The sequence below is a fragment of the Mauremys reevesii genome, linkage group 1, assembly GCF_016161935.1.
Source record: "Mauremys reevesii isolate NIE-2019 linkage group 1, ASM1616193v1, whole genome shotgun sequence".
Taxonomy (NCBI): domain Eukaryota; kingdom Metazoa; phylum Chordata; order Testudines; family Geoemydidae; genus Mauremys; species Mauremys reevesii.
The window spans coordinates 192693593-192981950 of NC_052623.1; the positions used below are offsets into that span (position 1 = coordinate 192693593).

Here is a 288358-nt window from a genome sequence, read left to right on the forward strand (position 1 = left end):
TTGAGATACTTGTGGTCTTCACAGGTGCAAAGCCCATTAAATAACCATAGATTCTTGTACCTTCCAAGGATTTCATATCTATTTTCATGAACATAACATTTGTTTTCATCGACTCAGTTTTATTCTTACCTAATTGTGAACCTAAAGGATTAGTAAGAAGGGCACTAGCCATAGTAATTTTTATTCTGATACACAAAAAGTGCTTTTAGTTTGCATTTTAATTCCAGTTCTGCTCTGAAATTGATCATGTACAAAGCCCAGCAAAATATTATTATATTTTGACACTGAATTACCAGATAAATGACTTGTCAGAGTTCATTTATGTTTCTGAATGTTTGGCAAAGACTGACAGCTGCACAGAGCTTATAATTCGGTATTGCATTATCTCAATGAAAATGAAATAGCTTCCCCAGGAAAACATATGCAAAATTAAATCTTGGGGGTCCAGATAGGGTTTTTACTAATTCAAAAAATGATTGTGTGCCAAATAAGAGGATTAATTTTAGAAGTCAGATAATGCCCGAGGACAGGAGATATAGTGACTTGCAACCTTTGAGCTAAAGAAGAATTCTGGATTAGTATCAGGGTTCAGCAACTGGAAATCTTTTCTTCCTTCAGAATGGAAGGAAAAGGGAGATATTACCATCATCCATACTTTAGTCCATAGTGCACACCAAGAATATCAACGATATGCTTCCAATACGTGTGATCCATGTAAGCTACTATACTGGTATGCTGTGATGTTCCAGCAAGATAATATGAAAGCAGAAAAACAATCAAAACAAAAGAAACACATCTGAGAAATTGAAGTAATATTGGTTAACAAACCCTTCTCAAAGACTTTACTGCTGATATTTCTCAGTGTGCTGTGACTATTATGTGCCACTCCAAAGCAGCCCTGCAAGTGATAGTTCTGACCACTGAATTATTTCTCCTGTACCCCTACCAGATGGTTGGTATAGGGCACAAGGCCAGAGAGAGAGAGAGAAGGAGATGTGGTCTTGATTTCCATATATCTGTCTAATCCCAGGGGGCATTGGCAGCTGATTCAGATGAGAGCAGACACAAAATTCCTCTAAATGACAGTAGGGAACTGGTCAGGTGCCTGGTGGCCTCTAAATTGGGGAGGCACAAAGGTTTTTTAGTGCATTTTGGTTGGGCAGCTTTTGTCTGTGTCAGAGTATTCATGTGTCTGTTCCATATAAAGGACTTCAGTCATCAAGTCTGTCAGTCTATCACCTTTTGGCCAGCACTAGATACACTTTTTTTTCTCAAAATGGAAGACGATTTCTGCTTATAAATAAAACACAATGGTAAATTTGTAGGTGCATGTTTTTCTATTTTTAGCTATTATCTGGCAAACTGGATTTTCATCCCCAACTAGATTAATTTGCAAGAAAAAAATTATAATATTTGTTCATCAGTTCAATTCATGAGGGACAAAATATGATATTCAGAAAATTAGAGCTATGGAGATAGCAAACTCTCCCTCCCCTCCCACCACCACTACCACCACCTAGAGACTGTGTAATTAGAAATGCTCATTTAGTGGATCAGTTCTCAATTATCCAGTAAGTGCAAGTATTTGAGTGAGAGATGGTCTCTTGTCTAACGTGACTGAACATAATTTAACGTACAGAGTACATGATGAGATGTTAGCAACTGAAAGCAACCTGACAGATGACATTTCATACTCAGAAGCACAGTTTACGTAAAACTTGCTGTGTGCAGTCAGGTGTTTATTGAAAGGAAGTTAGTAGATAAAATCAGAAAGAACTAATGCTAAATAACCTCGCTGTATTGATTATTTCTGGGGATATCTTGTATCACTAGTATCAGAGCTTCAGTTTCTTATAACAAGGGTTTTTTATGCAATTTACGAGATTTATTTACTATAAGAAGTAATGTGGATAAGATTTATGTTGGTTATAACTGTGAATTCAGTTTATACGTAGGAACATATCAGGATTTGGTTATTAGTCTTGTGTTCAGGAGGTTTGGCATCCAAAGAAAATCTCTCACAAATATTTTGATCTCCTTTTTTAAATTGTCTAAAACAATTTATTTTTAACAACTTTTTAATTACTTGTAGATTATTTTCATATGTTGAAATTACCTCTTGTGGTGGGGGCGGAGAATTAGCATGGGAAAATTTGGGAGTGGATGGGACACAACAAAAACTAAAAACTAATTTCCCCATGCTAATTTCCCCCTACTGTTACTCACACCCTCTTGTTAACTGTTTGAAATGGGCCATCCTGATTATCACTACAAAAGTGATTTTTCCTCCTGTTGATAATAGCCCACTTTAATTGAATTGTCTTGTTAAAACCGACCCCCGCACTTGGTAAGGCAACTCCCATCTTTTCATGTGCTGTAACATTTATACTGCTTACTGTATTTTTCACTCCATGCATCTGATGAAGTGGGTTTTAGCCCATAAAAGCTTATGCCCAAATAAATTTGTTAATCTCTAAGGTGCCACAAGGACGACTCATTGTTTTTGCTGATACAGACTAACATGGCTACCACTTTGAAACCTGTCATCTAGATCAGTGTTTCTCAGCTTGGGGGTTGCAGACCCCAGGGTGATTGTGGGATGGATTTAGGGGGGTTGCAAGTGTAGGGTTGGCATTGGGGGTGGCAAGCAGAGCAGTTGCCCCGGGCGCTATGCTGCAGGGGGCCCCACAAAGCTAAATTCCATGCTTCAGATCTGGGTGATGGGGCTCCAGGTTCAGACAGGGCTCATAAGTGAAAAACAGGCTCAGGTATCCCACTGAAATGTAAGTACAATATTTATATTCCAATTTATTTATTTTTAATCATATGGTGAAAATGAAAAAGTAAGCAATTTTTCAGTAAAAGTGTTGTGACACTTTTTTGTATTTTTATGTACGATTTTATAACCAAGTAGTTTTTAAGTGAGGTAAAACTTGGGGTACTCAAGAAAAATCAGAGTCGCGAAAGGGGTACAGTAGTCTAGAGAGGTTGAGAACTCCTGCTTTAAGGTGTGCCAAGGACTGGTCTTGCTTGTGATATAAATATTGCACATGTTTCACCCCTACTAAGAAATGTGCACCTTTCACTCCAGGAGGTATCAATGGTTTTCATGAATATACAAAGTATGTATTTGAATATGGTTTCAGAACAAACTCTGTTCTTGGATAAAAGGTACAATGCATAAAAGGGAGCAAAGCTGCAGTGGTTATGGTATAATTTAAACATAATGCCCGGGAATTAGGCATGGCCACCTCCCTAGTCCTCTTCACTGCGTAGACAAAGTCTTTTTAAAAGTTATACTTTTTTCTTTCAGACCTTTTTGTTCTGCTACAACTGGTAGTATTAATGTAGACTAATTAAGCATTTTATACTGATCATTAGCGTTCATTTTAGACAGATTAATTTCCTCCAAGTGCCTTTCAAGTCTATACAAAGAGTAATAAGATAGAGGGCTTATTCAAACACTTAAACTACAAACCAGCTCTCTCTTGAAATGTGATGTTGGTCTCAAAACTTTTTTTAAATTACCTCGTAATGCTTTTAAGTGTTTTGTAATAGGTCATGCTTTAAGGTACCCGCATAGAGATGTTCTCATGGCAGAAAGTGTGTGCTGATTTTGAAGCCGTATTTTACCCTTGTTCACTGCATTTTTACTGGCCATTGTTCAATGTGCTCTAAGAGAATCTGGAAAGTATTATTCTATACAATGGAATACAGCTGCAAAATGAGGGCACAGACCTCTGCTGTTTCTGTTTGAAAGTTTGGATTAATTATTTTTGACCATTTCGCCTTTAAAAAAACCGTGTGTGTTTTGTTTTTTGTTTTTTTTAAGTTTCTTTTTCCCATTCCCTAGGTAAATTCTTCCCTGGTGGTGGAGCACCTGTTGATGTATAATGATACTGATATTACTGATAACTAATCCTATTGACTGCACAAAAGCAGGTGTTGTTCCATGCACATCAGTGGCAATGCATCAAAAAATGGGGCTCAATGCAAAATTTATTTTAAAAAAATTGTTATGAATTTAACTGTTTTTTCTGCTTTATCTGTTAGATATTAGCAGATAACTATTTAATTGAATGGATTTGTTCAAAAAATTGTTGCTAATTTTTTTAAGCAGTGTGGTTTGATTGCAATTTGTAAGAATTTTGTCTGCAAGTATCTGCTACTTGTTCAAAGCTTGGGGTTGGTTGTAACTAGCTAGTCAGATAAATCACCTGACATTGTTTCTTTGACCCAATTGTACATGCACTCAAGCACTTTCACAAAATGCCTGCATGCACAAATTTAAAATTTGGATTCCACAAATATTTGTGCATACAGCTGTAAAATTTTGCTTTCTTGAGCATTCACACCAGTAAAACTCCTTTAAATGAATATCCATAAAACGTGACAACAAGAAGTATGTGTGAGTCCATTTAGGAATTCAGCTGAGTTATTGGAACAGAATATTGCAAATAAACAAATTTCTGTGACCACTAACAATGTGGTTGGATGATAATTGTGCAAAGCAGGAAGAATTCTTCCTTCTTCAGTGCAAAGACTTGGGTGCTGTTAGTCACCAATAAATATAACACATGATTTCTTAAGAAATGATGATCATCAAGGCAAATGCCAAAGCACTGTAGCCTTCTTGCATAGTGATGTGCAGTCTGTCATTCGGATGTTGATCAAGCATCCTCTGCATCATTTTGTTGCTTTCATCGTACTTTTTGCCCCCTTTTGCACTGACCACAAATTTCATGGTGTGGGTCATGGTTCTGAGTGTCGCACACAGCAGATGTGGGATGTTTCCTTCCAGGAGAGCTTACTCTTCAAGAGGACAGAAGCACATGATGTTGCTTGCGGAGCCTGTGACAGTTTGGAGAATCTATACACCTTATGAATTCGGGATGATGATATGAAGTTTATCATAAAATTGTTGTATCAGAGATTGTCTCTGTGGATGTGGAATCCACCAGTTGCTGACATGTGCTGCAGCTAGTTTACCTTAACTGTTGTCCTTTTTCTTCCCTGTGCATAGGTGCTGAAACTAGGGGTGCTGTCGGATCCCCTGGCTTGAAATGGTTTCCATTATATGCAGTATTTACCACTTGGTTCAATGGCTCTCAGCACCCCTCACTATACAGGTTGTTCCAGCTCCCCTGCATGTTGGATTGGAATTTCAAGTGTTAGGGGCTGAGGGGTAACTACCGAAGCTAATTAAATCTGTCCCATCCTTTGTTCCAATGCATCTAATACAAAAGGCTGGGTTTATCCAAGAGAACTGGTTTACCAGGGGAAAATCAGCAGCCATTTTAGAGCAAGGTAGGCGAGAAGAGACTGGAGATCTCATCCAGAACAGGCAAAGATGGGTATGGAGAAGAAAAAGAATCCTGGACTCCTTAGAGAACTCCAACCTATACCCAAAGAACTCTTCTGAGAGGTGTGGAAACTGAAGGAAGGAAAATGCTTCTAGGTGTGTTTTATAATTTTGTCTTGATCTGTGTATTTCTTTACTTAACAGCATAAGAGTTAATAGTGGTTTATAATACTGTGCAAAGTCTCTGTGTGTCTTTTGGCTTTCACTGTTATATACCTCTGAAGAGGTAAATTGTAAACCAGAAGGCTCACACTGTCGCTGGGACTCTGGGGAATGTGCAAAAACCGCTGGGAAGGCTTGGGGAAGATGGCACTAATTTCAGCGGTGTCAGAGAGGAGGTCTGTACCTGGAGTGCATGCCTAGAGGCCCAAAGCCAGGGATAGTGCCTACATGCTGCTTATATACAGCAAGCTCAGGGCATGTGGGATTCTGCATTTGGACCCCCCTCACATCAGGATGAGTGTCCAACAGGAGGAGCTCAACCAGTTCTGTGAGAGAGCTTTTGTATGCATTAACTCTGTCACTCTCACAATGTAACAAAATCAGATTCTAAAGCACATCACAACTTTTCATAGTGATAAGGACTCGTTACTTAATGTAAATGAGAGCGGAATATAGTTCACAATCTTAAACTTCATAAAGAGTTAGAGATGGGCATAAGGAGCTAGAAATATGCTTAAGCACCCAAATTTTGGAGCTTTGTTTGAGTCTGGGTTTGGATTTTGATCATGCTACCGTTTAGTGTTCAGACTTCGGTTTCTGGTTTGGCACATTAAAGAGAGAAGCCCTAATTTAAGCAAAGAAAAGGCTGGAAGTTGAAAGATCTATGCATAGTAACTTTACTCAAAGATTATAGAGTAAACATATCAAGAATAGAAGTATCGGTATGCATAGTTTAGAAAGCAGTTAGACAAGTATTTGCGCTGAAGGGGGAAAAATAGTGTGAAGTACAACTGATGAGACATGAGGTGGTTTCCAGTTCATCCTAAAATCTGATATTCCTGCACCTTTCATTTTGACAATTACACCATGGGGGGAAATCTCTCATTACACCAGCATTGACATGCTGTGATTAAAATTTTAAAGATGTTGACAAGTGAAAATTTCTCCACATTATTTTAGTTGAGAATCTGCAGGGGGGTTTAAGCATCTTCCTTTAATAGACGAATAAACCTTATTTTACCAGAGCTTGTTAATTAAGATGTTACATATTCAGTCTACAAATTAACTTGAACTCTGGACACTTTTTCTCTGATCACTGTGGCAATATGTAGTTTTCAGTTATCATAAAGCAGATCTTCATTTATGAAGAAACTTGAAAGTATATGGGAAACCTCCCCCTCCCCCCTCCCCATTGTTGTGAATTTGCAAGCTGAAATAGGCCCCCTAAAATCCTTAGATCAGAAAATCCCTGAACTCGGTCAAGTTTGGGTCTGAACCTCAATTTAGCAGCTCTAGTTCATCTTAACTTTTCTACTGTATAATAGTAAAGGCCCTGACCCAGCTAAACATTTCAGCATCTGCTGAAGGGCATTATATTGTTTCTCAAAATAAAGAAAAAGACGGTTACTCACCGTAGTAACTGTTGTTCTTCGAGATGTGTTGCTCCTATCCATTCCAGTTAGGTGTGCGCGCCGCGCGTGCACGGCTCTTCGGAAGATTTTTACCCTAGCAACTCCGGCGGGCTGGCTGGGCGCCCCCTGGAGTGGCACCGCTATAGCGCAGGATATATACCCCAGCCGCCCGTCCGCTCCTCAGTTCCTTCTTGCCGGCTACTCCGACAGTGGGGAAGGAGGGCGGGTCTGGAATGGATAGGAGCAACACATCTCGAAGAACAACAATTACTACGGTGAGTAACCGTCTTTTCTTCTTCGAGTGATTGCTCCTATGCATTCCAGTTAGGTGATTCCCAAGCCTTACATAGGCGGTGGGGTCGGAGTTAGATGTTGCAGAACGCAACCGCTAAGCCAGAGGCTGCAACAGCTCTGGACTCCAGGATCAATGAGGCAAAGGTGTGGACCGAGGACCAGATAGGTGTACAACACATCCCCCGAAAGGGAATGCGAGCCAGGAAGGCAGCTGAGAAGCGTGAGCCCTGGTGGAATGTGCAGCAATGTGGCTCTATGGAACATGGGCCAAAACAGAAGAGGTGCAGATGCACAACATCATTGAAGATGAAATCCTCTAGGAGGAGACAGGTATGCCCTTCATCCGGTATGCCGGTACGATGAAGGTTTTGGGGGCATTACGAGAGGGCTCTGTCTGCTAGATATAGATTGCGGACGCCCTACAGATGTCGAAGGAGGGCAACCGTTGCTCTCCTTGCAAAAAGAGTGGCTTCGGAAAGAAGATCGGAAGGAAGATATCCTGGTAGATATAAAAGGCCGACACCTCCTTAGGGAGGCAGGTCGGACGTGGTAATAACTGCCCTTGTCCTTGAGGAACACAGTATACCTTGGGCCTATTGTGAGAGTCTGAAGCTCGGAGACTCGTGTGGCCGCAGGAAAGGCTACAGGAAACTGTCTTGCAGGACAGTTATGTCAACGAGCATGTAGACATTGGCTCGAATAGGGCAGTCATAAAACTGGTTAGAACCAGGTTGAAGACCCAGGTTTATGGCGGGGCCCCACTGGGGGGGGGGTGCATAAACGCTCCAAGCTCTGAGGAACCAGATGGAATGGAGCGGGATCTCGGCGGGAGAAACCTTGCGCGTTTCGGAGCAGCATGAGAAACGCTTCCACTCGGCCAGATACTTCAACCGAATGGATGATTTTATACCACCCCGGAGAATCCCGTAGAACCGAGGTCGAACAACGTAGCTCGGATCGGTTTAGCCACGCAGGAGTCCTGCTGTGAGGTGCAGGGATTACAAGAGCGGGTGGTGAAGGTTGCCGTGATTCCATGTCATGGGGTCTGTGCCAAGAGGGTTGCTACTGACAGGTGTAGCAACATGGTGTGCCAGTGCTGCCCAGGTTACAGTGGAGCGATCCCGATCAGGGGCGCTCTGTCCCTGCGGAGTTTGAGCAGGACCTTGTGAACCAGCGGGGACAGTGGAAAGCATACGGTAGATGGCTGATCCATGGCCTCAGGAAAATCCTCCAAGACCGAGCCTGGGGAGAGGCCTTGGAACGAGAAGAATTTCTCTCTCTCTTTCCGTTCTCGCGAGAGCGAGGAGGGCTATGCGGGGAAAGACCCACTTCTGGAAAACGGAATAGATAAAGACGGGAGGAAACCACCACTTGTGAGACAGGAAGGATCTGCTGAAGCGATCCGCCCGCTGAATTGCCTGGTACACAAGGCAGACTGCTCTCAGCTCTCGGACACTAATGTGTAAGGCCAGCTCTTGCGCTGACCGAAGGCCGTGAGTGCGAAACTATGCCAGGTGCGCACCCAGCCGAGAGATGGGCTGTCTGTCATGAGGGACCCCAAGGGGTGAATGAAACAGCATCCCCGGATACACCGGGGAGGACGCCGACTCCCGGTGGAGGGAGCCTAGGCTGCTCGGGGGGAACGAGCCGACCATGAGTATGGCATCTCTGCCCGGGTGGCACACCCAGGTGAGCCACGATTGAAGTGAACAGAGGCGAAGCCTGGCATGTTTGGTTGCAAACGTGTAGACAGCCACGTGACTCCGGAAACGTAGGCAAGTGCGAGTCCAAGTTGGCGGGAAGGTCCATAGACCTTATACAACTGTTACCCTCGCCTGAAACCAAGGCTGAGGTAAGCAGGCTCTGGCGAGTCTGGAGTCCAGGACGGCCCCAATGAATTTCCTTCCCTGAATGGGAATCAGAGTGGATTTTACTATTGATCATCAGGCCTAGACACAGGAATAGGTTTGTGTCGATGCCCACATGACTGGTACCTTGGGCCCGGTGGTTCTTCGAATGAGCCACTCGTCTAGATACAGAGAACATGTATGCGACGGTGGCGAAGAAAGGCGGCGACTACAGCCATGCACTTTGAACACCCCTGGGCTGTATAGAGGCCAACCGGGAGGGCCGTATACTGGGAATAACGATGGTAGGCCCCAAACCGAGGGTACCTTCTGTGTGGAAGAGAAATGGTGACGTGAAAACATGCGCCCTTCATATCGAGGGCGGCGTACCAGTCTCCGGGATCCCAGGATGGGATGACGGTCACCCTGGGTACCATGCGGAACTCTGCATCATGACTTGTTGAGTTCCCGCAGGTCTAGGGTAGGTCTGAGACCTCCCTTCGCCTAGGGGATTAGGTTTCGCCCTTAGGTACCTCCTGTATAGCTCCGATGAAGAGGAGCGTCCGCACCTCTTGCCAGAGGAATCGCTCGTGAGAGGGGTCCCCAGGAGGGGCGAGGATGGGTAGGCTTTTGCCCCATTGGTGGTTAGAAGGACCCTAATTCCGGCTCCTTTGGGGTGCGGATTGATGGCCACGACCGTGTAAGCCACGCCCGCTGGCCAAGTCCTGACTTTGTCAAGGCGCAGGGAAAAAGCGGAGGTTGGGGACGGAAACGTCGGCGCTGAATCACCGGAGTGTGCATGCCGAGAGAGAGAGAGCAAAGTGACCCTGCTGCCCTTTAGGTTCTGCAGCCTAGGGCCAGTGTTTTCAGAGAACAGGCCTGTGCCATTGAAGGGCAAGACCTGTATAGCGTGCTGCAGCTGCGAGGGAAGGCTCGAGAACTGGAGCCATGAAACGCGCCGCGTGGCAACACCCGAGGCCAGAGTCACGGCAGCGGAGTCAGCTGCGTCCAACGAGGCCTGGAGGGAAGCTCTCTCCAGCTCCGTCCTTTGCTGCAGGAGGGCATCGAACTCTTGACGGGAGTTCCAAAGAACCGACTCTGTAAATTTGCCCACTGCCACCCACAGTAGCGGATAAGCCGGGCTTGCTGGTTCGCTACACGAAGTTGCAGGGCCCCCTCCGGGTACATCTTACGGCCCAGTAAGACCACACGCCCAGCCTCTTTGGATTTAGGGGCTGGTCGCATTTCGATTAGAGGAGGGCCGGAGGGGTATGTTCCTGCCTCCGCCTCATCTGGGGAGGAGGAAGAAGAAAGGCCAGGGACAAGCGGGTCCTGTGTGGGCTCGAGCCCTTGGACGAACGCTGATCCGGTGGGATCTGGGAGCCTGGTGCCGAACCGGGGGTTGCTCTGTACCGGTCGGACGGGGACGACTAATTGTCACCTCTGGCACCCGGAGCTCCGAGGGAACGGAGCGAGATGGGGTCCCCGGTACACCTCTGGCGTGGGAGTACACTCAAGGCATCCAGAATGACCACTGATAGGTCTCCTGGAAGACTCTGGAGGGCACATCGGAAAACAGAGTGCTACACATATGAAGTGTCCGCACGGGACGACACTGATGCATGACTGGATGGCCCTGGAGGAGCTGAAAAGCTCTTGGTAGAGTCTCCGTCTGTAACTGATGTCGCTCGATGCGGCACCGGGGATCGGTACCGGTAGACAGACCGGTACCGAGAACGAGACCTGCCACCGAAGCTGTGCTGGGCGGTCGACCGAGGGTGCGAGGCTCGATGATCAGGAGTGGCTACGAGCGTCCCGGTGCCTGGGGCTTGATCGGTACTGAGTGTCCAGGACCGGGGATGAGAATGTTGACCGGTGCTGCGAGCACTACTGGTACCAACATGGAGAACGGTGCCGAGACCTAGATCGGTGACGGGACCGAGAACATCTGCGGGACTGCGACCCTGAACGGTGCCACTCTGCGGTGCTGAGGTAGGGTGGTTTGATCAAGGCAGGCTTGCCCATTGACTATGTAACCTCCACCGGCGGTGCCGGGGGTTGAGGCAGCGTAGATGCTGTCGTTGCAATCAGCCCCCTCGCCGTGGACACTGTCTCCGGCGTGGAGGGAATAGTGAGCTCGACCCTAACTGGCACCACGGATGCAGCTTCATAGCGAGCTCGACCACGGCCCGTACCGGGGAGCGTTCCAGCACCGGACTCGACGGCTTTTGCCTGGCCAGAGTTAATGGTGCGGGTATTGTCGGTGCCACGGTAGACATCGGTGCTGGGCGATCCGACGGAGCAGAGCGCTCGGCTGCGGAGCAGGCGGCTCGGACGCAGCTTTAGGGCGAGCTCGACCACGGTCCGTACCGGGGAGCTTTCCGGCACCGGACTCGGCGGCTCTTGCCTGGCCGGAGTTAACGGTGCGGACATTGACGGTGCCGCGGCAGACATCGGTGCCAGGCGGTCCCACTGAACATAGCGCTCGGCTGTGGAGCAGGCGGCTCGGACGCAGCATGCTAGCGAGCTCGACCACGGTCCGTACCGGGGAGTTTACCAGCACCGGACTCGACGGCTCTTGCCTGGCCGGAGTTAACGGTGTGGATATTGTCGGTGCCGCGGCCGACATCGGTGCCGGGCGATCCGACTGAGCATCGTGCTCGGCTGCGGAGCAGGCGGCTCGGACGCAGCTTCCGGGCGAGCTCGACCACAGTGCGTACCGGGGAGCTTTCTAGCACCTGACTCAACGGCTCTTGCCTGGCCGGAGTTAACGGTGCGGATATTGTCGGTGCCGCGGCCGACATCGGTGCCGGGCGATCCGACAGAGCATAGCGCTCAGCTGCGGAGCAGGCGGCTCGGACGCAGCTTCAGAGCAAGCTCGACCACGGTCCGTACCGGGGAGCTTTCCAGCACCGGACTCGATGGCTCTTGCCTGGCCGGAGTGAAAGGTGCGGATAGTGTCGGTGCCGCAGCAGACATCGGTGCCGGGCGATCCGACGGAGCATAGCGCTCGGCTGCGGAGCAGGCGGCTCGGACGCAGCTTCAGAGCGAGCTCGACCACGGTCCGTACCGGGGAGCTTTCCAGCACCGGACTCGACGGCTCTTGCCTGGCCAGAGTGAAAGGTGCGGATATTGTTGGTGCCGCGGCAGACATCGGTGTCGGGCGATCCGACTGAGCATAGCACTCAGCTGCGGAGCAGGCGGCTCGGACGCAGCTTCCGGGCGAGCTCAACCACGGTGCGAACCGGGGAGCTTTCCAGCACCGGACTCGACGGCTCTTGCCTGGCCGGAGTAACTCTTCATCCTCCAGGAGAGGGGTCCATGCCGAGGGTACGTCGGTAGCGACGGTAGTGCCAGGAGGCCTTGGCGGTACCGGCGATCCGGTGCCGAGGGAGCGCGCCATGAAAACTAACTAGCGCTCGGCGCAGAGAGCGGAGGAGCAAGAGCTGCCTCCCTCAGGAGCTGTTTAGAATGAAAGCCCCACTCCCCTTTGTTCACTGATTAAGGGCCTCACAAATGCGGCACTTATCTGTGAGGTAAGATCCCTCGAGGCACTTAGGAGAAGATCCCTTGTCGGCAGCGGCTTGTGGCCGGCCGAGCATTAGAAAACGCTGTGGACCGGGCATCGGACCCGGCACCGGGTGAGGGGAAGGGGATAAACCCCGCCCCTTGCAAAATAAATACACTATACTATTCTACAAACAAACAGAATTAACTACAACTATAAACAGAACGAGAGAAAACTACGAGTAGCTAGGGAAGTGGAGGTCAGCTAAGCTGTGCTCCACTGTTCCAACGGCCGTCACGGGCGGAAATAAGGAACTGAGGAGCGGATGGGCCGGCTGGGGTATATATCCTGCGCTATAGCGGCGCCACTCCAGGGGGCGCCCAGCCGGCCCGCCGGAGTTGCTAGGGTAAAAATCTTCTGAAGAGCCGTGCACGCACGGCGCGCACACCTAACTGGAATGCATAGGAGCAATCACTCGAAGAAGAATTGTAAGTCTCTTCTGTCCTATATAAATCCTATAAGCCCTCACCTTTTCTATTGCAGTCCATCGTTCACGGTCTCCTATGAGCTTTCATGGTCAGGCAGTCCTGGTGGCTTATTTTGAGTCCAAGGTGGGTCGTTCCCTCACAGCAACCATGAAACGCCAGTTCAGGCATTTAAGAACATAAGAACATAAGAATGGCCGTACCGGGTCAGACCAAAGGTCCATCTAGCCCAGTATCTGTCTACCGACAGTGGCCAATACAACGTGCCCCAGAGGGAGTGAATCTAACAGGCAATGATTAAGTGATCTCTCTCCTGCCATCCATCTCCATCCTCTGACGAACAGAGGCTAGGGACACCATTCTTACCCATCCTAGCTAATAGCCATTTATGGATTTAGCCACCATGAATTTATCCAGTCCCCTTTTAAACATTGTTATAGTCCTAGCCTTCACAACCTCCTCAGGTAAGGAGTTCCACAAGTTGACTGTGCGCTGCGTGAAGAAGAACTTCCTTTTATTTGTTTTAAACCTGCTGCCTATTAATTTCATTTGGTGACCCCTAGTTCTTGTATTATGGGAATAAGTAAATAACTTTTCCTTATCCACTTTCTCAACATCACTCATGATTTTATATACCTCTATCATATCCCCCCTTAGTCTTCTCTTTTCCAAGCTGAAGAGTCCTAGCCTCTTTAATCTTTCCTCGTACGGGACCCTCTCTAAACCCCTAATCATTTTAGTTGCCCTTTTCTGAACCTTTTCTAGTGTTAGAAAATCTTTTTTGAGGTGAGGAGACCACATCTGTACACAGTATTCGAGATGTGGGCGTACCATGGATTTATATAAGGGCAATAATATATTCTCAGTCTTATTTTCTATCCCCTTTTTAATGATTCCTAACATCCTGTTTGCTTTTTTGACCGCCTCTGCACACTGCGTGGACATCTTCAGAGAACTATCCACGATGACTCCAAGATCTTTTTCCTGACTCATTGTAGCTAAATTAGCCCCCATCATGTTGTATGTATAGTTGGGGTTATTTTTTCCAATGTGCATTACTTTACATTTATCCACATTAAATTTCATTTGCCATTTTGTTGCCCAATCACTTAGTTTTGTGAGATCTTTTTGAAGTTCTTCACAATCTGCTTTGGTCTTAACTATCTTGAGTAGTTTAGTATCATCTGCAAACTTTGCCACCTCACTGTTTACCCCTTTCTCCAGATCATTTATGAATAAATTGAATAGGATTGGTCCTAGGACTGACCCTTGGGGAACACCACTAGTTACCCCTCTCCATTCTGAGAATTTACCATTAATTCCTACCCTTTGTTCCCTGTCCTTTAACCAGTTCTCAATCCATGAAAGGACCTTCCCTTTTATCCCATGACAGCTTAATTTACATAACAGCCTTTGGTGAGGGACCTTGTCAAAGGCTTTTTGGAAATCTAAGTACACTATGTCCACCGGATCCCTCTTGTCCACATGTTTGTTGACCCCTTCAAAGAACTCTAATAGATTAGTAAGACACGATTTCCCTTTACAGAAACCATGTTGACTATTGCTCAACAGTTTATGTTTTTCTATGTGTCTGACAATTTTATTCTTAACTATTGTTTCAACTAATTTGCCTGGTACCGACGTTAGACTTACCGGTCTATAATTTCCGGGATCACCCCTAGAGCCCTTTTTAAATATTGGCGTTACATTAGCTAACTTCCAGTCATTGGGTACCGAAGCCGATTTAAAGGACAGGTTACAGACCTTAGTTAATACTTCCGCAACTTCACATTTGAGTTCTTTCAGAACTCTTGGGTGAATGCCATCTGGTTCCGGTGACTTGTTAATGTTGAGTTTATCAATTAATTCCAAAACCTCCTCTAGTGACACTTCAATCTGTGACAGTTCCTCAGATTTGTCGCCTACAAAAGCCAGCTCAGGTTTGGGAATCTCCCTAACATCCTCAGCCGTGAAGACTGAAGCAAAGAATCCATTTAGTTTCTCTGCAATGACTTTATCATCTTTAAGCGCTCCTTTTGTATTTTGATCGTCAAGGTTGTTTAAACTGGTTGTTTAGCAGGCTTCCTGCTTCTGATGTACTTAAAAAACATTTTGTTATTACTTTTAGAGTTTTTGGCTAGCCGTTCTTCAAACTCCTCTTTGGCTTTTCTTATTACACTCTTGCACTTAAGTTGGCAGTGTTTGTGCTCCTTTCTATTTGCCTCACTAGGATTTCACTTCCACTTTTTAAAGGAAGTCTTTTTATCTCTCACTGCTTCTTTTATATTTCCTGATCATATCACTGTTCTGTTCTCTGGGTTGCCATATGGAACAATCAGGTTCATGGGAATTACAGTATGTTGTTTTACCAAGCATATTCATTGAGCAGAAGCCCTAATACACAGATACTTTACCTGGCTGTCTCATAGTCAGTCATTCAACTGGGAAGAAATGTAAAGGGAACAAAGCACAAAATGGGGTGTCCTAAGATGAAATTGTTAATGGAGCTGTCATCCAGGGAAATGAAAAGAGGCTTTGTGTTCACAAAGATTGTTCACCCATCAACCACCAGTAACTGGGGATGAAGGAGCTCAAATCAGACTTCTAATCACCATTGCTAACACCACCCTCCACCTTCAGCAGCTCTCCAAACTTAAAATACTGGTTGTAATATATTATATGTATATATTACAGTTTAATATAAAAGTCAAAATGACACTATCAAAACAAAATGTTTAGTCATTATCAAAATGAAAAGTTTTGACTTATTACAATCAAAATGTCATCATAATAAACACTACCCCACAAAACATTTTGATTACAACATTATGATTTGCATTTTTTTTAATAAAAACTGTTTCACTGAAAAACTTTTGACCTGCTCTTGTCATTTTTCCAAATGAAGATGGGAGTAAGTCTATTTCCTTAGGGCTGTCTGAGCTCACAGAGCTGAATGTTTCAGGCAGAAAGCAGACCAGACAAAACCATAGAATCATCATAGAATCATAGAATATCAGGGTTGGAAGGGACCTCAGGAGGTCATCTAGTCCAACCTCCTGCTCAAAGCAGGACCAATCCCCAACTAAATTATCCCAGCTAGGGCTCTGTCAAGCTGGGCCTTAAAAACCTCTAAGGAAGGAGATTCCACCACCTTCCTAGGTAACCCATTCCAGTGCTTCACCACCCTACTAGTGAAAAAGTTTTTTCTGAATATCCAACCTAAACCTCCCCCACTGCAACTTGAGACCATTAATCCTTGTTCTGTCATCTGGTACCACTGAGAACAGCCTAGATCCATCCTCTTTGGAACCCCCTTTCAGGTAGTTGAAAGCAGCTATCAAATACCCCCTCATTCTTCTCTTCTGCAGACTAAACAATCACAGTTCCCTCAGCCTCTCCTCATAAGTCATGTGCTCCAGCCCCCTAATCATTTTTGTTGCCCTCCACTGGACTCTTTCCAATTTTTCCACATCCTTCTTGTAGTGTGGGGCCCAAATATGGACTCAATACTCCAGATGAGGCCTCACCAATGTTGAATAGAGGGGAATGATCATGTCCCTCAATCTACTGGCAATGCCCCTACTTATACAGCCCAAAATGCTGTTAGCCTTCTTGTCAACAAGGGCACACTGTTGACTCATATCCAGCTTCTCATCCACCTTAACCCCTAGGTCTTTTTCTGCAGAACTGCTGCCTAGCCACTCGGCCCCTAGTCTGTAGCAGTGCATGGGATTCTTCCATCCTAAGTACAGGACTCTGCACTTGTCCTTGTTGTACCTCATCATATTTCTTTTGGCCCAATCCTCTAATTTGTCTAGGTCCCTCTTTATCCTATCCCTACCCTCCAGCGTATCTACCACTCCTCCCAGTTTAATGTCATCTGCAAACTTGCTGAAAGTGCAGTCCACACCATGCTCCAGATCATTAATGAAAATATTGAACAAAACCAGCCCCAGGACTGACCCTTGGGGCACTCTGCTTGATACCGGCTGCCAACTAGACATGGAGCCATTGATCACTACCCATTGAGCCCGATGATCTAGCCAGATTTCTATCCACCTTATAGTCATCCAGTCCATACTTCTGTAACTTGCTGGCAAGTATACGGTGGGAGACCATATCAAAAGCTTTGCTACAGTCAAGGCATAACACATCCACTGCTTTCCCCTCATCCACAGAGCCAGTTATCTCCTCATAGAAGGCAATTAGGTTAGTCAGGCATGACTTGCTCTTCGTGAATCCATGCTGACTGTTGCTAATCACTTTCCTCTCTTCTAAGTGCTTCAGAATTGATTCCTTGAGGTCCTGCTGCATGATTTTTCCAGTGACTGAGGTGAGGCTGACTGGCCTGTAATTCCCCGAATTTATTTCTTCCCTTTTTAAAAGATGGGCACTACATTAGCCTTTTTCCAGTCATCTGGGACCTCCCCCGATCGCCATGAGTTTTCAAAGATAATGGCCAATGGCTCTGCAATCACATCTCCCAACTCTTTTAGCACCCTCGGATGCAGCGCACCCGGCCCCATGGACTTGTGCTCATCCAGATTTCCTAAATAGTCCCAAACCACTTCTTTCTCCACAGAGGGCTGGTCACCTCCTCCCCATGCTGTGCTGCCCAGTGCAGTAGTCTGGGAGCTGACCTTGTTCCTGAAGACAGAGGGAAAAAAAGCATTGAGTACATTAGCTTTTCCCCATCCTCTGTCACTATGTTGCCTCCCTCATTCAGTAAGGGGCCCACACTTTCCTTGATTTCTTCTTGTTGCTAATGTACCTGAAGAAACCTTTGTTGTTACTCTTAATATCTCTTGCTAGCTGCAACTCCAAGTGTGATTTGGCCTTCTTGTTTTCACTCCTGCATGCCTGAGCAATTTTTATACTCCTCCCTAGTCATTTATCCAATCTTTCACTTCTTGTAAGCTTCTTTTTTGTGTTTAAGATCAGCAAGGATTTCACTGATAAGCCAAGCTGGTTGCCTGCCATATTTACTTTTCTTCCTACACATCGGGATGGTTTGTTCCTGCAACCTCAATAAGGATTCTTTAAAATACAGCCAGCTTTCCTCGACTCCTTTCCCGGTCATGTTATTCTCCCAGGGGACCTTGCCCATCAGTTCCCTGAGGGAGTCGAAGTCTGCTTTTTTGAAGTCCAGGGTCTCTGTTCTACTGCTCTCCTTTCTTCCTTGTATCAGGATCCTGAAATCGACCATCTCATGATCACTGCCTCCCAGGTTCCCATCCACTATTGCTTCCTCTACTATTTCTTCCCTGTTTGTGAGCAGCAGGTCAAGAAGAGCTTTTCCCCTAGTTGGTTCCTCCAGCACTTGCACCAGGAAATTGTCCCCTACACTTTCCAGAAACTTCCTGGATTGTCTGTGCACCGCTGTATTGCTCTCCCAGCAGATATCAGGGTGATTAAAGTCACCCATGAGAACCAGGGCCTGTGATCTAGCAACTTCTGTTAGTTGCTGGAAGAAAGCCTCATCCCCCTCGTCCCCCTGGTCTGGTGGTCTGTAGCAGACTCCCACCACGACATCACCCTTGTTGTTCATACTCCTAAATTTAATCCAGAGACTCTCAGGTTTTTCTGCAGTTTCATACTGGAGCTCTGAGCAATCATACTGCTCTCTTACATACAACTCAACTCCCCCACCTTTTATGCCCTGCCTGTCCTGCCGGAACTGTTTATATCCATCCATGACAGTACTTCAGTCATGTGAGTTATCCCACCAAGTCTCTGTTATTCCAATCACATCATAGTTCCTTGGCTGTGCCAGTACTTCCAGTTCTCCCTGCTTGTTTCCCAGGCTTCTTGCATTTGTGTATAGGCACTTAAGATAACTTACTGATCGTCCTGCTTACTCAGTATGAGACAGGAGTCCTCCCTTCTTGCGCTCTCCTGCTCATGCTTCCTCCTGGTATCCCATTTCCCCGCTTACCTCAGGGCTTTGGTCTCCTTCCCCCGGTGAACCTAGTTTAAAGCCCTTCTCACTAGGTTAGCCAGCCTGCTTGCGAAGATGCTCTTCCCTCTCTTCATTAGGTGGAGCCCATCTCTTCCTAGCACTCCTCCTTCTTGGAACACCATCCCATGGTCAAAGAATCCAAAGTCTTCTCTCCGACACCACCTGTGTAGCCATTCGTTGACTTCCAGGATTCAACAGTCTCTACCCGGGCCTTTTCCTTGCACAGGGAGGACGGACGAGAACACCACTTGAGCCTCAAACTCCTTTATCCTTCTTCCCAGAGCCACATAGTCTGCAGTGATCCGCTCAATGTCATTCTTGGCAGTATCACTGGTGCCCACATGGAGAAGCAGGAAGGGGTAGCTATCCGAGGGCTTGATGAGTCTTGGCAGTCTCTCCGTCACATCGTGAATCCTAGCTCCTGGCAAGCAGCACGCTTCTCGGTTTTCTTGGTCAAGGAGGCAGATAGATGACTCAGTCCCCCTGAGGAGGGAGTCCCCGACCACCTCCACCCACCTCCTTTTCTTGGGAGAGGTGGTCGTGGAACTCCTATCCCTAGGACAGAGCATCTGATGTCTTCCAATCGGTGGAGTCTGCTTCTGCTCCCTTCCCTCAGATGTATCATCTTGTCCACTCTCCACATTAATACCTGTGGAGAGAACATAAAAATGGTTGCTCACCTGTATCTGCTCACCAGGACAGATCTTGAGCAGATGTGAGGAGAGAGAATGTGGGACACTTCTGTCCTTGGGAGTTTTGCAAGTCCTTAGAGAGGAGATTGAAGGTTTGATGATGGAATGAGGGTTTGTCTTTTCAGAGTCAACAACATAGATGGTCTTCTGCGATTCTTGTGTCCGTGTGTGTATTCTGTGTTTGAAGGGATACTAAATGAGAATTAATTTAGATTAAAAGGAAGAGAGATGAATGGTAGGTACATTTTCTCGTTTTACCTCTTCTCATTGCAATGCCCAGTATTTCACAACACAGCAAGGTTTTTTCAGAATCTGAAATCTTAGCTGCTCAGGAGGACAGAGAAAATGTACTATATGAAGATGAAAAAAGAGATGTTTGCAACGTGGTGCAAAAATGGAAAAACATGATTTTATAATATATTTCCGCAAGATTTTCCAGACAACCTGGAATCAAGATGGCTATAAATCTACCAAGTGTTCAAGAACAAACATAAGCATAAAACTGCAGGAATGACAGATTCAAACCTAATGAATGTGTAAATCTGTTGACTAGATGACTGATTTCATAAAAGAAAAGACTGAAGGAAGAAAGTGGAAGGAAAGTAGATAACAAAAGAAACTCAATCTGTCCATGAAGCTGGGGAAATGAAATTAGTTTCCATTGTGTGGTTATAAAATAGAATGGAATTTTTTTTTAAATGATATTAGCATGTCTAAAATGCTGCTGCATGGAAACATATTAATACAAGAGATGTGTTCTGCTAAAAGGTTAAAACATCCCATGGAAGAATGTATCTATAATGAATGTAAGAAGAATTATTAAGGTTCATAGTATATAGCTGGAAAAAGAAATGGTAGGAATGTAGGCCTGCCCCTTTACCCTCTTATTTAAGGTGAGTAGTTGGATAATTTTCTATTAGTGAGTCTTAGGGCAGGTTGGGTGGCTTTCAACAAAGAATTTGACTGGAACCAGAGCAATATTTATGCAGTGTATTTCTTTTTTTGGCTACAGTGGAAAGGCTGAATGTGGCCAGAGGGACAAAGCTAATCAAACCAGTTTAAATTACATTCATGAAGTGTACTTCCAGTTAAAGAATAATTGGGGTACAATTAGAAATGTGAACTGTTTTCAGCTCTCCTAGATAAAATTCAAAGAGCCAGATTATGACCCCAGCAATACACTTGCACATGTAGTGGTATTGGGCATGGAGGGAAAGGGAAAAAGGGTTCCTCTATGAGGCTGCTACTCTACCCTTCTGCACAGATAGGCTGGAATGCTCTGCCTTCTCTCAGGACTGGTCTACACTAAGGGGAAAAATCGATATAAGATACGCAACTTCAGCTACGTGAATAACGTAGCTGAAGTAGAAGTATCTTATATCGATAACTTACCCGTCCTCACGGCGCAGGATCGATGTCCAGGGCTCTCCATGTCGACGCCGCCACCGCCTTTCGCGGCGGTGGAGTTCCGGAATCGATAGAAGCGCGTTCGGGGATCGATATATCGCGTCTAGATGAGACGCGATATATCGATCCCTGAAAAATCGATCGCTACCCGCCGATACGGCGGGTAATGTAGACGTAGTCTCACACTGGTTAGTAAAGCTGAACTGCTGTGGTGGGGAAAACAGTCTGCACCAGAGCTTTACCTACACTCATGCCACCATTAATCCCACTTTGTTGGAAAAATATTTGGCCATTTCCACTTAAACTTTTCAGTGCTTTCCCTTGAAGGAAAGGTGACATTTTCCACCTATGAAAAAACCAACAAACCTGTTTTACCAGCATAAAATTGTGAATATTTTGCCTGGAGCAAATGTGTGAAGAGTTGCGACTGTGCTGTGGTGAAATCATGCTGCTATTGTAATTAAAAACTGCTTATTTGCAGAAATGGTAGATCTCCTCTCCATAAAAAAAATTGTAAAGCAAAAATTTGGTTTCATATTTTCATTATTTCTCTTACGAACATCAACTGAGTCTAGTTGTATTGCACTACTGTCACAGTTGCAAGACTAGCTGCACCTCTTACTCCTCTGTGGATTCTGAGTGCTGTCCCTCAGATGTCAGGCCTCATGACTTTATTCTCCTAGGGCAGAGCTCAATCATTCTCCCACTCTTAGAACAGGCCCTGCGCTGTAGCACCCTGTGTATTGACTAAGCTTATCTAGTATGTCCAATTTGGTTTAGGCACCTATGGTTCTTCCCTTCACGAGTCTGTGATCATTGGTGAATACAGTGACCAAACAGCTTTTAGAGAGGGATTTCAAATAACCAACTGTCTACACACATCTCTAAAGCCCCACCGTCCTGTGATGGTGACCTAAGCCAGCCTAGCTTCTCCAGATATCTCATTCGGGTTCCTCTGAACAACTGCAGCCTCTCCTGAAAACCATCCTTCTTTCAACACTGCTAGAGTTCAGTGTTTGAGAGCTGTCCCTAGCCTGGTCAAAAAGAGTTTTGTAAGTTGACTGGACAGGAGGTAAAATCATCAAAGCTAATCATTCTGGCACTGTCTCTTAACAGCTCTCACATGTCTTCTGAGAGGTGGCTATCTTGAGCCTTCTTTTCCCCTCTAACCATATTTCCTGGACAACCCTCTATTGAGTTAACCCAGTATATTCATATGGTAAATATCCAAATAACCAGGTCAACATACAGTATTCATAAATCATTACAGAGCATTTCCAAATCCATCGTAATTACCTACATCTACAGTGTTAGTTAGACCATTACTGGAATACTGGGTCCAGTTCTATTACCTGCTCTTCAAAAAGGATGTTGAAAAATTTGAGAGGGTTCAGAGAAGAGCCACAAGAATGATTCAAGGTCTGGAAAACCTGCTTTACAGAAAGACAATACTCAATCTATTTACTTTTTAACAGACTTGGCCATGGCCTATAAGGACCTACGCAGGGAGAAGATTTCTGATTCAAGAAGGCTCTTTTAATCTAGCAGGCAAAGACGTTAAGACCCAAAAGCTGGAAATTGAAACTAAACAAACTCCAAGTGAAATTAAGGTGTAAATTTTGAATAGTAGAACTGCTTAGATAGGGATGTGGCAAATTGTCCATCACTTGATACCTAAATTAAGATTGGATGTAATTATAAAAGATACCTCAGTTTAACCACAAGTTATTGCACTTACTGCAGGAAGTACTGGATGAGGTTCTATGGCCTCTGTTATACAAGAGGTCAGATTAGATCCCTTCTGGCCTTTAAAATCAATGAATCTCTGGCTTGAAAGCCTCTCATGGACTTCAATGGGCTTTTAATTGGGCCCTGTCTGAAGGAATATAGATGATACTAATGGGAACAACAGCCACAGAAACTGAATTCAAACAGTAAAATAAACTGATAAACCTGCTAGTTAACACCCTCATTTTTAGAATTATTTGGCATCATTTAAAAAAATATGGAGGGGACTGAGGGTGAGGAGGCAACAACAACATCCTTTTGCAAATCAGACTCTGCCTTTCTCAGGACAAACACTGGTCATATAGACCCAAATTTCATTCTGACAGAGAATATTTGGGGGAAAAAAACACCACTCAAGGAATCTTCAGTTGTCTGACTTGAAATTGGCTGCCAATTCCCCCCGTTCCCCCCCCACCCCCCGCAGGTTTTATACTAGTTAATGAAATTTTAGCTCTTAGGTGGGGAAAATTAAATGAAACTGACTTTGTAAATGAAATCTGTCATATGGCTAGCTACAACTTTCACAACTATTATATCAACTTTTCCCCCTGAAGAGATTGAAACAGACCAATTTATGTCTGCCACAAGCCAGAGTAACATCTTGAAGCTACCAGCTTTTAAAATATATTATTTATTAGAATTTTTTTTAAAGTGGTGCAATATTACTCCGTAGGTTTTTTTGTTTTTGTTTTCATTTTTTTTTTACCTTTTAGGTTATATGCTTGGAATCTTTTACTTGTGATTTTTTTTTCTGATTTGTGCCCTCAGCATCCACTCCATTTTTACTCAGGCAAAACTTCCACTGACATAAATGGAATCCACATTTTTGAAGAGTTTGCGGCCATGGTGCAGTCTCCTTTGGTTGAAGGTGTCCACCCACAGCTGGTTAACTCAGTGCATGGTTTAGATGACCTCCTGAATTCCTTGCTGACACTAAGATCTCTCATAATAGCATCTGTGAATAACACTTTCTATCATATGCAGTTGGCTAGGAGTCTCTAGCTCATCCTGGTGGATAATTACCTGGCCTCAGTTTTGCACAACTTTGTCATATCCTATCTAGCCTACATTCAATGCTGCATCTCTTGGCATGAAACCACCATCCCTTAGGAAACTCTGACCAGTACAGAATGCTGTGGCGCATCTCCTCCGCAACATAAGAACATAAGAATAAGAAAGGCCGTGGTGGTCAGACCAAGGTCCATCTAGCCAGCATCTGTCTACCCGACACAGGCCAATGCAGGTGCCCCTGAGGGGAGTGAACCTAACAGGCAATGATCAAATGATCTCTCTGCCATCCATCTCATCTCATCTGACAGACAGACAGAGCAGACACCATTCTTTCTTACCCATTAAGCTAATAGCCATTTTAGCCACCATATGAATTTATCAGTCCTTTTTTTTTTTTTGTTAATATTAGTCTAGCCTTCCCTCCCTCCTCAGGTAAGGAGTTCCACAAGTTGACTGTGCTGCTCGAAGAAGAAGAACTTTTTTTTATTTTTTTTAAAACCTGCTATTTATTTTTTTTTTGGTGACCCTAGTTGTATGTATATGTGAATAAGTAAATTTTTTTTCTATCCCACTTTCTCACATCACTCTCATTTTTTTATATACCTCTATCCCCCCCCCTTCTTCTCTCTTTTTTCCTGACTGAGTCTCTAGCCTCTTTAATCTTTTCTCATATGGGACCTTCTCTAAACCCCTAATCATTTTAGTTGCTCTTTTCTGAACCTTGGAATACCATCGTCATATCAGACCTGCCCTTTGGTCTCTACACTGGCTTTCCATACACTATTGAGTCAAGTTCAAGATCTCTGCCCTTATCTTCAAAGTCTCGGTGGCCTGGGCCCAGTATATCTAAACGGTTGCCTAAAGTTCCAGGATGAAGACCATGACTGACTCCACTTTTTGTCACAAGTGAGCTTTCTATCATAACGGTAAAGACTATCTATGCAGGAGACAGTGAGATTTCTTAGGGCCAGTCTGAGGCTGCAGAACAAACTCACCAAGGAGCTAAGGAGCATTACAAATCACCTCCTTCTACTCCACGTATCAGGTGTGCTTCTCTGATTTTGCCCTCTCTGATATAAACACATAGCAACATGTACATTCAATAACAACAACAAAACGCTCCAAAAAGCTACATTGTACATAATTATTCTACAGAGAGGAGGAGAGAGAGATAATGAACCATGTGTGACAGATGTTATTTACTTTCTTTAATGAACTACTGGAAAGCGCTCAGATATTCGTGATGAGAGCATAAGAACCTATACAAAATAGAAGTTGTGCTTGAGTAAAGGGGTACATGATCTTGCTAATTGGGCCAAGAACTGATATCTGTCACATTTGTGATCAGAATGTAGTGCATGTTAAAAAGAGGGAAAATTCTTTTGACTCTCTTATTCTACATTTCTTTTCTAATGGGGAAGAACACACAACTAAATCTGCAATTTTAATAGGAAGCTATTGTTTTTTATTATTATTATGTACATTTATAAGTGACCCATAACTGTGACATCTGGGAACATTGTGTGGTTTAAATTAAGTCATTAATTCCAAATAAGAAGAGCCAACACAATGTGCTCCCCTGTAACACATAACTTAGAAAGACGAGAAAGCTGTGGCCTGTTGGACAGCAGCCCATGGTTTCATAGCTCAGAGTCAATTACAAGCCTGAGCAAAGAGGTGTCATACAGCTTTTTGAACATGGCCAGATTTATGCTTCATTGTGTTTCCAGTGAGAGCAAATTCCAGTGGTGTTGACTCGCTGTCGAAAGTATCTCTGTGAACTTCATTCTTGGAAGCAGTAAGTTACAAATGAGTATAGGTTATATAGAAGGTAAGAGGAACTCTGACTGTAATGTAACTTGGGCCTAGGCCATGTAAGCATTGCATATAGAAACTATCACCTTGAATTTTACTTGGAGTTGATTGGCAACCAGAGTAGGGAGCAGAGCAGAGATGTGAAATGCATTCATTGGCATACTCCTCTCAGAAAGTAGACAGCTGCATTTCGTACTAGCCACATCATCCGTACAGCTTCCATGGTTTGTCCCATGTAACAAGAGCATGAATCAGCAAGATTAGATCTGCATTTGAAATGTTGGGGCACAATTCATTTGCCACCTGCCAAGGCCTCGGGGGTGAGGTAAGAGTTTCAGTATTTCAAAACTTTATTTCCTTCTACTTTAGAAGAAAACACTTTTTATTTTTTATTATTATTTCTCATGAATCAGAAATACCCCTGAATGGTTGCTTTGGAAATACTGACACATGAAATATACTACCCAGTGCCAGCAGTTGCTGACTGAAATGTATGTTCTTGTCATTTTCACTGATGCTATAAGCAGCTCAGGGAGCCAGCTGTCCGGGGAATCTGGAAGCCCTGGGGTACTCAGTCCTGGAGTCCTCTTCATGGTGGGGTTGCCCCAGAGCTGAAGTCCCTGGAAGCCCTCTCCAGAATCTCTTTGCTTTGTGACAGGAAGCACAGGCACCAACTTCCTCTGAGCAGGTCCCGGCTACTGGCTCCGCTTAGCCCACTGCCTGCCTGGATGAACAGAACCCGAGTCTGGGGTTCCGTCCACCAACCCCTGTAAATGTAAAATGTATTACTGTCATGTGAAACCTTACATTACAGTAAATAAATGAAGACTTGGCACACCACTTCTCAAAGGTTGCCAACCCCTGGTCTTATCCTACTTGTCCATTAGTTGCATTTCTACTGCTCAGTTTTTTTCCTCGCATGTGTAAAGTTTCAGATTAATATCTATGGTTCATTTAGCAGGGAAGAAAGTGTGCAGATTTTCTTTCTTAATACAAAATTGCAGTCTGTCAGTACCATGCACCCTAAAGACAGAGGCTTATCTGCGAAACCGCCATACAATTATTGTATAATGAATTCCAACCTGCTCATTAAAAGAGAAAATCACCACAGAGACCTTTTAAGGCTAATCATGTATGCTGTACGATTGGATGTAAGTACAGTGTAAACTGAGCAGGCAGATAAAAACTTGTCTCTGTGGTGATCTTTTATTATTGTTCAAAGTTTACAAATTTTGCATTCAACCTATTTTATTTAATCAAAATTTTGGTAGAGCGATATAGAGCAAAGAGGTTTTGATTCAAGTAAAATTAACCCCAAACAATCAGGCTTTTCCATTATTTTTATTCAATGAAATGCTCAATGCCCCATTGCATTTCTGGCCAGTTGAGATGAGCCTGAATAAAACTCACATGCAAACTGAACTTAACTTGGGTGGAATTTTATTCCGTCTTGTACAGGTGCTGGTGTTTACATATTTTTTTCCTAAATCTAAATGTATAATTTTTTAAAATAAAAATAAAATGTATATTGATAGTCACCCACCTTTTATATGAACAAAGAACTGAAATTTGACAGAGTCCCACACCGAGGCCATTAAAGAAACTTAAGTAGTCACTGAATGAAAGGTAAAATACTCAAAGATATGGAAACTCAGACAGAAAACAGAGTAAGAATAAATGTTTAACTTTTGACAAGGCAAAAATGTTAATTGTGGGGTGTTCCAAGTCTCCATACTAACACTAGTATTTACTATCTAATTATATTTACTAATATATTTACTGTAAAAAGGGGTGTGCAGCAAGGTGGGCAAGTTTCCAGATAAGTTAGTTAGGGTTTTCAAGGCTAGAAAATACCATATGGAACTTCTGAGGGACCTACCAAAAGTAGGTAAACATGCAGTGTAATGAGAAATGAAATTTTATGACAAATGCAAGATAATGCGTGCTGAGAAGAATAATTTCTACTACTCGTACACATTGCTGATTTCTAAAGGGACTGTAATCACACAGGAAAAAAAACTGGGTATCACTGTGGATAATTTAATGAAAATGTTTGCTCAATATGCTGTACCAGTCAAAAAAGTAAATTAAAAAAAAGATGAGATTGGTCTGAAAATGGCTTTTTTCCGGTGGAAAATTTTGACTAAAACAAAAAACCACTACACCACAATCAGTACACACACAATCATCAGAAACATCACTCTGAAGCCTAGACTCTCTGTTGAGTCAGTGTGATGCAATGGAAACAATTACAAGCATGGCTGAGAGCTCTTTTTGTTTGGAATATCACCAAGCTAAAACATCAGTGGGAATTGCAATCTGTTACCACATCCAGTTTTTAAGTTCTCGGGCAATTTTGGCCTTTTAAATACATGACTTTATGAATTACACCCAAGCAATGTTGCGTGTGTGTGTGTGTGTATTTGTGTATACACAAGAAGTACCTTTATTTACCTTCTTATTCTTGTGTTATATGGAGGATGAGAACATTCACAGATACATTAGATAAAGCAAACAATTTTAGAAGGTATATAAACTTTCATGCTCCAAGGTATAAATCAACATATAAGTGGCAAGAATTAGGAAAATAACTTTGCCTAGGGCCAGGTATGTCAGTTTCAGGGAACTGTATCTGTACCTTCCTCCCCAGAGTCTACTCCTGGAGTATCTAGTCCAGTCTCCAGCTGTCACCTGTCTCTGGGCAGGGACGCTTGTCCCACTTCTTTCTGACTGAGGTGTTTTAAGGTTACACATCTCCCTTCGAGATGTGTAACCTTAAAACACCTCAGTCAGAAAGAAGTTCAAACTATAGTTTGAACTCGTATATATAGACCTCCCCAGTGGGTGGTACAGGGGAGGTACCTCTCAGGGATTAGGAGGTTGCAATTTGAGTGATTCACCTTAATCACACCTCTCCCCTGTGTTCTTAGTTCCTGGTGGAGCTGTGGCAATCCTCCCTCCCTGGCGTTGCATTCATAAACCATTCATACACTGAAGACAATATAGTCCCCCAAAATATTGCACACAGTTGCAATATCTGTCACAGAGTAATCATATGTTCACTCACTATGGTGATTTTGTATTTTCTTCTGACGTTCTGGCTACCATTAGTGATAAGATTCTGGATTAGATGGATCACTGGTCTACTCCTGTATGGCACTTTCTGTCTTCTATTAAACATGTAATCTAGTTGCATAGCAGAGGAGAATAAAAATAAGACAGTACTCCTTTACTTCCATCTCAGAAGTTTTACAAATTACTTTTATTCAGAGTTCTGAAGCTTTGATTTCTTTCCCTTTCGCTGCCCCATCCTTCTTCTCTTGGGTTGTATTCTCATTTATTATCGTGGTCTAATCAAGAAAATTACATTCTTTCATAAAGAGGGGCTGAAATAGCCACAGCTATTCATAACACTCTAGTTTTCAAGAGACCATTTAGTAGTCAACTGCTGGCACATAAAAGGATTTGTTTTTATTATGTTGCCATCACAGGCAGAAAACATAATAGCATTTCCTCTATGTTCTTTAAAGCCTGGAGTGAAAACAAGATGATACTGTATTTATATTTTTTAATGTTACACAAAATGTAGTGTGTGCATGTTGTATTCAGTAAACTAATCTTCTGAAATTAGACTGCAAGTATCCTAGATGTTAGACTTTCCATAACAGAAGTCCATGTAATCTTTAACAGCATTCACACTCAATAAAACAATAGGTCAAATTCAGCCCTGGTGTACATCCATTGAAGTAGAATTACACCAAGTTCGATCTGGACCAATGAGTGTTTTTTAATAAATGAGAGGTTCATATTCTGGAAAACTCTGATCAAAGAAAAGCTGAATAGTTTGCAGCTTATCTGCCATTTCTTTTTTAATCGAAGCATATCCCTCGCACTAGCAGCTACTTTCCCATACTAACAGCTACATGCCCCCTTCACCCAGGCCACTTCTACAGTTTACATATGTGATTGGCACAGGTATTAGAGTGATTGGAGCATGTTCCACACCACTGCCATAAGCAGGGAGCTCACAGGTAAGAAGTTTGGTACTGCTGTTTCAGCAAATGGAGTAAAAGCAGGAGAAGGGTCCTAGCAATGCACAAGCCTGTTCCATTCCTGTTATGAAATTCTGTTTTTTCCTGCTCCCTCTAACTCTGAAAGCATCTGGCAGCTTGTCTTGTGTTGGAGCAACCTCTCTTCCTGTTACTACCCATTGCTCTTCCTCCTACGTCCATGATACAGAAGACTGCTGTGGAGAGGACTCTAGATAGGGCTTGCTTGCTCTGGGTCAGCAACCTGGCACTTTTGTAGCTGGAATCTTGTTCCTCAATCTCAGCAGGTTCTCAGCATTGCAGGTGGTTCACTGCCCCTCCGTTCTTTGGAAGAGCAAAAACTCTCAGCAAAAGCATCAGTAGAGAATTTATCTGATAAACACACATATATTTGTTTGTGTACATAGTTAAAACTCTCTCAGGCCCTTATTTCCCATCTTGACTATTGCAACCTCCTTCTTTCTGGCCTTCCTAACACCTTCTCTTGCCCGTTCAGGTGCATACAAACCATAGCTGCTCAAATCCCATTTCTTAGCCATGCCACCCCATTCTTGAATCCCTCTATCAGATTTTCAATTACCACCACATGAAATACAAGCTTCTTTCCTTGCCATTTAAGGCCCTTCCCTGTCAAGCCTCTCCCTGTTTATCCTCTCTTGTACCGTGTCTTGTCATCCTCACCACCTCCTCTTTGCCAATGGTGGCAGTCTCCATTGCCCAGGTCTCTGCTCCTCCTGGGAGCACATGCATGATGTTTTCCAAGCTTCCCCTTATAAAAAAAAGAGGGGGGGATACCCCTGTGTAGAGGGCCTGCATGAAGCCAGTCCAGAGGTGAAATACCACTTAAATACACTTTTAATAACTCAAGTAGTACGTAGACCTCGTGCAAACAATTTACTAATAGTTAATTTCATCTAGAAGTCCTCCTTAAAATAACTTGTAAAAATCACTATACTAATCTCCAAATCTCTCCTCAAGGCCCGCTTCTGTTGCGATGTCTGTAACTGACAGTCACTAATGGGTAGGCAGGGTGACAGTAGGACCTTCTGACATTGATGGTTACATAAGTGGGGGCTCACTGGGATTTGGATTGCTGTGGTTTTCTTACTGGATTGCCACTAGGGTTGACACAACTAGGATTGAACTAGGGATCTCCAGAACTAAATGGCACTGTTTAAACTATAGAACCAAGGCTCACTAGGGAGGGCTGTCACAGACTCACATCCTCTGTGGATTAGTGCAAATGGGACCTGTAATTCACATTTACCAGTGAGTTACACAAGCTTATTGGCATGGGATTGTCTATGTGGTGGGGCAATGTGCTCTAAGAGAGTGTGATTTCTAAAAGCACTAATGTGTTGTGCATTAATTGGTCCATACAGACTCTGCTGGTGAGCTTTAACATAGTGCTGTTTGAAATGGTAATACATTAAAGTGCACTAGGGAGCCTTTAGTGCGCACCAGCAATGTCTACCTGGATCATTAATGCTGAACACATTAATGCACTTTAAGAACATAAGAGCGGCCATACTGGGTCAGACCAATGGTCCATCTAGCCTAGTATCCTGTTTACCGACAGTGGCCAATGCCAGGTGCCCTGGAGGGAGTGAACCTAACAGGTAATGATCTCTCCTGCTATCCATCCCCACCCTCTGACAAACAGAGGCTAGGGACACCATTCCTTACCCATCCTGGCTAATAGCCATTAATGGACTTAACCTCCATGAATTTATCCAGTTCTCTTTTAAATGCTGTTATAGTCCTAGCCTTCACAAGCTCCTCAGGCAAGGAGTTCCACAAGTTGACTGTGCGCTGTGTGAAGAAGAACTTCCTTTTGTTTTAAACCTGCTGCCCATTAACTTTAGAAATCATACCTCTATAGAGTGCACTGCCCCACCATGTAGAGGTACCTTTAATATACGTTTGTATACGTTTAGTTTACATTTGTACATTTCCCGGGTGCACTGGAAACTCAGTCTGGATTTGATGTGTGTATGGGGTGGGAGGACAAGCTACTGAAATACAAATAATAAAGAAACTACTGTGTGAAGATGTCTTGCTGTTTCATATGCCTTAAATTGGGTAGGCAACCTATGGCACGGGTGCCGAAGGTGACATGCAAGCTGATTTTCAGTGGCTCTCTCACTGCCCAGGTCCTGGCCACCATTCTGGAGGGCTCTGAATTTTAATTTAATTTTAAATGAAGTTTCTTAAACATTTTAAAAGCCTTATTTACTTTACAGACAACAATAGTTTAATTGTATATTATAGACTTATAGAAAGAGACCTTCTAAAAAGGTTAAACTGTATCACTGGCACATGAAACCTTAAATTAGAGTGAATAAATGAAGACTCGGCACACCACTTCTGAAAGGTTGCTGACCCCTGCCTTAAATAATTGTACTGTTCCTCAATTCTAGTTGCTAGATTAGAAAAAGGATTTCTTTCTGGTGTGGGGGAAGGGGAGGACTAGGGAGAGAATACAGATTCTTTCATCAGGCTCTTCTGTCAGAACAGCATCAACCCTCTTTTGTCTCTTCAGACAAGGGAAATTTATTTAGCAAACTAGTGTCTATGAGAATGACTGATGATTACATCGAGTGCCCTTTTCCCCCATAGCACGTGAGAAGTGTGGTCACACCAGCCAGAAGTTAATTTTCCTATCTTGAGATAAACAACTGCTAGTGTCAAAACTTTCATATAGAGAATGAGTGATTGATTTTGTATGTCTTCTCATATGGCATTGTTTTGAAAATCCTTCCAGTGTGAAAACATTGTTTCTTTTGGGGGGGGGGGATGGGGGCAGTGGGTGGTGGAAGTTCCTTCCTTCAATTTGAAGATTTTAGATGAATTGTTGTTTCTATCTGATACAAAATATACTGGTTGGAAGTTTTGCTCAAAAGAAGTTATGGGTTCATATCTTGTGATCTGGGGATTGTAACCTGAAGTGCAGGCATGAGTACTTCATGTAATGCACTATTCTGATTTTCTTTTATATGTGATAAACACATTTGTAAACATGAAAACCTGGTTGTGAATAATTCAAACTGAAAAATGGGCTGAATGTGGAATATGAATTGAGTTGTTAGCCCAGGTCTAGAATTTATACTAAGCAGAAAATAACTTTTAACATTTTCTAGGCAGCTATGATTTGAAGATAATATTGGGGAGGGCTTGTATGGGGAGAGATGGAAGAAATGATCAAATCTAAAGATATAAGATATTCAGAAATCATAACTCTGCAGACTAGTGTCTGTCAGTAGGGTTGGCTTAATAGTGTGTGTATGTCAGCTTTGGGGGGGGGGAGGTGAGAAAGTGTGGAGGTACATTGTTTGTCAGATAAGTGCTAGAGCCACAAAGAAACTTAGGAAAGGAGATGCTGAGTGTCTCCATGCCTGAATTTTATGCGCCTATAAAATCATTGGGAAGCACGAATATGTGCCTAGACACCCTATACAATGAATGAAGAGAGATTGACACCTTAGACTGGGATTCACAAAAGCCAGCACATTAGGCAGCTTCTCACCTCAGATGGGCAGTAGAAGATGCCAGGATGAGGGAATTTGGAGCCTAAACCTGGGCTGCAGGGAGGTGCCTCCCTCTGCTTGGTGTTCTCAGCGGCAGTCTCCTGGAGTTAGAAGCCTATACCATTTTTCTAAGAAGCTAGAGGTGTGTGTGGTGGGGGAGAGGAGACCCTCCCTCATAACTTTAAGCACATTCAGTAGGGTACTCACCTGGGTGTGGGAGACCCCTGGTTCAAGCTCCCCCTCCTTCTGCAGAGAAGAAGGGTTTTGAACAGAGATCTGTCACCTCTCAGGTGATTGCCCTAACTACTGGCCTATGGGATATTCTGATGTGGGGTGGGAGGTCTCTCAGTTACTCCTGCTGAAGATTATTAAGTATTATTATTATTATTATTATTTTATTATTATTGTTCCACTCTGGCTAAGTAATTAGTCATTGCAGCAGGGGGACTGGATCCTGGGTCTCCCATCTCTCAGATAAATGCTCTAACAGGCAACACAGTCATTCTCCCTTTCAACACTTCCTCCCTCTTTCTCTCTAGCCCAATGATTCTTTCATTACTGATCTGTTTCTGAGCATGCAGCAGCCCCATGCCAGGTGCCCAGATACCTCAGCCTCAATGTGATGCACGAACAGAGGAGTACTTCTACTGTAAAAATTTCGGTGCCAAGCGAGTTTAGGCACCTACAGTATTCAGCAGGAGCTTTTCAGGAGTTGTGAGATTCACAGTGGGGCCTGATTCTGGGATTTCAACATCTAAAGTGGCAGATAGGGCTAGCTTCACAAAAAGATTTAAGAGCCTAAGTGTTTGTCAAGTTTTTCAAGCATTCAGCTCTTACCATTCAATGCCATGATAATGAAGACAAACTTCCAAGAACAAAAATATGGGTCTCTGAAGCCAGAATTCTGCCTGCAGCTACAGCATACAGTTTGCACCTTGTTAAAATATGACAACTGAAATTTCACGTTTGCCCCCTAAAAGGCTGGATTGTCAACTCCATCCTCTTATGAAGAGATGAAGTTGTATCCACTCATCAATGGGTAGCTTGTGTTTGAGAGAAGAGTACACATTCCCTCCATAGCAGAACCCCATGAGAGAAAGTTTATTTGGATGGACCCATTCTAATAGTTGCGGTCATTTAACCAAGCCCTGCGACATCTAACCTAGCTACAAATGTTTGTAAGTCAGAAGAGTGTTTTAGAAGAAGCAATTTTACCAGGAAAAGGCACAGTCCTTTTTGTGCACAAGAGGAGGAGGAGGAGGAGAGAATTTCTCCAGTCATGGAATTCTCTGGATTCTATAGTTAAATTGACTTGTTCTGTGTAGTACAAAATATGCTGTGTTAAACAATGCCTAGGGTTGTATTATTAACTTTGAGAATGACAGATAAAATACTGTAAAAACATGTGAAACTGCATGGTAAACTGTAGGGTGGCTGCATGTATTCTCTTATTAATTTTTTTGTTGTTATTTTTGTCTTGATAACACAGTTTAACTCATTTAATTGAAACTGTTGCATTCTTTTAAATATTACATATGAAGTTGGGAAGGACCCAAACTGGGAACTTAAGTTCAAATGCTTCAGAAGGCTCGAGGGTTTGGATCTCAACCCATTTTTGCTGTTGATAATTTCAGCCCAATCCTAAAGAAAGAGGGACCTGTTTTCTTATTCACATATGGCTGAAATCATGCAGAACAGTTCTCAAAATGTCCTCTTATTTCAGAAATCTCATGAGGACATTTGAGCATGTGGCATTCTATCATTCAAATGATTGAATTCAACTTATGCTTCCTATGCTTTTCTGATAGCTTTTAATGGATTTGGTTTCTTTTGATTTTGCTAAGGGATTTTTATTGTACTACTCACCAGCTGATCCAACTACCTTGAGGTGGACTCGAGAAGCTGCATTCAGATCTGGATCTAGGAGCAGATTAAGTTTGCCCTAGGTATTGAAATTGGATTCAACAGCATTAAAATCACATGACCTTTTCTTACAGAATCTCATGAGCTAAGCTCCAACTCTCGCCCTGATGATCCTGCGTAATGCATATTTTAGGCTTGGCTGAAAAATTTCCATCAAAACTCTTTTTCATGTGCCTGGAAGACATAGTTTAAACCAGGGAGTCTGGTCTGTAGAGGAGAATGGGACAAAAGATAGCCATACAACACTTCCCGTGAGGCACCATGGTGACACTTCTGAATTGAACCATTTCAGTTTGACTAAAATGTTTTTGGTTTTGTTTTTCCAAAAAGTCAAAATTTTACATGGAACAAAATCCCAACATTCCATACCCAGCTCTATTACACTTGGCATTTTTGAGGAACTATCTATCATCTGAAAACTTCAGATGCATTCAGCCCTGTGGCGTTCTCTTTACAGAAGGTATATGGAGCATATCATCACACTGCATTGATTCCATACGGATTATTGCAGTCATACAGTAAGCCTGTTTCATAAAAGAAACATAGTTCACTAGTCAATTCTTTTAAAAGCCACTTGACTCACCCTTAGAGATGCACATTCCTCCAGGCACATCAGCATGACAGTGGGAAGAAACTTGCCCTGTCATGAAGCCTGCTGCATCTGTTCTGTGAATAAACTGGGGACTTCCATTTTCAGGGCTGTCAAAACAACACCTTTTATGAATACTAAAAATATAATGTAAATCTTGTTGAGAAAGTAAAGTTTGTTGCTGTTAATTCTTTTTCAGTGTTTTAAGACTGGCCCTTCCTTAGACTAGTATTACATGAACACTATCCTGAAATAGATTAATTGGTCATATTGCCTACTCTTTTTAAAAAATTCTTTCATGTTGTTACTCTCTCAATTGTCACATTGAACTTCAAAGCCTAGAATTAAGTCTTCTTCAAACTGACCACTTGAGCAATGAGCTCTGTTTTATTCTATTATCTCCCAATTTCCACCACCAAAATCCCTATCAAAAGAAAGGGAAGGAGTAATGTGTGCATTATTTACACTTTCTCCCCAGCTGACAGAAACATGTGTAGGTGCTGTAGATTTGCAAAATGATTTTTTTTTGCTGTGTACAGTGTTCACAATTACTGCATGTGCTACAGTTCCACTCTCTTTAACTAGCTTGCTTTCTGTCTCCCTATTTATTATCTATGACCCTAATCATTTACACTTCATACTGTGGAAATCTAACAAATCCTTTGTGTATGTGGCTGAGCCGTGCACAGCTGGTGCGACAGAAGATTAAGTTGCCCATACTCTAAACTGAATGATTGATGGCCAAGGTTTTCATCTACTGAAGTGCAGTTTTGTTATATAATTACAAGAATGATATGCAGCACTAAGTTTATTTCCTGACTATAAATGGAAGGGTTGTTCTGACTGAGTTATGAAAGAAATTATAAACTAATTTATGGAAACAACATCTGTTGTACACACACAAACAAAAAAAAAAGCTATTTTAAGAAAGAAAGACATTATTTCTCTCTCTTTGCAGCTATTTATGAGAAAAAGGGGAAAAGCCAAAGAATTATAGTCTATGTACACAGCCTTTTTTGCTGAAAAATGTGTTAAAATAAATTGTTAAATTCAGCGACATAAAATGTAAAAAGGGCACGCAGAATGAAACACCCAACTTTCCAGAGGGAATGCGTGATAGCCCTTTACTTGGAGCAGGGATCCTTCCTCCCCGGGCTGGCTCAGAGCTGGTGCGTTGAGGATGGGTAGAATCAAAGTTCTGCTCACTCCCAGTCCACACTCTCCTGTGCGAGGGTGGGAGAGGCAGGGGCTCCTTTTCCTGCTCTGCTGTAACCCACAAAGAAGGCAGTCCACATTTGCAAGTAAGGCATCCATCCTACAGTATTTTATTCCCCTGTGCAGATACATAGGGCAAGCTGTCTATACTATGCAAATTAGTAACCAAACAAACTTGCCCTCATCACATGCAATTCAGAATAATATAGAGGCATTTAGGGCTTGATTCAAAGCCTACAGAAATCAATGGGAATCTTTCCATGGACTTCAGCGGAGTTTTGGATCAGACCCCTAACAAGAGGTTTTGTTTCTCGTAGTGCTCTTATGGGTTAGGCACTTAACAGTCAGTAAATCATATCTACCGTCTTGAGGAGCTTAAAATAAAAATAAGGTACAGCTTACAATGTGTGTGTGGTAGGAGGGCTGCAGCATATAAATGGCATGGTTAGGCTGGTACTGGATCATGTTTTAGGGTTATGGACTTGGTGAATGATTGTGGATAGGGCACACAATGAACATAGGCCATTGTGGAAGAAAGCACAGATATTTATCACTCCAATCCTGAACCACTCAAGCCAATTACAGACTTGCCAGATGCAAAGGATCAGGCCTTGTACCACAAATTGACAAACACGCAGACACGATGGTGTTTGCAGAGTAGAGGAGGTAAGGGATTGACAAGAAATTAAACAAGAAGGCAGATCAATGGGAAGGGTGGGCATGCCAGGCTTTGAAGACAAGCACAAGCAGCTTGCATTTGATGCAGGAATATTGGGGAAGTCAGTGAAAGAATTCAAAGGGGGGAGAGACATGGTCAAAATGATGGGAAAGAAATATAATTTAGGCAGCAGCACTGCATATGGCCTGAAGAGGATTAATGAGGTTTTCAGAGCCAGTGAGGATGGTATTGCAATAGTGAAGGTGGGAAATGAGGAGGACCTATACAAGAACTTGCTTTTAGGGACAGAAAGAAAAGGATAAATAGAGAGGCTTTCATGTAGCAACTCCTCTGACCCCCTCTTACAGAGCTCAGAGAAAGCCTTGGGGTTGGGAAGTTAGCAGGCTAGAAAACACACACAGACACACACACATACACACACACGAAATGAGAATTAAGAGTAGTCCTAGGAGCAGCAGCAGGACTGCTGCTTTTACGAATAGTTCCCAGGGCAGGTGTGGAGTTCTGTGCTAGTAGCAGTGGGCACTGGTAGCACAGAGTTACCATGCAGCTAGTCAACAGCCGCAAAAGAGGAATTGTGCCAAAACGAGTCCTGTGACACTAAAAGCTTTAGAATGGGTGATTTAAGTGTAATCATGAGGAAGCCAGTTGAAAAGACCTCAAAGTGGAAAAGTCAGGAAATTAAAATCTTTGAACTCAGCAAGGAAGTTTGTGATGGGTTATACAAGCCCCACACTGGACAACATGAGAGTTAATGGCACAGGTGTCTTCAGTCTGTCACATCTGTGAGAAATGTCAGTGTTTTGAGGGAGGAGCATAAGAGGAAGAGACCCAGATCCATTGATGACAAACCAGGGAGAAGAGCAGACCTTCAGGTCCTGAAGAAAGGGATGACCGAAGGCAAGAGCTCCCTAGCTGACTGCTACCCGGTGGCCACTTCTTGAAAAAAGGGAAGGCCAGATACTGACACACCTAGAGCGGGAACCATTCCCCCTCTGTTACCTGTAAACTTGTTTTATTTTTGTTAATTTCACTTGGTTTTGTTTGTTGACTAGCCCTGAAATGTGGAGACATTAAAGTGACCTGACTGGAGGGTCAAGTCACAGGAACAGGCAGAGCACTGCAGACCCGGAGTGACCCTCAGCAGGAGGTACCTCATGGGGGAGAGGGCTGCTACACCACTCTTGGCTGCAAGGAGGTGCTAGTGATGACTCCACCCCTTCACAAAGATATTTAACCAAATCATAACAATCACTGAATGAATGCACATACTCTTTTTAAAAAACGAGTGGGGAGAGAAATACTGGCTTAAAATCCTGACTGTAGGGTAGTCAGCGGCAAAACTCCAATTAACTGCAAAGGGGTCAGGATTTCACCCAGTGTTTAAATGGCAAGGTTCAAGAGGTTATTGATACCAAAAGGGTATTCTTCATAAAGCACCACTTCATATAGCACCACTATAAAACCACTCTGGATAGCCTTTCTAGGGGGAAGCTGGCATAATTCAGGGCTGAACCAGCTACACCATCTCGAAGTCTGGAGTAGAAGTAGAAAAAAGGTCCAGAGAAGAGCAACAAAAATGATTAGGGACATGGAAATATTTCCATATGAGAAGAGATTAAAAATATTAGGCGAATCAATTTAGGAATAGGATGAAAAAAAGCTGATGCAGCTGCAGTGCACAAAATAATGAATGTTCTGAAGAATTCCACTTTAGATTCTTATTTACCTTTTCTCATAATTACTAGTAGCTGCCACATCGGTGTAATTTGTAAAAGTGCACATGGCTAAGAACCACGAAACCCAGTGATGACTGAAGCAGTGATAGCTCTTTTGTTTAAAGACCATTATCCATGTTTGTAGCTGCTTCCACAGCTTCACACTGACTCTACAGACATCCTAGGGCTCAGAGTGACAATCCTGGAATCATACAAATAATATAATTTATGTAATACCATAGTGCCTAGGAGCAATAGTCATGGGCCAGAACAATTCAAAGATTCAATCAATAACATTGAAATGCAATGGTAAAGAAAATACTTTTTTTTTTATTTTACACAATACATAATTGCCTTATGGCAGTGAGTTCCACATGTTAGTTTGAGCTTCCCAAAAACTTAGAAGTGATAAAAAAGATTAGACATTTGAGTAATAAGAATAATCAGAGATTAAAAATAGTAAATCCCCTCCATGTCTCAGGACAGAATCAACCACTTCTTTGGTTAAGAAATTTACTCCATAAACATGTTGTTACACTATTTTCCATCACTGGTTTTTTTCATCTTCATCTGATGCTAGTCCCTGGTTTGATAGGATACTGGCTGAGGTGAACTATTGGTCTGGTCCATAATGGCAGTTATATTTCTCTGTCCCTAGAAAATCCTAGCTAACGATACTTTTAATTTTAAAATCTATTTTAAATATTTGGTTTGCATAATGTTTTTAACTATACTGTATTTTAATGTTTGCCCAATGTCTCAAATTTATAACTTGGGTTCAATGAGGGGAAGGATTGTGTTTTGTTTTAAAGATAATTAGGACTCTGTCTGTTATGGAAGTCACTGATCCTTTTTTTTTTCTTTTTTTTTTTTAAATGGAGGACATTCATCCCAAGCTATACTAGAGAACATTTTGTAATTATAGCTACATGTCCCTGACTTCATTTCTTTGCATTAGCCTTTTACAGATAGACAAAGATTTATTTGTTCATACTGACATTTGGTTTAATATTTTCCAATAGTTTTACCCATCAGGCGCTCACATTTGAGCTCATCTTTCTGGTCCATAAAGTTCTTTTCTGTGATTATACAGAATAACCTAAATAAAGTATACCAAAAACGTTAATTGCTTCCAAGTCATGAGATTCAGTTTATAAAGTACTATGTCATCACCAAAAGCAGTGTCATCACCAAATATGGAAGCAATGTTGAATCTGTCAACAGTATTATAAGCTTTGATTTTGTCTGAAGTCCTCATACCACTCCTCTATGGGTGCGGAACATGGACCTGCTTTTTAATATGCCATTGATAACTTGACGGTTTCCATTTGCAACACTTAAGATGATTGCTGGGCATCCCATGACAAGACTAGGTTTCCAATGCTGAAGTCCTGACAAAACTTCCTCAGTCAGCATTGAAGCTTATTTGATCTGGTGCCCAGTAAGATAGACTGGCCATGTAATTTGTATGCTTGAGATCTGTTTATCAGAACAAGGCATATATTTTGAATTGAGCTCCAGCAATAGTAAGCGTGGAGGGCAGATGAAATGCTCTAAAGACATCCTGAAATAAAATCTGTTCAAAATGGATGCTTCTGACATGGCCTTTGAGTAACTGGTGATTGATTGTATTGCATGGCACTATGCCATAAGCGTGGGTCTCCATGATTTTGAGAAGAATTGTGTTGAGCAGCTGGAAGCATAGCACCAGGCTCTGAAACAATATGCAGTTCTATCAACATAACAAGGCAAATCGCTCTGTGGCTAGTGTGGTCAACATTGTTCTTCCCAAATTGGTATAGGGAGTCCAGAGAAGACCCAGTAGTACAAACTGATTGTTAATATTGTCTTTGAAATCAAGGTGGCTAGTTTCATCATGTGCATTGTATACAGTAGCTCTAAGCTGTTATACCTTTTGTGGGAGTGATTTTTAGTAAAAAAAAAAAAAGGTCTAAAAAAGCCCTTTAATTCAAAGGGCCTAATCCTACTACCAGTGAAGTCAGTTCCGTTTGCTACTGACTCTACAACGACCAGGATTAAGTCTTATTTTCTGTCTCTGAAAGCTTCCTCAATTTCCTTTTTGGACTGCAGTCTTTTTCATGCATGGTCTCAACTAAGAAGTGAAGTTTCTTTGGAAAGTTTCATAAAACTATGATTTGTCCATGTGCAGGTGGGAATATAATCAAACGTTGTGCATTAAGATGCTTTAAGGATTTTTCTCAGATAACTCAATTTTATTTTATTTTTTAAAAAGGCTAAACACAAATCAACATATTTACTCATGGGAGTAGCTATAAAGATAAAAGTGCCTTTCCTTTCCGTTAAGTTATGTGGCAAATACAGCATAATATGGTATTGCAAATTGTTTTATAATCATGCAATCAGACTTTACTGTTCATAGATTGAAGGAGGCAAGGTTAAAGTTACAGTGGAAATCTATCTATGAATTTCTTGTATCAGAGGGGTAGCCGTATTAGTCTTTGCTGCTTTTATGAATTTCTTGACTCTTGAATTCCAAACTTAATGTAGTTTTTGGATTTAATGTATCAAAATCCTATACAACCTGCATCTTTGTGGTAAATATTTTTTTAAAAGAACTTTCTCATGCCCCTTTGAATGCAGTTGCTATAACCATTTTTACAAGGCTTGTGTGTAAAACTTATGTATTTTAGATTGTTAAAATTATGCCTCATTTTTAACTTTTCCTATGTGGTCTCCAGGTTTTTAAGTTAACTTCAGAAGGAAAATAAAGATACCATTATTCAAAGTATGGTAGTGTGTCCAAGTCTTTTCTGGGAACTAAAATTATGCAGATGGAAGGTGGAGTTTCCAGCTTATTTCACAGTGTAAAGATTCACAGCTCCTGCAAACAATATAGAACATGAAACCTCTAATCTGTCATGCAGTGAGGTGAATGTTTCCCCCCTATAGAATTTATCTGAAATCTGATTGAAACAAAGCTACCCTAAAACTAAACTAGTCAATATCAGTATTTTCTTATTGCTATATAGTCTCTCCCAGCAATTTTATAGATTGTATAAGGAGATGGGCAGGAAACCTCTGTTAGTACATCATATTTTAAAAAACAAACAAACAAACAAAAAAACCCAGGAAATGCAGAAGGTTTCTACAGCAAAATTACTTTAGCTGTGTTGTGCATATAACAAAGAATAGAAATAATATGTCCATAAATATGTGGTTCACATTCTGTTGATTTTAGATTTATCCTATAGCCAAGGGTTGGTCATTGCGAGCATCTTCATTTCCTGACTTGATTTTTAATTGAATAATTGCTAAAAACTATGCTTTTACTAATATTGCAATGTTTAATGTCAGATACCAGCATGGAATTTTCACATAGTAGTAACTGTGCATTACCTATGTACCTTGTGTCAGTGGTGTCTTTACAGTTATGGTGAGTTTAGTTCTTATATGTATTCAATGCACAATGTTTTAGCTCTAGGAATACAGAGGTCCTAACTGTCGATCCTGAATGAGGTAATAGTAATCTTTAAAATGTTCAGTGATTAGAGACCAGGTGTGGTTTAAGTCCCTAGCAAGAAGTAATATTAATTCCACCCTGCAGTGTCTACTCATTTTGAAGAGTAAAAGCAGACTGTGAGGAAGAGTAGCCCATGGCAGTCAGAGAGAGAACTTAAGAAGACAGAGTACCAAATGGTATCAGGGACTGAAGGAAACCCATCCATCTGTCAGCCGGTTTCCCAGAGAGTAGCACAGTGCAAGGCATTTCTCAGGAATGGCCTAGGATCTGCACAACAGTGCATTGTTCTTCCCAGAGATCCTTGGTGCCTCAATGGAAAATTTAGGTTGTACCTCCTCCATGGGGCATGCGATGGGATATCCTAACCCCACATGGGGTTAGAAGGGGGTAAAAGACAGTTCTGGGCCAAGGTAGCCCTGTCTCTCCAGCCCTTCAGAGCATGTGAGAAAGGGATAAAAAGGGAGCAACCTAGCACAGAAGGGATAAGGCTGGGGAGGAGAAAAGACATACCCTGAAGGCTCCTGTCAAAGGCACAGAGAGAAGCCTCTCTGAGGGAATTAGACTATCAGCTCCTGACAGTTTCTTTTCATCTTATCTTGGAGCAGAAGCTGAGAGAGAAAAGCAGTGGTAGGAAGTGACACAGGGAGGGAAACTCAGTGCCTTCTGGGGCCAGACATCCTGCCCTTTTAGGGATGTTTTCATTGGTGGTACAGTCACAGTGCTAAGTTTTGCCCTGCTACAATGTGGGGAGGAGGGGAGGAAAGATGAGAAAAAGCTCCTTGAATTCTCTCCTTCCCTTGTGTGCCTATGCAAGGTCAGCTGTGATCTAGCCCACACATTGGATATGTTGATTCTTGTTGAGATTCTTCACACTACAGTCAACTTTACATTTTTTTTCTAATGTTTGGTCTTTACCTCATTATTTATAAAAACATTTTTAGGGGCTTGTTACATTTTAGAGAGAAACATCTGCAGCCGAAAGCACCTGCTGTACTTTAGAACATTAACAATAAGAGAAATGTGTTCTCAGAGATGCCAATAAAATAGTTATCCGTGGAATAATCACTTCTTTTTTTTGTCAACCTTCTATAGCACGCAAACATTGGATCAGCTCTTTTCATGAAGCACGTCTCTCCATAACTTATGTTCGGATGCTTTTCCTCTTCAATAACAGTCATTTTTTTTATCAGCAGGTGGGGGAGGGAGCAGGGAGGAAACTGTGTGGGTGGGGCAAAAGCATTATTTATATATATTTTGAAGTTTCAGATTGTGGGGAAGCATGGGTCAGTGGGATTTGTTATTGGTTTTTAAGAAAAATAGCTCTATCTTTGGTTTTCTGGCTACTAGTGCTGATGTATCCTTTTCGGATAGGGTGGCTCTTGAGATATTCCTGGTACAGGGCTTATCCCAATGTTAAAAGGCTTCTTTATCCCCTTGTTTTGAGTGACTCATTCCTACAGCATGGGCATATCAGATGCTATCACATCTGAAAACAGGCCAATAGATGGGCCCCCTTTTTTATCATTCTTAATAGGGGAGGACTCAGGTCAGAAATGCAATTGAGGCAGCAATGGGACAAGAAACAAAGGTTTTCTCTTGACATTTCAAGTATTTGGCACAAGAGACAAAGTAGCTGGTTTCAGAGTAGTTCGGTTAAGTAGCTATATGATATCTGTATCTTTTGGAAAGTGCTTTGAAATCTACGGATGAAAAATGCTATATTAGAGCTATTAATATGTGAGTACACACACACACAAACACACACACATACACACACACTCTTAACAATCATCCCCACTTTGCAGATGTGGGAAACTGAGGTACAGAGGCCATATGATTTGCCCCAAATCATGCAGTAGGCCAGTGGAAAAGCTGGAAATAGAACCAGATCTCCAGAGACCCAGTCCAGTGATCTACTGACTAGGTCATTCTGCCTTTCAGGATAGGTTATTGTTTATTATCTATATCTAATAAAGATGCCAAAGGTCTGATTCTGCAGCCATTTTAATTAAATTTGCTAAAATATGTTTCAAAATTCCATAAAGAGCTTTTTAACCTAGAATATACTCTTATTAAACTATTTCCCCTGGTCAGTGCAGATCAAAATTGGAGTTAATGAGCATTTACCTGCATATGAACTGCAAGACTGGACTCTAAACTTGTAAATTAAAAATGTTAGAGCTGTTTAGTGTTTTAACACATCTATGCAGGTGATCAAATACCTGATGAGTGAATATGAAACATATGGTTACCATATCTATAAGTAGTGCTGGGAAAAGAAATGTTAACTACAGTGTTTGAAAGTGTTACAATTGCCTTTTCATAGAGTAACAAAGTGTAGATTTTTCTAATATTATTTATGAAATCCTAACCATTTAAAAATAAACACCAATGTACTGGTATGCTCACATAATTTATCCATTGGAAGTGAACTATCTTTAAGAGATTTACTCTCATTTTTTCTTAGTTTTAAAGACTTTTTTTGTTCAGGGGGAAAAAATAGAGATTTGACATTTGTTTTCCATATATAACCCTCCTACAGCCCACATATACTGTAACATCTCTCTTTTATGAAGCCAAGTTGTACTTAGCACCAAAATCTATTCAGTGATGTGTTAACAATCTGCCTTTGACTTTTAGTTTTTAGTCCCTTTCTTCAGAATATAACAAACATAAAATACTACAAAACTAAGTGCATCTAATTATTGTACTACTAAAATAATAAACTGCACCCAATATATGCTTGGAAGGCTTAGCACAATATTACTTAAACACACACCCACAGAAAACGAAGATGAGGCAGGTTAGTGGTCTAGGTCCAGTTCTCAAGTTAGGAATGTAATGAACACCTAGTACATTCAAAGGCTCCTGGTACTGAATACTGGTTCAGTGAGCTAATCCTGAATCAATCTTGGATAAACTACTGGATAGATCATCACCACAGGTGCCATTCAAATGCCTGCTGCATACATCCTGGCTCTGGATTCCCAGCTACTTATGCCATCAGTCATTCCCAATTACAAGTGGATGCTAATTTTCTTTAATTCTACCAGGGACTCTCTCTGATGTGGTATGATGAGTGAAAATGGAGAAAGAGGATCAGGTGTCAGGAGGGGCCTAGCTTGGGGAGTGACCTGGGGCTCCCAAAGTCTGGAGTTGCCTCTTGGAAGAAGCTAGAAGACAAATAGTAGTGCCACTGCATTAATGCTGGCACCTCTGTTTGTATTCCTTATTGCTAATGAAACACCTGGTTTCTGTTTCCTCAAAGAAAACATGAAGCACTAGGAGACGCAGTGCTTTTTTGGCTGGCAATTGTCTCTGCGAGACTGTATACACCTGGCAAGTGATCCAGGAGTTCCATGAGTAGGATAAATTCCTCCTTGCTTACTACCACTGCAAGAAAAAGGACATGTTGGTGTAGTTGTTCTATGTCGTCTTTGGCCATCAGGTACTTCCTGAATCTTGCCTTTATAAGTGTTGTATGACTTAATGCCTTCCATGTACACCTGAACTAAAATCATCCCTTCAATCATCTGGTTCAATGTGCACTGTGCTCTTATTTTAGACTGCAACAAGAAAATCTGAACAATGAAACCAGAAACTACTTCTGCAGTATGGGTATGCTCAATTTTGTTGCCAGTGTTGTTGTCTGTAGGAAAACAGATGTGCAGGAAGGCTAGATTATGAAAGGAACATATTAATTTGGGTATAATACAAAGGAGGTGTCTCCTTGCCGAGTTAGTGGGGTCCTGAAGGAATTGCTGTACAGTTGCAGAACTAGAGGAAGACAGCAGGAAGGTCACAGAGGATCAGACTCTGAGAGGCAGACTTTCTGCCCAGTAAAAATAAATACATCTTTGCTATATCCCCCCTTAAGTTGTAACATATTTTTACAGTGCTCAAAAATCTTAAGTCAGGCTGCAGAAAATCATGAGTGCTTTATATATATATATATATATATATACACACACACACACACATTTGGGTACTTGTGGGTGTTTTTGAGCTTTCTGGGTCCACATTCTCAAGCTCTTCTCTGCAAACATGAGCTAAACACTCTTGTTTTAATGGAAACTGACAGCATCTCATCACATGACCCCAGGTTCTGGGACTTTAAGAAATTACATCCCTCCACCCGCCAGTATTCCTACAGCACTTGCCTCATCCTACACTGCTTTTTCCTTCCCCTGGTCACAAGTGTGCAGGAGTCAGAGCAAACTAATTATACCCTGATTGGTTCTGCAGTGTGCTCCTCTCACAGCCCTTTCCTTCACTGAATGGAAGGGGAGGGCTGGAGTATGAGTTATTTTAAAGTAGGTTGTGGGGGGGGAAAATCAAACCTCAATAAGACACTGCAAGTAAAACAGGTGGTGCTTGCTTAGAAAAGCATGATTTGGGGCAAAGGCACCTCTATTTCAATTAATCCCACTTGGATCCTAGCCTTGCAGGATGGGCAGCTTTTTTAAATTAATTGTGTAGAGGGGAAGGAGAGAATGATGGCCTCTAGAAGGGGAGAATGGAGGTTACTCAGATCTGTTCCTCTTCCTCTAGCACCAGTATATTTTTAGCATTTAAATGATCATTCCAAATGATCACGTTCTTGTGTAAAAAGTGTAGAATTGAGCACTGAAACTAAAATTGCATTGGAAGTATTCAGAAGAATTGATCTGAATGGGTAAGGATTTCCATCAGTCATTCTAGAGATTACTCTTTGTATAATACTGTCCCTCGTTCCAGTAGGACCATCTTTTGTTTGTGGGTTTTTTTTCTTTTGAGGGAAGATGGAAGAGAGAGACATTGAAGCACATCCCTAACTGTGTGTTTGCTCCCTTCCCAAGTGTATTAAAATTGTGAATAAAAGAAGCTGTAACAATCCTGTTCCAGATGGTCACAGGTGACACTTCAGTACTATTACTATTACTATTATGTTTTAATGTTTTAGACTAAAAAAGGGAGGGAGGGACCCATTTACACAATGTCTCTAAAGTCCCTTGTGAAATAGAGTGCCTGTGCTCTACCATATTTACTATCCCCAAGAGACTCTGTGAAAGGTCCCATATCTGTGAAGGTAATTAATTCTCTGTATCTATTCAGTCTTTTGACTTCTTGAATGAAACTTGTCTAGAGTGTCAGTTCCAGAGATGGTGTTTGTCATATGTATATCTATCTACAAGGTGATGGGCTGAGATCCCATTTCACATCAGCCAGCGAGTAGCAGTCAGAGGGTAAAACATTTTGGTCACTTCTGTCTATTCAGATATGAGCAGTTCAGCTCTACACTTCTTAATCTCCTCACCCAACTATTCCCCTCCAATATTTCAAAACTATCTCCCATGAGAACTACGTGTTCATAAATCTTGAATGCTTTCAGTTTTCATTGAACGTAGATGTTAATACCCACTAAAATATGTCGGTTATAGGTTTATGATTGAGCAGATGTTGCAAGAGGAAAAATAAATAAGGTGTTAGTTGTTACATACTATACTTTTTGTGTTTATACATGATTTCCCACTGGTAATTGGGAAAATGAATGTTTTTGGTAAATTTATATTTATATGACAGATATTCATCAGCACATAATAATTTTGAATAAATATCCTAGCACATCTGTCACAACTTAAATGAGCTTCTGTCATCTTGCATTTTGTCAGAATGGTTCTACTCAACTTAAATGAAAGCTACTTGCTACATTTATTGTTTGCTTCAGTGCTGGTCACACTGGATCCTTAAACGGAGTGTACTGATTTTAATATCTTTGCAATAAAGAAACATAATTTAAATACAAATTAGTAGATAACCAAGTGCCTGATCCTGCAAATGCTCAATTATATGATTAGTTTGGTTTAATTAACTGGGGCTTCTCACATCAATAAAAGCTACTCATGAGAGTAAGAATATTCAAAAAGGAGTCTAAACTTTCAGTGAGTTTAAAAGACACTTGAGGAATGCACAGCTGAATCATTTTCTAATTATTCATACATGCATCAAATGTCCAAGAATCCTACTTTACTAGGATTTCAATGATGATAAAGTATAGATATGGCTGCAATCTTCTGAGACAACATTGTGTAGAAGGATAGAAGAGGAGTAGAAATTCAGCTGAAGCAGCAAGAGAAGGCTCTTTAAGGAAATGATAGGACATTTTGATTAAACCAGTGGAAGAACACGTTTTCTCTTGGGGAGGAATTGCTTCACCTCACAGAGTTCCTTTTTTTTCCAATTGTTTTGAGTAACTGGAAATGCAGTGGGTTTTATTTTCCTTTGAAAAATGTATTTATCTTCAGCCCATTTAATACTACTTATATATGTTGTATCTAATGCTAGCTTAGATTCATGAAAGATGATGGAAATTTCAGTTGATAAGTGTGAGAAATTGATTACTTTCTGTTTTAACTTGTCAACTTCATAAGCTTCATAAATATGCCTAATGCATTGTTTGAAAATAGTTCTTCAAAAAACCCATATTGTGTTCTAATCTGGTATGGTGTTTGTGCTTATTTATATTTTTGTATTGAGTAGTGCCTAGAGGCTCCAACCGGGGGGAAGTATCAGAGGGGTAGCCATGTTAGTCTGGATCTGCAGCAAAGAATCCTGTGGCACCTTATAGACTAACAGACGTTTTGCAGCCTGAGCTTTCGTGGGTGAATACCCACTTCGTTGGATTCAACCGGGGGGAGTAATCCATTGTGCGAGGCATTGTGTACACACAATGAAAAGATGGTCCCTTCCTCAAGGCATAACATCTAAGTGCTAACTCCCATAAAAAAATAAACGTTCAACATATAAAATTGAAGAATTCCTAGCTTATCTTTAAAGCTATAAGTTATGGTTTTGTTTTAATTCCTGAATATTCTGCAGGAGACATTTTCTGTGTGTCATCTTTGAATAAGTGCCACCCACCCTGTCATAAATATAAAGGGAAGGGTGACCACCTTTCTGGTATACAATGCTATGGGGTCCCTCCTGGCCAGAGGCACAAAATCCTCTTACCTGTAAAGGGTTAAGAAGCTCAAGTAACCTGGCTAGCACCTGACCAAAAAGACCAATAAGGGGACAAAATACTTTCAAATCTAGTGGGGAGGCTTTGTTTGTCAGTTCTGTGTGCTTGCCAGAGTCGGATCAAGGAAGCAAGCAATCCAACTTCTATAGAGTTAGTAAGTATTTAGCAAGAAAATGCATTAGTTTACTTTTATTTTGGCTTGTGTTTTTCTTTGTGTAAGAGGGAGGTTTATGCCTGGTTTTGTAACTTTAAGGTTTTGCCTAGAGGGGAGATTTTCTGTGTTTTTGAGTTTTTTGTTATTCTGTAAAGTACTTACCAGCCCGATTTTACAGAGGTAATTTTTTTTTACTGTTTTTTAATTACATTTTTTTTTAAGAACCTGATTGATCTTTTTATTGGTTTAAGATCCAAGGGTTTGGGTCTGTGTTTACCTGTACCAATTGGTGAGGATATTATTTTCAAGCATCCCCAGGAAAGGGGGTGTAGGGGCTTGGGGGGATATTTGGGGAAGGTAGGGCTCCATGTGGCCCTCCCTAAATGTTTGTTTAAATCACTTGGTGGTGGCAGCATTACTTAATCCAAGGTATCAGAGAGAAATTGTGCCTTGGGGATTTTTTAACCTAAGCTGGTAGAAATAAGCTTAGGGGGGTCTTCATGTGGGTCCCCACCTCTGTACCCTAAAGTTCAAAGTGGGGAGGGAACCCTGACACACCCACGTCTATAGGTGGGGGAACTTGATGTGGCCAGTGGTGGACAGTTATAGTAGCAAGAAGGGGACACACTCACCAAGGTACAATAGGTAGCTCCTCCACTTGAGAATCTCTGGCACCCACTGGCCAGCCGGGGGAAAGGATTTAACTCAGTGCAATGATCATTTGGAGCCTCTTTTGGCTCTGTTCCAGCAGCCCACCTGAACTTGGAATGGAAACCTGGCCTGACAGATGCTGTGGGTCTAGCTGAATGCCTGTCTAGGGGATTAGGAAGGAATTATTTCTTCCATGTGCCAATTGACAGTATACCAAGGAGGTTTTCGCCCTCCTCACAGCACCTTCAAGCCACAATGAATTGAGTAGGAACACACTTAGTACCTAACTGAGGTACGGGGGTGGAGTTGTTTGTTGCAACTTGCAGCTGGATTCCAGAGCAGTTAAGAGAATCAAATGAATGCTCCTCAGAGGTAAAATATGTGGGAACTTGGTGTTGGGCCTTGACTCATGTGCCAGAGAGAGGATTGGACCTTGTGGTGGACCTTCAAGGGTGGAGGTCCCTGCCCTGCTGCACTGTCTCATGGGGGAAAGTGCTAGGACTCAGAGAGAGCTGAGTCCTAGGGGGTAAGTTGAGGAGACCCTACCCTGTGTTATGGGTTACATGGTTCCTTTTCCATATAACTCTGGTGCAAGTTACAGGTTGTATGATAAGGAGCTCAGTAACCCCCACAATGGAACCAATTAAATTCTGGTATAGGAGAGTATGGGTGATGAGCAGGTAGCATCTCTCCCCTGTTGGTTTCATAAAAGTTGTGGCCTGCTACTTAATTCCATGCATTTGTCTGTCATCATTTTGCCGCTTTGTCCACATCAAAACCCACAGTCTGCTATAGTGTAGAAAAGCCAGAACAAGCTATTCAGCATTTTACACCCTATGGGTTTTAAAGCAGTATTGTTTAAAGAGCACTAGGGAACCATTAGTGCACACCGGTAGGGTCTACATAAACCCATTAATGCGCAGCATGTAAGTATTTTAAAAGTCATTCCCCGGCCCATCCTCCTAACTAAGCACATTCCCTCACTGTGCAGACAAGCCATATGTGTGAACCAACTCAGTTTTAGAGAATATCAGTATGGGAAAACCAGGAAAATAAAATGATCATACCTGATGCATTGCCCCACATCTGAAACATTTGCTTAAGGTTGTAAAATATTTGGATCGCCTTTTCCCTCATTATCTTTGTTTGTAGTTTTTCCTTCTCCTTTGGAGATGACATAGAAGTTTCCAGGGGAGAGGCTGTTATTAATAAAATAATACTTTGAAAGCTTTCTATGGAAGGCTCCATTAAAGTGCAAAATACTTCACAAATATTAATTAAGCTTCAGAACCCCCAGTGCAACTGACAACAGAATTTCTCACTTTCTTGTATGGAAATAATTGAAGAGTGATGAATTTTGTGTAAAATGAGCCACTAAACTCAAAAGAAAGGAACCACGTAGCAGGATGAATAAAATATTTTAAGTCAAGAAAATAAATTAACAGTTATATAAGAATCTTTCTCCGTCATAACACAATTTCAATTTAAAATTGGTGCTGAGAAGAGACGGAGGGTGGTGGTAAAACTTACATGCTACTTAAACTAGAAACCTGTTGATATAAATGAGAGGGTTATTGAATTAAGATAAATGGGGTTTAAATAAAATTAAACTATTTCATGTGTATAATGTATGTAACCAAAATTCAGACAGGAGTTTTGTTTAAAAAAATAATTCAGAAATAGTTTGGATTTGTAATTAAAACTATGGAATGGGACTTAGGACTCAATTAGGGCTCAATTCACAGCTCTGCTTCAGAATTCAGTATAATTTTAGGAAAATCATTTAATGTCACAGCCAGAAGATGCAGGCCTAGTGGGTAGAGCTGGAGTCAGAAACCAGGAAACAAGAGCTGAGGGTCAGAGTCAGAAGCCATGAAAGGGAGCAGGTAGTTGTGTGTGGGGACCTTTTTAGTAAAGCACGCAACAAGTTTTCAGATGACTGTTAAAATCTGTATCTAATCTAGACACAGTAATTAATAAACCAAGTCCATTCACATTTGTAACCACTTCAGCGAAATATTGTTTCAATTTTTTTCCTGCTTTTTTGTAAGTATTCAAAAATTGCAATTTTGGCTTAGGCCCTAATGTTTTTTTTTATAAATTCTGGTTTTGTTGCATAAACTTTTGCAGTAAACAAATTCATGAGAGAATTCTGTACTAAAGTTTCCATCCTGACTATGTGTGCACTTCTAGCTCTGTTTGAGATGAATCAATGTAATTTCCATACAGCTATAATCTAATTGATCTTATCTGCATGTGATGTATTAATAGAGGCATGGTGTCTGAATGCAAACCTTAGAGCTATGGCTGGTGATGGGACACTAGATGGGGAGGGGTCAGAGTTGCTGCAAAGCATTCCATTTTATCTAATTGTGCTCAGAGCAGATAGAGAAGACCTGGGCGTTAAAAGTTGTCAGGTGGCAGCAGCTTGTCTACAGTGGAGCTCCCATCATTGAAGGTGCAAGGGTGATAGCAACGGTGGGAATTTTTTTGGTGGAAAATAAATTGGCTTGAAAGTAAGCTCTGTGGAAATAAGTCCCTAACCCTGAGACAGCAGACAAAAAAACACACAGGATGTGGTAAAAATGCAATATGTAAGCACATTGAGAGTGTCTTGATTCTGGGATTGTAGCTTTATGTACATTAAATAGATCTTTCTCTCTTTTTCCATATCCTCTGGAGAGCTGAATTTCTCACACTCAGTTGCCACCTATCATTAAATAGACCGAGGTAAATTGATAAAGTTGCCTTAATATTTGCAAATGTACCCGTACTTGCAATTGGGATTATGCAAAATAGTGCAAGAACTAAGACAAGGTTATCTCAGTATGAAAAGCAAATGGCAGATCTAAGGGTGATCACTGTAGTATTGCAAGACAAACTACAACAAAGGGAACAAGCATTGTGCTGTAGAATTTCCATAGAGATCCTCCACCCTCCTGCTGACCAGTTCTTGCTTGTTCCTGACTTATTGAAGTCAATGCCATTATTTGTGAGATTTTTAAGGCAAATAGGACTCAGCTCCTTTATACTTCACAACTGTGACTATCTGCCCCAGAGCTCTTTCATTTTGTGTTTAGTACAGCAGATAGCTATTACCAACCAAATGTAGAGATCATTATAATTAGTTAGTGCTTTTCATCTATCAAGCAGTTTACAAACATTATGTGAATGATATAATGGGCTGTTATGACTGACACTAATACTAATCATGTCTCAATCTTCCTTTGTGCTGTTTATAACCACTGCCACTTCCCTTACTTCTGAAGAAAAGGAGCTGTTGTTATTTTTTAGTCCTGTCCAGAGCCACAGTCTGCTATAGCTGTCAGATTATCTATCTGACCTGCTTCACCACCAAGGAGAACATTTTAGCTAAATATGCAATGGACTGATACTTCCTTATTATGCCACTTCAGAATCTGCAATGTCACTTGTTGGTGTTCAGTTCTCATTGCCCTATTAGAGGTTGGTTTTTACTTTTTTTTTTAACTATCCGGTTGAGGAGGAAGAGGAAAAATATATTGCCCTGGGTGGCATTAATATATCACTGCTTTCCTCAAATTCACATACTGTGCCTTTAGGAGATGGTTTTTTGGCCGGACACTTCCTTAGCAACACTAGTCATAGCAACAGCAGTGAAAGTATCAGTAATGTGAGGGTTCTCTGCTAGAGCTTTGATATTGTGGTATCTGAACTGCCTGTGGGAGTGAGAAAGCCCCCCACCCCGACACACACACAATGGTGGCTGTGACCATTAACATCATGTTCTATGATTTTTCCCTCTTTTTCTTTATTGCTGAAACTCCATTGAGCTTTTGTATAAGCTAGATAGTTTTGTCAGCTGCCTATACAGATGAGACTTCAGTAAGATGTACAACACAGGAAACAAATGTATGACAAATAGCAAAGGCAATGTTGTGCTGTTGCTTGGAAAATGAAATACCTACATAATATCAGGCATTATATAAAGTGCAGGGCATATTCAGGTATGTGGGTTATAACTAAACTCCAGCATTTACCAAGAACTCCCACACTCTGGGATCTGAGACACCAGGTGTTTTTTTTTCTATACACTGAATGAAAAAGAACTTCTTTCTCAGATACCATAGTGTGGTGAATGTTGGAATATGTTGACTTGAATTGTGGTAACTAAATTCATGATTTTCATTAGTGCATAGAGACCTCAACTGAGATAGGACTCCCTTCGTACCAGGCACTGTACAAACACAGAAGAGGCAGTCCCTTCTGTGAAGAGCTTCCATGTTAAGCAGCAGCACAGAGAAGGGAAGTGACTTGTCTACAGCAAGTCAGCTAGTGGCAGAATGGGGAATAGCACCCAGATACCTTGAGTCCAAGTCCATTCCTTCTGTCTCCCTAGATTGTGCCTGTTGAAGCTAAAAAAGAAATATAATTGTGCACTCAACATCACAGCTGATGTAAGTCTAGGATAAAATTGTGATTTCTCTTCACCTCATTTGTGTATAGGACTGATTTACAATTACATAGAAAATTCCTGTCTATAACAAATAATGCAGACAAGGCCAAGCAGCCATATGCTGCATGATGCCATTTTCTGATGTTCAACATCAGAAATAGTAAAACTATAAAGTTCAAGTGTGGAGACAGGGGGAGGGAAAACTAACAAAGTACTTAAATATACCATTTCATTTTTCTTATACTATGCACTCAAAGTATTGGTCTTTAATTGGCATGGTTAAAGAAATGGCTTAAAAAAAATTCTGGAACAAAATCTCACTTCTCCACTACCAAAGAGATCTGAAGGCGTTTTCTCCTGATTTATTCATGCTCCCCTTCCTCTCACCATTACCTCATTTTTTCCTATCCGCATCTCTTATGTTTATTAAGATCTAAAACATTTGTTAACTATCTAAGTTCAATACATCCGGAACATTATATAATGTTATCTGATGGTTCCAGACAATGCCATTCCAGTGTGGGAGGCTGTTAGAATTTGCTGTTGTGTCAGAGATGTGGCTTTGGGGGAAATTTGACAATCCTAATCCATGTTGAGATTCTAGCAGATGAGCTGCAGTAAAACTGTGGAAAGGGGAACAATATACAGCAGAGTGCTACAGAAAGTCAATGTGCAAAGAGGTGTCCACTATGGCCCCGGTCCTTCTCCCACTGATGTCAATGGTGTATTGACTTCAGGGCAGTAGGTTAAGGATTATTGTGGGGACACATGTACAGTGCTCATAGATATGAGAGAATCCCCACAACAACTCCACAGAGATGAGGCTTAGTGGTTAGTTAAGGTGAAGATAGTGAGCATGAAGAGGGAAGTAAATGTTCTAATTTTCAAAGGTGCTGACCACACTGAGTTCCTCCTAACTCCCATGGAGTGTTTAGTTCTTGGTACTTCTGACTATTGGGCCACAGGAGCCATTGTTGAAAATCTTGTTCAGAATACAGTCGCTTGAATGTATGGGATGTGCACAGGGTCCAGGGGTAGCAGCTGACCTGAGCAGGTTTCCAAATTGTAGTTTGAAGAAAGAGCAGAGTTTGCCAGGATTGGTGGCCTTTTGGTAGAAATATTTCAAAGGTTCTCAGAAAATAGTACCACTCTCAGCCAGCTGGAAATCTGGTGAGATCCACATGATGATTCCTCACACAGCTGTGTAATTGCTCTGTGTTGCTACCATCTAGGACTCTATTCATGATCAAGTATGTCCTGTTTATTCTTGGCTTTCAGGTAAATTACACACTCTTATATTAGTCAAAAGTAGAATTGTCAGCTTGCACTGGAAGATTTAGCTGGAAGGTTGCATGGCTGGGCAGAGAGATATAAGGCTAGGGTTTGAAGAAAAAGGAAGAATTTGTCCCAATTGACCAAAGTACAGCAGTTTAATGTAAACATTACTTGCACAAATGAAACTAGCTGCCAGATAAGTCTGATTTGCTGAGTCCATACAGAGCCAACAACTAGAAACATCCATTAATAAGACAGGGACTTTTCAGCTTGGAAAAGAGATGTTTAAGGGAGGATATGATTGAGGTCTATAAAATCATGACTGATGTGGAAAAAGTATATAAGGAAGTGTTATTTAATCATAACCCAAGAATTAGGGGTCGCCAAATGAAATTAATAAGCAGCAGGCTTAAACCAAACAGAAGGAAGGATTTCTTCACACAACGCACAGTCGACTTGTGGAACTCTTTGCCAGAGGATGTTGTGAAGGACCAGACTATAATAGGGTTCAATAAAGAACTAGATAAGTTCATGGAGGATAGGTTCATCAATGGCTATTAGCCAGGATGGGCAGGGACAGTGTCCCTAGCCTCTGTTTGCCAGAAGCTGGGAAAGGGGGACAGGAGATGGATCACTTGATGATTACCTGTTCTGTTCATTCCTTCTGGGGCACCTGGCACTGGCCACTGTCAGGAGACAGGCTACTGGGCTAGATGACCCTTTGGTATGACCCAGTATGGCTGTTCTTATGTTCCTTGGGGGAGGGTTAGGAACAGTAGAACTGTTTGAAAAATCACCAAAAAATGTGTTTCCTTTCAGTGACTGTAACATTTTGAGAATAAGCGTTTGTAAGCAATATGACTCCCTTAAAAAATATTTTTAATTTTTTCCCTAATATCTATTGTGATGGGGCAAGGCCAGATGGCTACAGTAAAGTAGTGAGGAACAGGTATTTTAGCCCCAGGCTAAACAAATCCCTAGTACCATGGTAACCAAATGGCAGTTGCTCCAGGTTAATCAAGACACCTGGGGCCAATTAAGATCTTTCTAGAAGGCAGTGGAGATAGCTACATTGATTGGGACACCTGAAGCCAATCAAGAGCTGGCTGGAACTAGTTAGTTAAAAGCCTCCCAGTTAGTCAGTGAGGTGTGCATGTGAGGAGCTGGGAGCAAGAGGCGCAAGGAGCTGAGAGGGTGTGCTGCTGGAGGAGTACAAGTATTATGAGACACCAGGAGGAAGGTCCTGTGGTGAGGATAAAGAAGGTGTTTGGAGGAGGCCATGGAGAAATAGCCCAGGGAGTTGTAGCTGTCATGCAGCTGTTACAGGAGGCACTATAGGCAGCTGCGATCCACAGGGTCCTGAGCTGGAACCCGGAGTAGAGGGTGGGCCCGGGTTCCCCCCAAACCTCCCAACTCCTGATCAGACACAGGAGGAGTTGCCCCAGACTGTGGGTTCCACCAGAGGGGAAGATCACTGAGGTGAGCAAATCTGCCAATAAGCGCAGGACCCACCAAGGTAGAGGAGGAACTTTGTCACACTATCAATAAATAAATGGGAAATTAAGGACAAAGCCTTCTCTTGTCCTGCATAGGTCTCTTGACACTGGGAACATATTGCAGCCTCTCACCCTTTGTCTGGCCAGATATTTTGGGAGGCTTTTAGTCTTGAGTGCTAAACAAGAACATGTGCTTAAGAGTGCTCCATATCCACAGTGAATGGATAGAGGTGGTCAGGGGGCTAAGGGACATGCTTGGCCTCCATCACTCATGTGTGGAGACTAGAAACTGGTGATCATGAAAGTTCATAGCACACTTCCATGAAGCAGTTGTAAAGATTGATGAGTGTATTGCCCCATCCCCTCCTCAAACCACATTCACTTGTGCAGATACACTGACTCTGCGACTTCCATTTAGCTACAATAACTCTGAGAGCTAGCCAGAGTTAAGCCAGCACTTATGCAAGATAATTTATTTTATGTTTCAGTTCCCATCTGTGTAATATCAAGGAGCATGGGACCTTGTACCAGACATGTCCTTCAGATGCCAGGTGCAAACAAACAGCTGCAAGTAATGAACATCTGCATCAAAACACTTTCTCCTTCTGGCAGCTGAATATGGTTTAGAGTAGGCGAATATGTGCCAAGAGTCTCAAGTTACCAGGTTCTGCCACTGTCTGACTTCTTGTGTTACTTTGAGCAAACTGCTGAATCTTCGTGCCTCAGATTACAAGTCTGTAAGCAATGCTTACCCACAGTGGTATTCTGAGGCTTAATTAACATTTGAGAACTGCTTTGAAATCCCCTGATGAAAGATGTTCTTATACTGGTGCAACATTGTGCCTTACAAACTCTGCTCAGTTGCTATGTGGGTATGCAGTATTTTCTTTTTACTGGTTCATTAATACAATCATGACAGAACGGTTTATCTTGAAGACCAAAAATCTTCATACAAGTGAAGGTGATTGAGCATGTAATGTATTGATAAACATTGCCCTTAGTTTAAACTGCACTAATTTCAGATGGTAGAATCTTTTCTGTCTATGTATATCATGACATATGTTCTAATACTGGAGTAACTAGACTATAGGATTTTCAGTGTGATTCTCATAAAAATGCATGAAAAGCAGAAGAAGCAAAACTGAGCCCCAGATTGAACAACCTTGGTTCTGTTAAATTTAAATAAATCATTATAGACATTGGCCTGAGTTTAACCAACGGATCATTTCTGCTGCTCTTCAAGTTCCGCTCCTAATATTTTTGTATTAAAACATCAATCCACTTTACAAACTAGAGGACTGAGTATGAATTTGGAATTTAGTAAGACACTTATCCTTAATGTGGACTGAAAACTGCTATTTAAAAAGCAATAACACATAATTTGCGAAGCATTTTTTGCTGGCAGTCCTTGACCAGATGGCATACATGTGTAGTTGTAATTGCTATGGCACACCACTACTGCAAAGGCAGCAAATAGTCAAAACAGCCTTACACACACTAGCCATGTCTCACATGAAAAAAAGTTGTATATAGCAGATGATAACTTGAGAGAGCTATAAACACCACCTGGTGCAAGTGGACATTAGATGAAATATGTATTTGAAGAGTAGAAAGATGCTGACAAATTGGAGAGAATTCAGAGACTAGTTCTAGAGGGACTGATTTATAAGAACAAATTTAAAGAACTAGATACCAGTATGTATACCTTGGCTAAATAATGATAGCAGGCCAATATGAAGTCAGTGTGACTAGTCACCGAAGTAAGTACTCAAATGTGAGGAAGGGGTCAACAATCTATCCATAAAGAAAGTGAGAAATATAACTACCCAGAAATACTTGAATAGCCTAGCAGAGGGAGAGAAGAATGGTTTAGTCCAGGGGTCGGCAACCTTTCAGAAGTGGTGTGCCGAATCTTCATTTATTAACTCTAATTTAAGGTTTCACATGCCAGTAATACATTTTAACGTTTTTAGAAGGTCTCTTTCTATAAGTCTATAATATATAACTAAACTGTTATTGTATGTAAAGTAAATAAGGCTTTTAAAATGTTTAAGAAGCTTCACTTAAAATTAAATTAAAATGCAGAGCTCCTCGGACTGATGGCCAGGACCCGAGCAGTGTGAGTGCCACTGAAAATCAGCTTGCATGCCGCCTTTGGCACCCGTGCCATAGGTTGCCTACCCCGGTTTAGTATATGGCAATCTAAGTAGAAGTAATGGCAGAAAACTGGGGGGGGGGGGGAAGACTGACACATTGCCTAGAAACTTTCTTTATTTAGATCATGGAATAGTATTTCAGTAGTAGTGCATTGCCCATCTCTTCACTAATTTGACAGTCTATATTATGGTTTTAATTTTAAAGAAACAGTCCTCTCTGGTGGCAGATAAGAGACGAGGACTTAGTCCAGAGATTGAGTGATTCTAATGCTTGACTGGGAGGATGAGAGCTGTGTGTGTAGATATCTGTGTATATGATTTAGTAATATTCATATTAATGTACAGTATGTTAGTGTTTTATATTTAAAATAATTGTCAGTCCGTCCAACCAATATCCCATCTCGCTGCATTTATCAATCAATATTAATTGGAAGCAGAGGGTTCTCTGTCCAGGAAGAGTAACTGCCTTCTCCAAACCTAGGGCTGAAAACAAACTCTAACCAAGGAATTGTCTGGTCTGTCTTGTATGGTGTCCCAGATGATGGGTTCCCAATCATGCTTGTACCCTTCAGATGCTAATATAATATAAATATTTACTACAAATAAAAGTACAAATAACTGGAGACACCAGGACTGAGAACTTTTTTATTCATACAGTCACATTGAAAAGGACATAAACAGGATACTGAAAAGTAAACTGAAGGAGACAAGACTTCCTCATCTTATCTCCCAGTCCATCTCTCTCCCCCTTCCCCGCCCCTCCCCACGAAATTGTACCTAATTTGAGGGGGGTTGATACTAGAAGATGTTTAAGATCTGTAAGTAGGATTTTGCTCTCTGCCCAAAAAAATGTGTGTAATTTGGCATCTACCTTTGTTGTTAAAACTCAGAAGCACTATTCCTGCAATCCTTACCCCCACCTCACTCCCCCCCACACCCCTGAGAATAGATGTTTGGCAGATCCTGTTACAGTATTCCGGCAAGAAACACCTTAAGAGAAGGGATTAACAAAAAGCTTTTGGTCCTCATGAATTCAAGAGTGGAAAGGTAGTTCAGTGGAGATCAGAAGGGTGTATGTATTTCAATAACTGCCCTTCTTGAAACAACAAATTCAAAGGGTGGGGTTCTTAAATCTTTTTAGGGAAACTGAATACCTAATTCCTGTTAATTTTATTGGGAACTGGGCATCCAAATCCCTTAGACAGATTTGAAAATCTCACCCTAAACTTTTAAAAATTGGTTTCAACAAAACTGATTCAATACCATGAAGAGATTTAGAGGCAGAGTCCAGATAGTTCATGAACATCAAAAAACTGGGGGAAGTTGTAATGGTTTTCCTGCTTATCTCTCAGTTCAAAAATCTCCCTTGTGGTATTGCATAATGTATATGTATACAGCAAATAGAGGAAATTGTTTACATCCAACACTGAAGGAGCATCCTCTGCAGTTATGTGCAGGATGGAGTATAGGACAGCAGAGAAGGTGACTGGATGCCTGAGGCTCAACCTGCCACTCTAGCACCTGTTCTGAAAATAACATTCAATTTGTTAATAGAATACACTGCACCTGCCATTAGTGATAAGGCCAAAGAATTTTGCCACTGTCAATCTATATAAGCTTAAAAAACTAATTTAAAAAGTACAGTTTCCCTGTTGATTCTCTCAGTGGGCTACATATTTTGAGTAATAAATCATTGGATCAACACCATTTCAGCTTCAAGGTACTGAAACTCAATTAGTTTGCAATAGCAAGCATACTACACTGTAAAACTGTTCATCTCAGGGGTATCAAACCCACCTGGAAAAACAGACTTTCTGGAGGGGGGGCTGCTATATAATGCAGTCCTTTGTGTACTGATACTTCAGCTGTGGAGACCTGAGTTCAAATCTTATACATAAGAATTGAAATACATTTGGTCTGCTTTATTCCTAACTCAACCTTTGTGCATAATGCAATAGTGTCATCTAGTTTGGCATTGTTAGAAAAAGTCTTTGGATGAAAGCCCATAATTAGAACAGTATGGTCCATGGAAGTGATTATGAACATCCCTTAAAAAATCATGTAAAAAGTTCCCAGTGCCAGCACATAATAATTCAACCTAGTTCTATTGAGTTAGAGTGAAATTCTACCTGCAAGTGCGCAGTCTGAATAAACAGCATTGTAACTTGGCCCAGTAACATTCTCTCTCTCTCTCTCTCTCTCTCTCTCTCTGACTCAGTTTTCTCATCTGTATAATTGGAATCCTAATGCCTGCCTACTTTACAGATGTCAAAGCTTAATTAATGTTTGCAAAGTGCTTGATATTCTTGGATTGGAGTTGCTAATGATATATGAAGTTTCAGTACAGTAGGGTAGGAGAGCTAGGTTTACGGGTTGGGGAGCTGAATGTTTAAAATTACGAGTGAAGGAAAAAATGCCGCAGCTTGCTCAATAAGCATTTGCTAACATACAGAGTCTAAAGAAGCCCCATCCTCTACCAATTTAATCTATGGTAGCTCTGCTTCCTTTTCAACCTAAGCAGCTGGTCAAAGTTTGGGGCCATAGGGTTGTTCCAGTGGGAAGTAGGAAGTAATGGAGTCTGGTATTTTCTGTGATGCAATCTTTTTTATTTATAAGGAATGTACAAAATCCTGTGTTCTGGAACATAGAAGGAACCAAGAACAAAAGGAGAAGTTCTTAATTTACAGCCCCAAAGACTTTCTAGCCAACACCAGACCCCAAAGCAATCTTTGTGGCTTTTCCCAGGATCATACTGTGCCTATAGGCTCTTGCTTGGCTCTGCCCCACTCCATTCTTGTCTGTTCTCAGTGTTTGTGTGATACCCTCCCATCCCACCCAATAATCTGCCAAAAGCTCCTGGCAGGTTCACACCCACCCTGTCTTAGGTGGGGGCTTATGCTTATAGTTATGTTAATGGATCATTGTGAACTCCTTTCAATCTCAATGGCATTTTAACTCAAACCACAACAAGATTTTACCCAAGTTCATAACTGTATCCAATTTATCTAGGTTTTTCTAATAGCACCTGTCACCGTGGTATCTAATCACCGGTGAGTCCAGAATGCACATTCACTCAGAACAGCATAATGGGTTCAGGGGATTCTGCCTTCCAGCTGACACTAATTACATGAGGCAGATTTTAAGTCTCTCATTCAAATGAGAAATGGACTTAAATGGCACATTTGAATCCAAAATCCAGTTTATTTCAATAAAAGTACTAATTTGAATCCCTAAATCCAAATACACACTTATGGTTTTGATTGCAATTAAATCCCAAAGCAGAAGAGGCCTATTTGGGGTTGGATGCAGCTGAAATCTCAAAAGTTGCCACTTCAGGTTTTTGCTCAAGTTGGTAGAATGGGTAAGATTCTAGTTTGATACTCAGAAGCTTCCACCATGAAAGATGGCAAAACATCATTAAATGGTCTGACTTACTAAGATCACCACCACTTTGGCTAAAATGATGAAAGAACACTTCATGAAATTTCAGCAAGGTAGAATCCAAGCCATAGTCTCTTGCATAGATTCTACCTCAAACCTGACTAAATCTGAACCTAATCTCATCCATACCTTGCTACTACTACTGCCCAAATCCAGCTGAAACACATTCAGGATGCCATGGGCCTGATTCTGTTCACACATACGGTTTCACCACTGATTCTAGTGGAGTTACTCCTGACTGACTGGTGTAGGAAGAGGAGAATTAGGTTTTCTATTTTTCCTAAGTGGTGGTGATACAGCTGTTGCAGTGTAAGTCAATGTGCTGTTGCCTTGTGGCATTTGTTTTGCAGAAGAATCTATCGGGCTAAACAACAACAGCAGCACCAAAGATAGAAACCCAGCCTTTTGTTATCCTGTTCCCCTTAAAAATTTGGGGCTTGAATTTAATCTCATTGATGCTTGTAGTAATTGGGAGGAACTCCTGCGAAGTTAATGGAGTTACACAGGCATAAAACTGGAATAAAGGAGATCAGAATAAAAATCTCTTTGTTACTAGTTAAATAAGTAAAGCTGACTTTTTTGCCATTTTAATTTTTTTTTAATTAAAAACAAATATGGAGTAAGTTTGGATAGTTTAAAAAAATCTGGGAAATGCACAAGTTATATTTCTTGCAGCATCAACCTGAAATCTATTTTTTTAAATACATGTAGTATATAAAAGTATTTAACTGCTCAGGAATATAAGGTATACTGCAGATTATGTGATCAAGTTAACATTACATTAGGAACATTAACTTTTGCATTCCCTGACAGGCTCTCACTCTCTAAGTGATGCTAAGAACAGAAAGTTATGACTTGAAAAACTTGACACAGGCAACATTGAGTTGATACTGATAATGAGGTAAGTATTTTGAATGTCAGCATCAGCCCCAACTCTCCAAGGTATCTCTTCCCAGACTGGTAAGTTTGTTTACAGCATTGGGGCCCTTCTTCATTCCTCAGTGTTGTACGCCCATAGAGTTATAATGGCAGAAAAGTCCCACTTCTATCTGTGACTGGTCAGGAAACTGCTCCATCCTCTGACAGACCTGGCCACTCATTTGTGATATCAAAGATTGATTTTTTTATTTTATTTTATTTATTTATTTATTTATTTATTTTGCAGCTCATAACTAGAGCTAGGCAGGAATTTTCCAAAACTGGTTTTATCAGAAAATACCAGTTAATCAGAATGGAAACATTTCATGGAAATGGTGCAGTAGCCACATACTTCCATGGAAACACAAGCAGGGTTCCTGGCTGGAGCTAGGGCTCTCAAGGTGCCAAAGCTTTCCACTAAGTTGTAGGGAGCCTGGAGGCTCTAAAAACCCCAATAAAAATGGGCCTATCAGGCCATCCAGGCTCCCCGTTGTGCAGTCAGGAATCTTTCAGCCCTAGTAGCCTTGGGTAAAGCCAAGGCTTTCAGAGCTTCTAGGATCCCTGTTCTACATTAGGGGACTTCCCCAGAGTCAGGGGTGGGGCTGGCTGACCCATTTCATTTTGGGGAAAAAATGATTTTTTTAAGAGACCTGCTCAGTGTTTGCTTTACATGGGAAATTTTGGAAAGTCTAGTTTTCAAAATGTTGGAATTTCCTGTAGAACAGTTTGAAGGGGTGACATGTGATACAAGGCTTGAGAGGGTAAGTTAGGTCAATTAACCTTAGGCTTCAACTGGAGGAAACCAGCCTTCCAATTAAGTCCAGCTGAGGAGGGAGTTGGTTGACTGCAGAGTTTTCTTCCTTGCAGCCTTACTCCTGGATACAAGGGGGGAGGGGGAAAAGTGGGTAGGAGTAGTAGGGAGAGTAAAAGCCCTGAGCTGCTGTGTTGAGGGTCCATGGACTTCAACCTGATGTAGAGGACGGGCCCAGGTTCCCCTACTAGTCGCTGCTGGAATAACACACTAGGAATAGCCCATTTGGGGATGGCTGGAAGCACTCCAGAAGCAGACTTGGATACCATGGAAGGTGGAGAACTTTTATGTGACTAAGCTGGAGGGCTAAGCCATGAAGAGGAAAGTGCTGCAGCTCCCAGTGCATGAGATGCCATAGAGTAAGGAAAGGGAATGATGGGCTGTATAACCACAGTAAGGGGCGTCAGAGCAGGTGTCCGAGCTAATTGCCCAGGGGACCCACGAGGAGGTGCTGCCAAGTGGTGAGTAGAGCAATCTCCATTACAAACAGAAATTCTGAGTTTTGATCAGCTATAGTCAAAACTAGGAATGAAGCCACAAACCGTGAAAAAGCTTCAGTTCATGCAAAATAAAAAATTGTTTAGCAACACAGTCCCCAATGAACATATCAATGCTGCACCCCTGCACTGGCTCACCAATGAATGCAGAACACAGTTCAAGATCTATGTCCTAATATTTTAAGCCTGCTATGGAACTGGTTATAGCTAACATGAGAGGAATTATCCCTCCCTTCACCACCATGGCCTCCCACTACAGCTATGTTTTACGAGAACTGTGAAACTGTTGACTAACAATGAGGGGGGCAGAACGTTCACAGAAGATGGACCTAAACTAGGGAAATTGCTGTAGAAAGTGTTCCTACAGTGCTAATAAATGCAAAATTCAGTTCTACTTAGCTTTCCTTCAATAATTTCCTTACAGACACTGCACACCACCCAAACAAACCAAGCTCACGTGTCAAGCTATTTCTCCTACAGGTTGGGAAGAGACGCAAGAGATCATTGCTTTTTCTTCACAAATATTTATCTGAGTGTCTTCCATGAGGATGCTGAATAAAATTGTGGGGACCGATCAAATTTTGACTCATACATAATTTATGACATTACATTTCATAATTGTTCTCAGTTTATAGTATGCCTAATTAGAGATCATCAGTGAAATCTCAAGTATATTTGGTGGTAGTGTGAATATTGTTTGTTAGTGAGGAGGTAACTGATTAGACATATGACTTTACTTCCATACTGAAAGTATGGTCATGAGTGTCTTATTCTGGGGGGAGTGTTTGCACTCAAAATAGTGTGGTATCTTTACAATGTACTATGTATGTTGACTGTATTGTGGACGAGGCTGGTTTTCTGACATTTTAGGTGTAGTCAGTTGAATTGTAACTTTTAAAAAAATCCATTATGTTCACAAAAAGATATTTGAATTTATTTACAACAGTTGGCGGTATTATGTATTCCTTCAGTGGGAGCTATATGGCCTCAGCTGGAGGAGAATGTACTACTAATTTCATATTATTAATCACAATGAATTCTGTGTGGGCAGACTCCTCAACCCAGGGAGCTCCCCACTGATGATGATGGGGCTTATTTCAGGATTGAGATGATGCTTCTGTAACAATATATACACTAAGACACTTATAAAATATGTGTATATAAAGGTTATGAATAGAAACTCCTTGGAACTACATGGTTGCCTGTAGCGCTGTGACTGACAAACGTTTGCAATTATGTAGCTATTTTTCTCTAGAAATAAAATATTTAACTATGAAAACCTATAATTTGGGAGGGGCAGAGATAATTACTTCTCCCAGCATGGTAAAAACAGTTTTCGATAGGGGAAGGAGAGCCTTTGTTACTGATGACTGTGACATAAGGGAGGAGAAGCAAAGTCAGCTGTTGTATCTGCAGACTATGGACTAAAGTATCTTTAATAAATGAAAACCTTCTAGAAGCTTTGGATGAACAAAGACCTTAATTTGGTCTATAGATATAGGGTAACCTAGGGAAGAGGATTGAGATGAACCAGTTGTTCAGCATGTAACATGGCATTTAAATTGGTTAGTCTATTTGTATATTCCCTAGAACAGATAGCTGAAGCAAACCAACTAGGCAAAGTAATGGTGACAGATCAGGTTATGGTACTTTTGGCCAGGTGATCTGGAATAGGTTAGCTAGGGAGTTAAAAGGAGGAAGAAGGACAGAACAATGTACATGCTGCTTGGTTCAAGCAGAGAGACTCTGATATGCCATTATAGCATGATGCTTTTAAGAACCAACTTACCTTCCTACGCTATACTTGCAAAATAGAAAAGCCATGAAATGTATCTAATGTATAAATCAAGTGGGGCTACCTACGTATCATGTACATCCATTTTGATACTCAGTGGAGCATGCTTAATTTTTTAAAGAAGCCATAAATTGTGGGGGTGGGAGGGGGAAGAATTGCTGCTGGGGGTCCCCTGCTGGTGTAAAATTTGTGGAGTGACTCTAGGGTGACCAGACAGCAAGTGTGAAAAATTGGGATTGGGGGTGGGGGCTAATAGGGGGCTAAAAGAAAAAGACCCAAAAATCAGGACTGTCCCTATAAAATCAGAACATCTGGTCACCCTAAGTGACTCCCTCCTGACCCTTGGTTTTTACAGGGAGAGTCAGGGTGATCAGAGGGGATAGTGAGAAGCTGTGGCTGCAGTTCATTGCAGTCTGTCTGTTCTCTGGTTCCAGTGGTCCTGAGGTTGCTCTAACTTACCCAGAGATTTTTGGCAGGGCTTGGAATAAAGATAGCAAGCAACTTTTGTTCTCCCCACCTCTTCTCTGTTCCTGCAATAGGCACAAGAATAGAGCAATTCAGTCAGCATTTCTTGGAAATGTCATTTTTGGAAGCTTTGACATTTCTAAATTTCAGTCTACGCAGAGTGGCAATTTTACCTTTGCTAGGTCTGCTTTTCGAGTCATTGTTGAACTTTCTGATCATTCTGCTTACTGATTAAACATATGTTGGCAGTAATAGCAAAACAGGTATAGTTTCTCATAAGTGTAGTGATAAGCGTTCATAGATTATCAAATTTTGGAGCTGTCCTTTGAGGATACTGAAGGAAATGTGTAAGGTCATGACTGACTTGATGGTGTAGTTTAGAAATTCCTGCTGAACATTAAATATGTTATCTTTCTCATCACTGCTGGGTTATTAAGGAAACCAAAGAACATCAGTTGGTGTCAGGAGTGTGGCATGAGAAGGAATTTCATGAATTTGCCTTTCATGAAAAGGTCAAAGCAAATAAAGTGAAACAAAAATAAGATCTTTTTTCAGTTGCTCAGGGCTATTCAGGCACTGATTCCTATGATTAATATTTAGAATGGACTCAGACCCAGATGTTTCTTTATACACTGTATATCTAATGTAGTATAAAAGTATATAGATTGAAGATGACATAAAAATGGAACTACAATAACTTGGGATTATTCCAAAAAGGCACATGACCTCAGATTTAGGCCCCAGTTCAGCAAAGCACTTACGTACGTGCTTAAGTTCTATTACAGTCAATGGGACTTAAATACATCTGTGGGCTGGTCTACACTGGGGGGGGGGGTATCGATCTAAGATACGCAACTTCAGCTACGTGAATAGCGTAGCTGAAGTCAAAGTATCTTAGATCGATTTACCTCGGGCCCTCATGGCGCAGGATCGATGTCCGCGGCTCCCCGTGTCGACTCCGCTACCGATGCTCGCTCTGGTGGAGTTTCGGAGTCGACGGGAGCGCGTTCAGGGATCGATATATCATGTCTAGATGAGGCGCGATATAACGAACAGCGAAAAATTGATCGCTACCCGCCGATATGGCGGTGTCGAAGAAAAACTCAGTTCTCGCTTTTTGTTTGGGTGCAGCAAAATCAAATACTTTATTATTTCTCCAGTAATTACAATGGAGGGAGAGAGTGCCATAGGACACAGGGTCGCCCCAGTCCTGGACAGGTCTCTCAACTGGTAAACAATCACAGCAAGCCTTTATACCTTTGTTACAGACAATTTCTAGCAATAATACAGACAGTAAAAAGCAACAAATACATTTTGTTTATACATAAGCTTTTCTGCTATCTTACTAGAAAAAGCAAGACTGCACATTGCAAGGTCGTAATACTTTCACACAGTTCACTCTGTCTTACATTATCTTGCTTCTACAAATCTCACGTCATAAGGGTCACAGTATGGCCTGATTCTTGCTAACTGACTAACATGCATTAAAATCCCCTTCAAATCCTTATTAATTCTTTCCTTGCTTCCACACTCCCCCCTTTTGTACTTCTAGTACAACAAACAATTTCAAATCTCAATTCGCATTAAACCATGGAGTTCAGATTCTACAGCAGATATGTCAACCTTAGGGGTTGTCAAGGGATGTAATGACAATGCATGATTAGCATGATCATGAAAGGTATTATCACTATAATTATGTTTTTTTCCAAAACAACAACAATAACATAATCCTAAACTAACTAACAACACGACAAACAATAACATTCCCATAGGAATAATATAATGGGGCTGTTGTACAATTTTGATCACAAAGCATAAAACATCATACCTAGTACATAAAGTAAACACTCTATAAGCTGTATGAAAGGCATTCTTTTCAGCTTGATATATATTCTAAAGCATGTGAATTTGCCCTTGCAATTCAGAGATTCTTTGAACCTTTGGTAACAATGAAAGCAAATTTTGAAACCGATCAGGCACTACTCTAGTCCAATCAAAATATACCTGAAATCTAAGAGCTACTTGCAACATTCTATCTGCATTCTATCTGCAGGCCAGTAAATGATATAATTGCCTGCAGCAGTGGTAAGATCAATATGTATATCTTGTCAGGTGTTATTCTAGGGGTACTGTCTATAAATCAGGTAGGTATACCAGGTGGTCTAATTTCCCAGATATCTCAGTAAATAATTCAGTTCCACATGCATCCTCCCCATGGACCCAGCAGGATTCGGTATGTGGGAGCCCACACCCACCCTAACCGGTCCATATGCTTGGAAGGAGCACTGTGAATGTCCACACTTCCATCCAGAAAGTGTCCAAGTATGTCTCCATGACCACAGATTAGATGGTACTCCTGACGTGTCTGTAAGGGCAGTGGGCCAAGTCTGGTCTAGATCCCACTGCAATGCCTTCCCAGCCTCAATGATATTGCAATACCATCTCTATCAGCAACTTCTGGGTCATAGAACTAAGGGTGGAAATGACATGTAACTCACCAACTCCAGCCTGTACTTAAGATAGCTGAGTTTCAAGAATAAGGCTAGTAGCCTTTTCTAGTAGGCCCAATTTCTTATCATGTTCTTGGCCTTTAAGAATAGTCCAAATGGCTACTACACTATTGGCCCCAGCCCACAGGGATCTGGTCAATTCCCTTTTTGTCCAGAGGAAATAACCCAGGCCTTTTTGTTGTGCTAATCTAATGGCAGCCCATTGTGAGCAATCTGGGTATGTAGAAGTGATTTGAAAACTGGATAAGGGCAATGTCAGTTAAAATCCAATTAGGGAGGGCAATACATACTGAAGGATTTATCCAGAACACAGGGCGCAGCCTGTAGAATAAACCCCAAAATCCAATTAAGACCACAGTCCCAAGCATGGGTCCCACAAATTTCTTCCTGCCAGTATGTAATTCTTTGTTTCTTCACCAAGGTCAGTTCTCAATGTCCTTTCTAGTCAGGAATTCCTGGACTTTGGCAATGTCAGTGGAGTGAGTGTTTCTTCTTCTTTCCCAAAACAATTGTGGTTTAGCATCCTACAGGGGAGAGGTTGCCAGCACATATCACCCTGTAATGGCTTTGCTTTTTCTAGAAAAGTCCAAAGGCACAGTTGGTCTGTCAGCGGACAAGGGAGAGGTTGCCAGTACGTCACCTTGTCCTTTTTCCCTGCTGTCCAGAAGCACAGTAGAGCTAGAAGAAGAATAGGCTAATCATCAGTAGGAAAATTCTTCTGATGTGGAGGGGTCTTTTCGCAGTGAGAATCCTGGGTCCAGGCAGTCAGTCTTTGGCACTTCACAACGGTGTTGGTAGTCAGCAGGACTTGGAAAGGGCCTTTCCAGCGTGGAGCCAAGGCAGTCTTTCGTTGATGGATCTTTATGTAGAGCCAGTCTCCTGGTTTCAAGGAGTGGCAAGGTTGCACAGAATCCTTCGGTAGTGCTCCCTTCACCTGTGTATAAAAAGACTTAACACATTTCATTAGTGCCTGACAATACTTAAGCATTATGTTATCCAGCAAATGAATGTCCATCTGAGCTGGGGTTAGTGGGGGTACAGTTGGTAGTCAGCATTGGGTGTCCCATCAAAATTTCATGAGGGCTGAGTCCAGTCGTTCGATTGGGAATGGCTCTCATACTCATCAGTGCCAAAAGAAGGGCATCTGGCCACTTCAAGTTTGTCTCAACACAAATCTTGGCCAGTTTATTCGTTTAAAATCCCGTTCTGGCGTTCCACTGTCCCAGCAGACTGTGGGTGGTGAGGGCAGTGAGTTGCACATAACTCCTTTACAATCTGTCCAGTAAAATGAGTTCCACGATCACTGTTGATACTCACAGGGATGCCAAAACGTGTATAAAAATCTTTAAGCAGAAATTTCACAACAGTCCTGGCATCTGCTTTCCTGCAGGGAAAAGCTTCAACCCAATTGGTAAATACATCAACTAAAACTAATACATATCCATAACCACAACATGTAGACATTGAAATAAAATCAATCTGAATATTTACAAAAGGTCCCCAAGGAGGAGGGTGGGCCGCCCGCTGCACACCAATCCCGTTTAACTGCAGCAACCATCCCCCCCCTTTCCTTGGTAGTCAGCCAAGTCTCAGCCGTGAGCGGTGTCCTTGACATCTTTTTTTTTTAACCTACAAAGGAAACTTTTACTCTGTACTTATACACCTTCTTTTATACCATGAACACATAAACATTACTGTTATACAGTACATTAGTCATATTATTCAATGTATGCCACATATATCCTGTCACTAAAACAACCTTATTACAGAACTTTGGAACAACAAGCCAGGACAAGCACACCCACTTTGAGAAATTCACTTAATATAACCTCTAGTCCAATAGCTTTCCACCATCCCCAGCCCTCTGGCTAAAAGTCTGATCAACTCTTGTTGATTCTAGGCAAAACAGAGGAATTACCCCATATTTTCTCGTATGTGTTTGTTAGACAGCCCTGGTTCAGCGGCCTCTACCTTATCAGTTAGTTAATTTGCATTAACACAGATGCTTTCCGGCTTGCTTTTTTTTTACTTTTAACTCCTGCTTTTAAACACTGAAAGAAAACATCACCACGTATAGTGCCTTTAGAGCCTAATAAAAGTTTCATTACATAGCACTGTATACATTCTTCAACTGATTTAACAAAATTGTTCATAGCCAAACGATTGCAATCTAATACTTTCTTTGCCTGAATTTATCTACAAACATTTCAAAGACACCAAAAACTTTTCTCTTTAGCATTTTTACAAAGTTCAACTGCTGTTCCCTCTAGCAACTATAGAGTCAACTTTTCACTTTCCTTAAAAATCACTTGCTTGTCTCCCAACAGTCACTTTTATCAACTCAAATCACCATTCCAAATATCCTCTTGAGTATTTGAAATCCTCATGCTTATTTTCACTTACTCCTTCTTTCCACTACACCCTCAAAAGTTTTCAACCTGTTTTCCAATCATTCTGTCTGTTGCCTGCCCGCCTGGGCCCAATCCTTTTTTTCTCGCTGAGCCGTCCCGTCCATGGACACTAGCTTGTTCCACAACCAGTTCTTAGCTAGGAGGGTGGGCTACTCAACTAGACCCCACCCTTCTGGTTTTTCCCTAAAACATTTTTACTCCCAAAACTACTCGAGTCCTCCCTAGTAAGGCTTGCCACCTGGGCAAAAATACAATGGCCATTGGGTAAAGGCCATTTACTTAACACACAATCCAAACTCCTTTGGGGGTCTACCCAGAGACCCACCCATTTGTCTGCTGACACTTAAACAGAAAAGAAAATTACACAGAGAGCAGAGAAAATTACAGTTTAAGCCAGATTTTTCCACTTCTAGTACATTGTCCGTTACAGGGGGCGGGACAGAAAGATTTCAATACAACCTCAGAGCTTCATCGCACACATGGCTTCCACTCTGAGGAATTATGAACGAGAAGTTCAGTTCCGCTCACACACCCAACGTCCAAATGAACAGAGCAGAAGAACAACAGTAACCGGTTAAACAAAACAGAACAAAACTAAATAGTGTTTCCTTATTCTATTAGGACTCACCTATAATCATGCAATCCTTATCATATAACACCAACAATACCAAATAAAGCAAACATAAAATAACAAGGGTAAAACAGATAGATGGTGTAAATTCTGCAGGGCTCCCCCATACATAATTGCTCACCAAACTGTGACAAATTCCTGTTACTAATTTATCCCTCATGTCAGGTGATCAGACTGACAGAGCATATAATAAAATTGTAAAGCTTCATTAAAAATAATAAAACAACAATGGAGAGTGTTGGGAATGCTCCCACATCACTCGGGAAAAATATGAATGCTCCAAGCCTTAAGCCACTTTAATACTCACACATGTCTCACTGGAAAGTTAAGCTTTGCAAATATAATTCCAATTCTGTAACTTGTACTGCCTTTGGTTTGCCTGTGTCTCTATTTTTCCACAAGCAGCTGAGGCTGAAAGCAGTTTTTCTTTGCACTTAGCATAGTCCGCACTGATTCTTGACCTTGAACACAAAACAACTTCTCCTATCTCTGGGTGAAGCCGAATTTCAAATTAACCCGTTCCTAGACAAATTGCTCACACTGTGTCAGAGGCTTTTCTTTGGTGATTAAAAGCTCCTCTGAGATATATGATCTTATCTAGATTGAAGATACCTTCTAATGGGCATTATTTAGATGGATTTTCACGCGTGTACAGATTCCAATAATTTAAATACCTGCAGGTTTTAGGACCATAATGTACGTACATGTAATATGCTGGGGTACCCTTAGGGGGTAAGGTGGAATATTTAGACTGTCCCTTACCCATTTTCCACTTACACACACAGAGAGGGTGCCCTGTCCACGCTAGCGGCTCAAAAACTAAGGAGATGATCAGACTGTCAGTAGCCCACACGGAAGGGAAAGGGGAGGGAAGATGGGTTCACACACCCCTAGACCCAGGCAGCTTCCTCGCCGGACTATGCCAGGCTGAGTCAGCCCACCGTGGGTCGGATCTCCTAAAGATCCACTAGTTACCGGGCTTGCGTTAGAGCAGTCCTGATCATTAGCTTCCGCTTCACAGGGTACTCTGGGCGTCTTCCGATAACGATCACTCACACTGGTGTACACACACACACAACAAGGCCTCTTTTCTTCCTTTTTGTTAACCCTTTTTTAACCTTTTTATCTCTTTAATTTTTTTTTTTTATTTTTTTTTAACCACGATGCATCTTTACCTGGTCCGGACCAATACCATGAGGCGGTATGACAACCCCTCTTGAGGCGGTAAAAACCCCTCAGCACCGGTGCATTCTAATGCATTTACCTATGCATTACCTTATGCATTACCTTATGCATTTCAGCTTACAACTCAGCAGTTCCCAGTACTGCTATAAACTAACCTTATTGGGGCCTTTCCCCAATACCACTTTGCATCTGATCCTGCTGCACAGTCAATAAGTTCAGATGGCGTGAGCCCAACAGAGACAGACGTCCTCACGGAAAGTCCTCCTCCGATACCCCAATAGAGATTTCAAAAGGTCTCATACCTCTCATGTGGCGCCATGGGGTTCGAAGGGGAATGATCCGTAGTAGCCGTCTGTGGGTCCGTGGGCGTTGCCATCCCGGACGAGCCCCCAAATTGTCGAAGAAAAACTCAGTTCTCGCTTTTTGTTTGGGTGCAGCAAAATCAAATACTTTATTATTTCTCCAGTAATTACAATGGAGGGAGAGAGTGCCATAGGACACAGGGTCGCCCCAGTCCTGGACAGGTCTCTCAACTGGTAAACAATCACAGCAAGCCTTTATACCTTTGTTACAGACAATTTCTAGCAATAATACAGACAGTAAAAAGCAACAAATACATTTTGTTTATACATAAGCTTTTCTGCTATCTTACTAGAAAAAGCAAGACTGCACATTGCAAGGTCGTAATACTTTCGCACAGTTCACTCTGTCTTACATTATTTTGCTTCTACAAATCTCACGTCATAAGGGTCACAGTATGGCCTGATTCTTGCTAACTGACTAACATGCATTAAAATCCCCTTCAAATCCTTATTAATTCTTTCCTTGCTTCCACAGCGGGTAGTCTGGACATACCCTTTAAGTGCTTAGCTGAATCAGGTCCTCATAAAGGTCCTCGAAGCAACTAAAGATGCCAGTCATCTGGTGTGGCCTAGCCATTTATAGGTGAGGTACCTATGCAGAAGGCATTAAGCCTGATGGAAGAAAAACTTCAGCTGTATCCTCATTCAAGCCCCAGTTCAGTATGTACCTAACTTTAAGCATGTGAGTAGTCCCATTGAAGTCAAAGCTAGGTGCATGCTTAAGTACATTGCTGAATTAGGGCCTGAAAGAAGGAGGTACCAGGGTTTCTAGGAGTGGACAGGTTTTTTTTGTTTGTTTGTTTTCCCCTCTTCTATAAGAATATTCATTTTGGGGAAAAAAACTGTTAGAGAATGAAAATTTAGAGGTACTGAAGTTCTGAGAAGGAAAAAATAGAGCTGGACTGCATTTTTGGATGAAACTTTAATTTAAAAATGCAGATTAATAATACTCACATTCCAGGAATTTATATTGAATTTGAATCTGCAAAATTATTTTGGGGTTGTTGGGTTTTTTTTTCCTTCAGGGTATTTAGGATTTCTGTTTCATTTTGACACTTCCGGAACACATTTTTTTATTCAAAAAGGATTTCCATTTCAAAATTTACTTTATTTTAAAAAATTGAACATTTTGTTGCAGGTCAAACAAAGCACTTTATCTGACCCAAAGCAAATTTTATTCAATTTATCAGTTTGTTGAAAAATGACACTTTCATTTTGGGGGGAACCCAAAACAAACTTACTTTAATTTTCAAGATTAAAATCCTGGCCTAGAGCATGTCTGGTGTAGGTGGAATCTTTTGGAGATTTTCACTGTGAGGGTCTATCAAGTTTCTACTGAACATGTGCAAATCTGTATTTATTTTTTTTCAAAGGCTTATAACTTGAATGGATTTTCACAAGGATGACAAAAAGTACATCCGTCACACATCACCTGCCAAATTTCACAGAATGTATTTACCATATTTACTCTAACTACTTACCAGTGAAGACTCTAGTGCTAACATTTCTAGTAGCCAGGTTTATGGACTACTTATGGAGAGGTCAAGAGGAAAGCAAGGTGGTCTAGTGAGTGGGATTCTGGACTGTGAATGTAGAGTTCTGGGTTCTAGACCTGGCTTGACCTCTGATTTGTTGTGTGGCCTCTGTCAGCTTGCTTTATTTCTGTGCCTTCTCCCCACAACCACCACACATATGCTCCTTGTTGCCTGCTTAGATTGTAAATCCTTCCGGATAGGGACTGTAACTTCCTGAGAGTATGTATCATCCTCAGCACCATAGAATTTCTGGTCTCCATTCAGGCCTCTAGTTGTTATTGTATTACAAATGCATAGTAATTTGTGGGTAGACACACCATCTAGGTTCAGACTTCAAACACACATTCCTTAAATAACTATCCCTTCCATTCTTTTTACTGAATTGAATGTTAAAGAGCCATTTCCTAAGGCTAGTGCTACTGACTCAACTGATTTTAATTTCAGGCCAGTGGGCTGGGTTATTCAACTTAATTATAGGAAAATGTGAGCTAACCATGAGAAAAGATTCTGTTCCAGAACAAATAATATTCAGTCACACTAGACACTGAAGCAAATGGAAAGTGCCTTTTAGTTGCATCAGTGTACTGCTTTAAACCCAGCTTTAAAAAGTTCTTAAAGACACTCCTCTTGCTTCCCAACTCATTTGAGTTCATGGGCCAAGTTCTCCTTGGAAGCCCTTGCTACACTGTGGCCTAACACTTGTATTCTTCCAATATGTAGTATATGTAATTCTTCTTACCTTTTTAGAAAATAGATTTTAATACCAAACAAGCAGAGCATTATCTTCCATCCTATTAACTCATGGAGGGCTTGTCCTAGAATGATGTGGGTTGTGGGAGCAAGGTATAGGTGAGATGACATTCCCCACCCTAATTATGTAGTAATTCTACTGACAGTGTAACACAACCACACAGAACCTTCTGCAGCCCCTCGCTGCTGTGAAAAGTTTTCCTTTAGGGGAAGTTCTGTGGGCAACAGTTGACAGAGGAGTCCTTGGTAGAGTAGAAACACCATTGTTTCTACTGGAATCATGCTGTTAACGAGTGGGACCAGATCCCCTGCAACTATGACTCTCTGTACTCCTAAATCTATGCTTGCCTGATGGCTTCAGGGTATCTAGAGAATTTATGGGCTAGACCCTCACTCTCTGCTACAGAGGAGGGCAACACCATTCCTTCTAATGGAAGAATATGGTGGACACTTCAGGGAGTTTCCTACTCTTTGCATGGACATTATTGGGCAAGTGGTATGATCTGCTTAGTTACCCTTCTCAGTTTATTCCCCTTCTGCTCTCCAGGAAAAGTTATAGCATAGGTATGGGAATATTCTGTGAGTGCTAACAACCAAAATATACATGTATGTACTTAAAATTACTCTGACTATTATTGAGGATCTAGGAAGTTAATGAAGCTTATGAGCCTTGTAACACTGTTCTGTAGGTGATTTTATTATTATTCATTGTCAAACAGCACTTACCTGTGTTAAAAAGCTTCCAAAAGGGGAGGTAAATTCCAAAGGTTCTGACACATTGTAATCTAAATTCTGTAGATTTAGTAGACAGTAATGACTACATTTCGTGTTGAAGCTAGCATGTCTAGAGCTTGTTCTGAACATGTTGATAGAGCAGTAGAAAGAAGTTGGTGAGATAAGCCTACACAGCAATTCTATTAATTGTAGTTAAAACTACAGATTTTGTGATCTTCCACTTGCTGTGAAGGTGGATTCTCCAGGAATGAAGAACAGCAAACCAAAATTTTCTGCAAAAATTAACATCTTTCTAATTGTTTCCAAGCTTGGCATAATGGCAGTCTTACAGAGACTGAACCTGGCAGAATTTTAGACATGAAATATAATTCTTACAAAAGATTAGCATGTAATTTACAAAAATAACATAATTAGTTCCACTGAAATTAATTGAACTACTCATGTGAATCATGGCTTGGTAATGTCGGTCAGTGATTCATAATATGGACCTTAGAGAGAATTTGCCCATTGACTTCAATGGGCACAGGATCAGACCATACAGGAATGTTTTCCCAAAGTTTTTTGTACAGTATAGTACTGTTCTTTCTTGAGTGCAGAATATGTCTTAAAAATAATTGTGATCACCTCTCCCCCAACCTGATCCAAAGTCCAGTGAACTTTTTAGAAATATTCCTATCCACTTGAATAAGCTTTGGATCAGGCCTTAACTTAGGTGTATGGTCCAGTCCTTTTAGCTAATCAATAGTTTTTTTCCACTGCACAAGTCTTGAATACCTAGATGCATATTAACATTTACTTTCAAAGAATTGTGACAGTACATAGGAATACACAAATCCTTTCAAGACTGTGTCAGGAACAAGATAGAAATTGACGTACATAGAATAAAAATGGAATTTACAACAGTTAAATGACTTGGCACTTTTGAAATTATACCTTTATTTCAGTATATGAATTTTCATGCTATTTGGATCACTTGGAAACAGAATCTTTAAATAAGGCATTCATCCCAGGGATTGGAGTTTAGATGCTACATCTATCCTTAATACACTTTTAGGTCAATCAATGTTGATAGCTTACAGCAAAGATTGATAGCCTTTAATCTTAAATTTTTGTCTAAAGACCATCATGATTAAAATTGCTAGCCTTAGAGCCTGCTAGATAAATGGCTTATAAGCCCCTTTTCTAACTTTTCTAATTAATGTAAGTGTGATAGGGAGGGAGGAAAATCCTGGAACCAGATTGTTGCAAATGTGTTTTTATTCAATGTCAACTAGCAGATAATGCCATCTGTGCTAATCCTTAGCCCTCTCTCCTCTATGGTGATTTAAATTGTCTTTACCTTTGATTTATAAGACAACTGACCCTGGCCTAACCCTGTCAGCTTTAGTTCAGAGGGACTCTCTCAAAAGATAGGCCACTGATATGACAAATTGATTGGCTGCAAGGAACAGTTTAGCTGGAAAAGGATCTCCTTAACAAGTGATAAAGCTCTTTTCTTTAGATCTTACAGCTTCCAGTATGCAGGGAGAATTAATAAACTGCTCTATTGTAGGCAAAAACGTTGTATGCAATCTGGAAGAGGCAAGTATAAAGGAAAATAATAAAAGGCTCACAGCTTCTCACCTGATGATAGGTCTGAGAATAGAAAAAATCCATTTAATTTAAAAAGCTGGTAAGTGGAGGTTAATTGTCCTAATTAGAAAACAAACATTAAAATTCTATTAGAGTTCAAAATGGACTCTATTGAAGTAAAATGGCTAGGCACTAGAATTGTCAATTAAAATCTATAGAAAGGTTACTAATTCAGTTAAAGGACAGGTCAGATAAAAAAAAGACCATAATAAAATAGTTTTGATGAGTAATTTATATAATTCTTTATTTGTCAGGAAAAAATATTTAATTTAAAAGCAGATGTTATCAGTTCAAATCAATAAGCCACTAAAATGAATATTTTATCCCACAATTGTAAACGTGGGATGGTGACTAATTTGAGATTTATGGACTGATAGCTACTTAAACCCACAGCGTTTTAAATAACACGTTATATAAATGTGAACATGTCAAATGCATTTGCTGAGACGGTCATACTCACCATCTTCTCCTACTCTTGTAAGTAATCAAGATGTATGCGTTTTTGCATTCTGCACTGACTCCAATGTCATACTGGAGTACAATTCAACGTTTTTGTTATAATAAGTATGGGACCTAGCTGCCTTAGAGACTGCTTCTCCCCTGAGAAGCAGTAATTGTAAAATGGAATTCCCAGGGCCAAACATTTCAGCAAGTGTAAAGATTAAAGGATTAATTTTAAGAATGGTGAGATTCAGTAGAACAATACCGAGGCATAAGTGCATGTGTTAACAAGAATATTCCAGCAAAGGAGTTTGTCACTGATAACAATTATTCTTATACCCTCACTCATATATCGGGTTTATACGAATTTTTTAAATTTGTATTTTAAAAAAACCACAATGACAGGAGTTTGTAATCCATAGATTCACAAAGCAGATATTAGGTTAGGTTTTGTGCCCAATTATGTCAATGTCAGAACCCCATTTGACATCAACAAATGCGGGATTTGGGCCTATTATCTTTTACACTTTAACTGGGTAATCTGAAAAAGGATAACATTTTGAATCACCTGCAAAGAAAATACTTAATTTGCCTCAAAGCTGCTAGCTTTCATGCACAAATCTGAAATTAATCTGTATTAATTATCACTTTTGATGTGTACTATAGTTATCTGTATCTTATGGTCACCAAGTCTAAACTAATTTCATTGCTCCTTAGAGTCCTCAAGACAACAAATTTATCAGAAAGATGTGTGGCAGTCCATCTCAGCTGATGTTCATATACATGTTAAAATCCTTGAGGAAAAATATATACAATAGCCTGAAATAATAAAACAGTTTTCAATCATTAAAACAAATTTTAAATAACCTCTAAGTGAAACAACAAGTAAAAGCAATCTATACAAGTAACCCACTTTTTATGGTAACACCACTCCCCCCCCCACATAGTAGCTCCCCTCTACTTGACTTTATTGATGTTTTCCCACCTTATCTTAAACCACCGTAGTCTTGTTGTCACTTCCGCTGTGCTGTTTTAATTTAGACTGTAAAATTGAAGGGCAAGAGACCACTGTAAATTGCATCTCTCTGCACCAGCCAGGCTTGTGTTGAAGTTATATGGCAATAGCGCTGCATGCCTTCTCTGACTCCTGGACAAAGATGGGAGCTTTAATCTCTGCTGTGGACTATCTAGGAGTCCCATTGCAGAAGCTCCCAGGGTTGCTCTGAAACAGTGGATCCCCTTGGCTGTTTAACAATGCCCTCCCGGGCCTGCCCCTTCCACTTCTGGAGAAGTATTGACTGACTCTAAGACCTCCAGACTTGTGAAGTTGCAAGCTCTGTGTCCGGCTTCCACGCCAACATCTGAATTGTTTTCAATGGCTGGATATTCTGCACAAGGGTGTGTACCTGCATGAATCCTCCTCTTTTCTTTGTTTTTGTTTATCTGCTTGTAAGTTACTCTGCCTGCATACAATACTATATGAATAAGGCCCAACTTGAATTGGTGAATGATCTTCAAATAATGGCAACTAAGTTGCAAATAAGACACGAAAAATCACGGAAAAGTAATAATGGACCTTTATTAATAGCGGTAATTTGGAAAACAGTAGACCTATTTGTTTAAGAAAAATTTGCTGGGACCATAAAAACATGAAATATTATGCCTGCTAATTTTTTTGATAACCAGCCATTTTGCTGCAACTATATTACATTCTTTTTTTTTTTAAGTGACTGGTGCAATATAAAATTCAGAAGACGAAATTCTTAACAAACTGTTGTAGAACTCAAGTCCAGTAACTTTAGCCTTTTACAATGTACAGGCATTGAATGTTGGGGCAGGACTAATTGCACACTCTACATGTATGCAAAATTGTGGACTGTGCAAAGAAAGCTAATTAAAAACCAAATTGAAGTGGAAGCCCAATATTGTAGGATCCACAATATCATGAGTGAAGTAGGGCATTACAGCTGATCTTGAATACAAAATGGAAGCCTATAGATTAGCAGAAGCATAAATGTTCATCTTATCCTAGGGCTTGGCTACACTTGAGAGTTGCAGCACTGGTGGAGGCTTTCCAGCGCTGCAACTTAGTAACTGTCCACACCTGCAAGGCACATCCAGCGCTGCAACTCCCTGGCTGCAGCGCTGGCTGAACACCTGGTCTGCTTGGGGTGTAACGAGTGCAGCGCTGGTGATCCAGCGCTGCTCGTCAGGTGTGGACACACACCAGCGCTGTTATTGGCCTCCAGGGTATTAGCAGATATCCCAGAATGCTTTTAACTAAATTACTCTCTTTGTTTTGTTGTGAACTCGGAGCTCCGGAGCTCCGTGCTCCGGGAGCTGCTTATCTAAAAAACAAACACAGCTCCTGTTTGCTGTGATCAATCTGTACCTGACTGTGAACAATCAAATGAGAGAACCCCTGTGAATGAGGCAGGCAGGGAGTGAGTGTTTGCTTGACAGACAGCGGGGGCAGAGGGGAGAAAGGGAGTCTATTGGATGCAGGCTGTTTGCAGTTAAGAATTAAGAGTAAGGGGTCAGGAACATTTTCTGATTTTGCAAGGCAGGAAGCTAACACACAGTGTTGGCTCAAAAAATCCACTCTCTCTCTCTCCCCCCCCCCGCTCCCTGTCACACTACACCCCACTCCACCCCCCTCTTTTGAAAAGCACGTTGCTGCCACTTGAACGCTGGGATAGCTGCCCATAATGCATCACTCCCAACAGCGCTGCAAATGTGGCCACACACCAGCACTGGTAGCTGTGAGTGTGGCCATACACCAGCGCTGTTCCTACACAGCTGGATGACCAGCGCTGTAAACTCCCAGCGCTGCAACTCTCAAGTGTAGACAAGCCCCTAGAGATAAAGGATGTGACCAGCTGCTTGAAAACATGGGTGTTTATGCTGGGCCACCTTATGTATTGCAAGCAGGATGAAAATGCATTTTCTTTTGCTACTTTGGCTTGTGAGCAACCAAATGTGCACCAAGTCTTGCAGCCTTATTCAACCAGTTCTCAGTGGTACATGCCACATCAGGGTGACAGTCTCTTACAGAACTATGAAAATTGTTAGAATGGTTCAATAACAAAAAAGGGAATGAATATCCATTTATTTTCTTTTTGTCCAAACTTCCAATTTTTTCAACCAGCTCTCATTGTCAGCCTAGTTACTAATAAATTAGGACATTTCCCAGCTGATGAAGGAAGTAGTTGTTGTTCTTTCTATCTTAGCCTCCTGCATGTTTCCCTCTTGGGGCATTTGTCAAAGCTGTATCACATGAGGCAGCATCTGCTGCTATTTGACTATACCTGTCATAAACAGTTTGATCCAAACAAGGTGTCTTGACACTCACTAGGTTCATGAACTCATCCACTCAATTCACTCATTGCACTTCCTTTCCCTGTGTGGATTCATCTTTCATCCACACCAAAGACAATATTTTCCAAGACAATCATAATAAATTATGAACTTTTATAGGGCTGTATCCAAAGCTGACTGAAGTTGATGTGAGTCTCTTCAAGACCCATTCCGCACAAGCATTTGAAGAGGAAGAAAACACTCACTTCTCTGTCCTCATGTCAAACAAAATACACATTCAAATACATCCAGGGGACAGACCTAGGGGGAGAGAACCACCACTTTCCTCCATGATCAGACAATTTCTCATACACAATATACCATACAAAGTGAAAGAGAATAAAATGAGTGAGTTAAAACTTTCAGTATCCCATTACAATTGATAGTAAAACAACAACAATTGTTCTGGCCACAGACACTTTTCAAAGACACAGAATAAAGCAAAATTAAAATAAACCATAAACTCAAGCATGGAGACACTGTTGTGGAACTGAAGGCAAGAAAAAGTAAGGACAATTAAGAAAAGAGTTAGGTCTACTAAATCCATCGAATCACCAACTTTTTGTGCCAAACTGTTGCAATTAGCTAGTACCCCTAGGCATCTTTGACTGGGGGTCACATGCTACGGCAGGGGTAGGCAACCTATGGCACGTGTGCCGAAGGCGGCACGTGAGCTGATTTTCAGTGGCACTCACACTGTCCAGGTCCTGGCCACCGGTTCGGGGGAGCTCTGCATTTTAATTTAATTTTAAATGAAGCTTCTTAAACATTTAAAAAACCTTATTTACTTTACATACAGCAATAGTTTAGTTATATATTATAGACTTATAGAAAGAGACCACCTAAAAACATTAAAATGTATTACTGGCACGCCAAACCTTAAATCAGAGTGAATAAATGGGGACTCAGCACACCACTTCTAAAAGGTTGCCAACCCCTGTGTTACAGGATGATCCTGCAAATGTCTGCATAGTAGTACCCAATTAAGGATAATAACTTTTGTTGGTTTTCCCCCACTCCATAAATAGGCATGGTACATACCAACTCTCAAAGATCTATCCTTTCTTTGGTGCATGTAGCTGCCAACTTTTACATTTAAGATGTCTGCCTGGTGGCAGGACTGCATGGGGATTCAAGATGGAGTATCTTACAGGGTGAGAATGAGACTTCTTTGTTAGGGAGATTTTTTTCTTTGTTTTCCTTCATCTAACATTGTCTTCTAGCACAAAAGTGCATGGAAGAGAAAATTATCCAGAAAAGACATTTGAAGTACTTTTGTATTCTTAGTAATTTAAAATTGTGAGACTTTTCCCTAACAACCCCACTGTTTCTACCTCTCAGCATACACCCCTCCAGGACCTGAGGCTTTATCTTTTTCAAACCATGATTCCAGCTAAGCTATTAGATTCTAAAGTGTAGACAACTTGGAAAGTCAATTAAAGATGGTGGAATTTTTAGTACACATGTATATATTATTGAACTTCTATAGGAAATAGGCAGTATAGCTTCTGATAGCTTACCCCATATTTAAAAGTTTCAAGTGGCAATTAGACACAACCACATCCAAAAGGTTCTCCAATATTTACATATTTTTGAAGCAGCTTTTTCTAACGTGCTTTTAAAAATAGTTTGAAGTAGGTACCTGACTAAACCACATTTTACTGCTATACTTTTCATCTGATTTTTCTAGTGGTGTGATGTAGCACATTGGATTGTTTCAGTCATGCTGGGTTTGAGCCACAAGGTTTTCAAACCAATTGAGTTATTTTCAGTCCAGCAGAAAAGGGGGATTTTCACTTTGATCACATTTGTTTGCCATGTTTAATGTCAGAGTCTAGGTAACAGTATTACACAAATATTGCAAATATATGTAGGGTAATAAAATAATGGAGAAATAAGGAGTTGCTATTTTTAGCTTTGCTGCAGCTGAGCAGAAATATTCAGACATTAAAAATACTTTATTGAATATCTGAATACTTCTGGGTAATTTTGAAATGATAGCCATATTTGAGTATTCAATAATGTCAGCATTATTATGCTATTTGGACTGATTGCAATTGGGATAAAGTCTTGTATATAAATGGCTAGATATTCCCTTTGGCCCTTCTTTATGACCATTCTCTCTAAACATAACGGTGATGCATTTACAGATGTATTAACTTGATAGCCATGTTAACTTCTAATGATGGAAGTTATCCTTGTTTATTCTTCAGTAATTACAGATTCCCCTTAGCCATTCATGAGAAACAAAATAGCTCCATGATGTACATAATATCTACTGATAAGTGTTCAGGAAATGCTTTTTTCTCGCTAATCTCTGACCTTTTCTTTTAGCAATGTAATGGTGTCTGGTAGATTTAGGATTCATTTACCAAGTAAACTATTTAACAATATTTTAGTAAGTTGGCAGAACACATCTAGTAAATCTTGTGTTTTGCACAATAATGTTATATTCTACAACGAGTGCCATTAAAATTAATTTACTTCATAGTTTTTTCTTACAATGATTTGTTCTCGTCCTTAAATGTAAAGTGGGAGAAGGCTTGTTGAACCCTGAAACAGATACAATGCCTACTTCACTAGTAGTTAAATTTTCTGTGGTAAATTGGCTACTACAGGTGGTAAAACATTTTTAATGGTTCCCACTCTATCTTATTGTCCAAATGTAAGTGTGCTTCTAAATGACAATCAGTTATCTACATTTCAAAACAAACATAATATATTGTTATAGTAAGTTCTTTTAAAAAATATACCATGCAGCTTCATATGGAAAACTGACTTCATTCTTCTTCACTGGCAGATTTTAAACTCAAGCACAAGCTATGGGAACTTAAATGTTGAAGAATTACTCGGAATGTGTATACATAATTTAGGACCAGGTTATGCCCAGTCCATCTGCAGGAGCACCAGGCAGGCACAAGGCACATTGTGCTCATTCTCAGTGGAAATCCTTCAAGTCAAAGGGTTCTATAGCTCCAATTTTGGTTCTACAGCTGGGGATGGGTAGAAAGAGGGGGAACCATGGACCTACAATCCTTTCACACCAGCCAGGGTTGACTGGGAGTGCAAGACAGTGCTTTTTGCTTCCTTTTTATAGTGATATCTCTCAATTTAAGGGACATGTATGACCCCATTACAGTAGTATCTGCGTATCACACAATCCTTAATAAAATTCTCCTCATGTCATCCCTGTGAGGTAGGCAAGTATTATAATCCTCATTTTATAGAGACTGACCTGTTGCTGGGGCCTTGGGAGGTATTCATTCTGCTTTCCTAAGTACAGTGCCTCCTGGAGATTCCACTGTGGGAGGGAGTCTTGGCAAACGACGGCTGCTTCTCAAAGCCATTATTTATCCCTTAATTGGTATCCTACATATACTATCTAAGATTAATCCTTTCTCTTTTTATTCCTATGCCTAAGGACACTATTCAGTTCAAATTTGCACCCATCACCCTGGTGTCTGAGAACCTTCCAGAAGTGCATGAAAGGATGTGACTAGCCTCTGTCATACGTGGGTCTTCCTTTCTCTTCCCAAGGGGAAAATGGCATATGAATTCTAACAAATAGATTTTTGTTTCTGAATGATGTGATATGTATTTTTATTACTGAAGGTCAAAAAAGTGTGCCCTGCACTTGGCCTGAAAGGTGGTGGTGGCTCCTTCAGGAGTTCATTCCAGTGTCTGGGCCTGGCCCCCAAGAAAGCCTGGCTCCTGCATGCGCGCTTTACCCTAATTGTATATAACTCTGTTTGCACTTCCCTGATCTTGAAGCTACTGTATATTGGCCCAGTTCACTGGCATAATTTATACCAGCTGCTCAGGATCCTCCCCGGAGGAATGTCAGAGTAGAATGAAGCCTTTTTCTCTGGCTTTTCCCTCTACACTGAACACCGGGAGGGAAAATGTTGTATGAGGCATTTTGCCTGTTCTAGATCATCAGAGTCTCTCTACACTGAACTTACCATCCTATGCCCAAATCCTCCAGTTTTAAGGCCATTTTACAATAGCATAAAGTGACCCCCATTTCAACCAAAGATAAGAAACATCTTGTACGATGCTATCTTGAGATTTAGTTGTACTTAACTTTCACCTATTTATTAATACAATGATCAGACCTTGATCTTCATCTTCCTAATTCAGGGGAAGGCATGAATAGTTTATCTCCAAGACAAACATGTACATAGTTTTAAGTCCTTGCATAACAAGTTGACAAGGTAATACTCAGCTGAATGCTCAAGACAGTAAACTGTTATTGGAACAAGATGGAACAGAAGAAAATGTAGCTAAGAAATATAATGTTGCAAATTTCAACACCTTTGATTTACTTAATGGTAAAAATATGACTTTCTGCCAGAAGCAATAACACCTTTCTTCTGTCATTAAAAAATAAATTAATAAAACAGAAGCAACATACTAAAACAGCTTTCATTAGCTCCACAAATGCTACAACACTTACACAGTATGAAGATTAATAATTAAAAACGGCTATGTCAGTTAGAGTAAACCAGGAAGTCTATGCTTTAACTTATTCATTCTAAAATCAAAAGAGAGAAAGTTAGAGTAGCACTTTATTCCAGTTACTTCTACAGCTTCTGTCAACATATTATATTCCCCATTAAGTAAAGAGTTCAGTAATCATTATGGTAACCTAACGCCAGGTGGCATTTGTAGTTGTTCAGTACTAGATAATTATGTACAATTATTGGCTATTTGTGAGATTAATTCATTTATGTCCTTAGAGCCAGATTACCCAGTGCAACCATTTTGTGCTGCTCTTTCAATGGATTCTGGCTCTATGGCCAGTGTGACCCATAAAGATCACTTCAGGGCTATGGGAAATCCTCTGAGGATGTTAACACTGCAGGTTAATTGTGACTACAATCACAATCCCTCAAACCAGTCACCATGCCAATCTCCATTAGTCATTTCATCCTATTGTGGTCATTAAAACCAGGAATAAATTAGTAGCTACTCCAGGAGGGAAGTGAGTTGTGTGCTGATGTATTTGTCAGATGCCATTTTTTAGATTGCTTTTTTAACTGATTGACTGACAGCCAGTCCAGCATACTATATTTGTACTAGGGAGGATATGGGTTGTAGAGTCATAGAAAAAGTGAAGACAGGAAGGGCAGAAAGGAGTCCATTATTAGTATTATAGGAAATAACAGAACTAACCATCCCATTAAAATATATAATTTAACTTACAAAAGTGATTCAAGATTTTTGCATGCTTGGGGATGTAAATACTGCAGTGATACATATATATATACACATTTCATAATGTAATCTGAATATATCTGTTGGGACTCAGACTGGTGTTACTGGAGAAAATAACTTGTATTAGAATATAAAATATGCAAGACAGTTTTCATACTGTGTAAAGAGAGTTAACATTTGTGCCTATCTCTGGATTGTCTGCTGGTCCAAAAAAGAAAATGTTGTTATGCTTCTCCTCCAGGAGTGTTCTCATTTAGATGTGATTTTTTTTTTCCCCTACTGCTCTTTTCCTTTTCTATCTCAATCATGCCAATGCCTCCAGTGCTTTCCATAGCCGTTAGCTTTAAGCAGCTGATCAAAGCTGCTGTTTCCTGTGTCATTCTGGCTGTGGTACCTTAGTCAGACATGTCAGCATTGCCTGCATATTGATTATCTGTAGACAGTGGTAAAATCTGTATTGGGAGTTACTCATGATTATTACCATACCTGGGTGACATAGGATCCCCTCCTCCATAAGGCTGATTGTTTCCTTGCCAAATCTGTGATCTTGACTCCACACATTGGGAAAGCACTCTGGGAGATATCTAACCACAAAGAGTTGTGATAAGCGGGAGAACTCCCTGAACACAAAAAGTTGTAGTGGCATAATTGGCGTGCCCATCCACACTGTAAAATAACCATGTGCTTAAACACTTAAATGACTTAAACAGTATGATAGACTAGGCTGCTAGCAAAGGCAAGGTATAGTTAATTGCTAACCAATTATTAACTGGGTGATGTGTGCAGTGGGTGGTAGTGAAGTACTGAGGCCTATTCCTCCGTTTCCAATTTCTTAACTGTAAGAAACCATCAATCTATACAGAATGGATTCTAGGTAAACTGAATGTGCTAACTTTTTTTACACCCAGTACTGTATACAGTAATACTGTAAATATGAGAATATAAATTGTTTTGTCTTTCCTTATAAGAATGGTGATGCAGAGCAATAAGAGAAAAAAGTGCCTATTTTATGTTATTGAATAAACTAAACAGATGTTCAGGGGAGGTTGGAACCTCTGCAGATATCAGATATGACTGTCTGTCCCAGATGCTTTCCTAGAATAAAATTGTTTGATAACATCATGAATTACAGAAATAGTGACAGGTGAATCTAACACCTTTTGCTTATCTAGCGATAGATTGGCAAGATAAAGGGCAGAAATGAAATTCTTAGCTGATATACAGAGGTCCAACTGTTTCCTTGATACAGCTGTTCATCATTTGCACAGAAAGCTTTATTTATGTTTTAAGAATTAATGAGTCTGGTATCCTGTAGAGACTTTTCTTGGCTGAGAATGTTGAACTATTGTCTGGTGATTGTAGGAAAAGCAAAGATGGTTTCTAAAAGGGTCCAATTGTGATCAAAACCATAATAGAATCTTCAGATCCTTAAAATAAGGATGTCTTCAAAATAACCTCACAAGATGGGTGAGGTAATATATTTACCACTTAACCCCACCACAGAACATGATATCATACTAACGTGGAGAACTGGAAGAATTCTTTTTTTGCCTTCTCTGCCTCAAAGAATTTTTTCACATCTATGATGACACCATCCACAACTACCATGTCCCCACCGACAGTCATAACAAGAAAAAAAATCATCTGACTGGACACCCCACAGTGGATGAAACCATACATTTGATCATTACATTGATTACTTCAGGGGAATAAAGAAAAATTTACTGAAATACTTATGAAACATCACATCCCCCACAATGTCTCCACTGTCAACAGGATATCTACGCAGTCTCTGAATCCAACCAGAAGATATTGATCACACCAGCAGACAAAGGGGGATCCGTTGTTGTCAACGTGGCTAAGGACTACATTAATTAAGCCATCCAACAACTCTCCCACACCACCTACTATATTGAACTCAAAGACAACCCAGGAATTGAAGGATCTCATCAAATCCTTCCCAACAATGCCAAGAGAAATTCTACAACCTCATCTCCCACATACCCATCCCAGGGAACTTATGTATTCTTCCCAAGATATACAAACAAGGGAACCCAAGCGGATCCATCATCTGGTCATGTTACTCTTCTGAAGGAATATCAGGGCACACAGAAACCATCCTCAAAGCACTGCCCACATGAAGGACCATCTTCCTGCAGGACAAAATAGTCCTCTGTCAGAAATTATGCTATATAAACATCCTCTATCAGAACACCATCCTTGCCAACATAAACGTCACCTCCCTAAACAACCAACATCCCTCACACTGATATCATCACTGTGTACTTCAAATACCTACAAGACAATGGACAATACTCAGATATTCACCCCAAACATATCACCAAACTCATCCATAACAATTTTACACTTCATAACAAATACTTTTTATCCAAACCATGGAAACAACCATGGGTACTCGTATGACTCCCCAATGTGCCAATCTCTTCATAGGCCATGAAAACAATGATATATCTAAGATAAGTTAATGATATTTTCATCCTCTGGACAGTAGACCTAAAGTCCCTCACAGACTTCCACCACAACTTCAACAATCACCACCCATCCATCAGACTCTCTCTAGAACAGCCCCAAACCACCATCAATTTCCTGAACACCATGATCAGCTTCAACAGTGGAACCCTACAGAACACTATATATAAGAAACCCTCAGATCACCATACTTACCTTCACATATCCAGTAATCAGCCCAAACTAACCAAGAAACCTGTTATCTATAGCCAAGAACTCAGATACTGCAGAATATGCTCTGAGGAGAAAGTCTGGGATACATTTTTAAATACTGCCTTCACAAAACAATAACACACCACCAGAGATCTCATCAGGGAACGGGTCACCCAAATACCTTGAGAGAACCTGCTTTACTATTGGGAGGTGGGGGGAACCCCTGCTCAGCACACACCCCTGGTCACCTACCACCCCACACTGGAACCCATATTAGGTATCATTAAACAATTACAACCCATAATCAATAGGGATCACATCCTGAAATAAATCTTTCCCAAATGCCCTTTTCTGGCCGTTAGTTTGTGATAATTCATTGACTATACATGGTTCATATGTAGTGGGTGAGATTTACATAAGTCTAGTTCCAAGACTCATTTTAAGTCACAATGAATTACAATGTTAGAGAGGTGAATAGTCAATATGACCTTCTGAATAATGGTAGAGGGGAAAAAAAGCACTGGCTTAATCTTATTAGAGTCAAATGATTCAGAAAGTAACTGAAAGCTAATCAGCCCTGGGGATTGCTACAAGGCTTTTGGTGATTAGTGCTATACTTTTTATTTTTAAAAAGGGTTATGCAGCCGTTCCCGTTGGTATGGCAGAAATAGAAAATAAAGTGAACTATTTGACCTACCCAGTGACTTGAGCCTAATCATGTTGTTAGCTGGATGCATATTTCCTATATGCGGAATGTCTGCACTAATACTCTGCAGAAGATGCCTGCTTTCATTGTAGGTTTGCTATCAATTTTTTTTTAAACCACCAGCACACACACACAACAATAAAACAGCTGTATAAAATGAAGAATAAGATGCAAATTCAGAATTGCAGCTATAAAAAAGAATGCAGTTAAAATTATTGTTAAATGAACACAATATAAAAAGTTTCACTTCATTTGTACATGACTTCAGCTTCTTAAACATTAGCTATATTTGAAAGACAATTTTGGGGAGGAAATTTCCATTACAAGCTATTCAGGCCTAGTTAGTGCTTGAATTGGAAAATAGAAAGTGCTACTCTCTCAAACTCCACTCATAAGAAGTGGGAGAAGCTTGGTTTATGCCATTCAAATTTTAAGCTTATGCAGGATCTGTGATCAGGCAGGCCAGATGGGCTCTTGGGGCTTGGCTTTCCATCAGTGAGATTCAGATGTACTCTTGCTTTCCCAGGGCCAGATTAAGGCATGGGCACAGGACACGTGCATTTAGAGTCCCAGATCCCAGTGATGCGGTGCCTCCAGAATATCAGTTTTTAGTCTTAACAAAAAAAAGGTTTCTATTCCTCTTGGTTGCAAAATAAAACTTACACTCAGGTCACATTTTCGATCTGATGCATTGATGTCTGAGGGAGGAGCAGTGGCCATTAAATCCAGGAAGAAAACCTCCTGGTCTCAAACTCACCATTGCAGCAGACTTGGTCCCTGCTGCTCTAGGGTCGGGCTGGCTAGATGAAGGACCTGTACGCTCCATTGGGGTGTGCAGGATTGGTTCTGCTTTGGCTGAGTTCAGATGCACTCCATTCCTCTGATCCTCCTCTCTGGCCTTTTGGCTCCACCAGTCAGATGGAGTTGGGGGTGGAAGAAGTGATGGTCCTCTCCGAGCGCCATTCACTCATAGCACCAAAATGAGATGCCACTCACAGCAGATTATGCAGATCTGTCATCATCCCTTTCCATTCTTTATATTGTTTGACGGGCAGTGAAAGGTTGACTAGAAGCCTATGTTGGAACCGGTTAGCATCCTTTCTACTGGACCATCCTGCCTCTTAACCTCAAATTGGGTGTTTCATAAACTCAGCCATCCAGAATTAGTGGACATGTTTGAAAGTTCAGGCTTTTGTATCAAAGTACCCTGGTATTTTAGCACATCGATTTTGAAATATTATAGTTTTCGCTAACAGATTAGGGGCCCAGATCATCCCTTCTATTTTCCCTGGCAGAAAGGATAAAAAGTCAGCGGATCCTGGCTGGAAATGCACAGAATGGGGAAGTGCTGCTTGTGTGACAATATACTCTTTGTTTAACCTCCATCCAAGCCCCTCCATGGGCTTGTCCTCCTCTGTTATTGAATTCCCATTTAAGGGGAATACCAGGGGCACCACCTTTTCATGATGGGGAGTCTAATACAGAGAGTATTTGGGCATGAATACAAGTATTTGCTATTCATGTCAAAAGTGCTTTCTGCATTTAATGTTTGTTATCCAGTCAGGGAGCGGAAACAATTCTATGTGACTTAAGTGACAAATTCACAAGCCAAATTACACATTTTCAAAACACGTTTGAACAATTACCAGTAACAAATTAATTCTTAAATGTCAAATTCCATTTGTCAATAATTCACAAACAGAAAAAAGGAAAAAAATTATAGGATAAATTCTTCATAAATAAGTGTGTTCAGCTCTAGTTAAGACACATTGTCAAAAGACATAAGATATTGATCCTGCTGCCTGTGATGTACAGTTTAATATATAAAGGGAGGACTTAAGTTTCATGACCTGTCAACTTTTGATCTTCTACCCCCATCCTTTTTTGCTCATTTTTAGTCCCATATAATCTGTTCATTGCTGGGTTCTATGGCCTCTTCCCGCATGTGAGAGGGAGGGCTTATTTGTTGCCTTCCTGGGCTCCACCCACCTATCCTATTTGAATAGGCTGGCAGATTTTACAGTACTTAATCCACCAATGGAAAGGAGACCGTGACTAGGTCAGGATTAGCAGATGAAGGTTCTGCTGACTAGTTCTGAATTTGCCATTAGAAGATGATTCTACAAAATTAATTGTCTGGACAGTATCCTGGATACTATATCTAATACTAATGAGTTTTATTGTCTTATTTCCAACTGCAATTACGCAAGACAGATCATATGAATACCTTCAAGTGAAATTCTACTCTGCAAAATGATTATGGGGGAAATGGCACCTTGTTACTCAATACACAGATCTGTTCCTGGTGTGTATTCAAATTTATTGCTGCTGACTTCAGTGACAAAAGTAAGAATTTGACTGCTTTTGGATATTGTCATCACAGCAGAACCAACACAGCTCTGGGAAAATGGATCCAATTTTTTTCTGACTAGCACATAAAGAGAATTGTTAACAGATTTTGAAGTGGTAGGACCACCTGTGCAAATCAGTTGTCTTCTAATTTTACCTTCAACATCTGTTTAAGTTTTGTTTTTGTTGAATCTGCAAATTCACTCATAAACAGTCAAAAGTGGAATGTGTGGGTTTTTTGTTTTTGTTTTTTTTACAGGTTTTTATTTGTGTTGTGGAACGTTTGCTTCTCACAGTATTGTCTTTCTCTTCTTTTTTCCTTGTGTGAAAGTGAGGGAACAAAGGACATGAAGCACAAAGAGCATGAATTATAGTTCAATACTGTATAGTGCACAAGGAACAGAAATTAAACCCGTTAGGTGGAGCAGTATACTAGCATCCATGAGACAGCAATGCATTATGAGAGTGAGCTGAGATGCCTCTGGGAGGCTTGAATCCAGGCATCCACTTTCTTGATCCCAATATCAGACATCATAAGTCACAATGAAAGGAGACAAGACAAATAAGAGACTGACCATTGATTTTAAAAACGATTTTGTCATAGAGGAAAAGCTGAAAAGTCGAACAACAAGCATCCAATTGTAAGGCCAGATTTTGCACCCAATGGCTGCCATTTTCAATCAACAACAAAGTTATACAGAAAATTAAATATAATTTTCCAGAGGTCTTACACTTGCCCATAGGTAAACTTAATCAAAATCTCATGATTTTAAAGTGATCCTATTGAATCATGTTAAATGGCAGCTCTCATAATTTTACAGGATCTGTGTTATGCCCTGGCCTTTGAACAGTCTCCTGACAGTAACCCTTTTATTGTATGGGACCCGAAGGTTCCACATTTTTTTCAGAAGGGAAGGCCATGCAGCCCCAGCAATTGCTGGACTGGGACATCAGGCTCTAGAAACCCCTGTTCCTCAATGTGGGCTCTTACAGTGAGTGCACTTTAGTTCAAACTCCTGTAGAGACTTCTAAACCTTTCAGAAGCAAGCAATTAGTGTGTACCAGCAGTGGAGCAGGAAAGCCTTTTCAAAACAAGGTAGCATTTATTAGTTAACTGGAATACAGCTTCTGGATGTCCTTATGTTAGCATGGTAAAGCCAAGCTCAAGTCAGAGTCCATATTGGTAGGAGAAATGGCACCAACATTCTATGTTATTCTGAGATCCATCTTGGGTTCCAATCTTGCTGTGTCTTTGCTCTGTGTTCTCAGTAGCAATCTTAAAAAAGACACTTGTCCTCTTGTCTCAGTGTAACTATGTTGTGTTCCTACATTCAGCCTGCTTTCGCTTCCCCATCATTAAGCATTAACATTCAGTCTCTGAGGCTCTCACTGTCTCTTTCAGATTCTCCATTCATGTGTGTTGATTCTATTCAATTCTTGATGGCACCTTCATAACAACTCAAATAACCTAGGGCTATGTCTACAGTTAAAATGCTACAGCAGCACAGCTGCAGCTCTGCAGTATAGACCATTACTACAGAAACAGAAGGGTTCTCCTGGTACTGTACTTAATCCACCTCCCAGAGAGGAGGTAGCTAGATTAATGGATGAATTCTTCTGTAGACTTAGCACTGTCTACACCAGAGGTTTGGTCATCTTAACTGTGTGTCTCGGGGTCTGGATTTTTCACACCCCTGAGAGACATATCTATGCTGATGTAACTTTTCAGTGGAGACCAGTCCTATGTGATCCACACCTCATTCCTCTTTTACACTGAGTGTATACCAGTACAAAGTGAATGGGGAAAAATGAGGTGCACTGCTGGTTCATAAAAAAAATATTACCCCAAATTCCCACATTCATCACATCAGCTCTGAGGCATTTGAGGAAGGCTACAAGTTTATAATTCGAGGCCCCTGATTTTACAAGGAGATCTGAACAGGCAGACCCTTGTAACTGCCCAAAGACCTTTTGGGGCTATCCTTGGTCACCAAGGACCACCCATGGAGAAGTCCTTACAGAACCACGGAGAAAAGCCAGCAAATTAAATATCATTAAAGTGTCTAGCCATTTTTTTAAAAATAGCATAAACACAGTATCCAGTTATTTAATTTTGATATTTAATTCAATTTACTTTAGTCAGTCCCACATCTTCAGTTTTTGATATGAGACAGACTTTTGCACTGACATCACATAATTGTACTGTAGAAGCTATGTGGGGGGAAAGCTGGAAGTTATAGCAGGTCACTTGGGCACAGTTAGATCTTTTGGAACATGGCAAAGAATGGAAGGCGTTTAGGATTGTGGGATAAACATTAGCTAGACTTTATGACAAAACTATTAGCAATTTAAAATAGGTAACAACATTTACATTTGATGTATCATCTCTAGGTTTTAAAGTTTCTTCCCCATTGACGTTAATGGGGCAGCTTGCATGGAGTCTCAGAATTATTGATTTTTGTATGACACTGCTCTGTGTCCCTGGAGTAGCCTCTTTGCATCATGGCCCTGGAGACTTTAGCGTACATATTTGGGTTCCTTTTTTTGGAACGTAGTTCTGCTATAACAGACTCGTCTCCCCAACATGCAATGAGATCCAGTACCTCCCGTTCGGACTATGCTGGAGCTTGTCTGTGAATCCGGGACTGTGTGATCTCTGTGGTGGTGGACTCTACATGGTCGCCTGTGATGGTGGACTGTGCTGACGGTCACCTGTGCTGATGGTGACCAAACAGAAAATGAAATTCAAAAGTTCCCGGGGTTGTCCAGGATAGGAGAGTGTTGTCCAGAGTGGTCACAAGGGAGCATTCTGGGATAGCTCCCGGAAGCCAATAACATTGAATTGCGTCCACAAAACCTTTAACCCGGGATTGCGATCTCGATTGAAGCGCTTCTCCACTTGCCGAGTTGGAGTACATAAATCGATTTAAAGAGCCCTTTAAATCGAAAAAGGTTTGGTCATGTGGACGGAATCCTTTTTTTTTTTTTCATTAACTCGGCTAATTCCGAAATAACAGACTAGTGTAGACCAGGCCTAACACATACTATACATACATAATTATGGAGGTAGCCTATTGGCTCCATAGTTAAGATTTGGTTTTGGTTTTCCATTGGAACTGTGGTGTAAATCTATTAATTGATTTCTCTAAATGCTTAATCTCATATGTACACTATTTCAAGTGTACACATGGCATTATAGAGTTACTCTAAATGCTCTTCAGAGATTTTACCCCAGAGTCCTCAAAGTTATAAAATCACTCCTTTTAAAAATTTCCTCAGAGACCCTAATGTTGTTTTTGGCTCCTCTAATATACAATTCCAAAAGTGACACACCTGAAATTTCACAAAGGGATTCATGTTAACCTAGGGTCATTTTTTCAAAATAAATTATTCATAATGTAAACAGTTATTTGGTGTCTTCACCCTAATTGTTTTATGGCTTACCACAAAGGCCAATAGATTCATAGATTTTTATGACCAGGAGAAACCACTATGATGATTTGACCTGACCTCCTGCATAATGCAGGCTGTAGAATTTCACTTGGTAATTACTGTAGTAGAGAAAACTATTCTTCCCTTCCATTGAACCCAATAACTTGTGGTTAAACTAGAGCATATCTTTTAGAAAGATGTCCAGTCTTGATTAAAAAACTCCAAGTGATGATGAATTTACCACTTCCCTTGGTAAACCGTTCTAATGATTAATTGCCTTCACTGTTAAAGGGCTGCATCTCATTTCCAATTTGAAGCTTTCTAACTTCAGCTTCCAGATTTGCTGCCAAGCTGAGCATGTCAATTTTTGGATGCCCGACTTGAGATGCCTTAAAGGGGTCTGAGTTTTTCAGAGGATGAGTACTCTGTGTAGAGCTGGTTGGAGCAGTTCCAAGAACACAATTTTTTATTGGAATTTGCTAGTTTGTTGAAATGTAAATGTCGCACAGAGCTGGCTTGATTTCAGTGAAGTTATGATGAAATACACTCAGTGGTCCTCTTGAATCCTGCCTGCTAAACAGGATTCAAAACCTTATCACCAGGTTTCCTGCCAGCTTGTTTGCCCAGCTCCTCAGCAGCTTGCTTCCCAGGGCTTCCAGGGTCCACGGCTCGGGGCAGCCCTCCTGGCAGACTGTAAAATCAGGGATCCCAGGGCCTTCAGAGAGAATGGGTCAGGATCATGCAGTCAAGTGGACTGCCCTGGAGCCTAGACTCCATTCCCTTTGACAGAGAATTTTGAAATTTTTGGTTTTCGTTTCAAATCAGAACCAAACCAAATTTTGAAATATCTAAATCGTTGACAAAACAAAATTACTTTCTCCACAAAGCGCTAGCTCAGTGCTTTCTGAAGATCAGGTCCATTTAAGGTGTCTTAAGTTGGACACCCAAAATGACTAATTATTTTTTAAAATATTGGCCAGAGGCAATTTATCTTGGTTCAGTTGAAGTTAGAGTGAGGAACTGGATGAGTGCAGTACGGATGGTTCTGTGCGGGTACTGAAAGTGGTTTGTTGTGACACTAAGGAGGCTGACTGTGTTACGAAGGTGGTAAAGGGTGTGACTTGAGGTTGCTGTGGATGTGAATATTGGCTTTGCTGTTAATTTTTTAAAGATTGCCTTGACAGGAAATGCATTTGAGCAACCTAAAGCCTAAGGTAATGGAGATTTTTTTATTTTTCCTGAGTGGGATAAATACTTAGAAACAGGCCAAAATTGCCGATCACACTAAAAAGCAAATATAGAATGAGTTTCCTGTTGTATATTACTTAGCTTTTACTCTTTAAACTTCAGTTCTTAATGGGGTCAATTGCAAAACTCCCAATGATTAAATTGGTCCAAAATCAGGCCTGATAGGAGTTAGTGGCATGTCCTTCTTCCCCCATCTTCACCATCACTTGAGGACAGAAAGCAGCTTCTTGTGCTTTGCAGGAGAACTCCAGATTTTTACATTTTATAATCTTAATTAATCCCCTGCATGTTAAATTAAATGGGTAAATCATGGAGCATGACCTGGGAGCCTTTCACTTTGAAAGACAAAGCTTAAATCAACTGGCATCTACTTAACTGCAAATTCAGATGTAATCCTCAGTGTTTAAGTGCTGTAATGGTTTTACATACTGACACCAACCATCTGGGTGATCCCCAACACCTGCAAAATGATTTTCAACTGAAATAAAAATCAGAAGACAATGAAGGCACCATGGTTGGCACAAGGTGGTTATTTGTTCCAGCTTCAGTGTAGAGAGCTGGATTTGATGACTTCTCAAGGTCCCTTCTACAAATCTATGAAAAACGGGGTGATTGTGAGTGAGAGTTCTTACTGAGACACATACATTTTAAATAGCAAGTTGGGTAGTGGAAATCACTTGCCATGTATATTTTTATTACATTTGCCCCAGTTTGTAAATTCTTTTTTGTCTCAGTCACTTAAATCCATCCACTATGGTGAAATATAAGGCTTTGGCATTGGCCATTGGCACTAAGGCTGAATACATCTATTATATCCTCCTTGGAAAATGTGTCACAGTGCAGAATTTGGTGTCTTTGAGTAATCCTATGTATTCCTGGGCAAATTCTGTTGAGTTTTTGATCACGTGGATTTCAATGAAAATTTCCTGCAGGCAAGTTCTGTTTACATGCTTTTGCATCCTGTCAAACTCTCTTCAAATTTGTCTAAAACTCAAAGCAAAAGTCAGAGTAATTTATTGGTAGTTTTTTCCATTGCTGCCTTCTGATGTGTTCCCCATTTTCCAACAAGTCTGGTGCCCCTTTTCCTTTAACTTCCCCTATTGGGGAAACCCAGTCATCTACTACTACTTTCACTTGCACTGCTTCAAGCAGTAGACCAGTGACCATCCTGTTTGTATGGGCGGGAGGGGAAAGCAGCAGGACTGTCCACTCCTAAGATTTCCCAGTGGTTTCTTCTTTGGGACTGAAACTCCCTCCTCTGTCTGCAGCAACAACCAGGATCCAGAAATGCTCTTCCTGTCTCTCAGCAGCCAATTTTGCTGAATCTTTAAATTCCTAATTCTAAGGCTAACATCCAAGATTTCCTATAACAGGATTGCATTCTGGGCCATCTCAGACTTAGAGTGGGTTTGAGGGCCAGTACAAAGCAGCAGCAACGAGCACAGTTGCCATTTTGCAGTAAATAATCACCCCGACCTTCACAGTGAGCCAAAAATCAAGCTAATCCCATTTCAGAACAAGGCCAAAACAAGCCAATCCCTAACAGGCCCAACACTCTGACTAGGTTCGCCCGGCGTGCAGTCTGGGACTGTGGTGGGCCCACTGTGCACCTCTGACTCTCTCCTCCTTGCCTTGCCCCTGCTTGCCAGGAGCTGCTAAAAAAAAAAGAAGCAACCAGCTGCAAGCCCAATAAGCAACTCACAAGCCAATTAAATAAAAAACAAGCCCAATTTCTGCTTTTTTCCCCCATGGGTTTGGCATGTCTGGCAGCGAGACTGAGGGAGCAGTTTTTAGTTTTGTTTCAGCAGAAGAGCTGAGGATGGGCTCAAGATAAGCCTTTTCTTTTCCTCTCCAGGAAGAAGCTGCCAAGAGGAATTCATAGATTCCAAGACCAGAAGGGATAACTGGGATACAGTGAGTCTATTGCCACAGTTCCAATGGAAAACCAAAACCAAATCTCAAAAAATAAGAAGAAAGGAGTGAGACTGGCATCTAACCACTGTAGAGCTGGGATTAGGGAATAGACCAAAATTTATCATTCTGCTTAAGAAATTAAAATCCAAGCTTGTGGTGCATCCAGTTGTATAAAGGAGCTTTAGTACTTTTGGTTACATTTAAAGAGGATCTAAAAGTCAGTGGTAAGGAGGAGAGCTGCAGGTAGACAAAGGATAATCTTTGCATTGTTCACAGATTGAGGTCCACATTATGGCTGCGTGTGTCCAGAGGTGGGTAGAAGGTGCAAGGTTAACTTCTCTGTCTCCTTTACTCCTCCAGACAGTTGTAATGCTGCTTCTTACTCTCTCTTTGGACTTCTTCCTGTTCCCTTTGACATCAGTAGTGTGAGATCAGGTTCCCTGAGCACAAGGAGAGGTGCTGAGAAAACTGAGTCACAGCCAGGACCACCATCTCTGTGCAGCAGCTACCACTGAGAGGGCACCCATAGGGGCAGATCCTTGACTGGTGTAAATCCATTGTAGCTCCATTATAGTCAAAGGGAAGTCTACCATCTGATACCAGGATCCCCATCCAGCCAAACATTTAAGTGCATGCTTAACTTTAAGCAGGTGAGTTGTCCCACTGAAGTCAACGGGACTACACATGTGCTTAAATGATTTGTCGAATCAAGGCCCATCTGAGGATCTGAGCTTACATCTTTTGCATACAGTGGTGGATTAAGCATGATCCAATAGGAAGCCAATGGAGTCATTTGTGGATGGGCATGTTGCCTACACTGCTTTGTATATATTGAGAATGAGGCATGTTTCTTTCCTTCCAGTCTATTAGCACACTAAACAAATTGTTTCTTGCAATTAGTTGGTTTTCATTCAGGCAAAATTATAATGGAAATCCCTATGGTAATACATATGATATGCCCATTAATATAAAATGAATTCATTACAATCAGTACTACTACAGCAGATTCCAAATTAATTATGACAGGGTACTCAAAACAAAGTGGTACCACACTTTATTAAAGACATAGCATGCTGTTAACGGCATGACACTCTATCAAATGCCATAGCTGTTCAGCGTATTAGAGAGTGAGAGACTGATGTGCAAACCCTTTCTCACATGAATACAATTTTGCAGGACTGGGCTGAGAATTGAGTTTAGGGTCTGATTCACCACTGCATTTCTCTAGTTTTAGACTAGTGTAATACCATTAACTTCAGTAGTTACTCTGATGTAAAACTGGAGTAACATCATGATGAATCAAGCCTATAGATTCAGTTTCTCTCAGTACGTTAACTGAAGGTGAACTCAAAGTGAACTTAGATGTCTTAAAATTCTATATATTATATGACAACTTGTACTATGCCTGAACCTCTGTTTCTTGATATAGAACTGATCCCTATGGAGAGTTTAACAATAGCACAGTAAAGGAGAGCTTTGAACACAGGGATATAAACATTGCCATATTGGATTAGACCAGTGCTCCTTCTAGTTCAATATCCTGCATCCGACAGTGATGAGCACTGGAAGCATTAAAAAAAGATTCAGGAAACCCAGCAGTTGATAATATAGAATAATTTGCCCATAGTGGAAATTTCTTCTTAACACTGTCAGTCAGTAGTTGTCTTATGCCCTGAAGCATGAGGGTTTTAAATCCCATCTAAATTTTTAAAAGTCTTATCTAGCCATTGTGAATCATGTCATTTATTATATAAATGTCTAATCCTTGTCTGGATAATCCCAATATTTTGAGCTCAATGATACCTACTGGCAATAATTTCTGAATAGTTGGAAAAAATATTTGATGGAACTATTTTCCATCATAAAATGTAGTTCCATTGAAATCAAAATATGTTATAGTTTCGTGTCAATATTGCCAAAATATTGTTTCAGAAAAAAACTGGGAGGGGAAAAAAGTTACCACAATGCAGAAATGTTCTTGAAATTTCAGAATGAAAAATTTCAATTATTCCTCTTGAAATTACTTTTCATTTAGATGGGTTTATTTTGTTTTATAATATACAATTTAAAAAACCCTCAATCAAAATGCATTTCAATTTGAAACAAAATTTATTTTTAGAATTTTTTTCACAGAGCATTTTGAAATGTTCTGGTTTCATTCCGATTTTGAACAAAGCCAAACTTCCAAATCCAAAATTCTTAACAAAACAGAATTTCTGTCATCAACACAGCTCAATGTCTGTAAATTAGTTAGGCATCGCATAAAAAAGTTTCCTTTTATCTCTCTTTAATTTGTTGTCTTTCTGTTCCACTGACCTAGTCTTTTGTTGTTTTATTATGAGAGACGGGAAATGGGACACTCATACCCAATGTATTTTCTCTGTATCATTCATTAGTTTATAAACCACTTTCACATCTACTCTTATTTGTCTCCTCACTAAATATCTCAATCTTTTCACGCTCATTTCATACGGGGGAAGTCTTTTTCATGCTTCAGGTTTTTTTTAATCTTGTCTCTGAACCCTTTCTATCTCACAAAGATGCAACAGAAACAGGGTGACCAATACTTAACATACTGAAACAAGTAGGTGTACCATCAATTTATATAATGTCATTATCGTACTATTTTCAGTATTATTGTCTGACCTCTTCTTTATACAAGCATTTTATTTGTTTTTTACCCCAAAAGACACTTTTTAAAATGATAGACCTATGTGAAGAGAGACAAACAGTATGTACCTTCATTAGAAAGTTTGATTGTTAATTATTGCTGCAGTACTCTCACATTCTTCCCTAATTCTTCAGTACCCTAAACTGCTGCTACATGCTAATAGTTGAGATTATAAATCTTTTCCTTGAAGAGACTTGTATCACCAACTGAAAATAAAAATATAGGACTGTTGGCAGGTACACTAGCACTTTTGAATGTATTGCACTGTTACTTTCAGTTCAGGATCCAAAGATCAGACAGGGAGATCCTAGTAAAAATAGCAAATAAATGGCACTTTAAATGCACTTCTCTGTTCTAGTGCTATTGAGGAACTTTTGTACTTGCTGAGATTTTATAGCAATTTTCTTTATTGCAATTGTTAACTGTATTTTTTTTCAAATTCCCGATACAGTACAAACACCTGCTTTCCTCTGCTTTTTCCTATCAACCAGCAATACTGTAAGTATATCTCAGAATGTGGTGAAATTAGGCTTACGTTTGATGTTTCCTTCAGTTCCAACTTCCACCCACAACTCTGTTCTGCTTTTTAAAATCACCCCTATTCATGGAATCCCCTTCAAATCTGTTTCCTAAATCACAACGCTCTCCTACTTTATACTCTTCCTTTAAAAAAACTCATTCTTGACATACTACCTACAAAAAGTGAGTTAAACAAAATTCAAAAATAAAAATATCATTGTAAGTAATCTCATCTCATTATTGTTTGCTTGTAACCTCAAGATGTGCACATGCCCAAACTGAAGCCCCAGGCCTGAAACAGGGTGCATGTGCATGGATCCTCATTGACTGCAGTGGTCTCTGTGGATGCAGGTTCCACCTATGTGAAATCTTTTGAATGACTGGGGTCTGAATCCATGCACAGTCTCATTACTTTTACTCTCTTGTTCTTTATCCCATAACATCCCAATTCTTGTCACATTTCTTATTGCATCATGTCTATAAACCTAGGCCTGGTCTACACTAGGACTTTAATTCGAATTTATCAGCGTTAATTCGAACTAACCGCTCAACCGTCCACACCAGGAAGCCATTTAATTTGAACTAGAGGGCTCTTTAGTTCGAATTTGGTATTCCACCCCGGCAGGTGGAGTAACGCTAAATTCGATATGGCTAGCTCGAATTAGGCTAGGTGTGGATGCTAATCGAACTTAGCAGCTCCGGGAGCTATCCCACAGTGCACCACTCTGTTGACGCTCTGGACAGCAGTCCGAGCTTGGATTCTCTGGCCAGCCACACAGGAAATGACCCGCGAAAATTTGAATTCATTTTCCTGTCTGGGCGGTTTGAATCTGACGTTCTGGTTGCACATCGGGGCGAGCTCCGCAGCACCTGCAACGATGCAGAGCTCTCCAGCAGAGGAGTCCGGGCAATCCCAGAATAGAAAGAGGTCCCCAGCATGGACTGACCGGGAAGTCCAGGATCTGATCGCTGTGTGGGGCGAGGAGTCTGTGCTCTCGGAGCTGCGCTCCAACAAGCGGAACGCGAAGACCTTCGAGAAGGTCTCTAAAGCCATGAAAGAGAAAGGATACAGCCGGGATGCGATGCAGTGCCGCGTGAAAGTGAAGGACCTAAGACAAGGGTATCAAAAAGTCAGAGCGGCAAACGGACGCTCCGGAGCCCAGCCCCAGACATGCCGCTTCTACGAGGCACTGCATGCCATTCTAGGTGGGTCTGCCACCAGTGCCCCACCAGTGACGGTGGACTCCGAGGACGGAATAGTGTACCGGGACAGTTCCTCCTCCCTGTTCGCCGATGGGGAAGATGAGGAAGGGTCTTTTGAGGACGGCGCAGGCGACATCGAACCCACTCCCGCTTTCCCTGACAGCCAGGATCTCTTCATCACCCTCACAGAGATCCCCTACCAACCGTCCCCGCCCGTTAACCCGGACTCGGAATCAGGGGAAGGATCAGGCGGTAAGTGCTACAAACAGGGAAACATTTATTTTTTTAAGAAACAGGGATATATATAAAAAATAGAAATACTATATAAAAATTTTTAAATATGAAACTATACAAACAGCAGGTCTACACATATAGGAATGGAGCAATAGTCCTCTGGGGACAGTTCAAAAAAGCTCTCAGAGAGCAGCTGGAAAAGCCTCAGCAGGAGGTTCCTTGGTAGAGGTGCCTTGTTGGGTGCTCCGTTGAAGCACACTCTTCCGCGCCAGGCCATCCTCAGGTAAAGGGGGACCATCGCCTCGACGAGCATGGCAGCGTATGGTCCTGGTCTGTGCAGGGCTTCTGTTAGCATCCGCTCTCTCTGAGTCCACCTGACACGCCTCAGGGTGATGTCGTTGTGGAAGTGCTGCATCTAATTAGTGGAATTAGTGTACTGTTACTATTGTGAATGGTAGACTTTTACTTTGCATAAGAATGACCTCGCTTAACAGAGTTTTACTTTGCATAAGAATGACCTCGCTTAACAGACATTTACTTTGCATAAGAATGACCCTCGCTTAACAGCCACGTGTTGGAGGCCACAGAGGAAAAGCATACAGTGATCTTTCCCGTGCACTGGCGGGAGGGGCCGCAAAACGGTCATCTTTTCTGCTTTGCACATTGCCTCCAGCAGGAGAGCACAGCTAAGCACTAACTGATAAGCACTCTGTACTGTAAGGCTTACCAGGACTTTGTGCAAGAGGGATGCAGCTGTCTCTCCTCGCATGCGCTATCCAGTGCAATGGCGCCGCCAATGAGAGCGTATTCCGAAATCTCGGACTAGTTCTGAGATCTCCTGAGACTTGGTTCCCTCTTTGGTCTTCTTAACTGAAACTGACTAGACTGTGTTTACTGTTGGCAAACATGTATTTGTTCAAGGAAATCACCTACTTTTCGCATCACACAGCTTGGCTCCTTCCCGGACTGCCCGGCATCCCCTGCAGAGGCTGGCTCAGATTAGATGCCGAAAGAAAAAGACTAGGGACGACATGTTCCAGGAACTGATGGCCAGCTCTAGAGCGGAGGCGGCAGAGCAGAGACAGTCGAGGGAGAGCCTGTGTCAGCAGCATCGCACACACCTGGAATGGGAGGATAGGTGGCGGCAGGAAGACCAGCAGGCGACTCAAACGCTGCTTGGTCTAATGAGGGAGCAAACGGACACGCTCCGGCGCCTTGTAGATGTTCTGCAAGACCGCAGGCAGGAGGAGAGAGCCCCCCTGCAGTGCATCTGCAACCGCCCTCCAACGCCAGGAAGTCCTGTCCCCCCCTCACCCAAAGTTACAAGAAGGAGGGGCGGTAGGGGCCGTGAGAACTGTCCCTGCACCGCAGCACACCGATAATGTTCGAGACAACTCTCGCGCTGTAAATTTGTACAAGCTCTTTCCTTACAGCATCAACCAGTCCCAACTCCAAGTTCAAACCCCCCACTGTGTACTACATTATTAAAAGCGGTTTGGTGTTACTGACTGTTTCCGTCACGTTTCTGGTGTCAGAAGACTTTCTGTTGTTGTGTGTGGGGCGGGGGGGAATTGTAATTTCAGTGCATAGCCCACAGTGCCATGCTACAGACTTGGCTGCAGGGTCAACTGCAGGGCACACACAGACTGCAGTCACTAGGCACCAGGGACAGTCTGTGTGGTGTATGCTGCCCCGGGTCTTTCCTTGATGTGTATGCTTGTGCAGGGTCCTGGTGCCTGCCATCCCCAAATGTAAAGGCAGGCTTCCCTTCACATGCACTTGGACCGTAGTCACGATCCTCCCCGGTGCCCTGAGCCCCAAAAAGAGACCTCATCCAGGGGCAGATACTCACCCTTCCCCCACACCCCTCACCCCTTCCAACGCCCAAACCCACAGCCGTCATGTTAACCCCTATCCAAAGACGGCACCCTCGCCTTCCTGCAAACCCACCCATCAGTGCACACCTTACCCAGCACAGAATGCTTCCATGTTTCAACCAAGAAACAGAAATGCAAAGTCAACGAAAGATTTATTATTAATTACTAAAACATGTCCTTAGTTTTAAAACGTCCTTCGGAATTGGGTTAAACTTGGTTTATGATCAGGCTCTCTTAAAATCAAGTGGACAGTCACAGGTTACCCTGCTCTGCGAGGAAACTCGCTTTCAAAGCCTCCCTGATGCATATCGCTTCCCGCTGGGATATTCTCTCAGCACGGGTGTCTGGCTGATCGTAAACAGCAGCCAGGCGATTTGCCTCAACCTCCCAAGCGGCTCCCTAGCAGCCTCTGCACAGCTCCCTGGAAGTGGCCAGCATGTCCCTGCAGCTCCTAGGGGAAGGAAAGGCCAGGGGTTCAGCGCACTGCCCCCTCCATGAGCTCTGGATCCACAGAACCCATTGGCCAGGAACCACCGCCAGCGGGAGCTACAGAGGCGGTGCCTCCAGGGAGGGGTAACACATAGAGCCCCTTGTCCCCTCCACCTAGGAGCTTCAGGGACATGCTGACCGCTTCCTGGGTGTTCCCCCAAATCCTGAGGTAAGCACCATCCCCCACCCCAATCCCCAGCCCTGTGCCCCCTCCCACACACAAACTGCCCAAGCAGTGGCTGGCTCAGGGGCTGCCTGATCTGCTCGGGCAGCCTGTGGACCCAGTCACACTGGCCACTGTAGAAGTCACAGAGGGTCATGGAATGCATGACTTCCTTGACCTCCATGACAGACATGGAGCCTTATCCATAATTACTATCAAAGTATAACTGATTAAGCTCTGTTTCACCATCTAGCAATTCTTTAGTTTTATATTTCAATATAATTAAATATGTATGTATTGTAACCTTAATTTTCATTTGAACAGAGAAGTTTTGGAAAACACGATGACGATTTTATGTCAAGTAGCAGAGGGGTAGCCGTGTTAGTCTGGATCTGTAAAAGCAGCAAAGAGTCCTGTGGCACCTTATAGACTAACATACGTATTGGAGCATGAGCTTTCGTGGGTGAATACCCACTTCGTCGGATGCATGTCAATTTTATGTCAATATTTCTTATCTTCTTCAAACATGGGTTCACAGGGGACTTTCTACTCAAAGTCCAGCATCAGACTTGTAATTTTTTTTAAAACCTTGTTTGCTATTTTGTCTGTTGTGTTTTGAGGAGTGCCTTTAGTACAATTTAAGTTCAGAATATTTAATTGTATTTGACTGTTCCCCAACACATCGCAGAGATCCACTGCTGCAGAAACTTGGATTCCCCTCACAGCAGACCTAGTGGGTGGCCAGCAGGGGGTGCTTATTAGGTTCTGTCTAGGATGCACAGATAAATATTTATTTTAATAAATATGCATTAGGACTATGATCTCCTGGGGAGTAAAGAAGCTGTAATCAGCTCCGCCCCCTAGCAGTTCCCATTTGCTTCCACTTTCCAAATCTTATGCCAAAAGACAAAATACAGAAAAAGTCACTGGAGTTGTCTGCCTTTTCTGGGGAAAAATGAAGGACACAATGTAATACTTTTGGGGTTACCATCAAAGTTTTCCAGTATATGTTATAATAGCAGGTTCTAGTAAATACCTGCTGCCTGACAATCAGCCTAAGAGAGTAATTTCCAATAAGCAAGTTGGTAGCGAGCACAGAGTAAGCACTGCGATTTTTTCTCTTTTAATTTTCTTTTTAATTGGTCTTCTGCTAAATGTGTTTTGGGTGGAGATTAGAGTTACATGTGTTACTACACTATATTCACTAGCCTCTTTGGAGGATGTCAGATTAATTAGAAACTCCTGAAGTCTCACTTGTAATTTATAATCTGGCAGGAAAGTCAAAGAAATTAAAAAGGTTCTAAGAAGAGATCCTTTTGACACAGGTCAAGGCAGCACTTCTCAAAAGATAGGTCAGTATCACTGAAAGGCTAAGATGATAAGGCCCAACTAACCTGAGATTCTCACTTCCAGAACAGTAATGAGTTTCTTAGTCTGCACTCAAGAGAATTGAAAATTAACCACATACCTGACCTCAATCACACCAATTAATTAACAGGCACTAAAAGAACTTTAACAAAGAACCTAGTGAGCAGACTCCTATGGGAACAAGAAGCATTTTTATTTTATACTGTACCACGCTCTTTGCTTCTTCAAAATTGTTTTGGAAATGACACTTTTAGCAATATACTAGTAAGGCCAATTTCTTGTCTCACCCAAATAAGTGGCTTTTACTTCATGTGGACCAGGATGGATTTGGATATTGGTGTAGATCATAAAACTTGGCTGTATACTTTTTTAGTATGTTTTAGTGCTTATGGAAGAAAGGTGACTGTAGTGAGGCGGCCTGGCTCCCGACGGCCCCTGAGAGAGAGGAACCGGAACAGCCACCTCAGTGGGCGGAGCCACCGCCACCTGTTCCCACCCCCCGGAAGTCAAGGGGCGGGACAGGAAGTATAAAAGCACGGCCCCAGAGCTCAGTTGGAGCCCAGCGGCCAGAGAGGACAGACGCTCCTGATCGGGCTCCTGCTGGACCGAGCCTGCCCCGAGCAAGGTACCCTGACGTGGACGGACTGAGCCTGCCCCGAGCCAGGTACCCTGACGTGGACGAACTGAGCCTCCCTCGAGCCAGGTAACCCGAGGTGGACTGGCCGAGCCTGCCCCGAGCCAGGTACTCCGAGGAGCGGCCCAAGCGTCCCCCTGACCCGAGTCCGGAGGAGCAGCCCGACCGAGACAGCCCTCAGCACGCCGAGGAGCCCATGGTGTGGGAGCCCGCTGCCGAGCCCAGCGATGAGCAGGTACCCGAGGAGGGGGAGATGGAATGTAGCCCGGGGGTAGCCGACCCCTGTCCGGCTGAGGGCACCGACGTGCCCAGGTCAGTGTGTTGTGGCCAGGATCCCCACTGACTGCAGCGGATCCACGCCGCTGTTAGGGCCCCGGGCTGGGACACAGTGGAGTGGGTGGGCCTGTGTCCCCCCTGCCACCCCACTCACGGGTGGCAGACTCCCCCTCCTACCAGCGTTCAGGCAGAGAAGCCTGCACTTACCTGGGCTTCCTGAACTATTGCTGTAGCTCAGCTCCTGCTACAAGGACCTGAGCCTTGCCTGAACTATTGCTGTAGCTCAGCTCCTGCTACAAGGACCTGAGCCCTGAGACTATCATTACTGCTCAGCTCCTGAGGCATGGACCTGAGCCCTGAGACTGTTGCTCCTGCTCAGCTCCTGAGGCAAGGACCTGAGCCCTGAGACTGTTGCTCCTGCTCAGCTCCTGAGGCAAGGACCGGAGCCCTAAACCTAGTACTAAGTGTTTGGTGCCCCGCCCTGACTGAGGGCCTGGGCTTAGCTTGTTAACTTTGTTACTGCTCAGCCTGCAGGAAGGATCTGAGCTCCCTGGACTCTTGTAGCTGCCCCGCCCTGAATGAGGGCCAGGGCTTATTGACTTTATTGGTGTTCAGCCTGCAGGAAGGATCTGAGCCTAGACCTAGTGTTTGCTGCCCCGCCCTGACTGAGGGCTGGGGCTCATTGCAGTGACCGTGTGCCTTCTGTTCAGCCCCTGCCTGAGGGGCGGAACCCCGAGACCTTCAGAACCCGAAGACTGATTTGGGCCGTGTAGTGAGGCGGCTTGGCTCCCAACGGCCCCTGAGAGGGCACGGCCCCAACAGCAGACTATTACAGTGACATACTGATGTTTCTGGAGTCTCAAGTCTCTTTCTTAATCTGCAGAAAAGGTACAGCATTTTCAGCAGTGATGCAAATCTCCCCATAATTCTATGCTGAAGCTCCTGTACTACAAAGGCCCAGATAGTCCACTGCCAGAATGAAAGTGTTGTTTAATTACCATGCCCATTCAGTCTTTGGTGTCCCTCCTGAAATTGTCAACAAGCCTGCCCATTAGTGCCAGCTGTGATTCTGGCCTTTTTCATATGAACATCACTCTACTATGAATTGAACAGAAAGACACACAACATGCCCCTTCCTCGCCCCTTCTCAATTTTTTCCCCCACAAAAGCCATAGAACAATGATGAGACAAAAACAATTTTCGGCCTAAACGTAGGCAGGGGAATGGTCCCACTATTGTGGGGAACTTTCCTGGCTTCTGCACTACCCCGGTGAAGTGGGCTAGCGAAAGGATCTGAGTCCTCGCTCCCACTTCCTTTACCCAGAGGCCTCCTGCCCTTGAGGACTCCCCTTCCACTCTCCTGTCTGGCAGAGTCCTCGTAACCCCAACAAGGCTGGGCCCAGGATTCCTGGGGGTGTTCAACCCCCAACACCTAGGACAGGGGCTAGGGTGTCCCCATTCTGGGGTACTGTCTCTGCACTGGGCACCTCCCTGACCCAATGATCATTTCATACAATTTAAAGCAAATACAAGTTTTTTAATTAACAATTAATTTTAAAAAATAATAAGGAAAAATGGAAAGGTTAAAAGAAAACACATCACCCTGCTCTGTGGCAGGGAACATTACAAACGGTGTCTCTGGATGTCAGGACACTTCACAATTTGTTCCTTGTAGGTCCCAGGTCTCCTCCTCACGTCCTGGCTGTGCTGCAGGGATGCTGCGGGTTGGACACTTGCAATGGTGGTGGCCACACACCTCCGGGCTTTGGGTGGTGGGACCCTTCTTCCCGGCATCAGCCCCCTGTCGGGTTAAGATTCCCCTCCCAGTCTGGCCTGCAAGGACCCTTGGCTGAGGGTGTCTTTCTGCACTGGGCCCTTTTGCCCAAGGTCCCCCTTTGGCTGGCCCCAGTTGCTCACCACACCTGGCTCTGTGGCTGCAGCTCTGCTCCCAGCACAGCTTGGGCCCCTGCTTTCTCCTTAGCTTGGCCCCACTCTGTCTGACCCAGGCAATTCCAGCTCACGCGGAGGACGGGATCCCCCCTGGCCTCATGACTCCCTGATTAGCCTGCCCGCCCATTCAATCAGGCTGACCTGGAGCATTGGCCTCTCCCCACTGTTCCTGGGGACTCACTCTCAGGATATGTCTACACTACAAAATTAGGTCAATTTTATAGAAGTCAATTTTTTAGAAATCGATTTGATACAGTTGATTGTGTGTGTCCCCACTAAGCGCATTAAGTCGGCGGAGTGCATTCACAGTATCGAGGCTCGCGTCGACTTTCAGAGCGTTGCAATATGAGTAGCTATCTCACAGTTCCCACAGTCTCCGCCGCCCATTGGAATTCTGGGTTGAGCTCCCAATGCCTGATGGGGCAAAAACATTGTCGTGGGTGGTTTTGGGTACATGTCATCAGGCCCCCCTCCCTCCCTCCATGAAAGCAATAGCAGACAATCATTTTGCGCCTTTTCTCCACGCAGATGCCATACACGTGGCAAGAGTGCAGCCCTCTCAGCTCAGCTGCCACTGTTGTGTTCTGGCTGCTGCTGGCAGCAGACGGTGCAGTAGGGCTGCAAACCGTTGTCATCGAACGACTGCTTCTGCTGCCACGCTGCTCTCCTGCAGACGCCATACCACAGCAAGCATGGAGCCTGCTCAGATCACCGCGGCAGTTATGAGCACTGTAAACACCATGCACATTATCCTGAAGTATATGCAGCAGCAGAAACTTCAAAAGCAGGTGAGGAGGCGACGGCAGCACAGTGCCGAGAGTGACGAGGACATAGACACAGACTTCTCTCAAAGCACATGCCCTGGCAATTTGGACATTGTGGTGGTAATGGGGCTGGTGGTAACAGGTTCATGCTGTGGAACACCGATTCTGGACCTGGGAAACCAGAACAGACTGGTGGGACCTCATAGTGTTGTAGGTCTGGGATGATTCCCAGTGGCTGCGAAACTTTCGCATGTGTAAGGGCACTTTCATGGAACTTTGTGACTTGCTTTCCCCTGCCCTGAAGTGCAAGAATATCAAGATGAGAGCAGCCCTCACAGTTCACACGCGAGTGGCAATAGCCCACTGGAAGCTTGCAACACCAGACAGCTACCGATCAGTCAGGAATCAATTTGGAGTGGGCAAATCTACTGTGGAGGCAGCCGTGATCCAAGGGTAGTGACGCTGGGAAATGTGCAGGCCATAGCGGATGGCTTTGCTGCAATGGGATTCCCTAACTGTGGTGGAGCGATAGAACGCATATCCCTATCTTGGGACCGGAGCACCAAGGCAGACAGTACATAAATCGAAAGGGGTACTTTTAAATGGTGTTGCAAGCACTGGTGGATCACAGGGATATTTCACCAACATCAATGTGGGATGGTCAGGAAAGGTACATGACACTCGCATCTTTAGGGATTTTGGTCTGTGTGAATGTCTGCAGCTAGGGACTTACTTTCCAGACCAGAAAATAACCGTTGGAGATGTTGAAATGCCTACAGTTATCCTCGGGAACCCAGCCTACCCCTTAATGCAATGGCTCATGAAGCCATACACAGGCACCCTGGACAGTAGTCAGTAGCTGTTCAACTATAGGCTGAGCAAGTGCAGAATGGTGATAGAATGTGCATTTCAATGTTTAAAAGTGCGCTGGCACAGTTTGCTGATTCGTTTAGGCACATGGGATTTTAGGTAGTAAAAATTTTTCATAATGACTATTCTAGTAGTGTTCAGATTGAGTAGGAAATGTTTTTCTGCTTAAAATAGCCTTACATTTTGACAACTTTTAACATTCTAGATTGTTTCTTGAATTGTTTTTAACAAAGGTATGTTTAATATTTCTTTTATTTTTTCAGCAGAATTTATAAATGTATATATTTGTAATTGTTTGATATTATTAGTGTTATATTATTCCTTGCAGCTTTTTAAATAAAAATAGAAACACTTTAGTGTTTTATTAAGAAGTATATACTCTGGGTGGTTCTAGATTAATATTTATGTATATTGTTATATTACAGAATTTTGTTGAAAAAGACACTATTTATCGGGTAGACATAATGGGCCCAGTTTTCTGCTAAAGTATCTCAGTTGACTTCAGTGGAACTACACCGGAAGAGAATTTGGCCCAGCGTGACAAACTATTGTCTCAAAAGCTTTCCAACCTGCATGAGTTCACTGCTGTGGCAGGGATTCTTTGTGTTTAAGGGGTCTGAAGTGAGAAAACAAACACACTGAGGGGGAGAGGCAGAAAAGTACAAAAATCTTATGGGCGAAAACTATTGCACTAAATATTTAAAAAGTAGAGAGGAGGAAAATATTGTGTTCAGGGGTTGGGGATTGCTGTAGAAGGAGAGACAGATGAGAGAAAAGTATAGTGTGGTTGTCTGGGGGGAAATGTATGATATTTCATTATTTGAGAAATAAGATGTGATCATGTAATTAAAGGCTAGGTTGTAACTTTACCACTAGTCCAGAGTCAGGGGTGATAGGTGGTCACACTGCTCCAGGAGGAGACTGGAGAACAAATTGTGACGTAACCAAAGTTCTTCATTTGCTTTTGGGATTGGGGAGTAGAAGTTAGTTCCATCTCCCTTTTTGTTTTGTAATTTCTTTCCCATAAATCACTTCATCAGCCACACTGGCTAGCAGATAGAAAGGGGAGACAAAGCCAAGACTCCTCTCACTTCTCTCTCCTTTTGTGCACACTTGCTTACAGAGGAGAGCACTGGACTAGCAGCGCAGATCATTCACAATTTGAGTAGCACTTACTCAACTGTGCAAATGAATAAAGTGCGTGGGGAGCAGGGCAATGTGCCCCTTTAAGGGCCAAGGGGCCTGAGGCAAACCAGCAGTCTTCAATTAGCTCTGCCCCACTACACCTGTGCAGGCTGTTGGACTTAGAAAGGAAACCCAGCCACAGAGAGCAGGCTGGGAGGAGAGGACAAGGCTGGCAGAGTCTAATGGAAGACTCTGGGTAGGAAGGGCTGCACAGGAAAGAGCAAGGAGTAACCCAGGGTAGCCCAGGACGGGTTGAGGGGAGAGACAACAAGGAGTGTGTCTGAAGGCTGAGCCCAGAGGGTGGGTAGAAGATTGCTTGAATTAGAGTGGAGAAGACAGACCCTTTTGGAAGAAAGGATTGGTCCCAGCCTGAATCTAGGGCAAAGATTGTGTGTTTTGTTGATTTTAGGCCTTGGATGCCCTGGAAGGGATGGGAATGAACATAACCTGATGGGAGAGCTGAGTCACGAGAGGAGATAGACCACTGTAGGGCCGGAGGAGGGGTGCAAGAGGAGTACAGCCTGCTCCCATGCCACGCTATGTTGCCAGGGTGTGCTCTGGGATGGTCAGTCTCTGCCATACATTTGGGGGAGGGAGGTCCTTAATCCATGTCCAAGTAAGGGCTGTGACAAGGAGTGTGTTTGTGTGTGTGTGGGGGATGCTTGGAAAGAACTGGAGGGTTCTGTATGGGGGCAGTGAAGAGAATTCTATTCTGCCTTGCCACTACACGTTTGCAGCAGCTGTCTGAAACAATACTGAAACCTAGATTGTCCTGATCCAAAGTCCACTGAAGTCAAAGGACAGATCCCATTACCTTCAAGAGGCTTCAATATCATGCCCAATATGGAGCACACAGGGCTAGCCTTAATAGTAAAATGCTTGCAATACTACCAATTATGTGATCCTGATATTTTCATGTTGCTCAACTGTGTTGCAACTGTTGTGAAGTACTAATAGGGGAAATTAGAGCATAGGGCATGCATGTGCCAGTGACTCTGAAAGTCTTCTGCGGAGTAAGTCTGGGCTTAGTTGGTGGGGGACAACAAAGTGGTTATGCTAGCCTTCTGTTGCCTTCCAGTTACTCGTCTGCTGCATCATGCAGCTGCCCATAGCAGGGTAAATGTTTGCCCAATGAGAACCCGCTGCAAGGTGCTGTGAGCCACCCTTTCTATAGCCCTCCAGTTGGACCCGAGGTTTTCCTTGGGTATTGATAACTGTTTCTGTATCCTCCCTATAGCAAAACACAGCCACTTACCACTTCATAGTATGCCTCATTGTCTTGTCTTGCTGGCTCCTTGCTAGTTATACACTCAGTCTGTTAGAGAAGAAGTCCTATCTTTGTGCTGGCTCTGCTTTTGCGGGGGTGTGCCTGGCTGTATCCCTTTGTCTTTTATTCTTCTTCAAGAAAATGAAGCACACTGTTGCTCTTCCACCTATTTTACATTTCATCCAGATTTTGCGGGGTTTTTACTCAGCTACTTCTAAATTATATTGTTCCCTATTAATAGATAAGCCAATCTACTTGGGCCTTCGATGCTATTCCAGGCTAGCCCTGCAAACACACTTGCTTAGCTTCCTTTTCTAGTTGTTTGCTGATGCTATTACAAAGGCAAAGAGCAAACCAGATCTACGAGTTGCCGAACATCCTCAATTACTTTTGGCTTCAATGGAAGTTAAGGGTACCCAGCATCTTTAATATGGGCCCCCGTTTGTATCATCATTGCTTTTTTGTATATCTTCTCTGAAAAATATGCCTCCTGCACTTCTTTGATGGGTCACCCCCACCTGAGACGGAGTGTGGTAGTTGTCACACAAATTCAGCAGCCATGCCATTGACCCCCAAATTAGAGCCAACCTGGTTAAGAAAATGTCTTTTGGTGGTGGTTGTGGAAGAAGGTCATGGGAGTGGCAGCAAAGGAAATAACACCATCTCCAGGAACAGCCTATTTCCTTATTTATGTGGCTGGTGTTTTGTTTTCCAATAAGTGAACAAAGAGAAGTACTGGGATGGTTAGCAAGAACTTGCCATCAGCTGCTAGTTCATTCATTTCTGACTGTAAAACATTCCATTTATGCTGTTGCTGGGGTTGGAAGGCTTGCAGCGACTGCTGCTTCTCCTAGAGGTGGTGATGATACGATGAAAAAAGGTGCTGTGATGGTTGACGAGTCTTCTGTGGATGAAATCAAAAGCATATATGTTAAATTCTGTTTCTTAATCTGAAAATCGGTCTCCCTATGAAATACCTAATGGGAGAAATAAAACCTGTTATTTCTCTTCCTTGAGACAAAATTGACACTACTATAATTAAGTTATAGCTCCTTGAAAGGGGTAGAACAGCTATACTAGTAGAAGGTTCAAGTTTTCATAGCCTCACCATGAGCTGACAGACATTGTACATGATAACAGGATTGTTAAGGATCATCAGGCTGGATAGAAAAGAAATTATCACAGCAAACACTTCTGCAGAATCAAACTGCTAATGACAGCTCTTTCAACACTTTCCAGTTGTTTGCTCCATTGGTGTTTCCCAGAAGTGGCCATAGAAGTAGTTTTCTGACACTCTAACTCATAAATACCAGCCTTTGGAAAACCTGTGTACAGACTGCTTCTAATCAACCCAGCCATAGCGTAAGTGATCCATTCCTGAAATGGTTGTGCTGTCAGGCACCGTCGTGAACCACTGAAACATATCGTAAGCTTCCCACTTACCATATAGGAAGGAAAAGTAAAGTCATGCTGGCCCAATTTTGCAACCATAACTTTGGGAATCCAAAGTTGCTCATCAACAAGTAATGAACATATGCCTGGCACAGCAAGAGATGGTGTAATAGATATGAGAACCAGATTTCAACGGAAAAAAAACAAATCATCGGGGGGAGGTTGAAAGTGAACCTCACAAGGTCAGATGCTTTTGAGATAGCTGCCTACAAATGTGTGTGACTAATGGCTTATGTACATGTATATATGTAATGCTAGTAGATGCATGAGCCATAAATGGTATGAGAAATAAATTATATAGTTGGAAATCAACTGTTCAGGTGCTCTTAGTCTCTGTCCTGTATGGTGGACACCTAAACTTTTCCTTTCTTTCTACTCTGATTGGTGTTTATGGATCCCAAAAAGTGATGACACTAGGGATTAAAAGCTTGTCTTGCCTACTGTTTCAGTGTCCTATTACATTTATATAGTGAATTCTCTCTTTTCTGCCTCAGTATCACGGATCAGAACAGTTCCACAGTAGAGTGCTGAAATCCTAGACCAGATTTACACTTGTCTTTATTGACTATGACCCCAATCCTGCTCTATAAATAGTCTCATTCAAGTACTCACAGTGTACTAAGTTAAGTAAATTGTGAGCCTATGCTGAATAGCGGCCTGCAAATCCTGTATGAGGAAATTCTAATTGGAAAAGTGGCCAGTTGACAATTTAGATTTTGGATCAGAGCAATAAGTCAATTCATCTCCTTCCCGGCAAGTTTCTGGCTCATCAACTCCTCCAGGAGAAACCAACATACTGTATGTTTTAGGCTCTCAAAGCACTGGCTGGCCTCTATAGATGAATTTAACATTTTGAATAAATTAAATACCAGTTGAAAGATTGAGATCAGGTCTACTAGGATTTCCATTTAATTGGAGAAAATAAAAATAAAGAGAAATTACATTACACTATGCCATGAAACTAGTTCTTTTCTACACAGGAATTAATATAAATGATGAAAAAAGAAAATATAATAACTAGCTTGAAAGAAGCAGACTTGTCTCAGAATATAGTGCTTTGGCTGACATTCACCTTCACTGAACACTACCTCTGAAAATTACTATTTAAAAATCATAGCTGAATAGATAAGTTTCACTGTAAAGCTAGGCACAAAGGGGGTAAATGGCTGCTAAGATAACTCCTTTAGTAAGGGAGTGGAATGAAGATCAGCTCACAATGAAATGCATATTTCATTCTTCATGGTGAAATTTGGTACTGACAGGATATTTAGATCGATCCCTCACAACCCCATAGTATGCAGGGAGCACGTGAACCAAATACTGTCCCCGAATGAGTAAAAATAGTGGGAGGGAGGTTTTCATTGCAAATGGTGGGCTGGAATAATTGCCAGGGAACCCAATAATGGATAAATGTGACTAGGCGCAGCTAAAGCTAATTGCTCCATTAAGGAAGCTTAGCCAGGAACAACAAAAAGAGTGGGGAGGGATGGCGATCCGTCTCCTTTTCTGTGAGTTTGGGGTAAAGTGAGGAGCTAGCCTCAATATAACATATTTTGAGATTGAGAGAGAGAAAGCCAGGCTGTGTGAATCTTATATTTCTTCAGGCTTGCTAGTGAGAACCATTTTCATATTTTATTCGAGCCAGCCTTCTGAAGCCATATATGTGGATTGTTTCTTGTGTGTCCGACCTCAGCAGACCCGACCTTTTTCAGAAATTTGGTAAAGAAGCCGTTTTTCTTTGGGGTCAAGGAATGGGCTGGCATGAGCATTTGGTGAGTAATAAAGAGGGGATTCCTAAGGCTTATTGAAGTGTTGTGTAATGACATGAGATGAATAGATTAAATAGGAAAAAAAAAACATAGGGTCTGAGTTCAGCAAGGCAACCCAGGAAAACCTCACAAAGTGGGGTACAAGTTTTCTACTTTTAATACGCTAAAAAAAGAAAAAATCTCCTGTTTGCTTTTGCTTTTTGCTAAAAAGCTTCATGGGGGAAAAAAACTTCTTAGTTTGCTGACAGCTGTTTCAAGGGAATTAAACTAAAATAAAATTCTGTGGTATCAGACTTGAGAAGAAGAGCGCAAAAGCAAGGTTCCAGAAGATTTTTTTTTTTAAGTAAAAGAGGTTTCATATCCATAATACAAGCTAGTAGATGAACTACCTGTTTAAATTAAACAAGGCCTGGAAACTCATAGTGAAAACACTTTCTTCATGGTTTGTCCTGGCAAAAAAAAAGATAAACTTGTGAAGAATAAATTGTATTAGCTTTTAGATTTTGTAAATTTTTATTAATTATCCTTTTAATGTATTTATTTATTACTTATTATTTGGTGTTTTACGGGGTTAATTAGTGTGGAAAATTGGGAGTCTAAGTGTGTGAATTAAGTTATAAGTATCTGAAATGTTGGACGTGGAGAAAATTGACAATGGAAAATATACATGGTCAGACTACAGCTTAGTATAGCATGGGGGGAAATCTAGAAAATTCAAGTTTGTCTCCCGTAGCAGCATGGTACATGTTTCGTAATGAACACTGTGAAGTTTATTGCTGATTTTTAAAACCTGCTTTGTGTAAAACTAAATGTAATCTTAAGTCTGGAGCTATTAGAGTATTGCCACAATAGAAAGCATTGCCACAATACAAAGTCGCAAAAACAACAAGGAGTCCAGTGGCACCTTAAAGACTAACAGATTTATTTGAGCATAAGCTTTTGTGGGTAAAAAAACCCACTTCTTCAGGCATAAGGAGTGCAAATTACAGATGCAAGCATAAATATACTGACACATGAAGAGAAGGGAGTTACCTCAAAAGTAGAGAACCAGTGTTAACAGGGCCAATACAATCAGGGTGGATGTAGTTCACTCCCAATAATTGATGAGGCGGCGTCAATTCTAGGAGAGGCAAAGTTGCTTTTGTAGTGAGCGAGCCAGTCCCAGTACCTATTCAAGCCCAAATTAATCAAATTTGCAAATGAATTTTAGTTCTGCAGTTTCTCTTTGCAGTCTAGTATCAGAGGGGTAGCCGTGTTAGTCTGGATCTGTAAAAAGTGACAGAGAGTCCTGTGGCACCTTATAGACTAACAGATGCATTGGAGTATAAGTTTTCGTGGGTGAATACCCACTTCGTCAGACACGTGGTTGAAATTTCCAGAGGCAGGTATAAATATGCAGGCAAGAATCAGTCTAGAGATAACGAGGTTAGTTCAATCAGGGAGGATGTGGCCCTCTTCTAACAGTTGAGGTGTGAACACTCTGCCCACATATTTACACCAGCGACACCATCACAGGACCTAACCATTTCAGCCACTGCATCACCGGTTCATTCACTCGCACGTCTACCAATGTAATATATGCCATCATGTGCCAGCAATGCCCCCTCTGCTATGTAGATCGGCCAAACTGAACAGTCCCTACGTAAAAGGATAAATGGACACAAGTCACATATTAGGAATGGCAATATACAAAAACCTGGTTGAAGGAGAACACTTCAACCTCCCAGGCACATAATAGCAGATTTAAAGGTAGCCATTCTGCAGCAAAAAAAATTCAGGACCAGACTCCAAAGAGAAACTGCTGAACTTCAGTTCATTTGCAAATATGACACCATCAGTTCAGGATTAAACAAAGACTCTGAATGGCTAGCCAACATACCTCAACTGCTAGAAGAGGACCTCATCATCTCTGGTTGAACTAACCTCATTATCTCTAGACTGATTCTTGCCTGCATATTTATACCTGCCTCTGGAAATTTCCACCACATGTATCTGACAAAGTGGGTATTCATCCACGAAAGCTTATGCTCCAATACTTCTATAAGGTGCCACAGGACTCTTTGTCGCTCTTTGAAGTCTGTTTCTGAAGTTTTTTTGTGCAAGTGTGGCTACTTTTAAATCTGTTATAGAATGTCCAGGAAGATTGAAGTGTTCTCCTACTGGCTTTTGTATGTTACCATTCCTGATGTCCGATTTGTGTCCATTTATTCTTTTATGCAGAGATTGTCCAGTTTGGCCAGTGTACATTGCAGAGGAGCATTGCTGGCACATGATGGCATATATCACATTAGTAGATGTGCAAGTGAATGGGTCCCTCATGGTGTGGCTGATGTGGCTGGGTCCTCTGATAGTGTCACTAGAGTAGATATGGGGACAGAGTAGCCAACAAGGTTTGTTACAGGGATTGGTTCCTGGGTTTGTATTTCTGTTGTGTGGTGTGGTGTGTAGTTGCTGGTGAGTGTTTGCTTCAGGTTGGGGTCTGTAAGCAAGGACTGGCCTGCCTCCCAATGTCTGTAAGCAGTGAGGGATCATTTTCCGGGAAAGGTTGTAAATCATTTATGATGTGCTGCAGAGGGTTTTTTGTTGGTTTTTTTTGCAGCATTTGTACACTCAGTAGCCAACTTTGATTCAAGCAAAACTTTGAATATTATGAAGAGATTATTTTTCTCTAATGACTCAGTTCTACCACCCATAAAGCTGGTTGGTGACATTATTTATAAAGATACTGCAAGAGGAGCACCATTATAAAGATGGATGTTCAGATCTCTTGATCAGAACCAAGAGCAATATCATAAGAACATAAGAATGCCACAATGGGTCAGACCAAAGGTCCACATAGCCCAGTATCCTGTCTTCCGACAGTGGCCAATTCCAGGTGCCCCACAGGCAATGACCAGGTAATCATCAAGTGATTCATTCCTTGTCACCCATTCCCAGCTTCTGACAAACAGAGACTAGGGACACCATCCCTGTCCATCCTGGCTAATAGCCATTGCTGGACCTATCGTACATGAACGTATCTAGTTCTTTTTTGAATCGTGTTATAGTCTTGGTCTTCTCTACATCCTCTGGCAAGGAGTTCCGCAGGTTGACTATGTGTTGTGTGAAAAAGTCTGCTGTTTTAAACCTGCTGCCTATTAATTTTATTTGGTGACCCCTAGTTCTTGTGTTACAAGAAGGAGTAAATAACACTTCCTTATTTACTTTTTCCACTCCAGTCATGATTTTATAGACCTCTATCATATCCCCCCTTAGTCATCTTTTTTCCAAGCTGAAAAGTCCCAGTCTTATTAATCTCCCCTCATATGGAAGCAATTCCATACCCCTTATTAATTTTGTTGCCTTTTTCTGAATCTTTTCCAATTCCAGTATAAATTTTTTGAGTTGGGGTGACCACATCTGCACAGCATATTCAAGATGTGGGTATACTATGGATTTATATAGAGATAATATGATATATTTTGTCTTATTGTCTATCCCTTTCTTAATGATTCCCAACATTCTGCTCACATTTTTAGCTTTGAGTGGATGTTTTCCAAGAACTAACCACAATGACTCCAAGTTCTTTCTTGAGTGGTAACAGCTAATTTAGACATCATCATTTTTTATGTATAGTTGGGATTATGTTTTCCAATGTGTATTACTTTGCATTTATCAACATTGAATTTCATCTGCCATTTTGTTGCCCAGTCACCCAGTTTTGTGAGATTCTTTTGTAGTTCTTTGCAGTCTACCTGGGACTTAACTATCTTGAGTAGTTTCATATTATCTACCAATTTTACCGCCTCACTGTTTACCTTTTTTTCCAGATCATTTATTAATATGTTGAATAGGACTGGTCCCAGTACAGACTCTTGGGGGCCACCACTATTTACCTCTCTCCATTCTGAAAACTGATCATGTATTCCTACCCTTTGTTTCCTAGATTTTAACCAGTTACCAACCCAGGAGAGGACCTTCCCTTTATCCCATGACAGCTTACTTTTCTTAAAAGCCTTTGGTGAGAGACCTTGTCAAAGGCTTTCTGAAAATCTAAGTACACTATATCCACTGGATCCCCCTTGTCCACATGCTTGTTGTTCCCCTCAAAGAATTCTAGCAGATTGGCGAGGCATAATCTTTTAGCATCTCGATTGTCCAGTGGCCCCACAAGTTGTTTAGGAGGCTTCCTGTTTCTGACGTACTTAACATTTTTTTGCTATTACTTTCTGAGTCTTTGCTAGCTGTTCTTCAGATTCTGTTTTGGCCTTCCTAATTATATTTTTACACTTCATTTGCCAGAGTTTATATTCCTTTCTATTTTCCTCTTTAATTTATTTTCCACTTTCTAAAGGGTGCCTTTTTGCCTCTCACTGCTTCTTTTACATTTTTGTTTAGCCACAGTGGCACTTCTTTGGTTCTCTTACTATTTTCCTAATTTTTTGTGTAGCTCCCCTTTCTGAAATTAAATGCTACAGTGTTGGGCCGCTGTGGTGTTTTCCCCGCCACAGGGATGTTAAATTTAATTATATTATGGTCACTATTACCAAGGGGTCTGGCTATATTCACCTCTTGGACCAGATACTGTGCTCCATTTAGGACTAAATCAAGAATTGCCTCTCCTCTTGTGGGTTCCAGGACTAGCTGCTCCAAGAAGCAGTAATTTAAGGTGTCAGCAAAACTTAATCTCTGCATCCCATCCTGAGGTGACATGTACCCAGTCAATATGGGGATAGTTGAAATCCCCCATTATTATTGAGTTTTTTTATTTTAATAGCCTCTCTAATCTCCCTGATCATTTCACAGTCACTATCACCATCCTGGTGAGGTGGTTGATAAGATATATCTATATGTATCACATTTCATATCAGCAGATGTATTGGTATTTTCAACAACTTCTCTGTATAAAAGAATGTGGAAAGTCCCACATGACTGGCTGTTTTCTCTTGATACTGCTGACCACTCATCTCATCTCTAGATCATAATGTGTTCATAGAATGGACCCTAGTCTGGGGCCAGACCCAAAAGCCCATTACATTCAAAGGGAGTTTTGCATCAATGTGCTTTGGAGCAGGCCTCTACTGTACACTAGGTAATCCTTAAAACAAAAAGGAAAGATTAAGTATTAGTCTTTTGAGCAAACGGGATAGTTACACAAACACCCCATAATACTCCAAAAGAGATGTAATGCTGTGTAATCCAAATCTTACTCTGTTTAAAATACATCCTCTTATAAATCCTCCCCAGCACGCATGAAACACCAAGTTCTACAGGATGAAATTCCTAGGATAGAAATTGTGATAGTGAACATAGATTTTGCCCTAAAGGATTGTCCAGAAGACATCAGATTGTATGAGTACAAGAGTATATTTCCAAACATCGTTCTCTCAGGTCTTTCTGCCTATTTTTCTGGGAATTTAAAGACATGGCTGGGCCTCAGCAAGTCTGAAAACGATGTTCAGCAACTGGCCTGTCATTTGCCAAGTTACATAGTGTGGCAGCTGTGACACAGGGATAGGCAAGAGGTTTGAGTCCTACGTCTATCAATGACATTTTATTGAGGACTTGGACAATTTACATAACATCTCATAGTCCTCAGCTGTCAAGTACAAATGTGCTATTCACTTGCCTTTATAATATGCTTTTGGGATTTTGGGGTGTACATCTACATGTACAACTGGTTAAGTGCTCAGAGTAGTTGGATATTTCTGCTGCAGTCTTTAGCAGTGAATTTTCAATGTGTGCATCTGAGGGGTTGTCTTTAAACACATTGGTATGAATAGGGGTAGTCTGCACTTATATAAAAGTAGTTTCTGCTTTCTAAATCTCTCTCTCTCTGCAGGTACTGAAAAACAGCAGTGCATTAGGTCACTCTGGGAACGTTTTTCTTCACAACTAGAACCATAATCTTTAAATAAAAAGCTTTAAATTCTGCAAAAGTTGATAGGGATCACCAGAAAAGTAAAGTGGTGCAGCCAAATGGGACATAGGCAAAGGCCACTTGTCAAAGGTGAATCAGGCTCAGCTTGGCCTTTGAACTGGCAGCTGTCCCCCAGCTGAATGTGATACTTGGAAACTTAATTTTCATGAGTGACCCTAGCTGTGGGAGTGGGGCATCAGAGATAACTACAGAAGCAGAATGGAGAACCTTGGTTCTGGGGGCTCTCCTATGAAAGAGAGAAGATGGACTCAGGGCGGGCAATTGTATGAACAGACTATGGTAATAGAAAACGGAACATAATTATTTTGGACTGATTGATTGTTTGGGGCGAAACTGAGGACTGTACCCAGGAAATGCAATCACAGTCTTGAGAAGCCAGGGGCTGGGGAAAGGGCATGGAATTAATAATAATAAAACAGCAACATAATTCTGTGTAGTGATTGAATGTGTTTGTGAGGCGATTACTAAGGAGACAACAGAGGAGAGCAAGTCCAGTAAGGAGCACTGTGGGAGCATACTTTGGCCCGTAGAGAGCATACCTGGGTGGCGTTGGTGACTTACACCATTGCTATATATGCTAAGTATGATGTGTAGATGGAGCCATTGTTGGTTGACCAATTCATGTGCATGGATAATATTACTATTATTATTTAGACTGTGGTAGTTTCCAGAGTTACGGGTCAGGATCAAGGCTCCCTGTTGTGCAGAAAGCTGTACAAATACACAAGAAGCCATTGTCCTTGCTTCCAAGAGCTTACATCCCAGCTAATGAAGCATTACTGCACTTCAGTCACAGGAGAGTGTTCTTCTGATGTGCTTATTTTTAAGTTGTCTGAAAGGCAACTAGAATACATAGATTTTTTTTCTGAAACATATGCATTTAAAGAATTGAAATATGTAATAGATTTTTGGGAAAGTTCTTATAATGCACTTTTGATGTATACAACATGAATGGAAAGTGCAAACCCACAACTGCTCTTGTGTTGCATTAGAAGCAATTGTATATTTTGTGACTTACATTTTTCTAGTATAGTATTAGAGTGAAGTGCAATTTGCTACTTGAAATTTAAAGGCAGACAATTTAAATTGCTGAGTCAATTGAAAGAAAATCACTAAGCATAATGTGGTCTTTCTTTAAGGAGCTCTTAGACTTTTAAGAATCCCCTGTGGTTATCGTATGCAAGAAACGTTTTTAGTTTGCAAAGGTTTTCTAAAGGCAAACCTTGATGTCTAACTACCAGTTCTGAATGATTGTCATGGAATAACCTAAAGCAAAGGATGAATACATTTTAATCATGATTTGCATTCAGCTGCTGATTGCTCCTGTCTGTGTCCTTCACTACAGTATTTTGCTTTTTAATTATTACCTCAAGGCAATAAAGAGCTTGATCTTGCTTTGTAACCTGGAGTGTGCACTCTGCATACGGTTATCTTGTGAAACTTGGAAACAGTGCTTGAAGATGTATGTTCAATAGTCAATCTTGTGTTTTGAGTGATGACTCATAGGCATACATTCAGGTATGTGTTCATACATTTTTAACTGTCAAAAGTAAAGCTAAAGCCTAGAGAACATGAGTATATTTAATGCAACCCTTTCTTATTATTTTTAAAAGTAACTGTACAACATGTAATTACTTGTTTTTGTTTAGGGGGTAGGGGTGGGGGAAATCTTTTGTTTAGAGAAGGATCTTCTCTTTAGGGAAGGACCAAACCCAAGAGTTTTCAGGGGCTTTTCCAATTATATTTACTGTGTGTTGGTCTCAGTTTCAAGCTGCATTCCAGCTCAGGATACTTGCATGTCTTATATGTTTAGGCCTCAATTGTTAAAATTAATTGTTTGTTTGTTTGAACTAAAGTAGCACCTACAGACCCCAGATGAGATTAGTGCACCTGTGCTAGTGACACAGGCGCACACGCACACACACACGCACACACATGCACGCAGTTCCTGCCCAAGAGAGTATATAGTTTAAATAGACAAAATGTAGCAGAAAATGAGTAGTAGTAACCTCATTTTAAAGCAAGTTGAAATAGAGATTGTGAGTTGCCCAGAGGGACAGGCTGTGGCAGAGCTGTGAACTGAATCCAGATCTCCTGAATTTGTCGACTACTTTCAGCTCCAGCACATCTTTCCTCTCCTAAATGACATATGAATGTGTATTGAAGTGTTCCAGGAGTACTACTTACCCTGCTTTGAAATAAGGGAGACTGACTTGAGGGTAAAGCATTTACGGATTCAGTTGTGTATAATATTGTGCACTCAGCCACGGGACCCCAATTAAAGAAATACACCTGATGCTATATGCCAAATATATTGTTCTAGGATTAGTATTATATTACATTAGCTCTAGAAGCCCTAGTAAAGCATGGAGCAAGATATGGGGTGAAATTCTGAGTCAGTAAAATCAATGGGAGTTTTTGTCATGGTTGACTACTAGATCAGGATCGTGACTGTGAAATGGTCAAGGAGATTAGAGAAGGCTACAGGAACAGAAAATCCAGTAATAATGAGGAATTTCAACTATCCCCATGTTGACTGTGTATGTGTCACCTCAAAACAGGATGCAAGATAACATTGCTAGACACCATTATTGACTGCATATTGGAGCAGCTAGTTCTGGAACCCACAAGGATTGAGGAAATTCTTGATTAATCACTAAGTGGTGCACAGGATCTGGTCCAAATGGTGAATATAGCTAAGCTACTCTTTCTTGGGAGGGAAGGAGGAAATACCCAAGAAGCCCACCACAGTGGCATTTCACTTCAAAAAGGGGAAATACACAAAAATGAGGAGGCTAGTTAAATGGAAATTAAAAGGAACATTCACAAGGCTGAAATGCCTGCAAGGTGCATGGAATTTAAAAAAAAATCACCAGAAGAGAGGCTCACACTATATGTATACCCCAAATTATTCCTCCTCCCCCCCAAAAAAAGGAAGAGGGGCAAAAAATGCCACCATTGCAAAACAACAGAATAAAAGAGATAGTTAGAGACAAAAAGGCATCCTTTAAAAGCTGGTAGTCAACGTCTAGTGGATAAAATAGAAAAGAGCATAAACTTGGGGGTGTTCCCCAAGGGTCAGTCCTGGGACCAATCCTATTCAATTTATTCATAAATGATCTGGAGAAAGGGGTAAACAGTGAGGTGGCAAAGTTTGCAGATTATACTAAACTACTCAAGATAGTTAAGACCAAAGCAGATTGTGAAGAACTTCAAAAAGATCTCACAAAACTAAGTGATTGGGCAACAAAATGGCAAATGAAATTTAATGTGGATAAATGTAAAGTAATGCACATTGGAAAAAATAACCCCAACTATACATACAACATGATGGGGGCTAATTTAGCTACAACGAGTCAGGAAAAAGATCTTGGAGTTATCGTGGATAGTTCTCTGAAGATGTCCACGCAGTGTGCAGAGGCGGTCAAAAAAGCAAACAGGATGTTAGGAATCATTAAAAAGGGGATAGAGAATAAGACTGAGAATATCTTATTGCCCTTATATAAATCCATGGTATGCCCACATCTCGAATACTGTGTACAGATGTGGTCTCCTCACCTCAGAAAAGATATTCTAGCACTAGAAAAGGTTCAGAAAAGAGCAACTAAAATGATTAGGGGTTTAGAGAGGGTCCCATATGAGGAAAGATTAAAGAGGCTAGGACTCTTCAGTTTGGAAAAGAGAAGACTAAGGGGGGACATGATAGAGGTATATAAAATCATGAGTGATGTTGAGAAAGTGGATAAGGAAAAGTTATTTACTTATTCCCATAATACAAGAACTAGGGGTCACCAAATGAAATTAATAGGCAGCAGGTTTAAAACAAATAAAAGGAAGTTCTTCTTCACGCAGCGCACAGTCAACGTGTGGAACTCCTTACCTGAGGAGGTTGTGAAGGCTAGGACTATAACAATGTTTAAAAGGGGACTGGATAAATTCATGGTGGCTAAGTCCATAAATGGCTATTAGCCAGGATGGGTAAGAATGGTGTCCCTAGCCTCTGTTCGTCAGAGGATGGAGATGGATGGCAGGAGAGAGATCACTTGATCATTGCCTGTTAGGTTCACTCCCTCAGGGGCACCTGGCATTGGCCACTGTCGGTAGACAGATACTGGGCTAGATGGACCTTTGGTCTGACCCGGTACGGCTTTCTTATGTTTTTATGTTCTTATGTTTGGCAAGTCAAGTGTAAAAGAATAATTAGGAGAGACAAAAAAAAATGTGAAAAGCAACTAGCAAAAGGACCCAAAAACTAGAAGCTAAAATTTTAAGTACATTAGCAGCAGGAAGCTTGCTAAATAAACAGTGGGGGCACTGGATGATCCAAGTACTAAAGGAAGACTAGGCCATTTTGGGGAAACTAAATGAATTCTATACATTGACCTTTACTGCAGAGGATGTGAAGGAGATTCCCAAACCTGTCCATTCTTTTTAGGTAAAAAATCTGAAAAGCTATCTCAGATTGAGGTGTCAATTTGACTTTTTAGAACAATTGATAAACTAAACAGTAACAAATCACCAGAAATAGATGGTATTCACCCAAGAGTTCTGAAGGAACACAAATATGAAATTGCCTAAATACTAACTCTGGTAACTAACTATCACTTAAAGAAGGCTCAGATATAGCAGTGGAAACAGTTCTTTTGCAAGCTTCCTCCTGCTGTGTTTGAATGATGCTGATCTGTGTCATGCATGTTTGTCCAAAATTCTATTGTACCCAACCCTTGTGTAAAGCCGAGTCAGATTCGATTTACACACCACTGGTGACAGCACATAGTGTGCAAGTAGCTACAAGCTGCAGTGAAATACAGGCTGCATCCACACTGCGGTGTGTAGCTACCTGTGTCAGTGAAAGGCTCTGGCACAGAGAAAGCACAAGGAAAGGCTGAGCCTTTCCCCACTCCCAGTGCCTTTGCCTGCAGATCGGGACACTAAAAAAAAGCAGTGTAGATGGGGAAGCATGGCTTGGAAGAGTAGAGCAGGGTGATCGGATGTCCCGATTTTACAGGGGCAGTCCTGATTTATAGGTCTTTTTTGTATGTAGGCTCCTTTTACCCCTCCCCGCCCTGTCCCGATTTTTCACACTTGCTGTCTGGTCACCCTAGAGTAGAGAGTTGCGTAGAGTATGTACTTGAGTACATACCCACACCCTTCAGGTCTGCCCTTACTCACCTAAGCTGTGCCTCTGAGTCTATTGCTAGAGGGGCTATGCAAGTAAGTACAGTACATGATGATGAAAGAAGCATGCCAGGCAGACATACCCTTACTCCTGTTCTCATTTGTTGACTTGGAGAGGCTTGTTGAAAATACATTTCACCTCACCACCACAAGTGACATGAACCAGCTGTCATGTGCATAGGCACCACCTGGGTCTGCTTTGCAGAAAGAAACTTGGACAACGAGGAAAGCAGGCAGGGATGGGAGCATTTGAGAGTATTTGAGCAGTGCCATTTATAGCAACCTTCATGGAACTTGGAGGGAGGAGCACAGGTTACAGGAAGGGAGAGTTTGGAGGAAGCACCAAGAAGTGCAAAATGCTAGCTGCAATTGTAGTAATCTCTGTAAATAGTTCTTTTAATACACAACCATTTAGTTTTACAAGCATGGAGTCCTTTAATTTCATTACCCAGCATGCGGTATATGAAACACCATCCAGTATGCCGGCACATTGTGTGCATGCAGTTTCCAAGAATCACTTACTGCATGTAATCAAGAGCACAAGCTGGTGGACAATCTGCTAGATGAGTGGTTAATGAGCTTTTCTTCCTCTCCTCTTCATTCATGGTCTCAGATAACTTGGCCAGGGTTGGAGTGTACAGTGCTTTATAAGGGGCCTACGTGTGCACACATCACAACAATAAGAATGAGCCCTCTGAGGATGAAAAAGAACAAAATGGACCTCAGACAACATTTGTGGGATTAGCTTTTTGATGTCATAATTGTAAAAAATAACCAGTCCCGGGAAAGCCACTTATTTGGGAGGCTTAGGGTCTATTCCCAGCTTTGCCACTAAGATGCTCAGTGACTTTGAGTCACTTTTCCTCTCTCTACCTCTTTCTTTCCCTCATAACATATTTGACATCTATTTAGACTTCAGAGTAGGAACTGCCTCTCACTGTGTTTGTACAGCACCTAGTGCAGTAGGGCCATTACCTTTATTGGGACCTCTAGGAAATATGGTAATAAAAACAATAACTTTTTAAAAATGTCTATAAACACCAGTGTACTTAGTCAAGTATTTAATATTAAATATCAGGTTTTTAGTTTTACATGTTACAAAATATTTCAGTCTTTGGTTGACATTAAACTATCTGAGCTGGCAGAGGACAGCTGGACTACATTTATCAATATCACAATTAGGCGGAGTAGATAGTTCAAGGGTGCTACTGGTCTATCTACAGTCTGCCCTTGGCTTATTCAGAATGTGAGACACTGTAAGATATTTGACTCTGTAGAGTTCTCTTCTGTTTTGCAGACTGAAATTCTACAAAGGCAAGCATGTTAATGGGTAATTTTCTACACCAGAGAATTGCTGCTTTATATTTTGAATTAATGTTAGTTTTGTACATGCTGGTAGAAGCCTACATAGTTTTGTGAAATGTGAGTTACTCTTTCATACCCGAGACTGTTCTCACCAGATGTTACATAGACTTTCAACCAAATATATAATAAGTAACTATTATCCTGTTGTCATTCCTAGTTAAGAATGGGGGGGGGCAACTTTTAAGTTATGGAATTGACAATAGTTAAGCACAGTTCACAAGATGGTGGCATTAACATTTGTTTACCATAAGTGGATAGTTTCTCCAGGATCTATGTGCAGATGTACATGTAGAGGTGGGGTCCTGTCAAATGTCTCTGTGGCATTGTCCTGCCTGGGTCCAACCATGGAGAGGAGGCGTTGTACATGAGAATTGTGCCAAAAATTGTGCATTTTCTCTTAAGTAGCTCCCTTCTGTGTCCCACAATTCTCTGTTGATGGCGTGTCCCAGAAACTGAGATAGGCAGAAGAAACCCTAGAACTGGAGGCTGGCCCAGTGATGAAGCAGGAAGAAGAAACACGTGGTTCAATGCACACAAAAAATTAGCCATCTAAATCCCATTTTTAGGCACCAGTGCTAGCCACAAAACTTCTGCTCAGCTGCTACCTAACCCTGTAGACACCTAAACTCACTCACATCCCTTCTTCCCCTCAGGAGGAAGTGAGGACTTGAACCAAGAATTTCCCACATTCCAAGAATGTCGTATCCACTAGGTGAAAGGTTATAGGGGAGCTGTTCATCCTCTTTCACCTCTCCTTCCCCCATTTTGTTTCAGGCCCTCATGCAACTTAGGTGGCCAAGCACCTGTCATCCCCCCAGTTTGTGAATCACAAGCTGAAAGCAGTGCCTCCCTGCAGCCCAGAGTTCAGCAATGATCTGTAAGAACGGGGCAGAACTTATGACACACCCCTCTGGCCAACATCTCCCTTTGGCTAGCTCTAGAGATACCAGTTTTGGTTGGATGTATTCCTGGAGGCTTCATCACATGATCATATTTAATTAAAGATTACTCTTTAGTGCCTGGAGACTCCAGGACAATCCTGGAGTGTTGGCAACCCTAGCTAGCTCAGGTGAGGAGCCGCCTAATATGCTGGCTCTGTGGATTAGTCTAAAGCGATTGTCTCTGCCTATTCATTGTACAGGAGTCTAGGTGCCTAGTGCTAGCTTTGTGGATCTCAGGGTTGTTCCTGTGATTTTTCTAGGTGCCTAATAGGTAGGAGCTGTGATGCTCAATGCCTAGGTCCCTTTGTGCCTAGATGTGATGGTTCTAACCTGTAGCACATCCCCTGAGTTTTGAGTGCTTGAACAAAAGCCCCAATTTATTCTACAGCTGTTGAACCTGGTAGCCCTAGAAAATACTCAGAGGGAAACTGGGAAAATGTTGCAGAGTATCCTAATAACACCTCCCATGTGGTGGTGCAGGTTGTGCAGGGAGAGGATGATTTTCCAGGAGAGGATGATTCCATTCCATTCCCCTCAGTAAATATTTTACCATTTTTTTTTGCCCAGTGAAGTTACACTAATGTAAATTGAGAGTCATTCCTCTCAAAGTGTAAAACCTGTGTGACTGACAGGAGAATCACAACCAACGTAGCTTTGCCTTGATTCTCCCCTCCCCCATCTATACAATTTAAAGGTACATTCTGACACAGATAAAAAACTGCAATATCTTTCAGCCTATACCAAACTATCTGTTATCTCCAGGAGACACATGCTTAAGGCAAAATAGTAAAATTGCATTTCAGGGTATTTTCTGTTTTGTATGAAATTTTATGGATCAGTCCTATGGCCAAATTCATGGAAAAAATTGACAAACATTTTGGATTTCACAAGTTTTCCATTCCTGATGGATGCCACATTGTTACCATGTAATAACATGTACTGTTAGGTAGTAATGACTTGTTAAAATAGATTGTTACTAATGTAGCCATAATACTGTTGATTTGTGTATTATTGGTTCCCTGCTAACTATGGGTTATTTTTAATTTGCTACACACATTACAGGTAGCTAATTCAGATTTCCTCATATTATTGTTTTGTGGGTTAACCAAGATTTTACTATTAATGAAAGCCTGTTGTGTAAACATCCTGTAAAATGTGTTGTGTAAATTTCCTGTAAAATGAAAAGAAAATTCCCCCCCCTACATTTTCAGGTAAGTTTTCTGTGGGTTTTCTGAGTAAGGTTCAAGTGTAGCTATAGTAAGACATCTCAGGTAAATCACTACACCATATTATTTTGTATCTTTTAAAAATATAAAATAAGAATCTATTTATAAGTGGAGCAAATTTCAAGAGATTACAATTCAGAGAAATATATATATAATATGTATATATTTGGATAGAATACATTCAGATGCAGCGATTAGATTGATATGCAGTATTCCAACAAACTATATCTCCAGTTTCAGGGGTGTAGTTTAATTGTGTCTTATGTTATGGTTTTAAATAAAAAAATCATAGATTGGAATTATGAAAGTCCATTTTAGTCATCCCAAATTACAAATATAACCATATCTCTCCACATATAAACTTTTCTTGGGAATCTAATCAAGAAGCGTTATATAATAAGGTTAGGTATACCTCCTGCCAATATTTTCCTGCAAATTACTTTTTAATTTCTCTATTTGACTTCTTCTTGCCCACCAGCCACTCCCATACTCTTAGGCACCCATTGACCTAAATTTACATAATCCAACACTTTGGACCACATACTTGAAAGACAAAGGACTAGGAAGGCAAGTTACATATAACAACTTGTGATAGCAATACTGTGGGACAGATCCTCAGCTATACCAATTAACACTAGCTGAGGATATGATTGTATGGGAGCTCTTCAGAGGCACAAAAAGCAATTAAATGCCAAACTTGTCTTTACATTCAAAGGGAATTGGGCATCTAACTGTTTGTATAAGGCTAAATTCCATGCACTCTTCAGGCAAATGGTAGGATTGTAAGTGAGTTATGTATGAAAAGTATATTAGAGAGAGAGAGAGAGAGAGAGAATGGGGGAAAAGGGTTAGATGGAGGCTGAAGAGACACTGTCTGTAAAGGTAGCCAAGAAAAGCAAATACATTTCGCATCAGCTGGCCCAGAAGGCGCACATTGCAGAAATGCTTTGTGAACTCGTACTGCCACTTGGCATGGTTTCCAAATGGTTGATTTTGGCTCAGTCACTGCACATTGGTTAATCTTCCTATCTAATCAGTTAGCTTCTCCTCTTCATAGGAGAAAAAAAGGTAACTGTCTCTGTTTTGTTTTCCAAATTACTGTTGCATTTAGCACTGGCAGATGACCAGGCTTTTCAAATGGCACCTGGTCCTGTTAAAATGCTGATAGAATAACGTATATGTTGGCAGCATTGCATGAGACGTGTGTAAAAAACAAATGGGGGGGGGGAAGAAAAATATCTATCCAATGCAAACATAGACTACTATGTGATGTTGGATCAAATGGATTATGGGCCTGCTCAAGGGCCCACCAAAGTTAATGAAAAACTTCTCTTGACTTCAATTGGGATTGGATTAGGTCCATAAAAAGAATAAAATACAGATGGCAATAGATTAATTGGTTCATATGTTTTCAAACTGAATATTTTGTCTCTATTGTCCAAACAGCCTGCATTGATTTGAAGAATATCCAACTATATTCAAAGCTATGCATGATGCAGTGGAAAAAAAATGGAGGGGGGAGGGGAAACAGCCAACCCAGACCTAGCCCCCCCGAGAATTCTCCTTAATGTATGTGATTCAGCATGTGTCCCTTTAAAGGAAAGGCAGTTTCATTTTCAGGTCATATGCTTCCATCTCAGCACAGAGATTGTCATAGAGTCAGTGAAGAAGTAAGTGGTCAGGGTCAGGGAGAGAGGTGTCTCAAAAGTATATCTGGCTGTTGATGACTAGCTGGAAGCTACAAAATCTAAATATTTTATGCCAGGTAGTAACAGCTGTGCTTGTGACACTGCAGATTCATCTGCAACACAAGCCAGTTGCTATATTAAAATGTGCTGGGACTCAGGGTGAATGCATTGGTGAAATAGCCAATTCCCAACTACTTCTAAGGTATATCTTCGAAATGTTTTATCTGTGAGTGTGCCTGTGTGAAGCAATCACAACTGCTGAACAGCAATTGCAGTACATACTCTATCGGGTTTCTCCCTGCGCTTTTCAAGAGATTATAATTCAGAGAAATATAGAAGTTTTTATCCAACCATATTTAGAGCTTAAAACATGTCTAGGCTCTGAAATCTGATAATTTAGCTTGCTTGCAATATTAAAACAAAACAGATTTCCTGAGGCCAATTTTTGGTTATTGAATGGCTTACTACAAGTAAATGAGAGAGGGAGTTTAGGAAGCAATAGGAAGTTTGATACTTGGCTGAGTGTTTGTCTTGAAATCACAAGAATACTATTCGGATACACAGGAGGGAGAGGGGGAAATTAGGATATGTACATGGTTTAGATTCCATAATTCAAAAAGATGAGGTCATGCCTCCTAAATGAGATAGCAAGTATGTTGTAGTCAAGATTTGCCTTTTATTAAACAAAGTAAATAAGCACACCATTTTTTTCCAATTGTCACGGAAAGTCCTTTCCATTCAGAGCAATTGTCAAGAAGAAATAGATACCAACAATATAAATAAAGACTATGACAGATGTCAATGGGCCTGATTCTCAAATGGTGAAATTCAGCATAGCTCCATTGACTTCAGTGAAGGATTACCAAATTACACTTTGACAATCTGGCTCAAAGACTGAAAAAGACCTGGGAGTTTTAGAGGAAGAAAGTATCCAACCTTGAATTACTGTATAAGAGCAGAGTGTTTGTTATTGTATTAAGTCCCAGTTCAATAAATGCACCTGACTTTGTCAATTGAATATATAAGTAGTCTATAGTTTCGTTCTTTAAATTAAATATTTGCCAGAAGATACAACACTGATATCTGACGTACTGCATTATTTCCATATGCTTAAAACAGGAAAGAGTTGAGGTCTCTCAGGTACAGCAGAGTGGTAACAGTTACAAATGGTGTCCCCTATACTTCAAAGTTAGACCATAATTCATTGAACATAGGCAACAGCTAAATACTGTATATTTAGACAAAGACTACAGTGAACTACAGCAAACTGCTCAATAAATATATTTAAAATCATATTAGGTAAATAATACAAAGATAATGATACTGGAGCTTTCTGAAATCAATGTTTGATTAGATCAGACTGAACCATTGATAGCATACAGCTTTTTTCAGTCCATGAATTGACAGCAAGTGACGTCTCATAGAGAAATAAGCCATGGTTCTATTTTTTCCACTTTATTTTAAGCAATTTCTTTATGTTGCGGCTTGTGTGATTGTAGTGGGTAATGGCTGTGCATGAACCATTGAACCTCTGCATTTTGTACTTGTCTCCACCCATTCTTTGCCCTAGTTATAGATCTGTAGTATGGTTCCCAAAGTTAGCCTGTCATACCTGTAATCAACACACATTTCTAAAATAGACTTGAATCAAACTTTTAAGGTTCTGAAGTGTCTGATTTATTTTTTTTTGCTTCATTATTTTTTGTTTCCATACGCACTTTGTACCTAAAGCTTTGAGCCAAAACTTGAACTGAACAGCATAAAATAACACTAGAAAAGCAGTATTTCTGACTAGACCAGAAACATTAGACTGAGCACATTTCTGTTTTTATTCTTGTGATATTTCGAGTGAACACGTGCAGACCCAAGAGCTTTAGCTAAGCTCGAACAATGCCAAAGCTGCTTTGTGCTTATCTGGACCCAGCCCCTTCTCTGAACTTCAAGTTTGCTCCCTTGCTTTAATATAGTTGCACAATTTCCTTTGTTGTGGTTGCCTTATTCTTTTTGCTGCCATGAAACTTACAAGGTGTCATCTTCAAGATGTCAGCCTCATTTTTTCTGTGCTTATCTTGCAACATTTAAAATAAGGTAAAAAGAGAGAACTCTAATATTGTGTACCAGACATGCAAGATTATTTCACAATTACAAATGTTTCAAAAACATCTGTCTATTGTTCAGTAAAAACAACATTTCTTTGAGCCATCTCTCTGCTTTTGGATTCTGGAAATAACATTTATTTGGGGAAAAAATATTGTTTTTCCTCTTATTTTTGTGTCCCAAATTATAGATGGTTTTAGTACAATATACAGCAGTGCTGAAAGGAAAATTCATTTACCTTAGATTAGACATGGTGGGAGAGATGCATGTAGCTAAACTTAGTTACATCAGCTGAGGATCTTCCCTGGTACTCTGCCCTCCTCTGTTCCTTTTGGAACTCCCCACTGCCAGACTTGGGCAATATTTTTAACAAATGGTATTTCATCAAAAATATCTTGCTTGAGTTCACAGAACATTCATGAATAGTAAGAAATCAAAAAGTCGGAGGCTTCCTGAAGCTTTCATTGCACTTGTTATATTTATTTTGAAAATGTTTTTTCATGACAGGTTTTGGTCTATTTTTGCATTTGAGGTGGATGGACTCTTGCAGGTTTTAACAAAGTCTCATTTTATTTGCTAGTCTCTTGATTATTTGAACCTACACCAAGTGGTAAGGAGGGTTGGCATAAAGCACTCTGACTGTTTTCTGGGTTGTACGTGCCATCTCTGAGCCAGTGAGAATAAAATTACCACCAGCAGGGGGTACTCTTTGTACTTTTCCCTGCTGTGGTGAGAGGGGCAGACACATTTTTATTCTGTGTTATCAAGACTTTCTAGGATTTTAAAGGGATAGTGGCCTTGCCGAGAAATCTGAACGCCACTTAAGACACTAGAGGCAAGAACAGACTATCCAAAGATGCTGTTCTTACACACCTATTGATGCAGATGAAATAACTCTTCATGCAGTAGAACTGCACTAGTTCTTCTGTGTTCACAGCTCTGAAAGATCAGAGAAGTGGAAAGGCATGGAGGTGGGTGTGACACTCTGTACCTCAAAGTAGCACTCTGCAACCCCCATATTCATCACTGTAATATTATTGTGATATGTTTTGTACAACGTATGCCTTGTCAGGTATCGTTTTGTAAGTCTTGATCTGTAGAATAATAACCTGTTGGATTGTATGTACTATCATTGTATGTGAAGTTACGAAGTATTACTATATGTGCTACTGAAATACATTGTAAGATTTGGAACACCCACAGCCAGACTTTCAGTTACAACAAAGGAATAACCATCAATAGCCAGAGGATAGTTAATGGCTCATCAACACACAATCCACTGTCTCAGAGGCTTCTCAGAGAAGGCACACACACAGTGGAGACTGCTTGACCAATAGGTACTGCCTGACCCCCGCTCTCCCCTTTCACAGCAAGGATCTTTTTAGCAGTTGGAAGAAGGTATAAAAAGAGAGACAGTGACATCATCACTTGGCCTCTCCTCCCCACCCAACCCAATACCTGAAAGAATGTCTGGAGGACAGAGACTTTTTAAACTGGGGAAGTTTGGTCCCAGGCTGGAAAGTGGTCGCAGCCTGTGTACTGATGAACTGTAACCTGCTTTACTATCTGCCAGAGTGAGAAAAGCTGTTTTTGATTCAACTTTTGTTTAGATTAAAAGTTTAAGATTTAGAATGCATGTTTATTTTTTTAATTTTCTTAAGGTAACTATTTCTGACCTATATGCCTACCACATATAATCACTTAAAATCTACCTTTCTGTAGTTGTTAAACTTATTTTAATGTTTTATCCTTACCAGTGAGTTTGTCAAAGGTGCTTGAGAAATCTGCTCAGGTTATAAAGTCTGTTGCATGTTCACTTTCCTATGAAGAAGTGGTGAACTGGGGAATGAACTGTCCAGGCTTCTCACCAGTGCAAGACAGTACAGTTCTGGGATGGTGGGGGGAATTGGCTGGAGCCTCTCTATTGGTGGTTCATGAATGGCTGGGAGATCATTCATGTAGTGCACTTTGGTGTGTCCCCACCTGTGGATGTTTGTGTAAGTGAAATGCCTGTCAGAGGCTTGGAGTTTGACATTGGCATCACAGTGTGAGAGGCAGCTCAGGTTGGTGGGTTTGGAGGGCTCAATGGTCCCACAGCCCAGGTTGCACCCCGGGGACCCTGTCACAGGGGGCACATGCCCTAAATGAATGACTAAAATACTTCTGGACTGTTTAAAATGTTATAATAATATTTTAGGTTTCCTGACTTTACTTTTCATTCTCAGTATCCTTAAAGAACAGGGTGGCCAGAATTTTCAATAGCACATCATCTATGGCCATGCTACTTTTATAAGGTTCTAGGTGGCAGGTGGAACTACTGTTTGGAATCTTATTTCTAATAAACTAAGCTGCACCAATCATATCCTGTTAATACAAATCTCATATTCTGTGTCTCTTTAAGCCAAACTTTTGCTGTTCGACTATTTTGAAAAATCTTTTTAGTATAATTTCTCAACACCCGAAAGTCTAGTACAGGATAAATAAGGGTGGGTGAATATTCAGACAGTTTTATACAGCTGCTGAATATGTACATTTCTACAATTTTTCCAGCAAATAGAATTTTTTCACATTACTGTGAAACTATTATTAATACTGAAGAAATGTCAACTTTTGTTTAAGGGCTAGAAATTAGATATTGTTTTAAGCTTTTAAGAAGACAGCCTTTGAGACAGAGGAAATTCATTTGGTCATAGGAAAAGAACTGTGGAGAGAATCTAGATAAGGTATACACAATTTCTTCCTAAATGCCAAAGGTTTTAAATAAAAGTCTGTGAATTATTTACAATTGGAATTTACTCTATGCAAATTATTTTCAAATAATGCTTGTAATATTGCTATTATCAGTTTCTGCCTGGTTATATAGACATGATCTGAAACATTTTCATTTTATGCTGTATAAACTTTGTTCTCATCTGTGTTCATTAGTTGTTTCCCAAATATCAGGAAGATTACAGTCCTGACAGTAATATGTTTTATGGAAAAGGTCCTTTTCAGTCTATACTCTTTTTTTGCTCCGGAATCTTGAGCAGGGTTTATTCCAGATATCCTTCCTTCATTTCTTCTTTAAAAGTGTTGATGGTTGCTTCACTTATCTTGGATAGGTTGTTAACTTCCCAAAGAGTAGCTAAAACCTATGGGGCTCATGTTGAAACAAACACAAAATGGTATACCATTCCACATAAGTGAATGTACCATAGATACAGGTGCATGTAGGTAACTGCAGTGATGAAGGAAAATCTCACACTTCTAGATAGTGCATCCTCTTCTCTGGGTTTGTTCTGTCCTTGTGTGCATTAGCCGAGCAGTGTGTCAGAGATTCAGTCTGCGGTATCAAAGTAGGTGTCCTGACCCCCAGCACTGTGTTTATACTTTTCAGGTTCATGGTTTGTTATTCTACCAGCCATTCTCATTGTTTTGTGTCTCCTTTAAATATTATTTCCAAGAAAGCATCCCATGCTTTCAGGGCCATCTGCTCTTTATTCTAGCTAGTGACTCTGCTCTTGTATGTTAATTCCCCTGGATGAGATGCCAGCTAGAATCTAGTTCCCTGTCCACCTTACATCTGAATTTAAATACATGAGGGTGATATTCTTACAAGTCTCCCAACATTAATTCAATTCCATATCAAAGATAAACTGTTGACAAATAAATCTGGGAGGTAATGCGTCTGGTCCTTTGGGGATTGGTAGAACTTTCTTATATGATGAATAAGATTTTCAGTAATCCTCATTGTATTTGACTTGGGTAGAGGCCTAAGGCTGGGTTGCTTTAAGGGAAGTGTGTTGTTGGCTTCTGGGTAACCAGTAAGGTATTACAGAATCTGTTTTATGCTGGCTTGGTAAACCTAATTATTGGAATATCCACCAGTTTTGGGGATAGTTTGCCCCATTCTTTGCAGTCGACCCTAATTAAGTAATCTCAGTGTGGCTCCCCGGGACCACCGGACACACCTATATAGAAGGAGATAGAATGTTAGTATTCTGAAGTCCCCTCAGCCCATAATTCCTGGCTCTCTTATTATGTGTCAGACAGTTTCTGCCTCAAAAACTTACAGTACAAATAGACACATCAAAGGATGGGAGAAAGGAAGTAGTAATATCCCATTCTTCACAGTTGGGGAAACTGAAGATCACTCAGATTGACTTGCAGAAAATTGTAGTCTGTGGGTTGGCTGGAGATAGATTGCAGACTTTGAGCCTCAATCCAATGTTTTAACCATAAGGTTATTCTCTGTCAGACTACTGCAGTCTGTAACTATTAATACTGTATTAATAAATGTGTTATGAAAGCAAGGGTTAAAGCTGAATGAGATATTGATAGCTTAGAGTCAGGAAATTGAATCTTTATGTAGAGAGAGTCTAGAGAGTTAACATCATTGGCTTCTGACATTTAAAAATGTTTAAGTTTTTTTTTCTTTAAAAGTTTAGAGACTACATTTGGGATTTATCTTTTGTTCTTGCCTAACAAATAAATAAGTTTATATGAGAGCCCTGGGGGCCTCTGGTTTAACCACTTTTTTGTTTTAAAGTGCTCCTATTAAAGTACTTTAAAGGGCTGTTTTATTTATAAGAGCTAAATTAAAAATCATAAATGCTACTAATTGTTATGGCAATAGGGTGGCACCCTAAGGGCCTTATCCAGCTCAATGTGGCTGCAGCCTATGGAAGGGTCTGAATACTGGCTCTGCAGCACACTGAACTATTCAGGAGGGAGCTTCAGCATTCTAAAATCAAAGGGACAAATGAGCCACTCCTATGGATATACCCAGGGAGGGGGAGCGTTTTCTCCAGCTCTTCCCCTCTGAGAGCAGGGACTTGAGCGAGTTGGGATGTGCCTGCCTCCCCACCCCCCCACCTAGGGATGGTTCTTACGGTACCCAGGACTGAAAGTCACCTTGTTACCCCCTGCCTCTAATGAGAGGGGATCTTTCTTATGGTAGCTGGGTATCAGCTCCCAGCCCATCAGCCACTGAAACACTCTCCCCTGGGATTATACCAGCCCTTCCTTCACCTTACAGGTTAATGGGTGCCCCCCAATCCCTGAATCCCTTTGAATAGAACCCCTGTGACATCCAACCCCTGACACTAGTTACCCACAGAAATTTCAGATCCTCTGCACTCAAAAGCAGTGTACCGACAGCTTACCAGTTTTACCTTAAACCAAAGCTCCTGTCAACCACACAGCAATTGAGATTTTACAATGAAAGGAAAGAAGGTTTACTTAAGAAAGAATAAAAATTTAACTAGAAACGTGAAAGTGGTGAAAACAATTGGTTACAACACAAATAAAATCATAACATGCAAACCTGGATCTTCACTTATCAGTGGTTACCTTTCCTAGCTAATAAAGGAGATTTTCCCCCAACAGTTCAGACCTGGCTGGTTTCTCAAGAACTAGAATCCAAATGTTCATGAAAGCACTCTTCTCTGACAGGTCCTCAGTAAGTGGATGCAAGAGTGCCTTTTCCTACACGCTCTTCAGTCTCCACTTTACCGTGGGATCTCTTGGATTTTTCTCTGGGGTGTATAACACAGAGACCACTTGACAAAGGGGCCTCTGTTTTTTGGCAAATAGGGCCTGAAAGCCTCTTGTTTCTATTAACAAGAAGGACGAACCCTTGCCTTGTTGTAGACTTTCTTGTCTACCACTGAGCATTTTCCATGCATTGTGGCAAGGGTAGCCAATGAGCCTCACATTACCTTGCTGGCTGACTAGGGAGTAGTGACACCTCCCTCTTGCTTGAATGGGTCATCACTGGAACACATGACCCGAGTGACTAACTTCTACTTTATGTCCCTATAGAATTCTTTCAATATGAATATATTCCTTAAATATTGCCCATACATCCATCTTACAGTCACTGAGTTTTGACAATTTACAAGATTTCTGTGAAAGATTTACAAGATGAAAAGATTCTGTGAAAGATTTTCTGTGGATATCTTACATTTTACTTCTTGTGGATAACTGTCCTCCAAGACATATGTTTGGTGTAGTGAGTTTGTCTGGTTTTAAGTGAGAGCTGTTTGGAAAGGACAGGGGACCCTTTGTCAAATGGTCTCTGTTATATAACCCAATCTCATAAATCCATGAGATCCCAGGGTAAAGGGAGATCTCAGTCCTATGGGAAGAGCTTTTCCTCTGTTCTGGCAGGGCTAATGCATGAGCTAGATTTTCTGAGCCAAGGGATGCTAGACTGTCAGTCCCCTGTTCAGGAAAGCAGAATGGACAATGGGTCTCTAAATAACCTATGCACTAGGGATCTGCAGAGAGCACCTTATGTGAGGGATGGTTGAAGGATTCCTTATGAAGTTGCATTCTCTGCCTGGTTCCACAACTCTCCATTATCTGTGCTTACCTCCCCCACAACACATTCAGGACAAGTCTACGCTACCTTGCTATACATTAGTGCAGCTACATTGGTGCAGCTGTGCTGCTGCAGCACGTCTGATGAAGACATGCTATGTCGAATGGAGAGCACTTTCCTGTCAGCATAATTACTCCACCTCCGCAAGAGGTGGAAGCTGGGTTGGCAGGAGAGCGTCTCCTGCCGACATAGTGCGATGTGGGCAGCACTTAAGTCACTATAACTTACATAGCTTGGGGGAGGGGCATTTTCACACCCTGATCGACATAAGTTACGTTGACTTAAATGATAGTGTAGACAAGCCCTCAGGTAGTGAATTCACAGGAAGTTCTACATCAACTCTTTCTATGGACAGGGATGCATCCCAGAAGTCATACAGATGTTTTAAAGTAACTGCTTCGGAGGGGTATATCTTCCACCCTAAATAATCAGTGGTACCTCCCTTCACCCTAATTATTATTTCTTCAGATTTATGTATCTGTGGGGGAAGAGAAAATGAAAGTGACAGGCATAGTGATGTTAAGACAAAATGTTTTAATTCCCTTGGTATCCCAATTTTCTTTCCAACTAAGTGAATTTGAGTTCCCTCCTCTCCACATGCACACAAGTTCAATTACAAAAGCAGTTCAGTGGCAGTAATCATGGTTCAGTGTGAGGTTTTTTCCCCATCTTTCCCTAAAAACTTAGGAGATAGATAACTATACAAAAACCTTCCTGTAGAAAGTGAGAGAGGAAGACGATTGTGGATTAAGGTTGGGAAAGGATATAAAGGAAAGACCATGGCATACTTTTCTTTGAATGTCCTGGCAAACTGAATCTAAATATCAAGGTTGGTGCTTTATGAGGGGCAAATGTTGCAGGGGTCATTGACAGGTCCATTCCCCATTCCCTCAAGTAAAACAAACACACGTGTGTGTGTGTCTGTCACTAAATATGAACTGTGAACACAGCAAATCTGTAGCAGCCTGCTATAGATTTGAAGTGTTCATAATTCATGCAGTAGCAGGGCATTTTCCCCCAGGGTCCCAGTATCACATGTGCAGACTGTCTAGTAAAGATCTGACAAGAGGCAAACTCTGGAAATTTTGAGTGGGGTTTGGGGTGCTGGCTTCACCACCCAAGCCACAGGCTGCAGTACCTGTAGAGCACTAACTGCTCCATATATAGATCCAGCTGACATGCTCCAGAAGGTACCTGGAACCAATTAACATACTCCAGCAGGATTTCCACAGGACAGTTACAGTGCTCTACAGTCATTGTTGCCTGTGGCTTGGATGGTGAATCCAGCGCCCCAAACACCACTCAAAATTGCCACTGTTCACCTCCTATCAGGCATTCAGTATGCCGTCTGTGGGGGAGGAGAAGCTGGAGGGGCAGGAGGCAGCATTGGAGGGGAGAGGGAGTATGACAGAGGTGGAGGAGGATCCTCCCAGGAAGGAGGTCCAGGCCTGGTACTGGCCAAGGTAAGGAAGGGCCCTAGGCAGAATAGAAGGGCAACTTTCCTAGGATGGATCTCCCCTTCTCCATGTTTGGTGGTGGAGGGGGGCAAATGGGCATAATTTTTTTCTGCTACGCCCCAATTGCCTGAAATTTCACAAGCTGCCATGGACAGGGTGGGTTTACACTACCTTTCCACCTGTAGGAATTCTGGAGCTGACCGTAACTGATGCAGCTCTTAGCATAAACCAAAGCATCTTTAGGGTTGCTCTAATTTATGCCTTTCAGAATGGGTCCTTATGATCCAATCCACCCTCTGAGGATCAGCCAGAGAACTGTGCACTCAAGCTCTGCCCCTCCCATCCCTTCTCTTATCATCCATGCTCCAGCAGCACTAAGTGACCATAATCGACTGAGAATTAGGCAACCAGAGCCTACTTAATACACTAGTTAAGTATGCACATGCCTAGGGTGCACCAGTATTTCAGTGCAAGGGTGCTAAACCAAACAATATCATCTTATACGTCCACTTAAAAAAGGTTTCAACATCCCCTTCCTACAAACTATGCTTCATATCAGATGTCTCTTTCTTGAAGAAAATATTCCATAGTAATCTCACAAAGCCTTTTTCAAATAAAGCTATTTTCAATCCTAGTATCTAAGGGTAAATGTTCTTTAGTAGCCTGTTTCGCTACAACTTCTTGTAGAATCGAGAAGCTAAGTCTCTTTAATTTAAACATTCTTTAAGAAGTCCATATTACCATTTTTTATTATGCAAAATGGTCTACTTCTGAAATTTATCTTTAACTAAAAAAACCAACACTTCAGCTTAATCAAAATGATTCTTCTAAGTGACTTAAAAACCAACTGGTCTCTTCACAGTTTTGCACATCTGCTACAACACTGAAAACAAATAAAGCTGTTCTCTATCAGTTAAGTTCCAGACTAGATCTGGATGATTTTTTTTAATGAATTCACAAATATTTCTGCAGAAAAAGAGCCATTTTTGTGTTTTCCTGTATAAAGTGTTTCCATCTGCCAATTAGTGAACCAAAAAAAAAAGCCGTATGACTTTAGTTGGTCTCCTAACAATTCAATAGCTAATAAAGCAATTGAAGAGTTCCTGAATAACCCTTATCCTGAAAATTATTCATTCCAACCATTTGGCAAATACAAATAGCCAATACGTTAGAACAAAACTCAGGATGAGTTTGTGAACAACTGAAAAAAGGACTAATTTGTTATTATTTGTAACAAGTATTTCAACTCCCTTTAGTCAAAGCTCATGTTCTTCCATATGCTCAGAATTCTGGGATATCATTCTCATCTCACTTACAGTAGTGTAAATTAGGAGTAACTCTGCTGAAATCAGTGAAGCTTCACAGGTGAAAACATTGTCTTCGCTGCGCCAATGCCAGCCTTCATTGCCCACTTGTTACATTTTCTAATAACACTTCTACTTTACTACCAAGTTGTCTCTTGTATATATGACACGCTTCCTGTTAAAACATGCAAAATCAGGTCAGAGTTCTCCTTCAAATCCCTACTTAAAACTCTTTGTTGTGATGGCTACAAAAAACTTGACAATAGGTAGGCCACGGTGAGTTAAAACCTCTGCCTGTCATGCTAACCAAAAAAGTCTCATTGTTTCCTTCTGCTCTGTCATGTGTCTTTCTGCATATACTTATTGTCTCTTGTCTTATATTGTAAGCACCTTGGGCCAAGAACTAACTTTTTGTTCTTTGTACAGTGCATCATACAATAGGGTTCTAGTCCATGACTGGGGTTCTTAGGTCACATCACAGTACAAATAATAATAAATAATAAAACTGAGGTGAAAGGAAACTCAGGTCTACTGTTTCTAGAAATAACTGAGTAGAAATCAGCAGCACATGGCCTCATTATAAATAATAATTCAATTTGTATAATTACTTGTCGAAGTAGCATATTAAAATGTCGTCATCTCATTCCCTTGACTTCATGAAGCAGATGGGGACTAGTAAACAAGGGACTGGTTGTCAGGACTCCTCATTATCCTTAATACAAGCTATGCCAAGGGCTCACTTTGTAGCCCTGGGCAAGTCTAGAAGTCCCAGTCTAGCACATTGCTTAACCACATGCATACATTTAAGTTGAAGAATAGTCCCATTGAAGTCATTGGAACTACTCATTAGCTTGAAGTTATGCATGTGCTACTATGCTTTGCTGGGTAAGGATCTTAATTTCACTGCATCGTTTGCCTCATCCATAAACTGGTGTTAAAAGCTTCCTCATACTGGTATTGTGAGGGTTGCTTAGTAAATATTTATATAACACTTTGTGTCTAGTGCTATCTGACCTGAGTATTATTACTGATTTGAATTGTGACACATTTCCCAGATGTATTTAATGTGAACTAGTCCTTGTGACTTTAGAAACAATTTGGAAACTGGACAAAAATATATACATTACAATCTTTTAATAGTAATGTGGCTGTTGTTGAGGTGTTCCACTTTGTAAATAGGATGACCTATACATCCTCTCACTTCATCTTCTGGTTGGGTGCAGGTAGTTCAGTTGGGGAGACAGATGTTTTTTCTCAGATGAGCAGAATGTCTCCACATTACCCCACTATATGTGTTAGGGTGACCAGATGGCCAGAGCTGAAGGAAGGTTAAGTCAGTGCATTATCAAAGCCAAGTGATACGGCAAGAGCAAGCACTGTTTCATTTTGGACATTTCTGCTGAACTTACATGAGACATGGGCTTGAGTTTTTGTTCTAATTCCTGAACATTTAAACACAAGGGTCCAATGGAAAGCTAATATTGTGTATACATGTTATTTGTGATGGTATGCAATGTTGTTGTAGCCATGTCAATCCCAGGACACTAGAGAGACAAGGAAGATGAGGCAATATGACCTGAAGAAGAGCTCTGCGTAAGCTTTAAAGCTTATCTCTCTCACCAACAGAAGTTGGTTCAATGAAAGATATTGCCTCACCCACTTCTCTCTCTAATTTGTGATGGTAGCAGCCAGAGGCCCCTATTAGGTGTGGGGCTCCATTGTGCCTTGGGACTGTCCAAGCACCTACAACCTGGTCTGTGACCCAAAGAGCTTGCAGTTGAAGGACTAGTATGTTCCTTAACATCTCACTGTGTGTGAGAGGTAGCACTTAGCTATGCTACATCAGGAAGTGCTCTCCCAAGCTTGGGCAAAAGTCAACATGGTTTCTGTAAAGGGAAATCGTGTCTTACTAATTTATTAGAATTCTTTGAAGGGGTCAACAAACATGTCGACAAGGGTGATCCAGTGGATATAGCATACATAGATTTCCAGAAAGCCTTTGACAAGGTTCCTCACCAAAGGCTCTTACGTAAATTAAGTTGTCATGGGATAAGAGAGAAGATCATTTCATGGATTGAGAACTGGTTAAATCACCGGGAACAAAGGGTAGGAATAAATGGTACATTTTCAGAATAGAGAGCGGTAACTGGTGGTGTTCCCCAAGGGTCAGTCATAGGACCAATCCTATTCAACTTATTAATAAATGATCTGGAGAAAGGGGTAAACAGTGAGGTGGCAAAGTTTGCAGATGATACTAAACTGCTCAAGATAGTTAAGACCAAAGCAGACTTTGAAGAACTTCAAAAAGATCTCACAAAACTAAGTGATTGGGCAACAAAACGTCAAGTGAAATTTAATGTGGATAAATGTAAAGTAATGCACATTGGAAAAAATAACCCCAACTATACATGCAATACGATGGGGGCTAATTTAGCTACAACTAATCAGGAAGGAAATCTTGGGCTTGAGTCATCATAGATAGTTCATTGAAGACATCCACGCAGTGTGAAGCGGCAGTCAAAAAAGCAAACAGGATGTTAGGAATCATTAAAAAAGGGATAGAGAATAAGATGGAGAATATCTTATTGACCTTATATAAATCCATGGTACGCCCACATCTTGAATACTGCGTACAGATGTGGTCTCATCTCAAAAAAAGATATACTAGCATTAGAAAAGGTTCAGAGAAGGGCAACTAAAATGATTTGGGGGTTGGAACAGGTCCCATATAAGGAGAGATTAAAGAGGCTAGGACTTTTCAGTTTGGAAAAGAGGAGACTAAAGGTGGATATGATAGAGGTGTATAAAATCATGAGAGGCATGGAGAAAGCGAATAAGGAAAAGTTATTTGCTTGTTCCCATAATATAAGAACTAGGGGCCACCAAATGAAATTAATGGGCAGCAGGTTTAAAACAAATAAAAGGAAGTTCTTCTTCACACAGCGCACAGTCAACCTGTGGAACTCCTTGCCTGAGGAGGTTGTGAAGGCTAGGACTATAACAGCGTTTAAAAGAGAATTAGATAAATTCATGGAGATTAAGTCCATTAAAGGCTATTAGCCAGGATGGGTAAGGAATGATGTCCCTAGCCTCTGTTTGTCAGAGGATGGAGATGGATGGCAGGAGAGAGATCACTTGATCATTACCTGTTAGATTCACTCCCTCTGGTGCACCTGGCATTGGCCACTGTCGGCAGACAGGATACTGGGATGGATGGACCTTTGGTCTGACGCAGTGTGGCCATTTTTATGTTCTTATGTAAAGGAGAGGGAAATCATCTTTTACATTTAGCAGAAAGGAGGGAGACCTCACTCCCATGTGTTTCCCATTACAGCAGCCATTGCTACCCTGGCGGGCTAGCACCATAGCACAGGACTTTGTAAAATTACTGGCTCAGCACCTCTGTTTGCTGGGCTCATTTCAAGGGACCTGTTTTTGTGAGATCTCTGGTTGAATATCTCTATTTGGGTGGGGTGAAGTCAAGGCATAGGCCATGGAGATATTACTGCCTCTCACAGGAGCTGACTTTTACTTTTCCCAGTGGGTGCTCCACCATGAGGCCCCTCTCCCACTCTGCCCCTTCCCCCGAGACCCCACCCTCGCTCTGCCCCCTCTTCCAAGACCCCTTACCTTCCTGTCACTTGCTGCTCTCCACCCTCCCTTGAGCACCTCCCACCAGCTGCTGAACAGCTGATCAGCAGGGCCGCTGAACAGCTGTGGCTGCTGGATGCTTAGCACCTCTTATTTTTTTCTGTGGGAGCTTGAGCCCTGGAGCACCCACAGAGAGAGTCTATGCCTATAATGGCTCCATATAAACATGTAGTTTGAAACAGTCTCTGCCTCAAATTGCTTAAAGTGATGGGTTGGAAGGAAATCAGAAGGCACAGAAAGCGGTGACGTATCCGAAAATGCCTGATTCCCAGTCCAGTGCCCTCTCCACTAGACCATGCTGCCTGTCAGAGAAGAGCTGAAGGATTATGCTCTTTCATGGCAACATTGCTCATTCTCCAGAAAGAGAGAGCTTCCCCGTATATTAAATGTGGCCATCTCATTCTTGAAAGCGATTATATCAAAAAATAAGCAAATGACAAAATTCCTCTGAAACAGACACACATAGAGACATGACATATAGCAAAGCTCTGGTGGTACCAGCTAACTGGCAGCCTCATGTTAAGCTGTATGCAGTGACCTGTTTGCACAGATGGATACAGTTCTTTGACAAATGCAGTCACTTATTAAAAAAAATCCAGAATATCCTTTTTAAAGGAAATACTGGGCACAATTAAAAATGTAGAAAACCCAGTCACTGAAATAAGAGACTCTGTCTAAATTTGAGGGCAGAAAAGAAGGACAGAAGAATTGTCTAAGGGTACGTCTTCACTACCCGCCGGATCGGCGGGTAGCAATCGATTTCTCGGAGTTCGATATATCGCGTCTCATCTAGACGCGATATATCGAACCCCGAATGTGCTCCTGTCGACTCCGGAACTCCAGTAATGCGAATGGCGGTACAGAGTCAACATGGGGAGCTGCGGACGTCGATCCCGCGCCGTGAGGACGGTAAGTAATTCGAGCTAAGGTACTTCGAAGTTGTGTACCTTAGAGAGACCCCCCCCCAGTGTAGACCAGGCCTAAGAGAAGACTTTGGGCTTGCTCTGGAATAGGCACTTATATTTTTATTTACTAATACAGTGAAGCATCTTGAAGCTAATGCATGTTAAAGACAAAGGTGAAACTCACTTTTCCTAGCTAGAAGTGAAAGCTACAGTTAAATTTACTTGGCTGTGTTGAAAATATTTGAGTTTCCTGAATTTCAAGACTATTCATTGCACACTCCGTTTTTCTTAGCATATGCACAACGTGCCTCAGGTAGCACATGACCAGGATTCATCACCAAATTTGGTCTGCTGGTTAGATCATTAGCTTTCCTGGCTTGGGCTGGATATTGGTGGGGAGAGCAATGTGAACACTATGATCCACGCCCGCCCCCACCCCCACCCAGTAAAATAAGAGTATCACAAAAGATGTTCTTATAGTATGGCTAATTGCAGGATAGGTCTTTTTAAAAATATATAAGAGAGAATACATTAAATATCAATTGTTAGAAAAATGCAACAGCCAAAATGCAACTTTCAACATCTTGGTGAAATTGCCAATCATGTTGTTGTTTTTTATTATTTATGGGGAGTGTATTTCCTGTGCTATATTTTTTTTTAAAAATGGACACAAAATAAAACTGGAGAGAAAAAAAATATTACTCTAATCTTTCCAAATTCTATTTTCAGATAAGCCACTTTAAATCTGAACTAAATATATTGACATTAATGGATTTATTCCAGGTTTACACCGGTGTGACTAAGGCTTATCTTCACTACCGGGAGATCGCAGCGGGTGTTTGATTTAGATCTAGTGAAGACTCGCTAAATCAAAGGCAGAGTGCTCTCCAGTCGACTCCGGTACTTCAGCACCCTGAGAAAAGTAAGGGAAGTCGACTGGAGACTGTCTCCCGTCAACACAGCACAGTGAAGGCACAGGTAAGTCAACCTAAGCTATGGCGACTCCAGTTACGTTATTCACTTAGCTGGATTAGCAAAATTTAGATTGATTTACCCTGGTAGTGAAGACAGGCCCTAACAGTAGAATTTGGCTCTTTGCTATCATCATACGTTTCTGAAGCTCTTCAAATTTTTTGTTGAAAAAATGTGTCCACATTACAAAAAAATGGCTCTTCCTTGTATCCCTCCCCCACCACATCCTCTTCTAGTACAGATGCTAATGCTAAAATGAATGTGTGCGAACATTAAAACAAAACAACAATCGTTATTAAAATGGAAGTATGGAACTTTACTGGTGCCGTTTTACTTGTCTTTTGCTTAAAGAAATGTTGTTAAAATATTGGTTCAAACATGAGCAAAATATAAAGTGCCTGACAACTGAAATCAGCGCAGTGGTAAAGAGGAATCAATATTTAGCTGATAAAACAAGACATGAAGCTGATAAACCAAGAATAATAATCACTCCCTCCAACTTTAGTAAGCAATGCATTAAAATCTTAAATTTATTGATTATGAATACATTTTGCAATTGCTGATCTTAAAGCCCATATGTAGCTAACTAATTTGTAAAGTGAAGTTTCTTATCAAATTGAGTTGCTCTGCTTTTAAAATTAGAAACATTATCTTTCACTGTGCAGGTAACAGTTGTTTAGTAAATCATTCATTATCAGTCATACAGAATTCTATTCCCCCAGTGCAAAGTAACAATGCACATTTTTAGCACATCTAAGCAAATGCAACAATGGTTCCTGTCTTTCATGGAAGTTCAAAAACGTTTTGATACAACTCCAGGTAATATAAAGCACAGTCAGAGCTGAATCTCTTTATTAAATGTTTTGAAAGTATACTTCCCAAACAGGTGATTCAAAACAGATGCCAAAAAAATGGAGAAAAGTTTGATTTACCCTTAAATATGTCAAGCATTCAAGAGAATAATTTAATAGAATCATAGAATATTAGGGTTGGAAGAGACCTCAGGAGGTCATCTACTCCAATCCCGTGCTCAAAGCAGTACCAACACCAACTAAATCATCTCAACCAGGGCTTTGTCAAGCTGGGACTTAACAATCTCTAAGGGTGGAAATTCCACTCCCACCCTAGGTAACCCATTCCAGTGCTTCACCATCCTTCTAGTGAAATAGTGCTTCCTAATATCCACCCTAGACGTCCCCCACTGCAACTTGAGACCATTGCTTCTTGTTCTGTCATCTTCCATCACTGAGAATAGCCTAGCTCCATCCTCTTTGGAACTCTCCTTCAGGTAGTTGAAGGCTGCTATCAAATCCCCTCTCACTCTTCTCTTTTGCAGAATAAATAAGCCCAGTTCCCTCAGCCTCTCCTCATAAGTCATGTGCCCCAGTCCCCTAATCATTTTTGTTGCCCTCCGCTGGACTCTCTCTAATTTGTCCACATCCCTTCTGTAGTTGGGGGACCAAAACTGGACTCAATACTCCAAGTGTGGCCTCACCAGTGCTGAATAGAGGGGAATAATCACTTCCCTTAATCTGCTGGTAATGCTCCTACTAATACAGCCCACTATGCCATTGGCCTTCTTGGCAACAAGGGCACACTGATGACTCATATCCATCTTCTTGTCCACTGTAATCCCCAGGTTCTTTTCTGCAGAACTGCTGCTTAGCCAGTTGGTCTCCAGCCTAAGATAGATGTATTTAGAAAGAACTGTGCTAAGCATTTTGATATAATCAAAATAGATTTGGTCAGAGTAAAAACTGTTTTTCAAATTGTAAAGAGAAATTTGTATATGCATTTCAATTTCCCCCAAACAATTGAGAAGAATTATTAGAAATCCTTCTTTATTCCTGCAGCATTTGAAAAAAAAATCAGTCAAAGTCCAAACTCTTCACTTCAGTGAGAACATTGGTGTTATTGAGAACCATCCACATCCAAGGTCAGAACTTGGTGTCAAGTTATTTCACAATTAGATGAATAAGGAATTTGATACTTGGTTCTGTGGAAGGGGAATCAATGGAGAGTAAGAACAAAGACTGGATCTGTCATGGAGATTTTCTGGAAGGGGAGATCTTATGGAAAGCTGGGAAATGGAGTGCAGGAAAGAAAGAGAATGATGTCAGGCATTTTGTACATAAAGTTTTCAAAGGAGTCTACAGATTAGAGAATGAGGGTACTGGTAGTTAAATACATAGCAGATGCTAAAATAGTCAGTTATATTAATGAGAAAATTCTTATCCAATGCACAGGAATTTTTTATATGGACCATTATAGAGCCTGATTCAAAGCCCATTGAAATCAGGTTTTCCATTGGTTTCAATGTGTTCTGGTTCAGACCCATAATGTCTAACTGTTCCAGGCTTCATATGTTTCAGACAGGAGAGGATGAACATCTAGATGTGCCCCTCTGCCATGTACATTGGCCAAACCGGACAGTCTCTACACAAAAGAATAAATGGACACAAATCTGACATCAGGAATCATAACATTCAAAAACCAGTAGGAGAACACTTCAACCTCTCTAATCACTCAGTGACAGACGCTAAGGTGGCAATTTTGCAACAGAAAAGCTTCAAAAACAGACTCCAACGAGAAGCTGCTTAACTTGAATTAATATGCAAACTAGATACCATTAATTTAGGTTTGAACAGAGACTGGGAATTCCTTGGTCATTACACTAATTGAATCTATTTCCCCATGTTAAAGTATCCTCACAGATTCGTGTCAACTGTCCAAAATGGGCCATCTTGATTATCACTCCAGGCAAGTGGTTTCCATACATGTAATGATTGTTCTTCCCAGGATATCTATTTTACTGAGGTACAAGATTATATGGAAAATACGACACACAAAGGTCAAATATTCAAGTGGGATTTTTTATTTTTAAATTATTTCTCATAAAAGATACCAGATTCACCATTCTGGAGATGGAAGTTGTCTAGGTGTCCACAGAACATCAGCAACAGAGGCAGGGGCAGTACATGTTTCTCCATATTAACCTGGCAATATCGCTCAACCCTGACCTGTAGAGCCATCAGTTTCCTTAGATTCTTTGCTGAAACTGTCAGTGCGGGTTCCAGTTTTTTCTGTTGACATGGATGCTTTTTCACTAAGTGAAGAATAACAATTCATTTCACATTGGACATTGAAGAGCTGACAGATAGTAATGATTGTCAACTAGTTTTTAGTGAAGTTTAATTCATACCACAACCTGAAAGTGAAAGTATGTCCAGTTACCTGTTTCTGTGCTATCCACTGCCAAGTTCATTTCTTTTAACACACGTTTTTGTCTTTTCCTGGAAAACACAACTAATACAAAGCATAAACAAAATGGGATAGACATAAAATCAGACTAATAAAACACAAAAACTGGATCCCATCTTGATAGCCATAATAATATATTCCCATCAAACTTTGCACTTGCTTAGGTATCATTTATAATCAGATCAGGGTTTTAAATATCATGCTGGTGTAGTTTTAGAAAGGCTGTTGCATTATATATTTAGATTTTTCAACTGTGCCTGTCAGTTGCTATCAGCATGTGTACGTTATTCATGTAGAAATCATATAATAAAATTGAAATTGGACCTATATCCCCAATTAAAAATCTCCCAATTGAGTAACACTCAAATGTTCCCACCCACTTACACCCCCCCCCCCAGTCTCAAACAAACACAAAGCTTGGGAAGATAGATAGGATTTACAACATGCTCTGAAAGTCAGCAGATTCAAGCTCTGACAGGCCAAGGGGAAAAAACAATTTATCATCTGGTCTTTTAAATGTGAATTATTCTTTTATATGCAATAAGACCTACCATCGCGTGTAGCCGCTCTGTGCATATTGCTGGTACATTGGCTTTCAGCTGTGTGAAAATGATGTTTTTTGTTTTTTTTTCCAAATAGTCATCTGTTTTGCAAAGATTTCTGGTCTCTTGTTACCAGAGGTGAAAGTAAGCTGGTTCGCCCCAGTACGGCGTACCGTCAAGAGCCGGTGCGCCATACTGGGGCAGCCCAGCTTCCCGCTGCTGGAGCCCTGGGGTAGTGGCGGGGCTCCAGGGGTTATTTAAAGGGCCAGGGCTCCCGCTGCCTCTACTGCCCTAGGCCCTTTAAATAGCCACAGGAGCCTCACCGTCACTACCCCAGGGCTCCGGGGGATATTTAAAGGGCCAGGGCGGTAGAGGCAGGGGAGTCCTGGGCCCTTTAAATAGCCCCCGGAGCCCTGCTGCCAGAGCCCTGGGGTAGCAGCAGCAGCCGGGGGCTCCAGCAGCGGTTTAAATGGCAGTAGTGGCGGCCGACCCCTGGGCCCTTTAAACTGCTGCTGGAACCCCCAACTGCTGCTGCTACCCCAGAGCGGGAGGGCACTTACCGGTACAGGGAGAGCCGGGACTGGCTATGACCCCCCCCCATCTCTGCCCCTTCCGCCCGAGGCCCCGCCCCTTCCAGGGGCCAGAGCCGGCCCCAACCCAGCTCCATACTGGTAAGTCCCTATTTCTACTTTCTCCCCTGTTTGTTACACTTAAATATAACTGCATAAGCCTAATGCAGGTTCTAAATGAATACTGTATATCAGGGTAATCAAATTGTGGCTAGCGAGTCACATGTGGCTCTTTTACCATTAAAAGTGTGGCTTGGTGAGCCCCCAACACCCTCCCCCATTCCCCGCTTATCAGACTGGGGGGTGGAGATCAGGACCTCTGCCTTGGAGCAGAGTGGTGGGGCAGGGGCTTCTCTCCAGTGGAGAGGGGGTTCTCAGAGCTTGTGCCCAGCAGGGAGGGGTGACTCGGGGTTCATCTCCACGGGCACACCTGCCAGGGTTCTGAACTTCAGCAGGAGTGGGGCTAAAGCCCTGAACCCCATCAGGTGCCTCCCACAGGGCTGAAACCCTGAACCCTGGCCGGCGTGGCCCGGCTCTCCAACTTCTGAAAATTGTCATATGTGGCTGGGCGGATCAGTAAGTTTGGCCATCCCTGCTGTGTATCTTGACATGTAATGATCTCCCAATAAATAATTGCTTTGTAAATTTAGTTTTTACTTGCTTTTTATTTTTATGTTGAAAGTGTGCCACACAAGTAGGAATGGGATGAAATGGGACTGCCACTAGATGCTGAAATAATTAATTTGTGACCCATTTATTCCCTTCTTCTTCCCCGCAAAAAAGGATTTTTGATTTTGGTGGGGAGCAGGGTGCAGGTGAAAGGGTTGAAATTTGTTAAAAATGAGAAATTTGCTTTTATTTATTAGTTTCTAACTCCTTATTTAACTGGCTGGAACAATGTGCATTCTTGCTCCCAGTCCCCAGGGCTCCCCAACTCACACATACTGACTTGCAAGTAAAAACGCTTCTGCAAATGTCTCATTGCATCAATTTGCAAGTCTTTCAAGCTAATACCTCACATTTCCAATACCTACAATTATTTGGCAATTATTAATTTAAATGTATAATATATATTTATATATGAGCCTGTTCCTTCAACAGCGTGTGCCTTCTGTTGCCAGCTACAGTCTGATATACTGCATTTGACATAACTATAGACCTTGCAACAGAACGTATAGATACAGAAATATCACAGAACTACATTAAACAGCTACATTTGCTTGAACAGCAATATCCCAGTGTAGTGTAGTGTAACTTGAAGTGGAAGGCTAAAGCGTGATTAAAAGGACATTGAGAACTCACTGAGACCACACGTAACGTTTGTTGCTGTATGATTTGGACTAGTAACCCTGGGTCCTGAGCCGTAGCCATCAAAATCAATTTCTTTACCAAAGGCTTTGAGCTCATTGTTTTTTACAGGAATGGAATGTTAAAGGATCATAGCTTTATCAAATAACCAGCTCCATTTTAATTATCACTTCTCTAAACCTTCCCGCTGCCCCCAATGATGCATGTGCAAATCAGGTTAACTACATGAGAGCTGATATTTTCTAATTATGAACTTTTGAACTTTGACTTGGAGCAAACATTTAATTGTTAATTAGAAGACCTTGAACAGTATTAGTTATGCTAATTTTATCCAAACTCCTTTCTCCAGTTATTCTCTCCAGAAAATCAAATGGTTAATTCTCCTCCGCTTGCTTCCATGTAACTCATTTTAGCAGCAATGGGAGTTACACTCATGCACAGAAGGGAGAGCAGTAAGTGCGAACAGAATAAGCATAAGAGGCTGTGAAGCTGCAGGGATTCGCTTTGACAATCCCAGTGGAGGGGTTAGAGTAATCTCCTGGGCACTTGTGGAGGGAAGATTGCTTTAATGGCTGCAAATGCACTATGAATATATGTTAGTAAAATACATGTGAAATTCTCATTTGATTCACTCCTCCCTTTTCCCCATTCATTGCAAATTAATAGCTAGGCTCCTAATGTGGCATTTTGAGTATGTCATGCCACTGAAGTAGTTCACCCATTTATTCACTCAGCAAATATGACAATCCAATAATACTTCAGATATGTTGGAATAACAATTATCCCTACCATTTATTACCCCAGCCCATGGAACAAGAAGTATCCTATTAAAAAGAACTGCTAATGTCCAGAATTACTAAAACTGAGGAAAGACGTACTGTATAGCCAGGGCCGGATTAACTTTTTGTGGGCCTGGCACCAAATATACTTGTGCCCCCCCCCCCCCCCACGGGAATGATTGTAAAAGGGGCTGGGGGTAAAAGCACAGTGGGGCAGGAGTTAGGGTTGGTCTTTGGAGCAAGGGAGGGGTCAGGGGTAAATTGCAAATGCAGCAGGGCTGGGGAGAGGGTAAACAGGATCCCCTCCGCCCCTGCCCACATTGAGCAGGTACCTACCTGGTTCTAGCCCATTCTCTTTGTCTCTCTCTGCACTGAGCTGCCTCTCCTCCCACAGCAGCAGGACAGGTTCTCTTCCAGCCCTCTGGGGTGGGTGTTGGGAGTGGGAGGAGCGGAGGCTAATGTGGTTACTCCTATAACCGGACATTTAGTTTCCAGTCAGCACTGCTAACCGGACACTCAGGTCCCATTTTCTACAGGAGTTTCCAGTCTAAAACTGGATACCTGGCAACAGGGCTGCCAGAAAAGCCTGAGGGGGGGGGGGGGAGGGGCAAGCAATCATTTTTAAAAGTAAGAGGGCTAAGCCTTAAGGGGGTGGGGGGCAAGTGGTGGGTGGGCTAGGGAGTGGAGAGGAGCTAGTGGGCAGGGCCATGTCTGCTGTACTGCCCAGGTAGGTTGGAGACTGTGAGGATCAGCTGACACAGTATCCAGGGCCGGTGCAAGGATATTTTACACCCTAGGCGAAACTTCCCCCTTGCATTCCCCTCCACCGCCCCGAGCATCGCTTATTATAAATTTTCAAAAATGAACACAATAGAATCACATCTTACACGGGCGTTAGGTTCTAAGGTCAGCATTAAGAGGAAAATCACATATAGTGAAAATTACCATAAAGTACAGTACACCCAATATACACAGTATACAGTGTATACACTAGAACAGGGGTCCTCAACCTACAGCACGTGTGCCAAAGGTGGCACACGAGCTGATTTTCTTTTTTTTTTTTAATGGCAGGCTGCCAGTCCCGGCCACTGCTGAGCCTGCTGCCGGCCTGGGGTTCCGTTCACTCAGCTGCCAGTAGAGGTCCCAGCTGGCGACTCTGCTCAGCTTCCTGCTGTTAACCCAGGCTGGCAGGAGGATGAGCGGGGCCAGTGGCTGAGACCCTGGCTGGCAAGGGGCCGGCAACCAAAACCCCAGACCATCAGCGGGCTGAGCAGGGCTGGCAGCTGGGACCCCAGACCGGCAGCGGGCTGAGTTGCTCAGCCCACTGTTGGTCTGGGGTTCCATCCACCGGCTCCTGCCAGCTGGGGTCCCAGCTGCCGGCTCTGCTCAGCCTCCTACCAGCCTGAGTGAATGGCAGGCCAACCATGGTAAATCCAGTACTGCATATAGCTCTTTAGGGCTCAGTTGCACCTGATAAACCCAGCCTTGCACTGGATGTGGAGCAGAACTGCCCACATGAAAGGGAGATTCTGGCAGCATCCTCCAAAATGCAGAAGGAGAGCAGCTGCTGCACTGTCCCTATGATGGCTGAGGGCGTTACCCTCTTAGTGGCAGGCCAGTTTCCAAAGCTGCCCAGTTTCGGTCAGCTCTGTATGGGATATTTTATGCAAATTAGTTAATAAGCTAATGTAGAACTGCTCAATACTTGGCATGGGGTGTGGCTGGGCTGAGGGGGTGGGTGTCTTTGGGTATTGAGGTAAGTAAGAGGGTGCAGTGAGAGGGGAGGCAAAGGTGTCACCTACTCATCAGGGGCCATTGCATTTTCAAGTGGGATCAAGATGCTTCTGCAGCTCAGCTGCATATGTAAAGACTTAGCTGGCTGTGGAAATGTCTGACAGGGCTGGCAAATGTATGAGTGTCTCATATGGACCCCAACATTGCTCTCTACTCCCACAGAGGTGCCTTGCACTCCTAAGGCAGCAGCAGCCCTCTGACTCAGAGGAACGCAGAACTGAGATAGCTGGCACCCGTGGCACACCTCTGTATCTCTGGGTGGGTGTCAGGGTCTTGTTGGTGGTGTGGCCTGAGCATTTTTGTGCTTGAGCTATTCTTAGCTGACATACTGGCTCCTAACAGCCATAGTATACTTTAGATAGACCCAAGACAGCTTTAAAATATTCTGTAGCCAGGTCAGTGTAGAACCAGCCTCAGGGTCAGAGAGCCACAAGTGTCACCTTCATAGCTCTCCTTCCTTTCAGCTGCATGCTCCAGATATGGGGCACAGCTGAGAATCTAGCCCATTCAATGTTTGCAGGGTGTCACTTTGAGGGAGGTTCTGGGGGCATGGATTTTTTTTTAAATAAATTGATAAGAGGATTGTTCCTCTGGCAGATCCTCTGAGATGTCCCTGGTTCTGGGATCCAAATTCCATGTCTTTTTTTTTTTGGGGGGGGGGGGGTGGAAGGGGAAAATGCTGGCCCTCAACTAACAGGAAGAATTTCTTTACCTTGGGAGATGGATTATTCTGTGCCTCTACACTACAAGGAAAATGAATATTATTATTTCTCTTATCTGGAACAAACTGTTGACCTAATAATTAATATCCAATAACTAGGCTAGGAGTAAAAGTATAGTTTTATTATAGAAAAATTGAAGCATAGCATGTGCTACTTTCTATACTTTGGAGAAATTAGGCTAGTGATGTGTAATAATTTTTAGCAACTATAGGAAGGTGCAAGAGAACAAAACAGAGAACCTGTAGAATCAAAACATAAAAATTGTCACTTTACATAACTATTTGTCACCCGCTGAGAAGTTGGGCCTGTTGGCAAAAATGTTCATTAAGAAAGATGAGTTGAGATCTCAAAGAAAACTAAGCCTTGAAGATTTGTCCTTGAAGGTTGGTGATATACAGTTTATTGCCTTCCTGTTGTAAAAAGTTTAACTGGACTAAAATTTCTGTATTCCAAAAAATTACAGAAAGTAGGATGCTTATTAATTGAAGGACCTCCATGCAGCAAATATTCGTGAAAGCCCATTTTCCATAAATGTTTTCACAAATATGTTAGACCTGGTAGGACAAGGTGTTGCAGATACTGAAGAACTGTTTGAAATATATGAGGTGGAAACTAAAGTTATCCCAGTTTGCAAGCAGACTATTTTTCATGTTTAATGGTGAATTGGTTTTAAAAATATGTTTAAGATCAACATGTCCATGTTGGTTTCTAGGTTTTGGAACCTAGTAGTAGTTACTTTTGGGGGGGAAGGTGAAGTTTCAAGAAGTTGTATTATCATGGCTTACTGACTCTTTGCAGTTTAACATAGTGATAGGTGCTGTAGATCAGATCTGGGAGAATTGGGCATTTCTGGGACCACCTCTTTTTAATACCAAATCACAACATATCATGTCCAGATCATTATAATAATGCCAAATTTATGCAATCCTCTCACATGAAAAGCCACCCATTGGTTCCAGTGGAAATTTCATAAATGCTGTTCTTGAATGTTGTACTGGAGAAGGGGAGGGAAAAAATAGCTCCTTCCAACTTTTTCTCAGTTTTCTCCTTTTTTCATACTCAATAGCATGAGAGGTGAAGGCATGACATAACCCTGCCATCCCTTTCACACTACACAAACAGAACTGAAGCACTATATACCTAGAAGGAGCCACACTCGTATTTCAGTTACAAAAGCACTAGTGGAAATGAGAATACACCTCTATCTCGATATAACGCTGACCTTGGGAGCCAAAAAATCTTACCACGTTATAGGTGAAACTGCATTATAGCGAACTTGCTTTGATCCACTGGAGTGTGCAGCCCCGCCCCTCCGGAGCACTGCTTTACGGCGTTATATCCGAATTTGTGTTATATCGTGTCACGTTATATTGGGGTAGAGGTGTATAATTTGGTTCAAGGACTGCAGGAGTAAACTGCAACTTACCTCTTAACAGATTTTTCCCTTCCAAAAGAAGTAAAATTTCCAATAACATGATAATGTCTTCATAGTGTTATTTAAGAGAACTTTGAAATCCATGAGGAGTAAACTAACCCATCTACTGTACACATTTTTATTAGTTTATTGTATTTTCCCTTTTGCTTTGGTTCTTGCATCATCCAAATAGGCCTGGACAAGCTGCTACTCCCACTTCCATCAGATCGGGGACCACCTGAGGAAAGCAAGTACCCTAGAATACTTGGTAATTGGTTCTCTAGCAACTAGGTTCTAAGTATTATATGATACCTCTCTCCCTACACGTTATTTCTAGCACAAACAGGCCCCAGACTTTCATCTCCAGAGATGACTGTGGGAACAAGTTAGTTGTATTGGAGAAATAACTTGCAGAATGCTAGGGAATGGCATAATAGAAGCTCAGTCACTAATTTTTATTACCTATTTTTCATTAAGCAGATGGGAACCCCATCTTCATTTATTCTACCTGGAGCCAGTGGCTGCTGATCTTAAAATTCTCTACTAGGGAGAGCCACTCTTCACTCTGTGCCTTCTCCATTAACAATGTTTCTTGGTATCTTTTTTCTCTACCTATGGAGACGGATAGTAGACAACCCTTTATTTACAAAGTGTTTTGCAACAGAGGAGCAAGACCAGGCTTCTCTGTAGCACTATTATGGTCTAAGATCCTGATTCTCTGGGTGTTGTAATATTGCAGATTACTGATGACACTTTTAATTTTCTCTGTTCTGACAAACAGAAACTGCTCTTCCTTTTGAGCACTATATTTGTCCTTTTAACAAAACCTATTTATGGCCCTTGATCCTGCAATGAGCTCTGTGTAGGAGGACAGCTGTCGGTGTGGTTACCCTGTATCTTGCTCATTCCAAGATCAGGGCCTAAGATATTCTAATTTTGCCTCTTCCATCGCTCCCCAACTATATTCTTTTCTAAAAATCATTGCTATTTATTTCTCTGTAAGCATTCACTTTGCTTCATTATCCACTGTCTTTTTGACACTCTTATAATTATAGGCTGTATCCTGTATTTTCTCAAGTATCAGAGGGGTAGCCGTGTTAGTCTGGTTCTGTAGAAGCAGCAAAGAGTTAGTCTATAAGGTGCCACAGGATTCTTTGCTGCTTCTGTATTTTCTCATCAGCTTAAACTTCCTTTCATTCCAGTGGGAATTTTTGGCTAAGCACTGCAGGATCAGAAGGAAAAAGGGAAAAAAAAAAGGGAGGGAGGAAGGGAAATGAGGAGAATAGGTGGTGAATATAAAGTTCTGTCTGTTGATTAGTTTGTGGTAAGTAGTTATGGTATTCCAGTGGATTGAAACATGCGAATATGAAAAAAGGCTAGAATGTTTTGTCGTAAATATTGGCTGTAGACTTGATTGTGTGTGCTTAGTTATGGAACTTAATGAATTGCATTGGTAGTACACCTCCCACCATTTGCCAGTGCTGACAGATTTCTCTTGTATATATTAGATGAATGCTATTTTTTACAGTGAAACAGAATTGCTTCATTTTTTGTGTAAATATATTAGCATAGCAATGGTACATATTTGACCCCCCCACACACCATGGCTGTTCCTTAATTTTTTAAAAAATTACTCTCTCTCATGTTATATTTAGAAGCATCTATAAGATGAACGGCATGAAATCCATGGGAAAGTCATCCCTCATTTGCATAATAAGTATGTCTAAACCATCTTTATATAAGATGTTGACATGCTCTAGTGGGATTGTCCGTGGACCTAGTAGTGTTGGTACCTAGAAGAGGGAGAATGCAAGTAGACTTTGCCTCTCATCCCACCGTGTACACTCTGTGTAAGTGTCAAGGGGCAGTTGGGGTCACTCTGCTCTCTGAGCGTAAGGGCTCCAATAATCCCAAAGGAGGGATGGCAGGAAGTGAGACCATGGACCTTCCCATTCCCTCATTCCCAGATCCAGAACATGGCTTGGCATGTCAGGGGAGTACATTGTACTGTCCAAAGGTGTCAGGGAGCTGAAGGAGGGTTTGTAACAAGAGACACAATCCCTCCCCAAGCTCTCTCTAGAATGGTACAGTCCTGTCACTACCCCTCACTCTGTTCTATGGTTATCTGTCAAAATCTAGTCCTGTGACTCTGATCACTGTTATATGCTGCATCATTTCAGTTTGCTGCTTTGGCTCATCATGAAATCTGACAGTGCCTTTTTTTCTCCTGCTATGGACCAACTTGGATGATTTTGTCTGGATTTATTATTGTGGATTGCTTGCAGAAAATGGGGATGAACCTGGATGCAAACACTTTATTTGTGTTGTCTAACCATCATTTACAGTACAAAGTGCCAACTGTTATAACACATCCAATCATTCTATCCTGTGTACTCTTTTGTGTGTCATGTGGCGCCTAAGGACAATAGCTAGTAACAACAGCATCTCCTACTTGTTCCCTAGATTTTTCAATACTCTCCGTCCCTTGTCTGCCAGTTTTATTATGATTTGTTGATTGTTACTCTAACACTTGTCATTGTTCTTCATCTTACTTTATGATTGTTTTCCCCCCTCACTTCATGTAATTCTTATGTCCTTCATCGTTTGTCTTGTGTACATTTTGATGGTTACATTTCTAATAGGAGGCTTGCATCTACTTTCCAATTTTGATGTCAAATGATGTTTTATAGAGCACCGCGATTACTGGGTGTTAAATAACTGTCTCCTCTCTAGTTTTCATTGCAAGAATTCTAGGATAGTAGGATATATGATGTTAAAAGACTGGCTACTACGTTCATTAATCTTTTTGAAGTTAAGAATATAAATTACATATCATTAAAGTTATTATTGACCTTCAAGTGATAAATTTTACTCTTACTCCAGAGTCAGTTTCCAAGGAGTTACTCCAGATGAAGAATGGTGTAACTGAAACTGGAATTTGACCCCAAATAGTCAACTTGAAAGGGCAATTGTGGCACAAAAAGTGCAGAACCCCTTCAGCTGCAACTAAAGACACTAAGTTTCAGGATCTTAGTCCCCCACAGGGGCCTGCATTGACCTTGCCTATGACAGGGGATATGGAGTAAGAAAACTTGCAGAGATATCCTTCTAGGTGTCCTACACAAACATTTTGTACAGTGAGCAAGGTTTGTCCTGTAGAAAGAGTTGTGGTCCTGCTTCCAGATGCTGAAGATCCCACTGGATTTTCAGGAGGCAAGGTCTATTCATGCAGAGGGCCTGGGCATTGGGGGGAGGGGTAGCTCAGTGGTTTGAGCATTGGCCTGCTAAACCCAGGGTTGTGAGTTCAATCCTTGAGGGGGCCATTTAGGGATCTGGGGCAAAAATCTGTCTGGGGATTGGTCCTGCTTTGAGCAGGGGGTTGGACTAGATGACCTCCTGAGGTCCCTTCCAACCCTGATATTCTATGATTGATGCCAGTGTAGGGCTTTTCAGCACTCCCTTCCTGCTGCATGGCAGTGTGAGACTCCCCTAAACACCCTCTATAGGGAGGTATGCAGTGCCAAGAGGCTTTGGTAACTTGGTATCTCCACAGAACAAGTAGGGGTGCAATGTGGTCTCACTGAAAGTCCACCTAAGGCCCCCAAACTTGCAACACTGGCATGTCCTGTTGCCACCTACCTCTGGATCTCAACCACATGGAGAATGTTCCGTTGGGTTTTGGGAAAGCACCATGGAGGCAGTTGACCCTTTGTGTGGACTGGGACAAATCCACACTTGGATCTGGAGAGATTGAACTAGGTAGGCCCAAGACAGTGTCCTTAATTAGTATAACTGATCTGATTAATAGCCTCTGAGTTACTTTTTTTAATGAATATCAATCCAATCTATGTGTATTTCACTCCTTGCATTTCTGATTAAACTGACACACAAATAACTGCTTACACTACTCAATTTCAAGCTGACATCAGCATTTACTAATACAATACTAATATTAATAGAATATGTTCTTTCTGGGGTGGAGGAGAGATGGGAGGAATAGAGACACAGGGTATTTCTCAGGATTTAGTTCATTTTCTTCCTGCATCTCATATTTGCCCAATCTATCTAGAGGAGCAAGACCAAACTCCATTCTCAAATGGCATTCTCAAAATGCCAGCTTATTATATTGCCACTGGGCCTCTGCACCATTCACGCTGATGTTATAATCAATACAAAATATCTGATCAGTGAGAATAAAAAACTTTTGAGAATATCCTAACACTGGGCAGGTTGAGCATCATCTCAGATTCCTTGCAGCATTATGATTTATGATCACTCTGTGTTTTAAACTTAAAGATTATAACGTGGGCTGATGACAAAAGGATGACATTTTCACAGGGTTTGACTAATATCTGTGGTGGAGGTAATAATATATCAGTGATATTAAAATAAACAAAAAACAAAAACTGAATAGCTTCTGTAACTCTAGTGCATCCCCAATTCCAGCAATACCTTGAAAACATCCGGCTAACAGACTAAGCCAGCAAGATAGTCTTGCCAAAGACAAAACAATGGTAGCATCACTGCATGTTACAAAATTTAAACATACTGAAACTTTTTGAAGGGGCAGGTTGCTTTTAGTTACTATGTGAGCAATTACTACATCTCATAGGTATGTATATGGCCACAGATACCATAGTATCTGAGGACCTCATCATCTTTAATGTAGTTGTCCTCGCAACACCACAGTGAGGTAGGGAAGGGCTATTATCTCTGTTTTACAGAGTGGCTTGTGCAAGGTTACCCAAGAATCCTTTGGTATAACAGGGAACTGAGCCCCACACCTACCCATTAAGCCAACATTCCTTCCTACTTATAAGTAAGAGTTTCTGGTGTCAGTAATATTGGTGTTCTTACAGATTCATAATACAGATTAATCTGAACCATAAAGACATAGCTAATGACCAGTCAATGCATTGCCTTTCATTTTAACCTCACTGCATACTCCCTAGCCAGAGGAATATCCTGTATTACTCTCTCATTCAGCAATTTTCCATTTGTAATAAAGCATCATTTAGTACACCATTCTCCTTTCTAACACATTGCTTTATTACAGTATAAACCTTCTATAATTGGAATGCCCCTTTAGCTATAATCTTTTTTTTTAACTGAAAGTATGTGAACTATAAAACCATAAACTTAAAGATATTTTCATGAAAACCTGTTATCTCCTCCTATGTAAAATGGAGTGAGGATGTCCATAAAAGTAATTAGAAGGACATCTTTTTAATAGCCATGGGAAGATATACAAACATTTAATTATTAAGAAAGGAGTTAAGACAATGGAGAATATCATAATAATGAAGTTATTAATACAGAGAATTCATTAATTGATAATTATGGTGAGAGATAAGTGTAACTGAATTTTTTTGCTCGAAACGAGGCATGCATGCTGGTATTTACCAAGAAAGAGCATGCAAGAAATCACATTCTGTGTATCACCTAATGTAACTGGCTTACTTCTTGTGCCTGTAAAGGTCTTGGCCTTCGAATATTTTTTCTTTTTTAATCTTGAAAGTAATGTTATTACTATTTCTTTGCATAAATAGCAAGTGTATGGACAAAACAAATGTAATATAAATAACAAAGAATAAATAGGCTCAGCCTGTTTGCAGTGTCTTATGGCATCAAATACCACTTGGGATGGAGGAGTAGCAGCAAGGCAAAGATGGCTGTAACAGCTGCCATTGTGGCTCCCTGCTCCTTGGGTTGCAGAGCTTAAGGGATGCTCCAAATTCTGCCAGCTGCAAGAGGCTCCAAGGGTGTGCACCAGTACTACAGCTAGTTCCCTGAATGCATCCTATCTACCAGTAGGTTCATTCTTAAGAGCTTAAAAATAACTTTCTGATTGTTACTTTCCCTTTTGCATCCTATAGCATTCAGAAGTAAAGCATACTTAAACCATATAGGGGGAAGGACAGGGAATTGTAGTCACTAGTACCTGAATGGGGGGATTGTGCCACAGTTCTGGGGAAAGTATAGAGGTAACTTATGTGAGGTCTGGTAAGAGCTAGTTGTAGTTGGAGGAGGAAGGGCCAAGGATAAGACACAGAAAAAGTTTAGAACAAATAGCATTAAAAACAAACAGGAAAAGTAAAATGGAGCCATTTGTACTGTTTCATTGAAACTGAAATTACTGGGATGAATATGCTTAAAATTAAGCATGTGCTTAAGTGCTTTGCTGGATCAAGGACATAGTGCTCAGTACCTGACAGGACCAAGCTATATGTTTATAAAGTGCACTATATAAATGTAAAAACATTGTTATTAATGATCATCAATAACTTTGATCATAATAGTTACCTCTTCATTCTTTATGACAAAGACACATATATCTCCTCAGGAAGAACATGTTGTTTGTTTGTATCTTACTCCTTGCTAGCATGCCAAAACAACAACAGCAGCCAACCTGCCACTGGGTTATCAAATGTGGTCTGTATGAATTGTTAGTTAAAATAGTAATGGGGTCTGTCCTCTACCCTCAGCATGTAGAGTACACTAATAGTTACATGTTCAAACACCAGCTTATCATAGTGTGGCTTACGTCTCCACTTGTTACCTCTGAATTTGGCCAACAGAGTTCAATTGATATTCTTTTTGGGGAAGATGAGAAAAGCGCTTGGTTGAAAACAAATTACAGTGGTCATTGTATAATTTATAAGCTCTATAAAGCTGCTTTTGAGGAAGTGTGTAGTGAGGAAATTGAGGAACTGTAGCCATGGTGGATGATTTAAGTAGCTATCCCAAAGGCTATTTAAGAGCTGAAACACTTATTTCTCAAGCAGAAACTATGATTTTTGTCAGCATGTAAACACAGGGCCTGACTCTCTTCTGCCTTATACTTTTGTGTAATCCAGGGGTCGGCAACCTATGGCACACGTGCCAAAGATGGCATGCAAGCTGATTTTTAATGGCACGCTGCTGCCTGCCGGGGTCCCGGCCGCTGGCCCCGCTTAGCCCACTGCCGAACCCAGGCTGGCCCGGCCCGCTCCTCTCTGCCCCTCCTGCCGGCATTTGCACATGCTTTCCTGACCTCCGTCACTTCCGGCAGGAGGCTGTGTTTCCGGGTTAGCATATCTATACCGCTACCTGGTGTCTGCAGAGTCTGAGCGGCCCCGGAAGCGGCCCCACCGGCGGGGGCAGGAAGAGGGACCTGGCTCCACAAGAGTTGCAGCACCCATGAGGCCTGTAAGTGGGGAAGGGTCCTGGGTCCCAGCTGAGCCATGCACCCGCCCGGCCCGAGCACGGCTGGCCCCGCTCCCTGGACTCAGGCAGGCTGCCCTGGGGTTGGAGCCCTGGTGCCGGGATGAGCTCGGCTCTGTACTGGAGCAGGACACGTCCCACAGCTCGAACCCGGGCCCGGGGGCTGCGGCTCGCCGCCTGCTGGACCCTAGGAACAGCTGGGTCGCGCCTCTTTTCCCACCCCAGGTCACTGGACCCCGCTCCCCTCCGGCACTGAGGGCAGAACCCAGGAGTCCGGAGCCCTAGTCTCCGTCTGCCCCCCACCCCCTCGAACAACTAGAGCCCAGCTGGAAACCTAGGAATACAGAGTCCTCGCTCCCAGCACTCCTCCCCTGAGCATCAGAAACCAGCCCCTTCCTGGAGCCCAGGAGTCCCAACTCCCACCCCACTCCCCACCCTACCCCCCCACACACACCCAAAGCCCCTGCCCTGACCCCTGCACCCCCCTCACACACACCCAGCCCTCTGCCCTGACCATCCCCTCAAACACACCCAGCCCCCTGCCCTGACCCCTGCACCCCCCTCACACACACCCAACCCTCTGCCCTGACCATCCCCTCAAACACACCCAGCCCCTGCCCTGACCCCTGCACCCCCATGACCCCAGCCCCACCACATACCCAGCCCCCCCACACCCCATGCCCTGACTCCTGCACCCGCCTCACACACCCTCAGTCCCCTGCCCTGACTCTTGCACCCCCACACATACCCAGCCCCCCACACCCCATGTCCTGACTCTTGCACCCCCCACATCCCCACCCCGACCCTGAGCACCAAATGGGAGCTCCTGCACCGCCCACCCCACATTCCCACCTGCACCCCTCGCACCAAATGGGAGCTGGCCAGGTAAGCGCTCCACACACAAAACTTCTGTCCCAACCCTGAGCCCCCTCCTTCATTCTAGCTCCTGGCCAGACCCTGCACCCCAACCCCCAGCCCTGTGCTCAATGCACTCCCACCCTCAGCTCAGTGCAGAGAAGAAGAGAATGGACTTGAACCAGGGAGAAGGTAGGTACACACCCTATGTGGGCAGGGCCGGGACCCCAGAGTGTCTGCTTAGCCCACTGCTGGTCTGGGGTCCCGGCTGCTGGTGCTGCTCAGCCCACTGCTGGCCCTGGGTTCTGGCTGCCAGCCCCTTGCCAGCCAGGGTCCCAGCTGCCAGTCCCACTCAGCCTGCTGCCAGTCTAGGTGAACGGAATCCCAGGCCGGCAGCGTAAAATCAACATTTTAATTTAATTTTAAATGAAGCTTCTTAAACATTTTGAAAACTTTGTTTACTTTACATACGAAAATAGTTTCGTTATATAATATAGACAGAGAAAGACCTTCTAAAAATGTTAAAATGTATTACTGGCACACAAAACCTTAAATTAGAGTGAATAAATGAAGACTCGGCACACCACTTCTGAAAGGTTGCTGACCCCTGGTGTAATCATTTAGGCCCTGATCCTGGGATAAGCTCCCTACAGACAGACTCATGTGCCCTCACAGAGCCCCACTGAGATAAGTAGGGCTCTGTGTAACACAGGCATTTACCTTCTCAGGTTTGCTCATGTGGATGCAATTGCAGACGTTATCCCCATGCAAAGTGAGTTTAAAATGTTACTCCTGATGTGCGTGGAACAAAGATTCTGATTCAGAAGTATTTTGCACCAACTCTTCAAATATACGAAGACTGACGCAAATTGCAAGGAAGTGAAGAATCAATTTTATAGTTTCTTGCCCTATCCATCCATTCCATGTCTGTTGGAAGCACATGCAGATGGTGGTTAGCTGACCATCGTCAAAGCTGGACTTCTGACTAAAAGGTTTATTGCAATTTTATGTACAAAGCCTGCATACTGGACTTTTAGATGTATCAGAGTCTCCTCCAGGTTTATGAAAAAGACTCCTCTTGAATGTCCCTACTCTTTGCAGTAAATACGTATTGTCCTAAATATATTGTAAAGAAGTTCTAACCAAATATCTTAGTAATTCAAATTATCACTCCCATTATGCATATACCCTATTACAATAACTATCTTCCACTATCTCATCTTTTTTTCATATCATGAACAGATGGCTCTGAGCTTTATGTAGGTGATTGATTAAACTACACACAACAGGAGTATTTTGTGCATGAACAAATTCGTTTTAACAAGATTTTAAATTCTTTTAGCAACCAATCTACTCTGGGGGACGGGAGTCTATTTTTCTTTTCCACTTTTCTTTTAAACGTATGCAGTACCTGCCTTAAAACTAAGGTGCATATGTCTCATTCTAGGAGTTATTTATTATATGGAGATATATCTATCTCATAAAACTGGAAGGGACCTTGAAAGGTCATCAAGTCCAGTCCCCTGCCTTCATAGCAGGACCAAGTACCATCCCTGACAAATTTTTTCCCCCAGATCCCTCAATTGCCCCCTCAAGGATTGAACTCACAACTCTGGGTTTAGCAGGCCAATGCGCAAACCACTGAGGGCTTGATCCTGCTGACTGCTACTAAAAAAGGAGTTGAAAGGCAAAGCAGTGCTGCTGAGCACTCACAAAACTGCTAGAGATGCTCTGAAACAAATTCTGATGAATTTGGGAGAAAATGAGCATGGAGTATTGAAGAGAGGGTGTGGTCAGTGTATAGGGGCTTGCATTCAATACTGCACATGCAAATGTATGTGTTTATCATTTTTGTTATTTCAATCATTGCTGTACCTGAGTGTGCAGAAAAGATGCCCTAAGGGGAAAGTGAGAGTAGAAGCATTAATGACTGATCTTTTAGACTGTTGTTTCAACTTTATAAAGGGTGGAGGGTCTGGCTCGACTGAAAATGACTAATAGCTGATAAAACCCAGCTGATGGAGAAGCTGGCTAAAATACGAAGCTAGAAAGTGCACAACAGACAGGGGCTGCAGTGTGGAAGCTGCCAGTCACTCCCTGGGCTTAGAGAGAGAAAAGGACGAAATCAAGGGAGCGAGAGAAGCCTTGGGATCCTGGCCCTGAGGGAAGGTTTGCAGAGAAGTGTGGTGAGGAGAGCTTATGGGAGGCAGAGTAGGAAGCAGCCCAGGGAAAGAGCAGTGAGGGTCGAGATTGTATAGACCTTAGAGGGTGATTATAGGGTATCTGAGCTGCAACCTGCAGTAGCAGGTGGGCTTTGGTTCCCCTACCAGCCACCGGGAAGTAGCACAGGATTATGGGAGACACCAACTGGAAATCTGGTCTGGAAGGACTTTGATACCCCGGAAGGAAGGACTACCTAGTGACCTATCCAGAAAGCTGAGTCACAAAGAGAGAGCGCACCCTGAGTTGTGGGAGTGGTGAGTGAACAACAGAAGGGGAGAGCTGATTTCCCAGACACAGCCAAAAAGAGGTGCACCAATAGTGAGTGAACACTGTGACTGGCAGGGATGAGGGTAGTAATTACCACAGACCCTGGGACTGGTAAACAGCTCCAGAGAATTGCTACCCCTGGGTGGAATTGCATGTACTGGTTCACACTCTGTTCAAGAGACTCAGAAAGATCTTAAGTTATAAAGGGCCATCTTGAACTGACTCAGGGAGGGTCTCATTTTGATGAATCTTTGACTGAGGTGTTTGTGGGGTGCAAACCAAGCTGAAAGGTTGAAAGGATAGTGACCTACTACACACCCATCTGGAAGATTGGCAACTTCTGGTAAATTTAGTGTGTGTTTAGACCTTTTATCATTTTCATGAGTGTTTTATATGTAATGCATTTGTCTGTAAATGTACTCTGCTTTGGAAGAGCTGTTTTATTACTTATAACCACTGACCTACACTGTTCATAGCCTTGTTGGGATAATTGTGACTTGCAGGGGGTTGCAGCCCGTAACTCTGGTCTGGAAGTTTAAGGACATGGGTCCTTCAGGGCTGCCCAGAGGATTCAGGGGGCCTGGGGCAAAGCGGGGGAGCTGTGGCGCTTGTACTCACCCGGCGGCGGTCCAGGTCTTCGGCGGCATTTCGGCGGCGGGGAGCCCTTCAGTCGCTCCACGTCTTCAGCAGCACTGAAGGGCCCCCCACCGCCAAAATGCTGCCAAAGACCCAGACCGGCGCCGGGCCAGGGCTCATGGGGCCCCTGCGGGGCCCGGGGCAAATTGCCCCACTTACCCCCTCACCACCGGGCAGCCCTGGGGTCTGGGTGACAGCTAGAGTCCTGAGAGTTCAGAGGGCATTCCTTGAGCCAGGGGTGGCCAACCTGAGCCTGATAAAGAGCCAGAATTTACCAATGTACATTGCCAAAGAGCCACAGTAATAGGTCAGCAACACTCCGCCCATCAGCTACCCACCCCCACTCCCAGCACCTCCCACCCACCAGCAGCCCCACTGATCTGCACCTCCCCCTCCCGCCCCGCACCTCCTGATCAGATGTTTTGTGGCATGCAGGAGGCTCTGAGCGGGGCAGTGGGGTGGAGCGAGGTCACTGCAGGCTCAGGAGAGGGGGTGGGAAGGTGTGGAGTGGGGACCAGGCCTGTGACAGAGTCAGAGGTTGAGCAGTGAGCACCCCCCAGCACATTGGAAAGTTTGCGCCTGTAGCTCCAGCCCTGGAGTTGGTGCCTATACAAGGAGTCACATATTAACTTCTGAAGAGCTGCATGTGGCTCCAGAGCCACAGGTTGACCACCCCTGCCTTGAGCAAATCATAAAGGGGGTCACAGTTGCTTTTACACCTGAACTGGGACAATGGGCTAGTTCAAGACATAGAAATGCTTCCAAATGCTCTCATGAAACAGTGCCTCTGACAGACTTCAATGCTTGATGCTTCGTGTCATATATGGGGGAAAGGGACTTTTAGCCAGCTTCTCAGTCTGCAGTGACCATTGTCCTCAGCTTTCTTTATATTTTTGGTTGTGAGTAACAAAAATGGTTTATCTAACAATTCTTCTGTTGGTTCAGCATTGCTCTTTCATTACCCTCATTTGGGCTTTAGCTTCGATTGCCCATAGTAATAAGAGATAAACATTTAGCTAAAATATTGCTAAACAACTTAATATAATAACAGTTCTATTTTTAAAATAAATTTGCTTCTGTTGCATTTATGTCCACAGAATTAGTTCACTGGCAGGAATGAGCATGGAAATAATGAATTTTAAGTGAATATTGTGGAATAGTCACACTGAAAAGTCTATTTCTTGACATTTTACTCATCCAAACATGGAAAGAAACATTCCCATTTTGTTACTGTGGACAAAATGTTTAAAGTTGGGAACCTCAAGTTAGACATTCAAATGCACATTTAGGTGACTAAGAAGTGGCCTGAGTTTTCAAAAGTACTGAGTTCCTGCAGGTCCCAGGGATTATTGCCCAGCTTTAGGTATCCACATTTTGGCATATGTGTCCAATCAAAACAACTTGAATTTTGAATACTGAATACTCAAAACAAACTGCTTGAAAATGAGTTGTGGATACTAGCCAAGCCTTATTTGTGGAAATTACTTAGCTAATAATGAAAAAACTAAAAGAAAATTGTAATTCATTCACAGACAATTTACAAACGGTAAAAGAGGTGAAATTGGTTAATACTTTACCTGGTAACTTATTCAGATATTTCTAATAACAGTAATGCATTATTTTGCTGTGCATTTTTCTATACTATATAATGAAGCGCAGCATCATAATTATAAGCACTTTTATAAAATTAGGTGCTTTCTTGGCATTTGGTGTTTCAGTGTGCCTGTTATAGCAGTAGGAATTGGTTGCAGGCTGTGTGTCTCCAATGTTAAGTGATATATATACACTGAAAGGCTCCTTCCTAGATGTCATTCAGCATTTCTGGCAACGTAACAAAGAGAGCTAAAGAGCAGCTTATCTTCCTAGAATAAAGGCTAACACCAAAAGGAGATTGATTCTCCTCTGAGATACATAGTCAACAATAACCAGATATCTTGAAAAATCTGCTAGTGCATTCTGTGGTTTTCCTGTATACCAATGAATAGACATCCATGATATCCAACTGTGAATGCCCGCATACCATAGTGGAATTAAATCCTGTGGGGTTAATCCATTTTAAACCTCTGGTTGACATCTTTCCCATCTTTTTCTCAAAAGTTTTAGACTCCACAGGAAATCCTCACACAATTTATTTCTTTTGCCACTGATAAGACTTAGCGGAGTTTAGATGTTTTCAGGAGGCAATAGCCATTGGAAACCTTCCTTTTCCTCTTGTGGGTTTTTAGGGATTTTTCCCCCTCTCTTTCTTCTTCTAGATAAACTTTGGATATTATGAGACCTAAAAGAAGATGCAGTTCAACCTAAGAATGTGTGAAATGACTGCAGCAAGGTTCTGTGTGGGAAGAAAAGCTGAGACTTAAACTGTGAAAATAGAAGACAATTGTTAACGGAAAATCTGAAATACAGAAATTCAAATAAGAAAAGATGCACAATGGTTGCAGATCTCATCTTGTCATTTAAGTGACAAGTTATCCAAGCAAATAAACATCCAGCCCTAATTTGCTCTCAGCCCTCTGCATTTGTTTTTTACATTGCTTTATAGTTTCTAGTGGAGAGGATTCTTTTATCTTTGGCACATCCTGACCTATTATATAGCACCATATATAATTGCACTATAGAAATAATAGATCTTCCTATGATAATTTCTCTTTAAAATTGTAAGTAGTTCTTATTCTTATATTAATCAGCATTATTGATAGGCCATCTCTACAACCCATATTTGCATTGGGGTGGATGTAACTTTTTAATCCAGCCTGAGTGAAGGATGTTAATCTGATCTCTGCTTTCCCCTTGCTGCTAGGAGGAGGAAAAATGCAACAGCCCTCTTGCTCACTTTCCATCCTGCTTCATGCTGGCCTGACTGTGCTCACTGGCGCATTGTGGATTTGGTGCCAGGATTCCATGTATTCCCCATCCCTGCCTGCCTATTTGTCACCTACCTGCAGAGGCAGGGAAAACTAGGCAAGAAGTAACTTGGCAGCTGTAGTTTTCCCTGCTTCTGCAGGGAGTCTGGCTATGTGAGTAACCCACCCCAAAGGAGCAAAGATGACCACTTGCAACTCCATACTCCTTTGCAGATCTGGTTGGGAACCAGAAATTACATTATTCAGGACATTCCAATATTCAGAAAATAGAATTTGTTCCAGATCAGTATGAAAAGATGAAACAGAAATTCCCCATGAATTCAGTTCAGGACTATTGAAATGTTCCCTTTTGATAGTGTTGTTCAATTTAATTTTTTTGCTTTCTTTTATATTAAAATAGCTTTCTTTTATATTAAAATACCACACTCAATGTTTTTATATAATATAAAAGTCTAAATGAAATTAATTGAAATAACACGATCAAAACAAAATGAATTGAAATGCCACTAATCTAAGCAATTCAAATTTGATTTTTTTTTAAACAGAAAACTTGACATATACCAGCAATATGTTTCAACTTTGACAAACCTGCATTTTTCAATGGAAAACTGTTCTGTCGAAAAACTTCCAACCAGATCTTCTCTTCTCACAGCACAGGCCTCTAGATTGAGTCCACTGAGTGGTTCTTTCTTGCCTGAGGAGCCCCACTGAAATAAATTGCCTCTCGTAAGTAATGGCAGCAGAATCATGCTCTTAAAGTTACAGTTCTTCCAATAAGGCCTGATTTGATATTTTCATTCTACAGCATTCAACCTTAAAGGGCTGTGAATGTTTTCATTTAAAATATTATATGAAAAACACATTTGCTTCTGATGTTTAGATTGAATCTCTTTGCTGTAGTTTCTCTGTAACAGTAGATTAAGCTAATTTTCATTGATTCATAGATTCCAAGGCCAGAAGGGAGCATTGTGATCATCTAGTTTGACTGCTGATGTAACCCAGGCTATTAAACTCCTCTGAAATAATTTCTAGAGCATATTTTTTAGAAAAATATTCATTGTTGATTAAAAATGGTCAGTGATGGAGAATCCACTGCAATGGTAAGGTTTTTTTTCCAATGACTAATTTTTCTTACTGTTAAAAATTACACCTTAAAAGATTGTATCAGAGGGGTAGCCATGTTAGTCTGGATCTGTAAATAGCAACAAAGAGTCTTGTGTCTGATGAAGTGGGTATTAACCCACAAAAGCTCATGCTCCAATACATCTGTTAGTCTGTAAGGTGCCACAGGACTCTTTGTTGCTTTTTACAGATCCATACTAACACTAACTTGTAAGCTTCTTTTCTGTGTTTAAGATCAGCAAGCTGGTTGCCTGCCATATTTACTATTCTTTCTACACATCGGGATGGTTTGTTCCTGCAATCTCAATAAGGATTCTTTAAAATACAGCCAGTTCTCCTGGACTCCTTTCCCCCTCATGTTATTCTCCCAGAGGATCCTGCCCATCAGTTCACTGAGGGAGTCAAAGTCTGCTTTTCTGAAGTCCAGGGTCCGTATACTGCTGCTCTCCTTTCTTCCTTGTGTCAGGATCCTGAACTCGACCATCTCATGGTCACTGCCTCCCAGGTTCCCATCCGCTTTTGCTTCCCCTACTAACTCTAACCAGTTTGTGAGCAGCAGGTCAAGAAGAGCTCTGCTTCTAGCTGGTCCCTCCAGCACTTGCACCAGAAATTGTCCCCTACACTTTCCAAAAACTTCCTGGATTGTCTGTGCACCGCTGTATTGCTCTCCCAGCAGATATCAGGGTGATTAAAGTCTCCAATGAGAACCAGGGCCTGTGATCTAGTAACTTCTGTTAGTTGCCAGAAGAAAGCCTCGTCCACCTCATCCCTCTGGTCTGGTGGTCTATAGCAGACTCCCGCCACAACACCACCCTTGTAGCTCACACTTCTAAACTTAATCCAGAGACTCTCAGGTTTTTCTGCAGTTTCATACCAGAGCTCTGAGCAGTCACACTGCTCTCTTACATACAATGCAACTCCACCACCTTTTCTGCCCTGCCTGTCCTTCCTGAACAGTTTATATCCATTCATGACAGTACTCCAGTCATGTGAGTTATCCCAGCAAGTCTTTGTTATTCCAATCACATGATAGTTCCTTGACTGTGCTAGGACTTCCAGTTCTTCCTGCTTGTTTCCCAGGCATCTTGCATTTGTGTATAGGCCCTTAAGATAACTCGCTGATCATCCAGCTTTCTCAGTATAAGACAGGAGTCCTTTCCTGCTCATGCTTCCTCCTGGTATCCCATTTCCCCACTTATCTCAGGGCTTTGGTCTTCTTCCCCCGGTGAACCTAGTTTAAAGCCCTCCTCACTAGGTTAGCCAGCCTGCTTGCGAAGATGCTCTTCCCTCTCTTCGTTAGGTGGAGTCCATATCTGTCTAGCACTCCTTCTTGGAACACCATCCTATGGTCAAAGAATCCAAAGCCTTCTCTCCAATACCACCTGCGTAGCCATTCGTTGACTTCCACAATTCGACGGTCTCTACCAAGGCCTTTTCCTTGCACAGAGAGGATGGACGAGAACACCACTTGTGCTTCAAACTCCTTTATCCTTCTTCCCAGAGCCACGTAGTCTGCAGTGATCTGCTCAAGGTCATTCTTGGCAGTATAATTGGTGCCCACGTGGAGAAGCAGGAAGAGATAGCGATCCAAGGGCTTCATGAGTCTTGGCAGTCTCTCCGTCACATCATGAATCCTAGCTCCTGGCAAGCAGCAGACCGTTTGGTTTTCCCGGTTGGAGCGGCAGATAGATGACTCAGTCCCCCTGAGGAGGGAGTCCCCAATCACCATCACCCTCCTCCTTTTCTTGGGAGCGGTGGTCATGGGACCCCCATCCCTAGGACAGTGCATCTCATGCCTTCCAGTCGGTGGGGTCTCCTTCTGCTCCCTTCCCTCAGATGTATCATCTAATCCACTCTCCGCATTAATACCTGTGGAGAGACCATGAAAATGGTTGCTCACCTGTATCTCCATTGCTGGTACATGGACGCTCCTCTTTCTTCTTCTGGAAGTCACATGCTGCCAAATTTCTTCACCACCCCGCTGCACAGCCTGCTCTGATTCTTCAGAATGTTGTGCCCGTAGAAGCATATCCTGATGTCTGTCCAGGAAATCTTCATTTTCTCATATGCAACACAGGGTCGATACTTGTTTCTCCAGACCTTGAACTTTCTCTTACAATATAGAGACCAGCTTGCACTTTGTACAGACAAAGTCGCTTCTGTCCTGTGGAAGAAAAACAAACATGGCACAACCTGTGCAAGTTACAACAGCTGAATGCTCACCTTCCATATTACCTTCCTTCTAAGGGCTTGGCTACACTTACAAGTTGCAGCGCTGGTGGAGGCTTTCCAGCACTGCAATTACACCCCGTCCACACTTGCAGGGCACAACCAGCACTGCAACTCCCTGGTTGCAGCGCTGGCTGAAAACCCATCCGGGTTGGGGTATAAGGAGTGCAGCTCTGGTGATCCAGCGCTGCTCATCAGGTGTGGACACTCACCAGCGCTTTAATTGTCCTCCAGGGAATAAGGAGTTATCCCAGAATTCCAGTTCAGCCACTCTGCTCATCAGTTTGCACTCTACTGCTCTGGCCTTAGGTGACAGCTCCTTTAAATGCCCCGGGAAATTTAAAAATCTCCTTCCTGTTTGCTGCAGCCAGGTGTGGAGTGCAATCAGTTAATCTTTACAGGTGACCATGCCTCCACGCGGCAAATGAGCCCCAGCATGGAGCACTGGCGAATTGCAGGACCTCATTAGTGTTTGGGGGGAGGAAGCTGTGCAGTCCCAGCTGCGCTCCAGCCGTAGGAATTATGATATCTTTGAGCAGGTATCAAGGTCCATGCTGGATAGGGGCCATGATCGGGATGCGCTGCAATGCAGGGTTAAAGTAAAAGAGCTGCGGAGTGCCTATTACAAAGCCCGCGAGGGAAACCGCCGATCCGGAGCTGCCCCCACGACCTGCCGTTTTTACAGGGAGATGGACGCGATACTTGGGGGTGACCCCACTGCCAATCCCAGGACCACGATGGACACTTCTGAGCAGGGTGGGGGACAGGAGGAGGAGGTGGAGGCCGAGGCAGCGGCAGCGGGGGGGGGGGAGGAAAACACGAGTGAAGCTACTGGGATGGGGGATGACACCCCAGAGTCCCAGGAGGCATTCAGCCAGGAGCTCTTCTCAAGCCAGGAGGAAAGTACCCAATCGCAGCAGCCAGCAGTTGCAGAAGGACAAGCAGAGCAGCGGGTTACCGGTAAGCAGCTTTTATTTTCTGGGTGGAAGTGTTTCTGGAGAGGAAGGGGGGTTAGGGCTGCATGCATGCCAGCCTAGATGTGGAATAGCCCATTGATGTGGTCTATCACATCACGGTAATCGGCTGCAGTAATCTCCTCAAAAGTTTCAGCCAGAGCGTGGGCAATATGCCTGCGCAGGTTTATAGGGAGAGCCACTGTGGTCCTTGTCCCAGTCAGGCTAACGCGTCCACGCCACTGTGCCATGAGGGGTGGGGGGACCATTGCTGCACACAGGCAACCCACATAGGGTCCAGGGTGGAATCCACATTGCTGTAGAAGAGCCTCCCGCTCTTCCCTAGTGACCCGCAGCAGGGAGATATCTTCCAGGAGTAACTCCTGTGAAAAATGTTGGGAGACTCTTTAGTGAAGATAGTGATAGAGATAGGGAGATAGTGAAGATCACCCCTGCAGCTGCATCTTCACTCAACCCCTCTATCACTGCAGCTGTTCGGTGCACTTCCCCGAAGCAACCAGCACCCCTCTATCACTCAAGCCCCACTTCTCCCTCTATGCAGCACCCCTCACTCACCATTTCGTGGCTTCTGTTGTGTTATGTGTGTGGTAAAATAATGCTAAAGTGAGGACTAAGAACTCCTTCAGTGTGTGGGAATTACTGTCTGGATGAGATAATGAAAACAATGCTACCCTTTTAAATGTTGCCATTTCTGCCTTTCTAAAGTGACCTTGACTGCTGGACTGACCAGATCTACCACAGCACAGAGACTGCAGAATTTGAGGAAAAATCCCCGAAAGAGCAAGGAGGACATGCTGAAAACTGTTATTGATCACTCTGCTAGAGAGAGTAAAAACTTGTAGGAGTGGAGAGAAAAGGAAAGCAGGATCCGCCAGAGGGAAAGCAGGACCCGCCAGAGAAATGCAGTGGCCAAGAGGAAAAGCACAGAGCAGCTGCTAAGCATCCTGTCGTGCCAAGCGGACTCTATCGAGTCACTCGTAGCCATGCAAGCAGAGCACTACCGTGCTACTCAACCCCCCCGCCCCAAAGCTTTTTGCCTTGTGCCCCAATGTCAGCTCAAACCCCCCTTCCCCAGCATCCAGGTTCTTACCACCACCAGCTGCCTCCAACACCTGTACGTTCACCAACCAGCCCTGATAACTACAACCCTTACCCTCTGCACTCAACCCCCATCACCATGCAGTATATGCACCCTGAAGTGCAGGATTCATTGCACAGCACTCCAGACAGGACATATGCAAACTTGTGACTGTACAGTTCACCAACCCACACCCCTGCCCTCTTGTGTTCATGAAATGTTGTGTGTCTATCTGTCTGTCTGTCAAGGAAGTTTTTTTCTTTTCAATAAAACAATTCTTGGCTTTGAAAACAATCTTTATTATAGCAGATACTGAAAGATACCTTAGCCCAGTAAAGAAACAGGCACTGCAAATCATTTTAGGGATAATAGAATAACAGTGTAAACACTGCACTTCACTCCCATGCAAGGCAGCAAACATTACTGTTGGCTTTCAGCCTCAAATTCTTCCCTCAAGGCATCCCTAATCCTTGAAGCCCTGTGCTGGGCCTCTCTATTAGCCCTGCTCTCTGGCTGTGCATATTCAGCCTCCATGACTTGAACCTCGGTGGTCCATGCCTGACTGAATATTTCACCCTTCCCTTCACAAATATTATGGAGGGTACAGCAAGCGGATATAACCGCGGGGATGCTGCTTTCTCCCAAGTCTAGCTCCCATACAAGGATCTCCAGCGGGCCTTTAAACGGCCAAAAACACACTCCACAGTCATTCGGCACCGGCTCAGCCTGTAGTTGAATTGGTCCTTGCTCCTGTCAAGCTTCCCTGTATAGGGTTTCATGAGCCAAGGCAGTAACGGGTAAGCGGGGTCTCCAAGGATCACAATGGGCATTTCGACATCCCCTACTGTGATCTTCCTGTCTGGGAAAAAAGTCCCTGCCTGCATCTTCCTGAACAGGCCACTGTTCCGAAAGATGCGTGCATCATGCACCTTTCCAGGCCAGCCTGTGTAAATGTCAATGAAACGCCCACGGTGATCCACAAGCGCCTGGAGAACCATAGAGAAATACCCCTTCTGATTAACATACTCTGATGCTAGGTGGGGGGGTGCCAGAATAGGAATATGCGTCCCATCTATTGCCCCTCCACAGTTAGGGAAAACCATTTGTGCAAAGCCATCCACAATGTCCTGCACGTTCCCCAGAGTCACGGTCTTTCTTAGCAGGATGCGATTAATTGCCTTGCAAACTTGCATCAACACGATTCCAACGGTCGACTTTCCCACTCCAAACTGGTTCCCAACCGACCGGTAGCTGTCTGGAGTTGCCAGCTTCCAGATTGCAATAGCCACCCGCTTTTCCACTGTCAGGGCAGCTCTCAATCTTGTGTCCTTGCGCCGCAGAGTGGGGGCGAGCTCAGCACACAGTCCCATGAAAGTGGCTTTTCTCATCCGAAAGTTCTGCAGCCACTGCTCGTCATCCCAGACTTCCATGACGATGTGATCCCACCACTCAGTGCTTGTTTCCCGAGCCCAAAAGCGGCGTTCAACGGTGCTGAGCATTTCCGTGAATGCCACAAGCACTGTAGTGTCACACGCGGCAGGCGAATCGATATCGATATCATCGTCAGACTCCTCACTGTCACTTTGGAGCTGAAGGAATAGCTCGACTGCCAAACGTGTTGTGCTGGCGACACTCATCAGCACAGTCCTCAGCAGCTCGGGCTCCATTTCCCACAGAAATCGCGATTCACACACAGAGAGTAAAACAGAAAGACACTCACAATGACGCCAAATGTTGCCAGAAAGACTGAATGCTGGGATGTGAAGCGATGCACCACGGGGCGTTGGCACAGGAAGCGGAATGACCCACACACTTCCTTCCCCTTCCCACAATACTCAGCGCCAAAATGGGACGAGGTGCTCTGTGGGATAGCTGCCCACAATGCACCTCTCAATACAGCGCTGGAAAGTGCTGCAAGTGTGGCCACACTGCAGCGCTGGTAGCTGTCAGTGTGGCCACACTCCAGCGCTGGCCCTACACAGCTGCATGACCATGGGGATTCTATGATACACAGCTGGCCCTACACAGCTGCATGACCAGCGCTGTAACTCCCAGCACTGCAACTTTCAAGTGTAGCCAAGCCCTAAGAGCTTCCTCAGCTGTTGCAGTAACTACTCAGAGAAGCCTTCAAGATGAAAGCCTCAGTGCGCTCTCCCCAGGCGAGCTCCCTCTGTTAGTCTCCGCTGTTCACTGCTCAGCTGGTTCGCTGCTGATTGCCTTTTTATAACAGTCAGGCCCACTCAAGGCCCACCTGGAACAAAGCACGCCCAATTCACACTTTTCAAACAAACAATCAAACACATGGTCAAACTGACAAACCGTCCCCACAACAGACACTCAGATACTCACCAACACAGCCCCCCAATGCAGCACTTAGCGAACCTCCTCTCGGACAGATCCCAGGCAAACTCCCTCTGTTAGCCTCTGCTGTAAATGCATCAAGTTCCATTGTGCCTCAACAAAATCATACACCTTGGGTTTGCTACCCTTTTAGATTTCATACAAGGTGACTATCTTTCTGTCTTGACTCTTCTTGTTACTAGTTTAGGACGACAGTGGGAAAATTAGCATCCCCACGTCTGAAAAAAAAATCTTTGCTTTTGGATGCAATGTCCTGCATTGGTATGAATAACATTCCCATTAACATTTACCATTCCCAGTGCTACCAACTTGACTTCCTTAACTAGTGTAAATGACAAACTATCATATAATGGGGTCAGTGTATTAGTATTCTTCACCTATTAGAAATACAAACTTCAGTCTGACTTCTGAAGCCCCACTTCTGTCCTGATTTTATAGCACAGGAGACAACTGAATTATTCAATAAGCTAATAACAATTTTCAGATGGGAAATTAAAACAGCATAATTCTCTATTTGTTTGTTGTTTTAACAATACATTAATATTCTGTGTGTAGCAGAAATAATACTTATCATTTTATTATAAAGTGTTGTACACATAAGAAAATGTTCTATTAAACACTTTATGGTGTGTTATTTCAAGCCTTCAGCAGTTATGCTGATGAGTCTCTGCCTTCAAGCCCTTGCCTGCCAACACAGCTACTATAATGTGTCATAATTCACCCTTCATTTAATTAAGGCATCTGTCTAGAAAAATGTGTTTCAGTATTCGTTCTTCTTTTCATATTTACCAATATACAGGACACAATAGCATTGTTTTTCTAGCATGGGGTCTGAGCCTCCATTCTATTTGACTGCTCCTGTGAAGTACGAAATGCCCTCACTCCCCCCGAATCTGTAGATTTTGAAGGCATTAAGTTCTTTGTAGGAGAGGGGGCCATTTAGGGAACCAGGGTAAAAATCTGTCTGGGGATTGGTCCTGCTTTGAGTTGGGTGTTGGACGAGATGACCTCCTGAGGTCCCTTCCAACCCTGATATTCTATGATACACAGCAAGGAGATGTTCAAAATATTGCAGAATAGGGTTTGTATTTGGTTGCTGGGGATCTGGCTATCACAGATCTGTAATTTTCCTATTAATAACCCCATAACTCTAAAACATAAATGTGTATTGGATGTTTATTTGTGGTTCTTCATGGCAGAGACTGTCTTAACTCTTTTTATGTATAATACAGTGTCCAGCACAATGAGTCCCTGATACGGATAGGGGTCCCTAGGTATTACTGAAATACTAGTAACAGAGTGTGTAAGAGACCCGTACAGGCCACCACTGGTTTGTAGAGCCTTTCCTGGTGGTCCACAGAATGAAATATATCGAGAACCAAATAGAGAGTGGATTGGCTGTTGAAGGAAGATGAGTCCATGAGAGGCTCTTATCCACTTTGAAGGTTTCAGTAAATGAAAGCATTACATGAGCATGCAAGCTCTTAATCGGCATCCTTGGTAACAGCTGAAATTTGTTTGACTGACAAGAGATTGAACATATCTAAAGCTTGAGGCATAGATAGAGAAGACAGAGTTGGATAGGGGAAAAGCATGTTTAGATAAAGGTGGTGATATTTGTTTTTAATACAGGGGTCAAGCTGGGTAAGATGTTTATTCCTCTCCTCTGCCCCCTACTAGTGAGAGTGCTTGAGCAGCTACTAGAAGTTCAATGTCATGCTACGTACTGAAAAATAATGTTTCTGGTTCTCCACACTTACATCTAATAATGGATTAGAGATCAGTGTACAGTTTCTTATTCTTTCTATAAGAGCACAACTCACCCCTCCTTAGAAAGACTCCTAATGATTTCAATGTGAATTAAATCCTCAAACAATAGATTTAAAAATATTAAACGAATAGATAAGAAGAGACCACTCATCTAGACTGACTTCCTGCATAATACAGGCCATACAATCTCAGCAAGCAATTCCTGCATCAAGCCTCCAAAATATTGGTTGAACTGGAGCATATATTTTATACAGGTATCTAGTCTTTAGTTAAAGACCACAAGTCATAAACAGTTTGCCATATCTCTTGTTAATCTGTTACACTAGTTAATTACCCTCACTGTTTCTAAAAGAAAAAGAAAAATTGTTTCTTACTTCCAGTGAACCTTTGAGACTTCAACTCCAGCCATTAGTGTTATACTTCTGCTACTAGACTAAGGAGTAGAGCTGGGTGAATAACTGCTTTGGGGAGGGGGGGAGGAGGGAGAATTCATCAACAATTTTGAAAAGCTGGAAAAAATCATTTCAGGTTGGATTTTTAATTAATTTTTTTTAAATCTACAGAGAATTGAATAGTCAAAAACAAATTTATTTCAGGACAAATGAAGTATTTTGTTCCAATAAAACTGAAACATTTTGTTTGATTTTGACCATTTTTACATATTATTTGTGGGGGTTTTAAAATAATATTTGAGGAGATTTTGAGACAAAAAGTGCATCAAACATAATGTTTAGTTTCAAAGATGTTGAACTATTCAAACAAACAATTCAATGAAACTGACATGAATTTGTGAAATGTTTCAGTGTTGCTGCATTTGCATTTTTTTGCCAAAAATAAGTTTTGGCTCGAAAACTTTCCCCAGCTCTGCTAAAGAGTGCTCAAGTATCAGATATTATGCCATTACTGCACTTTGAAAGGTAACAATGAAAGATAACACCTTTGTACATAGGATGCCTGCCCCCATGAACACTTTATTTTCTGAGAACACTAAGAGAGGTGGAAGATCAGCATTTCTGCTCCAGTATAACTGTTGTCCTGGGATTTTTCATGCTTTCCAACTTCCACTCTGACGTATATGGGCCCAATTCTGTTTAAATCTTGTGCCGGAGCTCATTATTATGCTTTGCTTTGCTTCATTATATAGCTTTGATTATCTTATTGATGTAGTGGAATTGTGCCTGTTTATGCCAGAGTGGAATTTGGCTCAATTGACTTCAGGCAGGGGCAACTTAAGCACAGAATATTTTGGCTTGGTGAGAAGGAGATTTGACTCTGCTAAGAGAGTCCCAGTCTGAGTTTCCAATGTGGCAATGTGTAGGCTGTGCACACAATGAAATTAATCCAGCCAGAGTTTTGTGAACTTTACCAGTTGATTAAGTCAGAGGCAGTGTCTTGCCACCAGCTGGCAGAGGCAACAGCTATAAAGTATAGACTAACTCAAATATCAACTCAGTTCTTTAAAGTAGTTAAGTACTTGCTGAATGAACATAGCGTCAGATCGTGTAACTTAATTTTTTGTGGATAGTATAACTTTGCATTCTCTAACCTCTCCCATAATATCAAGGGTTTTAAGTATTCATAACTTATCTAGTCAGATATTCTATGCTTTTTTTAAAAAAGTGTTTTTAATTGTTCATTTAACAACTCATGGTTTGTGGTAAAACACTTCAGTACAGATGGGCACACATTGACGATATTAAAATAGGAAACATGGATTACTGCTAGTTAGGGACACCATTTATTATCATTTTACAGGAAAATAATTCCATACAAATCAATCTGTGGCATATGGAGGGTTGAGGGGGTGGGAGAGAGACCAAAAAACCTCTGTAAGTCGTGCAAGCCAAATTGGCTGCTGGTGATGTGTTAGAAAAATTGACATTTTTATCAACCTGTTATCATTGCAAAAGATGTCTCTAATTTTTAACATCTATCTTACATATGAATCCTGCATGTCAACTGCCAAACTGGCAGGCATATGAATTGTATTTCTGGGCAGTACAAATGGAATAAGAGTCATATATGGGAATTACTCCATGTATTAAATAACGCCAATAAATATAACAAGTGCACTGTGCAGTATGTGATGATGAGTTATCACTGTGAAGTTATAAATAATCATACTTCAAGATCATTACTTTGGGCCAGAACCTCAGTTAGTGTAAATTGCTTGGCTCTGTTGGGATCAATGCAGCTACATTGATCTATACTAGCTAAGGATCTGGCCCAAATGTATCTGTGAAATTGTCATTTATGTAAGTTTCTGTATGTATATTTCTTCTCACAGTCAGCCCAAAATCGTGCCCCAGAGCCCAAACTGAGTAATTCATCTCCATGGAAGAAAGAACTTCCTTCCAGACAGAGCTCCTCTTTGGCTGACAGTTCAGCCTCCAGGCTGGAGTACTGTTTGTGTTTGAGTACCATTGCCTCCAGCCCAATAAAAACACCCAGGAAGAGGGACTGGAAAATCAGTGTAGTTGTGAATTCTCTCACCTCACTCTCAAAGGGAAATTTTGCACGGACGGGCAAGGAACTAATGTGGAATATGCATATAATCTGCAAAATGCAGGGAATGAATGATACCTGCTGGGTACCCGGATTCCTGTCCCTATCTCCTACCACTTCACATGGAGAAGAATCACAGCTGTTCACATTGTGAATCACATTCTGTTGTTCACTCATGGATGCTGGAGAAGGATTTTTGTTCACTGGTGAATACTGTAACTATATGCAAGAAAATAATCATATAAATATATATACCTCCTATAAGGTGAACAATGCTAATGTCTGGAATGTTGTCAGCCAGCCATCTTGCATATGAATGGAATGAGGAGTTTATTAATATTTGTTCTCATTTAAGCAACCACACCTTATATCTATAACAGGGGTCGGCAACCTTTCAGCAGTGATGTGCCGAGTCTTCATTTATACACTCTAATTTAAGGCTTCGCGTGCTGGTAACACATTTTAATGTTTTTTATTAGGTCTCTTTATAAGTCTATAATATATAACCAAACTACTGTTATATATAAAGTAAACAAGGTTTTCAAAATGTTTCAGAAGCTTTATTTAAAATTAAATGAAGATGCAGATCTTATCAGTTTAATGTGATCCCTTGCTTTTCCTTGCTGAGTTTTCCAATGTCTGGCACGTATTTGGATACTTTAAGCTGAACACAGGCTTCTGAGTGATCACTTGTTAACCGGCTCCAAGAGGGACAGAGGACAGATTTCATGTGTAAAAATACCTGTTCACACAGATATGTGGATCCAAATGCTGAAAGCACTGCAAACGCAATTTTCTTCAAACAGTTAAATTTCACTGGCAGGGATGTCCAGCAGGTCAGAATAGAGGCCCCGTGATATTCTCTCGGTAGCTTCAAGTGCGCTCCGCAGATCCACAAACTTTGATGTCCACAATTCTGAGCTTTTTAACTGAATGAATCAAAATCTTCAACACCCATCCACTGAAAAACAGACAAATCCAAGTCGCTTTCATTGAACTTTTCAGGTTTAATTAGAAAAGAAAGCATTGGGCCAAATCGCTGGAAATCCTGAAATCTGTCAGAAAATTCTGATTCCAGTCCTTGCATGTACTTTCCAATCTCATCGACATAGACAGTGAAATGTGTCGATAGCTCTTTTATGAGTTGGAAGTAGCGAAAAGTAGAAGTTTGAATATCCCTGGAAAAAACTGCTTGTTTCACTACAAATGCTTTCCAGGCTTCATAAAGATCCAGAACGGTTTGCCCTGCACCCTGGAGACAGAGGTTGAGTTCGGTTAGGTGAGCGGTGATATCAGTTAGAAACATGAGCTTCCACAGCCATTTGTCATCATCCAGTTTGGGGTAGTTTTGTTCTTTTTTCGACAAAAAGGCCTTGATTGCATCAAAACAGTTTACAAAGCACACCAAAACCTTGCCACGAGTTAGCCACCGAATGTTGCTGTGAAGTGGGATGTCGTTATAAGCACTGTCCATCTCTTCTAGCAGTACTTGAAATTGTGAGTCAAAGCAGATCGAGCAACAAGGAAATTCACAATTTGCACCACTGTATTCATCACATTATTAAGCTCTGAATTAGAAATTTTAGCACACAGGTTTTCTTGATGGATGATGCAGTGAAATTTGAGTGTCGGATGGCCAATTTGATCTTCAGGTACCTTTACAAATCCCTTCTGTTTTCCGACCATGGCAGGAGCACATCTGTTGTCACACAACATATTTTTCTGATGTCAACTCCTCGTTCTTCAAAATGGTTTACAAAACTTTCCAGTATATCTTCCCCCTTTGTTGTGCCATGCAGGGGTTTTAGGCAACAAAGTTCTTCTTGGATTTCATCGGAAGCACAATATCTTGCAACAGCTGCCAAATGTGGAACGTCATTTATATCCACGCTCTCATCAACTGCAACACTAAACACTGCTGTGTCTTTCAATGCAGTCATCTGCTTTGCCTTAATATTTTCTGCCATTTCACTTACGCATGTCTCAATTGTTCTGGCAGAGATGGGCAGTTCTTTTATTCTAGATATGATTGTATCTTTATTTGGCAAATCATTGAACAAAATCTCCGAACTGCTGAAAAACTTCTTTTATATATTCCCCATCTGTAAACAGCTTTCCGTTTTTTGCAATGCTCTGTGCAGTCTTGTAACTTCCTTCTGTAGCTTGATTTAATACAGTGGTGCAAATTTACACTTAAGCTTTTAAAAATCACTGCTTTGCTTCTCATAGGCTGCTACTGCCTTTTTGATTGATTCAGTCTTGTCTGCTTCGTCAAGAAAGGTTGTCTTGTGCTTTGTTTCAAAATGTCGTCGAACACTTGATGTGCGACAAACAACACTTTCATAACAGAAAATACAAATAGCACAGTCCTTCTTTTCAATAAATCCAAATACTTCTCTCCAAGCAGGCTGAAATGATCGGCCATCTAGCTTCGCTTTCTTAGGAGCTGCCATTTTGTCAAATGTTCCCTTCAACTCTCAGTGGGAAAATAATGGCGATAGAAGGCAGGCACAAGGTGAAACACTGTGTGGTCTGATATAAGCAATGTAAAAATGGGGGTGCTGAGCTGCACCTCCTCTTGCGTTGTGTGCAACCCCAGGCTGGGGACAGTGGGCCACAGCGGGGAGGCTGCAGAGCACTGATTCAAGGCCAGGAGCAGAGCCCAGGGTGGCCTGCTGGGACTCCAGACCAGAAAGCAGGCTGAGCAAGGCTAGAGATCCAGATCCCGGCTGGCAGGAGCTCAGCGGCTGGAACCCCAGATCGGCAGCTGAGGTGACTGGAGCTGGCCGCTGGTAGGGCTGAGCAGGGCCAGAGGCCTGGATCCTGTCTGGCAGGGGGCCTATGCAAGGTGAGTGGGGCTGCAGCAGGGGGGGACCCCAGCTGGCAAGGGGCCAGCAGCCGGAACCCCAGAGCAGCGGCAGGCTGAGCATCAAAAATCAGCTCACATGCCACCTTTGGCACGTGTGCCGTAGGTTGCCGACCCCTGATCTATAACCAAATAAAGAGGAAGGAAGAGTCCTGTGGCACCTTATAGACTAACAGATGTTAGGTGCCACAGGACTCTTTGTTGCTTTTTACAGATCCAGACTAACACAGCTACCCTCTGATACAAATAAAGAGGTAATACTATGATGGTGGCAGACTAGGTGCCAGCTCAAGCCTAGGTCCCCATGCCTCAATTGAATACTGACAAATACATAGCTGGAATCAGTCTGGCTCCACCTCTTTGTTAAGATTGGTTTTAGAACTATAAGAAAGTGTTTGGTGGTTAGACTTTATCGAATGCTTGGCAGTTGCTGCCTGCATTAATCTCACTGGTAACATCTGTATCCTATATTGTATAGTAACATGTAAGTGTTTACATTGGAAGCATCTATTACTGTGAGTAAATCATCAGATAGGAGAGACACATGAATTAGTTAAAGTGCTGATCTCAACCAGAAGGTGTTAAATCCTGACTGACAAGGAAGGCCCATGTAATGCCAGACGGACTAGAGCGGAACATAAAAGAGGACAAAAGACTTTGTTGTTTTCTCATCTCCCCTGCCCTCATGAAGACTAGTGCTGCAAGTGAATTCCTCCTATCAGCTGAGTTTCCAGCTCAAATCAGAAGGGAATAAAAATACCCTAACAAGAAGGAACTATATCTTTATGCTGCTTTGACTCAGGAAGGGGAGGGAGGAGGATTACTAGGCAGAAGCAAAAGATTCCCAGTGTTTAACCTGGGTTAGCCATTAGGGATATACAGAGCTTGCTTATTATAGAAGCTTCTATTACTTTGCGAAACCTAAGATTGGAACACATTTGTATATGTTTAGCTCCTTTATCCTTGTAAATAACTCATTTGTTTCCTTTTCCTATATAATGCATCTTTAACTAGTTTATTCTAGGATTGGCTACAAGCATTGCTTTGGGACTAGGAGTAACCTTAATATTGTTGTGATCCTTGGTGTAATGGAACATCTATCACGATGGTAGGCTCACATAGGTGGTGAGGCGGATTGGAGTACCCCAGGGGACTGTATATGACTCAATGGTTAGGCTGTTATAGTGCCTGATGCCTTTACACTTGATGCTTGGTTGATGAAATATAAGTATAGACTTCACATCCACTTTGGGGTTTGTGCCTTAGTTCTTAACAGTCTGCCCTGAGGTTGGTACACCCACTGTTGAGTCACTGCAAGATAGCTTGACAAATACCAGTTAGGGAGGAAAGTTATATGAAATGTTCTGTCCAATGAATATGAGCCTTTGCTCCTGAAAACTGGTGGATTTTGGTGTCTCCTCCTCGGGGGACTTTTATTTCTTTAAATATACATACAATTTGGTGTAATCTGATTCCAAAGCCAAATATTTGCTATGAAAATAGTTTTATTAATTCCAGGGACAAGTTCTCACTAACAGGTATGAATTAATAACATCAAGAGATGTTGACTGCATCAGAGGTAGGGAAACCACCTCAATATTCCCTTCAGTGTGATGGTGGAATCATAACAAACGACCCTTAAGAGACTCCTCTGAGTCATGACAGCAGCTGGATTCAGTTTTTTTTCTGGACCTCTTATTTCTTTGTAAAAACTGCAACATTTCTGAAATTCATGGCCACAGTGGAGACTCATTTAAAAGTTTCTGATGAAGACATTCAGAGTGTATGCAGTAACACACTAATACATATTGCTAGTACAGCTTGAACATCAAGATTTTTCCCGTGTAGTGCATATTGGCTAATTTTGGCCTTTGGGGTCAGTAAATCTTAATACTCCAAATCTCAGTAGAACACAGGTTGGATTTATCTTGAATTTATATAGCAATGTGATGGGAAACATTATGGAAGAACATAGAAAAAAATATTAAGACCAGAAAATGAGAGTTTCAAATTTTATATCACTGCTGGCCATCCTTTTAAAATTGCCCCAACTTTTCAGGTTAATAAACTAGATTCTGTAATCTTTGGGTCTGATCCGAAGCCTATTGAAGCAACTGAAAGTCATTCTGTTAACTTCAGCATGCTTTGGATCATGCCCATTTTGAGCATGAAAGAAATCTGCTTCCTTTTGAGCTGTGTGGCAAATGTGGTAATCTATAGTTACACACATTTAATTAATTTTGGAAAACCGTCACCAATGAATGAGCTGGCATGAGAGTTCATCTTCTAATGGAATTCCAGTTGATGGGTTTCATTATATATTTTAATGACCTCAGAATGCAATGAACATATAGGTAAACTTTTAACTCCATGAAAACCAGATTGTTCGTAGCAAAGTTATTTGCAATGGCCACCAAATGCTGCAGTGAAATGAGTATAAGGGAAGGAGTGCTATCAAGAGCATGTTTATCTATCTTCTGTAATTGAACTGCAGTACTGTGCACAAACACAACCTGTAAAAAATAGCTCTATGGAGAGCCAGTAAAGTCTAAATTAGTGTTCTGATAGTTTTACTTGAAATGGTTTTCCAATCTCATTAACATACAGCAAGAGAATAATAGTGATTCAATTGAACTTGGGAAGTTATTTAGTTTTTCCAAGATATATTACGCTGTGCATACCATCAGTATTGTGCTACTGCACATCAGAGTTAATGATGCTGTTAGTGTGATCTGTCATGCCAAAAAGGATCCTGAAAATAATTAGAAAGTGACTATGAATATGTAGATAGGGTACAGATTAGATATGTCACAGTCTCTTGTAGGAGGTACAAATTCACACTGAAACAGTCAATGACCTCCAGCTTCAGTTATATTTAAATTAAATATCTGGACTTCATGTCTATTATACTCACAGTATTGTCCTAGTTCAATAAAATATCTGCTCTTCTGAGCTTCTGTAATGCATCTCCTAAGGAGGTACAGTATTTATTAACAAAAATATTTGCATAGTCATCGTTATAAGATGTCAATATTTTTCCAAATGGATTTGGCAGGAGGATGTCTCTAGACTTTTTCTGTACCTTTTAATCACTTATAGTAAATAAAGCATTATGGAAAAGAGACTCCTGAAATTGACAAAGGGAAATTTAAGATAGGCAGTACATCTTGTCAGCTAATGGGAATGCTTAGGTTATATTTACAAATGGAATGGAGGAAGAGAAAGGTGGTCCTGGCATAACAAGACATAGCAATATGTGTTAAGAAGGTTGGTTCCATTAGAGTTTGGGTCACCCTGCCCTGATCTGATGAGAAAAAAACAAATTGGTGAATACCATTACACCTTTTCCTTTCATTCCTTTGCTCTGCCTCCTAAGCACAGAGGGAAATTGTAGCTAGCTTGCTATAAATATTTACTTAATGTTGCTTGGGGATACTTGAGAGAGACACAGGATTTAAAAAAGCTATTTAATATAGGTGCTTGTGAGTAAAGCATTGAATACGCCTTTTCTATTTAGAATATAGATGACAAAATATATTGTATGAATAAACATTTAATATAGAGTAAACTGGATTTCAAACTAATCAAAAATGCATTTGCTTAGGAAAATATGATATAGTGAAATCCCTGACGAATGTGAATCTCAACACTGTAAACGCAACATAATATTCGTTTGAAATAACAATGTAGTGATGTACACATATATTGATTAGTGTTAAATAACATGGAAAGACAAAGTCACAAAGGGACAAAGTCTCAATATGTCTTCATGATAGGGTATGAGTTCAGAGGGTTACGAAATGCATATCAGAGAACTATCAGAGCAAACTTACCTCTCAAATCTCCTGTGGTGATACACAAATTGTGCAAAGGACATAGATGGATCAGCTGGGGATGTGGGGTAAAAAAGGGAGGAAGCTTCTAGGGTCTAGGTAGTGGTATTGAAACAGGAGCATGTGTTAGTATTATTTATACGTCTACATTTACATGTATAACCTTACAATAATTATGAAACTGTTTAGAAATGGAACCAGAAAGGTAGTCCAAGTCCAGATTGTGTTTCATCTGACCTACAAAGACAAGGGAATTTGAATATAGGCAGATAAATGATTCCATTCTGTCTCTCTTAACATAACTCCATACTCCCATAGTTCTATTATGATACTCTACAGGGTTAGAATTCATTATATGAGTAGTAAAAATCATGCTCTGAGAATGCATTGTCCTTACAACTCTAGATATCTGTCATATTAGTTCTGTTTTGACACAAAAGAACATAGAATATTTGGTGCTAAATTTGCATATTAAGGCTTGATGAAAACAACAAGTGCATTTATTTCGAGTTTTCACACTCTACTCCTAAGCAATAATGTTTTAGAAGCTTGTTAAACTCTTTTCTATGGGAAAACAGTTACTCTCCGGAATGTCCTCTGAAAAAGAATGTTAGCTGAGAAATCCTTTCATATACCAAACCTGTATTCATTAAAAACTCAGAAAACGTATGTTTAGGCTGCCTAAGGGTGATTTAACTTATCCATCAACAAATAGCATCAGTGTTATGCATGTATTGAATATCAGAGCAAGTACGAAATCAGTTACCATAGTAACTGACACACGGTAAGGCTACATTGTAAATGCCAGGGGCCAATGAAGGACAAGCTCAAGCTTTGGATTTGGCCAAGTGGCCTCAACATCACAACTTAATAAAATAAATGTGACCCATCCTGGTTGCAGAGAAGAAGGTTCAGGGAACAGACAACAGCCTTCAAATGCAGAGTAACTTCACTGTCCGGGATCTAACTAGCCTACTTTCACCCAAGGCCCTGAAAAACCTACATATTTTCAAGGCCTAAATTAGACTAGTCTATGAGGACACTCTAAACACCTCCATGAAAGCTTGGTCACTCTTGCAAACACAATGACCTTTATAAGAGTAGATTGATTCATACTTAGTCAGCATGAAAGATCATTGGAAAACCTCTTGAGGATTGACCAGTAATAGAGTAATTAAGCAGGGGTGTCACTGAATTGCTGTTGGCCTGGGAATATCACAAGTCCATCTGTGAATACTGTGTGTGTGTGCGTGCATAATAAAATACAACACAAAACTTTGTTAATACAAAATTAAATTTCTACTTGACCTATTGAAAAAAAGGACATGGTGTTTAAAGCTGCTATTCCCAAACTTAAGTCCACTTCTCCTGTCTGTATAAGGCCAGTGACTAAAATCAGTGACTGATATTTTGAGTAAGGAAGAATGAACCAAATTCCCAAAAGTTTGATTAGCTTTTTTCCATGTTGATCTCTTTCTCTTTGTGACTGGGATGAATAAGTGTTGACAAGCAGTCAGGAAAGCTTTTTTTTTTTCCAGATCTCCAGTCCACTTTGGACTACAAAATAAATACATGTATCATGTTTAAAAACCCAAACTTTGGAAATTTCATGTGAACCAAATTTTGAGGTTCACAATCACTAATTTAGAGCTGTATCATTTCTGCTGCACAGTCCTCTTCTGCTCTTTTGGAGCTAAGTTGTGGTCCCTCGGACAGAAAGAGAAATCCCCCCCCCATTGTTTTGCGTGCAACAGGTACACAGGACAGGCCCTGAGGCTAAGAAAGATACCACATCAGGGCTAGAAAGCTCTCCCTCTACATAATGGAAATATATTCTTAAAACACCCAACCACCACATTCCTACTGTTCCATTTCTTACACTAAGTCTTCTGCTTTCTTTTCCGGCTCCTCTGGGGCTTCTCCAGATCCACTGCTACTATCAGGGTTATCCTTTCAGGCACACTAATTTAACCCCTCCACCAGTAGGAAAGGGAGAATGCGCTTTGGTCACACAAACAATATTACTTTAAAAGTGACATTGGGTGGTTCCTCTGAATACTCTTGTTTTAAACAGGGAGTGCAGAATTGGGGTCCCTGCAGAAAGACTGTGTGGAATTAAATCCTCAGTTCTACTATCTCTGGATGAAGAGAGCAATTGATCAAAGTTTTAAATATACGAGGACTTAAAATAGTAGATAGCTTTAGTTGGGAGAATACCACTGATCTTTTAAGGGAGATGATTGGAATACAATCATCACGTCTACTGATCTCCATCCAGTAGAATAAATGATGATGGAGACCTTGGACAGGAAAGTCATCTAAAATTAGAAGAGAAAATAAATTCAAAGTAAAGTATCTACTACAAAAGAGAGAAACAAAATGGTTCCTCCAAATAGAATTTTTTTAAGGAAAGAAAATATATCAGTAATCAAAAAGGTTAAAAGTGTGTTTTGGTAGGGGTAACATTGTAAATGCAGCAATTGAATTACACATCAGAGTATCCATCCCATGGAGTGAAATATATTATGCAAAGGCTTTTGACCTTTAAAAATATGTTGATGATTTTCCTCTGCATACAGAAAAATATTAGCACTTGTATAAATAAATGTCACTAACATTCATTTTTACATTCATATTGTATCCCCAAGCAGGTGATTTCCAGCCCAGTTTTCACACCAAAACACTAGGCTATGCTTTGCTGTTTGATAAATATCCAAACCAAAACTTTGAACCCCTTTGGAGTTTCTCCTCAATCTCTAATTTAAACCTCACAAAGATAGATTCCTTTTTTTTATAAAGCTCACTGGATAAACTGTTGAAATTATATTTGACATTCTGTGAGTTTGCAGCTGCCACTATATAGTGGTGTTGTGGCAACATTGTCATTACTAACAGTGTTCTGAGCTGGATTTTTAAGGCTCAGCAGTAATCATTCATTTTGATATTAAAAACTGACATAACAGGGTAATTCCTCTCCTTGCCCCTTCAAAAATTACAGTACATGAGTTCAGTCATGTTTAAGTCACTAGAGTGATGGGAATATAAATTATATTTCTGTACATGTGTAAGAAGTTAAGTTCTTTAAAGTAAAAGTGTGCACTAAATGATGGGGAGATTTTTAAAAGCACCAAAGGGATTTAGGAAGCAGAAGGCCTCCTGACTATCAATGAGAATTGTGAGCAGGGGCGGCTCCAGGCACCAGCACGCCAAGCACATGCCTGGGGCGGCAAGCCACGGGAGGCGCTCTGCCAGTTGCCGTGAGGGCAGCAGGCAGGTTGCCTTCGGCGGCATGCCTGCAGAGGGTCCGCTGGTCCCACGGCTTCTGCGGATCTCCTGCAGGCGTGCCGCCAAATCCGCGGGACTGGGGACCTCCCACAGGCAAGCCGCCAAAGGCAGACTGCCTGCCATGCTTGGGGCGGCAAAATACCTAGAGCCGCCCCGATTGTGAGACAAGGTGGGTGAGATAATATGTTCTGTTTGACCAACTACTGATGGTCCAATAAAAAGATATTACCTCCCCCCCACACCTATTTCTCTAATATCCTGGGACTGACACAGGATTGTATACAACAATGGCAATTGTGCTTCTAAATCCGTTTAGTGCTTTTGCAAGCCTTTCCCTTAATTCATCAAGGTAGATTTTTTGCTGGCTGTCCTCTTGTATGCCCTTCAGCTCCCACCACCTCACTGCCATCTTCATCACCTCCAAGAAAAGTGCATTATCACTTTCTCCAGATATTGAGAGTTTTATGCAATTTCTTTTGATAGGAGAATATCACCAGAGACCAATACATACTTGTTCTCTGCTCAGAAGCTCAGTGGGCTGCCTCCATAGTGCTCCCAGCCCAAGGAGCCAGGGACAAAACTATGCCCAGAAGTCAGACATGCTGCTACATAAACACCAGGCTGACTCAGGAAAGGTGCATTTGATATAAAATAAATGGTCCAGTTATTAATGTTTTTGCCATGTATAGAAGTGTTTTTATTATGCTTTTAAAACTCAAGTCCATATTAAACCATGCACTGGATTGAAATAATTTATAAACAGCTAGAAAGGAGCCATTATGAAGTACTCCATCAAAGAGTCACTTATTAATCTCTACTTAGTATAGTATAAAATGTGTCAACAATCTCTTTAAAAACAAACAAGCATCTTTATACGTGCAGACTGACAGGAACATAGTAACAGATCTGAAATGTAATTATGCATCATTATAAAGCTTCACACAGCAGTTTATTGAGGATATATTAGAGAGGAGCAGAGCTATGACATGTTGTCATGCAGCATCAACAGGTTGTGATGTTGTGTCACAATGTGTTGAGGCAACACCATGACATGATAGGATGACCAGATGTCTCGATTTTATAGGGACAGTCCCGATTTTTGGCTCTTTTTCTTATATAGGCTCCTATTACCCCCCATCCCGATTTTTCACAGTTGCTGTCTGGTCACCCTACATGATACAAACCCTTAATAGCTGGAGATGTTAAGTTTCTGGATCTGTTCTTTTTATATGATCCTGCCTCACTTATGTTATAAATAAAGCTTTTTTACTTCCTAGCTCTTCCATGTATTTTTCTCAATTAGTGATAAAACTATTAGAAATGGTAAGTAACTTAGAAGAAAATTTAAGGCACATTATTTTTAATGACTTTCCCACAGTTTCTTATAATTTAGTTATATGCATCATTTGGCTTTTTTTTTTTAATTTATTTTTTCTCAGTGAATTTACTTCCACAACAAATCTGTAACAGTTATTTAATAATGAAAAGATTCTTTTAATAATGAAAAGATATGGAGTAGGTCCTCTTTATTTGCATCAAAATCATCGACCATTTCTTTACAAGTTAAGTAGTAGGTAGAGGCAGGAGATTAACATGCTATGTACTTTGTTACAAGATAAATACATGATTATTTCTGTCTTCTGCAACCTCTCCTCTTGGTGAGGGTAATTACTTTTGGGCCTACTACTCTAAGCATAGTTATCAAGTAATGTGTGGGAATGTGCATTTAATTTGTAGTTAAACAGTATTTTCCAAGTCATACCTATTAAGTAGTTACTATTTAAGGAAAACGTATATATACTATATTTGTGCCATTTAATTTCAAGCATTAATCCAACGTTGTGGGTAAAACTAGTTTCCCATACCTTCACTGATCATAAATTTGAATTGGAGTAAAACAGATGTATTTTTCTAGCACAAAACCTGGAGAACTTTTTTTCTTTTTTAAATAGCCTATGCGATAAAGAAATGAAAAGGCCCTATGGCCTGTTTTCATCTTGAGTTTAAAATAAATAAATCAAAATGTAAATGACATTTATCAAGCTGTACAAGTGTGTTTTACGAGATGACTTTTTTCCATTTGGAAATATTACTGCAAAATTGCATTCGGCATTCTGCTGTGAGAATTTCTGTTTTGACCTCTTTGAGGTCCACAGTATCACATGGGTCCTCAGTGTGAAAAAGTAATGCTTTCTAATCAGTGAATTTCACTGTTAGGCATTCCCGTCTTCACTTGTCAGACTTCCAATCCTTTATAACTCTTCTTCTATTATATATCTGTAAAATGCCATTAAATGAATAAGGAACAGGAACAGGACCAAATTGTCAGTTCTCACAGAATCTCAGTAGCTATGGCCCAGCTGCACTCAGAGTAGTGGTTTGATATTATTCCTTTTTCAAATTATTTTTTTAAAAACAGGATCTTGCAAAAAAACTCAAACGCCACCCTCAAAGCAAAACCAAAACCCCTCAACAGTTTCACAGTATAATTAATAAAACATAGTATACAATCAAAACAGATTTTCAAAAATAACATCATCATCCCAATTGGAGATACTTACCTTAATATTTCATAAAGGTTATAGGAATCTCTTGTACATTTTATTTCCTTTCTCTTATTTAATTACCGGTATTTCTATTAAATAATTATTTTGAGCCAAACCCAAGAGTTGTTAATGTGGTGTAAGTCAGAATTAGCTGAAGGGCCATATCCTCTGGTCCATGTGAGCAAGTGCTTTATCCTCAAAGCATTGATCCAATCGCTGGGGTTAGCTGCAGGGCAAGAAACTCTGGTCATGCTTCCTTTCTGTCAGGAACGCTTCACTGGGAGTGGACCTGAGAATTCCCTATATTGTGGGAAGTATCAGAGGGGTAGCCATGTTAGTCTGGATCTGTAAAAGCAGCAAAGAATCCTGTGGCACCTTATAGACTAACAGACGTTTTGCAGCATGAGCTTTCATGGGTGAATACCCACTTCTTCGGATGCAAGTGACTATTAGTCTATAAGGTGCCACAGGATTCTTTGCTGCTTATATTGTGGGAAACTCCTTAAGGGGCTGATTAAGTAGTCTTTTTACAGCCTCTTTGCACCACTGGAGTAACAGAGATATTTGGTCATCAGTGCATAATTGTATTTTTGTAGGTGCAATCAGGTAGTGAGGTGTTTACATTCTAGTTGATAAGAAACTCAGCACTAGGCCACTTAAAATAATTAGATCCTTTATTATATTGTTTCATCTTGGGAATGTTTTTCCTTGTTTGCAAAGTTCTAGCAGTATCTTGGTTCTTGTTGGGGGGTTTGTTTTGCTGTGGGTGGTGGTGTTTTGGGTTGGTTTGTGTTTCCCAGATTTATAGGATTTAGGTGGGAAGCCTATGACAGATACAGAGGCAGCAGTGCAGTGGAAGACACAATGAAAATGACTGGATATGGAAACTGCAGCATGTACATGATCCTGGAGGGGGTACCTGAAAAGAGTTTTGTCTGCATGAAGTGCCGCCTTATAGAGCTGATGGAAGAAAAGATCTGAGGATTGAAGATGCAGGTGGAAACTCTGGTCGAGTTTAGAAGGGGGTTCGAGTGGATGATGGAGCAAAGACATGATGAGGCTGAAGGGAAAAGCTCAGACTTGCAGATGGAAGCAGGACCAAAGAATTCTGAGGGGAGACTGCTGGGTGAGGAAGGTGGACGGTGGAAGCATGTGACTAAGCAAACCAAGCAGAGGAAAAGACGAGCTAGTGAAGGAGCAATAGAGCTCAGGAACAGGTTTGCAGAGTTGGAGAATGAAGATGGGGCACAGCAGGTGATCACTGAAGGTAAGAGGGCAAGGAAGAAGAGAAGAACAGCTAGCTCTATTAAGAGAGGGGAAGAGTCAATGGAGATGATACCAAACATGAGCCCTAGGAGGATACGGGATGGGTTGCAGAGGACTGCAAGGGTGAATAGGAATCAAGAGAACTTGCAGCCAGAGGGAACGGGGTAGACCGGAGAATTGCACCATAACCAGGAAAGGTCTGTGTGATAGGGGACTACAAGTCTATGTGATAGGGGACTACTTGCTGAGAAGAATAGACAGGCCTGTAACCAGAGCTGACCCAAAGAACAGAAGGGTGTGCTGTCTGCTGGATGCTAAGATACAGGATGTGGACCTGAGGCTGAAACGGATCCTAAGGGGAGTGGGAAAGAATCCACTGATTGTCCTTCATGTGAGAACGAATGATACAGCTAGATTTTCGCTGTAACGTATCAAGGGAGACTATGCCAGGCTGGGGAAGATGCTTAAGGAAATCGAGGCTCAGGTGATCTTCAGTGGGATTCTGCCTGTTCCTAGAAAAGGGCAACAAAGGTGTGACAAGATTATAGCGATCAACAGATGGCTCAGGCAGTGGTGCTATAAGGAGGGCTTTGGGATGTACGGCCACTGGGAGGAATTCATGGACAGAGGACTATTTTCTCAGGATGGACTTCATCTGAGTAGGGAGGGAAATAGACTTCTAGGATGGAGGCTGGCACAATTGATTAAGAGAGTTTTAAACTAGGAATTGGGGGAGATGGTTGGGAGATGTCCAGGTAATCTCCATGCCAGATTTTAACATTGAGAGGGAAGAAAATGAAGCAAGAAAGGATACTGTCATGGGTCGGAAAATGGACATATGGAGGAAGGGTACAGTAGATACAGTTCTAATAGGTGATATTGGCAGTAGAATGTCTGGGCCTAATCGGGTAAAGAATGTGAGTGAAGCCAAACAGCAAGAATTAAGATGTTTGTACACCAATTCGAGGAGCCTAGGTAACAAAATGGAGGAACTAGAGTTACTGGTGAAGGAAGTGAAACTGGATATTATAGGGATAACAGAAACATGATGGAATAGTAGTCATGACTGGAGTACAGGTATTGAAGGGTATGTGCTGTTTAGGAAAGACAGAAATAAAGACAAAGGTGGTGGAGTAGCATTGTATATCAATGATGAGGTAGACTGTAAATAAATAGGAAGAGTCTGTCTGGGCAAAAATCACATTGTGAAGAAGAAAGCTACTAGAGTCTCCCCTGAGATAGTGCTTGGGGTGTGCTATAGACCGTCGGAATCTGATTTGGATATGGATAGAGAGCTTTTTAATTTTTTTTATTGAAGTAAATACTAATAGGAATTGTGTGATCATGGGAGACTTTAACTTCCCAGATATAGACTGGAGGACAAGTGCTAGTAATAATAATAGGGCTCAGATTTTCCTAGATGCGATAGCTGATGGATTCCTTCACCAAGTAGTTGCTGATGGGATGCCATTTTAGATTTGGTTTTAGTGAGTAGTGAGGACCTCATAGAAGAAATGGTTGTAGGGGACAACCTTAGTTCGAGCGATCATGAGCTAATTCAGTTTAATGGGATGAAATCGGGGAGCCCAGATACTCTTCATCCAAGAATATTAAAGGAACTGGCATATGAAATTGCAAGCCCATTAGCAATATTTTTTAATTAATCTGTAAACTCAGGGGTTGTACCGTACGACTGGAGAATTGTTAACATAGTTCCTATCTTTAAGAAAGGGGGGCGGGGGGGAAAGTGATCCGGGCAACTACAGGCCTGTCAGTTTGACATCTGTAGTATGCAAGGTCTTGGAAAAATTTTGAAGGAAAAAGTAGTCAAGGACATTGAGGTCAATGCTATTGGGACAAAATACAACATGGTTTTACAAAAGGTAGATCATGCCAAACCAACCCAATCTCCTTCTTTTAGAAGGTAACAGATTTTTTAGACAAAGGGAATGCGGTGGATCTAATTTACCTCGAATTTAGTAAGGCATTTGATACAGTTCCACATGGGGAATTATTAGCTAAACTGGAAAAGATGAGGATCAGTATGAAAACTGAAAGGTGGATAAGGAACTGGTTAAAGGAGAGACTACAACGGGTCATACTGAAAGGTGAATTGTCAGACTGGAGGGAGGTTACTAGTGGAGTTCCTCAGGGATTGATTTTGGGACCAATCTTATTTAATCTTTTTATTGCTGACCTTGGCACAAAAAGTGGGAATGTACTAATAAAGTTTGTGGATGACACAAAGCTGGGAGGTATTGCCAACACAGAGAAGGATCGGGATATCCTACAGGAAGATCTGGATGACCTTGTAAACTGGAGTAATAGTAATAGGATGAAATTTAATAGTGAAAAGTGAAAGGTCATGCATTTAGAGATTAATAACAAGAACTATTTTTATAAGCTGGGGACTCATCAGCTGGAAGTAACTGAGGAGGAGAAGGACCTCAGAGTATTGGTTGATCGCAGGATGACTATGAGCCACCAATGTGATATGGCTGTGAAAAAAGCAAATGTGGTCTTGGGATGCATCAGGCGAGGTATTTCCAGTAAAGATAAGGAGGTGTTAGTACCATTATACAAGGCACTGGTGAGACCTCATCTGGAATACTGTGTGCAGTTCTGGTCTCTCATGTTTAAGAAGGATGAATTCAAACTGGAACAGGTACAGAAAAGGGCTACTAGGATGATCCAAGGAATGGAAAACCTGTCTTATGAAAGGAGACTCTCAGAGCCTGGCTTGTTTAGCCTAACCAAAAGAAGGTAGATGGGAGATATGATTGCTCTCTCTAAATATATCAGAGGAATAACTACTCGGGAGGGAAAGGAATTATTTAAGCTCAGTACCAATGTGGACACAAGAACAAATGGATATAAACTGGCCATCAGGAAGTTTCGATTTGAAATTAGACAAAGGTTTCTAACCATCAGAGAAGTGAAGTTCTGGAGCAGCCTTTCAAGGGGAGTAGAGGGGGCAAAAGACATATCTGGCTTCAAGACTAAGCTTGATAAGTTTATGGAGGGGATGGTATGATGGGATAGCCTAATTTTGGCAATTAATTTGTCTTTGACTACTAGCGGTAAATATGCCCAATGGCCTGTGATGGGATGTTAGATGGGGTGCGATCTGAGTTACTACAGAGAATTCTTTCTTGGGTGTCTGGCTGGTGAGTCGTGTTCACATGCTCAGGGTTTAGCTGATTGCCATATACCTCTACCCCAACATAACGTGGTCCTTGGGAGACAAAAAATCTCACCGTGTTATAGGTGAGACTGTGTTATATCAAACTTGCTTTGCCCTCCCCCATTCCTTGTTTCCTGACTGCCCCCTCCAGAGATCCCTGTCCCTAATCACCCCCAGAACCCCACCCCCTACACAACCGCCCTGTCCCCTGACTGCTCCGACTCCTATCCACCCCCTCACCCACTGACAGGCACTCACCAGCAGTGGCAGGAAGCGGAACAGCCCAGCCCAGCCCACTCCAGTCCGCCACCTCCCAGCCGCGGTGCTCCGCTTCCTGCCGCAGGTGAGTGCGGGGAGGTTGGGGAAAGGATGCCCCCTGTACTCACCTGCAGTGGGAAGCGGAGTGCTGCAGCTGGGAGCTGGTGGCATGGAGTGGGCTGGGGCCAGGCTGTTCTGCTTCCGCTGCTGCTGGTGAGTGTGGGGGGGATCCCTTCCCCCAGCTCCCTCCCCTGAGCGACATGGGGGTTAGGGCGAAGGAAGCAGAGCTGGCTGCTCCCGGCCCCCCACTAATTTCCTGGGCCACTCTAGGACTGTAGGGCCCCCAAAAGTGCCACCCCACAGCTCCTGTCCCCCAGATCCTGGCCCGGCACCCTTAACATGCTGCTCAGAGCAGCGTCTCAGAGCTTTACAGCCTTGTATGGGAACCTGCCTTATATCAGGTCGCATTATATCAGGGAAGAGGTGTATTTGGGTTCGGGAAAGAATTTTCCTCCAGGGCAGATTGGCAAAGGCCCTGGCAGTTTTTCGCCTTCCTCTGCAGTGTGGGGCACAGGTCACTTGCTGGAAGATTCTCTGTATCTTGAAGTCTTTAAACCAGGATTTGAGGACTTCAATGGCTCAGACACAAGTTTGATACAGGAGTGAGTGGGTGAGATTCTGTGGCCTGCATTGTGCAGGAGGTCAGACTAGATGATCATGATGGTTCCTTCTGACCTTAAAGTCTATGATTCTATGAAAAGAGCTCAGCACCCAACATTTGCCATCTAGGCACCTAAATAATATTGCTGGTTTGAAATAAAAGTGGAAAGGAAATTGCAGCATTTTTTCCACTCTTCCTCCTTTTTGTTTGTCTTTATTCATCTTAATTTTGAAGTTCCAAAAATGTCTAGCAGCTGTACTAAATAAATAGCCAGATTTTTAAAAGTGCCCAGCACCCAGAAATTCCCATTATCCCAAGTGCCTGGTGCATTTTTGAAAAACTGACACTGCGTCTTACCATTACTTATGCTCACCTAAAAGTTACATTAAATAAGATAGGGTTCATTATGATGACAACCAAAGCTAGTTGAACTATTTATCAGAAATAATAATTTCTATGATTTTAGCCCCTTATTTTAAATAAAGTCCAGTCCCTGCTGACTGGAGGAAAGAGAGAGAGAAAAATAAATTTTGTAGCTATATTTTAAGAGGTGCTCTTATACCATGTTGATTGACACAATATAAGAATTGAGGCTGGTTGATTCTGTGTGGTAAAGATTAGAGAGAGAGCTATGTTGGTCCTCAGCTTGTATCCTAGTAGTTATTTCAAATGTGGAAGGAAACTGAACATTGCAATCCTCCTGCCGCCCCACCCTTTTTTGCATGTATTGGAACACTCTAAAATCTTGCAAGCCAATAGCTCTGCTCACAGGTTAAAAAGCAAACAGGGATAGATCTTGTGATGATATATCCTCTAACTATTTACTTAGGGTAAATGTCATATGTGAGTGATGTAGCTTATTACAAGGAATCTCATTGATGGGGATTTGTTGTAGGACAGCTCCTTTTTTCATACAAATAGGTTTAATTTAGGAGTAAAATGTTTGTGTCTCATTCACACATCAACTGTCACTCTGAATCATTCAAAATAATCTGTATTGATTAATCTTGTAGCTGTGGCAGCATGAACATTTTTATCTGTCCATCTATCTAGATCTGTCTCTGTTTACTCCAGCAGAATTACTACATGACCTTTGAGTATATTAGGAAAAATGAGTATCCACTCTCAGCTGATATGAACTGTTGCTATTGAAACACTGTGCTCTCAACTGTGAAAATAGTGTCACAGCTATCAGACTTTTTTGAATCTTGATGTGATATACACAATGCCAGGTACTTTGTCAGAGAAATAAAAGATCATTTGTGAAATATTCACATTGGTTCTCCCCCCCACACACACACGCATACCGGTTTGAAGAAATTCAAGAGAGTCATTGAGAAATATTGAATCTCACAAGGAATGATAATAAACAAACTTTTTCAATCACAAATAATTGTGAAACCATTTGGACAATAAATCGTAATTACATACTGAGATGCGGTGTCGCAGTTTCATATATGTATGATACTTGTGGATGCTCATTCTTCAGCTCAAATGCATAGAGAACTTGTGATATAAAAGAAATTGAAAATAGTATTAGAGTTCTACCTGAGCAGTCAAATAAATTTCGTTATGTGAATCCTTTAGTTCTCTTTTTACAACTGAATAACCTATGATAGCTCATTCACACATTACAGTTTTTTAACAATGGGAGACTGTTAGTCATCCAAAAGCCTTTTTAATGTGCTTATTTGCTCCTACTCACTTTCCTGTGTTTTTTCTAATATAGAGTTTGTCACTCTCTCTGGAGTGGCTCATAACCAAGACTGCCTGCCTCAGGACAGATTGTCAAAAAGTAGGGCAGTTACCCTAAACTGGTTGTATGTTCTATAATTGGATTTCACCAACCCAGTAACAGATGTGAACTTCCCAAGTAGTACAATAGACAGTGACCTTGGATACTCCAGTCTATTTTGCCATTCAGGCAAGCTGAACTATGTGATCAATGGTCATTTACACCAAAGATCACAAAATATTCAGGTCGCTCCCAGTCCCAAGAGATCAGTCACTTATCCCAGGTCAATTTGTACATTAAATCTCACACCAAAGACAATGACTGTAGCCAATCATATAATTAACTAACTAAAGATTTATTAACTAGGAAAAAGAAATGAGAGTATTTACAGGTTCAAGCAAGCAAGCATAAATACACGAATGAGTTTGTCTGTTATTCAGGAGGTGACAGAGTTGTAATAATCCATCAATTCAAAATGTTTTTCAGGATTAACACAGGCTAAGTACCATGGGGATCTCTTTGCTTATGTTTTAGAATCTTTCCCCCTCTGAGTCCACTCAGCATGAAAGAGATTCAGTTTCTCCTTGTCAGGGATTTTTATCCCCTTCACTCCAGAGTCCAAATTGATGGAATGAGTTTGTGCATAGGTCTCCCCTTCCTGGAGGGAGTGAGGAATCCAGTCAATGAGACCTCTCTTCTTCAATGCTATACAATATCTCATTTGCCTCCAGTGGGCCATCTTGTATGCGGGCCAAGCACTTTACCTTCATGAATGCTGCTTTTCCTGTTTGGGGAGTTACACAATTACAGAACACTCAATATAACTTTATACCATGGGCTATAGAAGTTATAAGTATGATCAGTATATGAAGCATCCTACAAGCATTTTATAAAGTCAAAGCACTAAACATATTCTTATCATCGTATCATCTGATATTTCTTTTGACAATGCTAACACACACACCTAAGCAAGACTGGTTTCCAGCTGTGCATTTATAAGTGTTCAGTGAGGCCTGGGACTTTGGCATGAACTGGCATCTGGTCTGCCAGTGTCACATTTGCTGCTACTCACTTTTCTGTGCTTTTTCTAATGTAGAGCTGTCGGCTAAATAGTTGATTTTACAAGATTTTTGTGGAATTTCTTACTCAAATTCATTTAGAGCGTTTTTGGGACCTTTGATTTTTTAAGTCACATTTCACTTAATCAAACCAGAAAACAAAACCAGACGAATACTATAAATTAGTGTTTAGTGTTTTGTAAAAACTATGCAGTGCGTAAAAGCTGATTTCATTGTTTCTACCAGAAGTGGACATGGGAGAGCAGCTATCTTTGCAAATGTTTTCAGTGAGTTATAAGGTTCCAGAAGTGGCTACTGCTTTATTTAGGAAAGATAGTTAGATCAATATAGATATATAATACACATATGCAGTGAATAAGGGACTGGGATTTAGGAAACCTGGGTTATATTACTGGACATGCTTTATGACCTTGGATAAGTCACTTTACCTTTCTGTAAAATAGAGATGATAATTACCTTCCTTTGTCAAGTGCTTTGAAATTTTTGAATTAAAACCTCTTTACTGGGTTTTGGATTAGGCCACTATAATTCATAGGGGTCTGAACCAGGACCTTTAATGCAATATGGCCAAAGCATGTGTGGATGGTAGGAAGGAAGGGTGAATCAGAGTATTGGGGCATGGTAAAAGACCACACAAATATAGCTGCACATCCAGAGAACCTACAAGCAGCTATACTCCACCTGACATTAATATTGGCTTTATTGAACAACTTCTTCAATTATTAGGATATATTTGTAATCGATGTATTCAGGGTCTGACTCTGTCATTCTATGACTTATGCTTTATTCTGAGAGTAACCCTGAATTCATTGGGACTACTCTTGGCATAAAGTAGAGCTCAGCATGATTAAGGGTAGAAGAATTATGCCCTAAATTACCAGATGATGGAAAGGAAGGGGATCTTGCAAACATAAGTGGGGATAATCATGACAAGGGATTCCCTCCCACCCTGGTTTATGTTCCATGAATTGGGTTATAGAAAGCCCTACACTACTCTTATTTTGTGAAATTATTATATGCCCTGGAAAGGGAAGACTTTCTCCAGTTTGGCCATAGGCCCAAACTACCTTACCTGCTAGAGGGAAACAGCACAGAGGTAGGGGGGAACTGAAGCAGTAATTGGACCTAAAAGAAAGAGGTAAATCATTTGTCCACAGTGTGCATAACATTTTAGCAAAGTTTAGGTTTTAAAATAATTCATGTGATACTTCAGTTTACCTTAAACCTATTTTTAACTTTGATCTTATAGCTAAGCAGATTGTTTAAAAATACTATTAAACTAGGGCATCAAATTCTCTGCTGATCTAAATGAACAAAACAGCACTGAAGTAAATACAGCTGCACCTATTTTCATCAGCAGAGAATTTAGCCCAGGATTTCTAGGAGAGAGATGCAGGTTAAAAATCTATTGCATATAGAGCATATAAAAGCTCATTATGGGCTGGCTGAAGAGGAGACCAGACATGCACTCCAGGCTCCTGTGAAGGAGCTGCGAAGTCTCCAGACTGCCAAGGACAAGGCAGTGGGATGGTAAATTGCCTTACTTGCACCTATGCTTGAGTTGTATGCACTTCTGAAATTGCCCCTACAGTCCTTCTATGGTAACCAAGCTGTTATATGAAGTCCTTCAACAAAGGTATTGGAGTCCTCTCTCTTGAATGTATGTATGTACTGCACAGTTGAAGGCATCTGGATGCTCTGTGTGGAAGAGCTCATCTGTTAAATTAGCTATTGTTGATGGAGCATTGAATTTGGACAAAAGTAAGTTTACTCTTTGTTCTCACTTTTTCTGAGTGGTGGGTCAGTGCCACTATTGAAGGCAAGACAGACAGCAGTACTCATCAGATTAATGACAACTCTTGTACTTTTATGCTCTGCATCCCACTTTCTGATGTTTGGTCTGTGTGACAATCAGCTGTACGCAGACCAACAGCAACTGGGAGGGAAGATGAAAAAGAGGAAGAGGGAGAAGAAACAAAGAAAGTGGAAGGGTAGGGAAGAGTAGAAGGGATAACTGTAATATCTCAGTTTTACCAAACTTTGTATTTTTTTTTCACAAGTGCCAACTAGTAATGTGTAAATTAGAAAGAAGTCCAAGCTGTGAAATTCAGTTCCATTATTATTTATATTACAATAGCACTGTGATGGGGTATTTACCTCCACACAAGGCAGAACAGTTTAAATTAGGTTAATTAACTTGATAGGTTACATCTGGAGAAGAACCAGAGCTTGAAAGTCTGATTGATGATGGAGCCCCGCTGAGAAATAATAGGTGGGGCCGGTATAAAGCCAGGAAATTAGGGCAGTAGGAGAAGTAGTCTGTAGTCAGTCATTCCCTGGGAGGTGTGTTTGGGGGCTATGGAGTTAAGTAATTGGCTGTTACTCCCTGCGAGGAAGGAGTTTGGACTGGTAGACCCAGAGAGTAGGGAGCCAGAAGATGTGGGAAAGAGTCCAGGAAAAGAGCAACAGCATCAGGGAGAAAACAGACCACAGTTCCTAGACATACATTCCATGGACTGGAATCCAGAATAGGTGGTCCTGGGTTCCCTACCAGCCACTGGGGAAAGTGACACAGACTGGGCAGTGGAGCCGAAGACTACCTGGGACAGTTGCCCAGTAGGACTTTGATATCCTAGAAGGGAAGGGCTATAGTGTCCTGGTCAGAGGGCCAAGCCAGAAAGAGAAAGCACTCTGAGTTGCAGAGAGAGAGAGAGGTGGCAGGTATGAACAAGTAGCAGAAGAGTGTGGCAGACCTAGAAGGAGCTAATCCCGAGAGCTGCCAGGACAAGCTGCCTTAGAGGTGAGTGGACCCTGTTACAGAGATGGATGAAGACATAATTGCCCAAAGAGTTTCCAGATCCAGAACTTAATCACAGCTCAGAGCCTCCCATTACGCAGGGAGGATGCCAGGCTGCTTGAGAGCAGAGATGATGTTGCCGATGATATGTAATGTTCAGAGAGGGAATAATATTGAGAATAATCATAGAAATGTAGGGCTGGAAGGGCCCTCAAGAGATCATCTAGGCCATTCCCTCTCATGTTGAGCCTCAAGTAAACCTAGACCATCCCCAGGAGGTGTTGGTATAGCTTGTTCTGAAAAATCTCCAGTGATGGGGATTCCACAATCCTCCTTTGGAAGACTTAACTATCCCTATAGTTAGAAAGCTTTTCCTAACCTAAATCTCTTGCTGCAGATTAACCTCACTAATTCTTGTCCTACCTTCAGTGGAAGTGGAGACCAATTGATCACTGTCACTTTTATTATAACAGCCCTTAACATATTTGAAGACTGTTATCTGATCCCCTTCAGTTGTCTTTTCTCAAGACTAAACATGCCCAGTTTTTGTAACCTTTCCTCACAGGTGGATTTCTAAATTTTTATTATTTTTGTTGCTGTCCTCTGGACACTCCGCAATTTGTCCATCTTTTCTGAAGTGTGGCATCCAGAACTGGACTCTATACTCCCAGCTGAGGCCTCATCAGTGCTAAATAGAGTGGAACAATTACCTCGCATGTCCCAGATACAACATTTCTTTTAATGCAACCCAGAATAATATTAATTTTTTTTGCAACTGTTTTACATTATTGACTCCTATTTAAATTGTGATCCACTATAACCACCATATCCTCTTCTTCAGCATTACAGCCTAGCCAGTTATTCCACATTTTGTAGTTGTGCATTTGATTTTTCTTTCCTAAATATAGCTCTTTACACTTGTCATTATTGAATTTCATCTTGTTGATTTCAGACCAATTCTCTAATTTGTCAAGGTCAGTTTGAATTCTAATCCTGTTCTCAAAAAATCTTGTAACCTCTGCCAGACTGGTGTCATCCACAAATTTCATAAGCATTCTTCCCATTATCCAAGTCATTAATGAAAATATTCAATAGTACTGTACCCAGGACAGACCCATGCCGGACTCAGAACCCCAAGAGATATGTCCTCCCAATTTACAGCAAAGCATTGATAACTTCTTTGAGTATGTATTTTCAACCAGTTGTGAACCCACTTTATAGTTTCATTTAGACCATATTGCCTAGCGTGCTTATGAGAACGTCACGGGGGGACTGTGTCAAAAGTCTTACTAAAATCAAGATAAATCATGACTACTGCTTCCCCGATCAATGAGGCCAGTAACCTTGTCAAATAATGTGGAATGGGAGACTAAAAAGATTTTGAGATCTTCCCGGTATCTTTTTTAGGGCCATATGCTGCCCTTAGCATCCACACCCAACTCTTCTTGACATCATTAATATCTCCTCTACAGATCCAAGATAGGATCTATCCCTTGATTACTTTCTGAATGTTCTTCTATGAGGCCCTAAAACAGCACTTGTGCATAGATTTCATCTCACTTTGTTTATGCTGTTTATTTTTTAGTGATTTTCTCACAGGTTTGAAAGAGAAAAACTTAGAACCATTGACTTCCTTTGAGTTGCACCTGCTTACAACAAGATTGAGTTTGGCCAGATTCTATCCTCAGATGCACGTATGCATCTCTCATTGACAGAGACATGTCACTACTCCCTACATTACAATTGTACCTTGTGGTCGTCTGGCCAAACTCTGATCCTCTGACACTAACCTGGCAGTCCAAAGGGGATAGCAAGCATAACAAACTGAGGCTAGGCTTCATTACCACCAAATAAATAGTGACAGTGAATAACTGCATATAAATTATATTTGATTTTTACATTTTAAGATGGCATTCTTTCTGAGTCTTAAAAGATATTTTAAAACTTTGACTTGTTTTTTGCATACAGATAACAACAATGCTGTTGCTACACATGCAAACCTATATATGTAGACTGAAAACATTAGTGATACATTAGAACCAGTTTAAAATTGAAAATCTGCTTGTGCTGCATGCAGTAATTGAGATTAAGTGTTTTTTTGAAGGAGGAAACCCCTGATTTTTCTCTTGACATTAAAGGGGAAATAATATTCTTCCAAATGACATTAAATGCGCACACATACTCTACTTTAATGCAAGATAGCTTGATGCATGGAAAAAAACTATCCATTTAAGTGGAATGTTTCATTAAGTAAGTTGATAAGTGGGCTTGACAGTATATTTAAAGTGCTGCTTAATTAATTTCTTCTTGAATGTACAGTGAGCTACATTATCACTACAATGCAGTAGAATCTCACTAATTCTCATTAACCATTGAGAGATCCATTTAGGATTACTGAATTAGCAAGTAATTGAACAAGCATAATAACCCCCCTACCTCCACCCCCCAAAAAAAGAAAAGGTATTGTATCATGTGTTCTTTGTTTCTTTGTGTGAAAAATAAGGTTTAGTTTTAATTATTTGGTATTTCATACTGTACTAGTAAATGTTTGGCCATATATATTTTTCAGGATAATGAAGTCTTGGTAATGAGACTCCACTGCAGCATCTGCTGTTCCATCTTTGCTGAGGAGTGGGTTGAAGTGACTACTATACATATTTTTTTTCTTTTTTGTGAGGCTTAATATTTCAATGCTGGCAAAATGTGAACTAATAAGTTTCTGTTGTAAGTTTGGCCAAATTCCGCACTCTGTTATCCATGTCAACCTGTTAACACAATGGAGTAGATCAGGTATAACTGGAAGCAGAATTTGGAACATGTATTTTTGTTTTAATTTATTATTTTTGGTTGTTCTTCCTTTAGCACCATTTTGTTAGAGAAGTTAAAAAAAAACAAAACTTTGTAATATGCAGGAAACAGAGACAAACAGTGATGAGTAGAAGCTAGAGCTAATGTATAGGTTAGAAAAGTCAGAAACATGTGTGTATATGACCAAGAATAATAACTCTTTCCATAATACATACTTAGATATGAAAGTGTGAAATTGACCCCTGTACAAAGATCCAGCCCAAGGCCTATTCACCACTCAAGAACTCAAGCCTCAAGGGGATTTAAATAGCGTGGAGACCTTGTGCTGTGTCCCTGCTCACATGTCAATTTCTCCCAAACCTGCATTGGGACAAAACATAGCACAAATACTTCTGCATGTAACAAAGCTGAAACCACTACTGCACCTTATTATAGGAGGAGCTGTTATTGGCCCCTGTATTTAGGTTGCCTAATTTTTTTCCCCCATTAGAAAAGGATCCTTATGAATTTTCTTTGAAAAGCATTCATTGTTTGCAGCAGGCCTTTGATCTTCTGCAGGGGGAATTGCCTCCAACTCTGTAAGTGCTTTTAATTTATTCTGTGAAATTTCATTCAGAGTTAGCAGTGTTGTGAAGCGTTAAAAAATCCACCACCATTTTCCATCTCTCCCTTGCATCCTCAGGAACACTTAGGCAGACTGCCCAAAGTAGTGAACATTCTAAAGAGCTTGGCCCTGTCACCACACAGCTGAAGTGGGAGGGTGAGGGAGAGAGTCTAGCTGGACTTCCCCTGACACATCTCCCTCTTGGACTGAGTATATGGACCCTGTGTCATGTTTTCTTCCACCCACCTTTCTTCACCCCACCTCTGGGGGCAACACATGGGGCAGAAGCTTCCCCAATTTGTGAGTGTAGGGAGGAGAGAGAGAGAGAGAGGGACAACATACTGAATGAGGCTCTCCTGTATCTCACACACCTTCTTGGAGCACCACATGGGCAGGAACTGTCACCTCCTGGGGTGTTTCCCCTCACCACACCCAAACCAAGAACATGGTATCAGGATTCTACCCCTTCCCCCACCACACACATGCACATTGGCATAAGTCTTCTGCTTCTGCCAAATTGTGTAGGTCATTCTGTAGCTGAAGTAGTAGACAACTATGCTGAGAATTCAAGTGTTTCAACGCTGCTGATAGGGGAGGTTGTTACAGTTGTACATAATATAATTTATCTTTTTTTTTTTTAAGTGAAGACATGATATACAAAAAGGTACATTAAAAATGTTGTTTAGGTTGTGAAGCTAAGCACTCAAAACTTTGGAAATGTCAGGTTTGTTGTCCCCTTGTGCAAGTGCATTATATATTTCTTTTATTATATGAATACTTTCTGGTTTCCCCACAACTCCTGCCTCAAATGTTTCATAGGTTGGACGCAGCAACAGGCCAAAGAAAGGTTGCACAAGCAACTGTAAAACTGGCATATCTTGTTAACTGCTTGAAAATCAAGCATAACATTCTTTTCATGTGTTTTTTTGTTGTTGTAATGTTATGTACAACTCCTGTAGGAGTAAAGGACAGAATTGTGACATAACAATAGCAGGCCTAAAACCTAAGCTAACAACATACATGTAAATTATTCAGTTACATATCTGTGTACTTCCCTGTCTATTTTTTAAATGGTAAAATATCATGCTAAATGGCAAGGGAGTAATTTTTTTCTTAAATGGCAATACCATTTTAAATTTTTAAATAGCAGCACAAGTAGGTCATGTACATGTGATACAGCAGATTAATTTAATTTATTGTAGCATGAGATGGAAAAATGAAGACAAAATGTGTAGCTGGAGAGCAAATTTATGGAACACAAGGCTCAATAAGAAAGTAATTTGTTCATTCTTTCTCCAAATTTTGTTTATATGATTCATGAAGTGCATTTTTGAATTTTGAAAAGTGCTGTAAATGGCTAAGGATCTTGCAGAAGTAGCTTGTAACTCAACTCATTTAAATAGAAATGACCTCATTACTATGCCAGCTGCTGAAAATTTAAGGAAGGCAGCATTCCAGCAAAAGTGAGCCTTTCAGGCATTATCATCCTGAGGACCTGAAGGGAAAAAAAACAGCAAAAACTCTGAAAAGTCCCTGTTTTCATGAATTGTGTAAACTTGGGGCCTGATTCCACAGTTGCCAACTTTCAGGCAGTAAATAAGCACCCCAACTTTCACAATAAGCCAAAAATCAAGCTAATCCCATTTCAAAACAGGACCAAAACAAGCCAATCCCTAAGAACCCCCGCATGCTATGTGACTAGTTTCCCCCAGCGTGCAGTCTGGGACTTTGGTGGGCCTGCTGTGCACCCCTAACTCTCTTCCCCCTTGCCCCTGCTTCCCCCCCTTTGCACTTGCTTGCCAGGAGCCGATCAAAAAAAGAAGCAACAAGGTACAAGCCCAACAAGCTACAGGCCAAAAACTAGCCAACAAGTAACTCACAAGCCAATTAAGCCAAAAACAAGCCCTATTTCTGCAGTTATTTCGTGGGTTTGGCATATCTGCCTGATTCTCTTGTCAGTTATCAGTTATACAGTCCAGTGGTGCCAATAACTTCAGGTACTCCTGATTTACACCATAATATGAAACAGAAAATCTGAGACATTTTGGATATGTACCTAAGCAAAAGACCTTTTAAAGGTGCTTTTGTAGATTGGTGGTACTTCATGAACTATGAAGAAATGCTATGCAAATAGGGACAAATATTAATGTCAGATTTTCCTGTTTCTTCAGAAGTCTTCCATATGTGCAGCTATACTATGTCAGTCATGGAGGGCGCAGCTGTGCAATACCTTTAGTATGGTATTGTAGGTGTACATTTCTGTGTCTTAAAATCTGAAGTATGCAATTATAACCGCTGTTCAGTTTTCTGCAAATATTTTACTCAAATTTTTAAACTTGCTTTGACTGTATTCATGTCCTTCTAGCATCTACTTTCACAAACATTCACACAGTTGCCTATTGTACTGGAAGTAATGTTTCTTGAAAACAAGGTTACAGGTATAAATATGGATAAAACCCCAATTTTAAAAGTGCATGTGTAATTTTTCACACAGGAAATAAGCAATGCCATGTGATCAGGACCAATTACAGCTAAATAACACCTGGAGTATCAAACGTCACAGAAAATGAGGGAAGGTGAGATTCTATGCTGGGGTTTAAGAAGGATAGCACAGACCTCACAGGAAGGGGCCAGATGGACAAGCAATTTTTAAGCTACCTATGTATCTGTCTGATTCACGCCAGCTTCAAGGGAAGGAACAGCCCACAGTGTAACTTTAGGAGGCTCTCAGGGGCTGCCTGAATTATAGGAGCCTGTCCCCAGCTTCCTATGGGTGGCAGAGCTGCCCAAAATCTCTGTAGCACTGCTTGCTGTGGCCTGACCTTCAGCATGCTCCCTATCCCTGGGTTTTCTGAGAGGGTGGGGCAGCTTTCTTCCTTAGCTCCTGTGCTGGGGAATTCTCCCCTGTCCATGGGTGGGGCTTTAAAGGCCTTTTTATTCTGTTCCAGCCCTTTTACCTGGTATAAATGAGTGAAAATCAAATCCTTCATAATCAATCCAGAATGTTACAAAAATGGCTAGCATACTGATGTAATTGTTTTGATTAACATTCAAATTTGGGCAGATATTTCATAAGCAGAAAGGATAAGTGTCAGATTCTGCTACATTTACACATACCTGAATTGTACTTCACTCAAGAAGTAGTCCTACTGAAACCAGTTGGACCACTTGCAGGGTAATGTATTATTCAATGTGAGTGACAATGTCAGAATGTGGCCTAATTTGTTGGATAAATTGGTGGTAAATTATTCCCTATAAATACAAATCAAGGAAGACCCACAATTCCAATCTAGCCCTGAAGAACCCCTACTGTCTATACTTATGCCTGTGAAGGATGAAAGTGTGGAGCAGTTCAAACATAGGCAGGATACAAAACAACAAGGAATGTACCTTTCAAACCACTGCCTCTTCGTAAGCTTTCAAAACTAAAGAAAAAATCTCCTGGAAATCATTTAGCCAGGGCCAGTTTGGTCACTTCTTCTCTCTCTTTTTTTTTTTTTTTTTAATGTTTCCTCTAGGCTTGCTGTCTCCAAATATAAAAGTCTTACTCTTCTCCCTGACCCCTAAATATTTTAGAGGTACAGCTGGAACAACAGGTTGTACTCTAAAGGCTGGAATTGTAATTTGAAAGGTATGGGCTCCCTGATTAGTGGAACACTAACACTAATTGTTGCTCTTCAGTGTGACTAGAATAAAAAAAAAATCAGACTGAACACAGATATGTTGTCACCTGTGTGAGCTACTATCTGAAGTGTTATAATGAGAGGAGAACTGAGCTGCAGGGGAGATGTTCTAGGAGCTTTCATTATATTTCATGCATCAGACTGTAGTTCTGTTGTCAGGGAAACTACTTCTCCTATCTCTATGTTCTCAATAGCTGCCACTGTAGCATCCAGTAGATTTCAATAAGGACAAAACATAAAAGAGGAGTTCAGATAATACATTATTAAATCACTTTAAATTAATATTTATAGCAGGGATTTGTTTAGTTAGGTATTAAAGGAGTTGTGATATCCACCTCTCTCCAGGTGAGTCAGACTCCTGCTTTCTCTGATGAAAGAGACAAAATATGGTACCTTAAAAAAAAAACAAAAAACCTGTAGCTTTTGCTCTAAAGTTTTCAAAATCACCCTACTATGAAAGCTTTAAAGGGTAGATAATCAACTTACTACTAGAAATGAACATTCAGAAAGATGCCTTCCTGGTTGGAGAGATCATGTAATATCCTCAGAGGGTGTGGTAACATTGTTAGGAACTGGAGATTGGGCTGAGGTACTGACTTGCTCTAAAATCTTGTACAAATTACTTTACTCCCATTTTCAAGATGTTCACTAATGTGAGATGGCTCATTTTGAGTGCCTCCCTTCAGATGCCTGTTGCTGCCTAAGTATGGACACCCAAGTCTGAGGTACCTAGCTTCAATGGCTATTCTTGAAAATTCAGGCCCTAAGGCTTGATTTTTTCAGTACTCAGAACTCCAATTGAAATCAGTGGGAGCTATGGGCATTCGCCACTTCTGGAAGTTAGACTCCAGGTGCTATCAGCTGTCCACCAAAAAACTGACACCCATCATTAATGGATGTGTCTGAAAATCTAACCCTTACTTAATTCAGTGCCTCAGTCATGTATCTATAATATGGCACAAATAGTATTTATGAAGCTTGCTTAATTGCTGTTTGTAATGTTTCTGGCAATTTATAGATCAGAGATTCTATAGAAATCCAAAATATTTTCCTTATGAAATTTGAATGACTTTTTTTTTCCAGACGTGCAAGTCCATAGAGTATGTGTGCTCAAATCAGGTATAATATGCATAATGTGAGGTATGCTCATGCCCCAAACTTAACATGCAATCTTGTGTGAGAATTTTTGAACACTTGACCTATTATCCCTGAAATGGGGGATTTCAGGAACAGTCCTGAACAATCAGCATTCAACACTGTAATATACATTTCTAGCAGTACTTCAAAAAAGAAATGAAACTTAACTTGACTCTATTCCACTGGAGACAGCACAGTTCACAAACTACCCAAACACAACATAGCCTTCCAAAGACACCAAAAGGTACTACACATATATCGTTAAACTGCTCATCCATTATTGATATGTATATTCCTCACAAGGTAGAGGGGGAAACAGAGAAAGATGTATATTTATTTACAGAGTATTGTAACTGGACTACTGAAATAGGTAAATAGATCCATGTAAGCTGAATAAGTTGGTAGGAATGGGGGAAAATTTTATGCCTCAACTCATTAAGACAAGGGCATTGTATTGCCACATAGTGATCTGAAAATGCCATCATTCAGTAGTCCCAAGAGTCTTACCCCAGCGTAGGCTTTCACTTCCTGGGAGGGACAGCTTAATGTTTTTAGGCTACATACTCAGCCCTTTAGCCCACTTACTAGAGAAGCTGAAGACTTTGGTCCTTAACAAAGGGTGCCCCTCCAAAAAACTCCTTTTCCAGGCCCTTGGAGAATGATCCAAATCCACTGAAATAACCAGGAGTCTTTCCATTGACTTAAGTAGGATTTAGATCAAGCCCCAACAGAGCTTTTGGGATCTGCATCCTAAATTTCTTTGGCAATAACATGTGACCAACATACAGTTATGTAGATTTGTCCATTTAGCCTCACTGTGGCTGTGTAGTGAGGTGGACTGGCCCTCCCCAGACACAGAGGAAGAGGGTGGCTCCACCCCCTCATGGGTGGAGTCCTACTCCCTTGCTCTGCCCCCCTTCCCCCCCAGAAGCCAAGGCATGGGGCTGGAAGTATAAAGGTGGGACCCAGAATCTCAGTGGGGGCCCAGCCATTGGAGGGGACAGACGCTTCCCCTCAGCTCTTGCGCCGGGAGACAGCAGCAGGCCCTCAGAGTGCAGACGACTGGTCTAGACCGCCTGGAACCTGGACTGACCTGACCCCAGGGGAAGCAGACGACTGGCTCAGATCTGTGGACTACCCAACCCCGCAGGAGACAGATGGCTAGCCTGGACCGCCATCTGGCCCAACCCCAGCAGAACTTCTGCTGGCAACTAAGGTCTTACCTCACTGGACCAGCAGGTACCCGTGGAGGGGGAGTGTGGAAGTGGCCCAGGGATAGTAGACCCCTGTTTGGCTGCAACACTGGCAGAGGTTGAGTCAGCGTGTTGCGACTTGGATCCCCGCTGACATGGTGGCAGACCCCTCCACCACCCTTAGGGCCCTGAGCATGGACGCAGTGGAGCGGGAGGACCTGCATCGCCCCTGCCACCCAAGAGGTGGGTGGCAGTCTCCCCCTCCCTTAGGCTAGCTGAAGGAAAGCCTGAGGTAACTGACTTTGGGTACAGGCCCAAGCTGAGAGACTTTGTTTCCCGCCCAGCTCTGAACCAGAGTTGGGTGCTCATTAATTGCGAGCAGCCCCACCTGAGTGCAGGTTGGAGCTGAATGACTTTGTTTCCCGCCCCTCTCTGAACCAGAGCCTGGGCTCGTTAATTACTTGCAGCTCCACCTGAGTACATGTGGAGCTGAAAGACTTTGCTTACTGCTCCGCTCTGAACCACAGTCTACCTTGATTGACTATTTGCAGCTCCACCTGAGTGGAGGCTCGAGCCAAAGGACTGCAGCTTGCCCTGAGTGAGGGGCTAGACTACGGGCTCTAGTTCGCCACTGTGGCAAGAAGCCAGGAGAAGGACTGCTGGCTCCCACAGAAGGATGGAAGACAATGGAGGTGGGGCACAGCCGGAGGGCCTTGCCCTGAAGAGGACGCCGTGGTCCGGGAGCAACACGGGTTCCCACAGACAGAGGACAGAGCAAACAACAGGTGAAACACCACCTGCAAAGGGTGCTCCAGAGCTGGTCAGAGCTAATTCCTGGAAAAACCAGCCAGAGACACTCTGGCAGTGAGTCCAACCTGTTACAGGCTGAAATACATCTTTGTGCAGAGGAGATGCACGAAGCTTATGCACAACTTAAGCCCTCAGTGTTGATTGACTAGTATATAGTAATTTCTCATTTTAACCATGCCTTATGCAAACTTTTGCAGTCTACTGAGGCTGAGAACTCAACAGCCATACACTGACAACAAACATTCATATTTTATTGGCCAGAAAAATTTGCAACTCTGTTTTCCATGAAAAATGTGGCTTTCTTAGACTCCGGTTGTGATGGTAATGGTGGTAATTGGAATGCTTGCAGCCTGGCCTTAAGGTTCTTTTATAAAGGATTAAATAGAGATTAGTATTTCCATTGTCTAAAATAGGAAATCTCTATGTATTGTAATGGAAAGCAAATTATAATGATTGAATAGGGAAAAATGGTTTATTCATGGGTGTCTTATTAACATGCTACTTTCAATCCAGCTAAGGAAATTGGTCAGGGAATGTACAGTACTTTGCATCTCGAAAGGTGAAAGTCTACTATTACAGGTGGTTTATCACAAGTGAAAAACAATGGCTATGTTCTAATCCCATATGAAATTCGTTCCCCCGACATGTAAACCAAGTTGGCAATTTTTGCTTAAATAAGGAACAAGACTAGAAGTGTTACACTTCAGAAGCGAGGAACGTTAGGAAGAGCTGTGTGAGGGAGCTTGCAACATACTTCCCCATACAATGCTTACTTCTAACTACCTTAAGCTACCACGTAATCTTTCACTTCCATGAGTGCTAATTTTACTCAGAAATTCTTATAAATGTGGTAATTTCTTTTAAAATGTACTATATTATTCCTCAGTAATGATCTAAACTACCTTAGATTTCCATTGTTACAGTAGTATTTTGGAGTGGACTGTCAGGTCTCTGGGGCTGGGGCTGTCTTTTTGTCCTATGTTTGTATTTAGCCTAGTACAATGGGGCCCTGGTCCATGAACGAGGCTCCTAAACCACACCAAAATACAAATAACTGTAGCATGCTGTATCCATTTAAATTGAAATTTCCATAAATACTATGTAGCTCCTTTAAAAAAAAAAAGGATATGTTTTCATCTTGGGTGGATAGGTAGCAATAATGTTTTATATGAAATGTAACAATAGCCCTTGGAATTGGTGGATACAGGCCCCTGCCACATGACTAGGATATTGACTTTAGAGATCTCACAAGTCATGTTATGAGGGGCCAGGAAATAATGTTTAATTTCTCTGAGTGTAGTTTTCTTGTATGATAAGAAACACACTGTATTTTCTGGCTCCAGTCACATGACCTCCACAGGTCAACATCTGCCACATATGAATCTACATTCACTGACTTCATCAACCTACTTTTAAAACAAAATTATGTGTCAGTTGTATAGATCATTTACATTTTCAGACTATTTTACAAATTTAAATTAATCCTCCAACACATGTGCGAGATAAGGGAATATTTAGTTCAGCTTTATGTGTAAGGAAACTGAAGCAGAGTTTGTGACTTGACCCAGGTCAGACCGTGTTCAATGCAAGATTAGAAGTCAGAACCAACATTAATGGATAAATCATTATCCTTTACTTCAACTACTGAAAAATACCACTTAGGAGTTTAATATCCTGCTCTCCCACAGATTTCCTGTGTGACCTCTGGCAAGTCACTTAGCCTCTTTGTGCCTCAGTTCCCCATCTGTAAAATAGGGATACTAGCACTTTTTTACTGACAGGGGTGATATGAAAATAAGTATACTAAAGATTGGGAGGTGCTCAGATACTATAATGTGGGTCATATAAACACCTAAGACAGATATCTAGATAGTCATTTTAAAGATGATATTAAAGTATCTATTTTGGGAATCTTCTTTATTTCTCTTCTCCCCTTTAGGACTCAAGAGGAAGATTGAAGTGGCTTTAGATTCTAGAAAAACAGCTGGGATGTTTCATTTATTTTTATTTTTACACTTGACATTTCACTCCTAAATGGTATAAAATAATCACAAAAGCCATTTCCATCCCTTCCTATAGATATACAAATAGAACAGAAACTTACATATACAGAGGGAAAGAAGAATTAAAAAAAAAAAGACAAGGGAGAAGGATTACATCTTCAGTAGCTTCGGTTTTGCAATTTGGAGACTGTTACCAAGCCAACATTGTGCCTTTTAGTCACTGAAGAAAGGTGAAGTCATTTAAGTAAAGTGAAAAGATAGTAAAAGTCAAACTGTTTGTTAAGGTCAGGTTTATAGGATCCGCTTCAAACTCTGTCAAGTTAACAGCAGAGCTGTTTTTTGTCACTGGCTTTGTCTGATAATAGAGTGCTTCTTTCTTGTGTGTACCTTTCATTTTAAAAGTATATAAGAGATCAATGCTAATATACCCTGTGCTGACTGTTTGGCTGCATAAAGAATGAGGACTTAACGTGAAAGAAGGTGGTGATTTTATTACCTCTGCTGAGAGTCAAATATTACCCATACTTACATATTTTACAGAGAGCTCAAAGATTATGATTTTGCTTGTCTAAAGCAGTCTTATTTCAGATCTAACCTGACACAAGCCCTGATCCTGTTGGCTATATACAAAATATTCATTTTATTCCTGATTGGCTTATATAGTCTTTTGAAGTTTGTGTTCCTGCCTCTTTGCAGCTTATCACTTACTCCTATTTTTCATTTGAAATGAAATTGTATTTTAGGGAGATACAAGATCCAATTCAGGAATACATATGAGTACTCGCTCAGTGATTCTGCTGGCTACTGAATATACTGGGTCAGACTCTCTTCATCCTTTACTGCATTGGGAACAAAAAAAGTGTATGGTGTGTATGTGAGGGAAATACAATGTAGCTTTAAGCCATCTTTGCCAGGGGCGGCTCTAGAAATTAGGCTGCCCCAGGCAGCGCGGTGTGCTGCGCCGCCCTTCCTCGGTCCCGCGGTGGGTCCCCTCTTCCCGCGGCTCCGGTTGAGCTCCCGCGGCAAGTCCGCCGGAGCCCCGGGACAAGCGGACCTGCCGCAGGCATGACTGTGGGAGCTCCACCGGAGCCGCGGGAACAGCGGACCTCCCGCGGGCACAGCTGCGGGCGGTTCGCTGGTCCGGCGGCTCCGCTTGAGCTGCCGCAGTCATGCCTGCGGGAGGTCCAGCCGAGCCGCGGGACGAGCGCCCCCTCCGCAGTCATGCCTGCGGCAGGTCCGGTCGTCCGCGGCTCCGGTGGACCTCCCACAGGCATGACTGCGGCAGGTCCACCGGCCCAGCCTGCCGCCCCCTAGATTTGGCCGCCCTAGGCAACAGCTTGGTTTGCTGGTGCCTAGAGCCGCCCCTGATCTTTGCATTTCATAAATATTTATCTTGTTCCCCATCAGAACTCAGGGTTGCTGTATCTTATGCTTGCCTGGAGCTACTTTCTGTGGGCCATTATGCTGACATGGGATAGCCAGAGTACAGTGTGCTCCAACTGTGCTCCTCTTGCCCTCTTCCTCGTAACTCCTACACCAGGGTCTGACATAAAGTTCTTAATGCACTTTTACACTGTCCATTCAATCCTCTATGAAAGAGATATTCTTCAGCCCCTTTACACAGCCCAAATGGTGTAAACTGGCTACATCATAAGAAGGTATTGGGTCCACAGACTTGTTTTATTTGTATGGGAATGTTTCAGAATAAATAGCATGACATATTAACATTGAAATTTTGTTTTTAAAATTTCTACTTCCATGGTCCTCATCATGACAGTCAAGACTGTTCTCATGGTTCTTCCTCATTGTGTTTAGCTCAGAATGAAGAAGGGAGTTATTATACCGAGTGTGTCTGAGCTAGTTGCATACATGCAAGCAGATGTGAGAGAGTGAGCAATTTAAAGCAATTTTTCTGTCATGGGAACATGACTCATGCACTCTTATTCACACCCACTATCTTGCCAACACTTTCTTTTTAAGATCTTTCTGGGAAAAAGAGACAGATATATAAATATTTCTAAAGTTTCTAGATAAAAAATGTACATGATCATCTCATAAAAATAATCTTAATTCAGAAGTATGGGAAAATAGCTGCAGGAAAAAAAAACCTCAATAATATCCTTTACTCAGACTTGGAAATGTTTATTAGACCTAACTTGGAAATGTTTATCAGACCTAACAGAATTAGCCAAATTAATTTTTTCCTCCTATATGGCTAGCCTTTGGGAGTGATGAACATCTCCCCTTTCTATCCTGTAAAATATCTCTAGTAAATTTTGTTTTACTGTTATTTGTAATTAATTTATTCAGAGAAATTTGTCTCTTTTCCTACTCGTGAATTGGCCCTGAGGAGATTTTCTTCAATATCTGTTCAAAACTATTTGCCGTAGAGTATCTATGAAATAATTACTAGCCTGTAGCTGATTCATGAACACTTCTTTGAGTATTTGATAGTCAAAATAAGACCCTTTTCAACTGGTCTCACATGATTATTCTATCAAAGGGAGTTCTGACTGACTGCTAGCTTAGTGACAACAGGTGTTCTAAAACTATAAGATTACCTACTGGGGCTCACTATGTTGTATTAATAGCTTAGTACTTTTTCAAATCAGACCCTAAGTGAGGAAGGAATTCCCAAGTGTGCCTTTCTGGTTTCAAAGGGTTTTTTTGCACTTGGGTGGTGGCAGCATCTACTCATCCAAGGTCAGAGAGAAACTGTAACCTTGGAAGTTCAATACAAGCCTGGAGTGGCCAGTATTATTTTTTAGAATCCTTGCAGGCCCCCACCTTCTGCATTCGAAGTGCCAGAATGGGGAATCAGCCTTGACAAGGGGCTACTGTAATATAAATATAATATATTGCAATGTGTCATGTAAGTGATAGTAAGGTTGGTCTACACTGAAAACGCTACTGCACCACATCTGCACCACTGTAGCACTTCATTATAGGCACTACCTATGCCGATAGGAGGGACCCTTTTGTTGATGTAGTTAATCCACCTGCCCAAGAGGCACTAGCTAGGGCAACAGAAGAATTCTTTGGTTGACCTAACTTTTTTCACAATGACTTAGGTCTGCTTATCTGTGCCGCTCAGAGGTGTGGATTTTTCACACCCCTGAGCAATGTATTTATGCCAACCTAATTTTCTAGTGTAGACTATGCCTAAGAGTGAGAAAAATGAACTGTCATCACTGTGTCTAGCTCTGAAGCAACATATGTAAAAGTTTCTGTAATACACTTTCAGGCATAATGGAAACCCAGATGGTACTATACTATTCTGTATACATCCAGTAATGTTTATTGGCTGTTCTGGCCTTAAATATACCCACCAGGCTGTACTCTAAATAATTAAACTTTATTGGTGATTAGTGGGAGGTGTTTTCCAATTCCATTGGATTCTAGGCCACCGGGGAAAACCCAGTATTTTATCACAGTGAAATATTTTATACAAATACAAGAGCAATGACTTTTACAAGACCAGTCAAAATGTTTCTCGGCTCACTTCTATCCTAGCCATTATTTAAACAGCTGTAGATACTACTGCAGGCTTGTTATACAGCACTCTAGAAACTTGATAACCATGTAGGTACTGCTAGAAAGAAGCATGTTAATTTTGTGTTTCTTAACAAAAATGTCCCTAATGGAAGAATATTTAAGTCTATTTGCATGGAAAAAGTGCTGAAGAAAGATTTATTAATTAAATAGTTGATTTCATGATGTCCTTCACAATGAAGAGAAGGAGCCCTTGCTTTTATTGCCATTTAAAAATGGATCCTGATAACTAATATATCACCTGTATATCTTATGTCCTGCCATCTGAAGGTGAACATGATTAAGTTTTCTGCCTCTCCTTTCTATTATTGTAGTGATATGTTTTGTGTGAAAGATCATATCAAGAATGTCAGGAGGAAAAAAGATGATGGATCATGCTTACATATTTTTTGTATGACTTTCCCAAAAACCCAAGTTACTCTGGATTTTTGATGACATTTTCCCTCAAGCATAAATCCAGGAAGTGAGGAGGCAGTTTTTTTTGACATACTGTAGAATCTTTAGACACTCAAGTTGGGAAAGACCTACCAATATGAGGCCATCTACTCGATCTCTGTGCAATTGCAGCATTGTTTACTAGTGTTTGATCCAGTCTAATTGTTTAATGTCTGAAGCAGTGGAGGTGCAATTTCTGTGAGTGACTGCCACTGAAAACTTTCCCCAACATTCAGTTAAATTTTCTGTCTTTCATTCACCCTCTTACTCTTACCTTTTTTCTTATCCTCAGCCATATCTTTCCTTCTTGGTGTCTAAATTCTGCTACTTGCATTTAGTGCTCTGTTATTCTTTGATTGCCTAATTGAAATCAATGGAACTGCTTATGGACCATGACCAAGGGTGTTGGATCTGGCTCTGACTGTAATGTCCTTCAGTTATGTGTATCCTGTTGTTATGTACCCCTTGTTCACAGATGTGCCAAGTTACACACATTTAACTTTTACTCTCTCCCCTACCCATATTTTGTAATACTTTTTGTTGCTCTCCTCTTAACTCCCTTTGACTTGTCAATATCTTTTTGGTAATATGATGCCAGAATTGAACATATTACAGATTATGTTGCCCCAGTGCCATATAAAGGTGTCTACTATGTCCTTGATAACCTAATATCTCTTTACAGGCAGCACAAAATTATATTTGTTACCTTTGTGCCCTATTGTATTTCATGTTCCTGTTTATTGTCTATTACTTCTAAATCCCCTTCAGCATTACTGCATCCCAGATTTTACCTTCATGTTGAATAGCTCTCAGTGGATTGTTTTCCTCTAGTTATAAGGTTCCTGTCCATTTGATTTTTTAATAGATGTCAGAAAGTTATTGTTTTTACAGTGCAATGTACTGCTGCTCATTACCTTTCTACGTTGCTTAATATTGTATTATATGAAGTCCCATGAAATAACTAGAATATATACAGCATTGTTTTAGTGAGAATTTGCATAATACAAAAAACTCTTAAGACATTGTACAGTGAAAATAAAATGGTGTGACTGTTTGCATTGTTAGAGCACTCTTCTGTAAGTAGTGCAGTAGAGCCAGTTGAAGCAAACAGTTTGATCACAGGATGACTATGAGCCGCCAATGTGATATGGCCGTTAAAAACGCTAATGCGGTTTTAGGATGCATCAGGCGAGGTATTTCCAGAAAAGATAAGGAGCTGTTAGTACCATTATACAAGGCACTGGTGAGACCTCATCTAGAATACTGTGAGCAGTTCTGGTCTCTCATGTTTAAGAAGGATGAATTCAAACTGGAACAGGTACAGAGAAGGGCTACTAGGATGATCCAAAGAATGGAAAACCTATCTTATGAAAGGAGACTCAAAGAGCTTGGCTTGTTTAGCCTAACCAAAAGAAGGTTGAGGGGGGATATGATTGCTCTTTATAAATATATCAGAGGGATAAATATTAGGGAGGGAGAGGAATTATTTAAGCTTAGTACCAACGTGGACACAAGAACAAATGGATATAAACTGGACACTAGGAAGTTTAGACTTGAAATTAGATGAAGGTTTCTAACCATTAGATGAGTGAAATTCTGGAACAGCCTTCCAAGGGGAGTAGTGAGGGCAAAAGACATATCTGGCTTTAAGATTAAGCTTGATAAGTTTATGGAGGGGATGGTGTGATGGGATAGCCTAATTTTGGCAATTAATTCATCTTTGATTATTAGCAGGTAAATATGGCCAATGGTCTGTGATGGGATGTTAGATGAGGTGGGATCTGAGTTACTACAGAGAATTCTTTCCTGGGTGCTGGCTGGTGAGTCTTGCCCACATGCTCAGGGTTTAACTGATCACCATATTTGGGGTTGGGAAAGAATTTACCTCCAGGGCAGATTGGAGGTTTTTCGCCTTCCTCTGCAGCATGGGGCATGGGTCACTTGCTGGAGGATTCTCTGCAGCTTGAGGTCTTCAAACCACAATTTGAGGACTTCAATAACTCAGACATAGGTTAGGGGGTTGTTACAGGAGTGGGTGGGTGAGATTCTGTGGCCTGCATTGTGCAGGAGGTCAGACTAGATGACGATAATGGTTGGTCCCTTCTGACCTTAAAGTCTATGAGTCTATGAGTTGCCCCCACCCCATTGTAAAATGGCCTTTTTTTCAGAACTGATTGTCAGCATTGCTGAAGTTTTTCATCTTTTCTTATCAACATGAGTATTGAGAAGCTTTGTATGCCACAACCAGGTTTTTAGTAAAATGAAAAATATTGATAATATATCAGCCTCCCATTTCACAAAGAATGGTTCTGTGTGAAATAAAATAACTTCCAGATATTAAATGAGAAGTTTTAATTGTTCAAAAAGCTAGAGGGAGCAGTAGTTTGGGTAGAAGGCTTTTACATTTTAATTCTATCTTGGCATCATCCCATAGACCAGAAAGATTAAATTTACTCATTTTACATTGTATACTTATCCAGGATAAGCTGTATCAACCCAACTACTAGTAATAGTAAAAGATAAAGTATACAGGAAGAGCAAATTAGGTCATAGCAGTGGGTGGTTGTACTATGTCCGTAAGACTCAATGGAATCCAGTGAGATAAAATTTCTGAGTGGAGAGGACCATACTCTAGGATTCAATTCCTAATGCTGAGTAAGAGTAGACCATCAAGGTCATATTACTAGCCTCCTGCTTAGGAAAATGATATTACATGTACAATGTAGGTACAATTTGACTCACACAAAGAACTGTGGATATAAGTCTGAGTAGCTGCACCTCTAACTGCCTGATTTGCTCCCATAATTTAATTGCCAGTGCAAAAATGTGGGCCCTCAGTTTCTGAACTGAAACTTGCCTACCAGAACTGTCCTCAAAATTTACCTTAATAATAAGTTCTACAATATTTTATCCTTTTGTCCTCTGCCACCAGTGCTGCAGAAAGCCACCTCTCATTTCCATTGTGAGCTGTGTTTTAGCAAAATATTTAAATAGAAAATGTTTGATCTTCTACTGTTCAGTCTGATATTTCCATCTTTGCTTTCATCCCCAGTACATAAATACTGTTTATTGTACAGCTAGATCAAACCTCTTCCAGTGTTCCTCCCGGGCTGCTTGCTATTTTTCTTCATTTCTGTTTTAAGTTACTGTTTGAGCAATCACTGAATTTAGCAGTCTCTCTGCTGTATCTTGCTGAAGCATTCAGATAAACTTTGCACAAAAGAGAAGGTAAGCCTAATTGTTGAATGTAGCAGTAACTCTGTGTGTATGTTTCATGCAAGTTCCAGAGCCAAATTGTCCAATAAGAACATAAGAACAGCCATACCAGGTCAGACCAACGGTCCATCTAGCCCAGTATCTGTCTACCGACAGTGACCAATGCCAGGTGCCCCAGAGGGAGTGAACCTAACAGGCAATGATCAAGTGATCTCTCTCCTGCCATCCATCTCCATCCTTTGACAAACAGAGGCTAGGGACACCATTCCTAACCCATCCTGGCTAATAGCCATTTATGGACTTAACCACCATGAATTTATCCAGTTCTCTTTTAAACGCTGTTATAGTCCTAGCCTTCACAACCTCCTCAGGTAACGAGTTCCACAAGTTGACTGTGCGCTGCGTGAAGAAGAACTTCCTTTTATTTGTTTTAAACCTGCTGCCTATTAATTTCATTTGGTGACCCCTAGTTCTTGTATTATGGGAATAAGTAAATAACTTTTCCTTATCCACTTTCTCCACATCACTCATGATTTTATATACCTCTATCATATCCCCGCTTAGTCTCCTCTTTTCCAAGCTGAAGAGTCCTAGCCTCTTTAATCTTTCCTCATATGGGACCCTCTCCAAACCCCTAATAATTTTAGTTGCCCTTTTCTGAACCTTTTCTAGTGCCAGTATATCTTTTTTGAGGTGAGGAGACCACATCTGTACACAGTATTCGAGATGTGGGCGTACCATGGATTTATATAAGGGCAATAATATATTCTCAGTCTTATTCTCTATCCCCTTTTTAATGATTCCTAACATCCTGTTTGCTTTTTTGACCGCCTCTGCACACTGCATGGATATCTTCAGAGAACTGTCCACGATGACTCCAAGATCTTTTTCCTAACTCTTTGTAGCTAAATTTGCCCCCATCATATTGTATGTATAGTTGGGGTTATTTTTTCCAATGTGCATTACTTTACATTTATCCACACTAAATTTCATTTGCCATTTTGTTGCCCAAACACTTAGTTTTGTGAGATTTTTTTGAAGTTCTTCACAGTCTGCTTTGGTCTTAACTATCTTGAGTAGTTTAGTATCATCTGCAAACTTTGCCACCTCACTGTTACCCCTTTCTCCAGATCATTTATGAATACATTGAATAGCATTGATCCTAGGACAGACCCTTGGGGAACACCACTAGTTACCCCTCTCCATTCTGAGGATTTACCATTAATTCCTACCCTTTGTTCCCTGTCTTTTAACCAGTTCTCAGTGCATGAAAGGATCTTCCCTTTTATCCCATGACAGCTTAATTTACGTAACAGCCTTTGGTGAGGGACCTTGTCAAAGGCTTTTTGGAAATCTAAGTATACTATGTCCACTGGATCCCCCTTGTCCACATGTTTGTTGACCCCTTCAAAGAACTCTAATAGATTAGTAAGACACGATTTCCCTTTACAGAAACCATGTTGACTATTGATCAACAGTTTATGTTTTTCTACATGTCTGACAATTTTAACTATTTAACTTAACTATTGTTTCGATTAATTTGCCCGGTACCGACGTTAGACTTACTGGTCTGTAATTGCCGGGATCACCTCTAGATCCCTTTTTAAATATTGGCATTACATTAGCTAACTTCCAGTCATTGGGTACCAAAGCCGATTTAAAGGACAGGTTACAAATCTTAGTTAATAGTTCCACAATTTCACATTTGAGTTCTTTCAGAACTCTTGGGTGAATGCCATCTGGTCCCGGTGACTTGTTAATGTTGAGTTTATCAATTAATTCCAAAACCTCCTCTAGTGACACTTTAATCTATGACAGTTCCTCAGATTTGTCACCTACAAAAGCCAGCTCAGGTTTGGGAATCTCCCTAACATCCTCAGCCATGAAGACTGAAGCAAAGAATCCATTTAGTTTCTCTGCAATGACTTTATCATCTTTAAGCACTCCTTTTGTATCTCGTTCATCGAGGGGCCCCACTGGTTGTTTAGCAGGCTTCCTGCTTCTGATGTACTTAAAAAACATTTCGTTATTAACTTTGGAGTTTTTGGCTAGCCTTTCTTCAAACTCTTCTTTGGCTTTTCTTATTATACTCTTGCACTTAATTTGGCAGTGTTTATGGTCCTTTCTATTTACCTCACTAGGATTTGACTTCCACCTTTTAAAGGAAGTCTTTTTATCTCTCACTGCTTCTTTTACATGGTTGTTAAGCCACGGTGGCTCTTTTTTAGCTCTTTTCCTGTTTCTTAATTTGGGGTATACGTTGAAGTTGGGCCTCTATTATGGTGTCTTTAAAAAGCACCCATGTGGTTTGCAGGGATTTCACTTTAGTCACTGTACCTTTTAACTTCTGTTTAAATAACCCCCTCATTTTTGCATAGTTCCCCCTTTTGAAATTAAATGCCACAGTGTTGGGCTGTTGAGATGTTCTTCCCACCACAGGGATGTTGAATGCTATTGTATTATGGTCACTATTTCCAAGCGGTCCTGCTGTAGTTACCTCTTGGACTAGCTCCTGCGCTCCAGTCAGGATTAAATCTAGAGTTGCCTCTCCCCTTGTGAGTTCCTGTACCATCTGCTTCATGAAGCAGTCATTTAAAGTATCGAGAAATTTTATCTCTGCATTTGGTCCTGAAGTGAAATGTTCCCAGTCAATATAGGGGTAATTTAAATCCCCCACTATTATTGGGTTCTTATTTTGATAGCCTCTCTAATTTCTCTTAGCATTTCATCATCCTGTCCTGGTCAGGTGGTCGATAATAGATCCCTAATGTTATATTTTTATTAGAGCATGAAATTTCTATCCATAGAGACTCTAGGGATCATGTGGATTCGCTTAAGATTTTTACTTCATTTGAATCTACATTTTCTTTCACATATAGTGCCACTCTCCCCCCCCCCCCACACGACCTGTTCTGTCCTTCCGATATATTTTGTGCATTGTTAGAATCTCTGGTGGCCACTTCACCGTAACTTTAATTCATTTTAGTATTTCTAACACTTTTCACTGAAATATTTGCTGGGTTATAGAAATGGAGGAGAAGCAAGTATTAGAATTTCTTTGCTATGTACAATCTACATATTCTCATGCTTTTATTATTACAGGATTTCCAGTTTATAGGATAAGTGGGATTTGTGTGTGAAATGGCAGGCTTTAAGAAATTAGTGGCAAGAAAGCAGTTGCAGTTACACTACTTCAGGAACAATATTGTGTTGCCTCCTTGCTCAGTGGCAGCAGATCTCAGAGCTCTACAGTAGGTAAGTTTTCTATTGGAAGAGAAGTTAGCCACAGAGATTTCAGGGTATTTTCTCATAGTCTGTTTTTATTCCTACGATGTACACAAGCATGTCTACTTTGGACAGGGAGGTCAAAAAACAGCAAAAGGGCACACAAGCAATTCCACTTGTAGTAACTCCATTTAAGACTCCACAGTGTGCAGGTCTATTTTCCAAAAAAAACTACTTTTTTCCTGCTCTTTCCTCAACATCCTGTGTGTGCCTTGCTGGCCCCCAGTTCGCTCACTCCTGAACAAGTAACATGCCATGCTTAGTCTCCTAGCTGAGCAGAGACTAGGAAGGAATGCATGGATGTCTTTTAGTCAGGCTTCTCTTCAGAATAAGACACCCCTCCGACAAATTCAGTGTCCAGTTGAGACTACTTCTCTACAAATGTCCATCCAGACACAAGGGTTTAACACACCCAGTGTCCTTAAGCATCCTGGTGAAGTTGTGCTAGCCTGCTCTATGAGGTCCTTTGTTAAAAAAATACTTCAACCCTTACTATGGAAACCTTTAGATCAATTGGTTGTATATCCATAATTCATAACATACATTTAATTACCATTTTGGCATAACAATATCCAGTTCCAACTCTAACCTTCCAGCTCATACAAGTTTAATGGTGGTAAAATATTAAGTAGATGAACACATCATGATTGCTTTTCTGGTAATGGAAAACTTTAACTAGGGAGCAATTATCTTTACCTTTATTTTGTGTGTCTGAATTCTCAAAAAGAAAGAAAGAAAAGATAAATGAGTAAAATATTTTCAGTGACCTCCAAATCATGCTGTGCCATCCTAGCGCTCCCAGGAATGACGTTGTTGACTATGCTTTACTATTCCCTTATCACATGTTTGGTGCGGGTGTTACGGAAAAATTTGTGCCAACTTTAGGTTCTATTAATAAACATGTGACATGATTCAATTCCAGTTGGAGCATTACAGATGGATTTTATATGCACTTGAATTTCACTCCATATATGCTGAAATTAAAAGGAATGTATATTCCTCTAGTGCTCTGTGTAGTGAAAACAGCAACCACTGCTACTGTTTCTTTGCTTCTCTCTCCCCCCCCCCCCACCAAAAGCACAAACTTTCTACTCAAATCAGAATAATTAATGAAAATAGAAGGCATTGGCAGGAGGAAGAAACATCTGGGGAGTGTTCCAATGCTGTGAAGACAATACAAGTATTCATAAATGCTGTCTAGCTTTGAATATCAACCACGGTTACCTATTATAGATTCTAAACGTAAAACAATGACATTTTATAGAAGTGTTCAATAAGGATTTGGAGTGAGAATTCTACGTTCTAATGAAGAGTAATTTTTAAGAACTAAAACTGTTGTCATGCCTCTGAAAATATGATTTATGAAGCAACCAAGGTAGCACTAGGTAAAATTGATTTTAAACTAAGTATCTGGCTAACTTTGTGTGTATATGTGTGAGTGCAATGTGGTAAACAAGCTAAATCAAAGTAGATTTTGTCTCCCTAATTTTCCTTTTTCTAGGGTTGAGGAAGATGGACATGTAATTTTTCAACAGCTGCTCAACTGTTAACTCCTCATTACCCTAATGTGCTTAGACTCATAACAAAATAGCCAATATTTTCAAATTGCTCCCACAGTTATCTTCTATACTATTATAAAGGAAAAGTATAGTTCTTTAAGTGCTGATCCCAATGTGTTTTCCACTGTGGGTACACATGCACTCTGTTTGTTTGGGACCAGAGAATTCTTGCAAACAGTGGTCATTGGTCTGTGTCTGTTCCCTCACTCTCCTTCTGCTCTGTGTCAAGAGCAGAGGGGGCTGGGAGTGCACACCAGTGTCTCTCCAGTTCCATTCTACTGCTGCATGGCCAAAGTCAGATTCTCTGTTGTCCAGAACTGATCTTCTTTGACATTTCCCTGTAAATATTTCCAAGTTTCATATGCAGATAGTATTGTTGTTAGTTTTACAATTTTAGCTACCAGGTAGTTTGAACCCCCAGCCTAGAGCATCTTCTGATGCCCTGACAAAAGACTTACACTATGCCCAGGCTTCTAAAACTGTCTTCTGTCCCCATTCCTGTTCAGTGAATGATGATCACCACCTTTTCTGCCTTGGAGAAGCTTATATCTTCTCTAAGTGCTGTATCTTCCACTCCTTCCCCAGCTAAAAGTAGCAAGTGTAAGAGCTTCAGCTTTGGAAGCACTTTGTGGAACATGCCATGAGGCTCAGTCAGATCTGGACAAGGAAAAACCCCTGCCCTGGTCCTGAGTCATTACGGCATTGCACCTCCTAGCTTGCAATCTGATTTAGGAGCAGGAATGACTAGAATGAAAGACCCTTAACTTGGGTCTTCCCATGAGTGTAAGGGGTACTCTCCTAAGCATAAAAGCTGATCCCCTCCTAGATCTACTAAGAGAAGGGGTCCTTTTCCAACCCATCCAGGTCAGGCAAGTCTTTGAGCCTAAGACACAATGATCTTAGGTCCTCCTAAGCCTCATGGCCATGAGCAGAAAATACATAGGAACAAGACTCCTTCAGCATTGTTATTGACACCAACCACAGTACAGACTAAGACAAAACACTGGGAGTCAAGGGACAGCGAACCATCTGTACCAATGAAGATCACACAGTCAGAGCTCCTTCACTGGAAGTACAGTTGCAGCCCCATAAGGAACCACCAATTACTAAGAGTTGCTTTACACCAGCTCTACTAACGAAAGACAATGAGTTGTAGCCTTAAAAGGTTCCAGTATCTTACATTCCAGAAGATATCTTTCAATTTCCTCAGTTCAAGGACCAATCCTCCCCATGCACATTTTAGCACAAGTAGAAGTCAAGGAGAAGCCCATCTCCCAACCTATCCACTAGCTGTGGCTTCTTGGCACTTGCACTGATGGCACCAGGGATGGAAACAGATCCAACCTTTTCATCATAAGAAGAGTCTGACATATTGGTAGAACAAGCTTCCCCTCCACCAAGAAAGTTCAGCCCAAACAGTGGATTGACAGTCTAATGGTACCAGTCTTGTGTGCTCAAGTGGGGACCTGCTCCTCAGGACCAATGGTGCCACGAGGACCACCACAACCTACTTTTGATATCTCAAACTGGCCTTATCGGGGGCCATGTGAACCATATTCACAGTGCCCCAAATCCATATGATCCAATAGTGAATCTTATCACCATTCTCCTCCAAGAGGCCTACCAGAACCTACTAGGCCTATGGAAGAAGAAGATGATGAACTGGATTTGCCGGTACCACTACTACAGACAGGGGTATAATCTTCCTTCCCCAGTGAGGCAGTTGCTCTAGCCTCACTGTCTCCTCCAGACAACCACAGACAATCCCAAGAGCTGCTATGGAGAGTGGCAGAAGAGTTCCAAATCCCTTAGAAGAGGTCCAGGACTGGCGGCACAAGATCCTGGACATTATACAGTCTATGATGTCCAGCTGTGTAGCACTCTCAATGAACAAGGCCATGCTGGAACTGACAACAACTGTATGACATAAACCATCTATCTACCTGTGCTCCTACCCAAAAAAGGGAGAAAAGTGGTACTTTTTCATGGCTAAGGGAGCACAGATTTTGTTCTCCCATCCTACCGCAAATGCCCTGGTTGTCCAATATCCCACAGAAAGATCCAGAAAACAGCATGCAGGAGCCATCCCTGCACATATGGAAGCCAAGTATTTGGACCTCATGGGGAGAAAGATGTTTACTTCCACCAACCTCCAATTTATAATTTCTAGTTACATTTATCTAGGAGAGCCTGGTGTTGGTTGTTGGGGGTTTCTAATGGTATTTTTTTTTTGCTTTGTTTGTTTGTTTGAACTATTCTAAGTTCCTGGATGATAAAGTGAAGTTACCTCTGGAGGATTGGGATCAGTTTCAAACCCTTATTGACCAGGGCAGATTAGTTGCAAGAACCCTGCTACAAGCTACAGTTGACTGTCTGGATACTGCATTGAGATTATCAGTTACTGCTACAGGAGTGCAATAGGAATCTTGGCTACACTCTTCAGGATTCCCCAGGGAGGTACCAGACTTGCCTTTCAATGAAATCAATCTTGTTAATGAGAATACAAATATCTTTGCATTCACTAAAATACTCCAGAGTGACCCTCCATTCCCTGCATATTTATACACAAGCCCTGAAGAGACTGTACGATAAGCAGCCTTACAAGCAAAGGCCCTTACCACAGACATTCTACCAACAGCGCTATTACCACCAACCTTGCCAACAGCAGAAGGTGCAGAAATCAAGATGCCCTGCCCTGTCCAGCTCTACTGCAATTACCCAGCTTTATGCCCTGTGTACAAAATACTTTTATTGGCAGATGGAGGAGCTGCAAACCAATATTGATGCCAATTGCATCCAATTCCAAGATCCATTTAGTGGACGTGTACTGCAATTTTCCCACATCTGGAGAGCAATAACAATGGACATATGAGTTCTTGATATCATCCATTCCAGCTATACTTTCAAGTTTCTCCCCCAACCCCTCCAAGCCCCTTCCTTATCCTCTTCATGGGCCAATCTCACAAGGAGATGCTCCTTCAGGAAATAAAATCCCTCTTACAATGAGGACCAATAGAGCAAGTACCTCTTCAACATCAAGGAAAGGGGATTTATTCCAAATATTTTCTAGTCCCCAAAAAGAAAGGAGATGGAAATCCATCCTCAACCTGTGGTCACTCAACATCTTTATACACAAGCTAATATTCCACATGGTTACACTGGCATCGATAATACCATGCCTAGAAAAAGACATAACTCACAGTTCTTAATATGAAAGACACATACTTTCACATAGATATTCACCCTTGTCACAGAAGATTCCTCAGATTTGTGGTAGGTCCCAACCTATTAATACAGTGTAGGCCAGTTTGGTCTAGCAACTGCATCCAACATTTTCATGAAGGTGATTTCCATAGTAGAATTGCAACTCAGATAGAGCAGTTCATCCTCCATCTTCCTTTATCTAGACAACTGGCTTCTTGTAGGCAGGACACACCCAGAAGTCATAGCTTCGACCTCGTCACTGCTCCATCTCTTAGCATCCCTGGAAATCACTGTGAACATGCAAAAGTCTTCCCTGACACCAACCCAGACTCTATATTTCAAAGGAGCGACCTTCAACTCAGTCAGAGCAAGGACTTATCTCCCTATGGACAGATTCCAAGCCATAAACAGCCTGATAGATCAGGTTATGCACCAGCCCTCGGATATCAGTCCTGATTTGTCTTGCTGTGCTGGATCACCTGGCATCATGTACTTAAGTGAAGCCATTCACCAGATTTTACCTTTCCTGCCTTCATGCTTGGCTTCAAACAATATATATACTGACCAAACACAGCATGAACATTGTAGTAACAGTCCCCCAAAAGATAAGGGCCTCTCTAATTTTATGGAAAGATCCTGCACAAGTGTGCCTGGGTATTCCTTTCCTATTCCCCACACCTGATAGGACAACAATCAGATGTCTACTTGTTAACGTTGGAGGGCTAACATGGATGGTCACAGGACCTTTGAATGACCTAGGAAACTGGAATGCGCATGGATCTCCTGAAACTCAGGATGGTCGGAGAAGCATGCAAGGCAATCTTACCATTACTCTAATCTCATCACATTCTCATAATGTCAGGCACTATGACGATCATTTTCTACATAAACGAATAGGGAGGAGTGATATTTATTCCTCTTTGTATAGAAGTGGTAAATTTATGGAACTTGTGTATCAAGCACCACATCACTTTACCGGCAGTGTCCCAAGCACCTGGGATTCACTGGTAAACTGCCTCAGCAGGTACTTTTCCACTGCCATGAGTGGAGCTTAGTGGTGAACAGCATATTCACTCAGTGGAGAAACCATACCTGGGAGATGTCCGCCTCCCTCACAAACAGAAAATGCAGCATTTATTGTTCCAGAGGAGCTCAGATCTCCAAAGACAATACTCTCCTACTCTCTTGGGCAGACTGTTTGAAGTATGCCTTTTCTCTTATGCTGTTGCTTCTTCAAGTACTGTGGAAGATTTGACAGGGCAGAGCATGAATCATGCTTACTGCGCTCAAATGGCCCGGGTAGTTCTGGTTCACCAGTCTCCTGCAAATGTCAGACTGGCCACCCATCAGCATTTGCGCTTTCCCAGACCTCATGACTCAAGAGAATTGCAGGGTCCAATATTTTAACCCAGAAGCTCTTCACCTCATGGCTTTGTATGTGAATGGGACTCAGATCTATAATTCTCCAATTCCAAACCTGTGCAAGCCATTCCAGAAAATGTTACCTTGCCAAGTGGAAGCATTTCTCTGTCTGGGCTCAGCAGCCCTGCATGTCTACTGAGGCAACAAATATTCCTGATATTTTGGTTTACCTCAAGATGGTGGGTCTCTGTCTTCACTCAGGATGGGGTCACCTGGTGGCAATCAGCATATCACCCTCCTGCGAAAGGCTATTCTTTATTTACTCACCCTATTGCCTCCAGCTTCTTAAAGGGCTTACTTAGAATTTTCCCACCAGTAATAAGACCAATTCCTCAATGGGATCTTAATTTAGTACTTATTTAACTGTTACTAAGTCACGTTAAACCTCTGGTGACTTGTTCAATGCTTCCTCTGTCTATGAAGGTTGACTTTATTTTTCTTATTACCTCAGCTAGAGGGGTAGGTGGACTGGGGGCCCTAATGGCAGACCCTCCTTCAACAATATTTCGGAAAGCCAAGGTTTCACTATGACTACATCCAAAATTCACCCAACGTTGTTTCACATAAACCAGACTATCAATGTACCTATGTTCTTCCCGAATCCTCCTGCCTCCAGCAAAGAGAAGAGACTTTGCTCCCTCAGTGGTTTCTTCAGGTATGTTAGAAATGAGAAGAAAGTCAAGGAAAGTGTGGGCCCCTTACTGAATGAGTGAAGCAACGTAGTGACAGAGGATGTGGAAAAAGCTAATGTACTCAATGCTTTTTTTGCCTCTGTCTTCATGAACAAGGTTAGCTCCCAGACTACTGCACTGGACAGCACAGCATGGGGAGGAGGTGACCAGCCCTCTGTGGAGAAAGAAGTGGTTTGGGACTATTTAGAAAAGCTGGACGAGCACAAGTCCATGGGGCCGGATGCACTGCATCCGAGGGTGCTAAAGGAGTTGTCAGATGTCATTGCAGAGACATTGGCCATTATCTTTGAAAAATCATGGCAGTCGGGGAAGGTCCCGGATAACTGGAAAAAGGCTAATGTAGTGCCCATCTTTAAAAAAGGAAGAAGGAGGATCCAGGGAACTACAGGCCAGTCAGCCTCACCTCAGTCTTTGGAAAAATCATGGAGCAGGTCCTCAAGGAATCAATTCTGAAGCACTTAGAAGAGAGGAAAGTGATTGGGAACAGTCAGCATGGATTCACCAAGGGCAAGTCATGACTAACCTAATTGCCTTCTATAACAAGGCAATGGGGGGGAGGGATAGCTCAATGGTTTGAGCATTGGCCTACTAAACCCAGGGTTGTGAGTTCAATCTTTAAGGGGGCCATTTAGGGATCTGAGGCAAGAATCTTTCTGGGGATTGGTCGAAGAAGCATGCAAGGCAATCTTACATTGAACTAGATGACCTCCTAAGGTCCCTTCCAACCCTGATATTCTATGATAACTGGCTCTGTGGATGAGGGGAAAGCAGTGGATGCATTATTCCTTGACTTTAGAAAAGCTTTTGATACAGTCTCCCACAGTATTCTTGCCAGCAAGTTAAAGAAGTATGGGCTGGATGAATGGAATATAAGGTAGATAGAAAGTTGGCTAGATCATTGGGCTCAACAGGTAGTGATCAATAACTCCATGTCTAGTTGGCAGCCGGTATCAAGCGAAATGCCCCAAGGGTCAGTCCTGGGGCTGGTTTTGTTCAATATCTTCATTGATGATCTGGAGGATGGCGTGGAATGCACTCTCAGCAAGTTTGCAGATTACACTAAACTGGGAGGAGTGGTAGATATTCTGGAGGGTAGGGATAGGATACAGAGGGGCCTAGACAAATGAGAGGAATTGGCCAAAAGAAATCGGATGAGGTTCAACAAGGACAAATGCAGTGTCCTGCACTTAGGATGGAAGAATCCCCTGCACTGCTACAGACTAGGGACCTAGTGGCTAGGCAGCAGTTCTACAGAAAAGGGCCTAGGGGTTACAGTGGACAAGAAGCTGGATATGAGTCAACAGTGTGTCCTTGTTGCCAAGAAGGCTAACAGTATTTTGGGCTGTATAAGTAGGGGCAATGCCAGCAGATTGAGGGATGTGATCATTCCCCTCCATTTATATTGGTGAGGCCTAATCTGGAGTACTGTGTCCAGTTTTGGGCCCCACACTACAAGAAGGATGTGGAAAATTTGGAAAATGTCCAGTGGAGGGCAACAAAAATGATTAGGGGGCTGGAGCACATGACTTATGAGGAGAGGCTGAGGGAACTGTTTAGTCTGCAGAAGAGAAGAATGAGGGGGGATTTGATAGCTACTTTCAACTACCTGAAAGGAGGTTCTAAAGAGGATGGATCTAGACTGTTCTCAGTGGTACCAGATGACAGAACAAGGAGTAATGATCTCAAGTTGCAGTGGGGGAGGTTTAGGTTGGATATTAGGAAAAACTTTTTCATTAGGAGGGTGGTGAAGCACTGGAATGGGTTACCTAGGGAGGTGGTGGAATCTCCTTCCTTAGAGGTTTTTAAGGCACGGCTTGACAAAGCCCTGGCTGGGATGATTTAGTTGAGGATTGGTCCTGCTTTGAGCAGGGGCTTGGACTAGATGACCTCCTGAGGTCCCTTCCAACCCTGTTATTCTATGATTCTATGAATGTGAGATGAGGTTTGGCATTTTACCTACAGAGAACAAAACAGATCAGAAAGTCACCTAGACTGTTTGTTTGCATTCATTCCGCAATGGCAACAAGGACAAGCTATTTCCTCCCAGAGGGACTCCAGGTGGATCTCTGGCTGCATCCTACTTTATCAGCTGGCACATCTTTCTCCCCTACATGAGGTAAGGGCTCACTCTGAGAACAGGCAGCATCAGTAGCATTACTTCAAGAGGTGCCTCTGCTTAATATTTGCAAGACCGCATTGTGGAATGCCATCCACACATTTCCAAGACATTATGCTTTGGTCCAAACCTCCTCTGCTGATGCTTCTTTTGGGACAGCAGTTCCACAAGCAGCTAGTAACGGAATCCTTCCATCCTCCTCCTCCTCTGAGTACTGCTTCTTAGTCACCCATGGTGGAATACACATAGGGACAAATGCTCAAAGAAGAAAAGGAAGTTATTTACCTTTTGTAACGAGTTATCCGAGATGTGTGGTCCCTGACAGTATTTCACTACCCACCCTCCTTCCTCTCTGCTTTGGATCATCTCTGATTTATGGTGAGAAGAGGAACTGTATAAGCATTGGTCTGCAACCCCCTTATATCCTTGCCATAGAGCACAAGGACAGTGAGGATGTCGGTGCAGACCAATGGACACCATTTGTAAAATTCTCTGGTCTCAGATGCCTGGATCACATGGGTATCCACAATGGAATATAAGTCAGGGACCCTGTATCCTGAAGAATTCCAGTCAGGAAGGATAAGTAACTTCCCTATTCTCAGACATTGTTTTGTGATGACTGTTGGAAATTGCTGACTTTTTAATGGTGACAGTAGCAGCTGCCTTATATGGGCCAATGAATTGCATTACAAATCAAACTCTCAGAGGATCTGGATAGAACACAGTTGTCTCAAGCATGGGCGATTATTATGGGTTATCAATCTGGGGCATGACTCAGTAATTTATGTAAAACATATTTAGGCCATATCTATATTGCAAAATGGACCTTATGCATACAAGAAAGTTGTCCCCAGCATCTTTCAATATTGTGAATTTCACAGCAAGTTCAGACTTCAGAAAAAATGCAGCTCAAAAAGAGGATAAAAAAAATCTCTGAAACAAGCTTGGTGTCAAACACATCCAGCTTTTGGTGGTATCAAAATACAGTAACCTCAAGGATATCATATTCCCGGTACACTTCAGCACTTCCAGTTCTGAACCTGACCAAATTAGTGAGGCCTGAATAAAATTTAAGAGGATGTAGTTATCCAACTACTTTCAAATATGCAAAAAGTCACAGTATAAAGTTTGGAAGGCAGCTCAAGCCTCTTTTGCTAATCCCACACACAACATCTATGACGAATAAGTGAAGCACTGTCTTATAGGCTGCTATCACTTTCTCTTCTGTTCAGCTCATCTCCTCTCTTAATGTGATCATCATTTATCACATCTCTAAGATTCATCTTGCTGGTGCAAAGCTTTTTGGATCATGGACCTTACATCCATCATTGATTCTACAGCAGACCATCAGTGACCCCCCCCCCTTAATAAAATAACTAAAAATTCAGAATTTGGTTCCTTGACTTTCATTTATATTTGTGCGACTTTCCAAAAAGACTCTGACAATTTCTTTTCATTGATATCTCCATTACCTGCATTCATTTTACAGATATATGAAGTGATTTTTTAAATATTCAGGGGGGTACTAGATCAAGATTAATTTCCCTTCCACCTTGGTTATACTCTTATACATCAAAGAATAATGCCCCATTATTTTTTTACACTTGGGTTATCGCCAGTCTTTAAGATGTCAAGTACAAGGCAAAAGGATACCTTGCACCGACAGCCTGATTGAGCCCCTTTCTATAATTATTATTTGTATTACAGTTGCACCTAGTACATGTTTACACTGCAAAAAAACACTTGGGGGAGTGAATCTCAGAGTCCAGGTCTATAGACCCAGGCTTGCACTACGGTGCTAAAAATAGCTGTACAGACATTCCTGCTTGGCCTTTGGGGATGTGTATTTCAGAGCTCAAGCTCCAGCCCCAGTGGGAATGGCTACATGGCTATTTTTAGCACCATAGCACAAGCCCGAGTCTGTAGACATGGTGCTGCAGGTTTTTTCCCCAGTGTGGAGGCCCCAAATCAGATTGGAAGCCCATCGTGCTAGGCACTGTATACACATAGTAAGAGACAGTGTCCTTTTTTAATTCCAGTTTTTTTGTTGAAAAATTGTGATTCATTGAAACTGAAACCTTTTGTAGGAGAGGGTCAATTTTGACAAAACTTTAGTTGGGAGGGTTTCTCTGATACAGGGTAGAATTTCTAGTCAGAGAGACCCACTTCACAATAGCCAATAGAATACCCTGGTGGTTAGGGTGTTCACCTAGGATGTTGGGAGACCCTGCTGTAGTTGAATCCCCGCTGCTTTGAATCAGCAAGATCAGGAATTTGAACATTGGTTTCCCACCCAGGGGAGTGTCATAATGACCAGACTGTTGGCTACTCTACTAGGATGGGTTTCTCTCTCTCTCCCCCACTCTCCCCACCCCCTCAAAAATGTCAAAAGCTCTCAGATTTGTTCCAATGGAATGGGAAACTTTTTGATATAAAAAAATTCTGCAGAATGGAAAAAAAAATTTCCAACCCAGCTTTACTTATAGGGTGACCAGAGAGCAAGTGTGAAGAATCGGGACAGGGAATGGGGGGTAATAGGAGCTATATAAGAAAAAGCCCCAAATATAAGGACTGTCCCTATCAAATCGGGCCATCTGATCACCCTATTAACTTATGAGCTCTGAGAAGAGTATAGAATAAGGTAAAATGGTTGCTAACAGGTGGTAGGATCTCTCTTAAATTATCAATGTTTGACACTATGGATGATTAGACTATATTTAATCATTTCTCTTACTTTGAAGTAATTAAGTTAAACATCTCAATGACTTAATTAATGTTTAAAAGATATTGCATACATTTACTCAAGATCATCTTCCCCTTCCCCCCACCCTCTTGAATGGTATCCTCTTCTGCCTTTTGAGGCCATTTTATATTCCATATATTGTATTATTTGCAGAGATAATTAAGCAATCCATTATAATACCATCTGCTGTGAAGTACAGCCATGCTTTTTTGTGGAATGAAAAAAGGAATTGCTTGATACTGACATTCTTTACTTGGATAGAATCAAAATCTGAGAATGGTAAATTATTTGGAATTAAATTCAGACAAAGAACATGAGATTGTCAGCACACCCTCTTCTTTTCCCAATTGTATTTCAATTTTTGCACTGCTAGAAGCTTATTAGTTTATTTAAAATATTTTTAATGGAGATTCAGATAAGTACACTGGCATGAACAGAATTCAGCTGAAATTCATTGCTATTTAGAACATAAATCAGTGAAGCATTTTTGATTCTTGAATTAATAAAAGTAGAATTAAATTATGATATTTAATGTTACTGATAATTTACTGTGCTTATTAAGGAGCATCATTCAAACGCAGCTACTTATCTCTGCTTTCACTGTTAAAGATATGAGCAGTAATTGTGTTATTTTAGATTCATAACTGATATAGCACTAATGACTTGGATAGTGTGCACATCACATGTACATCACATGTCTGTTGAGTGAAATCAGAACTACTCCACTCCACGACATGAGCAATGTGGACATTCTCCTTTAGTTGAAGTGGTAAATTCTGTTTGTTTAGAGCAGATGATCTACGTTTTATTAAGACAAACTGAACTTTGTTTAGTGACAGTTAAGGAGGCATCAAGATCATCCCACCAACCAAAACTTTAAAAGTCTGGAAATAAGAGAAATGTCTCCTGAATTCCTGGCCACCTTCTTATGCTGTAACTGTGATTGTTAGTTCACTTCAACACTTTATAAGGCTCTGACAGATAACAAAAAGCAACATGTACCATAATCTCATCAAACTCATGCTTTCACACAAAACTTCAATGGCAGCCCTAAACACTTTTGCAGCTGACTGTCACATTCTATACGTTGGGTAGCTATTCTGCCTTAATAGGTTACCTTTAAAGTTTTGTGTGAGCATAAATTTGAAGAAGATGGCATGATTTTGTTAAAGTATTTTTGGTCTTCAAAGTCTTATCTAAATGTGAATTAATCATAACAACATTCTGATGTAGTAATTGTTATCCCCATATTACAGATGGGGTGGGAAAGTGTAGCAGAAAGAGATTAAGTGCCTTAGACAAGATCATAGAAGGAGTCATTTGCAGGAATCATGATTGCAACTCTCCAGTTCCTAAATGCCTGCTGAACCCACTAGAAAAATCTTTCAATTTAGCTAATCAGTTTTAACTATCTATCCCTTTCACCATAGCTTTAGACTCTGCCCGCAAACTTTCTATGGGCATTGTACTCTGTGATGGTGTGTCCTCTGAGTTTAAGAGCAACTATTCACCAGATTTTTGTCCCCCTTGCCTTTTCACCTTATTTCAGACCAAAGTCATGTGTAATTCCCCCTGCAGTCATGTCAGTACTTCATCCAATAGGTCTTGTTCACTCATGTGTGTGTATACACATACACACACTAGACAGAGTAAGACATATATATATATGTATATGTAAATTGTGTGATCAGAGGAAAAAACACAAAATGTGTTTAATATTGACCCAATTAATCAGAGTCTAAGCAAGGTCTAGTAAAACTACTAAACATTCTTGGTTACATTACAAAGCATATTGCACAGACCATAAATCTAATTTTCCATTTTCACTGGATGTTTCTTTCCCAAGAACTCCAAATGTGACCACCGGATTGAGATGTGGGTATTGTTGAAATCAGATCAGCCAGAACAATCTCTGCACCAACCCTTTCACAGAATTCCAGATAAATACCTCTTTACCAGACATGCACTGTTGCCATGGTCCTATGCTGTGAAAAAACCTGGCATAGAAGAGCCAGTGTATTTCTACTGGAGAAAATAGAGCAGGACTTGGGGACCCCACACATATAGTCTGAACTCCCTGTGTCCTGTGAAGCTTTGCCCTTTGGAAACTCCCTGTGATGAAACACGGATGGAATTTTGGCAGGAGGGGTAAAGGTGAGGCTATTGGAGCCACAATTCTATTGATACACTAGCTATGCTCCCCCCTGAAGCGGAGAACAGCAACAATAAAGACTACATCGATCCTAAAGCTGTAGTAGCAACCATAGTGTGACTTCTTTTTGGCTCACAAGGAGAATGCTTTCCAGCTCCTACCTCCCCCAGATCCTCAGAAAACAGCCATAACTATGGGCTAAATTATTGATTTGAAGATTTGGCTTTCCTGCAATAAGAACATCTTTGGCAGATTTCTGTGTATGTGTGTTCATCCTGTACTAAGAGGGAAATATGAATCATAAAAAACCCTAGGATGAGCAAATTGTGGTTTGCAGCCATAACTACACAATTTCTGCTAGTCTACAGATTTGAACTTTTCTGAGTTTATGTTCCACCAAATACAGACAAAGAGCAAATTGACTCTGTGACTCAACAACTCAACATACGAAATACGTGCTGGTGACATAAGACATTACCTCATCCTGGGTCAGATTGTGAGTGGGGAAGTCTTACAAAATTGCTGAAAGGGATAGCATGACTCACTTTGAGGAAAGGCTGTATATAGCTTGGCTAATGCATTACTTCATGGCCAGTGGTTGCCTTAGGCTGGCTTATTGCCCATAAGGCTGTGCTCTTCTAAGGGCCCCACACAACAAACCAACCCAAGCCAAATCTACCAGTTAAAAGTCCATTCTCCTTTCTCCCATCCACAATCAGAATTAGAGGTGTCAGCAAGCCAAGACACAGACTTAATTCCTTAACTGCCCTTACTTGCTCTCTGCTTGTGAGGTTGGGCTTCACTTCAACCTCCTTTCTTTCCATTGCCATGAAGTGATGTCACTAGAGGCCACTAACCCTTGTGGCACTGGGTTCTGCTACCCCAAGAGGCTAGATTGTGGCAGCCAAAACCCTGAGTAGTAGACAGTGCTGTCATACTGCGCCAGGGACGGGGGTGTCTGGAGAGAGATTATGGCTCAAGTTGCTTTAACTTTTTGGAGGATTCTCTGTTGCACTTTCCTCTTTCCATCCAGTTCTTGGATCTTGCAAAGAACCTTCTGCAGGGTACAGGGACAGGGGCAGCAATTCTGGTGTGACTGCCCTTCCCCACTTTCTGCACAAAAATAGAAGTGGCACATTAACCTATAAGGCAATCTCCAGCAGCTTCCTGATTTCTAAGAAACTGGATTACTAGTTAATGTCTTAATAAAGTCAGTAATAGATAGAACAAGCAACATGCCAGCAATTTTAATGTGGCGTTGTCTGCTAAGAATTTTTGTCTATGATTTTGGACCCTGTTCATATCCCAGGATGGAAAGAACTTTTATTTGGAGGCCTTCGTAATATAATTGGAAAAGGTGAGAGAAAGAGACATTTTGCTGGTACTGTCCCTGTTGGTGAATGAAAATTCACACTGTGATACATTTATAAAATGGAAAGATCACATACAATGCAAGCTCATGTTTTGAAATCCACTGTGTTCAACCATCCCTTTCAAAAAAACAAAAACTCCACAAGAGAAAGTTGTTAATCAGCACTTCATTAAACCACAAACTTCATAAGTCTCTCACATGAGTGGCAATTTCTCTTCTTGCTTTGCAGTGACTATTTAATAGCAGCAAAGAGTCCTGTGGCACCTTATAGACTAACAGACATATTGGAGCATGAGCTTTTGTGGGTGAATACCCACTTCGTCGGATGCACAGATCCAGACTAACATGGCTACCCCTCTGATATTTAATAGCAGAGTGCTGTAGCAAAGTCACCTGTTTATGAAGGTTATTTTTACAAGCTGTACTACAAAACATTTACCAGATGAGAAATGAACAAAACATTTATGCAGAATCCCTGCTTTATTTTGTTCATTAACATACTAATTCACAAAAGCAACCTGTCATAACTAGAAAGGGAAGGGTAACAACCCTCCTGTAGACAATACTATAAAATCCCTCCTGGCCAGAGGCACCAAAATCTTTTTACCTATAAAGGGTTAAAAAGCTCAGGTAACCTGGCTGACACCTGACCCAAAGGACCAATAAGGGGACAAGATACTTTCAAGTCTTGGGGGGTAGGGGGAGGCTTTTGTTTGTGCTCCTTGTTTTTGGGTGTGTTCGCTCTTGGGACTAAGAGGGACTGGACATCAATCCATGTTCTCCAAATCTTTCAGCACAAATCACTCATATTTCAAACTTGTAAGTAACAGCCAGGCAAGGCATGTTAGTTTTATCTTTGTTTTCTCAATTTTGTAAATGTTCCTTTTGCTAGAGGGTTTACCTCTGTTTACTGTTACTCTGAAACTAAGGCTAGAGGGGGTTCCTTTGGGCTCTATGAATCTGATTACCCTGTAAAGTTATTTTCCATCCTGATTTTACAGAGATGAAATTTACCTTTTCTTTTAATAAAATTCTTCTTTTAAGAACCTGATTGATTTTTCAGTGTTTTAAGATCCAAGGGTTTGGATTTGTGTTCACCAGGACTAATTGGTGAGGGGATTACCAAGCCTACCCTGGAAAAAGGGTGTAAGGGCTTGGGGGGATATTTTGGGGGAAGAAGAACTCCAAGTGGTCCTTTCCCTGTTTCTTGTTAAAGCACTTGGTGGTGGCAGAGTATTAAAATTTAACCTAAGTTGGTAGAAATACGCTTAGGAGGCTTTCATGCAGGTCCCCACATCTGTACCCTAGAGTTCAGAGTGGGGAAGGAACCTTGACACAACCTAATCATAACAGCTATCCCAGTTATTAGTGTGAACTAGCAAGGTGATTCTGTATTAATAAGAAAATGAAAAGCAGGAATTGAAAAACAAGATTAGAATGATGAAAATAGACTTAGAAAACATTAGATTTTTGTGTATGTTCCTAAACTTGGAAGAAAATTAATTAAAGAGACAACCTGACCGTTAAGTATCTTTGTTTTTACATTTTACTTCTGCTAATTATTACACAAAATAAATTGAACATAACGTAAAGCGAAAAGGGATAATGACTTGAAGGCAATTAAAGATTCTGAAGGTTACACAGTAATTATGATTATTTTCTTTGTGAAGATAAATACTCTCATTTTCCAATGTATGCTATGTAATTAAGTCCATATGCAATTATCCTTCTCATTCACTTTCAGTGGGAATTTGTTTTAAAAATATCAGGCAAGGAGAAGGTTTAATTGTATGCAATGGGACCCTCCTGTATTTAAGTAATTTTTTTAATGACCTCAGTATGATGGTGGTTCCCAGCCTGTATTTTTTCCTGGAGCCATTTTGAGAGGGATTAGCAGATTGCTATCTCCATTTGTCCCTCACCTGAATACCTGGCACAGTTGCTGCTCTCTCCCTTTGTCTGTCCATTTTGTCTTATTTTTTTCAATTGTTTTTATTTTTGTTTCCGACTTTGTAATTGAGGCTTTGGCAGACTAGGTGCCAGCTCATGCCTATGTCTCCATGCCTCAGTTGATTAATGATAAATACATAGCTGGAATCACTGCTTCACCTGTGTATTTAGTATTGTTAAAATAGGAATGTGTTTAATGTTTAGATTTGATTGAATGCTTGTGAATTGCTGCCTGCATTAATCTCTCTGATAACCAGGGCTGCCTGCGGGGGGGGGGGGGGGGGACAAGTGGGGCAATTTGTCCCAGGTCCCGCAGGGGCCCTCACGAGAATACAGTATTCTATAGTATTGCAACTTTTTTTTTATGGAAGGGTCCCCCAAAATTGCTTTGCCCCAGGCTCCCTGAATCCTCTGGGTGGCCCTGCTGATAACATCTGAATCCCATATTGTAAAGTAATATTTGAGCATTTGTATTGTAAGCCTCTGTGACTGTGTAAAACACTGGACAGTAGAGAGACGTTAACTAGTGTAATGTGCTGATCTCCAACAGAAGTTGTTATATCCTTAACAACAAGGTCGGTCTATTGACACCAGATGGACTATTGTGAACAATTAGGAGGACAAAACACTTTTTAGCTCTGCTCTTCCTCCCCATGAAAATGAGTCACGCAAGAGGATTCCTCCCATCAGCCAAGTAAGTTTGCACCTCAAAATACATGGGATAAAAACCCCTAACAAGAAAGAACTTTATCTCTATGCTGCTTGGACTCTGAGGGGCAAAGTTTTCTAGGCATAAGCAAGAGGTCTCCAGTGCTTATTCTGGGTTAGCCCTAAAGGACATATAGAGCTTGCTTGTTATAGAAACTTCTGTTATCTTTTGAAATGTAAGATTATGACTCATTTGTGTGTGTATGTTTACTGGCTTTAACCTTGTAAATAACTCTCCTGTTTCCTTTTCCTACTTAATAAATCTTTAGCTAGTTCATTACAGGATCAGCTACAAGCATTGTCTTTGGTGTGAGCTATAAAGTGCAATTGACTTGGGGTAAGTGATTGGTTCTTTGAAACTGGAAGTGACCTGAGTATTGCTGTGATTCTTGGTGTAAGGGACCATCTATCACAAAGGTACACTCACCTGGGTGATGAGACAGATCAGAATACCACTGGGGACTGTCTGTGACTCCATGTTAAGGCTGTTATAGTTCCTGAGAAGTGTACACTTGATAATACTTTGGTAAAATCTAGGTGTAGAACTGACAACCAAGTTGGGGTTTGTGCCCTGTTCCGTAACAGTCTTCCCTGTGGTTGGTTCTCATGCTCTTGAGTCACTGCAGGCACCTTGACAGTAATAAATTTCACTCTTGTTCTGCTGCTTTTCCTCAGCTCTCTCTGATTCAGTAAGGCTGCATGCTGCTCAGAGCATCCATGGTGGCACTGTAATGTAGGGTTGCATGTGCTCTTGCCCCAGAGCTGGGTGCTGCAGAAGCAGAGGAGAGAAACATGGGATTGAGGGGCTTCTGTCAGATGCTGAAAGCCTTTGTACCTGAGCTGCTCCCATAACCAGCTGAATTAAGAGACCAGAGAAGCAGCAGGAAACGAAGGGCAAGTGTCTTTTCAAGAGCTGCTTGAGGCTTTCTGTGAGAATCTGCTTGTAAGGTTTTTTGTTTGTTTGTTGGGGTTGGAGTGGGACTGGGCAAACCCACAACTTTCTGCCTCTTTTGCTTTTCCCTTCCTCTGCCCCTGCCTTTGTAGGTTAGTGTAGGCCCAACCTTCTAAGGAGGGCTTGCTGCATGTTAGAAAACATTGGTATAATGCAAAATGTATTATGTTCTCACAGTAGTGAGACCACAGTTAGGGTTATGTTAAAATTATAACTAGATTTGCAGCTTGCATATCAGTTCACCATGGACCTGATCCAAAACTCCATTGAAGTCAGTATAGCAAAGACTTCCACAGACATCACTGAGCTTTGGATCAGGCCCTGGAGAAGGGATCCACTTTATCAGTTAATGAGCCAGGGTGTGACTAATACCATAAATGCAGAGAGTGACCCAGACTCTGCACTAACTCTACGTTAATTTCCATGAGGCTCTCAGGTAGCCAGCTATAAAAGATGGGACAAACAGAGACCACTGGCCCATATCTTCTCATCTCTATGCTTGTGGCACTCAGCCCAGTCACTAGAATATGTGTAGGCTGCCCTTATGTAGCCACCAATAGACATATCCACCATGAATAGCACAGTCTTCGGAGGATGGGCTTCAGTAAGAAAATAGAATCTCAAAACGGGCAAGAATGAGACTAAAATATATTTCCCCCTAAAATGATGATACAACATAAAAAGCTACCCACAGCAAGAGTCTGTGCAAGGTCCCAGCCAAGTCCTTTGGCTGGGCCTGCCACTGGAGACAGTCATGCTCCAATCTAAGCCATTACTTACTTCCTCTGCATTGTCGAAGAATGAGACTTTTGCTGCTTCAAGCGGCAAATGCCCACAACACTTTGCAGAATGATTTTGATAATATGTGCCAGTATCTCGTCCTTTTGTTATGCTGCAGTGCACTAGTGTGCTACATTATGAAATGCAAATCAGAAGGAAATCAGATAGTACTTTTGTAGCTTTAACCAGTTGAAAATCCAGAGCTCCAGGGACTCTGTTAATTAGCAGTGTTGATGAATAATCACACCTATTATCCCTCCAGTATCAAGAGATTCCACATTTTCCTTCAGACTTGGTAGCTGAGCTTATAACAAACCATTTCTTAAATGCAGAGCCACTGCTTAACCTGCAGAAAACAAAACATACACTAGCTGTGTTTGGGATACTAACAGGAATAGCATCTAGCACTAAACACAAGATTATTGGTTCCAGAATCAACCAACCAAGGGAATCCCTTGGTTTGCAAATATTAAAAAAAATAGTGCTACATATTTACACTATTGTGGCAAAACACCTCATGCCAGTCATAGCTACAATCCTCAGCTGGTGTAAGTAGGCTACCTTGCACAACAGAGCTATTCAAGTTTACACCAACTGAGGATTAGTTCCTCAAAGTACAGTAAAGTTCTATAGCTAATGATCATCCACATGTTTCTTTCATTGGCTAAGTGTCAGGGCATCTTTTAAATTCAACACTTGCATAAAAGCAAGAGCAAAAATACACTGCAAAAATACAGAATTTTAAATGTCTTTGCACCATTGGTGAAGAGACATACTGTGACTGTTTTGCTGTAGGTGCTGATGGCACAAATGGAGCTGATGTATATTATTAATACTGCAGTAATTGTGATGTATTAATCTATGAATATTTATATGGACTAATGGTATGAAGATTGTTTGTGACCAGGTCAGTGAGGGGAAGTTATAACCCAATACAGAATAAGACTGTCTTGTGGGAATGCTTTGATTTAATGTATATGGGAGCTGTGAGAAGAACAAACAGGGACATAATACCATGGTTTTTCAGATAAAAACATTTAGGTACACACCAGAGAGACAATGGGTCCCAGCTGTTAACGTCTAAGATTCTGTATCTTTTCTTCAACATATTATAAATCTCATTTTGCAATGCTGGGACCTACCGATCAAAGGGCTACGAACAGTTAAAAATTGTCTCGATTCCTCTGAAGGTGGGGATGCTTGTCAGAAGCTGTCTGGAGGGACAGGTTAACACACATTGAGAGGTGAGCTCTGTGGATGAGTCTAAAGGAACTAGGCCTTCCCAGATCCAGGGAATGGTAAATGTTAGGGAAAAGCTGGCATTGAATTCTATATTGTTAAAATAGGTTTTCTCTTAAATGCTTTTTGTTCTAAATGAATACTTTTCTCTAAGAAGACTGTTTGGTTACTGGACTGGATGCTACTGTCATTTCCCTGGAGGGAATAGAACAGTAAGGTCTGAGCCTAAACCTAAGCCTGAGCTGCTGAAGTTACCATGGTTGATGTACAGGGGATTACAACCCAGCACCCAATCTGAGAGTGAAAGAATTGGGTTATTCCACCTCGAGAGAGGTAACAGTGCAAGGCCCAGTGGGGAGGAGGCACTCAGACTAGAGGGGTTCTGAGGTGCATTTCGTTTAGTAACTCTGATAGTGCTATTTAATGTTAGAACTGTACAGTAATTAGTGTCTATTATCTGTGCAACTCATTGCTTCGGAGGGGTGAGATGGGGGAAATATTGTTTGCACTGTTTCACAAACTGAAAGCAATGTTAGTTTTGAGAAGCAGCTAATCACCTGAAAACAGCCTGTAGAAGCAGGTTATGGATATTTCATGGCTTGGGTTTTTCTTTTCTAGACAAAAAGAATGAAGTCATAAAATACAGAAATAAATACCACTTGTTAAAGTTAATTTAAGGTTGTGTTCCATGATTTGTTATCTTTAATGTAGTTTGTTCTTTACATATTTCTTACTCCTAGTCTTCTACTTCCTAAAGCTAGAATTCTTGTTCGTAGTTATAAAATGCCTGACATTGTCTAGTCTGATAGCTATCCTACTAATCACACTTATAGCATAAATTTTCTATGAAAGATATAGCAACATGGAAGATGTATAATCACTAAAAATAAGAACAGAGATTTGCCATTCTGAATGTCTGAGCCAATATTGAAATAAAATGTGATGTTATGTAATATTTGTGTCTTAATTAATATCCCAAAGAAGTTATTTAATAAATGGTTGTGCTACTGTATTTGCATATTCTATTATCTACTGCTATAATTTTTCAAGAAATATCCCTCTTGCTTCAGACTTATACAGCCAACAGACCATACAGATTTCTGGACTTTAGCACAATATTATGCAAATAGGAGTTGACATATGTAAAATTGATTTTAAACCAAAAAATAGTTTCTCACAGTGGTTAAATGAGTATAGAGTTTTTAATCATGCTTTATTCAAGATCTAAAGAGATTTGCTTCAATACATATATGCACACACACAGACCTTAAACTTAGTGCTCAATATCTCCTAGCAAAGTTACTGATATTCAGATCTTATGTTTATTGATACATAAGTCAGCACTTTCCAACTTGGGTACCTGTAATTGGATAACTAAATCCATATTTATACACCTTTGTTTAGAAACATAACAAAAAAGTCACTTATTCACAAGTATTAAGAATTAGCAAAACCCACTGACTTCATTAGGGGTTGGAGGAGCTCATTTCTGAAAGTCAAGTCACTTTTATTCAGTTACCTGAAGTTAGGCACCACAGTTTGAAAGTTTTGCTACATTGTATACTGATTCAGAATAATCAAACTGTAATTTGGCCATAATGTAATGCTAAGTGAAGTTGGATTAATCAAGGACTAAAAAGATTACCACTGTAAATGTGAAATTGTAGGTTTTCTAAGCATCTGAAAAGAAAATTTTAGTTAACAATCTAAGAGACTCCTCTTTAATCAACTTGACTATTCTTATCAAGAAAATTTAAGGACAAAAAGGATGATGCCTCTCTTTTGATCTCTCAGTTCATGTCAGCCTGTGGTGTGTGCCTTACTTTGAGGGGAAGTGGGAGAATTATCAAACATTTGAATGGCATGTATTGTGCAAGTCATAATATTTTAATAATAAATTGAAATGGAATATGGTAGATAATTGCTCATTTATAAGTGAAGGAAGGAGTACAATGTGGAAGAATGTGTGTCTTACATTTCAATCATCATCATCATACCATTTTACTCATAGCTGATGAACCCAAATATGCCTTGCTACTGTAGACCTAAAAGAATGAAAGCTGAATAGCCCAGGGCATTTATTACTTATTATGCTCTGCCACAAATAACCAGTTCAGGCTTTAATTGTGTCAGTTAATCAAAGACTTGTGCTGATGGTGTGTATTGTGCCTTAGGGAGCGGGAAGGCCTCCCAGAGCTCCCGAATGCACAGAAGATTGCATGCTTGCTACTACACCCCTTTGAAGGGTGCAGTTTATTCCTCCCATGTGATCAGCTAGTTCTGGCTAGTGGGGAGCCATTGCACTGCCTCCTCCCTCATCCCTTTACAACATTGGTGCACCCTTCAGGTAGTAGGGAGAGAGTAGCCCTTATTTTCCCCCTTCTTGAAGGGCTGCATTTTTTCTTGGGTCTTACACAAGATCACACAAGGGAGAAGGAATGCTCCTTAAACCCTCACATATCTTCACTATTGCTTCCCAAAGACATGAAACATTTTACATCCTGCATATGTAGAACTACTTATTCTATGTAAATTGTATCTGCCTTAATCTATGTTTGTCCAGGATGAATAGGATTTTGTAAAGTCATAAAATACATTGGTGGCTCAGTTTTTGTGGTAAATAAATAGATGATAAGCTTATATTAGTTTTTGCGGTTTTAAATCTTCCCCATACTTATTAAAGGGAAGAATATCCAGAACAGTGCAAATACTGAAAGGAATTTTATTATATTAGTTATCTGAATCAACTGGCAAGTTTTAAAGGGGAAAAATGTATAGCAGAATTAAGAACAGGTAGCAGTAATCTGTAGGATGGGAAAGAGGTGGTATTAAAGCATATTATCAGCATAGAATTTTCATTGTATGCCACATTGGTAGCATTCGTCTCTGTAACTCTAGATCTGATACCCAGTCTCCAAACTGAAAGATATGATTGTACACTACAAAAACATTCCTGTATTAAGATTCTTTAGATCAAGGTAAAGAGCAAGCTGATGGAGGGATTGGTTCAAACTCGACAGGATGAGAGTGAGATCAGTCTTGCAAAACTGTGGTCACATCACACTGAATAATATCTTGCTGTTTTGTGCATAATCAGTATTATTAACTTCCATATCAACTTCTAACAACAGGCTGTGACATTACACCCCATAATGCTTTATGGGAATATGCTTATTAATGTATATATGACATAACTGGAATATGTTTTATGCTACATAAGCCATGTAACATCTCTGTAAAAATTATGATCTACTGAATATATGCATCCTATTTGTATGCATGTATCATTTTTGTATTCAAAGTTATGAATATTGGCTATATACTTATTTAATTTTAAGTAGCCTCAGTGAAGCAGTTGGTCAGCTTCCTGAGAAAAGACTATTCTCAGTAAGTGCCCAATCAAGAAACACATAAGCTAACAATGAACTTGGAGATGCCAATCCACATCTGAGCTTTCCCAGGAATGTGGCCTGGCGGGTAAGGAATTCAGTTATGCATGGACATGTGACTTGCCCATGTGACTCCAAAACCATCTTGGAACTGAATTCTGGATAGGAAAGAGGAGGGGGGTTTCCACCCACAAGAGAAAGTCTATTTAAGCCCCTGGGAAACCTCTCCATTTGGTCTTCATCTGGCTCAAGAGATAGCTTCTCCACCATCAAAGGATACCTGAAAGAAACTGGAACAAAGGATAGTAACCACAGGGGTGTGAGTGATTGCTGGACCCAGACTAGAAGGAGGCTAGTCTGTAAAAGAAGTTTACTGGAACATCTCTGAGGGTGAGATTTCATCTGTAATCACTTTCTTACTGTATTAGGTTTAGACTTGCATGGTTTATTTTATTTTGCTTGGTAATTTACTTTGTTCTGTCTGGTATTACTTGAAACCACTTAATCCTACTTTTTGTATTTAATAAAATAACTTTTTACTTATTAATTAACCCAGAGTATGTATTAAAACCTGGGCAGGAGAGGGGGAGGGGGAGAAACAGCTGTGCGTATCTCTCTATCAGTGTTATAGAGGGCTAACAATTCATGAGTTTATCCTGTATAAGCTTTATACAGGGTAAAATTGATTTTTATTTAGGGTTTGGATCCCATTGGGAGCTGGGCATCTGAATGCTGGAGACAAGAACACTTCTCAATCTGTTTTCAGTTAAGCCCACAACATTTAGGGGACGTGGTTCAGACTTGGGTCTGGGTCTGTAACAGGCAAGTGTGTCTTGCTCAAACCTGGCAGGGCACTGAAGTCCTAAGCTGGAAGGGAAAACAGGCTCAGAGGTAGTCGAAGCACATCAGGTGGCAGTCCCAAAGGGGGTTTCTGTGGTCCAACCCATCACACATGCACTTTCTGCTCAAAGTGGGATGTGAAAATGCAACTGTTTTCTTTCTGCTGGTTTCCATCATCATGAACAATAAAGATAATGTAAATATTAATGTAGCTGTCATTTTCATGTGACTGGAAAGAATGTGGATTATTCTACCCATAGTTGCTTGCCGAGGGTTTTATTGCTCCTTTATTGTTTTACTCCTACTGCCCCAGTACAATAGGCAAGGAGGAGGAGTGCAGGGAGTAGGAGGAGTCTTGATTCAACCCAATCTCTTTGCTGGCCAGCATGAAAGAGGGAGTGGTAATTTGATGTTGGTACAGGTTTTCTCATCACAATATGTTACTGTCTTCTGCGTATAGAAATCACTGTGTCTGTAAATGTCTGATCCACCTACAGCATTTGTTATAGAAACTGTGGCTGCTCTTTTCTTTTTAGAGGACTTTGAAATCCAGACAGTTTTTTATAGCAATTAATAATTTCCCATTGCCATGCAAAATGAAAGAAACTTTGGCTTGGGAAGAAAAAGCTGAACCAATCACCAAGTATCTCAATTTATTTATTCAGTTCATTTATCTAAGCTGATTACAAGTATTTCCAACAATAGTATAGGGCATCTTAACTGGCTGCAAAGAAGCCATGTGCTCTTGATGTTTCATTCAAAGATGCAAATGCCTTATAAGTTTAGATGGTGATGAGTGAATGTCAAAAGATGAATGCAATATTAGAAGGCTGAAAAGTCCTAAAAATGTTCAATTGTTTAAACATGGACTGTTCTTTGCTACTTGACACATTTTCATATTGAAATTGAATTATAAAACATTGCTACCTTTCAGCTGAGCTCACATTTGTAGCTGTTTTTATCTTGCAGATGATGTTCCTAATTACTAAGTGAGTTTCTTCTAAATGTACATTAGTTTAATTTCTGTCATTCCTCCCCCCGTCTTCTTTTAGTTTGTCCTCAAACAATAATCTTTCTATTTCTATTTCTTTCATCAACATTTTCTAGAACCTTAAAACATTTGAATAATATATCTACGCATGCAATTTAATGAAACATTTACAAAATGTTATTACCTGAAATGGTTCTTTAATTGTCCCATTTATTCTACAATCTTTTAAAAATGTAATACATTGTGGTTCACTTTTTAAAGTGACATGTGTATAGTATCAACACAAATCATATTGTATAATTATCTTCCAAGCTGGCAATAGTCCAGCAAAGAAGAAATTACTCTACAATTGATATAAGTGGCAGAGAAAGCTGCGGCTGGCAGTTTATAGGAGACAGTGTTTGTTATGAACTGGTGTTGGCATCTCAAAGAAGCCAGTATTCATTCTCTCCTGCTTTTTTTATTGACTGATGCCAATAGTAGCAAAATTGCTACAATGAGAAGCATGAGGCTAGAGCCCTCCCTATTTCTGAGACACATAGAGCTCTGTAGCCTGACCTTTTGACAAATGCTTCTACCCTAGGTGGAGAAGAGAAGGCCCTATTACTCTGGTAAAGAACCACAAAGTCATTTTCTATAACTACAAAACAAGGAACTTCGTTAGAATAAGGAAAACACTATTATCCCTAAAATAATTCACTCTCTTGCACCCTGCTTCACTGCAGAGTCCTCGCCTAGAACGTTCCTCTTCCTCCACAAATTAAAAGAAAAGCTACACATTATTTGCATTCAGTAGATTATTGATCAATGGGTCTGTGATTTTATCTGATTCATTGTTGATCATTGTTGCAACCACTGTTCTATATCTGCAGCAAATATTGTATAAAGGTTGTCAAGTGAGGTGTCTATGAAAAGGTTATGATTATGCTGTCTGTATGCATGTATCATTTTTGTATTTGAAGTTATAATTATTGGCTCTATACCTAGATTTCAAATGTTTGCTCCTGGGGAAATGCCCACAAGGTAGCTAGCCAGCACATCTTGGAGGGACTATTCAAATTGAGTAGCCCATCAAAAGTACATTTAACTGACAACAGACCATGGGAAATGCCTATCTACACTTAACGGAATTTCCTGCTGTGACTAGACGAAATGCATGGACATGGGATTTGGCCACATGACTCCAAACTCCATCTTGTTGCTGTAATTTTCCACAGTAAGAACAATAGGATGCCCTCCACATGGCAAGAGCTATAAAAGGCCCTGTAAACACCTCCATTTTGTTTTCAATCCTGCTTCTTACCTCTGGAGGAACTTTGCTACAAACTGAAGCTCTGAACAAAAGACTGAATGACCCATCCAAGTTGTGGATATATTCCAAAGACTTTACTTAAGCCAGCAGTTTATTCCATCACTGCTACAAGCCTGAACCAAGAATTTTGCAATTATTGTATTTGATTCCTGTAACCAATTTTGTCTTTCTTTCTTTCTTTCTTTCTTTCTTTCTTTCTTTCTTTCTTTCTTTCTTTCTTTCTTTCTTTCTTTCTTTGGCACCAGCATGATTTTTTGGGTAAGATCGAAGTTATATATTGACCTGGGTGTGTGGCTGATCCTTTGGGATCAGAAGAACCTATTATTTGATTAGACTCATTGTAAAGGACCACTCATCTCTGAATCCAGTGTTTTTGGTGTTGATATAAGAACTGGAATGCCTGAGGAAACTGCTTTTATGTTTTCTTGTTAGCCAGGAGTTTACTTTTGTGGCTGGTTTGGTATATCTTATAAAAGAATAACCACCAGTTCTGGGTTGTGTTTGCCTTTTTTTCTCAGCAGTTTGTCCTGAATTTGGCATCCTCAGTTGTGACCCACTAAGGCACAGTTACAGGGTCATTAGATAACCAACCTCAATTGGTGTTTATTAGTCAAAGACAGATCAGCACAATTAGGGAAACAAGTTGCATCTTTGTTTCTGTTCCAGCTTTCTCTCTCTTGATCCTGGGTTTTTATTCCCTGGTTGTTTACAATATTTTACTTTCCCATTACATCTTGCAGTTGATTACATACTTACATTGTCCAATCAGATGTTAACGTCACATTTGAGGTTAACATTTTCTATTTACCTGCAAAATCTATTTCCCCATACATTTCCTATTCTATGCACAATACCAAATTCATCTGCAAGACATTTTTTTAGTTTAATTTTGAAAGTGTTTATGGGAGTCTGGTTCAGAATTGATACTTGACTCAGGGCTTGTCTTCCCTACCAGGGTAAGTCAACATAAGTTACACTATTCCAGCTATGTAAATAACATAGCTGGAGTTGACGTAGATTAGATCAATTTACTCTGGTATCTTCACTGCACTGTGTCGACTGGAGATGCCCTCTGGTCGACTTCCCTTGCTCTTCTCAGTGAGGTGGAGCGCTCTGCCATCAAGTTAGCAGATCTTCATTAGACCCACTAAATTGACCCCTGCTGCATTGATTTCAGCCGTGTTGATCTTCTTGTAGTGAAGGTTAGTCCTCAGTTCCTCCAATTTTGCTAGTTCACAACATGTCTGCCTACTTAGTCCTTGCTTGTGGTTTTGGTTACAGTTTCATAACTTGTTGTTCAAGTAGCAAGACCATTCACATTTTATCTAATAGACACATTCCTTATTTGCTAGCAAATATATGGTTAAACCTTTCTACTCAGCTGCAAAATGAATCATGCCCATGATACATTTCCATGTCTTTTATGGCATGTCTTACATAAGTTCAATCATCATCTTGCAGACCTAGATTCCTATCCCAACTGTTGATCTGACAGGTGTGATGATCCTGGTACCTGCATTCTCCCCAAAGCTTACCCCTTTCTGTGTTCGGGGGAGAAGGGATCTAAGAACCTATTTTCTCACCCTTTTTAATGCTATTTCTAATTAGAGATTGGTGGACCTTAGGGTGTGTAACAGGGTGTGCTGAGTCACCTCAACATCCTGTCACTCTAATATCCACCAGTATATACTAATTGGGATCTAATTGGAAGACAGGTATTTGGCAGAGGGTATCAATTAACTGAGCAGAGATAGAGCTGAAGGGTTAATTGAGGAGGAAAGCAACTCCAGCAGCTAGGATTATATAAGCAGATGTCGAAGAAAAACTCAGTTCTCGCTTTTTGTTTGGGTGCAGCAAAATCAAATACTTTATTATTTCTCCAGTAATTACAATGGAGGGAGAGATTGCCATAGGACACAGGGTCGCCCCAGTCCTGGACAGGTCTCTCAACTGGTAAACAATTACATTAAGCTTTTATACCTTTGTTACAGACAATTTCTAGCAATCATGGAGACAGTAAAAAGCAACAAATACATTTTGTTTATACATAGCAGAAAGGCTTATCTTATTTGTCTCTCTCTTAAGAAAAGCAAGCCTGCATTTTGGTTAGTGATTGCAAGGTCGTAATAACTTTTACACAGTTCACTCTGTTTACATTATCTTGCTTCTACAAATCTCACGTCATTAGGGTCACAGTATGGCCTGACTCTTGCTAACTGACTAACATGCATTAAAATCCCCTTCAAATCCTTATTGAAGCTTTCCCTGCTTCCACACTCCCCCCTTTTGTACTTCTAGTACAACAAATATTTTCAAATCTCCATTTGCATTAATTCGTGGAGTTCAGATTCTACAGTAGATATGTCAACCTTAGGGGTTGTCAAGGGATGTAATGACAAAGCATGATTAGCATGAACATGAAAGGTAGTGCTATTCTTACGTTTTTTACAACAAAAACAACAATAAATCCCAAGCTAACTAACAACACTACAAAAAATAACATTCCCATAGGAATAATATAATGGGGCTGTTGTACAATTGTGATTACAAAGCACAAAACATCATACCTAGTACATAAAGTAAACACTCTATAAGCTGTATGAAAGGCATTCTTTTCAGCTTGATATATATTCTAAAGCATGTGAATTTGCCCTTGCAATTCAGAGATTCTTTGAACCTTTGGTAACAATGAAAGCAAATTTTGAAACCGATCAGGCACTACTCTAGTCCAATCAAAATATACCTAAAATCTAAGAGCTACTTGCAACATTCTATCTGCATTCTATCTGCATTCTATCTGCAGGCCAGTAAATGATATAATTGCCTGCAGCAGTGGTAAGATCAATATGTATATCTTGTAAAGTGGTGGTATTAACGTACACACAGCTATCATTAGCTTGAAAAAAGTGGGTGTCCTGTCAGGGTAGTTCCTTGACCTCTACCCTCCCAGCAAATATTGTCATAAACAGTGACAACTTCCCCTGGCTTCAGTTTCTGTACACACTGAAGCTGTGGTGGTTCCAACGGCCAAAATGTCCATAGATTTCCTAACCCCATCCAAATATCAGCTGTAATCCCAGAAGCACTAACTAAAAATCGCTTAGGAGAATCAGGCGGTCTCACTTCCCAGATATCTCGGTGAATCACCCAATCCCACATGCATCCTCCCCATGGACCCGGCAGGATTCGGTATGTGGGAGCCCACACCCACCCTAACCAGTCCATATGCTTGGAAGGAGCACTGTGAATGTCCCCACTTCCATCCAGAAAGTGTCCAAGTATGTCTCCATGACCATAGATCAGATGGTACTCCTGACGCGTCTGTAAGGGTAGTGGGCCAAGTCTGGTCTAGATCCCACTGCAATGCCGTCCCAGCCTCAGTGATATTGCAATACCATTTCTATCAGTAACTTCTGGGTCATAGAACTAAGGGTGGAAATGACATGTAACTCACCAACTCCAGCCTGTACTTAAGATAGCTGAGTTTCAAGAATAAGGCTAGTGGCCTTTTCCAGTTGGCCCAATTTCTTATCATGTTCTTGGCTTTTAAGATATTGGCCCTAGCCCACAGGGAGCTGCTCAATTCCCTTTTTGTCCAGAGGAAATAACCCAGCCCTTTTTGTCATAGGCCAATCATCAGTAGGAAAATTCTTCTGATGTGGAGGGGTCTTTTTGCAGTGAGAATCCTGGGTCCAGGCAGTCAGTCCTTGGCACTTCACAGCGGTGTTGGTAGACAGCAGGACTTGGAAAGGGCCATTCCAGCGTGGAGCCAAGGCAGTCTTTCGTTGATGGATCTTTATGTAGACCCTGGTTCCAACGAGTGGCAAGGTTGCACAGGATCCTTTGGTAGTGCTTCCATCACCTGTGTATAAAAAAGACTTAACACATTTCATTAGTGCCTGACTATACTTAAGCATTATGTTATCTGTCAAATGAATGTCCATCTGAACTGGGGTTAGTGGGGGTGCAGTTGGTAGTCAGCATTGGGTATCCCGTCAAAATTTCATGAGGGCTGAGTCCAGTCGTTCGATTGGGAATGGCTCTCATACTTATCAGTGCGAAAAGAAGGGCATCCGGCCACCTTAAGTTCGTTTCAGCACAAATCTGGGCCAGTTGATCCTTTAAAATCCCGTTCTGGCGTTCCACTGTCCCAACTGTGGGTGGTGAGGGCAGTGAGCTGCACATAACTCCTTTACAATCTGTCCAGTAAAATGAGTTCCACGATCACTGTTGATACTCACAGGGATGCCAAAACGTGGCACAAAATCTTTAAGCAAAATTTCACAACAGTCTTGCCATCTGCTTTCCTGCAGGGAAAAGCTTCAACCCAATTGGTAAATACATCAACTAAAACTAATACATATCCATAACCACAACATGTAGACATTGAAATAAAATCAATCTGAATATTTATAAAAGGTCCCCAAGGAGGAGGGTGGGCTGCCCGCTGCACACCAATCTCGTTTAACTGCAGCAACCATTCCCCCTTTTCCTAGACTGAGCATGTTAGCTATTCTCTTTTTTTTTTCCTTCTTGGCTTTCTTTTTTTTTTTTTCGTTAACATACAAAGGAAACTTTTACTCTTTACTTATACACCTTCTTTTATACCATGAACACATAAACATTACTGTTATACAGTACATTAGTCATATTATTCAATGTATGCCACATATACCCTGTCACTAAAACAACCTTATTACAGAACTTTGGAACAACAAGTCAGGACAAGCACACCCACTTTGAGAAGTTCACTTAATATAACCTCTAGTCCAATAGCTTTCCACCATCCCCAGCCCTCTGGCTAAAAGTCTGAGGTAGCCAGAAGGATCCCTTGTACAATATGGGGAGTGGGTTAACTTTTCATGTCCTTGCTTCCAAAGACTGTCAGTATGATTTTAACAACAATTCTCAGTTAAAAGATTTGGCCAATGTAGTTTCTTTCTCTTACTGAAGAAAATGTATTAGACTTTAGTATATCACATTTTTCTGATGTAACCAAACACTTTGTATTCTAAGTTGAACAAAACAAATATCTGCATTTCAATCCAACACTTCAGCTTGATTTCAAATCAGACCATCTCATGAAAATATTAAACACAACAATTCTGGCCACGAGACAAACACCACAAGACAAAACATAGAACACACAACATAATTTTTACTGTGCCAGTAAATCAAGGAACGTTGAATGTTGTGCAGCTGGCATTAGTTTTCTTTGATTATCTGAAAAACAAAAACAGAGGTCCACCCCTTCTGGGCAGTTAAATACTTAAAATATACAAATACTCTTGTTGATTCTAGGCAAAACAGAGGAATTACCCCATATTTTCTCGTATGTGTTTCTTAGACAGCCCTGGTTCAGCGGCCTCTACCTTATCAGTTAGTTAATTTGCATTAACACAGATGCTTTCCGGCTTGCTATTTTTAACTTTTAACTCCTGCTTTTAAACACTGAAAGAAAACATCACCACGTATAGTGCCTGTAGAGCCTAATAAAATTTCATTACATAGCACTGTATACATTCTTCAACTGATTTAACAAAATTGTTCATAGCCAAATGATTGTAATCTAATAATTTCTTTGCCTGAATTTATCTACAAACATTTCAAAGACACCAAAAACTTTTCTCTTTAGCATTTTTTACAAAGTTCAACTGCTGTTCCCTCCAGCAACTCCCTTCCAACAGCCACTTTACCAATTCAAGTCACCATTCCAAATATCCTTCTGAGTATTTGAAATTCTCATGCTCATATTCACTTACTCCTTCTTTCCACTACACCCTCAAAAGTTTCCAACCTGTTTTCCAATCACTCTGTCTGTTGCCTGCCCGCCTGGGCCCGATCCTTTTTTTCTCGCTGAATCATTCCATCCATGGACACTAGCTTGTTCCACAACCAGTTCTTAGCTAGGAGGGTGAGCTTCTCAACTAGCCCCACCCTTCTGGTCTTTTCCCCAAAACGTTTCTACTCACAAGACTACCCAAGTCCTCCCTTGTAAGGCTTGCCACCTGGGCAAAAATACATGGCCATTGCGTAAAGGCCATTTACTCAACACACAATTCAAACCCCTTTAGGGGGTCTACCCAGAGACCCCCCCATTTGTCTGCTGACACTTAAACAGAAAAGAAAATTACACAGAAAGCAGAGAAAATTACAGTCTAAGCCAAATTTTTCTACTTCTATTACAATGTCCGTTACAGAGGGCGGGACAGAAAGATCTCAATACAAACTCAGAGCTTCATCGCACACATGGCTTCCACTCTGAGGAATTACAAACGAGAAGTTCAGTTCCGCTCACACACCCAACGCCCAAATGAACAGAGCAGAAAAACAACAGTAACCGGTTAAACAAAACAGAACAAAACTAAATAGTGTTTCCTTATTCTATTAGGACTCACCTATAATCATGCAATCCCTATCATTTAACACCAACAATACCAAACAAAGCAAACATAAAATAACAAGGGTAAAACAGATAGATGGTGTAAATTCTGCAGGGCTCCCCCATTATTAATTGCTCACCAAACTGTGACAAATTCATGTTACTAATTTATCCCTCATGTCAGGTGATCAGACTGACAGAGCATATAATCAAATTTTAAAGCTTCATTAAAAATAATAAAACAACAATGGAGAGTGTTGGGAATGCTCCCACCTCACACAGGAAAAATATGAATGCCCCAAGCCTTAAGCCACTTTAATACTCACACATGTCTCACTGGAAAGTAAAGCTTTGCAAATATAATTCCAATCCTGTAACTTGTACTGCCTTGGTTTGCCTGTGTCTCTATTTTCCACAAGCAGCTGGGGCTGAAAGCAGTTTTTCTTTGCACTTAGCATAGTCCGCACTGATTCTTGACCTTGAACACAAAACAAGTTCTCCTTTCTCTGGGCGAAGCCGAATTTCAAATTAACCCGTTCCTAGACAAATTGCTCACACTGTGTCAGAGGCTTTTCTTTCGTGATTAAAAGCTCCTCTGAGATATATGATCTTATCTAGATTGAAGGTACCTTCTAATGGGCATTGTTTAGATGGATTTTCACGCGTGTGAAGATTCCAATTCTCTAAATACCTGCAGGTTTTAGGACCATAATGTACGTACATGTAATATGCTGGGGTACCCTTAGGGGGTAAGGTGGAATGTTTAGACTGTCCCTTACCCATTTTCCACTTACACACACAGAGAGGGTGCCCTGTCCGCGCTAGCGGCTCAAAAACTAAGGAGATGATCAGACTGTCAGTAGCCCACACGGAAGGGAAAGGGGAGGGAAGATGGGTTCACACACCCCTAGACCCAGGCAGCTTCCTCGCCGGACTATGCCAGGCTGAGTCAGCCCACCGTGGGTCGGATCTCCTAAAGATCCACTAGTTACCGGGCTTGCGTTAGAGCAGTCCTGATCATTAGCTTCCGCTTCACAGGGTACTCTGGGCGTCTTCCGATAACGAACACTCACACTGGTGTACACACACACACACCAAGGCCTCTTTTCTTCCTTTTTAAACCCTTTTTTAACCTTTTTATCTCTTTTTAATATTTTTTTTTTTTAACCACGATGCATCTTTACCTGGTCCGGACCAATACCATGAGGCGGTATGACAACCCCTCTTGAGGCGGTAAAAACCCCTCAGCACCGGTGCATTCTAATGCATTTACCTATGCATTACCTTATGCATTTACCTATGCATTTACCTTGGCCAACTCAGCAGTTCCCAGTACTGCTATAAACTAACCTTATTGGGGCCTCTCCCCAATACCACTTTGCATCTGATCCTGCTGCACAGTCAATAAGTTCAGATGGTGTGAGCCCAACAGAGACAGACGTCCTCATGGAAAGTCCTCCTCCGATACCCCAATAGAGATTTCAAAAGGTCTCATACCTCTCATGTGGCGCCATGGGGTTCGAAGGGGAATGATCCGTAGTAGCCATCTGTGGGTCCGTGGGCGTTGCCATCCCGGACGAGCCCCCAAATTGTCGAAGAAAAACTCAGTTCTTGCTTTTTGTTTGGGTGCAGCAAAATCAAATACTTTATTATTTCTCCAGTAATTACAATGGAGGGAGAGAGTGCCATAGGACACAGGGTCGCCCCAGTCCTGGACAGGTCTCTCAACTGGTAAACAATTACATTAAGACTTTATACCTTTGTTACAGACAATTTCTAGCAATCATGGAGACAGTAAAAAGCAACAAATACATTTTGTTTATACATAGCAGAAAGGCTTATCTTATTTGTCTCTCTCTTAAGAAAAGCAAGCCTGCATTTTGGTTAGTGATTGCAAGGTCGTAATAACTTTTACATAGTTCACTCTGTCTTACATTATCTTGCTTCTACAAATCTCACGTCATTAGGGTCACAGTATGGCCTGACTCTCGCTAACTGACTAACATGCATTAAAATCCCCTTCAAATCCTTATTGAAGCTTTCCCTGCTTCCACACAGAGAAGAAGGAAGTACTGGGGGAGAGCAGGGAGCCTGAAGGAGGCAGAGGTAGGTAGGACTGGCTGCTGCTATGGAATTCAAATATATATGGAAGGAGACCTGGAGTGGATGGGGGTCTATGGTTAAGGCCTGGAAGGACTCTCAGCCGTTCCCTTCTCTCCCCCCACCAACTCCCAGCCACTTGGGTGCTTGTCTGGGATCAGTGTTCCTCTTCTGTGTGGGAAGCCAAAGAGAGAACCTAGATGAGGGTTAGTGATCTGGGAGAAATGGAAGAAATCCTGGAATGTCTGATAGAACAACCAAAGGAGGTGCAACAGTCCATGCAGCTCTTCCAATAGTCCCAGCAAGCAGAGCAGCAGGCCTGGATGGTGTGGTAGGCAGAACAATGGAAAGATCCCCAAGAATTTTTCAAGGAACAGACAGTGGTACATCACTAGAATGCTGCATAATCTGGTGAGTCCTGTGACCGGAGGTGGCTTAAAGCCCCGGGACCCTGAGGCCTTTCTCTGAACTTTTGAGAGTGTGGTGATGGTTCCGACTGGGATAAGGCATCATGGCCTTTGCAAGTAGCCTCTTATCTGATAAGCGAAGCCTAAGAAGCCCACATGTCCCTAAGTGAAAACCATGCTAGGGACTATGATATAGTCAAGGCAGCTGTGACAGATAGAATGGGTCTGTCATTGGAAAAATACTGACTGAAATGTAGGGCTTCAAAATGGACAGAGGCAATAAAGCACAGAGTTTTTGTCCAGATCCTGAGAAACTGGGCTAGTCACTGGCTGAGGCTGTAAAGCCAGGGCTGGAGGAAGTGATTAATGGTGTGATTTTTTTTTTTTAGAACAGTTATTGCAAAGTCTCCCTAAGGTGCCAAGTGTATCAGTGTGCCATCACCAAACCCTTGACTTTGGACAGTGCAGTGAAACTCACAGAAGAGTTCTTACAGGCCAACTTACCCAGCAGAACAATGCATCCTTTGTGGAGACAGGAGATGGACAAGAAGACTGTAGATGCCCAGGTAGGAAGAGCCTCCACAAAAAGATAGGAAGAGCCTAAGGGGGTCGTCCTACTCTGTAAGCAGTGGGGTGGCTTGTTACTAATTTAGGTGGTCAGGACATATAAAATGAGACTGTCCATGTATGGATTGCAGGTTGGCAGAATTCTGTGGATGGACTAAGACACCCAGGGAAAACAAATGCCTATCCTTATGGTCAAGGTTGCCAGGAAGCAGGTGAAGGGTTAAGGGATTTGGCATCCAGATGTTTCCTTGTCCAGGGGGACTTTGTGAAACTCCACTGGAGGATATTGAAGTTGGAATGTATACATAGGGAAAGGAGACACTGCCAATTAGCAAAAGTCCCCTTTGAGGTCAAGGAAGTGTCTAAATGGGAGTGGTAAAAGCTTTGCCCCACCCGGTTGTGTTGGTATTTAACTGGAAATCCTTCCTCATGAGACAAGATGGAAACTCCTGGAAACCCTGGAGTCAATTATGGAGTATGGAAAAAGAAGCTGAAGGCAGAGGTGATCAGAAAACAATAAAATAATCTAGACAAGAAAATACAAGCCAGGACAATCAGCAAGAGGAAAAAGAGTCTGGGAGAGAGATAGATATGGTAGAGAAGAAAGGAAAAAAGAGGTAAAACAGGGACAGGTGACCGAGGCCTGTATGGATTTAGCCACTGGAGAAAGGGTCTCCTATGTAGCCCCAGATACAAACCACCAGGAGAGGCAGCCTTTAAACAAACAAGGGACAGAATATAATGGCATGGAGGGTGAAAGGAAAGCAGAACCAGCAGCTGAGCAGTGACAGATAAAAGAGGGAGGGTCAGATAATAAAAGGTCCTTCTGAATGTCCTTGGTGTGAGAATATGTGGGTACAGATCAAACTGTGGGAGTGACCTCTGCCCATAGATTGTTCTTTCTGTGGATGGAAAAGAGAGAACACCCATTAAGGGGCTGGAAAGAGACCCAAACGTGGGGTCCTGCAAAAGGTCCAGAATGTTAACAAGGGCAGAGCTTGAACCAAGAGAAAATAGAGTACTGGGAAATGAAGACCCCAGCTGGGAAAAAGGGGGAGAGGTGTATAACAGAATGTGCTGAGTCAGGAGCTAACTCAATGCCTTGTCACTCTGATACCCACCAGTATATATTAGTTGGGAACTAATTGGAAGATAGGTAGCTGACAGAGGGTGTCAATTAACTGTGTAGAGCTAGAGCTGAAGGCTCGTTGACAGGGGAATAACCCCAGAAGATGGGATTCTACAAGCAGAGAGGAAGGAAGTGTGGGGAAGAGCAGGGAGATTGAAGGAGGCAAGACTAGCTGCTACTAGTACTGGTCCCTTTCCCAGAGGCAAGTGGGGAATCTGGCTACGGAACATAAATACACGTAAATAAGACTTCTGAAAGAATATAATGAAGCACAGTGGTGGTGAAGGAGATTTTGGGCTGGTCTTCACTACCCGGGAGATGGATGCTGCTGTGATCGATGCAGAAGGGATCGATTTAGCTGGAAGACCCGCTAAATCGACGGGCGAGCGCTCTCCGGTCAACCCCAGTACTCCAGCTCCCCAAGAAGAGTAAGGGAAGTCAACTGGAGAGTGTCTCCCATCGACACAGGGTGGTGAAGACACCGGGGTAAGTCGACCTAAGCTACATTGACTCCAGCTATGTTATTCATGTAGCTGGAGTAGCATAACTTAGGTCAACTTACCCAGGTATTGAAGACAAGCCCTTAGAGGAGTTGTGGTCTATGATTAAGGCCTGAAAGGACTTTCAGGATGTCTGAGGGTTTTTTCAAATCTCCCCAAATTGCATTCACAAAATCAGTTTGAATTCATGACACTATTTCTTTTAAGTTAAGGCCACATCACCCAGGAACTCAAGAGCAGGAACAACTTGGATTCTGCAGTTGTGTGGTTTAACCACAAGAAATTCCTGTCTTCCTCCACAGGCAAGATATCAGGGGTGCTCTCTTGTCAGGACAGGGTGATTTTTGGAGGCCAGTTGTTGGTCAAGCAAGGAGGCTCAACCTTAGCTGATGGGTGGTGCATACATTTGTAAGTCAATATACTACAGTGTAGTGTAGCATTCAGTGTATGCAGTGTAGTGAACATTCATTGTCAATGCTCCAGATGTACCACTAAGTGGATAAAATTAATTTGCCTTCCTGTGGCACCTTCAGTAAAACCAATGCACTGAAATGAAGAGTTCACACCCATTTGCCAAAGCTACTGAGGCAAAATCTGCTCGGTAGCTGTAGCAGTATGGATGTCAGGTTTACCTTGCTTTTTCATAGTGGTTAAACCAGTTATAAACAGACTTTTTTCTGTTCATTTCTTTACCTTTCAGTATTTAAATTTTTATTAAATGTAACTTGAACTTTGCATTTCATACATGGCTGCATTTTATTATAACTATCTACTAGAACTGTTTGCCTTTAAGATATTGATACATATTTAAAATCTTAAGCAAGCTTTTTTTCCGTTGGTTGTAGAGCCCCTTTAAAATGTATCGTCAGCATTTCATAAATTCATAAACTGTAGGCCCCGAAAGAACCATTACGATCATCTAGTCTGACCTCTTGCATAACAGAGGTCAAAGAACTTCACCCAGTTAAGTTCTGCATCAAACCCACATTAGAGCTTGGTTTCAACTATAGCTTGTCTTTCAGAAAGATATTCAGTCTTGTCTTAAAGACTTCAGGTAACAGAGAATCCACTACAATCCTTGGTGACTTGTTTCAGTGGTTAATTGCCTTCACTGTTAAACGTATGCCTTAATTTCTAGTCACAATTAGTCTAGTTTCAATTTCGAATCATTGTTTCTAATTATGTCTTTTACTGTTAGATTAAGATTGTTAGTTCATTGACATGTTAATATAAATATATTGTCTCAGAAGTTCTGTATTGGCTGGTCCAGAGTTTGAAAGCATCACACAGGCTATTCCTAAGGTTGCTGTCTTGCAGCCAAGCAAAAACTGAAGTAATCTTAGTCCTCCCCAACAAGCTTTGCCTTCATTAATCTATGCTCAGTAATTTTCATGTCTGTCAAGGTTACAAAGAAATACACACAATGTGTGTGTTCACTTGAAGATTTTTTCTTATTATAAAAAATAATAATAATTATCCCCATCTGCCCTGCTACCTGGCTATCATTAACCGGTTCATTTCTTTTAGATATTGTGCAATAGGTGTCTTTGAAAGACCAGAGGCTTTCTGAATCAGTTCAGGAAAAGCATCTCAGGCATAAAACATCACAGAAGAAGCCATAAAGGCATTTATGTGAGAATCTAGCAGGCAGATAAGGTTGGCATTCCAATGGTATGGAGAGTACATGCCCACTCCAATCCCATAGGAATGAGGGTACAGTATGGGTGTAGAAGGGCTCAGTGGTACAGAGAGTAGTTACATAGTGGGTGGGAGTTACAGGGGTGGGATTCCTGGTACAGGATGTCCTAGGTCCTCTGACCCTGGACAAGTACTGGTGCCGCTCCTTTATTACAGTGCCTTTGCGCTTACTAAATACACATGTATTTAGGATTCTGTATGACAGCCACTATCCCAGGTGGCTGCTACTGAGACAGACACTGCTTCTGGACACCAATTGAAGGTCTCAGAGTGGAGCACAGCATACCTATATCAACCCCACTTACAGAAGCTTATGGAAGGATAAGAGGAGGTGGCATACTGGGATTTTCACCATGACTCTGCTCTGAACCTCACTTGGTATCATCATTGATATTGCCTTGAGAATTTAGTAGGGGTCTAATGAATTTGGAGGTCTGTAATATCTCCTGTTTTGTCTTGGCTACTGATACCGTACCTCAATTTACTCCTAGCTGCTGGGAAGACAAAAGCTGTGTTCCACCTTCCTAGCTTTTAATAGCACAGGGACAGTTACATTCTCCCTCACTCACTTCTGGTCATAACTTAGAAGGAGCTCTGTCTTGTTGGTTATAGCTATTTATTCATTTCTATAGCACCATTCTCCAGAAATCTAGGCTGGTGTATTAATTAGAACTGCTTTAAAGCCAAATCCAGTGGCTCAAGATCAGCCATCCCAAGAAGTGGGAAAGGAACAAACACCATAGAATAGGGATCGGCAACCTTTGGCATGCAGCCTGCCAGGTTAAGCCCCCTGGTGGGCCAGGCCAGTTTGTTTACCTGCCGTGTCCACAGGTTTGGCCAATCGCGGCTCCCACTGGCCGCGGTTCACTGCTCCAGACGAATGGGGGCTGCGGAAAGTGGGCGGGATGAGCGATGTGATGGCTGCCACTTCCCGCAGCCCCCATTGGCCTGGAGTGGCAAACCGCAGTAAGTGGGAGCCACGATTGGCCAAAACTGCGGACACGGCAGGTAAACAAACTGGCCCAGCCTGCCAGGGGGCTAACCCTGGTGGACCACGTGCCGAAGGTTGCCACTCCCTGCCATAGAAGAACAGCTAGTAAAACCGGTGGTCAAAAGATCATAGATTAACTGGCCATGAAGGCAGCAAGAAGAGCTCAGTAGACAGGATCCCCTGCTTCTGAGCCAATCCAGAGAGAACCTCAGGAGAGAAAGTAATAGGTCAGTCTTAATTGTGTTGGAAGAACACAATTTGGGAACATCTAATTAGTAGGGATGTCAAGCAATTAAAACAATTAATTGTGATTAATCACACTGTTAAAGAATAATAGAATACCATTTATTTAAATGTTTTTGGATGTTTTTACATTTTCCAATATACTGATTCCCACTAACATACAGAATACAAAGGGTACAGTGCTCAATTTATATTATTTTTATTACAAATATTTGCACAGTAAAAAACCAAAAGAAATGGTATTTCTCAATTCACCTAATACAAATAATGTAGTGCAATCTCTTTAACATGAAAGTTGAACTTACAAATGTAGAATTATGTACCAAAATATAACTGTACTCAAAGATAAAACATTGCAAACTTTACAGCCTACAAGTCCACTCAGTCCCACTTCTTGTTCAGCCAATCACTCAGACAAACAAGTTTGTTTACATTTGCAGGAGATAATGCTGCCTGCTTCTTGTTTATAGTGTCACCTGAAAGTGACAACAGCTGTTTGCATGGCACTGTTGTAGCTGGCATCACAAGATATTTATGTGCCAAATGTACTAAAGATTCATATGTCCCTTCATGTTTCAACCACCCTTCCAGAGGACATGCATCCATGCCGACGATGGGTTTTGCTCAATAGCGATCCAAAGCAGTGCGGACCGATGCATATTCATTTTCATCATCTGAATCAAATGACACCAGCAGAAGGTTGATTTTCTTTTTTGATGGTTCAGCTCTGTAGTTTCCACATCAGAGTGTTGCTATTTTAAAACTTCTGAAAACATAGATTCATAGATTCTAGGACTGGAAGGGACCTCGAGAGGTCATCAAGTCCAGTACCCTGCCCTAATGGCAGGACCAAATACTGTCTAGACCATCCCGGATAGACATTTATCTAACCTACTCTTAAATATCTCCAGAGATGGAGATTCCACAACCTCCCTAAGGAATTTATTCCAGTGTTTAACCACCCTGAGAGTTAGGAACATTTTCCTAATGTCCAACCTAAACCTCCCTTGCTGCAGTTTAAGCCCATTGCTTCTTGCTCTATCCTTAGAGGCTAAGGTAAACAAGTTTTCTCCCTCCTCCTTATGACACCCTTTTAGATACCTGAAAACTGCTATTATGTCCCCTCTCAATCTTCTCTTTTCCAAACTAAACAAACCCAATTCTTTCAGCCTTCCTTCATAGGTCATGTTCTCAAGACCTTTAATTATTCTTGTTGCTCTTCTCTGGATCCTCTTCAATTTCTCCACATCTTTCTTGAAATGCAGTGCCCAGAACTGAACACAATACTCCAGTTGAGGCCTAACCAGTGCAGAGTAGCACGGAAGAATGACTTCTCATGTCTTGCTCACAACACACCTGTTAATGCATCCCAGAATCATGTTTGCTTTTTTTGCAACAGCATCACACTGTTGACTCATATTTAGCTTGTGGTCCACTATAACGCCTAGATCCCTTTCTGCCGTACTCCTTCCCTAGACAGTCTCTTCCCTTTCTGTATGTGTGAAACTGATTGTTCCTTCGTAAGTGGAGCCCTTTGCATTTGTCTTTGTTAAACTTCATCCCATTTACCTCAGACCATTTCTCCAATTTGTCCAGATCATTTTGAATTATGACCCTATCCTCCAAAGCAGTTGCAATCCCTCCCAGTTTGGTATCATCTGCAAACTTAATAAGCATACTTTCTATGCCAATATCTAAGTCATTGACGAAGATATTGAACAGATCCGGTCCCAAAACAGACCCCCTGTGGAACCCCATTTTTTATACCTTCCCAGCAGGATTGGGAACCATTAATAACTACTCTCTGAGTACGGTTATCCAGCCAGTTATGCACCCACCTTAGTGTAGCCCCATCTAAATTGTATTTGCCTAGTTTATTGATAAGAATATCATGCGAGAACATATCAAATGCCTTATTAAAGTCCAAGTATACCACATCCACCACTTCTCCCTTATCCACAAGACTCGTTATCTATCAAAGAAAGCTATCAGATTTGTTTGACATGATTTGTTCTTTACAAATCCATGCTGACTATTCCCTATCACCTTACCACCTTCCAAGTGTTTGCAGATGATTTCCTTAATTACTTGCTCCATTATTTTCCCTGGCACAGAAGTTAAACTAACTGGTCTGTAGTTTCCTGGGTTGTGCTCCACACCTCATCCCTCTCAGATTTTGGAAGGCACTTCAGATTCTTAAACATTGGGTCGAGTGCTGTAGCTATGTTTAGAAATCTCACATTGGTACCTTTTTTGAGTTTTGTCAAATCTGCAGTGAAAGAAAACGAACAACATGTGCTGGGTCATCATCTGAGATTGCTATAACATGAAATATATGGCAGAATGTGGATAAAACAGAGCAGGGGTGGGTAAACTTTTTTGGCCCGAGGGCCACATCTGGGTGGGGAAATTGCATACAGGGCCATGAAAGTAGGGCTGGGGCAGGGGGTTGGTGTGTGGTGTGTGGGAGGGGGTGTGGTGTGCAGGAAGGAGCTCAGGGCAAGGGGTTGGGGCAGAGGAGGGGTGCAGGGTGTATGAGGGGACTCAGAGAAGGGGGCTGGGATGCAGGCTGGAGTGGCTCCGGGGTGGCAGCGGCATGCATCATGGCCAGGGCAGGCTCCCTGCCTGCCTACCCCGCCCCCACACCACACCGCGCTGCTCCCGGAAGTGGAAGGCACCACGTCCCTGCGGCCCTTGGAGGAGGGGGGGCAGAGGGCTGCGTGCACTGCCCTCCCCTTTGGGTACCTCCCTCAAAGCTCCCATTGGCACGGTTCTCCATTCCCAGCCAATGGGAGCTGCGTGGGGCGGTGCCTGCAGGTGAGGGCAGTGCACGGACCCTTCTGTCCCCCTCTCCCGCAGGGGCTGCTGGGACGTGATGCCGACTGCTTCCAGGAGTGGCGCAGGGCCTGTGGCGTCACGGGGGTGGCAATCCTGTGGGCTAGATTCTAATCCCTGATGGGCTGGATCCAGCCCATGGGCCGTAGTTTGCCCACCCCTGTTGTAGAGTCATTCTAAAAAATTTTGGCAACTGCTAATGAGGAACACACATCTGCTTTCACTTATTAACTGTCATCATTAATAGACTAGAGAGCTCAGTCATAAGAATACACATTTTATACAAAACTCTTTAAAAACTTTGATTTAAAGGTAGACTAGATAAACAGAAAAAAATATTGTTTAAAATTTTCAATTTTTGTGATTTGGCACAGGTCTAATTAAGTCAATAGACTATTTGGCTCTTGTAAATCACAGCATAACTCTAAATCTCCAACTCTGAATGTTCATATCCTTTGCTATACTATGGCATCCTGGGTTTTCTTTCAAGTGTAGTGCATTAATGCAGGAAACATGCAAGAGACTGCAACCATTTGTCAAACTACCAGAATACTGTTTCCATCCAGCAAGTACAGCTGTTATCCCAGCTGCTTTCAACTAAAGCATTAGGAAGCTCCTAGCAGCAGATTTATGATCTCGTATAGAGCACATATCAATACAACTTGATGATTCTATTCTATTGTATTATGAGTTTTAATAAACTAAATCTGTTCTCCCATCCATGAATGTTCATAAGTCTGTTATATGTATGCCTGGAAGGGTGAATAGACCTTAATATGTTTACATTATAGATTGAAATAACTGGGTGCATGGTAGTGGCTCATGACTGTTAGGTAAAAAAAGAAGTTTAAAATGAATGTTTTACATGCCAGTCCTTGCCCCACTAGAAATGGGATACATCACAGAAAATCCATTATTAGTCAATGGGGGCGTATGCCACTCACATATCTCTTTATGAACAGTCTGTAGGTGTGGACATCATTATCAATTTGACGAGTCTGCTTGTCACTATCACTCTTTACTGGAGATGGGATTATTGAAGTGATTAAGAATAAGTGTGTTTACAACCCCAGTTCAGTAAGGAACTAAACCATGTTCATTAAACTTAGTGGGGCTACACATGTACTTAAAGTTAGCCATGTGCTTTAGTACCTTGCTAAATACAGGCCTCTGTGGGTTGGAAAAGCTGATCAAGTGAAGGAAACAGTGGAAGGTTTTTAAGAAAAGCATTTAGAAGGACTAAAAATAATGTTTATGCAAGTTGCTCTTGAAATAAGACATACTCTGTAGTATTCCCTATATTAATGGCTGTCTTGATAAAATGTGTGTCAAATTCCTGTGTATACTTTAAGTGGAGGTAGGTGAATAATGGAAATAATGACAAGAACATGCTGAATTCTGAATTGCATTGGACATGTTCACACTTTTTTTTTTTTGCTTTTGCAAACATTGCTGTAGACTCTTTTGCTAATGTGGGTGTTTAAGAAGGAGCTTTTATTTGTGCAAGACCCATGGATTCAAACAATACATGTGGCAGATATACAATACAGCCTATTGAATATGGTATGAAAGGAACAGCAGTTCACTGAGCCTTCCTGAAACTCAGGCAATTCATCAAAATGGAGAAGGGAAAGTAACCTTTCACCTATAGTTCTGCACATGTAAATGCAAATGCAGGTATGGTACCTTGTTTCCTTTCGTCCAATTCCCAGTGTAAATGACTAATGTGGTATGTGTTTCACCCTCAGTCAGTAAAGAGACAAGGTATTTTTAAGTCTATAAATTAAGAGCTAGTGCCCAATACCACTTGCATCCAACATTTAGACACTACTGAGATCCTCAAAATCCCTCCTCAGATGCCATCTAACGCTATAAGCCTAAAGTTCCTAGGCACCTACATTTATGCTGTTAAAGTCCCCTAGGGTGGCTCAAAGTCTGCCCTGTGCACATATATAACAACCTCCTCAGTCTAAATACTTTGGTGCCTACCTCATGCCTGAGCCCCAGTGGAAGCCTAAAACAATTAGTCTCTCTGCCTATCTTACCACCGTGCCCCAGTCTAGTAGGCATTCTCAGAGCATGCCTAGACCTACACCAAACAGTTGCAGGAGGTAGAGGTGGGCAGAAGCACTGTGAGAACAGTGGTTCAGGTTCTCACGCAGAAAGTAGGAGACCTGGGTTAAATTCCCCTTTCTGCCTAACATGGAGAAAGGATTTGAACTTGGGTCTCTCCATCCCACAAGAGTGTCCTAACCACTGGGATAGAAGGCATCCTGGAACAGGTGTCTCTCATCTCTTCTCTTGAAGTAGTTCCATGCTGTATTCAGGGCCAGCTTTAGGCCGATTAGCCTGATTCCCCAGAATTGGGCCCCATGCCTAAGAGGGCACTACGCTGGTGCCTTTTTAATTTTTACTCACCAGGCGGCACTCTGGGGGGTCTTCAGCAGCATTTCAGCAGCGGGCCCTTCAGCTGCTCCGGGTCTTTGGCGGCATTTCGGCGGTGAGTCCCGGAGCAAGTGAAGGACCCGCTGCCAAAGTGCCGCCAAAGACCCGGAGCGCCACCAGGTGAGTACGACCTGGAGCACCGCCAGGAGAGCATTTGCTAAAGCTGGCCCTGGCTGTATTAATATTAATTGGGCCAGAGCAAGAGTGAGTGACTGTGTACCCCAATGGTTACGTTACTCATCTGGGAGGTGGGAGATCCAGCATCTAGATTCAGTCTTCCTACTCTAATGACTAATTATTTATACACAGAGGAACAGCTTCAATAGAAGAGACTGAGAGAGACCTGCCCCAGAATACTTTATATCCCTGTGGTTAGGCACTCTCCCGGAGTGGAAAACCCAAGTTGAAATCCGTTCACCAGGTCAGACAGAGGAAGGAACTGAACCAACATCTCCAGCATCTTTGATGATTACGCTAATATCTGGGCTAAAAGTTATAAGGCTGCGGCAGCATCACCTCCACTTCTCTCTCATCCTGTGTCTTGTGCAAGAAAGGGCTTAAGTGCCTGACTCCAGGAGAGGATTAATGGCTGTGAATCCCACTGGAGATAGGCACTTCTCTCAAGCCCCCTCCTCTTTGGCATTTCCTCCTGCCTAGCTTAGGCTGCTAAGTGAGATGGCTCTCCTGGATCCCACTTCTAAGTTCCTAATTCTCCTGATGCAGTGTGTAGGGAGCATGGGTGCCCAGCTCGGGGCTGTGGATTCCACTGTGTACCAAGGCACCTAAAAGTCCCTTTGTAAATCTAGCCCAATATACATACCCAGAGCTAAGAAGATGACATTTTTAAATGTCTTAAAATTAGTTAAGCCTGTTCTCACCTACTATTTCTCTCTCTCTAAAATAATCCCTCCCTAAACTACATTTACCCTAAGAAAAAAATCAAAGGCCCAAGATTTCTTCATGCATTCCTTCTTGCCTAGAAATGTTAGGCAATCACTCAGAACAGAAACATGCTAATTAAAAAAGACAACAGATAAACTAGGTGACTAGTCACCCAGTTCAAACAGTGAATTCCAAATACTCAGATAAGTGAATGGCTTGTAAACAATCATTAAGTGAAATGTTTGTCCAAAAATAATTTCAAATAATGGATACATTCATAAAATATCGTGATCTGTTTATGAATTTTCATTGGCAAGAAAAAGGGCTAACGTCTACAGCTACATTGTTTACAAAAAATAATTGCACTGTCTCTGCTGGTAGTAAAACAGTTAAGTTTGAAGGCAGTGCTAGGTAGCGAAATGCCAGAATAGTGTTATGCCTTCTTTTCATTATTTGAAAGATCCAATGAAAAACTGATAACTTTGACAAACTGTTTGACTGACCCTTTTTATTTATTTTTTAAAAAGTAAATTAATGAAAGAAAATAGCTTGGGACTTTTAAAGTGATATCAAGGAGGTATGTGAGACTGCAATCATTTCCCTTTTTTCTGTTCATCACTTTGTTTGTGCTCTTGCATCCCAAATTCTACCTGTAATTCATTATATATGGGTGTCTAGCAGACTGGTATGCTTTGCTGCATGTTCTTCTTCACTATTACTCTGGGTAAACTATGGGCTGGAATGAAACCATATGTATCTGCAAACTTCTTAAAGGTTTCAGATGAAAACTGAGGTCCATTGTCAAAGATAACTTACTCTGGAATCCCAAAAGGCGGGGGTAATGGTTTTATCTTCTGTACAACTTGATGTGGTGTTGATTAACCTGGAAATGTCAATGAGGAATAACGATTTAATTGAGAAATAATCAATCAAAAGAGAGGCTGTATTATCCAGACAGGGGAAGTCGGTCCTGACTTTTTTCCATGGCCTGTTGGTAGAACAGATGGTAGCAAGGGTCGATGTGGGTTGGTTCTCGTGTGAGCACAAATATCATGTTTCTCAACTCTCTGCTGTAGATGTTTGGTCAGGCCAGGCCACCAAACAGACTGTTTACCTCTTGCCCTGCATTTTGTAATGCCTTGGGGTACCTCATGCAGTCTGTCAAAGATTTCCTGTTGCAATGATATAGGGATAAGCAGCTTGGATCCCTTCAATAATAGACCTTGGTTTATGGTAAGATCATAGAGGCTTCTTTGTTTTGTCAAGCCTTCTTTGCAGTGAGTCATGACTTGGCTCAGTAATTTATCTGTTCTTGCTGGGTTATTTTTTCAGTTATTGCAGACATTTTTCTGTGATAAATACAGTACTTACTACTTGATCAATGAAACATTATAGAGGCAGCTGCTCCTGTCTGCATTCTTGCTATGGTGAGTCTGAGACCGGGGAGCGTAGCAGCTCTGAAGAAATGTTTCCCAGGTACATAAGCAACTGAGAACTGAAACCTTATCAATCTCTTTTGAAAACTTTGTATTGTAGGTGACATTTTGTTTTGGTTCTTTTGAATGTAGAAAAGAGACCAGTGGTTTCTGGTCAGTTTGCACATGAAATACTATGCCCACTAGAAAATCTCTAGAATGTTCACAACTAACACCACATGTCCCTCCATTTTTTCCCACAGTTTAGGGGACACAGTGGGAGTGGAGAATGGCTACATGTCCCTACCTGGGGATTTCCTAGCATAGGGGAGTCTCCAGAAGGTGTAGAGATGGTGTATGATCCAGCTATGCTATCTTTTCTGCACTCCCTAGTTATGCTATGCTCCAGTTACGCTTAGATAGTGGTTGGTCACTTGAAGACCACAGGCAACAGGCACAGGTTAGAGCAGCCCACAGACTTCTCTAATATTGGCCAGGGCCATGGGCTGGGGAGAATTAAGAGGCCTTCACAGGACTCCCTGACTGCTTTTCCCTTCTTTCATTTGCCAGGCATAAACTCAGTGAAGCCAGAAATCTAACTCCCAGCCTTTCTTTCTTATAAAGCTAAATATAGTTGTCTAATCGTAGATGAGCATCAAGTTATATAACTAACAAATCTATAAACAACTACTTTCTGTGTTCCAAGCTTAATTCAAAATAAAACAGTTACCATATCTTAAACTGCTCCACCATGTAGTGCACATATATATAATGTACATACACTGTGACCATATACACACGGAACAGGTGTTGTTAACATTTACTCTGAGAACATTTTTGAAGGTATCTAGGGTAATGCAACTTTTCTCTTCGCTCCAAACAACATTGTTCATCCCACTGAACATTCATTCCACTGAGCAAACACACAGCAAATTCTGCTAGGTGCACCAATAGATCTTGAACAAATACTTTTTAAATCCAAAAAACCTGAACATTTTGATTGATTCCTAAACTAAAGAAATACATTATAGAGTTAAGATTGAGAGTACATTTAAAATACATTACAGGCAAGCTGTAATTTCCCCCAAAACAGCATTATAAACCAAGGAAATTCAGAATTGAGGTTGACTTTAAAGAAATGCAAGCATGTTAAAGTCTGGAAATGCACTGCTAAGGCACAAAAAGATCCTTAACTCTGAACTCAGTAGTTAGTCTGAACATTTGGATTTTTTTAAATATTAAGTTTATACATGAACACTAAACAAGAAACTGGAAGAAAACATTACCACATTTCTAATGATTCGGTTATGTAGTATCCACCTTGAAGAGCCTCCCCCGTGCTTTAACATTTTAGATACTGACTTGCCTCACTGGAGCAGCAGAAAGGAACCAGACTGTAGTAGCCAATTAAGTTGTTTATAGTCGCTTTGCACCACCAGAGCTGTGCAGGTGCAGAATGCAATGGATCAACTAGAACAAAGAGTAAATGATTTTTTTATGAATGCAAAGAAAAACAAACCTGAATGGAGAGAAGAGCAAATGACATCAATCAAAAAGGATTACTGAGCAAAGCAACTAGAGAGTACATCATTTTTCCACTCCCTCCTGCATGCCCCACATTGCTCTGTATGCATGCCATACAAGTTTTCCCTTCATGCCTGCCCTCTCTCTGTTCAGTAGGGCGGGCTGAAAAGGTGGCTTTTGAAAAGCAGTGGCTGACACAAATATCTTGAAGAATTGCTCTTTCAAAATGGCCACATCAGCATTCCCCGCCCCCAAAAAATCATCCCCATTCCCCCTCCAGTGGTCAAATATATACATGCAGTATTGCCAATTTAGTCATTCTCCAACATCCCCCTCCCACCCCCATAAATTCAAACACTCCTCTAATTTCAATTCCTGGGGAAGACTCTGATTACACCATTTTTCCCCAATGGGGGTAAAGCCAAGCTGCCCTCAGGGAAAATGGAAGCTCCCTATACTGTCAGTACATAGAGGAACAAATCGGTGTAGAGAGTGATGTTCTGTATCTAGCCAAGTAATGAACGTAAGTTCCCAAGCTCATCTTTCAAATGTTTTGTGCAGGTTTCCTTTGAGGACTGAGTGGCCAGATACACAGTGATCACTTTGTGAAAAGTGTTCACCCCCAGGTGATAGGGTATTTTTGTCTTTTCTGTTTTTTCCTGTGTGAGTTCATTCATTAGCATAGTGAATGTCTGGTTTCACCCACATAGCTGTTATTGGGGCATTTAGTGCACTGGATGAGGTACACCCTATGTTGTGATAGGTATGTGAGGATCCAAGGATCTTGAAAGGTGTATTGTCAAGGGGGGAAATGTTGATCACTGTAGCAGTGGAGATACATTTGGAGGTTTTGCATCTGTTGTTCTGGAAGCCAATTTGAGGTTTTGCATCTGTTGTTTGGGTGCCAATTTGAGTTGGTGTGTCCTGGTCTATGGGACACTTCCATCTGATGATGACATTGGCAAGGTTGGGGTGTTGTTCGAAGGCCAGAGTGGGGTTTAGGAAAGATTTCTTTCAGGATGGAGTCCCCTTACAGTATGGGTTGTAGTTTTTTGATGACACTCAGTGTGGGGAGGTAGGTGACAACTAGGAGTGTGTGGTCAGAGCTGGTTTTATTTCTGTACCGACCATGCACCTCTAGTTGTCACCAAAAATCATTGACTGAACAGAGGTACTAGATTTATGGTTCGTTACAACAATCTGTAAGTCACTAATTCCTCTTTTTGTCCTATGATTGCAGAGATGTGAATGGGCCACTCTACCTGGAATGGTTCCTTAAATTAAAATATGTGATAACTATTTATGCCAGACAATTTGTCCCACTTTGCATTCAGCTATGATTCTCTGAGAACCTTTCCGAGACTTGAAGAAGAGCTCTGTGTGGCTTGAAAGCTTGTCTCTCTCACCAACAGCAGCTGGTCCAATAAAAGATAATATCTCACCCACCTTGTCTCTCTAAGATTCTGGGACCAACACGGCTATAACTACACTGCATATACATATTTTCATTCATTGAGTGGATATGTCACAAACTACTAAATTGCAGAAATTCTTTGCCAAACAGTTCAGTCTTTTCTTCAACATTTTTTTTTTGGGGGGGGGGAATAAAGCACTCTTAAAGTACTCTTATGGATAATGGGAGAAAGTCACCCGTGGACAGGAGGCCAGCACAAGCTCTGTGCACCAGTTAAATCTGACTTAATTCTCCAAAATAGTATTTGCTAAGTATAATTGGACATTTTGCTTTCACTTTAGTTTTAAATAGCAAAAATATTTTCTTTGATTATGGCAGTTCTTGTGCAGATACGAATTCCCCCAGTTGATAAATATACCAGTCCATCCATTCCTGTCTCTGACTCTGGAAGGAACCGACCCTTAATTGAGTCCCCGAAGTCAAATCAAGACAGAGAACAGCTCATGTTCTTTGTGTTTCCAGCTTCTTAAACTGCACTCAGGTTTCCTTTACTGTCTCAACCATGTTTAGTATTTTCCACTTCCTCTTTTCTGACTATATCAAGCATTCCTTCTTAGTACCAATCCTGGATGCTTTCATAGTCCAAATATAAACACCGCTCCCCACCCCCAAGAAAGGGTGGGGGGAGAGGACTGTTAATGATTCTGAAGAGCTGCTGAGCTGTCTTTTTTTTCAAGTTGTCATTCTCAATTCATGCTGTGTCTCTTGATCTCAAGAGGACTGACCTAGTGGCACTGAA

The 288358-nt window shown here is 41.5% G+C and overlaps 1 long non-coding RNA gene across 1 annotated transcript; it reads left to right on the forward strand.

Annotated features, from left to right (window-relative positions):
- The first annotated feature begins 47557 nt into the window (after positions 1-47557).
- On the forward strand, positions 47558-176843 carry LOC120396107. The gene is made up of 3 exons (XR_005592986.1): positions 47558-47619; positions 64366-64453; positions 176723-176843. It is a non-coding gene; the product is annotated as an uncharacterized LOC120396107 (long non-coding RNA).
- The last annotated feature ends 111515 nt before the right edge of the window (positions 176844-288358 follow it).